At 33.1% G+C, this 288358-nt stretch overlaps 3 protein-coding genes across 4 annotated transcripts; 2 read left to right on the top strand and 1 right to left on the bottom strand.

The window, feature by feature from the left end:
• The first annotated feature begins 18020 nt into the window (after nucleotides 1–18020).
• LOC140434316 (retinol dehydrogenase 11-like) lies at nucleotides 18021–39089 on the top strand. 2 transcript variants are annotated; one of them, XM_072522481.1, is made up of 4 exons: nucleotides 18021–18297; nucleotides 26693–27016; nucleotides 32790–33127; nucleotides 38712–39089. In XM_072522481.1, the coding sequence occupies exons 1-4, from the start codon at nucleotides 18120–18122 to the stop codon at nucleotides 38901–38903; spliced, it is 1032 nt and encodes a 343-aa protein (XP_072378582.1). In that variant the 5' UTR covers nucleotides 18021–18119; the 3' UTR covers nucleotides 38904–39089. The 2 variants fall into 2 exon arrangements, with proteins under 2 accessions (XP_072378582.1, XP_072378583.1); XM_072522482.1 differs by having other exon boundaries at nucleotides 18023–18297; nucleotides 32790–33118.
• A 2612-nt stretch (nucleotides 39090–41701) lies between these two features.
• LOC140433233 (uncharacterized) lies at nucleotides 41702–65317 on the top strand. Its single transcript, XM_072521278.1, has 5 exons — nucleotides 41702–41840; nucleotides 59407–59598; nucleotides 59866–60184; nucleotides 64018–64410; nucleotides 65031–65317. Exons 2-5 carry the CDS (start codon nucleotides 59424–59426, stop codon nucleotides 65176–65178), a joined length of 1035 nt encoding a protein of 344 aa, XP_072377379.1. The 5' UTR covers nucleotides 41702–41840; nucleotides 59407–59423; the 3' UTR covers nucleotides 65179–65317.
• An 8803-nt stretch (nucleotides 65318–74120) lies between these two features.
• On the bottom strand, nucleotides 74121–287515 carry LOC140434315 (uncharacterized). The gene is made up of 6 exons (XM_072522480.1): nucleotides 287293–287515; nucleotides 158209–158448; nucleotides 97453–97691; nucleotides 93009–93192; nucleotides 84847–85211; nucleotides 74121–81840 (listed from the first exon to the last, which is right to left on the bottom strand). Exons 1-6 carry the CDS (start codon nucleotides 287356–287358, stop codon nucleotides 81648–81650), a joined length of 1287 nt encoding a protein of 428 aa, XP_072378581.1. The 5' UTR covers nucleotides 287359–287515; the 3' UTR covers nucleotides 74121–81647.
• Nucleotides 287516–288358: the final 843 nt, after the last annotated feature.

Below are 288358 nucleotides of genomic sequence, written 5' to 3'. Positions count from 1 at the left end.
CCGTCCGCGCTTTTAAGTATGTGAGCATTTTTCTGTTTTCTAATTCCGGCAGTATATTTAAGTTTCTTGTGTAGGTTGAAACTGTCATGCTTTTTTTGGAGGTCTTCTATTTCTCTACATAAATTCTCAAGCCAGGATTCTTTGGCTTGCTTAATTTTTCTTTTTATGCGTTTATTGATTTCACGGTATTCGATAATATTTCTATTTTTGTGTTGCCGTCGAACTTCCATCAGGTCTAGAATTTCTTGTGTCATCCACTCATTTTTTGCCAACATGGTAGGTGTTTTCAAAGACTCTTGTACGTTCTCTAAAATCGAGTTTTGAATATCATACCAGCATTCGTTAATGGTTCTGTTTTCGTTTGGTATATTTGATATTCTGTGTATTTTACTATTTATCTGCTGTGATATGTGTTCGCGCGTTTGAGGGTTTTTCAGGGGGTTGAGATATATCTTACAAGGCTTAGTTGGCTTTGTTAATTTCTTTAATTTAATTTGTATTTTGGAGCAGAGTAAATTGTGATTTGAGTTTATGTCAGCGCCGGGGTAAGTTTTTACATCTTTAATATTGTTTCGAAATCGGTGGTTTATTAGGATGTAGTCTATTTGGTTCCGTACGATTCTGCCTTGATGTCCATCTTGAGGGAATTTCTACCTGTAAAGACACCTTTCTGGAAGTTGAAACCAGGTATTTGTAATGGCTAAGTCATTTTCTTTGCAGAATTCTATTAGACGTTCACCTCTTTGATTTCTTTCTCCCAAGCCAAACTTTCCGGTGATGCCCTGCGTCATCTTCTGTCCAACTTTAGCGTTAAAGTCATATTATTGCTTCATATTGCAATATTGCAATATTGCATATATTGCCCATAATTATTATTGCTTCGTGTTTCTTTGTTATTTTTAGCACTTCTTCTATTTGATGGTAGAATTCTTCAATATTCTGTTCATCTGCGTCAGCAGTGGGAGCATAAACTTGGATCATATTTATATTTACAGGTTTAGCATTCAGCTGTATTAAAATTACTCTGTCTGATATAAAAAATGATGAAAAAATATATAATACAGTGTAATTTAAACAATATTTTTGTTAAATATTTATTTATATTTACTTTAAAACGAATCGAAGTAACTGGATTATTATAAAACTGAATAATAAGATGTTACGTATAATAGAAAAGGTCCTCCAATAGTCGAAAAGACAGTTATAGAAAAGACAGTTAAGATTTGATTTCACGTATAGTGCCTCCATAATTCGCTTACATGTATTTAGTCCTAGCAGGACACATCAGAGCGACTGGATAGAAGCCCTAAAGTGAAGTCAATTTTTTTTGTCAAAACAAGTAATAATTTATAAAATAACTTCATATAGACGCACACGGCGCCACCTGAAAATAAAATAAAAAAATCCTAAGATCTCTAGGTGTTCAAAACCAAAATTAAGATTTTTGCCTAAATCTCTTCTTCTACAATTTTTAAAGCAATCAAGCGATGAATGGCCGACATAGGAGGTCTAAAATTGCATTCCACGACATACCGATATATTAGTATCTATAAACAGACAAGATCCTTACGTGAACTGGTTTCTTATACTCAAAATACTTTTGGTTATGAACATCTAGAAATCTTCGGATTTCTACTTTTTGTTTTGTACTCCAATAAGTTTAAATTACTGTTATTCGCTCCGTGCGTGACCATGGTAGGGGTACTTTGAAACGATGCCAGCGTGCGTAGCGGCGAAATATGACACAATTGGACCTACCTTTTTACGCATAAATTTTATCAAAAATGTGTGCAAATACATATTACGTATTTAATTGTGCTAGTAATAGCAAAAATAGTAAGTGTAGTTTTTATAGGTTCCCAAAGATTACATATAAATTAGAGAAAAGAAAAAGATGGATCCGTGTTGTTAATATGAAAAAGTAAATATCACATAACTTCATTTTTATGCAATTGAAATAGGAAAAATTTAAATAATTTACCTTAAATGATATTTTATAAGGCTTCAAGCTAACTGCAGAGTGCCTGATGACTTTAGCTTTTATATCATAACTTTTACTATTACTTTTTTTAAATATATGCTCTTTCACGTGAAAAACTTGATTTGCCAGTACTAGATTTTTCCTTTCTTTTCCGTTTGTGGTTGAAAAGATATATTATGATGAATTTTGAGAAACCCAGTTTTTAATACTACATTTATTTTGTAGATAAACTGAAAAATATAATTAAAAAGTTAATTATTAATAATTGTCAATTTCGCATGTATTTAACAATGTCAAACATATATCATATGTTTAACCTGAAACTTGGTAGGTCCAAAGCTGTCAGATGAAGGCGGTAGGTGTCGCGTCAGTCACGCACGGAGCGAATATGAGAAATTTTGTGTTTAAATGGTGTTTGTAAAAATTGTTTGTAAAATTGAAAATAACTCTAACTTGTGTAATATAAGTTTTTAGTAAAACTTATAAATAAACTTTTATTGTGATGCCAGGAAGAAAATAATCAGCTAATTAATCTATACATACAAGCTATATGTTCCCGAAGAAGCTAAAGCTGTTTTCACTTAAAGATCCTTTTTGTGTGGGGGATCATTCCATACTGGGTGTGGTTTTATAGTTTTTGGTGTGATTTCGCTGTTTCCACTACTTTTCTACACTCCTCTCTCTCTTTGATTGTCCTTTCTATATTTCTAATTTCCATTGGTCTTCATAAGTCTTCTTCCACTTGTTGTCTGCATTTCAGTTTAGGTTTGCCTTTGCTACGTTTATCTGGTGGTATTATTCCGTTATAACTCTTAACGGATTACTCTTCTTCCTTCTCATGTGTCCATACCATCTGATTCTTTGTGTTCTTATTGCTCTAACTATATTCTCGTAGCCCATACATTCTTGTATTTCGTAATTCATTCATTGTCTGGTATCTTCTTCGTTTTTCCTTTTTGGTCCCAGCATTTTTCTGATAATATTAGTCTCAAAAACTTTCAATTGCTCTTTTTCTTTTGCTGTTAATGTAAATGTTTCTGCAACATATACTACTATTGATCTTATGATCGTTTTCTATATTTCCATTTTTATGTTTCGACTTATGGTCTTATCTCTAAACATTTTTTTAATTATATAAAACACCGCGCATTCACCAGTGCCAACGACTCTTTAAAAAGCCGCTGTTATATACTGTTGTTATGCGAAAAAATGATTTGGCTCCTTGCTAAAATCAACCCAAAATTGGTGGCAGTAAACGAGTTACAACAGTTATTCACCGATGGATCTAATACGAAACATTGTGTAGCATCTGCCTCAGTAACAAAGGATGCAATAAAGAACTGCAAACAAGCGTAGACTAACACTATCTTAACAGGAGAACTCTTTGGAATATATAAAACCACATGTCACGTTACAAGATGTCCTGAAATAAACTTATAATAATTACAGACTTACTAAATTCTCTAGAAATTGTCTCTAAAATCTATTCTTTCCGTCCTGTGGCCAAACTCATTAAACAAGAATTGCACTATCTAAATCACAGAAACATTGCTTTCCTATAGTTGCTTTCTTATATACAAATCACGGGAAACGATCTGGCAGATAAATATGCACGAGAAGCCTTGGAGGACGCAACTAGTAAGATTAAGATATGAAATCATATTTGCACAGTAAAATAGTTGACATATGGAATAGCAGATGGCACAATAATATTACACTCGAGATAAATCCAACATTTCAACCATAGTTAGTTCAACCAAAGATAGTTCAACCAATCTTTATTCTCAGGTGATCATCACGCGACTACGGTTTGGTTATAGTGGCCTTACGCATGGACATTTAATGCCACGAAATCCTCAACTGGAGTGTTATGCTTGCGTTACCTTGCTAACAATAAAACACCTTCTATTATTGGAGTGTCCGTTACACAGTGCGGAAAGAGATGAATTCGGAATCCCGGAAAATTTAAAAGAACTATTCTTAAAGTGCTGTGCTAAAGTGATTATTCACTATTTAAAAGTAGTAAAGTATTTATACAAAATTCGATTGTTGTACTATTCTATGGATGTTAATATTTTTTATTTTTTTTTGCTAATTGAAAAAATTTAATGAACCTTACTTCTCAAGGTGTGTAGTGTCTACAATACTAGAGAACCCACAAAAAATAGTAATTAGAGCAGGCTTTGGAATATGCCATCGGACATCGAGAAGGCATTCACCGAGTACAACACCATACATTTTTCGATTGCCTACAATCCCACTACAATATAAGATGGCTAAAATACTTATATTACAATCAAGTAACCTCTATCCGAATTTTACAAAGTCGTACTGAAAAACTATCCATCAAACCTGGACTATGACAGGGTCATGTTTTGTCACTCAGTCGTTTTAATCGTCGAAGAAAGTCGAAGAATTATTTATTGAAGCTTTGGATGACAGACAAGAGGAAGTAAGACTAGGCGAAGAAGTAAACAACACTATCAGATACGCTGACGATAGAGAATTTCTTGCAGAAAATCTCCAAACATTATTAAATCTTGTCAGTGAAACAAGCTGTCGGATAGGCCTTAATACTAACTAGGATTAAAATATTAAGTAAGGCTTTTATGATTCTTAAGTCCACAATGCTAAACAAATTAAAATCATTCGAATTTGAATTTGCTATAGCCGGATCCTAATCATATTGTGGGTTTCCCCCACTTCCAATTAAGGTGTACTTTAGAGTAATGAATTCAGAACGAATGCATAAACATCATAAAGAAAAATCATCATCAAAAAGAAAAATTGAATACCTCGTCCACATAATCAGAAGATCTAAATACCATTAACTGCCTTATGATACAAGGAAATATGGAGGGAAAGAGACGAATTGATCGAAAAAAACTTTCATGGCTGCGTAATATTAGGTAATGGTGTGGTTCCACAGTAGAAGAATTATTTCGCGCAGCAGCCGATAGAGAAAGGTTTCAGGAAATTGTAAACATGATGACGGCCTACGTCTCAATACAATCACGGCACTCAAAGAAAAAGTTTGTGGTTATTCTTGGAGGCATCGCAATATGTACCAGCTACACACTGCTTGAACAGTTATCGAGTACCTGAATAAGGTTTAAATCACGATATTTATTTGTCCTGCTCTTAGTCTAGATTTAATACAGTATTGAATATACTTAGGATCAAATGAAGATCATTTACGAAGACATGTGTCAATCCCAAGACATTCTAGATAGCTTCGCGACCTATTGGTGCAGGAATACAAGAATCTCCTGCAAAATATGATTAAAAATCTGATCTAAATCATGCCACGTTCTTTGCAAGCTGTTATCACTACCTAAGGAGGAAATAATCGTTACTGAATTCCTTAATTCAAATTTCTTTTATTTTAATGAAAAGCATATTAAAGTAAAATTGCTCATTTTCAAGTTACCAGATTTCAAAATGTTAAAATCGAACATTTTGAAATCTACAATCCACACTGAGGGTTTTACCGGTAACAAATAATTATGGTATAACAAAATAAATAAGTAAAAGATAAGTATTTCTTGAAAATTTGTATAGGAAATCAATTATATTAATATAAAAAAATGATAGTTTAAAATATTTTATAAAAAGAAGCTTCTTGATATTTAAGTTAAAGCATATCGATGACTACCGTGGAGATGTAAACATATTTTAATTGTTTTTAAAGAGTGGTTTAAACAAATGTTAAATCTACTATTTGCAGGTTCCTTGATGGTATTGGAAATATATGTTGCCGCTCCAGATTAGTAGAAAGACAAACTATAAGCATCTTTAAAATTACAGAGAAAATGGAGAACAAGTGTAGTGTTTTCTAAGTGTAGAAATTCAAGTTTGTGTATCATATAATTGCATTACTATATCATTTTCGTAATATGATATCCCCTTCGACGTCGTATTTTATTTTCGAACATCTTTGATGTGTTTCTTAAGCCTGGTGTAACGCTTTTTGCCTGTTATTGTCCTGACTACAATGAACTTTTAAGTTATCTTAATATTAACTCAATCTTAATATTAATAATTTAAAGTTTTAAAAAATAAAATGAGGTATGTTTCTACCATTTTTTTAGAAATTTGCAAATTTTTAAAATACTATAATATTCAAGGTAATCATTTAAAAATTTAAGCACCAAAATCACCAAATAATCGGATATTCAGATATTATACGTCTTCTATGCCAAAAAATTCCTTTAACATTTAGGCCAGTTTATAATCTAGGTGAGTCCATCGTTTAGTTTCCATCGTGTGGTATAATACTTTACTAACCGTTAGATCCTCTCCAGATCTAACCAACTAGTCTCTTTCCGTTACTTTCTGCAGCTCGAAATAAGAGTCTTCTCCAAACATCCTGGACATTAAAGCAATATATTTGTTCCGTTTACTTATATTTTAATTAATTTTATTAGTTTCGTTGATTGCAAATTTCGTTCATTGCAAATAATTTTAACCTCTTGATAATTGATCTTGCGTTTAAAAGACATAGCATATTGTGGTATTGCACAAGTGTATTTCGATGTTATTATCACTACGGTAAGAGATTAATCTATCCCTAAGTAAACGCCCAGTCGGCCCTATGTAACAAGAATTACATTCAGCACAGGAAATGTGGTAAACAGTATTAATTTGTTACGAGAGGTGACAAAAGTGTCTTTGTTTAGGAAAATAACTTTCTTTCAGTTTTAGCGGTTTTTATTGCCAATTTAACTGGTATATTTCTAACCAATTTAATAAGTTTGTCTGTAACTTGAGGGAAGAATGATAAGGAAGAATAAAGGAAATATTGACAAAGTCAAAGGAGTCCCATGGGTTGTAGTTTGAAGAACTGTATTATCAAAAGTATTATTAGAAGTTGACCTTAATTGGTCGCCATTGGGTAAATAATTTATTACCGAACCATAACTTATAGAGAAAAGATATTTGTTGATTAAGGAAAGAGTGTGGGAGTTTTCAACAAGAATACTTCTAAGTAAAAGAAGGAATTCCCTTCGATTAACCACACGATAAGAATAGTAGTTGAGAAACCTTTTGGAAGCCATAGGTTTCCTGTGCCAACTTATAACTAAGGTATTATCTACCCACCTGAAGACATGCATATTCAAGTCCTCTAATTCACAAGTGAATTGTAGGTGAGTATCAAAACCGTTGAACACTGATACGTCCTGTCCAGTGGTAATGCTAGATTTAGGTCATCCACATAGCGTTTAATAAATAGGATTTTTTTACTGTTTTCACAAAATAATGTGTCATCAAGTAGGCTTTGACCGTCTATAAAAGCCAGGAAACTGTAATTAAGCATTTTGTCACAATAAATAGATTGGTTGGGGACTATTTCTTATATAAACATAAACAGCCCGTGCTCATAAATATTTTTATTATAAAGTTAACTATGGAAAACCTATGCAACTAAATTTCAGATCTCAAACCGTTTAGATTGACAGATACGTCTAATAGGCCATACCGTAAGAAACCTGATATTAATATCTATTAATATATTTAAAGTAATTTAATTAAAATAATTTATGAATATAATAAATTACCACATGGATACCACAAAGGATGCCGGTAATCAGTTTACTATTTGTTGGAGGGTCTAATAATTTAATGGTGAGCTATGAAGTGATGAGTTCGTATACGTCCTTAACAAATACAGAAATAAAACCCAAAAAATGAAATTTTATTATAAAATTATTACACTGTTATATATATATATATATATATATATATATATATATATATATATATATATATATATATATATATAAGGTTCTTGAACTCCTAAATAGAGCTTCAGTGAAAACGCGCCATCGGGTTCTATTTTGCGCTAAGGCCTTCACCTCATTCCAAGACTTTCCTTGGCCTCTTATCTCGTCCATGATGGATCTTCTCCAAGTTTGTACTGGGCGACCTCTTTTTCTTTTCCCTTGGGGATTCCACTCTAGGGCAGTCTTTGCGATACTGCAACTATTTTTTCGGAGTGTGTGACCGATCCAACCCCACTTTCTGGACTTAATTTCATTTTGTACCCTCTTTTGTTCGGTCAGGTGTAGCAGATCGTCGTTTCTGATGGTGTTAGGCCAGAATATACGAACAATTCTTCGTAGACATTTGTTAACAAAGACCTGCAGTTTGTCTGTGAGGGTGTTTGTCACTTTCCAGGTTTCACATCCGTAGAGTAGAACAGACATGACATTTGATCGGAATATTCGGATCTTTGTCCTTGTAGTATACTCGCCAGATCTCCAAACAGGGTTGAGCGTGCTGAAAGCTTGTTGAGCTTTTCGTATCCTCATACGAATATCGTCTTCTGTACCTCCGTTTTCTGTTATGACACTTCCAAGATACGTAAAGTTTTCCACATTTTCAATCTGCATATTGTCGATAGTAAATAGCGTGTTGTTCCTTGCATTTATTCTTATGGTTTTGGTTTTACTAATATTGATTTTCAAACCTATTTTATTGGCTTCAGTGGAAAGTGTTTCCAATTGGTAAGCCAGATCTTGGAACCTTTGACCTAATAGACACTGTTATGGCGTATTAATTTGGCCCACTAAAAAAATGGATAGATGGAAACATCTACCAAAACAACAAAATGGAAGTCAGAATAGATTGCCAACTTACAGAACCTATAGAAATAGGCAGCGGAATAAGACAAGGGGATTCATTGAGCCCTATGCTCTTCAATTTGATCATGGATGAAATCGTCAAAAGCATTAACAAAGGAAGAGGATACATAATGGGAAACAAAGAAATTAAAATACTCTGTCACTACGACGCAATATTGATAGCCCAAGATGAAGATAGTCTGCAAAGACTGGTCCACAGATTTAACATAAGAGCAAAAGAATTTATTATGACAATCTCATCTCAGAAAACTAAAACAATAGTAGTCAGCAAAGAACCAACCATATGTAAAATAGAAATTGATGGCATCAGTATTGAATAAGTAATGGAAATAAAATATCTGGGAATTACACTGTCTATAAGCTATGGAGTATAAGCTGTCTTTATAGCTATGGAGACCTGAACAAAGCAGTGAGAGATAAAGTACAAAAAGCAAATAAACTGGCAGGATGCCTTAATAACACTATATGGCGAAATAGACACATTAACACTAAGATGAAATCAAGAATTTATAAAGCCAGGTAAAACCAATAATGACATATGCCTCAGAAACAAGACCCCACACAGCCACAACGATCGAAAGAGAAGTGAAGACATTAGAAGAAAATGTAACGTAGAGTGTATAAATGAATGGACACAAAATAGAAAAAAAGAATGGAATAACCACATAAGCAGAATGGAGGAGACCCGTGTCCTCAAAATGGCAAAATATCAGTCACCAATCGGCAGAAGAAGTATCGGACGTCCGCGCAAAAGATGGAGTGACAACTTTCCATAGAGGTATTAATCCGCCAATGAACAAGCAGAATTGCTTATTAGAAGGAAGAAGACGAAGAAGAAGAAAAAAATGAATGTTTCTTTTCTAGCTCCTATTGTTGACATTTGTTTTTTCAAAGACGTGATTTTCCTATAATTATATATTTCTTGATTCCTAATCCTCTTTTTATAATAATTTTTTATAATAATATATAATAATTTTCACTGACAACTTCAAAAGTAATGTACATTTGTTTTGTCCAATATAAAATTATATATCTAGTTCTATTTTTAGCTACTCTCCTTATTTGGTCAATAATTTAGAAAGTGCAAGCTTCGCCCTTTTCCCTTTTAACCTATATACACGAGAATCATTAACCATATTAAGTAAATCATAGGAGTGTTCACCGTGTATGAAATTGCCCATTACACTAAACACTACTACGAAGAATGGATTTATCGCACGAAATAGAACATTGCGATTGTTCTAAATTCATCTAGTTTATGATGAATTTTTATGGTAATGACGTAAACGAATTGCAAACTACTACGATTTTTAAGGTAAGGTCATTTTTATCGGATAACAGTAACTAGAACAAATTATTTTAACCGAAAATATACATGATTATTATTAATATATTATTAAACACAAAATTTTCTCTACAATTATTTAATATAGGAAGATTTATTACTTGTAAAGATTGAACTTTTGTTAAAAGCAATTACCCATTACGGAGATGAAATGGACCACCAACCTTTTGCATCAAAAGCATAAAGAACAAAGCATCAGGAACTGATAAAATTCCGGCAGAACTCTACAAGTATGGGGGTGAGCACCTGGACAAGCAAGATTATAGCGAGAGTATGGGAAGAAGAGCAAATGCCCGACCAATGGAACATCGGTTCGCTGAGTCTAGGCGGGATCTGTTTTGGATTGGACATTTTCCATAGGAAGCTATTTTTTTGCTGGAATCCCTTCAGGATGTGCCCAATATCGATAATCACGATATGCGCCAGTCGCAAACCGTGTGCTAAATTTTTTATTTAACAAAATCTGAAAACAATTGAAAATTTCTCATTTTATTGCTCCTATTTTCGTTTATAATTCGGAAAATATTGATCCCAGAGAAAAAATTATAAAAAGTTAAAAGTTTCGTTATTCAATTTTACACAATATTTTGTTAGCTAGAAATTGAAAATTTAATGTTTATTGTTGAAAAAATAGCAATAATTGGAAAAAAAAGTACAAAAAAATGAAGTAATCCTTTAAATGTTTTCGACTTTCTAAACTTGACTTACAAGCTCCATATTCCGCCTAGAAAAACCTTTTAATATTTTTAAAACGTGTGCTAAATTTTGTTAAGATCGGTCGGATAGGTTTTGCATAATAATTTTGCAACCCAGCCTACTGGAAAAAAATGCAAATTTTCAAATTTATAGTAGGCCCTAAATAAGGTCCTCAGATAGTTGCAAATTTTTTTATACATAAAGAAAGGCTCAAACTTTCAAACGCTTTTTGTAAAATTCAAATCACTTCACTAGGAGAGCCTAGAAAATTTTTTAAATTTTTAAACATTTTTTATTAATATTAGGCTTATAAACAAATTGAATAACTTTACGAGCTTTAAACATATCAATTTCAAAATTTATACACTTAAAGAACATTAAAAGACGCTTCTTTAAAAAAAGTAGCATTCAGGTTATTTCCAAGCCACTGCTGTACTTGGAAATATACACGAAGCGAGTGTTGCTCAGCTGCAGATTGTGTTGGTGGAGCATGGACAATTGAAAATTTTTATTTTTGCAACCATTTTTAAAGCACAAGTAGCGAATTTTATTCAATGTAAAATCACACTTTGAGTGGCCCATATACAATGCCGATATAATTTTACATCCGCTGCTTTTAATTTCTTCCTTAGTGGCACTTTTTTCATTAAAAATGGTTGCTTCTTGCGATATATCATTATTTGTTGAAAACAATTTAACAATTTTGCTTTTTCCTTGATAAAAAAATGCTGAGGTTGTATCAAAACCTTATAAATTTTGAAATTGATATGTTTAAAGCTCGTAAAGTTATTCAATTTGTTTATAAGCCTAAAAAATGTTTAAAACTTTAAAAAAATTTCTAGGCTCTCCTAGTGAACCGATTTGAATTTTACAAAAAGTGTTTGAAAGTTTGAGCCTTCCTTTATATGCAAAAAAAAATTTCAACTATCTGAGAGGCTTATTTAGGGCCTACTATAAATTTGAAAATTTGCGATTTTTTCCCAGTGGGCTGGATTGCAAAATTATTATGCAAAACCTATAAGACCGATCTTAACAAAATTTAGCACACGTTTTAAACATATTAAAAAGTTTTTCTAGGCGGAATATGGAGCTTGTAAGTCAAGTTTGGAAAGTCGAAAACATTTAAAGGATTAACTTCATTTTTTTGTACTTTTTTTTTCAATTATTGGTATTTTTTCGACAACAAACATTAAATTTTTAATTTCTAGCTAACGAAATATTGTGTAAAATTGAATAACGAAACTTTTAACTTCTTATAATTTTTTCTCTAGGATCAATATTTTCCGAATTATAAACGAAAATAGGAGCAATAAAATGAGAAATTTTCAATTGTTTTCAGATTTTGTTAAATAAAAAATTTAGCACAGGGTTTGCGACTGGCGCATATCGTGATTATCGATATTGGGCACATCCTGAAGGGATTCCAGCAAAAAAATAGCTTCCTATGGAAAATGTCCATTATGGTCTGAATTTCTACAGATCCCGCCTAGTCTATGTGCCCACTACACAAGAAAGGTAACCAGCTTGAATGTGACAATTATAGAGGGTTAACAAGCTGAACACGGCAAAGCTATGTTCTGGAGGATATGTCATGTTTGTTGAGAAATATCCTATAAGATTTATATTTTCTTGCTTATAAATTTATTTTTTATTTTTAGATAAATGTCCGATATTTTAATATCAGTTAAACCATAATTGAATTATCACCCAGCTGTCAAACAAATCTAATTAGTCCGATATAAACGAATATAAAGATAAAATAAACGGCCATGAACATCGATTGTTAGAGAATACGCTAAAATGTCTATAAATTTGATTAAAAGGTTGTAATTAATTGGATACATATTTATATATACCTAACTTATTCTTTAATAAAAGTCTTCATTCAATATTCGTGAATTTATATTATTATTAGAAGATACAGGTATGTGAAAGATTTGCAGCTTGAAAATGTAGAACAACTTTTTTTGCATCGCTGATTTCATCAGTGGCGCAGTTTAAAGTTTTTGTAACACATTTCAATTTTAAGGAAGTACAAAAATCATCAAAAGCCAACAAAGATTTGAACTACCGGGCATTTGACAAGAACTGAGATAACATAAAGGGGATAAGACAAATAACTGGATGAGTAACTTTCCTAAAACTAGAAGCCAAACCAAATAATCTAGAAATAACAAATGCTAATGCTCCCACACATAGATAAAATATATAATACAAAATAGATCGTTACAATACCAGCCTGTTCCCCCCCAGTACGACAGAGAAAATTGACGCAAGGCAGTCCCTCCATCTCTTTTTAATTTGCTAGGTTTATCGACTACGTGACCTAAATGACTAATGAGAAGGTCACATGGTCGATAAACCCAGTCTATTAGAAAGAGATGTGCCGTACGGCCGTAGCGTCCTCCTGGTTTTCAGGGGTTTCTGGACGATCTACAACCGCCGCTCTCGAAGAGGATCTCAAGTTTCGAGAGTCCATCTTCGTATTTAAGGAGTTTATTGAGATACCGGCCGTTACGGGCAAGAAGTTCCGCCGAGCCTTTGTGGTAGGTGAGGGGACACCGGCAATCAGCATTCTCTAACAGTTCGAGCTTTCTTACAGACAAAATATTCTTACACTGACTTATATGTATTAGAATTCTGATGCGTGGTGTATATCTCAAGTTCCACAAAGATGTCGGCCTTCTCGCTTCGTGTAGCCGCGTTCCCTCTCCTCGAGAGAGGTACAAGAATGCCGGCAATGTCGACCCTTCCTGCTGCCAGTCGCTTCGTATAGCTACCTTTTTGTTAACAGTAATTCCTATAGTTACTATTTACATAAGGTTTCGGAGACGAAGTGTTATTGCAGCTCAACCTGATCGGAAAAGCAATTACAAGTCCCCGTCGGGGCTTTTATTCGCTCTTTACCGTGACAGGCCCAAATAACGCTGTGGTCAGTTCGACATGATTTGAAATAGTTATAAGACCAATGTCTTTTCTATCTCAGAAAGTCGTGTTCTACTGTCAGGAAGCGTTTTGTAGTCGACACGCCGGTTCTCGTACACTTGATGATTTAACTTCTAAATTGGATAACCATTATTAGGTATTATTCTTCAATTTTTGGACGTCTTCGACGATAGCAGGATATTGGTTAATTAATAAAACTCAAAGGTAGCTTGGTAGCGCACCGAACCAACAAGGTCTTACGGGGCTAGTAGTGTATGACGACTGGATCCCGTTCGGAAGATGTGCTGCTCTTTTATACACGTCGTGTTTGAGAATTTTCAGCACACTTCCGCCGAGAGGCCAACGACAGCGCAGTTAATAACGAGCGCTGTGGTTGGCCGGCCAAAGTAACAATCTTTGTCGTGATTGGTTACCTTGGCGACAGATGCAGGGGCTGCTTTGCGTCAGTTTTATCTGTCGCACTGACAGTCAGTCTATCTTGTATTATATGTCTAAGCTTGTACAGGTGCAGCAGCGATAAAAGTAAAGGAAAACTTTTACGAACAATTAGAAAATTAAATCATGACAATATGAAAACAAAACATGGTGATATTAGTAATTTATGTAGTAATATATATGTGAGTTTAATGCCCAAATAGGCAAATACGATTAAATCCTTAATGTAACTGTAAAAACACATTCCACGAAAAAACAAATCACAACGGACATCGATTAACCCTAATAACAGAGGTAACGAACATGACTAGAAGCAGCAGGAAGTTTAAGCACCCTTAAAAACCAGATAATAACATGAAGATCTCAAGAAGGGAAAACAGAATGGTAGATCGACCAAATACTGTTTAACAAAATAAGAGAATTATCGGTAACAGATGTAAAAACATATCGAGGAGCGCTGACTCGAACTACTAGACGGCGGTTGAAAATATTGGAGACAAGATCAAAATAAAGAAGAAAACTCGATAGAATCAAATTAAATGGAATATGGATAAATTAAATATTGATAATGTGAAGAAACTGTACAGAAAAAAGATTGAAAAAATATAAAAGAATAGGCCTGACCGAAATGGAAGAAACCTGGAATAAAAAAAGACAATTAGCGGCGGAAGAAATATTGGGCAAAAAGGCAAAAGGAAAAGAATGGTATATTGATAATTGTAAAATTATAAATGAAAATAAAAATAGAGTAAGGTTAGTATAGATCAGAAAAAATCGAGGGGAAGATAAAAAAATATAAAGAACTCGGAAAGCAAAGAAATAAATAATAAGACCAAGTAAGAGAAATTGGATGAGAGAAAAATTAATTTAAAATGAAAACTAGAGTAGCAGCACCGGCAGTACTCTGACGTCACTGCCTGTAAGCGTTGAATCTGCATTACCGGCCGAGCATCAACCTTAGCCAAGACCGGAAGCATTTGTCAACTGTCAATTCGTCTTTATTTCCTTATCTAATGTCAACTGTCAATTCTTCTTCGTCTATCATGTTAATTCTTCTTCTTTTCCGTAGATAATGTCAGAACGAAGCCAATGGGAACAAAGCCCCGTCTACCTTCGTCCCCACTCCTCGCTTAAGTCTCTCCTTATATGGTCATGTCACAGCCTCATGATGACGTCATAGTTTGACTATTATCCGCTAGTCGACGCTAGTCATTTTTAATTAAATTTTAGTTTTAAATCAATTTACAAATAACATTAAACAAAAAGGTCGATCAAACAATGAAAGAACAAAGTTCTAGATGTAAATCAAGGAAAATTGGTAATGAAAATCAAGAAAAGAAAGTTATTGAAGATAAAGGAGCAGGAATACTTTCAACAACAAGTAAATGAAAAGCAGTTAGAATAGAATAGAAATCTATTTATCACAATAATCGGTTGACAAACAAATACATGATTTAAATGACTCAAATTTAAGTGAACAGTGTCAAGATACAAAAGTAATAAAATACACAAACAATACAATTACAATTATAATACAATACAATACAATACAATACAATACAATACAATACAATACAATACAATACAATACAATACAATACAATACAATATAATACAATACAATACAATACAATACAATACAATACAATACAATACAATACAATACAATACAATACAACACAACACAATATAATACAATATAATACAATACAATACAATACAATACAATACAATACAATACAATACAATACAATACAATACAATACAATACAATACAATACAATACAATACAATACAATACAATACAATACAATACAATACAATACAATACAATACAATACAATACAATACAATACGATACGATACAATACAATACAATACAATACAATACAATACAATACAATACAATACAATACAATAGTTATTTAAATAGACATTTTGATGTTACAAAACAATTAACTTTAAATAATTTAAGTCAAAATATAAAATAAAACATTGCATTAAAATAACATTATTACGTTATTACGACATTAAGGTAATTTTAAATGCTAAATATACAGACAAGGCGAAAAGCTCGGGTTCGTTCGGAAAAAATATTCACTTGAGATTTTTTGTATAATCACTTTCATGAGATACCCCAAAAAAAGATTCAAGAGGTTGCCTAGGCAAAAAGTTGTTCAAAGTTGTGCTCTTATGACAGGACGGGCGCTCGGACTGCGGCGTGTATAAGAGAGAGAAACAAGATCTAGGGCACACATTTTTGCTGGTTTAAATTCTCATTGTACTAATGGCCGTCCGCCCTGCCATATGCGCTTTGTTATCAATTAAAAAACAATTGTTTAATAGTTATTTATACACCAAGGGTATTATTAAGATGATTACGCTCGGAGAGCAACATTATCCAGCCGAGAGAGCCTCTGGCCCGAGGGATATATGTTGCTTAATGGGCATAATGATCGGGTAATACCACCGGTACATAAAAAATATGCATATATATTTTGTAGGTGCAGTAAAATAAAAAGTAAAAACGTCTCAACTTTAGTTTTTATACTATGTGAAGTGAAAAATAAAATCTTGTATGTTTGAAGACAAATACCAGACACTCATAAATATAATGTTCCTCGTACAGTCATTATACCAAATTCTTTATATTTTTCTGTGCAGGAATCTCCAAATTTCAAACCCAGCAGTATTTAAATTATTTTTTCTGAGTAATAAAACTTGTTCAGCTTTGGTACTTCCTCTCCAGAAAATTATCCAAATTTCATAAGTAAACGGAAGTTTGCAAAATAAACAGCTGGTTTTGAGGTGGCATCTAAATATCATGATGCTACTCTAAAAGAGTAGCACGCTGAGGTTAGCTTAGCGCATAATTTATCAACCTTTATTTCTAAGTCTAAATTCTGGTTGATATGTATACCCAGAAATTTGGAAATACTTAATCCTCCTGTATCTGAACATTCTTGGTATGGTACGGTTTTTCATATTAGTTTTGAAAATCACATAATTTATTTTCTCCCGATTTAATTTCAGTCTATTCCTAAGAAACCACATCTGAGCCATTTCGAAAGTATCGTTTGCAATGTCCAGAAGGTTGTTCAACCAAGCGATCCTAAGATCAATATATTCGTGTTATCGGCAAAATTTATTAGATGAATTTTGTCCCTATTTTTTATAATGTTCATAGCTAGATCATTAATATAAAAAACAAATAACCAAGGACCTATAATACTGCCCTGTGGGATGCTTACAGCAAAAACGCACTCCTCAGAGAAGTACTTGACTTCTTGATGTTCTATAACTACTTTTTGCTTACGTCCTATTAAGTAAGATTCTATCCAATTATAAGACGGTCCCCTTGTACCACATCCTTTCAATTTCTCCAGTAAAATTGAGTCGTCCAAACTATTAAAAGCCTTTGACAAATCTAAAAAAATCACAAAGAAAGATGTTAATTTTCATAACCGGGAACAATATTTTCCATAACATTGTAAATAGCAGTCTCTAGTACTATTTGAACTGAAAATTTTCTGTTTATAGAAGTTTCCTGATGTTCCAAATCTTACTAGACATTTAGGAATATTTGGATGACATCTAGAACATTATAGATTTTTAATACTTCTTCTTTTTCGCAAAGGGAGTGAGCAACGGACTTTCAACCGATTGAAATTCTCTAAAACAAAAACCTGGAGAAATAAGGTAACTATTAGCGAGTAGCAGTAAAAATTTAAATTCTTCTTTTATCTCTGCTTTGTGCTAACATACCATATAAGCAACAAGTTTATAAAATTTTATTGGTTATCGACAATTTTTTAAGTATAGTAACAATTTAATTCATCTAACATCCATAAAATGAACTGTGAATATAAAAATTCCCATAACGGATCTCCTTAAACATTAATGACAACCTCGGCGCTCGTGCCTCAACAATCTCTTATAACGGGTACCATTTCTCCAATAGTGTGTAGGTTCGCGATTCTAGAGACTTTCTTTACTTCTTCATAAACTTTCACCACAGCTCTTTCTCGTTAGTTGCCGACTTGATACTGACCAGTGAAGAACATCTCTGAAGATGATCGTCTACAATTACACGATATATATCAAGTATATAGCTTTCGCTGTGATCGCCATATCACTACCGTTCATAGCGTTAATCGTTTTGAAATTTTTCCAAAAGTTCAGTGCCGGAAAAGTGCGAAGTTTGGTTTGCTTAAGTGGTAAAACGGCCATTGTGACTGGAGCTGGTTCAGGTAACTACTTTTTTAGTTAATATAAAAATACTAATATTATATTCTATGATTTAAGTGATATTTTAAAAAGAAAATTGTTTAATTCATGGACAGTAGAGCTATATTAGTACCAGTACGCGAAGGAAAAACCTTTAACAAAGAAGTTATAACAGTAATAATAAGATCTAACTTTATTACATCCGCCAATTTTGAATTTTTAAATGCGTCAATGTGTTGTAAGGAAATGATATTTAATAACTAGCTGATTTAGAATTTTTTAAAAATTTTCTTTCGATTTGTGTCAGTCTCTTCATTTTTACCTTTTTGGTGGTTGAAATGTCCAAATTTTCAATCTGTATATATTATTCATTACCGAGCCTGCATCATTAATATTTTTTTGATTTTATCTAGTGTTGTTGTGTATTGAACTTAACCTTACACACACACACACACACAGGATAAAAAGAAAATATATAAAATAAGACAAGGAAGAGCAACTATGATTTTAAAAAAAAAACGGCGCGTGTCACTTGAAGAGTGCCAACAGAAGTGAATACATTTTATAACGTGTTTTTACTATATGTGGATCAATGACATTTTATGTCTGCTTAGTACTGAATAATTGTTAATATTTTTTATAATAACATCACAAATTTAAGTTCTTTAAAATTTTAAAAATCCTAATTTTTTCTTTAAAAATATTGTTTTATGACTTTAGTAATTTTCAAAATTTGTTAAATATAATACAGAATTTTGTTCATCATTTAAATTTTCATTATTATATATCATGTATTTATGTTTAATTATTATATATATATGTATTTGTGATGTTTAGACGAAATTCACACCCTCATGCAAACTTATACATATCTCTATGGACAACCAATTGAAAAATTAATTTTTTTAAAATATGTGGAAAGTTATGTTAAGAGCAATTGGATAAAAAATCAGACATCGAACCGAGTTGGCTTGTTAACACTTTTTTAAAATGAAATGCCTCTTCTTCAATAATAACATCAATCTAAAGCTACGATAGAGGATCTGGAGGAGAAATCGGGACTCTGTAAGTGGTCACTCTACATCGACTATAGGCCCTAATGATGTGGATTCACAAAGTATACTACGGATTCCATGGATAGAAAAACGATTAAACGACGAAGTCGCACAAAAACTAATACTATTGAGTAACTATTAACAACCATGAAATGTCAAAAAAATTCCTACAAGTCATGGACTTGTAATGGACAAATAATTAAACGCAAGATAGAAGGATGAGGGGCATTGGTAGAAAACCGCCATTATGACTGAAGAGCATTCGTGATTTTACAGGTATCCGGAGTGTAGACCAACTCTTTAAACTTGCACAGGATCGAACGGCATTCGCTATAACGATTTATCAACGTCAGTGAGACCGGACAAGGCACATAAAAAAGAAGAATATTTAATTTCAATGAGTGTTTAATTTATATTATCAGTTTTTTCTAAATAGTTTTTAAAATCGAAGAAAATATAGTTAAGTTCTACATAAGAGTTTTAATATTGTTCTGAAGCTATTTTCTTGTGGCATTTTAAATTAATTACTATTTAAATGGGAATAAGCCACAATTAAAGGTTAAAACACATAAGCCACAAACATTAGTATTTGAACCTTTAATTGTGGCTTATTCCCATTTAAATAGTAATTAATAAAAGTTTTAATCACAAGTAAGAGATGAGGATTGAACAGTGCCAATTTTAACAAGATGTGAAGGAAAACACTTGTTTCAATAATTTTGAAGTGGCATAACTAAAAATATATTGAAATGGAAACGGTAATGTAGGGTGTATCTCGAAATAAGTATTTTTTTAGTTTTCCACAATATTTTATTATATTTTTTATTCTGTGTTGTTTTTAAAGACGGCTTGTACTGATGAGGAAAAACAATATAGGAGGAATATAAAAAATATAGTCTACTCTCACTATTGAAAAAGAATACATTGGGCAAAAGAAAGAAGGAAGATTTTAATTAAATTGGGAAGGAGATTGCTTAAGCCTGCAAAAAATAAAGATAAAGTAGTTAAATTAAATGATATCAATGAAGAAGTATGGACTTAGATAAGTTAAAGAAGACGTTCAAATTAGAGGGCCATAAACCTACTTAATCACATCATGAAAATATAAAAGTGAAAAAATCAACTAAAGATGAAATTTTGCGTTTATCATACAACCAAATAAGACCTAGTAGATGCTCTGGGCAGTAAATTCAGACACAAAGCATGCAGACACCATTTATCTTAGATGACATGAGAAATTTTAAAAAACAGTTTTTTCTCTTATAAAAGTACCTACCACTAATATCTTCTTCTTTTTATATAGAGATGACTGTGTATGTTTTTCAATGTGCCTCCAATAAGTTGTCATTCCATCGTTTTCGTGGTCTTCCCATTGATCGTCTTCCTATTGGGGAACCGTCTTTTGCCCTTTTTACTACTCTATTGGTTGTTATTCGGCTTATACGATCGTTCCATTCTACTCTTCTATTTCTTACGTCGTATATCTGTACTTCTAGCTCTATCCCATAGTGTCTTACCATCAATTTTTTTAAGTGTTTTCATCTCTGCTGTTTCTAACATTATTTTTGTCCTCTCTGTGTCAGGTCGTGTTTCTGCCGCGTATGTCATTATTGCTCTGATGACTGTTTTGTAAATTCTGCCTTACGTTTCTTTTCTGATATTTTTATTTCTCCATATTGTTTCATTTAGGCAGGCTGCGGCTTTATCTTCTCTATTCACTTGATCTTCCACTCCAGTTTCGAGCTTTCCGTAGCTAGATAATGTGATTCCTAGATATTTAAACTCCGTCACTTGTTCTATTATCTGACCTTCCTGCTCCAATTTACAAGTAAATTTGCTGTTGTAACCTTGCATTTTGTCTTTTTTGGGGAAATTAACATGTTAAATTTTCTGGCGGTTATATTAAATTGGTGCAGCATACGTTGTAAATCATCTTCACTTTAAGAGAGTAGTATTGTATCGGCTGCATAGCAGATTATTTTAAGTTTTTCTCTCATTTGGTATCCTTTTTTAGTTCTTATTTTTTTTATTATTTCATCTATAATCAGGTTGAACAATAGAGGACTTAAGGAATCTCCCTGTCTTATCCCATTGCCAGCTTCAATAGGGTCGGTTGGTTTATCTTCTACTTTTACTTTTATTATGTTGTTTTGGTAGATATTTTCGATCGTTTTAATTATTCCTAGAGGTATCTCTCTTGCGTACAGTAAGTGGATAATGTCTTTTAACTTGACTCGATCAAATGCCTTCTTAAGGTCCACGAAACATAGATATGCCTGTTTGTTGTATTCTAATGATTTCTCTTGCACTTGCCTTATTCTAAATATAGCATCGGTGCATGATCTTCCTGACCTAAAACCTTATTGTTTTTCTGCCAATATTATAATTTTATTCAGTTCATTTGTTATCACTAATATATGTACATAAAATCATCTAGAAACTCTTTCTGAAATGAATTTCATGTAGAACAATGTTATCAGCAGAAAATGGCAAGGTAATTAGCTCGTTTTCGGCCCAAAATTGTGTGCTTTAGACACACATCTAGCAGTTTCAGGATACTGACTTGCATTAGATTCAAATTATAGATTTTAAGGAAATTATTTGGCGTTAGTGATGTTTCTACACCGCGATCTGAAAGATATTTTAAGTATATTTTACTCCAAAAGAATCTATGCTCCTAAAACAACCTAGTATTTGTTTCAGAGATACGATTTTTATTTGATTAGCTTCCAGTAAGATTATTTACAGCTAATAATGACATTACGAATAAGTATTCTGTTGTACAAACAAGATTTTCGGTCGCTTTCTCTGTATACTCGCAGAATCTGCATGTTGTTTACTTTGCTCATTTTATAGGGATCATATCTCAGTGAACATTTTCCAATGAGAACGAGAGCACTTTTGGTTATTGTTAGGTCAGTTTCTGAAGCTTGAAGAGTATATTTCTGTCCCGAGCAGAAGATTGTAACAAACTTTTTTTTTGACTTGGATATGGTCTGAAATATTTTCCTAGTACAGAGAAAATTTCCCTAGACTGCACTAAGTATTAGATTCATATATGTAAACGTACAAAGACAATAGGCTAAAGGTTCCATTCCAAAGCCAAAATACAAAAAAAAACAAAGATTATAATCCAAAGACATCCACTGTTTAGTGTCTTTTCAGGCAGTCAGAATTAATCTAATTTTAGCATCACTGCAAGGCTTATCATAACTACAGATGTTTGCCCATTGCCGCGTTACGCAACTATTATATGTTTGCGGTCCCAGACTTCCTTTACCCTCTATTTTGCTGAAAAGTCTATAGAGCTTCTCGTAATATTTGCCCTGATCCCGATCTTCTCACTAAGAAATATAGAAAAAGTTGTTCTCAGCTTGTGGCAACTTTAAGGTTACACAATTTTAAATTTATGACGAGATTTCAACTTTGCTTTTAATTTTTCTTTCAACTTTAACACCAATACAACGTTCTTAACATATTTTAAGCGATTAAGAGATTGTCTATTTATGATTTCTATATACTTTCTAACCTAGATTTTAAATATTAATTTTAGTACTTAGTAAAACAGTTTGTTAACATCTCTTGAACTGATCGTTTTTTTATTACAATAGTAGCAATTTGTTCCCTAATTCTAGTATTTAGTAAAATAGTTTTGTGATATCTCTTTAATTGATCTTTTGTTTGTTATAATAGTGTCCATTTTTTATTTTACTTTCTTTTTTTGCCTTAATACAAGTAACTACTATAAAAGTGCATGTTATGTATTGGTTGTACAGAGGAAATAAAGTGAAAGGCAGCTTTTTCGGAAAAACAACTTATAAGGAAATGATTGATTGCAAAAAGTAGTAAATTATATAGGCGAGAACGGTTGCGGATATGCGAGTAGCAGTAATTACAAAAAAAATATGTTTTAAAGACTGAAACACTTATATCCAATTTATTGATGACTGATTCAGATAATAGTTTATTCGATAAACTTTCATTTCTTTAAGAGACAGTTTTTTTTTATAAACTTTCGAACACTTTTTCTACTTTCTATTAATGTGAGATCTTCTTTGCGTGTAGTATTAGTAATTTGTATATTTTAACCTAGATTACTATTTAATAATAATCAAAATAAATTTATGTCTACTTTTTTGATTGTGTCATAAATACATGGAGTATTATAATAGTATGTTTTCTACACCTTATCTTTTTGTTGCACTTAAAACGGCTGTTTATAGTTAAAATAAAAAAATTAAATTAGGATTAAAAAAGTGCCCCAACATTAACTTTACTCTTAGCAAAGTAATACTGTAATCAAGTTAGCTTTGACTTTGACAGCACACGAATTGTAATAATTATTCCAAGATTGCCACTGTATTAACAGGTTTGAGCTCTGGTGGGACACATTATTTCAAAATATAATGCAAGAAAAAATAGAAGGAAAACGGAATCCAGGCCGTAGAAGAATATGATGTTTGCGTAATTTGAGAGAGTGGTTTGGCTATACCACTAATGAACTCTTTAGGTTAGCTGTAAACAAGGTCAGGATAGCCTTGAGGATTTCTAATCTCCGATAGGAGTGGCACAAGAAGAAGAAGAAGGTACTCTTTCCGTGTTATCGATCTGTAGGTGACATGGTATGCTGAAGTATTACCCAAAAATTTGCGACCAAGAGTACTTAGTACAGCTTTCTGCATGGTCTTATAAGTATGTTTACTCAGATCCAGCTGTTTTATGTTTTATAGAAGGTTTTTCGGTATAACATCAGTAGTAGATAGAAAAATAGGTACTGTCTGGAACCTTTTCATTTTTCTTTGTCTCCTTATTTGTATTTCCAGATCTCTGTACTTGGCGATCTTTTCGTTGTTTTTAACACTCAGATTATTGTTGTTAGGTATCGCGACCTTATCGATGGTAAGACACTATGGAACAGAGCTCAAAGTACAGATATACGACGAAGATGCAAGGTGGAGAACATCAGGGACTGGGTAAAAAATAGAAGAGTAGAATGGAACGATGATATACGCCGAATGACAATAATTAGAGCAGTAAAGACCACGAAAACAATGGAACGACAACTTAGTAGAGGTACATTAAAAAACAGACAGAGTCATGTCTACACAAAAAGAAGACGAAGAAGTGATCGCTACACGTAACATTATTGTTTTTTCAGTTCGTTTATTATTTGGTAGTAGTATATGAGTACTGTACGATCCAAATATATCTTGTAGTTGTCGTTTTCAAGCATTCTGTCAGTATGTATTGATAATAAGGAATATGATCGGTCTGCAGATGTTGGCTAATTCTTGGGTAATAATATTTCCTACCGAATCATAGCGTTCTTTATAATAAGTTTCGACAAACGCCTGGCAGTCCCCGGTAATATATTGGATGATTTCTTGGGCTTGACATCCATATCGGCATTTTTTATTTTGGACCTGACCGTCTGTGACAATTTGTTTTTGGTACTTTTTAGTTCGAATAACCTGTACCAGGAAACATCTCTCTGATGTCTTCCAATAGTTCGACGCTGTAGTATTGACATAGTCTTGTTTACTCATCCAGGTGTGCATTTTTTCTTAGACAAGTGGTTTATGCGCATTTCTTGTTCCCTTAGTTGAAGCAGCGTTGTGTCATCTACTGTGCAAATTGCGCGATTTGAAGTGGATATCTGCAGTTTGCTTCTGAAAATAGGGTTTTAAATTAGCAAACTGTTTTTCCAGTTGTTAACGTGTGTCCATACGTCCTCTTCCCCCTACATACCGCGGTAATGTTTTTCTTACTACTGCACTACGTGGTTCACTTTTTTGTGCCTTTGTCTAACTTTCTGCTGAAGATATTCTATCCGTTTTTGACCACTTGACAATACGAAATAACTAAAAGTTATTTCTGTTTTCATTTATTTATGGTCAATTTTTCGTGCTTGCTTTACTTCAGCATATGTGTATTTTCACCCGTTTGAAAATTTACAAAACAAGTTGTTCATCATCAGTTATCAACACTTTTTTTAAAAATTCCATCGCTAATTGTGGAATATTTTAGTTTACCGCATGTGAAATGTTTTAGTTTACCGCATCCAGAAGAATCTATAGGTCACTCATTTCGATGTACTTTGACATCACTTCAAGTTGATTCACGTATCTTCGGGAAATGTTCTTCCCGGTATAGAAATCAACCGCTGTTGCAGAAGAATATGTCGTGAAGAATTGAACTTTTTATAAAATCATTTTTGCAAGATTTTAAAAACGAATGAGATTAGGTGACTTGGTGAAATTTGGTAATGTTAGGTTATGTTAAGTTCGGTTAGGTTGTTAAATTAAGTTACATTGGGTTTAGATTACTTTGATTAGTAGAAGAAATCTGAAGAGGAACACACAGACAAATTAAAACAAATGTAAAAATTTAAAGATGTTGCAAATATCTTCACATTAACACTCGCAAAAAAGGTGATGAATAAGATTCGCGTAACTTAGAGGGCTATGGAGCGCCAAATGTTGGGTGTCTCTCTGAGAGACCGAATCCTAAGCGAAGAAATACGTCGTAGATCAAAAACAACAGACGCCATCAAAAAACTCGCCTCGCTGAAATGGAATTGGGCAGGACACGTCGCCAGAAAAGTGCTTCTTGTCTTGCACTACGGAGCGCAGCACAAGACAGAGACAGATGGAAAGAGCTGAGGGAGACCTATGTCCAGCAGTGTATGCATACAGGTTGATAACGATGATGATTATTTGCTTTAACATCGTCACCATTAAATACCAAAGGTAAAAGCAACAAGAAAATCTTATTGCAAAATCCTATCAAAATCGCTTGAGTTAATTTCCTTAATAAATGAAAACCTTCCTCTTTTTCACATAACAAATAAACTTAAGACCTAAACGTCTTCTATATTTCTATATCTTGAGCTATTTACATCTATGTCGGTTCAGCAGGTTGTTATATGTCATCTGACCATCTAAATTATATGTCCTTTTGTCGTTCGTAACACCATGGTATCCAATGTATATATATTTTTTTCATCCTATACACTGTACAGTAGTGTATAGAGTTATACTGTATACAGCTCTATACAGTATGATTCTATACAGTGATAACAGGTAATATGTATACATGGAATGATCAAATTAATTGGACATAAATTTAGTTAAAAAAAAAGATAAGATGGTAAATGTATATGCTTTAATTTCAGTATATCTGCTACTAAAGTTTGATCATAACATTTATTGAGTCATTGATTAAAATTACTGGTACTTTTTATTAAAAGTTTTTCTGACCCATGGTTTATGTTCTATATTGAGCTGTTTCATATAAACTTTAATTTTTAATCTGTATTTATTTACATAATTTTGTTTTTATTAAAGCTATATTTATTTTGCAGGAATAGGATACGAAACCGCCCTCCAACTCGCCTCAAGAGGCTGCCGAGTAATTCTCGCAGACAGAAAAGAAGCTGCTAAAGCCAAGGCAAAGATAATAGCCATTACGAACAATTCAAACATCGAAACGAAAATCCTCGATTTAACTTCATTGCAGTCCGTAAGGAAGTTTGCCAAGGAAATAAACTCGACAGAGGAGAGATTGGACATTTTGATAAATAACGCGAGGGTGCTGAGCAATGGCAACAAACACACCGATGACGGTCTGCATTCTACCATGCAAGTTAATCACTTCGGGCCCTTTTTATTGACGCACCTTTTGACAGGTTGGTGGTGAACATTCTTTCTACCCTCATAATTAGTCGATTTTATGTTTCTATATCGTATATATTTAATAAAAATTATGTAGTTTTTTCGCAATCGCCATGGAATGATAAAATTGAAGAAGCAGGCGGTTTCAGGTGTGGGTGCATACATTATTTTTTACAGTAAATTGGAATTTTCCAGTTATGTAGCAAGCCACGCATCATGAGAACCAGACCTGTGTTGGCAAATTTGTTTGTACTTCCGAAAGCACCTAAATCTTGAAACCCTTCAATAATACTATCAATTTGTTGTACTCCAATTGGTTTTTCAGAGAAATTTCATCAAACATTAACATATAATTTTTTTCGCACTCGTCCACTGTCTGCATTTTTTTTAACTTGTACATCAATGAAGTGTTTAAACCAGTTCCTCATTTTATGATACGCAACTAAGTTTGAATTATTTTTACATTTAATGATTTTAATGGTAATTTTAATTTAAGAGATCTTATTAAATATTTGTAACACTCTTCTTCTTCTAAATAATTGATAGATTCGACCGTTAATTGATGGATATTCATTTTATGTAACAATAAAACATTGCAAAACTTCCAAAAAATTTAATATAAAATCTTATCACTACAGCTGTTTCGGCAGAGTGCCTTTCTCAAGTGATCTATTTTTGGTATGCGTTTACACTTTATAGTCTTTAACGAAATAGGTTGAGAAGCAGAGAACTGTTTCAAGTTGGTCATTCAGAATTATGTCTGTGTTTTTTAATTTCTTAATTTCCATAGATTCTAACAAAGATAGCTTAATGCCTTTATTTTGAAAGCGAAGAATTTTAAATTCGTCATTAAAAGAATGATTATGATCTAGAAGGTGAAGTGCGTATGTAGAATCTGTTTTTCTATTATTGAAAGCCCTTTTATATTCTGCTTTTCGTTTATTAAAATTTCTACCAGTTTGACCGATGTAAGTTTTTGAACAATCGCCACCTTTAAGTTTGTATACACCACTGTGCAAGTGCTTTTTATTTTGGCTGTTGTTGTTTTTAATATATTTGCCTAAGTTGTTGTTTGTTCTGAAAGCTGGTGTTATTCCTTTCTTTTTCATGTATTTGGCTATTTTTGTTGATATTTTGCCTGTATATGTAATAGAGCAGAAGGTACTGGGTTTTTTCTCTGGTTGTGGAAATACTAATTTCAGGGCTTTCTTGTGTAGTTTTTGATTTAGATTTCTTCTTATTGTGCCGTAAAATAAAACGTAAAAAAATACTCACCATTTCTTGAGATTGATTTATTTCGATATAGTTTTCCGTTTAAGCATTATTTTTAAATTTATTGATAAATAATAATAGTTCCATTTCACTTCAAAATATCACACAACACGCATACAAATAATTATACCTGATTCATAAAGTTCCCTTATGAAAAGTCACCTGCACTTTATGTACAGGCAGGTGCGTCATTCTGGAGGGTCAAAAACGATTAATGTTTACAAAGTTAGGGGTTCGTTGTACAGTTTGTCTACAAACATTTTCCACACACGAAAATTACAAATTTCACAACTTGATATCAAACCACACTATCATTCAAAACTGTTAAATATTATTTTGTATGGTATTAAACCACACATGATTGTAATGATAATTACTTTTTACATATTTTTTGACGTTTCAATTTCTAATCCGGAGATTTTTTCAAAAAAAATTTAAATTAAAAATTATTAGACTTAACCAGTAAATGGTTATACATTGGCACTCAGTGTTAACACTAATTTGACAGTTCATTTATTTGGCCTCGATCTTGTAGACATTATATCAAATTCTGATCTTGCTGTGCGTATGTAGTTAATTATTAGTTTATTAATTATATTAATAATTAAGTGTCTCTGAGCTGCTACTAACTCGTTAATGTTAGTATATATCTGTTTTTATCATTTATCCTGGTGGCCTTAAAGTTTCTTCCAGTTAAAATTTGTTACATTCACATCTGTTGCACATCTCTTGCAAGCACAGAAAGATTAGAATTTGATATCAGTCCGAGATTACAAAAGCACCTTAGAATTTACCTCAAAATAGGGTTGATGGCTACACGATCTAGCACACAAAGCCCAAATGTTGTTATAACTGTAGCATAAAGAAAGCAAGTAATGCTGAAATCTCTACAGAAGATAGAAGAGGTAAACATATCCCAAAACATAAACTGCCCACTGAAAAACTTACAGAAATAAAACAGCACATTCCATCTTTTCCACATTATGAGTCGCATTATAGTAAAAGCCAAACTCAGAAAAAATATCTTCCTTCACACTTAATTTTCAAGCGTCAGCTGTGGACATACAATCTAACGGTCCAGGACAATGCAACCGGTCAAACAATATGCTACATGTGGTATGAATCAATAGTCGGTAGGATGGCTAACCACATTACTTCCTGCTTATATCGCCATCTCAAGACTATTGTACTCTCCCAAGTAGAGCATGTTATTTACTATTCTGACACATGCGGTGGACGGAATCGAAACTCCCATGTGACATCCATGTTTATATTGAGTATGAAAGATTCAAGTAATTTGAAATTTATAGACCACAAGTTCATGATACCAGGACACAACTATCTAGAGGTAGATACGAATAATGGTATTATTGAGACAAATAAAAGAAAAAGACTGAACTAGAGATTTTTCATCGACATGACTGGATGCGGTTGGTCCGCTCTAGCAGCAAAAACTTAACAGTTTACAAAATTAAAAAAGAAGATTTTTTCAGTTTCTCTTCTTTATTAAAAGGACCTTTGATTTTAAGAACTAAGGATACTGAAGGGAACCTTTTAAACGGTTAGAAACTAGGCTACGTTACACAGATGAATTTGATATTATACAGTTTCTTCTTCTTTATGTGCCATCTTCTACCAAAGTTTGGCAACCATCAAACGATAGGTTTCTCTGTTTTGTGCCGCATGTATTATGTTCGTAGCTTCTGGTATTTGAAACCATGAAACTCAAGTTTCTCAGCCAGGATTTCTTCTTTCTGCCCAAACTTCTACCTTTAATCTTGCCTTCCACGATAAGCTGTAGCAGACTGTACTTATCATTACGGAACACATGGCCCAGGTATGACGCTTTCCTCCTTTTAACAGTTGTTAACAATTCCACCTCTTTACCCATTCGTCTTAATACCTCTGTGTTGGTCACTCTGTCTGTCCAAGGTATTCTCAGTATGTGTCGATACAGCCACATTTCTAGAGCCGCTAACTTCTTTATAGTTGCTGCTGCTACCGTCCACCCTTCAACTCCGCAAAGTAGCGTAGAGAGTACGTAGCATTTCGTGGCGCGCCATCGGAGGTTAACGCTTAGGTGGCGGTTGCTTAAGAGCTTTCTCATTTTGATGAATTTGGATCTTGCTATTTCAATTCGGATCTTAATCTCTACGTCTGGGTCCCACTTATCATTTACTGTATATCGCAGATATTTAAATCGGTGTACTCTTTCAATACGTTCGGCTTCAATATTCAGGTCGATATGTTGAATGTTCTTTTGACTGATCACCATTATACAGTTTAGGAAAACATTATCCAATGAAGAACCATTCCACATAAAAGAGTTAATTAGACGAGGTGTGACAATAATATGACAATCAAACATAACATATTTCAAGAGAAAAAAAAACAGATGATCTAATTTCACTCCTTCCACTCATCTCAACTATTTTTCATAATTTTTATACAATTTTAAAGTCATCTGCTACAGTCAATAGAGATACCGACCCAGACATTTTTTAAGTGATAAAGAAAATGAAATTTAATTAATTAAATAACTTTTCTTTGTGCATTTTATTTTTTTAAAATGATAAAATTCGTAATGTAATATTAACTTTTTAAATTTTATACTACGTATTTTTATGTTTTGATCCAACTAACTTTACTTTTTATATATACTTTTAGTTCATTGATAATAAGTTATTTCTTTTAATAAAAATAAAAACGATTATGGAATCTAAAAATAAAATTTTCATTCCTAACCTTTTCTTTGATCATAAGCATATAACTTAGACAAATATGTCGTGCCTAACCATATAAGTCATGCTAAACCAATAAATACTCCAATAATGCAATAAAAACTATTTAAACAATGTTTTTGGTATAATTTTAAACAAATAGAGCCAAATAGTTTGCAAAAATACCATTTTATTTACTCTTCAAATCATTTTTTATCTCACATGTAAAAAGCACATTTTTGACTTATTTGCTTTTGTCCACCGACTAATGAATTCCTCTTTTATTGTTACTCTGTATTTATACCTAAGTGTAATTATACTTGAAATGTTTGTATTGTATGCTAATTACGAATGTATTGATTTAATTATGTATAATTAATGTATAATTAATATATTATTTTCTTTAATTGGTATATCTTTCAACGTACAATACATATTATAATTTGTTTAAATGCCTATAACAAGCAGTATGTAAACATGGTGGCTGGACGAAAACGAAACACAGGCATTATTAGGATCTACGACATTTTTGAAAAACCCAGAGATAAGTCAATTTTTGACACGCAAGGGGGACACATTTTTCCGGTATTGTTAGTTATTTTACGTTGATCGCTAAGAAAAGAATCAACACAACATTTTTTAATGGTAATAGAGGTCAAATAAGCTTTCGCAACTCCCTACATATTGTCTTCATTCCCTAGTTTTTAAATTTTTAAATTCGGTCCAGTACTTTATTTGATATACATATATATATATATATATATATATATATATATATATATATATATATATATATATATATATATATATATATATATATATACAAGTTTTAGCTGTTACTTATTTCCTAGTTGATCTAATCGAAACGTTCTTCAGTGATGCTGCCCTCTCCTCCTAATCCAATATGGAAATTGTAGCATTTTCTGATTTAATTTTTTAATTAAACAGAAGTTTTTTACTTTGATGATCGAGTCTTTTAACTAATATGGCCAACTCCCGGGAATTATCCCATTTTAAGTTTATTTATGATTTCTACTTTCCTACGCCTCTCCTTCTCCTCTTCTTGTTCTTGCCTACGCTTCTCCTTTTTCTCTTCCTTTTCTTGTCTACACCTCTCTTCTTTCTCTTCTTTTTCTTGTGTACCCTTCTCCATTAACTCCTTTCCTTCTTGCAGAGACTTCTTTTCCTCTTCTTTATCTTCTTGCCAAGCTTCTCCTTTACCTGATTAATTTTTAAAATCTATATATCTAATAAAATAAAATTGTTGCAAATGACAGAACTATTTGAAAACTCAATTACTACTAACAAGACAAATCATAAGATTTCCTACTTGGCGAAACTGAATTCAAATATTTACCACTGTGCCTTCTACAAGTTGCAAAGCAGACAGATTGATAAATTAGTCGGCAAGGGAATCTAAAATATGCATTCCACATGCCGTTCATCATGGTCAAAATTCGTAGTAAATTCAGTTTCTGGTACTCCAAACAGATTAAAGAAATAAAACCCATTTTCTTCAATAACTACTTACGAAATATACAAAGTTACTAACGTTTCTCGTATCCCCTTCAAGTACTTGCACACAGCGATCTTTTTTTAGGATTTTTCGATGGTATCTTGAACATTCTAGAATTTTAATACTTCTACTGTCATAACAGTATTAACTCAAATCAATTGTTGTGTATAATAAATTTGCAAAAGGTATAACTAATAAAAGCAAATTAAAGCAAGAAAAAATTAATAAAAAATTTAATATTTTATTAAAATATTTTATTAACATATATTTTTATTTTAGATTTACTAAAAAAATCAGCGCCAAGCCGCATCGTCTTCGTTAGTTCAGCATTAGCTTTCTGCAGCAACCTTAATCTGGAAACTCTCAACTACCCTGCTGGCCATCCTTTGTCCTTATTCCGCCAAGGTATCATATACGCAAACTCCAAACTCGCCAACGTCATTACCGCCAATGTATTTGCTGAAAAACTGAAGGAATTCGGTGTTACCAGTAATTCTCTACATCCTGGTTTGGTCAATATATATCTCTTCAGAAAATCTGCCAAATTTGATGGACTGAAGACTATTTATAGACTGATCAGATATTTCTTCCTCTACATTTATGGCAAGGTAAGTAAGGTAATGTATGCGGAGAGGTAGTATTAATATTATTACAATATTATATCATCATCATCATCATCATCAACCTTAATGCATCCATTGCTGGACATAGGTCTCCCTCAGCTCTTTTCACCTGTCTCTGTCTTGTGCGGCTTGCATTCAGTTATTGCTAACACGCTTTAGGTCGTCAGTTCATCTAGTTGCTGAGCGTCCTCTGCTTCGTAGTGATTCTTGTCTTGGTCTTTACTCGGCAATACGTTTTGTCCATCGATTGTCTGAATCACGCAAATCCTAGTCATTACTTTTTTGTGAGTGTTAATGTTTCCGCTCCATAAGTGGGTACAGGTAACACACGTTGGTCAAAGATTTTCCTTTTAAGGCATATGAGTAGGTCCGATTTAAATACATAGTTTAATTTACCAAAACGATTGCACAGGCTAATCCTATGCCACGTGGGAGCTCACATGTCTGGTTATCTCTGTGCAACCGAATTTCATGTCCTAAGTACTTATACGATACAGTTTGCACAATATCCCTTCCATCAACAGCAGTATTTCGATTTCGCACCAGGTTAGTTATTATTTGCGTCTTGTTCATATTAATCTTTAGTCTGACCTCCAAGGAAGCGTGATATAATATTTCAAACATTATTATTGCATCATCCATACGATCGGCTATAAGGACGATATCATCTGCAAATCTCAAATGATTGAGCTTCTCTCCATTTATGTTGATACCATGTTCGTTCAGATGTGCCTTCTTACAAGTATGTTCTAAAATCGTCGTGAATAGCTTTGGAGGGGCGGTATCTCCTTGCCGTACTCCTCGCTGTATACAGAATTTATTTGTTTCTTGTTCAGATAGTCTTACACTAGCTGTGGCATTTGGTAGATATATTTGATTATGTTAGTGTAGCTATGGTCTATTCGGCATTCTGTCAATGCTTTTAACATTTTCTGATGGCTTATGATATCGAATACTTTTTCGTAGGCCACAAATATTAGTGTCAGTGGTTTGTTGTATTCTGCAAACTTCTCTATCAGGTTCTTTATCACTAGTAAGTGGTCGTTAGTGCTATATCCCGATCTAAATCAAGCTTGTTCTCTAGGCTGATAGAAGTCTAATTTAGCGTCCAGTCTATTATGTCTCTTTGCTCGTGTGATAAAATAATGACTGCCTTGTTCCATTGAGGAGGAGTTTATCCTTGGTAGATGCATTCGGTGAACAGCTTGGCCAAAGCGTGGATAATTTTATTTCCACCTAGTTTGATCGCTTCGATCACTACTCCGTCATCGCCAGGGGATTTGTTATTTTTTATTTCTAAAAGTGTCGTTTTGATTTCGCGTGGAGTTATTTCTGGCATTAATTCTAATACCTGGTTTGTGATTTTGGGCAGGGGATGATCTTGCCATTTCAGGCGCCATTTGAGGGGTGCTCTCATATATTTCGCGATAATAGGATTCGACAACCTTAAGAATTTTGGTTCTATCCGTAGTTTCCAAATGTTTCCATTTTTGTTTTGTATCTTGTACATATTTTTCTTGTCTATGTCGTTCGTATTTCGCCTCAAAACTTTTAAACTTTTGTTTTCTTGAATTTAAATATTATATACAGTGTCACAATTTTAAGACTTTTCAGAGGTAATATTTTCATCACTCAGTATAAATAACTAAGCGCGTGAGACAGGGCTGCATATTATACCCTCTACCATTGAACATTTATATAGAAAAGATATTTTTAACTTGTACATCAGAATGAAAAGGGTATTAAAATAAACGGAATTCCCATTAGTATTTGAAGAAACAATAGCTAGAAATACAGTATTGCCCAAAATAAACAGTACTGAAACTGAAACATAGATGTCTCTTTGTGCGCGCTGTCATATTCAAAGCCAAGTAATCGTTAAACAATTAATTATTAGGGCCTAATTGTTAAAAATGGTGTTAAGTACAGAGGAGAAAGTGTTTCTTGTGGAGCATTATTTTCGCTTATACGGAATCGGCCGACGTAATAGTGCAAGTCTGCAATACGTGTGTGATCAATTCACACAGCGGTTTAATAAACGTTCTCCAAGTAATGCTGCAATTTTGAAGGTTGTTGAAAAGTTTAGAAATACGGGTAATGTATTGTGCCAACGAAAAGGAAACTCAGGGCGTCCCAGAACAGTTAACAACAACGATAACCATGAACGTGTTTTGAGCGAATCTTGAAAAATCCGAAAGCCAGCCAGACAAGAACAGCGTTACATCTTAGCTTAAAACGAACTTCCTTGCAAATAATCCTGAAGGAGCTGGGTGCAATTTTGTATGTGATTCAGGTACATCAACAATTATATCCTAGGGATTATCATAGTAGAATGGAATATTGTACTAGAATTCTTGAATTACAACATGAAAATCCTGAATTTGTGAAAAATGTATGCTTTTCAGACGAAGCACATTTTCATTTGTCAGGCCATGTAAATCGTCGCACAAATCGATTTCTGGGCTTTGCCAGACCAGATAAAGTTCAAGAAGTTCCTTTACATAGTGCAAAAGTGAGTGTCTGGTGTGCAGTTTCGGGACCCGGAATGATTGGTCCATGCTTTATCGAAGAAAATAGTAGCCAAGTCACACTTAATCAACAGAGGTACATACAAATTTTAACACGCTTTATCCCTAATCTACGTCAATTTTGTCGTGCACGTAATTTGGCATTTCGAGACCAATTTTTCTAGCAGAGTGGGGAAACTTGCCATACTTTAAAATGTATAATGTATGTCTGAATTGTCAATATAGATGAGTCAGATAAAATTAAATTAATAGAAGAATTTTTCACTAAGTAACAAAAACAAAATTTGTTTAATTTACTAATGTTTGTATTTTGAGAACGATTTCCGAAGTGGAAATTGAAACGTCAATAAACGTATTTTAACCTTTAATTGTGGCTTATTCCCAGTTAAATAGTAATTAATTTAAAATGCCACAAGAAAATAGCTTCAGAACAATATTGCCATACTGCTGTCGCAGTTCGTCAATTTCTTCAGGGACATTTTCCAAACAAATTTATTTCACGATTTACTGACTCCCCTATCCTGCACATTCTTCAGACTTAATATCTCCAGACGTATACATTTGGAGCATGGCTAAAACTGCCGTTTTCAAACGGGCGCCACAAACCATCTATGAGTTAAAGCATGCCGTTAGAGCCTTCTTCGCAGATTTGAGACAACCTTTATTTCATCACAGTGGAATATCGGTATGAAGTCTGTCTTGAGAGAGGAGCTCATTTAGAACATGTTATAAAGTGTCAATAATATGTATTTTTTAAAACAATAAAATAATTATACGTTCAGTACTGTTTATTTTGGGCTATACTGTACTTTTACCAAATTCAATAACCAAAACACCTTTGGGTCTCCGTATTTGCGTGCTCAAATAATAATATGTATAATGTATACCGCTAGACCTTATTGTTAGACCTATCCTATACTATAGTATAGACCATATTATAAATGAAGAGGTCTTAAGAAGAGCTGATATCCAGAGAGAGCTTCCAAACATTGTCAAACAGCAAACGATCTCATTATCTTATATCTAGGCCTTATTTTAAGAGGCGACATAGAAGGTCATTCGTAAAAAAAGGTTCCCTATGCCGCTGAGAAAGAATGCGACGTACTGAGAGAAATTTGGTAACACTGCCTTACGCATTAACTGTTCTTCCGTCTCATGCCATCACTAACGCCACGCTGCAATGCTTAGTGCCGACCTAGCAGCCTTCGAAGATAGAGTTTTCGATCGCAATTACCGCCATACACAAAATTCGTGCTGGTATAGGTATTCTACAAGCAAAACGGATTTCACCAATTGACATTCATTGTCAGTTAATCGATGTTTATGAGGAAAAGTGCATACCTGTTCAACATGTTTGTAAATGGTGTAGAGAATTCAGTTCAGGCAGAACGGATATTCGCGATAAAGATTAGAGCGGAAGGTTTTCAGTTTTAGACGAAATTGTTGAAAAAGTTGAACAAATATTGCTTAAAAATCAGAGGTTTACCAATAACAACCTTGCTTTATATATTTTTGAGACTTCCCACACCACAATTCATGTCCAGTGGTGTGAATCTTGTCCGGGAGAACGCTCCACCTTATGTCTCACGTCAAACTGAACAACTGCTAAGAGATTTTGGCTCGACTGTTGTGCCTCACCCACCCCCTACAGTCCGGACCTAGCACATTGATTATCACTTATTCTCTAAATTAAACATTTGGGTGTATTATGCTTCAGTACCGATGATGAAGTCAAGGAAGAGGTTACTCGATTCCTTAATGGATTGGCGGTAGAAACCTATAAAATGGGGATACAAAAATTGGAGCATCTTCTGCAAAATTGTTTGGATAGAAACAGCGGTTATATAGAATAATAGCATACGTTTTAAGTTTTAAAATGATGTATAACACTAAAAACAAAAGTAAAGCTGTTTATTTTTAAAATTCATGGGAACCTTATTTTTCGAATGGCCCTCGTATGCAATCTTTTAAAAACCATTTTAATGGGCAAAATTAAAGTTCATGTAGGACCAGTTCGCAAACAATACAGATGGTTTAGAGACATAAGAAACTGGTAGGACATATTTGATATCAGTACAATAATAAGAAGAGAAGAAGGATCCCACATAATCTTAAAAGAAGAATTTTTGGTATAAATAAACTATTTGAGAATGAGAAGTAAAAAACCTTGTTTTGAGAAACATCTTTCCTGATGCCAACCAATAGTTCGACGCTGTATTGTGGGCATATTCTTTTTGTTGATATTTTATTGAAAATATGTGTACAAGTGGCTTAAGTTCTTAAAAAGTTTAAAATTCTAAAATATTAGAAGCTGTTTTTAAAACATCTCTTTTTTTCAAGATTACGTTATAATTTTTCAGTGCAACAAAATAAGAAAGTTTGTATAACTAAAAGTTATATTTGGGCAATTACTTCCGATATGCCGAAGCCATTTGTAAAGTTTTTATTTACTACTTCATTTAGTTTATTTCCATGTGATTGACAAGTGACAATTTTGTCATTTTGTCAAGTGACAACTTTGCATCTTTCTTGTAATTAATATAGCTAGTTACAAAATATTTTTCTTAATGTATGCCTGATTAAAGATGACTTAGTTGATTATAAGTTATTCTTTGCATCCCCATGGACCACATTCTTTTGTTTGAACAGGCATTGTTATTATTATTGATATTAGTGGCTGTAAGTGTCTTTCTATTCTTCTGTTCTGGTGAAAGATAAACATAATTAGTAAAATAATAGTTCGTGTTTTGCACCTCTCTTTTTGTTAACTCCATATAACAACACTAATTAAAATTGAAGTTAAATGTTCTACTTTTATTGGTATATGAAAACAAACTGTGCATTTTAGCCAGTCAATTGCCTATATATGTTCACAAGCTGACTAGATAATTCAAGAAATATATGATTCGTTCTTGTATTTATCGGCTGCCTAATGTGTATATTTTAAAAGGGTGGCGATTTTCCCGACTTGACAAATAAAAACACTAGCAGTATTCTTATACTATTGTTATAATGATTGTTAGTTTTTACCTGTTTATTCGTTTTTTTAGACCCCAGAGGAAGGAGCCCAAACCAGTCTTCACTTGGCATTGGCTAACAGCGTTAAAGATATCACTGGTAAACACTTCTGGGATTGCAGGGTCTTCCCTACACCTCCCGGAGCCTGGAATAAGAAATTCTGCGAAGATATTTGGGAGGCTAGCGAGAAACTGGTCAATCTCAAGCCAGAGGAGAAATTGTAGAGACTTAATTTATTTATTTTCTATTTAATTATCTTACTTAAGCTATTTTTTAGTCGTATGTTTTATAGGTATTGGAGATTAGACTTTTGAGTTTAGTTTCATATAATTTAATATTTTAAGATAGAAGATACTAAACTCTTGTTTAATATAAATGTTGATATAAAAAAAAACTTGATTTTTTTTTCATTTTTAAAGATTGTTTCGCAGCACTGTTTTGCATTCTTCTCAAAACCTTCTGCCATTCTGTTAGAGAAGTAATAGAATCAAAAAAAGTAGAAGAACAAATCGGAAATTAAGTAAGACACTCGGCAATAACTCAATATGAAACAAAACAGAAATATTTAGTTAAAGAAAGAATATGATGAGTTTGCTATTTGGTAATTTTGCTAATAATTAAAGCATATTTTAATATTGAAAAAACTTTACTAAATGTAACAAAAGAAGAATTATGGAAAATTAGAGAGAAAGAAGAAATTATTTGTTATAGTAAAGTAGCACAAAATTTAAAAATATTTTATCCAAATTACGTCACTTGTCAATAAATTCATTTCAAACATCAAAAATATATAAAGAAAAATTACCAGGTTTAAGTTTGTCTCCAGAGCCCGTAATTACAAGATGGGAAAAGCAGAATAAAGCAGCAATTTTCTACGCAAATCATTTTGATGCCATAAGAGACGTTGTGTTAGATATTGTAATGTTAACATAGCAAGGAAATAAAGAAGAAAAAAATAAGGGGTAGTTAGCCTAGAAAAGAGTAATAATTATTTAAATAATTATTATATACTCCAAATTGAATAAAGAAGAAATAATTCATAGTTAGTTAGTAACATAGTTAATGTATACATTTCACATTAAACAAAGATTGAAAACTTGACCTAGTTTAAGTGTATTACACGAGTCTCAAATATCAGGTCGCCACGATTGTTTAAAAGAAAAAAATCACGTTTAAAAACATAGACCTTCGCTGGAAAATAACACGGGGACTCAGTCAGCAAAAAATAAAAAAAACTCGACCTTGGTACTACGATCGGAAATTGAGAATACGGGCTCATAAAAAACGAACGAAGCGGGCCAGACAGGGTAGTAAGGACGAGGCACCTGAGAGTGCTCCACAAAGAGAAGCAAGGGAGATCGAGACAATACGCAGCCAGTGAGCGCGCTATTGTAACTCGACGGGGTAGTGTACCGTATAAGTGCCGGTATCTGGAGTTTCGAAAGTTCGTGATAGCGCGCGGTACTTCAACAGACTGATCCTGAATTTCAGTAGGACTGGAGGCGTATTCATTAGCTAGGGTCTAAATACGCGAAGGTAACTAAGATCTATATACTAACCCAAGGAATATATAATAATACGGATTATCCACCCTTTAATTTCTTGCTTTGTCTCTTCTCGTCTCCCTTCACGCCTGATCGAATCATTATTGGTCATAACTGATATATTGTTATCTTAGTTGTAGTATACAGTCTATTTAATACATTGTAAATTCGAAATTTGGTTTTATTGTTTTTCCCGGCCGTTGAGACAGGCGTCTTTTACAATGATGACAGCAGCATTTATTAGAATGGTGACAGTAGGGTTCCCGCGAATATTATAATCGGTTCTCCAATTATTTACAGTGGATCCCCCCCCAATTGTAACAGTGGTGACAGCGATTTATTAGAATATTTAAAATGCCTCACAGTGTGTACTTGTGAAAAACTTTTAAGTAACGTACAAATTGATAAAGAACTTATGTTCATAAAAGTTAACTTTAGTTTTTTAATAAAAAAGAATTAAGTGATTCGGTTAATCTTGTTAACATTGTTTCTGCTCATTGACAAAAACTTCCCGAAAAGACAGGGATTAAAATTAGAAATAAATTAGAAAATGTTGTACGTATTTTTGAAGGAAACTTTTCTGAAGATCTCACGACTTGGCAAATTAGGTTACTGCCTAAATTAAAATATTACCCTATAACATCAGAAGATGTAAAACGAACATTTTCAGTGTCCAAACACATTTTTAGTGATATAACTCAAAAGTTTTTAGTTAAAAATTTTGAAAAATATTTAATTAAAAATTCATAGGTAGGTACTATAATGTTTTAGATTCTTAATTATTATAATTATTATGTGAAAAATAAATATGTATTTAACATAAATGTTTACATTTAATATTTTTGTTTTATTTTTGAGTATTTTAATATTCATTTGCATATTTAGGCAAAAGTAATGCATATGCGCAGATTTTGGTAATGATGTGTTGCATATATTCCGCTCTCTAATTGTCACTCCTATCGAAGAGGATTAAGAATTTGTTGGTCAAGGCACTTAAAGTTTGTTAAAACTTGTTTTAAACAAACAAGTTAATTGATGAATATGGACGGACAATACTGATTTGGTTACTGTTAAAAAATAAAATAACCGTTACCTACCCGTTAATTTCAATCTTCATTCTATCAGAAATAGAACAAAATATTTGCAAATACGAATAATGAAAAAAAAAACCCAAAATATACAGTCATATACACTACAAATATACAATACTACTCATACAAAAGATCCCAAACAAGAATTTTGAGCATCCTTTTCACTCTTTATAAATATTTAATATAGACTATATTAATTAATATAGAATTTAGTATTTGTGTTGTCAATGCTTAACAAAAATCAATATTTGACGGAAATAATATGCGCAACCATGTATACGTTGAGTTGTTGAACGTGTTGCCTACTGTCTAGTACGATGAATTCAATATCCTGCCGGTATGTCTGGTTTCCTGCGACCGAAATGTACAAATGTCTTCATCGGACGACCTTCTTGTGCGCGACCTAGACATCACCATCGAAGACCATCATGTGTCTGTCGATATTATTTAGTCCTGAAAAGTGCGCGCTTCGGAAGTGAACTTAAATTTTTGAATGTTCGCAGGAGTGACATTCTAGCACGTTAAGGTGAGTGGATGCCTTTTTTGGAAACTTAATTGCTAGATACCGTTTTGGAAATTTTAAAAATGATTCGGTTTAGTTTTGTAAATAGTTTACTGTTTGGAGTAGAAAAAAAAGTGAGAATATTAAATTTTGATTTTAGAACCATTTTGGGTTTTAAAAGAGATTAAAAAAATATATTTATATAACAATTAGTTTGTTAAAACATTTACATTATTTTCATTTAAATTTTTCGAAGCATAGCTTTCTTATATTACTCTTAAACAAGTGGCATAGTGTGTAATTATTTATTATTGTAAAAATTTATTTTAAAGTTTTAAAATTTTCTGATGTAGTTGATCTATTTTGTGGGAATACATCTTAGCCGTCATTACGCAATTTATATCTAAGAGTATTTGTTGACAAACTCCATGTTAGCGTGATTTATACCGATTTCCAGAAAGCTTTCAACCAGATAGATCATTGTATTCTTTCACATCGACTCAGAATTTAAATTAGCTTAATAAATATAGGTAAGTGTCATCAAATAGGTTTTACAAAGAATGACCAGCAAAGTTTGACCACTAAATAAATTCAAAGCGTTTACAAAAAAACCAAAATTTTAAAGATCACAGAGTAACATTTTATAAAAGTTGTCTTCTGTCGATCATATTAAGGATACTGTCTCTGCTGCTACTAGTTCATTAGGATTGATCTAAGAAATATAAAACAGTTTTAAAATATTAACAGACTCATAATTTCTTATGAGTTCTTATTAGTACAATCTTTTGTTCTAAACTAGAATACAGTGACCTCTTAGTACAACCGTTGATTGAATATCCAAATTGGGATATTCAATGAGCTGTACAACGTACAACTAAAATTCTTTAAATATTTGCATTTAAAAAATACTGGCAGTTTTATTAATAGAAGATTTGATCATTCTATTCTTTTAAATGAATATTACTTTTATCTTTGTCAACAAGAATGGTAAATGTTAAAAAATAAAAAAAGTCTTTTCTGGGCAAAATAACAGAAAAAATGAGATGGAATATGAAAGGAAGTCCTAATACAATTTTAAGAAATACGGCTTACATTATTAAAAATACTGCTATTGAAATACTTGGAAAGAACACTCAGAACATATGTTTGAAAATAAAGAGACCTGGTGCTGATATATTAAACAGAGTTGTTAAATGATTGTAGAAAAATGTTTTTGCTGATCTGAAGCGTTGTTAATTGTAGGATACGCTCCATTATCACCACTTTTCACGTTTACGCCTTTCTTCGCTTTTACTACTTTGCTAACTACTGTTAATGTATGGATATACCTTCCGATATCTTCTACACCTTGACCTTTCTCTTTAGTTTCTTCTGGGAAGGAAAGCTGTAAGAAAATAATTTTTTATGGGTGATGGGGCCCTACATCCCAACTCCTAGCTTAGAGGACCAGAATTTATAAAAATAACAGTAGCAATTGCTAAATCAGAAGCGTATAAAAATCATCATCATCATCATCATCATCATCATCATCATCATCATCATCATTATCATCATCATCATCATCAACATCATTATCATCATCCTCATCATCATCATCATCATCATCATCATCATTATCATCATCATCATCATCATCCTACCTTGGATACCGCAGTGTAATTCTAGCGGACCATCTATTATCAGTTCTTCTCCCTAAATGTCCTGCCCACTGCCATTTTAAAGATTTAATTCTTTGGATTTGTGACCTTGGTTTTCTGTCTGATTCATTCTATTCTTTTTCAATCTCTCTTTGTTATACCTAGCATGCATCGCTCCATTGACCTATGAATGACTTTGAGTTTTGCTATTATCTCTTTCTTTAATGTCCAAGTTTCGCAACCGTGTGTCATGATTGATAGTACTCGTATACACTGATAGAATGTTTTTTTCTGCAGGTGGAGTGGAATTTTGGATTTGAATATAACGGCATTTTTACCAAAAGATGCCCAAGTCAGTTTCATTCTTCTGTTGATTTCTGGGAGTACGGCTAGATTTATGTATTAATTGTCTCAGGTATATTAACTGGTATATTACTGCTTTGAGTGCAGTGTTGTTTATTATTATATCTTGAACATCCACTAGCACGTTGTACATGGATTTTGCTTTTGCCAAGTCTATTTTTAGACCAACTTCATTGCTAGCTGCATTTAGGTTTCGCTTGTAAGTTTTTGTAGTTCTGCAGGATTATTAACAATTAGAACGATGTCGTCCGCAAACCTTACATGGCGGAGGTATTCTCCATCAATGGACAGACCTTTGTTCTACCAATTAATTTTGCTGAATATAATTTTTAGAGTTGCAGTGAAGAGCTTTAGCGATAATGCGTCCTGCTACAATTGAAAACGTTTAAGTCATTATAGGAAATATTATATTAAAAGTTTATTTTCATCTAATAATTCAAAATATGTAAATGAATTTTGAAAATAATACTTTTGCGCCTGGGTTGATCTTATAGTGTCTTACTTAAAAAATGAATGAAATAAACATCGGCTTTAACTTTGAAGAAAGAAATTAAAAAAAATGGAAGCTGTTACAGTTAAAATTATGCAACTTTATACTTATCTATCAAGACGAAGTAATAAGGTAGTTCGAAGGTAGATAGTTATAAATTTTAAGCTACGATAAAATTGTTAGCAATAAAAGTACCATGAAAAAAGAAGACAAAGCTCATGACGACGAGTGGTCATTTAATAATGGAAAACAACTACTGTAAGGTGTAAACAATGCTGCCTAAGCGCATTCTTTTTCTTCAGTCAATGCTTATCCATTCCTGGACATTTTTATTTGATTTCATTGATGTCTACTCTGAGCAATTCTCATTTATTGCTTGCCCACGATATATTTAATATCTACCTATTGTCCATTTTTAAGGGTTATCTCGAGTAACATGCCCTACCCATTACCACTCGAGCCACGCTATAAGCATGTATTTATTTGTTATATTTGTATTCGCAATGTGTCACTTACAAAGTTTAGTAAGGCAAAAACCAACCAGGATTTGATTAGGAAATCCTTACTAGAAATTCGTAATTTTAAGAAATTCGATCGGGTTGACGCATCAAAGAGTGAAACGGGGGTTGGTTGTGTGGTTACCACTACGGAAACAGTCGTTAGTTCATGTCAAATACCTGCCACATGCAGCGTTCACACTGGTGAACTGTATGCTATTTATCAAGCCTTCGAACTCTGTACAGCACCCAATCAACATATTGCCATCTGTACAGACTCCCTTGCCTCTATCCAGTCCATCAATAATCTATTTACTAATCAGCCACTTGTAGAAAAAATCCATGACACTTACCAAAATCTTATCATCCACGACATCCATATCACTATCATATGGATTCCCTCCCACATCGGTATTATGGGTAACGACAACGCCGATCGCTTTGCCAAAGAAGCTGCTGTAACCAATTATACACCACATAATATACAAATTGTCAGTGACCTAAAAACTAGTATAAAGAAACTCGTACGAAATTACTGGCAGAATCATTGGATACAATCCACTACATTTTTACACCAAATAGATCAGACGATTGAGCGGTTCGTTATCCCTGGTATAACTAGAAATGAGATGGTTGTTGCTAGAAGATTGCGTATCGGTCACACCAGATTTACACATGGTCACCTAATGAATTCTACACCTAAGCCAATCTGTCACTATTGCCAACCTCCACTAAGCGTTCTACACATCCTTGTGGACTGCCCTCATTACAATAAACGACGCCAAGAACTGGGCATGAAGGACGACATCACAGATATATTATCGAACCAGAGCCAAGTCATCACAGCTATCCAGTGCCTGAAGCTAGAAAACTTACTAAATAATATATGACTATAGTATATTATAATATGTAATATGTGCCTCGTGCTAATGGCCGAAGCTGTCACAAGCACGTTAAATTAAATTAAAAAAAAGATGCAAAATTATAACCTTATTAAAAACTCAAAACTCGAAGTATTTTTAAGCTTAATACATACATATAATTATGTAATTTCTTATATACATAATTTTTCTTTAATCATTAATCGTCCTCTATGGTTAGACTGTGTCTATGAGCAGGGCAACTCTCTTGGCCACGTTTACTCAAGGACAACGTAACCAAAGGTTAAAACTTACAGGGGAGGGAGGTATTTTAATTAATTGTAATTGTAATATTTAAGCTGCTTCTTATTTTATACTTTTTTCTACTAACAGTAATAAGGGAAAAGTGAAATTTTCCAGAATAAACATTTATTTTAAATTGTTTAAACAAATTACTTAGTTAAATGCCACGAGGTACCCCAAATTAAAAAAAATCAATTTTCCTTGATTAGAACCGCAGATATTGTAACTTTTATGAATTCAGTTTTTGAAATAGTAAAATTACTCCGCTTTTGAACTCTTCCTCCTTGAAAGGAATCATGTTTAAATTTTTTAAAGTATTTAAATTTAAACTCTTAATCTTTCAAATTCAAATGGTTCTTTTAAAATTGCTTATTGTTTATAAACAAAGCCCCGAGAGCTTAGTGCTCTCGGGGCTCTGCTTCCTGCATTTATTTTCTATACTCTGAGGCTGAGAATTGTTTCAACTTAACTTGGTGTTTTATTTCGACGAAGAAATTGTCATGTCTTTTTCAAGGCAAGACACTGAAGATAAATATTTTCCAAGTCCATAACCCGAAAATGGACTTAAGTAGAGGAGCTCTCGACAGTATATTCGAAGCCCTCTACAGAGCACCCGGGGATATCAGAAGGTGGTTAGACCCTTAATTGTTCACCCGAGGTGACAAGTATGGGTTTCAAGAAAATTACTGAATGAGAGGTTTTTAACAGGATTGTTGAGATATTAAACTGTTATTTATATGGCAACTTGTTTGATATTTAGAGAAGAATAATATATTTTAATTATCAACATTAATTAATTAATGGTCAAGTTTAATATAATGTCAAGAACTTTTCTAAAAAAAAAACAATAAATTTTTGGCTTTCATAAAAACTAGTATGAGCAACTTTTACCATAAATCTTTATAACATCAACGAACTTATTTTATTTCCTTTTTTATATATCTTTTTAAAGTTTACTAGTAAACAATAAAAAAAGGTAAATGCCAATATAAACATCTTGGAATTCATTCGCCTCATTAACCAATCAAAGCCCAGACGTTTTAATCCAGATCCATCAATCGAAAGTGATAAATAATCATCAAATAATTATTAACATTGACCTTAACCTTTTCGTCCACCAACAGACACACCTTTTCCAACGAGATTCGTATCCTCCTATCAAACTGTTATCTCGATTATCGGTTTCGTTTCCGAATAACAAATCTCATTAAAAGAACAATACCGATCTTGACAAGTCTATTCACCGAATGAGTATTCACTAATTTAAATAATTCCTACGAAACATAAAGTCTCTTGACCTACGAGGTTAAAGATCTTTTAATAATAGGTAGTAAAATACCTGTTAACTATTGGTTTTGTTATTAACAGTGGCTGTTAGTGAAATACTGCATTCTACCTATTATATTTGAGGAGACACAGCAAAACGTATTCAATCCAAAATATATGATTTTGAATTATCGACAAAAAACTAATTAAATTAAACTTAAAGCTTTCATTTCATTGGATTTATCTCAGTTTGCTTAAACATTGTGTGAATTTATACTATTTTGCTCCATATGAATGGATTTATTTCGTTTTGCTTAACCGTTGGTTGCATTTATGTCATTTTGCTACAGAAGTAAATACAGAAATGTCGAAAATAAAACACCAGTATACGAAAATACTATTATTTATTTATATAATAAAGCTTCTCAAATTGGTACGCCTGTGTCATCTTCTAGGCAATCACAGTCCTTTTCCATTTTATCACCTTCACTAGCGGTGTCATCTTCTCGGTTTTCTAGAATGTCCTTATACCATTTAATGTCTTCTTCTTCTTTCCACGAATTTCCAAATCAGTAAATGTTTTAACGATTTTGTTTCTTTTTTCTTAGTGGTCTTCCTAATCTCGAGGTTTCTAGTGTCAATTGTGAGTAGTTTTTATCTTTCTTAAGAAACGTTTTAGGAACTTCAGAGTTCTGATATTCCATCCAACATCTGCTTTCCATCAATTTTTTCTAAATATAATTGCAATTATTTAATATTATACAGAATTCAATCTCATGAGCCCCAAAAGAGCTGTAAATTTCTTCATATTCATCTTTTGTCTGTAAAGAAACACATTTTCTTAAGTCCTTTTCAACGCGCTCAAAAACTCTGTCAGCTGGTAATAAGTTTTCAGGCAACTTTTTCTTCAGCCAATAGTAGAGGGCGTTTTTATTTTGCCCTCCACATTCGTCACAAAATAAAAACAAAATTTTAATTTATTTTCAAAATTTTATGAATCCAGATGACAAAGTAAGCAGATGATTCTTCCATCGATCCTCGTCCAGCCATATCTTCTGTCTATGTGTAGAATACGGAACTTAGAGCGTGCATGTCCACACACAGCATAAAACGTAAATCACTTGTTAAGCATAAAAAGCTTGACTTGTTAACTGCATGATCTTCATCTACTGCTGCCCACAACAGCGATCTTCTACCTCTTCTAGGTTTGCCTTCAATGTGGCCTTCGATTATCAACTCCATTTGAACAGTTTATTGTTATTCTTGCTGTTAGTGTTACTTACAGTTACAATCTTAAAACTCGTACAGAAGAGATCAGTATCCCAAAATAAAAGGTAAGTCAGTAACGTATAAAGGATACACATCATTTATGTTTTCTAAATAACAAACATAATAAATCAGAATTTGGTGTTTATTGAAACTAAACTAAATGTAAGATCAAATACTTACTGGTTTTTCCTTCATAATTTTCTATGGAATCACTAAGGGTGGCCGCACACAGAAAGAGCAAAACTGTTTTAGTCAAAAACGTTTTTGTTTGAAACGAAAACGGTTTTGTTTCCACAAGAAACATTTTGTTTTCAAAAGAAACAAAATGTTTGCACAAACCATACTGCAATCAGTTTTATTAAAGATGTCGACAGATAACGACGAAATGGCATTAGTTTTCTGGCAGTGGTTCCTCCTACAGGACGAAAAAACGCAAAATAAAAGACAATTTTGGGTGCATCCTATAAATGAGAAAAGAATCTGGCCTCAATCAGTACAATGAATTTTTCTGCGTCCACTTCCATGATACACACAATATAAACAAGCAAAATATCGCTATTTCCACATGTGCTTCTTGTTGACTACTCGAGCGGTTTCAAGAAGGGAATTCCAAAAACACGTTGCGCCTGCGGACATTGAAATGTTTCGACACAAAACAACGATCCAGTAATCAACATCAAACAGACTGACTGAAACTTAATGAGCCTAAACATGTTTTAGACACACGACTAATCAGTGTGCGTCAGCTCATTTCATTTATATGGAAACATCAGCATCAGACATCAAAAACGTTTTTGACTAAAACAGTTTTGCTCTTTCTGTGTGCGGCCACCCTAACAGGAGATTTTTACTGTCATCATGGCATGTGTTTGTCTTTTTAAAGACGAATTACATGCTATGATTTTTTCTGGCGGATATTCTCAAGTTAAAGTTGATTTCATCTAATCGAATGAATTATCTTACAAGTAAAGTCGTCCCAGGAACGCAACTCAACAATATTGGCAACTAATGTTTGTATTTTGAGAACGATTTCCGAAGTGGAAATTGAAACGTCAATAAATTTACTTTAACCTTTAAAAAAATAATAAAAGGTGCTTGAGGTGATCTGACTACACAGCTGTAATATTATTATTACAAACAATAATAATAAAAATGAGTTTTTTTATAATGGTCCGATCATATTTTGATATACTATTTATTAAATATTTCTATATTCATGAAAGCAAATTACATTGGCTTATATTAAAAGTATTATTAACCTAAATTAAGAAACAAGCGATCATAAATCATGTTTTATAACTTATGATTATATACGGATAGGGCAATATTCCAGTTTATCATATTATTGACAAAAACCAGTTATGTTTAAGACACGCAGACAAAAACATATTTAATTTCCCAAAATCGAACACTAATCCTAAATTATTATCTTATAAATTAGCAATAATAATTGTTTACATTTTGTTAAAGCAACGAATTCTTAGTATCTAATATTCCGTACATTTTCCGGTAACCAAACAACAAACTTTTCGATATATACATGATGGATGAAAACACATGAAAATATGTGCTGAAAAAGTAGCTGGGACTAGAGATCCTAGACTAGAAAAAAAAAATCGGTTGCCTGTAAAGTCGGTTTTACGGGCGAAGATTTTACGTGACAACGTCTTTTTCTCGGTAGAATATTTATTGATATGAATATTATTAAATTGCACAATAGGAACAAGGAATTGAATGAAAATAAGAATTGCATTACCGATTTATTAGGTATTTTATATATTATTTATATTTTATATATTATATTTTTATATATTATATTTTTATATATTATTTTATATATTATTTATTTTATATTATATTATTGATCTTATTATTTTCTACAAAATTTATTTGAAAATTTTTTCGATATATCAATTAGTTGCGGAGATATCGATCATTGAAGTTATTGTTTGCTACCAGTATTTTATATATTTATTTTTTTCAGTTATAAAAAATTACTATTTCCAATTGTGTCTACCAAGTATGGTCACATGTATTTGCCTACATATTAAATAATAATAAGTACAGATAATGTTATGTGACGTTCACTTCTGATTATATATATTTTAATATTTTTAATTTTAAAGAATCAATTTGAAAATCAAAACACTTATTCAGATCGAAGGTTCCAATTTTTGCTAAATAAATTTGAAATTAATTAAAATTTGTAAATGTAAATGGTAAAGTTGAAAATTAAAACATTTACTAAAATTGGAATTTGAAATTCTTGCTAAACACAGTTAAATTCTAACTCCGCGCGTGGTGATTGGTCGGTTTAGTTCGTTTGTTTGGTCGCCCTGTTTTGACAGGTTAGAAGTTATAATTTGTTATTTTAAATGTTTGACTAGCAATACGCGCTGTTTCTTCTCAATCGACTGAATTACGATTGATTGCAGAGTGACATGTAGAAAATAGGGAGCAGTAAATCATTTCAGAAGACGGATTATATAACCCACCGAGTAATATGTCTATGCCTCAGTTCGTTATGATGTTTGATTACCTGTGATTGACCGTCCAACATTATTTTGTGCTTTGTGTGATGCTTTCAAATGAAAGAGTCCTATAAAATCGATCAGACCACCGTAAAGGATATCTGTCTCTTGATTTTTTGCCTTCGACGATCAGTCTTTCCATACCCTCTTTCCTTTTAGTAATATGACCACAGTATCCCAGAACATTTCTGTTTATTATTGTAATTAGTCTGGTATTAATATTTATTTCTTGAATCACAGTTTATTTTGTACGATGTGCTGTCCATTCAATTTGTGATATCCTCCTGTATAGCCACATCTCAAAGGCGTTGATTTCATACTGTAAGACATACACTTACATAAGAGTAATTGAAAAAATAACAATGTCTTTCAGTAAGATTCTTAAAACTCATAAAATCTGTCCATAATATTAAATACAATACTAGAATACAATAGGATATAATACTATACCACCGGAAGACGATACTAAAAAGGCCTGTCTGCTACTTGACCTTTTCACTGTTTACCAAAGTCAGTTGTCTGGCTCAGTTGATTTTGAATTGACGTCAAGTTTTTCGAGTTTGTTGATTTTTCATTATTCAAGCTTCATATTTAAATTATTATTTCCAAAATGTTGATTTATAGACCATCGTGACCTAAAGAAAAAGAAAAAGAATAAAAAAATGTCCATTCGTGAGTTCACTTGCCATGTTCAATTTTTAAGATATACTCATAAACAGAATAGGAGAACAATTTTTGTTTAAAAATCTAAAACCCTATAAGTCTCTTTTATTTATAAGTGACGAAAAATATCCTTTAATATTTCAAACAACTAACAACTGTATTGCTATATTAATTTTTAGCAAATATTTTGACTTTTTTGTAGAATTACATCACAACATCAAATTATCCAAATATACACAAATTGTTATAGGTTTGAATCGATATATTTAAATTAAAGTTCAATATTATTGATATGCATCTCAACTCCTTATTTAACTTCCCCTAATTTGATTATTTTTTTAAGAAATAGTCCTAATATAGAGAACTTGATAATGAAAATAATAATTCAAGAGACAGGTTAGGTTAGGTTAGGTTAGGTTACGTTCATAAACATATAATACAAATAGACTGTATCTTTCTAATTTGACAGATTTATCGACCACGTGAGCTAAATTAAAAATGAGAAGGTCACGAATGGTTACGTTAGAGTATGTTAGTAAGTACTGCCAGTTCAATACCTTTAGAAATTACTGTTTGAATCTATAAAAGGCCAATATTAGCTTGTTTCTAAAGCTATTTTAAAAATAAGAGTATCTACGAGAAAAGACATTTTGAAATAACAGCATCAAGCTCTTAAATTTTTTTTTTTAAATTCAGTTCTTACATCTTCAGCACCAAAATAGTTCTCGGGCTTTGTATTTTTTTAGCAGACGTTTAGCAGTCGTTATTAGCACAAATGTATACCTAGAGTATATTAAAAAGGGTACATCCAAATGTTATTTAATTTAAAAAATAATGTTCAGCATTTTTTAATAGCATTTTTGGTTTCATTTTTATTCTGTCTGCTACTCGTTTTTAGAATTAAAGTGATATAATTGTTATTTAAATTATATAATTGTTTACATGTTAGTAAAAGTGACATATTCCTTGTAACGAACGAGTGCGGTTGAATATAATTACCTGAAATTTCAAAATTCAACAATTGGCGATACATATTGAATATTAAGCGTTGCTTACCTTCGCAAAAAGGTCAACATATTGATTTAATGTAGCTGAAAATACACACATAAGAATTCAACTTAATTATTGCTAATTTTCTGATCCGAATAAGTATATTGACATGGAGTAAACGTTAATATCACTAATAAGTATTTAAAAACAAAATATTTTTAAAAGGACATGATATAGCACTCGTTACATAGATGCAGAAAAATCTACTGCGGTAAAAAAGCATATATATATATATATATATATATATATATATATATAATTTTATTATCCAAGTAAATATTTGCAATATGTCCTGTTTGGACAATAATCAAATTTGATTATTTAAACAGAGAAATTAACATGAGCGAAGAATAGCTGTGAAAATTAATGTTTAATAAAAATCTTATATTCTAAACAGTTTACTTATAAAAAACTATCTGGTAAGTCCAAGGGTTTGTGTCTCTTAAGTCTTCTCACTTCCCTGCTGTTGTCTAGTAGGTTTACCGCACTAGAATTTGGGTGAATTTCTAACGTTTTAAATGCCTATCACTACACTTATTTATTTCATCGCGCACAATACTCACTGAGAGATCACGATGTATGACTGCATTAGGGACGTAGTATGGTGCATTAACAATCTGCCTAAGGACCTTCGATTGGAACCTCTGTAGGATTTCAATATTGGATTTGCTTGCACACCCCCACACAGGGGCGGACTACGACCTAGGCAACCTAGGCACGTGCCTGGGGCCCGTTATTTTTGGGGTACGAAAATTAGGTTTAAAGTTTTATAATTAATTATGCCTAATCGTTGTTTGATAAAGTCTACAAGTGTGGACGAGTGTTCCCGTGCTTATATATCCACACCCGCAAGTGTCGATGTCGATGTGTGTAAATACGATAGAGTCTCTCGCCTATTGAGTTTAAAAAGTCAAACATAGCTATTTAAATCAGTCCCCTGAACGTATTGTATCTTAAGCGAGTTTTGATTAAATATTGTGCAATTAAGACTTGGGTCCTAGACTTGATTGCAAATAGATTGTTTTAGATTCATATTTATGACTTTGTGAAATTCCTAAATATAGAAAACCAATCGTCAGCCACTTCGGCTACGTCAGAATATGGAACGCTACAATCACCTTCACCATTTAAACATGAAAAGAAGACAAAAAAATCCAAAAAGAGGTGGTTTTTTTCTTTAAGCTATCAAGAAATATCTCGCTGCAAAATACATAGTGTTTACGAAAATAGTTGTACCGTTCATAAAAAAATAATTAAAATCTGCAGTTGCTACTGGATCGTTAATGTAAACAGAGGACCTTCAAGTTAGCGTCTATCTCATCGTGTTCCGTATCTACAAAGCCTGCCACCTTTCTGCTACAAGCGAAAAGGTAAAATCTGTAAAGAAAGTGACTAAGACTAAAGAAGCAGCATCAAAGACAGAGGCCATCCAAGGCGAAGAAAGTTGAAAAGAAGTCATCTTCATCTTCATTTCCGACTTCCGCAAATAAAAACACCAACCAAAGAGAAGAAATCAAATAAAGGCAGTTATACGAAAAAACCAAAGGCACCTAATCCAAAAACCGTAAAGGCTACCGCAAGTTCAACAGAAGGCTAGAAAAGCTGCTGCTGCTAAGAAAAAGTAATTGGACTTATTAATATCTTCGAATTATTTAAATAAATGTAAGTTTTTATAAAAGTATTACATTATTTAATTAAAATAATATATAATATAAAATACCACAAATTGTGATTGGGATATTGAGTAAAATAAACTTATTTGAAGATCATTTTCTTTTTAGTACGTAGTCTTTAAAATAAGTTCATATGAAAATTTAAGTGGGTGTAGAAAAACATATGAAAAGAGCGTTGGAAATTTTTTTAGCTGGAGATGGAGAACAATTACAACAATCGTCATGATTTTCACAAATTTCACCTGTTTTAACCCCAGAAATACCATTTGTGTCCGAAACTAGTGTGCAAAAAGACCAGCAGGAAAAACCAAGCAATTCCGATTGTAAAGATGAAATAAAAGAGGAAAATATAAATTTAAAATCATCTTAAAGTAATGATAAAACTAAGAGTTTGGTAAACGACATTGCATTATTGCCAGATACTTAACAGACGCCATGCGAGAGTATTTTATAAAAAATCCATTAAATCGATAAATGAATCTTTAGAATCATCTTCTATTCGATGTAACGAAGGGTCCAAACAAATTAGTTACATTAGATTGGTTGGATGATACTGAAATCAACAACTTACTGTACTATTAGGTCTGTAAATTATGACAATATATGAATACTGATTGGAAAAATCTACAGAAAGAATTGTCAGAACATGGAAACTTCACTGATCACATTATCGGCTGTGATTAATATTAAATTTAAAACAATTTTAATAAAGAAATAAAAATATTATAAACAAAATTTAAACCTAGCATGAAAAATGAAGTATTACAATGTAAGACTTTTATAAGTAAAGAAAATATTATTTAGCCTGTAATGTTGGGAAGACCTGGTTCGTTTCGGTGACCCGGGTCTTCCAGGTCATTCATTAAAATGATCCGTTCATATGAACGACAAATTAAATTTGTAGTGTAAAGGTCAAGTGTGTAGAGTTTAATATTGATATCTTTATGAATCTTTCTGACAGTATATGAATTAATGATAATGCAGGACCCGTTCATAGAAATTAGTTCATTAGAACGACTTTAATTATATTGTTGTTTACGTGTAGAATTCGATATTGTTACTATAACTTTAAGAATAAAATATAGTTTAAGGCTGACATTAAGATTTGTACTTCTCAAATCATCGTCAGAAATCATTAAACTATGAAAAAATACTTGAAAAAGTTAAGTAAAATTACAAATTCCATATTTTTATGTTCATGAATGAATGATAATGCACCAATTAAAATAGATTTTATTTCCTACAAATTTATAAACAGAACATACTATGGGACTATTAACTCGGCAATTCGAATGTGTATAATTTTACAGTTTTGCAGCGTAAGCGTAAGCGTTTCGCCGTTCTGGGAAACTGAAAACAGCGTTTGAACTTGAACGATCCTTTGCGGTTCGTGGTTCATGCATTAATTTGACCGAACAACGTGTCGCGATCACACAGATCGATGATTCATAGGGTCATTCGAACGATAGGGTCACAGAATGTGATTGTATCAATCACGGGTCTTTGAAAAGATCAGGTCTTTGTGAACGGATCGTTCGTGACCTTCTCATCACTAGCCTGTATCCATGTAACCATTTATTAAGAAACATAATATTATTTCCATATTCCCAAATTTAAACACAATTTTGATAATTTATTTAAGCATTCCAATTTTTTTCTTGGTATCCGATAATTAAATAGAACTACATACGATATGCTTTGAAACCAAACTACCAAACGCAAAATATGTGTCATGGCTGAAAAATAGGCCCGAAATTTAGAATTTAGGAAGAATTGGTAATAAACTAATGGGTCTATATGAAGTTACGGATTTTAAAAGTTAGCCTATTTTATGGTTTAAAATAACTTGAGCCACTTTCCACTGTAAAGAAAAATATCCTAATCTTAATACAGCGTTGTAGATTTGTGTTAATAAGAGGATCGCGTTTTGTGGTAATTGACATATTAGTATTAAGTATTGCGTCGATAATTCCGGGTTTTCTAAAGGGTTTAACAGGCAGAGGCAGATATATATATATATATATATATATATATATATATATATATATATATATATATATATATATATATATATATTTTATTATGATGTGTTTTTTGTTTGAATGATGAGCAATGAGTATTTTTAATAATATAATATATAGGGTTTTTATCGCGGTTCTCAAAGAATTAGCTTGTAAGTACTTTTTTAAATTATCTTTATTATAACTATTATGAAACACACATATATATCTAACCTAGCCAATGTAAATTTAAAATAAACTATCTTTAAATTGATGTTCTTATAAAACTAATTAAATTCTATAGACAATGTTAAATTTAAACAAACTATCTTCAAAATTGAAATTGTTATAACACTAACTAAATTATATTAACAAAATTTTGTACCTTTCTTTCACTGAATGCCTAAATGAACTGTTTTCCACTATATATATTCTAATCACCACTGAATGTCTTCGTACTTCGGTTATCCTTGTTTTTGTGAAATTTCTTTTTCCAATTATCAGCTTCTACCAATTTAAGATATATTTTTCTTCACCAGCATTTATACACCACCAAGCAAACCAGCAAACACCATTTATATTTATTCTTCTTTTCAATATACCAATATCCAATTATTATAAGTTGATTTATACTAATCTCCAATCATAATATAATTTTAATTCCTTCCAATGTCCATCCAATATTCTTCTAATATACTTTTATAATTTTCAATAATTATTTGTGTATAATTATAAATGTGCATTAAATATATGCATAATTTTTAATCTTCATTTAACTCACTATATTAAACAATTGGACTATCTCCAACTAACTTTCATATTTCTTATTAAACTGCTTGACTGACTTACTAAAACTGTGAATAATTGACTTCACTAACTAATCTACTAACTTTCATAATAAACTGCATGACTTCTGACTAAAAACTGCCATCTTGAATCCAAATCACGGGTATTTATATCTTTTTGGATGCTCTAGAATCATCTGGTAAGAGATCATGTTCCAATTTCGTTCTATTTCTTCGATATGGATGTTCTCGAAAAAATATCTGTTCCATCCACCGACATAATCATTATTCCAGAATGTTCGACCGTAAACAATGGTCACACTCTGCACTCTGGAGAATTCGTTAATGTTCCATTGATAATTTTGTTGACATTTAGGCTTTTCAGATCAGAATAAACATTCAAATTAGTAACTAACACTCTAATTTAATAAAATACACAATTCAAACAATATATTATTATAACCCCACTTAATATTCCCAATTATTTCCTAAAATGTCACTTGGAGAGTATAGTTGGTTGCCTAGGCACATGGCTCACTTAAATATATTTACAACATTAAAATACAACTTTTTACAATTATTATATGATAATTTCTTAAAAATACCCTCACATAAATAATTTTTATTAAATTCTCTAGTATATAACTTATTTAAAACAACCAAATATCTAATATTATGTAGTATATAACTTATAAATTATTTTCTATAAACCCTAATCGTATCAATATATATATATATATATATATATATATATATATATATATATATATATATATGTATATATAATCTTAACAACTTAAATCGTCTCTGGGTCAGTTTTAATTCCTTCTACTGAAATGATATGTCCTAGAAAATACGCCTTTCTTGGTTTTGGATATAATCATTATATCATCAAGATATCCCAGACATATTTTCTAGATTAGTCCTGTTAAAACCATCCTCATCAGACTTTTAAACGTAGCTGAACCATTACAAATACCAAATGGTAGAACCTGGAACCGGTAGAGACCACGGCCAGTTGAAAAAGCTATTTTATCTCGATCTTCAGGACGTACTTCTACATGCCAGTAGCCGGATTCTAAATCTATGGTAGAAAATCATTTACAACCTGATAAAGTGTTTAGTGTATCATCTATTCGTGGCGATGGACAACTAACTGCCTTTTTGTGTAACCTGTATTAATCTTATGTACTCTACACAAAAGCGAGTAGAACCGTCTTTCTTAGTTATTAGTTTTAATTTTAAAATCGACGAAATCGAAGGATGAATGTCAACAAAGTATTTTTCACGCCTTTTAATATTATTGTTTACACATTGTATATATTTCAGAAGATATTAAACAGTAAGAGCAAACTTTGCATATGTCAATGTGCACAAGTGGACGCTATATTTGTAATAAAAACAAGATTTGAAGTGGTACAACCTTGACATTTCACAGTACTCCAAATTGACAAGATGTGATCTTTAAGGTGTGACTGATCTTTGTGTAAACGTTAAATGGGAATATATCATATGTAAATAAAATTAACTAAATTTAGTTCACCAGCTTCCTGATCAGCTATAATTATTTAATGAAATGTAATATAATAATTATAAAGATGTTGTTCGAAATTACGACGGACATTTTGAAATATTTCAGGGGTTGCTAGATTATTTTCATGTACTATTCGTCATCTTAGTTCTTCCAATAAAGCAGGAATAATATACATATTGCTTTTTAAATAACTCCACAGAAAAAGTCCAAGGGAGTTAAATCGGCAGATCTTGTTGGCTATTCAAAACCTTTTGAATAGCTGGAGTGTTTTAAAACCTATATACTCGTACGCAATATGCGTTCCATGATTAAATAAATTTGATTTTTTATGTAAGACAGTTGTCTTTCAACATCCAGGAACACTTGTTATATATGCAACTTAATAGCTTTCAATGCGATTTACTCTTACTTGCTTTCTAAGTAAGCATTAAATAACATTCATCCATTCTACATTGCCTATTTTAATTTTTTTGGACATTTCACTACCAATTTTTAATGCTAGTGGCAGATTGTAGTAAATATTTGATATTAATCATATCTTGTTCGTCAAGCTTCATAACAGTTTGCGATCTACAATATTTATTCGCCACTTATTTTAAATTTTTGTTGCTGAAATTAATTCTTTTTCCTTTTTAATACGGGCTGTAACATTATGGTATTTATTTTTAGGACCCAAACCAAACTAAATGGATAAAATGTTTAGTATTTTGTCGCTAATATTGCTCACTTTGAACTTGGTCGAATTAGTGATGAGTCATGGCAGACTTATGGAGCCCCCAGCGAGAAACTCAATGTGGAGGTTTGGCTTTCCCAATCCAGTTAATTATAATGACAATGAACTATTCTGCGGTGGGTTTACAGGTAAACCGAGTATATTTTTTGCATAAAGATTTTTAATTGAAGTTTTTTAATTGGAATTTATGTATTAGTAGAATTTTGTTAATAAAATGGAAAAAGCCACCTTATGTTTTTATCTAAAATTTTTAAAGGTTTTTGCAACTGAGGACTTCATCCGTTAGTGGAAGTAAAAATAAAGTTAAATTAAAAAATTAGTCGTTAAAAAAATCAAAATTAATTTTTGAACTTTTTGTCTTTGAGCAAACTTTCTGTTATAATTTTATTTTTAAGTTCAATGGGAACAAAATGAGGGCAAATGCGGCCTTTGCGGAGATGCTTACCACGCCGAGGAACCAAGGCCCCATGAAGCAAAAGGTACTTACGCCAAAGGCATCATCAGTAGGCATTACAGTGTTGGACAATATATAGATATAGAAGTGGAACTGACGGCTAACCATTATGGACGTTTCGAGGTCTTGTTGTGTCCAAATAATAATCCTGGCCAGGAAGCAACGCAGGAGTGCTTTGATAGATTTCCTCTATATTTAACGGATACTCGGGAGACAAAATATGAGATTCCCGAAGATGGAAAGAAAAAAGCCGTATTTAGGTAACTTTTTTCTAATTGTGTGTGTAAACTTGCTTTTTATTTAAATTTGTAACTTATAAATATGATTTAAATATAATACAATAACCAGTCAACCTAGTCAACCAATAATCCGTGCCCAGATAATAAAAAACTTTCAGAAAAGGGTAATGTAGGAAAGAATAGTTTTCCTCTAAAATATCTTAATGCCTTTTTAGTACAACGAATTGCTTTTAGCAAACGCGCAACCGTATGGGCAACCAGAAAAGGAGCAAGAGTAAAACTAATTAGACCATGGCGGATATGTTTTGAGATAAATGTGAGAGGTGGCATTCTGGTTTTTAAAGAAAAAGTGATAACTTCAATAATTATAATTGCCTTCTGTCTCTCAAATAAGTCGGGAATATTAATAAAAAAAATTAAGATATTTGAAAATGTTTAAAAGCATCATTTTTTTTTTATAATTTTTTCTCGCTTGTAACTTTAAATCGCTTTATTTTGAAGCAAAGTCGTAAAAAAATACAAAAGCGATAATTGGGTTTTGAGATAATTGAGATATCTGGCTAAAAAGGATTTATTGAACTTGATGCAAAATAGCTATAAATACAAAAAAGAGGGGCATACAAGCCGTTTCTTATTGAATGTTTTTTAACCCCTTAGATTCCAGTTAGGACCTTAATAATTCGTCTAGAAAATAATTATAATAGGATAAAAGAGTTCACTAAATTTCATTAAAATCGATTCAATAGATTTCGCATAATAATATTGCATGCAATTTATATTTTTTTATAAAAATAGAAATTCTGGGACTTGGAAAAACAGGTTTATAGTTAATACAAACTACCGATATGCTCTTGCTTGATGGTCTATTGAAAAAATTAGTTGTAGGTGTTTGAAAGGATGTTCAAAGTCATGTGGTTGCATTAAGTACGGTCTAAAGTGTACTGATGACTGCTCCAGCTGCCACGGGCAAAGTTGCAAAAAATTTTATAGCAATATAATTAATCTCGAAGAAAAAAATATTGATAGTTTTTTGCTGAATCGTTAGCTTTAACCGGTTTTAAAATGGCGACGTCTTTGCTCTTTTTAGTTGATGATGAATGATGTTGAACATTTCCCATCTTAAGAATGTCGGAGAAGAACTTTGCAGTCCATTTCCTAGCAAATCTGCCACTCCGCTTTAGAAACTCAGCATGAATGCTATCAAAGTCAGTGGATTTTCCTGTTTTCATTTGATTAAGAGCTTCCGTCATTTTTTCACAGGTGAAACGGTTGGAATACTCTGTTTTAAGGGAACAAGTAGATTTAAAATTCTTGAGGTTTTTTTTAACTTTAATTTTGTGTAAGCCGTTTTGGGGTGCGTTTGAGATAGATATTATGTTGAACGCCACTTGGTTTGGTGTTACGAGATTGGTTGTGTGGTTGGATGGGTTACTGCCTCCTAGTTTTCAAAGCAGTGACCAGGCTTGTCTACCCAAGTTTTTAAAATCTAGATTTTTTAACTGTCTTAGTCAATTTCTTCCTCCTAGTGGTATCAACGCTGTGGAGTAATTCATCTGCAATCCTCTGCTTTCCGTCTTCACATAATTTTTCATACAGTTTTTCGTTCTTCTCAGGCCACGCAGGAATATATTCTTTGCCATAAAAAATTTCTCGTTGTTTATGTATTTTGGTGGGATATAACCTAAGCATTTATTAAGGAAACTAGGGAAAGCACAACAATTACCTTTCCTGAAGTTCTATCTGGTGTGGAAATGATCTTGGAATGCTAATGCCGATTTTGATCAGAATGGGGCGGTGCTGGCTATGCGGGAAATCGGACATGACCTTTCTTGATGCTGGCAGAGGTTGGCCATTGTCGTCAGTGGTAAAAAAACAAAGATCGGACTTATACACCCTTTTCCAAGCTACATGTCTGAAGGTGCTTCTATCCTTGGCGTCGAAAAGGAGATAGATACCATGTCCTTTTGAACACTCCAAAAGAGACGAGCCATTTTTGTCATTGTCAGAGTACTTCCACATCTTATGGTGACTGTTATAATCCCCTACGTATATAGGGGGGTGTTCGTAGAGATTAACAACATGTATAGTCCAAGTGAGAGCAGGAGGCTTATAAATATTAACTATGGTGATATCGTTAATTTTTACAGTTGCCTTATGGATGTGTTTCTTAAACTGTGATCTATGCAGAAATTGGCATTTTGTTCCTCTTATGCCTTCTATATTAAGTTGTCAAATTCGTACACTAGGTTATTTTAACAATTTATTATTCTTTACAAGGTCCATTTGTTGGAAGTATCATCTTTAATAACTTTGACCTAAATAATTTTTCTTTTCAAATCTCACAAAAGTATTAATTTTTGTGACGTGATTAACAATATAAAAATGTTACTTTTACGACTTGACATAAAATGAAGCTTTTCGGAATCATACTCGTACTTTTGGGCGACATTAAGCATAAACATTCACAAAACTTAACGAGTAGCGCAAAATTCGGTGTCTTTTCTTATTTGTCACAGTGACAATCAATAGAAATAACCATAGTAACATAAACATTGTTTGCGACGTTTGAAAAAAATATATCATGTTCTATTCGGAGTAAAGGTGACTTTTTGTGCTTCTGCTTAACGTACAGCATTGCCACAAAAAGTATCATTTTTACTCATAATAAAACAATATACTATTAAGCGGTTTTTGACACCGATTTACACACTTTGACACATTTGACTCAACTAATAGATACCTTGATATTCCATTTGTTTATAAGCCAAAAATTGTTAAAAATAAAAAAAAAATTCGCCATGCTGTCCAAATAATCCGATTTGAATTCTATAAAGTACGTTAGATAGGTGAGTTGCTCTTTTATAAGCAAAAAATTGGTAAACTATATGGTTTAATTTTTATTAGGCAAGATTTTAAAGAATTTCAATTAAAAAAAATTAATGAAATCGATTTTAATGAAATTTGGTGAACTATTTAAATATATTATGAAGATTTTTTAGTCGAATTATGAAGGCCTTAAGTGCAATCTAAGTTGTTGAAAAACATTGAATAAAAAAGGCTTGTTTCCCACCTTTTTGTATTTATTGCTATTTTGCGTCAAGGGTAGGTAAGGGCGTCAATTTTAGCTAGTTGTATCATATAGAAAACTCGATTATCGCTATTTTATTTTAGTACGTCTTTGCTCCAAAATAAAACGTTTTAAAGTTATGAGCAAGGAAAGTAGAAAAGAAAAAAAAGATAATTGTAATAGAATCTACATATAATATACTTTAATTATGAGAATATTCACCTACCGGTAAAACTCGATAAATTGCTAAATTATTGCAAAACTTCCTAGTTTGGAAAATACTTTTACAAAGTACAAAGGTACAAGGCAATGGGCTTTGTGATGAATTACCGCTTATGAATTGGGATTGAACGCTTTTTAGCACGTAGTCTAATTACAATATTCACATCATAAAGAAGTCATTATTTGAAGTTCCGTCAAGAGTATTTGACATTTACTCTCGACTTCAGAAAGGTATACTCCTCGATAAAGGAGTAAAATAAAACGTTTAGTCCTCGACTTCAGAAATTATTTCATATCGTCGAGCGAAAAGGATATAAGGGCATTCGATTAATATTTATGCATCGATTTTATCCAGCAGCTGTAAAAAAATGTCACTCTAAAATATAACATCTATGTCTAAAAAGGTTGGACTTTCTAGAACTAATGTTTTTTTTAATTGCAGTACTCTGGCGAATTATGCTACTTATCAGACCACCAGATAATGTTTGCTTTTATTCTTGTTTTTATTTCTATTAAATCTACAAAAGTATGTAGATCTTAAATTTTAATGATAATTTCTTTATAGATACCAAGTTCGACTTCCACCATACATAACCTGCACACAATGCGTGCTTCAATGGACCTACTACACGGGAAACCAATGGGGCGAATGCACGAACGGCACCCAAGCTCAAGGGTGTGGAAAATCGGAAACCTTCCGCAACTGCGCAGACGTAGCTATCCATTCCAGTGCCGGTGGAGCCATTCCTCCCGTATTTGTTGAAAACTTGAACCCGTATCAACTCTATTACAAGGATTATTCTAAACCAGCTCCGTATAATGTGATACCGTTGGTGGTTAGAGAGCAGGTTTGTGTCCCGAACAGTTTGTATAGGATGATTTCCGGTATGTGGGAATGGTGTCAAGAGAATTGCTTGAGGTATCCTCCAAACTGTCCACAAGAAATTTGCTCATGTCCGTAAGTATGTTTAAAATTAGGTAAAAAAGATAATTATCCGAGTGGATAAAATTCATTCATCGTGTATATTTTCTTCTTGTAGATATTTCAATATCTACAGGCCAGATAGATCAGGTGGTAGAGTATCTGACTTCCAGGTAGAAGGTCATGGATCGAATACCAGCGAATCTAGATATTTTTAAATATCTACAGGCTCCAGCTCGACTCAGTCTGAATAAAACTAATCAGACTACCCTGATATAATCCCAAAGCCGCGCTAGAGATATAAAGGGAGACTATTATTATCAGACTCTCTTCTGCACGTCATCATGCAAGGAAGAGTAGAGGGAAGAAAAATCTTGGGAAGAAAGTAAAAATCTTAGCTGAGGAATATTAGAGATTGGACTAACCTCAGTGTTGAACAGATATTTCACGTTGCAAAAGATAGGAAAGCCTTTAAAGAAGTGATCTCCAACCTTCGTTAGAAGACGGCATAATAATAAGAAGAAGAATTATTATTAAATATTTCAATAGTTTATCTTGGGATATATGGGTATAAGCTTTCCAAACACGATTTTTACTGTGACCTGTTAATAATTGTTAAAAAAATCGTAAGCATATTAATAATTGTTTAATTTCAGTAACACCTGTGAGGCAGTGGGCGCTTATAGAGGCAACTTGGGTGCAGACGTATATTGCATGGACAAATGCATTGTATATCCCGCTAGGAATTGTCCACACAACGAATGTGCATGTTATGAGGAAGGGATCGACTCAAATCAGATTTAAAATTTTAAACAATAAAATAAAATTGTTTGTAGTTTGTTAGAATAACTTATTGTGTCATATGTAATATCAAATGCAAGTTTTATACATACATCATTTTAAGATAAATATGTAAAATAGGATTAAGTGAAGATATTTTAATATTTGTAATATAAAATATTTATTTTATGTTTGTGTAATTAATTATAAATTGTTGTGAAAGGCTTGTGGATTTTCTAATAACGTTAATAACGCTATAACGTTGAATATATATAATATGGCAATTGTTAAAAGAAGATATAGGTACGGGAATGACTTACGAGGTAATAGTTAGTGAGACTGTGAGCCAACAAGAAAGTTGTTTGTGCTGAACGTCGAAGTAAAAAGAGAAACAAATCCAAATTATTAAAGAGGACCACACAAAATCAAATGGTGGATGTTAAAAAATGAGAAAGAAGTTCTGTTCAGTGTAAAATTGGTAGAAAAAATGTGCTTGAATATGAAAGGAATTCCTAATACGATTAGAACGAATATGTCCAGTATTATTAAATGTACTGCTATTGAAATACTTGGGGAAAAACTCAGGGAAGAATTTTGAGAGCAAAGAGAGCTGTTGGTGATTTTAAAAGGTTTAGAACTTGGTAAGACAAAAACAGAGAATTTGTAATGTTCATTTTACCACTATAAATAAAATGATAACCTAAGGGTGCGTTCGTTACGGAGATCATCGCATGGTATCCTCGCCTAGAGCATAGCACTGACAATGAACGCTCGCATTTAAAATATTGCATTTATTTTACGTGGCGATGATAATATAATACCATCCTATGGTTCTATCGAGGGTCGGCGCCTCGTTATGAAGGCACACTTAGATGGATAAGTCGAATTACAAAAAAGAATAAAATTAAGAATAAGTATATTCAAGGAAGTCTAGGGGTGGCCCTAATCAATGCCAAAATAAGTGACATTATTTAAAAAGATTTGGGTATTATCAACAACTGGACATTATCAACTCTCCTGAAAGAAGTATGACGAGAAGTCCAGATGAAGACATTTTAGACAGAACATGTCGGTAAAGGGAAATAATTATAAACCAATATCATCAGCATACGTTTAACACCAAGGGAAGCTGCCTTAAAATTTTTCTCTTTCTTGTTTCAGCTCTACTTAATGATAAATAAAAATAAATGAAAGACAGCCCTGCGACATCATACAGATCATTTACTATTTTTAAATATTATTCAGAATTCTCATTGTTTACCATATAGTCTCTCGAGATACTTATATACTTTCTTAACCCTCAACTGGCATTGTTAGGTCAGCGGACCCCCAGTACCGCCGTTTTAAATCCATGTAAAACTTAAAAATTTACCATTTATGCCTGGGAGGGCCATCTACCTTTAAGATGGTGCACACGTAAGCCACTCCGTCATCTATGATTCAGCATTGCTCTGAATAGCCAGCGGTAAAGTTCATTTGGGGTCTGTGTGCTACCACGACGCTTATAGTGTTTTATTTTTGAAATGGCAGGTTCTTCCAAAGGAGTGTTTTTTGGAGAGCCTAATTTTGATGAAAGTGTAACGCGGTAGTAAAAAAGATTCTAACAGCGCAATCCGTGGTAATGAGAAGACGGGGTAGACCAAAGCTGAGGTGGATGGGCGGGGTAACACAAGATGCCGAGAAGATCGGAGTGGGCAACTGGAAAATGCAAACAAGGAACAGAACAGAATGGCGTAGAAAGCTTGAGAAGGTCGAGGCCCTCTAAGGGCTGTAGCACCAAGATGATGATGATGATGTAAGGCGGTGGTATGATGAATTAGAAAGCGAATTTAATGATGATGAGTACTACAAAGACAAAGATTTTTCTCCAGAGAGTGACCATAACTCTGATTTTAAAATGGAAGATCAGAAGGACAATGCTGAAACACAAGAAAGTCAGGCTATAGGTGAAGCAGAAGAGGGGCCAGAAACAACAAATGGAAAGTTTTATTTTGTTAAAAATCGATACAAGTGGTTTGCTGTTCCGGCCAGAATATTAGAACAAAAAAACACAATCTGGTAATTCAAATGATGAAGACTTGCAAGACCTATTTGCAACAGATGGAACGGGATGAGTTTTATTCAGACCCATTATGTCTTTGAAAAAAGTATATGTATTGCTAGCATGTCTAAGGTTTGTTGACTGAATGGCTGGTGTAAATATTTTATTGCTTTTGTTTTAGGTTTGATAATGCAGATGATCGAGAAGAACGTAAAACTAATGATCGAACTGCAGCAGTGTATGGACTGAAAATTATAGTCCTAACAGACGCATGTACCCACAATTTCTATAATGGCTATATTTACTGTGGTAAGGATAGTGATGGTTTTTATCTAACAAATGAGGAGATATGTTTCATGAAACCAACACAAGCGGTGTTGAGACTGTGTCAATTGCTAATTCACACCGAAATGTCACAGCAGACAATTGGTTTTCATCCATAGAAGTTACATGAATGTTATAAAAACAACCAAGCCATAAAGAGAAAAGCCTTTTACAAAATTCTTGCAAGACAACTTGCAGAACCATATCTCCATATAAGACTGTACAATTTTCGATTACCTAGGGAGCTTCGCATGGGTATCAGTAGAATACTACAGAAAGCTTTACCTGATGCAGAGAAGGGAGAATTAAATAATTAGAACCAGAAATGAAAGAGATGTGGTATCTGTGATCGAAAGAATGACAAAAAAAACAAAAATGTCGTGCACCAAATGTTCCTGACCCATGTGCGGCGACTGCAGGGTATATTTTTACAAGAATTGCATTTAGAAAAATGTTACTTGTAAATAGTTCGCAGTTTTGTTGATAATAATATATTTTAATTAGAGAGTTTGTATACTTTAGTTCCTTTTTCTTTATATGAAACGAAAAAATCAAGAAAGAAATAGTGATTTTAATTAATTTCATAAAAAACTCAAAAAAATGGTGTTCGGTATACGCCAGGACGCAGTTAACGGCAGAATAAACCACGGCGCCAGTTGAGGGTTAAAATAAATGAAAATACCACAAAAATAATTCTTCAAAAAATTTGCTGGAAGAAGCTGAAAGACAACACTACAACAGCACCACATGTACATCACAAGATTCAAAGAGTGGTTTATGTCCAAAAATAGATCGATAAAAAGATAAGAAAAATATTTTTAACTTCATATTTGTAATAATAATTTTTAAATTAAGCAGTATTTTTAATTTACTAGTTTCTATTCTATATTCAAACAACAAACCTTTTTTACTCTCATTTTGTGTATAATACGAAAAACTAGGAATGTAATTACACATCCTACAAACTAATCATTTTACAATTATTGGTGCTGAATCACAGTTTTCGGCAGTACCTACCGATAATATTAACGAATCATCGATTTATAGGTAGTATTAGTAAAGAACCGCCTTTTTACACTCAACCAATTAGCACATAAGGCTGGTCGCATACTTATATGAGATGTTTCCAACTTTTTTGTTAACGACATGTTTTAACGCTCATCGCATATGAATGTTGTAAACAAAAATAATGCCTCGCACATCAAATGAGGAGTGATCCATCAAAACGCAATAAATCCTGTGTTTTCAGAATTTGAGTTATATTAATACTCAATAGCTTTGTCATGAAATATATCCGGTGGCCAATTCCTTCCAATGGTTTATAGTGTTAATATTATTTTTGTAGTTTCATTTTGTATGTAAAATGAGCATGAGCGATTCTGAGAAGTTAAATTTGACTGTTAAAGAAAAAGGTGTTAGGATAAGGAGTGACAATGTTTCTAAACATGCGAGTAAGAAACGCCCAAGGTAAAATGTTTTTTTAGTACATGAGATGTCCAGTTTAGAGTTATTTCTTTGCATTTTTAGATATGGTGATTCAGATGTAGCTTTGACAAATTTCAAAAGACCATGATAACGGCTGATGTTAAAAGAAATAAGAAAAAAATTTACAGCGTAACTAATAGAAATGAGCAATATGTGAAATTGTAATAAGATGAGTGACTCTGAAGTTAACAGACGATCCATGCCTTTAAAATCTCGTCAATATATTCTATCAATATATTCCTATCCTATCAATATATTCTAAACAAATTGAAAAAGTTAGTAACGTCTTGTAAAAGTACGTCTTGTAAATTCAGTGAAGTCTTTCTATCTCAAAAGATAATAGTCCGTTGTATTGCTGGTATTTCTCGAATAACTAGCTGTAAGATTTATTTTACTAGATATAAACTTTTAACTGTGCCGTGCTTATAATATTTTTGAAGTTTGTGTTTTTATTCATTCAAATCTTGAGAAATTTAAAACTAATAGTCAAATTCACAATATAAATACAGGCAGAATAAAAAATTACATGTGCGTTTTTCTAAAGGAAATATGCATTTTTACTCACCTGCAATAATAGATCAAAGAATATATAATAAGTTACCCGAGCCAATAAAAAAATGTAAGAATATGAAAATATTTAAATTAACTTTAAAAGATTTTTTATTGCAGAATACGTTTTATTCTGTTGATGAATATTTTAGTAGTTGACATTATTTTAAGTATATGCTAGTAACTTTACATTTTACTAATTTTGTTTTCTAAACTGTGACTGATCCTATACAAATTGTATTTGTCAAAAAGGAAATAAAGTATTATTACAAAATTTCGTCAGTTAGCATTAACATACTAGACATAACTAGAGTTGCAAAAAGAGTCCCTAGAGTAAAAAAAAAAAACAATAACAATAACTTTAAGAATTACGTTAGAGAGTTTATCGGCAATTTGAAAGGACGAGAAAGCCATTACAATAAATCAAAGTCTCACAAATTTTATTTAGACAGCGATTTAAGTACTGCAAAGTTACATAAGTTATATAATACAAAGTTCGAGACAAAACAAGTTTCACTGTCAATGTTTTCAAGAATCTTCAGAAAATATTTTAATTTAGGCTTTTCCCAACCTGCTTCAGATGAATGTGCCACATGCATGAGAATTTTCACAAAGTTTTTGTTTTGACTTGCAGCAGGTCTAGCCATTGCCTATATATGATGCATTTTATTCACTCAAATTAAGTTTTTATGTTTTATGCTGTGTTGATATGAGATCAAAACATCTCCATTTTTATACGTGGAATGGGGAGGAAGCTAGACGGAGCTCTGTACAAGTAGGATCTACTCTTCTGCATCATTTGGACACGCCCAATCTAGATGGAATAAAGATGCTGCTACACCAATGTGAAATTATTTTTTACTTTTGTAACTTTTCAAAATACCATATATTGTCTCATATTGCTAAGTTTATTTATTAGTATTTAATGCTCTCTAGGACCTGCAGCCCATATATGTTTTTAAATTCATTCGTATTGGTATAAATTCACTCTTTTTTTACATATCATGAAACATATTATGCGTTCAATAATCTTATTTACATATAATAATGTACTACCCTTGTTCTTTAAAAGATCATCTGATTTAAATGTGTTAACTCAACTGCGAGTGAGAGGTAACATTTCTGCATTTAACTTCGAATCAGTTTTAGTGGATTTATTGCGTTTTGATTGATCGCGCGTCAGTAAGACATCATGTCATCTGATGAAAATATACCTATTATTATTGTCAGTGTTATTACGAAGGAGAAATATTTCTGTTCAATATGTTTCTTGTTTCTGTATTACTTATTAGGTATCCTGCAATGTTTCTTTTTTAGTGATAAAATACGATTCAAACGGCAGACAAGATAATAGTAAAAATACCATAAAAAATCCAAAAGGTATCGGAGCGATATTTAAACATTATGAAAAATTGTTCTCTAACAACAGCTCAGACAATAATACAGAGAAAGAAAGTTATAAAAAAACACAGATCATCATCATCATTGGTGCTACAGCTATTAACCGTCGCCAGTTTGCTGCACCTATTTTCTAGCATCTTCATTTTACACTTTCATTCTTTCATCTAAGTTTTGGCCTACCTCTCCGTCCACTGCTGTGACATGAGGATTCGTCTACGAGAGTTGTTCTGTTGTGATCTTGTCAGCTGCCTTTCCATCTTAGTCTTCCCATTTTTAAGAGAGATAACACGTTTTTACCATCATATATCTGTTTGAATTTGTGGTATCTCATAGTTGTATTTCCTTCTTTAAATACCGTTTTCACAGAGAACACTGAATATTCCTTCTAGGATTATTCATTCAAAATGAGCAAGAGATTTTTATCGTTCTTGTAGATGGCCCATGTTTCTGATTCATAAGTCAGCACAGGCTGGATGTGTATAGTTATATTTGTTTTCTGGCTTAAGTTTCTAATTCTCATGTGTTTACGCAGACCAAAATAGCACTTGTTTGCCAGAATTTTTCTTTGCTTGATTTCTTCCATTAAGGATTGATTCTTGGGTTTTTCTTTATTTCTGTGTAGGTCCATACTTTTTAGGCATTTGAGAAAGTGGTCTTCTAGAAACTTCTTCTAGCTTACCTGTTGTAGGAGCAATTAGGTCTCTAAACGCCTTTTTTAAGAATATGTTGAAAAGGAGACACGCTAGCGCATCTTCTTGTCGCAGTTAGATATGCGTTCCAACCGCTTGTGATTGTTCATCCTGTATTTCTACTTTGCAAACAACTTTACTCATTGTATCCCTTATCAGTCTTATTAGTTTATTGGGAATTTAGAATTCGTCCATGGCTTTATTTAAAATGTATTAAGAGGTGATAAGTATCGATAGTAAATTCGGTGGTTTTCTTCAGTATCTGCCTCAACATAAAAATCTATTCTATCATTGATCGACTATATCTAAAACCACTTTGATATTCGCCAAGAAGCTCCTCTGAATACGAAAATATTTTGTATACTGTTTTAGGATAAGTTATATCCTTACGTTGTATAGTATACATCTATATATACCTTATAGTTCTAACGTTGGTTCATTCCAACTCTTAGTATTATTTTATGTATCTGATTAGTAAAACTATCGCCCTCACATTTAACAAATTCTGTAGGTAATCCGTTACTTCCTGGAGTTTTGATATTTTTAAGATCTTCTGTTCTGTACTTCTTAAATTAAAAGAGGATCTAATCATGTATTCTTCCTTGTTCTTGTAGGTGGTGGATTTCCATCTTCAACTTCGGTGGAAAGTAGCCCTTCATAATATTCCACTCACCTGTCTAATGCGTCCTGTTTTATATTGAGTATATGTCCCTCCTTATTTTTACATATTCTCAGCCTTGGTTTAAACTTTTTTCTTGCATTATTCAGATATCTATAGAATCTTCTTATTTGTTATGCCATCGAGTGAGGTCCTAGTTATCATATGTATTTTTTTGTGTGGAAAATATGTACTTTGCACGACCATGTTCTTGGCAGCTGCAAAACTGACTACTCGGATCTCATTCTAATTGGTATTATTGTGGAGACTATACTTACCAATGTGGGGTTGATATATTTCCTCTCTTCCGATTTCTGCATTCAGATCCCCGACCATCTTAACGTCATTTATGAGGCAACTGTCATACGTGCTTTTTAAATGATTATAGAGTTGGTCTTTATTGTTGTCTTCCTTGTCTTCTGTTGAGGCGTGTACGTTAATAAAGCTAGTATTAAAGAACTTAATACTTCAACTAAGATCAGTATTCTTACCACGATTTCCCAAGAGTAATGTGGATTCGTTCCAGGTAGGGACACAAGAGAATACATTCTTAATATCGTCAAATTATAAAAAAATCTCGATATTTTATTCTATCAACATATTTGTGCCTTGTTGACTACTCCAAGGACGTAGCTAATGTAAAATGGGATAAAATATAACATGGGATAAACTTCATATTGAAATCTGGAGAAAAAGTATCCAGACCAGAAAGTCTGGAGAAACAGCAAGGAAAATAAAAATCAAAACCTTCAAAATGCTGATGACACGGTTATAGTTGCATATTCAGGAGAAGAACTGGAACACATTATGAAAATGTTTCAAAATAAATAGGTATACAAAAACCAATGATTATCGATATAAAGAGCCAAAGAAACATGGCAGAGTACGAAGTGGTCCATTTAATTACTTATATTTCGTTATCACTAACAGTTGTGGTGAGAAGACAAGATCTGTCGACAAGTCACAGTGACCAGAACGAGAACAACCAAACTCACTTAAAGAATGGACCATCAAAAACTCCAGTTTAAAGCATATACCGGCATTTAAAATGTAGGTTGACGACATATAACTAGAAGAAGAGAAAACATGGAACGAATGATAGGTAAAGGCAATGTAGCGTGCAAAAATTGCAGATTAAGATCTCCAGCATGATGATCGGGACAATTAAACGACTTGACTGTTTACTCATACCCGGAAGCAAAAAAACGGATAGCATTGACGCCCTTACAGCCTTACGAAGAAACAAAGATAGATTAGGAATAAAATTCTGCAGCGTTTTAATATATCTTAGTTATTTTCTTTGGTGCTATTTTTATGCAGATATTTAGAAGTTTGTCTATAATGGATGTTTTTACTTCATTTAAAATTAAATGTGTTACTCTTAAGTCCTTAACTAGTTTTAATTTATTATGACATTGTTTTTTTATTTCTTAGTTTTTATGTGCCTAGTTTTTCATAGACTGAAAATATTGTGTTTTTTATTTTTTGGGCCTAATGTTTCTTTTGTCTTAGGTAACTCTGTAGTCACTACTAACATAATTAGTTTATTACTACAGTATTTAATTTCTTTTATCGACAGTGAAACGAAGTCTCTCGCCTCAGTAATGTTACTGAAGGATACTTCAAGCGCTACATGCCCAGGAAGAAAGCAGTTCCGATCATTGTCACATCTCCTTTGATAATATACTGTATTTAGAAAAACTTCAGTTTCCCTTAAATATATATTTCTTTCTTTGCATTTATTTTTTGCCTTTTCTTTTCTTACTGTGTGATTGACATTAAATTCTAAAAAGGAAAAGGAAGAAATGAAACAACTGGATACCTATTATTAATTATAAATTTATCATGGTATAATATTTACAAAGGTAATTTCAGTTCTCTTTACAATTTTTCACATTTTGTCTTATTCTATATTAAAATTTACAATTCTTAATATATCTAATAGAAAATACACTACTGTAAAAAAACCTGAAAATCGTATTTGAATAGTTATCCAAGTTCTCTTAGTATCATGAAAGAATGTGTTATTACCATGAAATTAAATCAATTCAGAGTCATATATTTGTATACACTAAACACAGATTTTGTTGCACGTCATATTTCATTTGTCACATTTCAATTTTGACAACATAAGCTAAAATTAATCAGTTTATTTCAATGACCTATAATATATAGATGTATATAATGCTACAAATATGATTCCGTTTGTTGTTGTTTCTTGTTGTGATACGAAGTTGCACGAAAGTTTTACGATTTTTTACGAAGATGACATTTAATCAAAAGATCGTTTTGTTTATATATATCTCGTTTGTCACCCTTGTCATCATTTGTTATACCTAGCATATTTTATGTGATTAGCAAATTTTATTTATAATTTTTGAGAATCATTTACTTAATATATGTAAAAAGTAAAATCACATTTAGATGTCTTGTTTGTGGACGCGGAAGTTCGAAGAGCGAAACATTATCACTTTTCAGGTAAGTCGTTTTTAAAATGTGTATTGTTGACTTCCTTTTGACAAAGAAAAATAAACTCATAAAATAAACGGGCACGCCAATTTTGTAGTAATCATATCTTCATGAACCTCCAAGCGATAAGTCTCTATAACACCCGATTATATAGCACCGACTGCTGGATTTATATATTATACGTCATTAGTTTTTTAGAAGGCACTACTTCAGATGACAATTGACAGATGACAATTGACAGGTCATTCAATTTTAGTACTAATGATACTTAAAGTCAAAATTTTAGTCAGCTACCACGAAAAGTGTTAATTTTTCTCTATTATAATTTGCCATTTCCTAAACCTTTTTTGTATAGTAGTTCTATTGAGTAAATATCATAGTTACTAGATACATTATTTGATGTCATTACCTTTATTAAGAATTGCTTAATTATATGCCAACTATTGTAACGCTTAGAGCGAGTGCGGAACGATTTTTGTTTAGAATGTTTTTAATTAAAAAGATCCCGTGCTCGGTTGAGTTCAAATCCGCGACCAAAGTTCGCGTTCTGACCACTGCGCTATCGGAGGAATATTATAGTATCGCAGCGTTTATTTGATAAAATCCTACGATTGTAGGTAACAAAAAAGAAACAGACGAAGAACGGATGCTTTTGAGATTACGGGTCAATAGGAAATGACAAAAAAGGATATTTTGTGAACTATTTTTGAAAATTATAATATTTCAAAAGGAAATTGAAATTGTTTACATATTACATTGTGGAAAAAAGATAACATTTTTAAGTAATGCTATAAATAAATTTCAATAAAGTCCGGGAGAATTATATTACTCTGAAAACAGATTATTTGATATTTATATCTAAACATACCTCCAAACTTTATCCTTTAAAAGTCAAGAGCATGAAATTTCCAACTACTTATTAATTTTATCACGAAATCGGATTCTTCAAACAGTCTAACAGGCATTACAGTTTAAAAGTATTTCTCAATATAAAATATGCGAATTACAGAAGAGAAATGAGTAATTCGTTATAAGACGAGAAATTAACAAAAATAAGTTATTTGCAAATATTATTGCAATTATTTATAAAAAGGGAGCAAAATACTTTTTATATCAAGAGATGTTTTAGTTTCATATTTGTCGAATATATTGAATAAGAATAGTAATATACGAAAATAGGCACGCATCATTATTTTATGACGTCACTGAACTTATGACGTGCAACGATTATTGTTTTGCTATTATTATAGATATATTTTTATCAATTGTAGCTATTAGACTAGACTCACACCTAAAGTAGCCTTTAGTGAAATAAAAATATTGGAATGCCACTTCTCTACAAGGTTAACTTAGTATGTATTGCAAAATAGTTCATAACAGTTTATAAAACACGTGATACCTTCCATTTTATTTACGTGAGTTATATCTGAAGGACTCATAGCACCAAAAAAGAAAGCAAAGATGATATTTTTATGTCTGCAACAAGAATATGCAACTTTTAAGATTCATTAACTGATTTTAGACAATATATTTGTCTTTGATCCAAACCAAGTTTTGTTTTTTATTTCTAATAGGAAGATTGTTGCAGACATTGATCAGACCTTGGAATCAGCTTTCCTTCTGGGAAGATTAATCACTTCCACCAGCATATTCAAAACAATTTACATAACATAACTTTTGTATACAATTTTCTGCTTTCAATTTCAATTTCAATGGCATTCTATAAAAAAAACATTAGAAGGAAAAGAAAATTTAATGTATAAAAAATGGCTATGTATAAAAACTCTCAAAATCTGATAATATAACCAAAAGAACAAAATGTAAAATTTACAAGACACTGATCAAACCAATCCTAACATATGGATCAGAAACAGGACACTGCCAAAAAGCTATTAGAAGCTACTAGCAATGTTCAAATGAAAAATTTTAAAACATATCTACAAAGGAATGCGAGAAAACAAACAACATATGGCAAAGACGATACAACTTTGAATTATACAATGCATATAAAGAACCAAAAAATTGTAAAACTGCGCTAGATAAGTCACGTAGAAGGAATGCAGGAAGATCTAGGCCCTAAGAATATCATATGGCAGGGACCAACGGGAAGAAGACCAAAAGAAAGACCCAGGTTTAGATATATGGATCAAGTTGAAACCGAACAGCAGCGGAATAAGACATTGGGAGTCATTGAGCCCTATACTCTTCAATTTAATTATGGATGAAATCATCAAAAACGTTAACAAAGTAAGAGGATACAGAATGTGCAACAAAGAAGTAAAAATACTCTGTTACGCAGACGACGCATCCATATTTATTTTTATTTACATTTGATGACGTTTAGTCTGCAAAGACTGCTTCACAGATGTAACATAAGAGTAAAAGAATTTAATATGAGCCAACAGCAAAGAACCAACCAGATGTAAAATAGAAATTGATGGCAACAGGATTCAACAAGTAATAGAATATATTTAAAATACCTTTGAATTACACTGTCCAGCTATGGAGACCTGAACAAAGACGTCAAGAATGTATAAAGCCAGTGTAAGACCAATAATAACATATGCCTTAGAAACAAAACCCGACACAGCCACAACACAAAGGAAACAGCAGAGATAAGAGTACTGGGAAGAATTACAGGAAATACGCAGAGATATCGAAAGAAAGTGTAGACATTAGAAGAAAATAAAACGTACAGTGTATAAACGAATGAACGGAAAGGATGGAGTGACAACCTTCCATAGAGGTATTAATCCGCCAATGACCAAGCAGAATTGCTTATAAAGAGGAAGAAGAAAAAGTTGAAACTTACCCAAAAACCTTAAGAACCAGCAACTGGAAGCGTGAAGCCCAAGATAGATCAGAAAGGCCCACAAAGTGATATAATGCTACCGATGATGATCATGATAAAACTTTAGTAAAAAGCAGTCTATTGTACGGATCTAAGATTTAGAGACTACCAGAGATATATAAAAAAGATTAGAAGCTCTTGATATGGATGAAATCAGAAGATCACTCAGGATTTCAAGAAGAGATAGAGTCAGAAATAACATGACATCAATAAAGTAAAGATGCCTATATTCAGCAGTAGACGTTGGAAGCTATATAATGGATAAGATTAGTAAAATAGAAGTAAATAAACTACAAAATATTTTTGTTATTTGTAAGCTTTTTATGCTACCTTCTTGTCGTACAATGATCAATGTGGGAAAAATCGCTCATCTGCAGATATCGGTGGTGCGTTTCATTAAGTATCACAGTAAATTACTGCTCGTTGGTTTGCCATTGCCTTTGTAGAGGCGATTTTGGCATCATCAATTGACGCTATAGGCAAAAAAATTCATTCATAATTTATTAAAGAGGAGACTTTCTTTTGTGGTATAAAACGTGTTTAGCTTTTACCTCATAACCAATAAAGAAATGACATTCAGTGTTTAATGTGCTGTGTTTATCACAATAATAACAAGTGTGTATTCGAAGAATAGGGACGAAAAAGTAATTAATATTCACTTTATATTATTTTACAAAATAGCTTACGGGTACATAGAATAGTATGAAGTGAGAGAAGCTTTAAGATGATGAATTAAAAGTGTTAATTAAAAATATATCAATGAGTAACTGTCAAAATAAATTACAATATTTTCGCTAGGTTTTGAAAGAACTATTCGCAATATTTTTAAGTTTGTCTACTCAGTTGCACTAAATATAACTAGTTTGGAGGAGTAAAAGATAAGAACTAAGTTTATTGGAGTACGTATAAATTCTAGATTTTTAATCAAGAGCTACTTATGCGAGTGATTTTATTTTTGTTACATATTTACTGTGAAAATTATCACAAAATAACCAATGCTCACTTTAGACCGTAATTCTTTAGACCTTTCGTTTATTCCCTTAGTCATTCAGTTAACAACTTTGTATAACAGATGGCCACCAGAATACACAGTTAGCTCACAGAAAAAAGTGATTGGAAGCAATGGATAGTCAAAATTTTATTATAAAGTGGTTTAGATTAAAAAATATGGCGTATGAAAGATCTAGAAAACATTAATGCCTATCTTTTCTATGTAAAAGTTTCTACTTTGATACATCCGGATAAATTTCACGGTAATTACTCCTCATCAGGTAGTGATAGATCAAATACTTATTTCTTAATTTCCAACTACGAGTAGGGCAGCGCCATCTATCTTCAATGAGATAATTAATCTGTGTATTAGGTTATTTAACAAAGGCAATCGCGACAAATAAATGTTAAATAAAGAAATCCACTACTTATTCTATTATATTGCACTTAATTTCAATCATTTTTACCTTATTATTATTTTACCCATTACATTTAGTTTTGTTTTTATTTTTTTTTTCTATATATATCAATTTTTTTCCAAATGCTGTTTTTGCTTTAGTTGGTTTGTTTCTATTCTTGTGTTTTTTCTTCCTCTTTCTCCTTTTTGTCTTCGTTATTGCTAATAACTCATAGGGTACATACTATTCTGTGGATTTTTTAGATGTTATTGAACAATATATCATTTGATTTATATAACAACGAATATTAGTAGAGGTCATTTTGATTAACCATTCCAAAGTTATTTAACTGCTAGTTTAGTTTTCATCGCTTTTATTGGTAAATAATTAAATTAAAAACTATTTTGCAGATATTCCTATATGACCTTACAATTTCTAGTGTTGCTCTAATGGTATCATACTGATACCATCAGTTAAAAAGATTTATACATCGTCCTTAATACTACATTAACCTTCTTTTCCAATTATCACCAAGTCTTAATAATATTAGATTGAGCCTCTTTTAGAACTACTGGCGGCAAAATTTAAATTATGTTACCCAGCAGAGTGAACGCATTGGTGATGCAGGATGTAAGTAATAAAGTGTTTTAAGAAAACTATTTGAAAAATTGTAAAAATTCAACCTCTTCTGTCCACTGCTGGACATAGGACCTTCCCATTTTTCGCCACTCTTCACGGTTCTGTGAGTCTTGTTGCCATTTCTTGGATATTCGTTTAATGTCGTCCATCCAGCGTGTTGGTGGTTATCCTCTGCTGCGTTTGTCTTCTCTTGGGCGCCAGTCAATTAGTTTTCTGGTCTATCCTGAGTCTTTTAGTCTCGCTATGTGACCTGCCCAATTCCATTTCAGCTTGGCTATACGTTCGACGACATCAGTAATACCTGTTCTTTTTCTTAGGTCTTTTTTTTGTCACGCCGAGAATCGATCTTTCCATGCTCCTTTGTGCCACTTGCATTGTTAGTGCTGTTGCTTCCTTATTTTGTCTTTTTTTGTCACGCCGAGAATAGATCTTTTCATGCTCCTTTGTGCCACTTGCATTTTTAGTGCTGTTGCTTTTGTAAGAGTACGAGTTTCTGCTCCGTATGTCATAATAGGAAGAACGCATTGGTCAAATGTCTTCCGTTTCATAGCTATCGGGATGTTGCTCTTGAAAATCTCTCTTAGTGAACCATACGCCGCCCAAGCAAGTTTTATTCGTCGTTGAAATTCACAGGTTTAATTATTCTTGCTTATTCTGATTTCATGACCGAGATATATGTACTTTTCTGTCAATTCTTCCACTTGATTTTGGATGGTTAGGTGTTAGTTGGGAATCAAATTTGTCATAAATTTGGTCTTACTGATGTTCATTTTTAGACCTATTATTGAAGATACGTTTTCTAATTCTTGTAGCATTTGTTGTGCTTCACGCAGATCTTCGGTAATAAGTACTATATCGTCGGCAAAACGCAGATGATTGAGCATTTCCCCGTCTATTTTTATTCCTCTATTTTCCCACTTTAGCATTTTAAATGTCAAAGTCCACGAAGATAAGTACTAGTGATCTGTTATATTCTATCGATTTTTCTAAAAAGGTTTTTACTGTTTGTAGGTGATCGTTTGTTCCGAATTTTGAGCGAAAGCCAGGCTGTTCTCGGGACTGGTAGGAATCCAACTTTTTTTTCTAGTCTTGTCGTAATTATTCGGGTAAACATTTTATAGATGTGGTTCAATAAGCTGATTGGTCTATAGTTTTCTAGGTGCCCCTTTTCTCTTTTCGAGTGTAGTAAAATTGTTACTGCATTGTTCAATGTTTTCGGTATGCAACAATCTGTTAGACAAAGTTTAAACTAAATTTTTATTTGGTTGAGAAGGGCACGTCAGCCCATCTTTATAGCTTCTATTACAACTCCATCTTCTCTTGGTGCTTTGTTGTTTTTCATCTTTTTCATTGCGTCTTTTATTTCGCTATGTCGTTTTGTCGTATACCAAACCGAAAAACAGTCACAAAGTTAAGGTATAAAAGCATCTTTGATGGGGCGATAGACGTGAATAAAGAAATTTTGCTCAGAGGTAAACAAGAAACTAAAAGAGATAGAGTGAAAGTTTTTAAAGGCGATTTTCATAGGGCAAAGAGTAAACTGGTGGTCAACTAGATAAAAAAAATTAAGATAAGTAGTAAAAAAATTTCTTGAAATAAGTTTCCCATAGATCTTTAATCATAGTGTAAACTTTGTGAGAATATATATTTCTTGGACATTAAAAAACCTAAGGTAATGTTGAAATATATTGATATTTTAAATATCTAAAATGATAATAGTTTTTATGTATGACTTGCATAGTTTTTAGGCGCTGAGATACTTTTAGAAAACATAAAAGGTTGTACATCTAGACACAGTTTTTATAAGTTTTCTTAAACACAGAAACTTCAAGTAACAGTTAAGTGGACAAACTTAAAAAACCAAATGTACTTACATCTAAGTTATCCATACAAATAAGTACAAAAATAAATTGCGCGTAGCTCTTATCTTTTAGTCACTCCTAAAAGTTCGTTTCGAGATTGGTGAACACATCTTCAGGGGTAATATCTTCAGCTTTCATTATTTGCCACTGTAGTGGCTTCCGATGTGGGACGGAGGACCGCGTGGTTTGGAGTTGTAACTTCTACTTCCCGGTCTAGAATGTACTATGGCGTAGTGGTCGCTATGGGAAGACACAGATCTTGTAGAGTTCATAGTTGAGCCCCCTGATGTGTAGCCCTTCGGATTGTGAGGTGCCCCGTTTAAAGAATATCTGGAAATATTAACAAAGTCAAAAAATAATTGCTGTTTTAATGGGAATAAACCACAATTGAAGGTTAAAGTAAGTTTATTGACATTTCAATTTCCAATTCGGAAATCGTTCGCAAATACAGATTAATAATAAACGAAGTGGAAATTAAAACGTCAATAAACTTAAAACACTTAGAACAATATTAAAGTCATGAAAGTAACAGTGAAATATGTGTTTTATATGGGTAATTCTCCATTAAATGGAAAATATATGTCCCAAGCTAATTTTATTTAATAAATGTTAATATTTTTTTGTATCAATAACGATATATTATTAAGTATTCTTGGTACGTCATAGCATAGTAATTAAATAATGGAATATTTAAATAAATTAACCTCAAACACATTAAAACATAGTAACGAGGTATGTCCCTTTTCCAGAATTACAAATCTTGCTATAAGTATTTATTTTTTTGTCGTTATGACGTAATAACTGAATAAAAAATATCCAAATACATAAAAAAACTGGAAAACATCTTTAGACATCACCATTATATTTTTACAATACAATTTTGATCAAAAAATGAGTTACATTTTGTTTTGGTACCGGACATTTATATCGTGAAATGGAACGCAATCGGTGTGACGATTGTTCTATTGTGGAACTATGCAGACAACCACTATTTTGATTAGTGTTACTACTGTGTCTGCTGGTGAACACGCACGTCAGCTGTTAGTGAAAATAGTTCCCTGATAAGTTTTTTTATTATTTTAAGAGTTTTAATAACGACAATTTGTTCAAAATAGTTGATTATCTAGTATGTAGCCATAACTCTTTAACCTCCTTTTTCTTTAACCTTCTGAGACCCACAGTATTTTTTTAATGTTTTCAAACTATTTGGTTCTTTTACTCTTTTATTTGATTGCTACTTAAAGCAAAAAATGATAAAAAAATATGCAATGGAAAATCTGTCTTTTCTCAAGTAATCTTTTATTATTCATTATTTTTATACACAGAACAATGTATTAGAACTTAGCCTTTGGTATGAAACTGTAAAAAACAATTTCGTTTCCGTGTGCTACATAAAAATATCTTTATATCTTTATACAAAATGCAGTTGTAGTATTTTTACAATAATTGACCTTTCTGCATCTATTTTGTTTATCAGCATAGTCCACTAAATATTCAACCTTATGAAGACGTTTAACTTCGGCAGGTATATGTTGAATTTTGACTCTTCGTTTTTTATGTTTTGGCTCCAGGTCCTCGTAGGCGCTACAGGTCTCAGAATCGGAAGACTGAGTGTTGTACAAAATAATTTGTTCTCCCATTTCTAATTTGAATAATCTTAGTTGATGAATGTTTTTCGCTGATGCATGTTTTTCCTTTTGTACTGCTCTGTATTGAGTTAAGAGTTGCAAACTCCTAAATCTAGTATGTGGTTGATGAAACGAATTTCTGTTCTGCAGACTACCAACATTCTGTCAACAAGGTCAGCTCCACCCATGAACTAATTGTAGTTCTTTATCACCTCAGGTCTATTAACCATTTCGTATTCCTTTTTACGTTTTGACCATCTTGTGCATTGATCTGGGTTTTTAGCAGCATGGTATGTTGACAGAATCGTAACAGGTTTGTTGTCTAACCAGCGAGTTATGGCAAAACTGCCATCACCTCTAACCTTCGTTTCAGATGTACCTCTTGGATTTTTCATGAACTGTTTTTCTGGAGAAAAGATACAATCCCGAGGGACTCTTTTGTTTACAATCGTGCCTGTTGCGTGGAAATCTCTTTGTAGTAATACATCAGCAAGTTTTATTGTCGTAAAATAGCGATCGAAGTAAATGTGATGACCAGGAACAAGACTTTCACACAAACTAAGAATTGCCGATTCACCCAAGCCATATTTCTGTGCTGTAAGCTCTGAGAATGTTGAATCACCCTAATATATTATCATATCGCTTACTAACCCATTGGGATTGGAAAGTACAAAAATCTTAATACCAACAGGATTTGGTTTTCCTGGGCAGTATTGGCGAATTCCGCAATGACCGATGAAAGGTATTAAAATTTCATCTATGTTTATATCATCAGATCTTATTTGAGCATGACAACCATTTAATATACTATTAAACAGAGGTAAGACTTTCCAAATTTTGTTTACTCTTTGTTAATCATCGATTTCATCATCAAAAACAACCTTTAGATGGTGTATACTAAATAATCAATTATTTTAAACCAATTTTCGTTATTTAAAACTCTGACAATAGTCAAAAAAAGTTTACCACGGAACTAGTTTCAGGTAAGTTTTCACCAACGGCTGAAAGTTTTCAGCAACGGTTTTCAAGCGGTTGCTCACTAGCTCCACAACAGATTTCTGATGTGAGTTTTGACCAAATATTACAAAAGTTACCAGATCCAGATTTATGTCTAAAGGGAAGAAGATTATTTTATTATTTTTCTATATCTGTACCCGTTCTTGAGAAATAAGTTAATTTAAAAATGTTTCCTGAAGTACAATGTTAACACTAATTTTTTGTACGGCATCGTATAATTAATATTAATTAATTTAGTTACAACAAAACTACCAATTTTTCAAAGAATTATGTCGATCTAAAATATCGGTTGTGATAATTAATTAGTAAAAGTAATCTTTTTTGTTTTTTTATTTTTTATTATGACTGACTTTAAGGTCATAAAATTAGGTTTATAAAAATACTGCCAAATTAAACTTAACAAAAATAACTGTTTTTGTCCATAAAAACGGTTCCCTGGATGGCTATAACAGTCCCGTGTCACAGGTTTGCATAAAATTGTCCATAACTCAAAAACCAAGAGGAAAATGTGTGAGCTTTTTAAAGATATATATTTAATTTACTATTGCCCTTCATTTTATTAACAAACATTCTCCACATTTAATAAAATTGCTTAGGGACAGTTTTCTTAGGAAAAATTTCCAATTAGCAGAGAAACAGCCGTATAAACTTTAAATATAACCTAAAAATAAAATTCCAATTATGTTTTTACCTTGATCCATACTGACTTCCATGCCAGCTCCTGTACGGATCATAATCCTCGATAATACTAGGTTCCTTCTCAATAATTTCAGTCCTAGCACATGCACAAGTCATAGCTGAACATAAGAAGATATTAATTATCAACATCAGCAAGAAGAGTATTCCAAAAGCAACGCATAACCACAGAAGCCACTTCGGGCTTACGGCTTCTTCGTTGCACAGTTCCTGAATCCGTGGAGCATCCACTGGTTCCACTACGAAGACGCTTGTAGCTGCCATTAGTACTCCTTCCTCTGGATTGAGCGCTCTGGATTTTATAGAGTCGCTGGAACAGGAGGGTATGGAGCAGCTGCCTTTGCACAGTGCTACGTCACACTAAAAATAAAAATATTTGTAAATTTTAATTGTGGCAAAACTAAATTTACATAATTATTTGAAGAATAAATCGGAAAAAGCAACTTTATTTTAAATATTTTTGTGAGTATGTTAGTCAGTGATAATATACTGTACATTAAATATATCGAATGTATCGATCATATTTAGTGATTCTCTTCAAGTGAATTGTTTTCTGTGTTTGGACCGCTTCATCTTTCGAGAACTCGTATGTGATTTATCTCAACGTTTCTGTACCATTGTAGGTAACTTATTTAGGAGCAGATTAAGATTGTTAGTTAGAGTTATCTAATTGCTTAACGAATCCTTTTATTAAAAACCAACAGCAAGGTGAAAGATTCACACAACCTATTCAGAGATTGCTGAGAAGAGAATAAAGACACTGCTTGTTCCTGGAATAAGAAATTGTCCCGAAAGGCGAATGAGCCGATAAACGACCAAGAAAGGATATTGGGCAGACTCAATATCTCTGTATTAGGAGTCTGCGAACAAGGTGGCCAAACAACGACCAGCACAATTCTCAGAACTATCAGATATATTACTCTCGGACAAACGAAGAGTCACATCAAAACGGCGTAGCGGTCATACTAAAGAAATCGCTTGCAAAGTCTGTAAGAAAATTTGTCTCATTATTAGATCGAGAAATGCTAATTAAATTAGCTACATTCCCAGTGGATATAAATATAATACAGGTATACGCACAAACGACAAAAATGACAAAGAAAATACCGTGTTTGAAACATTTTACCAACTTGTATCTGAAGCCTTAGCTATGACAAAAAACACGAACTTACTCTTCATCATAGGGGACTTGATGCAAAAGTGGGATTAGAAAGTACTTTTAATATTACTGGAAAGTTCGGTCTAGGACAACGAAATGCAAGAGGAGAACAGTTGGTGAAGTTCTGTCACTAAGGAGATAATCTGTACACGAAGAGCTAGAATTGATTATCATCATCAAAATGAGAAAGGTTCAATGCTTCGGTCATATAATGAGAGGACCTAAATATAGTTTACTCCGGTTGATCATTCAGGGCAAAGAGAAACATTTTATCAGCTTGTAAAACGGTGATAGCCAACGCTTAAAAACAAGCACGGCACACAATATGAATCCGTTGACACCACTCTACAATAGCGTTTACATAGCTGATCATTCAAGTCGTTGAACATTGTCATGTTACTTACGATGGTGGAGGTTGCTATTATCGCACATAGCGTCTGTTAACGCATTGGAAAGAAAATCGGGTCGAGTTTCAAATAAGGGGTATGAAGAATTTCATTTCATTCGTATTTCTACTGCCTCTGGGTAACAATAATAGTGATTGTTGGACAGAATATATTTTGACCGAATTCTTTTAAACAATATTGAATATTTGGTTTCTTTGCAGTATTCTTTTATTACAGAATAATAGTAAAAGTTAGATTTGACGCTTCTTTAGAGCTTGCTGAAACGGGTTTTGAAGTTTCGTCATGTAATCAACAATATAATCATGGCCACAAGAACACAGGATGGAATAGATACTATTCAAACTTCAAATTTACCTGCTCTATAAATCAACTGCCCAGTCGGTTGGCCATTACAATCTCAACTTTCAAGCTGATATGACGTTAACACAATAAAGAAATTAACCCTATAAAGTCCACTAGTTTTATTTAAGGAATCATTACTTCAAGGTAAAGTGGATGGAAAAATAGACCCAGGAAGAAGAATATCCTGGTTGCATAACCTACGAAAATGGTTTAACTTGACCACTATAAGATTTTTAAGGCAGTAGTCAATAAAGTAAAAATAGCTATGTTAGTATCCAACATCCGTAAGGTATAAGAAGGGGAACATTCTTCAATTCTTATATTACAACATTTACCACTTGATAATGGTTCGCAAAGATAGGTATAATCTCGGTAGTTCTTTTAATATAATTTCACATTTCAAATTTTAATAATTTCAGGTCCTTTGTGATTGACACGGTTCAAAGGAAGGTGGAAGATGATGTATAGCACGTACTTACCCCATCAAATGGTCCGATGCCAGTAGGGACAGCTACGGTCAGTGTCGTGGAAATTTTACTATGGAATGGTCTAAGTTGTGTTGCTTAAAGCCGGCATCTCACATAACGTGGAAAGGCTCTATTCGTTGGTTCACGTTGTCAAAGAGAAACACAATATACATGCAGTGAGAAGAAAGGAGAGAGAGAAGAGAAAAGAGAAAAGTGAGGGTTGGCACCCTATGTTAGTGTGAAATTGATAAATATTTACTTTTTAATAACCACCCCAAGGAAGCGTGTCTCCTCGAGATCAGGGTTTCGGTTAGTTTTGTCTGCCAGTGTTGCTGGTAAAAATTTAAGTAAAGTTGGATATGTTATACAATGATAAAAATTCCAACACACCTTTGTTAAATCACTCCATAGTAAAATTACCACCATACTGGCTGTACCTGTCTAATATACTACTATACATCAGCTTTTTATTTCCTTTAAACCGTGTTCATTTACCAACAAACCACGGAACTGGACGCGCTGACCACAAATAGACAGTTTTGGCCTATCCCAGGGATCTTAAACCACAAATCTTAAAGATAAAACGGTATTCCACGTTGTGTTCGTTAACGTTTTTAAATTTTGTCTTTTCTATTATGTATTTTCTATCTCTATTAGCCAATGAAGAACGCCACTTCACGTTCTGTTAGATCGCACCTTAAAGCTATCAATTTTAAGTCAATAGTTTGGTTGTATTAATTTTTTACTTTACATCTTGGTGAGAAAAATACTTTAGCTCGTAGTAGAAAATTATATGAACCACCACTAAAAGCTTCTATTAGTACTCTGACATTATTTATCTATAAAATTGATTATCTACCGATGAAATAATGTATTATTGATATTTGTGTAAAATCATACTCATAAAAATTTTGACAACATATAGAATATAAAAAAAATGTTAAAAAAATTGAAATTCAACTTCACCTTCTTCCCCCATTAATTTTACTACCAGCAATTCAAAGTTTTTGTTTGAACAAACATTCGAATATGAAAGAAATTACTTTGGAGTGCAAGATTACTTTGCCCATTTACCTCCATTTACATTCTCTTCAGATCGCAGTTTACAACTTAAAAGCGTTTTCTGGGTAAACTTTTTCTTTTCGATAAACTTTTTCCTTCAATTTGCCTCAAGAATCCGAGAAAATACGTATCGCGAATTCTTATGTCATATCAGAAAACTCCAGTGAGAAGTAAAATCAATACAAAATAGGACTGCTTTTTGATATATGATTTTATATATTTTTATATTGAGAATATTGTTATATTTATGTCGCGTTATGACAAAAGTTGATACATCTATTCAATCTATTTTTTTGTATTTAAACGTTAGTCACTTTCACCCTAAGGTTTTTAGCGACATTATAATTAACAAATAAATTTTGTATAGCATACTAATACATTTTATAATGATACATCATGTTTGGAATGTTGAAAGAACGTCTTTGAAACACAATTAACCCTTTATTAATTAACGAACCATTTATTTTTACAAAAACGGTCTCAAAAAAACCTATTTTTTTATTAATGCTTCTTCACTTCTTGCAGAATTCAAAAATGTTATACGATGTTTTTGCTTTGTTTTTTACTTTTTTTAACGTTTAAAGATATTTATAATAACTATCCCGAGATATCTCGTTGACCGGTTTTTGGTTGGATAAATAAAATCTGCGAGCAAAAGGTTTTGTTGTCTACCTTACCTAGAGCATTATATGTTTGTTTTTTTATCTAAAAGCCATTCCCAGCAAACTAGACAACAAAAGTTTTTGTGCACGCTGTGGATAATAATCAAAAAGTATTTCAGAAGAGTTACATTTGCATTGTAGCGTAAAAAACACGACCTGCATATATGTATTTATATTTTTATAATAATGAACACAAACAACATTTGCGCCTCAACTTCTTTCAGGATACATCCTTCGCCTTACTGCACAAAACACACATTCTAGATGAATGAGCTTTTTTCCCTGTGACAGGTACAATTTCGGGAAAATGTCAACCGGTGAGTTTAAGTGGGTTTGGAAGCGTTGAAAGTCTTCGATTTGACACATCTCTATCTTTGTAGCAAACCTCAATAAGTTCCGTTATCAAACCCATTCGAAATTCTAGATGCGTTCCTAGTCCTCCGCTTTTCTTGTACAGCACAAAAGCATTTCACTCAGCATGTTCGAGAAGGTGGAAGAATATTTTTTTGTAATATCTCTTTCCACGCTTTCGGTTTACAGGGTAATTAGCAAGATGTTGGTTGACTCTCTCGACACCACCCATAGTATTGTTGTAGTTTTGAACAATCCTAAGTTTTATCTTCTTTACTTACCTTTCTTCAGTAACCATTTCGGCATTATGCAATGTTGACAGCACACAAACCTCCCATTTATCCTTTCACTTCATTACTGTTGCCTCTCCTTTTTGAAACGCGATAACTTAATTTTGTTCTTCATTTCTGGTAGTAGACCCTTTCTTTGTATTCTAATAGTACCGTGCGTATCTGTGTGAACTGCTAATAAAAGGTCTGTTAGTTCAGAGCATATATAAAAGTTGTCTGTAGTCAAACTGTAGTCTGAAGGTTTCGTTAGCGTCATAACAATACGTGTTGATACTGGAAGATCTTTATATTGTTTGCCACACTTTGTATCCTTACCCGTATAAATTATGTTATACCAAATATATCCGGAGCAGGATTCACCCAGCATCTATTTTTTTACACCAAATCGTGTCCTTTTGTTTGGAATGTATCGAGTCCACCCGAGTCTACCTTTGTAGATAAAACGAATTAACTCGGGATAGTTTCTTAAGGGGTTAAGGAAGTCTATTTGGAAATGTGGTATTCTCTCTACTATAATACAGGTTGCGCATTTTGGAAGTTCACTATTTAAGGACAGATGAGATTCAGAGTATCTACAATCTCCAAATTGTAGTTGCAGCGTGAAAATGTCTTGTGTTTTTTTACCTATAACAATAAGTACCAACGAAAGAATGTCGCTTTTAATGAGTCCAAGCCTACAACTGAAGCTATTCCAATCTAGATTGAATGCCGTTAACAAAATCTTTTTGAAAAAGTCTTCTAAATATTTTACGACATTTTACACCTCGAGTTTTATTGTATGGTAGAGACATTTATCAAATCGCCAATTCCTCGCCCAAAATAATAAAATCGATAGTAAGGTCTAATGATTTTATTTCTTACAATGCCAGCCCATACGTTTACCTTTTGCGAGTATTGTGTATGATGTTCCCGCATCTAGTTGGAGTTTTCTTTTGCCCAGTATCTACAATTCTGACGGTTGACCTCGTCATTTAATTTGAATGTAACCTCATCAGAAAAAATAATATTTTGAACGAAGAAAGGGTTTCGGTGGCTGTTATCCATCATTATTTCGCAAACTTGTATTCTTTTATCTGGATCATTCTTGTTTAATTCCTGTACAACTGGCCATTTTACTTACTTTATTTACTTTTACGTACTTTGTGTATCGTTGTTTTGCAAACATCGAGATCACTACTAAGCTTACGAACAGAAGTGTGCGCATCTTCTTCAAAAGCAAGTAGAACATCTAATGTTGTAACAGAATTTACAGAGGGACGACCTGATTTGCGTGCATTTTCAACCGTACCAGTTTCTCGAAATTTCTTTTTAATCTTACTTACTGTTGACTGCGTGATGGGTATTTCTAGATATTTATCATTAAATAAATTACACACGTCCATCTGAGTTCGCGATTTGTCTCCATACCCACTCATCATAAGTATTTCAATTCTTTGCTATACACTCAAATCCATTTATACTTAAAATTAATTCTAAGCAATAATACAGAGCATTCAAAAATTAATACAATTATTGTACTACTTAATTGTTATTGAACGTTACTAAAAATAATTACAGTTTACCAAAAACTAGAACTAGGCTACTTTTTTGCAATTGATAATAAATAATTTATTTTCTAAGCGCATATCTTTCAAATTATATCCATTAGACCCGAGTATTATACTTTTTTGAAATCAGCTCATTTTTATCGATCTAAATATGTCCTAAAATACAGGGTGTTACATTTAAAAAAAGAGCCGAAGACGTCATCACTGTAATGTGTATCACCTTGTATAATGAAATTTTATTGTAAAATATAGAACATTAAATTTAAAAATCGACGTGTTTTAGGTTTTTTTAAAAAGGCTTTTCATTTAGGAAATATCGAATTTATTACATACTTTACGGACACACTGTATAAATTAACAATTTAAAACTAACTTAAACAGTTAAATATTGTAAAATATTCGGAGCTCACATTGAAGTTCATGTTTAATTTCAATGCATACATAACCTTTATTTTTGAGAACATTAAATCTTAAAAACATGTAAAATACTTAAAAGTACAAAATATAAAATAAGATGAATCATAATAATAAATAACGCCGATCGCTTTGCCAAAGAAGCTGCTGTATCCAATTGTACACCACGTAATATACAAATCGTCAGTGACCTAAAAACTAGTATAAAGAAACTCGTACGAAATTACTGGCAGAATCTTTGGAACCAATCCACTACATTTTTACACCAAATAGATCAGACGATTGAGCGGTTCGTTAACCCTGGTATAACTAGAAATGAGATGGTTGTTGCTAGAAGATTGCGTATCAGTATCAGTCACACCAGATTTACACATGGTCACCTAATGAATTCTACACCTAAACCAATCTGTCACTATTGCCAATCTCCACTAAGCGTTCTACACATCCTTGTGGACTGCCCTCATTACAATAAACGACGCCAAAAACTGGGCATGAAGGGCGACATCACAGATATATTATCGAACCAGAGCCAAGTCATCACAGCTATCCAGTTCCGGAAGCTAGAAAACTAAATAATATATAACTATCGTATGTAAAAAACCAATACTAAACGCTCAACTTACAATCAACCAACAGAATATCGAAAGAGTCGAGCAATATACATATCTAGGCACCAATTTAAATAACCAATGGGACCACTCAACAGAAATTAAACAGCGAATAATAAAAGCAAAAGCAGCATTCGTTAGAATGAGAACTATTTTCAACAGTCGAGACATATCATTAAAAACAAAATGCCGTCTATTGAACTGCTACATATTCACAGTTCTGCTCTACGGAATGGAAGCATGGACACTGACTGTTGCATCTATGAATCGGCTCGAAGCTTTCAAAATGTGGTGTTATAGGCGCATCTTACGTATATCCTGGGTTGACAGAGTTACTAATGTGGAGGTCCTGCGTAGAATGGGGAAAGAATGTGAAATTCTCATGACCGTCAAAACTAAAAAGTTGGAATATCTAGGTCATGTAATGAGAAATCAAGAACGTTACGGCCTTCTCCAGCTGATTCTCCAAGGGAAAGTAAATGGTAAGAGAGGACCGGGAAGAAGACGCATTTCCTGGCTTCAAAATTTGCGAAAGTGGTATAACACGACTACCACTGAACTGTTCCGCGCTGCAATAAGCAAAGTGAAGATAGCCGTGATGATCGCCAACGTCCGGAACGGATAGGCACTTTAAGAAGAAGAAGAAGAAGTATGTATATTATAACATGTAATTGTACCTTATATATAATTGTATCCACGGTGCCTCGTGCTAATGGCCGAAGCTGTCACAAGCAAATTAAATTAAAAAAAAATATCAAGACAAATTATATTGTATACATGAGAGCGTGTAGGTTTTACACACTTTTTCTTTCAAATGCAAAATAATTTCTAAAAATAATATGACTTACTTGAAAATGAACTTCAGAACTATCAGGAAACCTAAACATCGATGCGAGTTGAGCATTCGCCGTTCCGCTCTTTAAATCATATGAAAATGGTCCCAGGAAAGTTTTTTCATTAATTGGACAACCTCTATCGTCTGAAAGGGATACACTCTCGTTGGGTTTGTTGAAAGCTTGACAATTTTTTACCCTACAAAAATTAGAAAATTATTTTATTACAATTATTTTTTAATTATAGCATCTTAAATGTGCATGCCCCTACAGAGGAAAAGGAAGACGATGCCAAAGGAAAATTCTATGAAGAACTAGAAGCTGCATACCATTCAAGCCCAAAGAATGACATCAAAATTATTTATGGTGATCTCAACGCAAAAATAGGAAAAGAGCAACAATACCTACCAACTATAGGTAAGCACAGCATTCATGAGCTATCCAATGATAATGGATATAGAATAGCAACTTTCCTTAACATGGTCATTGCCAGCTCATGCTTCCAGCAAAAAAATATTTATAAGGGAATGGTAAACATGATCGATCATATTATTATTGACTCTAGACATCACTCAGACGTAAAAAACGTATGCAACAGATGGGGCAAATGCAGACTTGGATCACTACCTAGTGGAAAGTAGAATAAGAGCCAGAATCTCAAACATTAAAAAAGAAAAGCGATCTAAAATTAAAAAATATCAAATAAAAAAACTTAGCAGACAATAGCAAAAAGGCAAAGAATATATAAAAGGAAGACTAGAAAACAGACAAAAGCACGAGAATGTAAACAAAGAATGGGAAGCGTGTAAAAACATCATACAAGACGCAGCCAAAGAGACCCTGGGTCTACAAAAAAAACTTAAATCAACTGAAGGACAGTGGTTCGATGAAGAATGTCGTAACATAACAGAGAGGAAAAATACTGCATATCAACGACTACAACAACGACAATAGAACACGAAAGACAGATGAGGAATATAGAATACTAAGGAGGAAAGAGACTCGGGGGAAGGGAACTAAGAGGAAAAATACTGGCACTATTGAAAAATATATGGAAAGAAGAGAAAATGCCAGCGGACTGGGAGGTAGGGCAGATCATAACAGTACATAAAAAGGGAGACCAACAAATCTGTGAAAATTATAGAGGAATAACGTTACTAAATACAACATATAAAATATTGACATCAATAATAAAAAAGAGGTTATCAAAGATCACAAAGAAGACAGTAGGACAGTACCAATGTGGATTCACAGAAGGAAGATCTACAATAGATGCAATACACACAATAAAACAAATAATGGAAAAAGCAAACGAGTATAAATTAGAATTGGAAATGTTATTCATAGACTTCAAACAGGCATTTGATTCAATTAAAAGGAACGGATTAATGATAGCACTTAAAAAATTAAAAATTCCACATAAACTCAAAAAATTAATAGAAATGACAATGAGAACTACAAAAATAAGCATAAAGACACAAAGAGGAGAGACAGAGGAATTCATTATAAATAAAGGGATGAAACAAGGAGATGCCTTATCAACAACGCTATTTAATCTAGCATTAGAATATGTACTACGAAATATAAATAAAGGAAATCTCAGAACAAGAGGTGGTCAAATAATTGCATATGCAGACGATATTGCTATTATTACAAAGAACAGAAAAATAATGAAAGAAATGCTAGAAGAAATAAGAGAGAAAGGGGAGGTAATGGGGCTTAGATTAAATCAAGAAAAGACAAAAATATTAAGATTAGGGAAAAAACCAATGAAAGAAAAAATCAAAATAGGAAGTTCTGAGTTTGAAGAAGTAGAATACTTCAAATACCTAGGAGTTACAGTAAGTAAATCCGGAGAAAGGAAATCCGAAATAAAAGAAAAAATATTAGCAGCGAATAAAGCTTATTTTGCAAACAAAACATTACTTAAAAGCAAAACACTGACTAAAAAAAGTAAGATGAGCATCTATAACACCATAATTAGGCCAATATTATTATATGCAGGAGAAACAATGACGATGGTTAAAAAAGATGAAGAAGACCTAAGAATAGCAGAGAGAAAGATTATGAGAACCATACTAGGACCAATCAGAACAGAGCAAAATGAATATAGAAGCAGAACAAATGCAGAAATTAAGGAAGAACTTAAGGAAGACATCGTAACAAAAATAAAGCAATGCAGAGTTAGATGGTTAGGTCACATTTGGCGAGCAGGCGATGAGGCAGTGACATACGCAATGATGGAATGGAATCCAGGAGGAAAAAAGAGAAGGGGAAGACCTAGATCAAAGTGGCTGCAAGAAGTTGAAGAAGACCTCCAAAGGGCAGGAGTCAGAGAATGGAGAGGAAGAACTAGAGACAGGAAAAAATGGAGAGATATTGTCAAGAAGATAAGATAAACAAAAAAGACTGATCCACTTAAGAAATCGGATCTAGAAAGCATTTGCGGTTTAACCCCACACTGGGGTGTATAGCCATTATATATATATATATATATATATATATATATATATATATATATATATATATATATATATATATATATATATATATATAAGGAGGAAAGAGAAGAAAATACATCGCAGAAAGAAAAGAGAACACAAAGAAAAAGAACTGCAAGAAATGGAAGAATTAAATAAACCATCAGAAAAAGAAAATTCTACCAAAAATTTAAAAAAAGTAGACAAGAATTAAAACAAAGAAAGAGATATAGTAACTCAAGAGAGTGAAATACTACAAATATGGGCAGAATTCTTTAAAGAAAAGTTTGAAAAAAAACGAAGATCCACTTATGATGGAATTATACTGGATCAAACTGATACCAGAGAAACAACCCCCTCTTTAGTAGCTGAAATGCAAGAAGCAGTTACCAGACTGAAAAACACAACAAGTCACCTGGATTAGACAACATTAGCGCAGAATTAATAAAGGAAGGCAGAGACTCCCTATTAAACGCGATATACGAACTAATAGTGAACATATGGAATAATAAACAACTGCCACAAGACTGGAATACCGGAGTAATTATCCCACTACATAAAAAGGGAGATTAGCTTCAATGTAAAAACTACCGGGCAATAACGCTACTAACTGTGGCATATAAAATACTGTCAAATATTGTGTATGACCGATTGAGACCATATGCGGAACAAATAGTTAGGGGATATCAATGTGGTTTCTGCAGACAGAAGTCTACAATAGATCAGATCTTTGTCTTGAGGCAAATCTTGGAAAAGACAAGTGAATTTAAGATAGACACACAGCATCTTTTCATTGATTTTGAGTGCCTATGATAGCATCCATCGAGAATTTCTGATCCATGCACTGAAAGAGTTTAATATTCCAACTTAACTTATAAATATAGTAATAGAAACACTTAAAGTACAAAGCAAAATTCGAATTCAAAACGCACTAACAGATACAATCCATGTGAGAACGGGCCTACGACAGGGAGATGGCCTATCCTGTATTCTATTCAACATCACATTAGAGAAAATAATTAGAGAGTCAAAAGTCAACACCAGAGGAACAATAATAACAAAAAGTGTACAAATATTGGTATTTGCAGATGATGTTGATATCATAGCTAGAAGCGAAAGAGAGATGATAGAAGCATTTAATGCGATAGAAAGAGCGGCACAAAACAGGGGTCTAAACATTAACGAAATAAAAACCAAATACATAAAGGCCAGCAAATCGACAGGCCAAAGAAATCTACAGAATCTGACAATAGGAGACTATAACATCGAAAGCGTGAAAAATTTTACATATCTAGGTTCACTAGTTACCGCAGATAACAATGTCAGTAAGGAAGTTAACATATAATGGACTAATTAAACATCTAAGATCTAACAACATCACAAGAAAAACCAAATGCAAAATACACAAGATCCTGATAAAACCAGTCCTTGTATATGGATCAGAGACATGGCCACTGTCGAAAAGCGATGAGAATCTATTAGGTACGTTTGAACGAAAAATTCTTAGACACATATATAAGGGGATGAAAAAAATGACATATGACGCAGAAGATATAATTTTGAACTATACACAGCACACAATGAATCCGAGGTCATAACATCCATAAAGATCGGACGTCTGCGCTGGAAGGGCCATGTTGAACGGATGTTGGAGACTGAAACGCCAAAACATATATTAAGGCAAACACCAGTAGGGAGAAGGTCAAAAGAAAGACCCAAACTTAAATACATGGAACAAGTGGAACAAGATCTGATAACACTTAAGATTACCAACTGGAAAAACAAAGCAAGGAACAGAGCAGAATGGCGGAAAATCCAAGAACAAGCCAGGACCCAGCCAAATAGTGCTACTTTCCAAAAAGCAATTACAGCAAAAATCAAACATACAAATGATATTATTATCCATAATCACTCGTCACCCATTAAACTCCTACACTGAATATATTTCTAAAAGTTTATTGTACTAAATAGAGTATTACCGAAATCCATAGGTGCCATCTGGTCTAGAGATTTCTATTGTTAGGTTGTAAGGTCGGTGATATACTGCTTCGGTTACTTTCTGGTTGTTATCGACTAACTTCAACGACACTAAGGATGTTTCATTTTTTGCATTCCGGAAGCCTGCTTTTCCACAAGTTATGACATAAAATTTGTCGTCAGCTAGCTCTAGCGTGCGATGGATGCGGACGGCTATGGGGACTGAACGTTCTTCGGTCCTCTGCAAAAAAAAATTAGATTGATAGAAAATTTTATTAGATACTTCACTACTAACATTAATTATTCATAAATTAATTTCAATACACCTTCTTGCATGTACATATGAAGCCATCTAAAAAAAAAGTAATTAAGAATAGCCATTTCATATCAAGCATTTTTAGAAGTTATGACTTTTTTATAGTAGAGATTGTATCTAAATATTTTTATACAAAAAATGTATAATGGCAATATTTTTTGAATGTGTCGAAGTTTTATTAAATGGCCAGCAAGATCTTCCGATTTAACTCTCCTGTACTACTTTCCTATGGGGTTATTTAAAAAGTAAGATTTATAATGCTTTTCCTGCTTCATTGGAAGAACTAAGACGACGAATAGTGCATGGATGTAGTCTAGCAATCTTTCTTTCTAATGATATTAACTTTGGTAGATAATATCTTCAACGCAAATAACTATAGCTGATGAGTAAACTGTTTTAAATTATGAATTTATCAAATTGAAATTAAGTTCCTTTTCAAAGTTACCTATTAATGTTGCATTTTAAAGAATGTTTTGACGTGACAGGAAAAATTTGAAATCGAAATTAGCAAAAAAACGAGCAACATTTAGTTTTTAAGAGGTTTTTAAAATTTAGCGTTTTATAATTTGTTTTTTTATAGGTAATAAACATTTTTATGAAGTTATGAAAATTGATGAGAACTTTTACAAGTTATTAATGTCAATAAAAAACGTGAGCATTTATGTCTCAACATACATAAACCTTTTCTTTCGTCATGCCATAAATATTTTCTTCATTTAAAAACTGGCACATTGTGGTTATGAATCTCTATCGATTTTTTATGTTGATAATCTTTAAACATATAAATACTTGTACAAAATAAAAAATTACTACTTAACCTCAACATCAATTTAAATTAATTCACATAAAAATTTATTGGTTAGACTAATCAAACTGTCAAGTTGAAACGGAAGAGATATAATATATCTATCTATATACTATATCTCATAAAGTCTGTTATTTGGAAGGGAGTAATAACTAATGAGGTTAAATTTTATTCGTGTATTTTAAGCTATTTTTAAAGTAGGTACATGTTCAACTTTTTGAATAGGAAAGTTAAAATTTCACGGTCAACGTGTGTTTTTGTATATTATAGCATATTTTGATAATACACACATTAAAATAATCTAAGCGACAAAAGCAAAATGCGAGATTATGGAAGGATTTTAAATAATTTATTTCAAATATTTTTAATAAAAAGTTATAAACAAGTTTCCCGAATATAAAAAAAAAATATTTTTTCTGAGAATTATCGCAATAGCTCTTAAAAAAATTAAAAGGGGACTCCATAAGTCAAAAAATGGTAACAAAAAATAATAAAAAAACAATTTGTTGCCTCTTAACTCTTAACAAAGTAGTCTTTCGGTTAAGTTAGTATAGTGGATGACTTCCACGGTTGTTGATTACTGTCCTGCATCTGTAAGGCAAACTCATGATCAGATGGTCAATATCTTGCTGCGGTATTCTGTTCCACTCTATTGAAAGGCCCTCAAAGAGTTGCTGTCTTGTATTGAACGAAATATTTTGTTGTAAAGTGCTTCGGTCTAATATATCCCATACATGTTCAATTGGGTTTAAATCTGGCGATTGTGCAGGCCATTGTAAAACCTCGATTTCATTATTCGCCACGGCCTTCACTACCTTACTTGCTCGATACGTGGGTCCTCAGTACTAAATCAGAGAAGCTTGAGGTGTGTTGATTTGGAGTCATAGATGGAAAGGTCATAGATTCTGCGCATGTCTGGTCAGCCAAAAATTTTTAGTGTTTATAAATCGTTATATTGTGTTTTTTATTACCATAAGGTGACGCTAGTTTTTTAGACATACTATTATACTTTTTTCCTATTCTTTAGTAATATTTTGAGTTTACCTCTTTTTCTTTACGATATTTCATGATTTCCTTTTTTCTTTTATTGAAAATTAAATATTTATTTTTCAAAATTTTAGGCTACAGGATACTTTAACATTTAATTTGTTTTATTTTATTTTCAGAATGGACTATGAGAAGGAACAAAGAAGTTCAAGCCCTCATGGAAGAAGAAACGCTTGATATAGAATATTATGACGATGATGACGAGAATTAAGTAAATCCGGAAGTTACTGATGAGAGGATTAAAGATTCGGAAAGCGAATAAGAACGTTTAGAGGATTTAGAGGAAATAGGAGAAGTTTTACTGAATAACATACAATAAAAAAGTGTTTTTGGGGGAACACTTTCTGTGTGAAAAAAGTACCCAAGAAGAAACAAAAGACTATATATAAGCTAGGACATATATAATATATAATATAATAAAACATGTACCTGGATATAATAGAATTACAAAAGCCTTGAAAACAAAAACGAAAAATGGAGTAATTTTATTGATGAGGACATGATTTACATAATTGTGAAAAGAACTAATAAATATATTGAAAGTATAGCAAACAACTTCTCAAGGGAGAGAGATGCAAAGTATACAAATCCATCTAAAATTCGCGCTCTTATATGCCTTTTATATTTGGCAGGAACATACAATGCCCATCATCTGAATACAGACGATATATGGCAAACTTATGACGAAGGTATCGAAATATTTGGACTATAAATAGTTATGTCCATATCACGATTTTGGTTTTTTCTAGATGCATTAGATTTGATGATAAGGTTGATCGTAAAGAACGTAGGAGCCTAGATAAGTTAGCTGCCATTCGGAATTTGTAACATGCGATAAAATGCTTCCTGGTTTTTATAGAATTGCCCTTGGATACAATATATTCTAAGCAAATTTTTGAAGTATGGACTCAAAATTTTTAGTTTATGTGATTTCAAAATGTATTATACCATAAATATGAAGGTTTATATGGGTCGTCAACCAGTTCCCATTTACTATAGATAATTACCTACCCAAACGAAATTATACAAAGAATATGTACGCCAATAAAGAATTCTCGGCGCAACATTCCTCGAGATCATTGGTTCGATAGCATTCCTCTAGTTGATAAAAAAAAAGAATTTGGATTGACTGCTGTGGGGACCTTTAAAAAGAGAAAAAGGGAACTGCCCCCTGAATTACTTCGAGGCTCTTATCCACTAAAATCAAGTATGTTCCCTTTTAGCGATACATGGACCTAAGTGTCGTACATCCCCAAAAAGAAGAAAGTTGCATTGTTTGTTTCAAGTCTGCATGATGAAGACGCTATATATAAAAACAAAGTTAAACATTAAAAACCAGAAATTTTGACGTTTTATTACAATACAAAAGGTTTGACATCGTTAATCAGCTGTGCTCCTCCTACGATGTTTCGCGAAAAACAAGACGTTCGCGCATGGTAATTTTTAACATTATACTAAATATCGCATTAATTAATTTGGTTCTGATTCATACAAGCAACAACCCTGCTGAAAACAAAATGCTTTGAACACAATTTTTGAAGCTTTTAGCATATTTTCGTGTTCGAGCGACAGTAGATTTAAACAGATATCTGAAATTACGTATTAAGGCTATATGTAATATTCCTAATACAAAAGACAATCCAACGAATGGAAGAGTACCAGGTAGATGCTACTTTTGCGACCGTATAAAGGCTGTTTCCTGATGCAGATGTAAAAAGTTTTTGTGCAGAGAGCATACACGTGCAGAATGCGAAGAGTTCTAAACTGAACTTATATCAGATTAACTAAAAATTTTTTTTATTGGTGTAGAGAATTGTTTTTTTAGTGTTTTGTCTAGTGTTCATAACATTAGTTTACTTTTTATATTGTTTTGTAACATGTTACTGTACTTATTAGATCTTAATAAAATAGTATTTAACTTAAACTGGTTGCAAAGACTTTTATTAACACAAGATAAAAAGTAAAAGACTAAGTGGCCATTTTGACCGCGCGCGAATACTAGTTTTAAAAAAGTCCTAGCGACTACGAAGGGATTAAAGAAAGCTTTTGATTGATAAGTCAGGGTCTATCAATAAATCTTCTGGTTCTACAGCTTTGAATTTCTCCAGCAGTTACTGCTTGTATAGTAATAAACCAATACAATTTAGTAACGAGCTCTTGACCAATCATTTAAAATCCTTTTTCTGTGTACTAATAGCAATATATGTCTCAAGTTTGAACACCCTAGGATTTTTCTTTTAAAAGTTACAGAACACACTATATTAAAAAGGTCAGTCAAGGCTTCTATTCTTATTTCACACTATTAAAGTAGTTTAATTACTTTTGTCGGTAAAACGTTATATAAATAAAAGCGCATAATCAAACGTACAGCAAAGAAATAAAAAGTATTTTATAGCTTCATACTAATTTTTCACTATGCAGTAAAATGTCTAGCCTATGTTAAATTGAACAAACCGTTAGATATGCAGAAACGATATTATAATTATTGTAGGTTACTTGTGTACTTTGTTTTGTTCCAGTACACGGTATATTTAGGTTAAATATTAAAACAGCTTGAAAAAAATCATTTATATTATATATAAAAACATAGCATATAAAAATAACACTTAGCCTTGTAAAGCAATAAAAAGACAAGACAGAAATTTTAAAAATTATATTTTTGTGACAATACCATTAAGCCGATTCTCTTTTAGTAATAAAATTAAAGAAAATTTCCAGTCATAAAAATGTTGCTGTAATGGTTTATTGTCATTTTGAATACCAATAACCTGTCGTCACACTGAGATGTACCGCGATAATGTCGGAGTTTATTTAATATCGAATTAAATACGTATGGGGTAAGTTATGTTTTAAAATTATTTATTATAATTACTATAGTTTCAAAGGTTAGGTTTGCTAACTCAAAGGTAAAGGTTGGAAATAATCTGTCAAGTGGATTCCAAATGAATAAAGGCCTTAAGCAGGGCTGGTGTCTCTCCCTGACAATATTTAAAATTTATCTAGAACAAGCTCTAACACTGTGGAAGCGTAAATGTAGAAATATAGGATTGCCGATTAACAACAATAGCATATACACTTTGTCATTTGCAGATGATCAACTAGTGATAGCACAAGATTATGAAGATATTGAGTATATGACTCGAACATTAATCGAGGAGTATAAAAAATGGGATATGTTGGATATTGAAATCAATATCCAACAAACCGAGTATATGTGTATCGGCGGGAAACAACAGGACCTCATATTGGAAGATGGAGAAGTTATCAAACATTGCAACACATAAATATTTAGGTATGACCATCACAAAAAAAGGCAACGTAGATGACACAATTGAGGAGAAAATCAAACAAGCCAGAAAAGCAATTTCCCTTCTCCATAGTATCCTTTGGGATCAATCAATCTCTAATAATAACAAGCACAAGATATATAACACAATCATTAAAAGTATAATTATCTACAGTAGTAAAGTATGGCAAATAAAGGAAAGATACAAGAGAAAACTTGAGGCAACGGAAATGGATTTCTGGAGACGTTCAGCTGGAAAATTTAGACTAAAAAGAGTAATGAGCAAAAGAATAAGAGAAATTATGAAAGTAAAACATACAGTAGTAGACAATATTGGTACCCAACAACTCAGATCGTATGGTCATGTATAGAAAATGTTTGAAGAACGTCTCCCAAAACAAGTCTTAATGTGGACCTCTCACGGTAGAAAAACAAAATAGGAAGACCCCGTCTTAGTTGGAGATTAGGCATCAATAGAGAAAGGAGTGGCAACTGGGTATCGGAAGACGTAGGAGAACGTTTTAAACCGATATATATATATATATATATATATATATATATATATATATATATATATATATATATATATATATATATATATATATATATATATATACTCAGGTGCAAAAAAATCGATCCATTCCTTATTTCTCATTTATTTGAAGTTGTATAATTTTAGAGACATTAAATTACGTATGTAAATTTACGTGTACCCTCGTATACGAGAAATAATATAATATTTTTAATATTGCTTTTTATATTTGTTAAAACAAATTGGTTTTTCAATTTTTTGTCAAAAAGGGTCTGAAGCAAGTAGATATTATTGAATGTTGTTTTTAATTCAACAACCATACTAGTGTAGTGATTTTATTTTCAAAACGTGTTATATTTTTATTTAATTATCCTTCCTAAAGGTCTCTATCTCCGACAGATGCTGCAAGGGCGGTGACTTTAGTTCAAGATGGTCGTAGCCAATATTATGCAGCTGAAATGTTGGGTGTTAGTCGATCTTCGGTTCAAAGAGCAGTTCGGCATTTTAGCGACACCGGTAACTTCACAAGAAGACCAGGATCAGGTCGTAGAAGGGTAACATCCGAAAGAGATGATCGATTTCTGATCTCATCATGTTTGAGAAATCGGCATCTAACTTCAGTTGAATTGGCAAATCGTCTGAGCAAAGTGAGAAATGTGGATGTAAGCAGATGGACAGTTTGTCGACGACTTGTAGAAGGTAATTGATTATCCAGAAGGCCAGCCCTATCTCCAATACTATCCATAGAACATCGCAGAGCTCGCCTTGCTTTTGCAAGAGAACATGAAAACTAGAGTGATGCAGATTGGAGCAATGTATTGTTTTCATATGAGTCCAGATTTTGTCTAAGGTCACCAGACGGCCGAGAAAGGGTTTGGAGAAGATACGGAGAGCGATATTTTCAATGTAATATTGCGGAAAGAATAAGTTATCGGTGGGGCTCCGTTATGGTTTGGGCTGGTATCAGTTCAGAAGCCCCTACTGATTTAGTTATTGTAGATAGAGGTTCTATGACTGCTGCAAGATACATAACAAGTATTTTAGATCAGCATGTGGTACCTTTTGCTCCTTTCATTGGACCTAATTTTATTTTTATGGACGACAACGCGCGTCCTCACCGTGATAGAATCGTCAACCAATATATAGAGGAGGTGAGAATTGTCCGTATTAACTGGCCAGCTTGCAGTCCCGATCTCAATCCCATAGAACATCTATGGGATATGATGGGAAGACGTTTTCGAGGACGAGTACCCCGTCCAAACAACTTGGCTGAATATACAGCGGCTCTTCAAGAAATATGGGACCAATTGGATCAATTTGATATCCAGAGGTTAATTACCTCAATGCCTAGACGTATACAGGCTGTTATAAGGGCCCGAGGGGAAAACACTAGATATTGATTTATTATCCATGTTTTTCTTAATATCAGAAAGTTTTGAATATTCTTGTATTTTTGAGTTTTGGCGTATGTCTCTATAAATAAATGATTTTTTTGGATAATCTGTAAAAATTATTGTAATCTAACATATACTTTTACATATATACCTGATTTAAAACTAATATCTTCAAACGTTTTCTTTTTTCAGCAAATAATACTCATGGATCGATTTTTTTGCACCTGAGTGTATATATATATATATATATATATATATATATATATATATATATATATGTATTATTGTGATATTTAAAGTCTTGGTGCGCCAAGCAATAATTAGCTAATTAATTTTTTTGATTAATTAAAATTATCTAGATGATATGATTATGACTCTATCACAATTTTTAATTCTTTTATCTCAGGGTTAAATTCGTGCTTCAATATCTATGCTATTACATGTGAAAGGTAAGGTCCAGAGAATACCGGAATAATAAAAAACACATATGATCTAACACTATATATTGAAATAAAAATAATGAAATAATTCACACTCAAAAGTTTTCAATAAACAAATCTCATATAATGATTCTCAAAAATTTTGTTCTACGTACGTGAACAATCAAAATTAATGGTACAAACAATATTAATTGAAATCTCAAAATTCCGAACTATTCTAACTCTCCTAATCAAAATATTTATATCCTTTCTAAATTAAGTGTAAAAATTGTGTTATCAATAAAAGAAAAAACTGCAGAAAACAAAATATCTCTCTCTGATGATGAGTGGTCCAAATCCTTGTTCCTTGTAGACTATATTATCTCCTCTCAACCGCTCCCTATGTAATCAGCAATCTTACAACAGATTGTTGCAAGTATATCGTCCTTAATGATCTCCTTCAAAAGCAACAATCATTCAAATTATGATAGCCTTTCTCCTCTCGATAAACTGAATCTCTCGTTGGCCCGAGTGAAAAATGACTCTTGGAATATCTTCTCTTTACGATAAACTGAATCTCTCGTTGGCCTGAACAGTGACTCTTGGAATATAAGTAGGAAAATATGACTTACAATATTTTGCTGCTCCAGCTTCTGTCAGATACACTAACTCCACAAAAACTCACTAACATTCAACACTACTGCTTGCTACTTCTCAGGAACTGCCAGAGAACAATCACCGTTCGTCTTACAGATTTGGAAAACCTACTGATTCTCTTTTTTCTCTCCTAAATCTAGCCAAACTCTCACTCCTACATACCTATCCCACCTTTTTCAATCTCCGCCAATCAAAACTCGTCACAATTCCCCCATTTTTTCATTTCGATAACAAACAAATTTTTACCTATAATTATAAATTTCCTAAAACTTATTTACAAATAATATTTTTCTATAATTCTTAAAAACTAACAAAAACCTCTTTCTATAATCCCTTCTATTGTCTTTAATCACTGCATTAATGTATTTTGAAAAACCCTGTTCAATTGTCTTTGGCTTTCACTTAAACTTATGCGGGTCACTCAAGTATAACAAAGAAATAATTTATGTATAGCTTACATTTTGTTTAGTACAGGTAATCCAGGAATTTACTAACTTTCCTTCTTCGAAATGTTTGTTGTTTATTATCCTACTTATCTGAATTATTTTAATGTTTTTGAACTTTGAAATATTTTAATCAAACCAATATTTTTCTCGATTTTACATATCATAACAGTATATATATATATATATATATATATATATATATATATATATATATATATATATATATATATATATATATATATATATATATATTCAAAGGTAGGGTTGTCTCATACACAAAAACTAATAAACTCTTTCTTTATGCATCCTATGGCTTTACAGTCCAATACAGCGCGTGGTTCCTCGGTCAAAATAGGCATAAAATCTCAAACCTTCATTGACGTATTATTGAATAAGGAAATTTGGCCACCTGGTGTAAACATTAAATGGTCTACAGAATCTTCATATTACGAACCAACGCCTTCATCTGAGCAAATAGGAGTCCGAAGAACATCAGAAGCCCCGTTAGCTTGAAAAATCCAATTACGGTTTTAAGAAGTCACAAAAATCGTCACAGACAAGCAGGCCATCGAAATTTGTAAATCTAAGAATGCTTTCCATTCTCATATTACCTTCATTAAGAAGGATACTTTGGAATCATCGTTAAATTTGGATCCTTTGATCCCACCAAGAGTTAGATTAACCAATAACTCGAAAATTTGATATCTTCTAGCAAGATTAAGGGAGCCAGATATCTTGAAAGCCATTAAACTTCATTTTGCTTTTCTACACGACCAACCTGCTTCAGTATGTTACGAAGGATTCAGCAACACAAGCGTTAAACTCTTTTTGGCTTCCGAAGGACTTCCCACTAAGTCTGAACATCTACGACAAATCCTCCTAGAATTTAACGATGCCTATGGAATTGGTCCAACTGAGGTGGAAGCTTATCTTGCTGCTTTTAGGTCCTTTCTCACTTCGGAAAGAATTATTCACCTACAAAAATCAAGCGAAAATTACCGAAACTACTATACCGACTACTACTAACCTCAAATTATTTTAGTGATGACAACTTTAGCATGGTTCTGTTAAATATTCGTTCTATAAGATATAAAACAGATGAATTATTTTTGTTTCTAGAAGAATTAGGATTTCCCCCGATAGTTTCAGTTACCGAGCACTAGCTTGAAGTCAATTGCCACAATTGCTAGGTATAATCGTCCAAGTTCAGCTCATGGTGGCACCCTAATTATTTTTACAAATAATGATTTCTTTCCTATAATAAAATATGACTTTCTGTTAAATAAATCCTTTTTTGAGTTTTCATTGGTTTATAACAAGAATCTTAATCTATACATTATTTGCATTTATAGATCACCTGATTCTTCCACGGAACTATTTTTTCAGAACCTGTTAAATTTGTTGCGTCCTGCCCAATAAAAGTAGAAAGATTCTTTGCGGTGACTTGAATATTAATTACGCTGTTGCTTGTGAAATAATATCCTTGGTCAATATATTCAAATCGTATGGTTTCAAAATGCACGTTAATTCTCCTACAAGAATTACTAAAACAACATCTACCATAATTGATTATATTGTCTCAGATTTCTCACCCCTTGATGTACGCTCTACAATTATTAATGCATAACTATCTGATCATGAAGCAGCATATACCAAGTTTAACACTCCGAAAACCCAACGTTTAGGTAGGATTTTTTCCGCTCAGAACTTTCGTAAATTCCAAAAGTTGTGCTTGACTTTTGGGTGGCACTTTCCCTCTGTGAACGTGGACTATAATTTTAGTGATTTTTTAGATAGGCTTGTCTGTATTTTCAATAAGGCATTTCCTTTAATTACAATTAAGTCAAAACATCATAAACTCCGGACTACCAAGGGTATCCGCATATCAGTCAAGAATATCAGAACATCATAGTACACAATAAGTACAGAGGAACCTATCTTAAACTTATCAAAACAGCTAAAAAAATGTACTATAAGAATCGTCTGGGAAGCTCTAAAAATGTTGCAAGAGAAACTTGGTCCATAATAAACGATCTTCGAAATAAAACTAATACAGGTCAAATATTTTCTCTTCCAAACCCTGAAAATCTAAATAAATACTTCGCTAATGTGAGTAATGTGAGTAAAAATATAACATCAAATATTTTTCCACAACAAGATCTTATTTTCTACTTGCCCAATTCAAAAAAGGTTTCGAATTCATTCTTTATAAGACCAGTTGATAAATCTGAACTGATCCAAACAATCAGTAGTATCAAAAGCAAATCTTTCTGCAGTACTGATGGACTATCCATAAAAATTTTCTTAAATCTTTCAAAAAATGTGTTGAAAGTCCTGATCTCACTAATTAACGATTTTTTTCATATGCCTGTTTACAGTCGACGAAAATATTATAGACTATGTCATGTTTATAGGCTTTGCTTAAGACCTGCTTAGTTTTAAATAGTTAGTTGAGGGATGATCTTCCTTGCCTAAATCCTACCTGATATTTTCCGATGTCTTCTCTGCTGGAAGTTGTAGTCTATGGTTAAGTATCTTCTTCTTCTTTAGCCTTAATTTATCCAACTTTGGACATAGGTCTTCCCCAAATCCAGTGTTTTTTATTTTGCGCCACTTGCTTCCAGTTGTGTCCTCCGATCTTCTTACTATCATCAACCCATCTCATTTATGGTCTTCCTCTGCTTTTCTTTCCTAACCATGGTCTCCATTGTTGTATTTCGTGGTTCCATCTTTTATCCTTCAGTCGGGCATTGGGTCCTGCGAAGCTCCATTTTAATTTGGCAGCATGTTTACTTCATTTTTTACTTTGGTTTTACTTCTTATGGTTAAGTATACTGGGAAATATTTTATATCCACAACACAGCAAGAAGATTCCCCTATAGTTTTGTAGTTTTGACAGAGGAGTTTATCGCTATTTTTATGGATCGGGCACATAATACTCTAATTTCACTCTTGTGGTATTTTGTCCTGCCTACATATTCTTTGTATGGTCTCATATATTCTTTTTTCGTTATTTCCCTTCTTTACAGCTTAAACAATTCTGCGGGTATTCCATCACATCCAGGGGCTGTTATTTTTATGCAGTTTGATTACTCTTTCATTCTCTTCTATCGTTGGCGAATTTGTTACCTGAGTCTCTTCATTTTCTGCCTCTTCCGATAGCTTTTGTTCTGTGTGTTCTACATCATCATTTTGTGAGTTCAATCAGTAGCCTTTCAAAATATGTATTCCAAGTTTCTTTAATGTCTTTAGTTTTACTAGTTATTTCGCTATCTCTATTCCTAAACAGATTAGTTTTTGGTTTATATTCGTGTTTTATTTGTTTGATACATTTACATATATGCAATTCACGTTTTGTCTTCTCTAAAGTTTATTTCCATGTCCATTAATTGTTTGTTTAGGTGTTTTTTTTTGTCTATACAGTTTATTCGTCTTTTATTTTAAAATACCACTTTTATTTCTCCAATTCATTTAGTCAAATATATTCTATGTGCTTCATTTCGTTATTCAGTTGCCATCTTACATTCATCATCAAACCATTGATTATCTTTCCTTTCTTTAGTTCCTAGCATCCATTTTGCTGCAGTTAATGTGACTCTACTAAATGGATTACACTGGTCTTCTAGTGATGTCTCTTAATTTTTTTTAAATTCAGTCATTTCTTTTTTAAATTTCATTTAATATTCGGATCTTTGTAGCTTTCCCAGATCCAAAATTTCCTTTCTTGGTTGATTTTCTTTTGAATTTCGGCGAATCCTACACCTTGTCTACTTTTTACGTCCAGAATGTTTGTCTGATTGGCTGATCGCTTTTCTATCAATACGTGATCTATTTGATTCACAATATCATCTTCTGCAGGGCATATCCAGGTGCCTTTATGTATGTTTTTTATGGAGAAATGTCGTAGAACTTATGATCATGTTGTTACTTGCACAATAGTCGCAAAAATATCAAATATCAAATAAACTTTTTCTGGAGAGCAAAAAAACTCCGCTTACTATCATCATGGTTTTTTTCATCTCAATCAATAATAAATCCGCATTTTGAGTACCCCATATAACGTACTTGCCTCATAGTGGCGGGATACGGGCAATAATACATTGGCTTATAGGGCTGTCCATGTGTCCACACAGTAGGGATCCGGCTCTATACAGAAAGTTGTAGGCGGTTGCAGGGCAACGCTGCATTTTGGTTGCATTTCATTAAAGGAACTCATACGATAAATGTGGGTCTAGGTGAGAATAAAAGAAAAGCTTGGCATAGTCTTCCATAAAGAAATTGGCAATTACTGTTAAGCGTGGAAGCTCATTGGTACATCATTGATATATTTGTAGAATTAATTCATTAGGGTACAATTGAAAATGTTAACATCAAGAATAATACTCAGGAGTCTATGGGATCAATTAAAGTTAAAACAACACTATCTACAAGGTATAATAATATACTGGTATAAAAGGTATAAAGGTAGTATTAGTGCTATAGAGGAAGTCTCTGCACTTGGAACTATGTCAGTAATTTGAAATAAGAATGCTTAAATGGATGAGTGGAGTGACAAAAAATGATAAAAATAAGAATGAGTATATTAGGGAAAGTTGAGGGGTAGCACCAATCGATGCCAATATAAGACAACATAGATGGTTCTAGCATATTCAAGCTTGAAACGTTAATCACCCAATACGGAGAATTTCTGATTTATACCTTTCTGGGAGGGGTACGAGAGGAAGGCCGGAGAAGACTTTGAAGGAAACGCTAGGCAGAACTTGTCAGTAAGAGGGATTGATATTAATATGACTGAAAATAGAAACTTTTGGAGAAAGGTAATAAAGGAAGCCGGATAGGGATTCAGCAAAGAGAATGACGATAGAAAAAGAAATAGCTTAATTCGCAGTAAAATTAAATAAAACATGCCTCAACTCAATTAGCACAACTAACATGGAAATATGCTGTTGATACAATGAGACAAATGAAACAAATGAGGTATACAATGGAGACTATGCGGAAGAAATATAAACCAGAAAGAGGAAAATAACAGTTTGATACTGAAGTGGCATATAACTTAGTGAAGCGACATGAATGTAAATAAACGAGGATGGAGGACAGTGAAGAAAAGAAAGAAAGGTCTGGATGTTTTGGGTGTTTAGATAGATAGACACATAGTAGTTTTCCGATATATACTACTGGATGACTTCTAGTAGTAAAGAAGTAATAAACATTTACGTGATATAGCCTGTTTTCTCAAAAAGAAATAATTATTTTATAGGCCAATATTAAAAAGTTGACGCAGAACAAACCGAATTACCCTATATACAAGTTTATATCGACTGCCGTACCGAAAATAATGAATCATGGTCGCAAATTTATATTAGCCAGCGCAAGGAAGCATTCTTTATCCTTTACTACACCATATCTTTTATCCACATTAAGCACACTTGACATAAATAGTTAAGTTGCTCCTTTGGCGACTCACCTTGCGCCGCTCCATGTTCGTGAACATTTTTACAAAGACTTTGAATCGCGTTAGCCACGCACTGCATACCAAAGAACAAAAGAATATCGCGATGCCTACTTGCGACTCTTTCATATTAACTAGCTGACACTTTTGAGTGAGCATGGCATTCATTATCTCAGATACCGTACTTTGACTTAGTTTAATATTTATTGCATATATTGTTCAAATAAGAAACTATATATTTATAAATAAACAAATACTAATATGTAGGTATCGTCATAACTCGCAACGAAAGAAAAAAAAATATAATAAAATATGTGTATAAGATGGAAGGCAACCGTATATACGTTTTTCTGACTATAATAGTTAATGATGTAAGTAAATCATCTATTTGGACAGTTTTACATAAAGAAAAATTCCAGCCTTACAGAGTTCAGTTGGTTCAGGAGTTAAATAAAGATTATTCTGATAGAAGGCAAGAATTCTGTGAAATGATGATAGACAGAATGAACGCAGATTTGCAGTTCATAAACAAAATAATCTCATTTAAACGGAACGGTTAACAAACAGAACTGTAGATATTGGAGCAGAGAAAATCCTCACTGGGTGCGTGAGACTCACACGCAATATCCTAAAAAAGTTTGAGTTGGTATCATTATTTTTTGAGGGCACAGTTGATGGTGACGTTTATCTAGATTTTTTGATCACCTTTTTAGTGCCTACATTACGAATATTTTTTCCTGATGTGAATCATCTAAATGAGATAGATCGATCTATTTACTACCAAAAATTATGGAGCTCCACCGCATTTTGCACGTATAGTTAGAAATTATTTAAACGAGTTTTTTTCCCAATAAGTGAATTGGAAGACGTGGAACGATCGAATGGCCGGCTAGATCACCCGATTTGACTTTTCTCGATTACTTCTTATGGGATTATTTAAAATCTAAAGTATATTTAAATCGACCAAACAGTATTGCTGATTTAAAAGCTAGGATAACGGAAGAAATTAACAAAATAACCCCCGAGGTCATACAAAATGTTGTACAAAAATTCCAAAAATTCATTTTGAACATTTAATTGAATTGTAAAGTACATTGAAAAATACATTCTAAATATTATGTGACAATATTATATTCATTTAACCTTCATTTAGTTTTGTGATAGAGACGTTATTAAAATTTTACATGTTAAAAATCAATTTTCTCAGTTATGATTGCACCAAACTAAAAAAACTGTATATTGCTGAACAGAGGACTAAAATCCCTTCCTAACAAGGTGCCATACGACCCCCTTTGTTATTTAAAATTTTCGAGTGGGTGCTTATAATTTAAAGGGGATGCTGGAGGGGTATATTATTTTCATCCTGTAAATTGTCAATTTAAAAATAAAAATTGATCTGTTTCAGGTTTTTTCACATAGTACATAATAACGCTAAAAATGAATGTATTCCATACATATGGACCGTATTGTATAATTTTTGTTATGAAACCAAAATATTCCGATACACCTATTTGTAAGCTTTGATCTAATTACTGTATCATAATTCCCTCCATCGCTCTATGAGTTTTGAGTTTCCTAAACAGTGTTTAAAAACCTGCTATTTACCTTCCACTTTTACGATGTGCTTACGGATAACTTCCTATCGAGACCTATCGAGAAGCAAGATATAACAAACTTCTTGCTTCTTGGTCTTTATTCTTTAATATTCTGATCGCCCTCATCGGTTTTTGCATTTTATAAAGGAATCTGTTTAGTTTTTTTTTATTCTCATATTGTTGCATTGTTATTCATTAACAAATTAGTTTTAAGTGGGCGATTTTACAATTGCATTGTAAGATGTCTAAAAATATATTTATTGCTATACATTAATACTATGATCCATCAGCTTTAATTCATCAATGTATAAATCCCATTATTTTTTATTGCCTTACAGAATAGTCTTCTCATACAGACAATTAACAAAACTCATAACGATTTATGGGTATGCTTCGACATAAAGTTTTTTATCTCTGGACTTCATTGGCCGACTACCACTTTGATAGTTACTCCTTCGATTTCTACAATAACGCGAAAACCGAGACGTGAAAGACTTTAAAACTCCATAATAGCGTAAAATGAAGACCGTAAAACTGATATTATCTGTCAAAGGTCAGCCCAGAAGTGTGAGCAAAACGGAAAGTACTTGAAATGTGAAAATGACCTACACGATATTGTGTTTCTAGGACATGATCGGTATAATAGAGTGGTATTTTCTTTTTCATGCGTTTTAAATTGAGAAGTTTCATTCTAAATATATGTAAAACACTTAACAGGAATAAAAATAATTTTATGACATATCATTTTATGACACTTCAAAAGGATTTTGGTAATTAAAAAAGTAAATAGCGTTTATTTTAATTTATGCGCAGGTATATATTTCCATTTTAATCTTACAGATAAATGTTTTATTAAACATTTCAACTTTATTTTCAAACTAACCAATAAATAATTAAAGAAAAAGAAGCAATAAGAGAGAAACTATAATACACAAGTTAAACAGCACTCTCTGAAAATCCTAAACGGATTCTACCAACATAAAAACATACATAAGTACACCTGGGTTCAACCAACGAGAAACACAAAGTCAGTTATAGATTATGTCATCACAAAACAAGAAACACACATACAAGTTGAAGACATAAGAGGATTAAGAGGACCGGAGTGCAGAACTGACCACTATATGGTAAGATCAAAATGTTACCTACAGTATCGACCTCGGCTACTACATCAAAATGACAACCAACTAGCTCAATCAAAACCCCTGGAATCGAATCTACCTAAATACAATATTGATGCACTGCAAAACGACTCAACATCATTGTTATATAAGCTGCGACTCAGCCAAAAATTGGCAAATCTAATCTACTCCTCAGCCCAGAATACCTATAAAGAGATAATCAATAAAATCAATGAAACAGCTTACGAAGCGCTCGGCACAATCCAAAAGAACAAAAAGAATACTCCATTGTGGTGTACAAATGACATCGCCAATTTAGTACACAACAAAAAACAAGCATATCAAAAGTGGCTACAAACAAATAATCCAGATGATAGACGAACATATGCAAGATCAAACAAAGAAGTAAAAAATTTAGTAACGAAAGCAAAAAATATTTCCTGGGAAAGTAAATGCGAAGAACTCAACAAATATTTATGGTCAACAAGATCAAGAGAAGCATGGAAAACGGTAAAAAATCTGAGAACAAACAGAAAAGAAACGAGTAGAATAGCTTTAATAGAAGAAAGATCTTGGATCGAACACTACTCACAACTTTTGACTGAAACAAGACCTCAATTCACGAACATCAGTACAACAACATATGAACTTGAATTCAGTGAAGACGATGAAATAACAGTACAGGAAGTCGAGAATGCAATACAAACTCTAAAAAATCGGAAATCATGCGGACCACAAGGTATACCAAATGAATTATTAAAACATAGCCCACAAACATTACGGGAATTACTGGCGTATGTCTTCACCTTATTCTATAATGGACACGACTTACCACCGGAGTGGACAAAAGCACATATTAACAACATCTACAAAAAAGGAGATAGAAAGAATTGTTCAAACTACAGGGGGCTAAGTGACATAAATTCACTTTCACTCATAGAGTTCAAGATTGAACTCATAGACAATGAACCATCTGGAAGCAAAGCAATTTGCCAAGAGAAGAAAGACTGGATAACGAGTACGTAATTTTTAAAAGGGCTCGAGCACTTCGCATATTATACCAGACCGTCTCTTGATAATCCAATTCTGTTGCTGTTAGATGGCCATTGGAGTCACAAAAGTTCGGGATTGTGTTATTGTGCTTTCCCGCTCATTGTACACACCGTGTACAGTCATTAGACGTAAAGTTCTTTGGGCCCCTACAAACATATTATGACCAAAAAATCCAGTTATGGCTAAAGCAAAATCAAGGCAAAATCGTGAATGATTTTCAAATAGGTGGTCTTTTTAAGAATACGTTTTTAAAGAGTGCTGTACCGTCTAGTGCTATTAGCTTGTTTGCCAAAACAGGAATAGTACCCTACAATCCAAAGGTCTTCAAGGACTGGATGACTGCTCCATCGTTAATCACAGAGAGAATTTTGGCTCAACAGGGACTTGATGAGAGGGTAAAGGAAAGTAGAAAGAAGAGCGTTTCGAAGCATCCATTATTCACTCCGAAAATACTAATGATTAAATCTCTTCGAAATCTGAAATTAAAATGCCAGAAGCTAATGTGCCTGGACCAGTATTGTAGAATTATCACGTAGGCTTCCAGTAGGCTCCCGCAAACCACAAAATGAAAAAAAAAAGTCAAAACGTGGGAAGACCGGTGTGCTCAATTCTACTCCAGACCTGATTGAGAAGGAAGAAAAAAAACAATTAAAAAAAAAGAAAAAAAATGGAAAGAATGGTTAAGAAGAAAGTTTTAGTGAAAAAAATAGCAGTGACGAAGAAGAAGAGGAAGCGGAATTCTGGAATGATCTTAAAAATGACAACTTTGATGTTGGTTGTTTGTATTGTAATGAACTGTACTCCCAATCTAAATCAAAAGAAATATGGATTCGATGTCATACATGCCATTCATGGTATCATGCAGAATGTGCGGATGTGGGAAAAAAGTAAAACAGTTTATATGCGAAATAAGTAAATATTACGCATTTATTTTAAAATTTTTGTTGTTATTTATCTTAATGAAACATAAAAAATTAAGTTCTTTTATTTTAAAATAAATGGTGTGCCATCATAAGAAACGTCTGTCACCTATGATGGCATACTTGCTAACTAAAAAAAAATTAAAAGTTTTCAAGAAACGTTTAAAACCAGTATATTATACAAAACTTACATTTGCATTACAAAAATGCCTCTAAAATTTTAAATAAACATAAAAAATTGAGTTTAAAATTTTATTTCTTTAGTAAGTTTATGAGAGCCCCAATACCAAAATATTGTGATTTACCATTTCTTTTTCAATTATTTGTGGCTTTTCAGAGTTTTGAATCAATTCCTGAACGTTCTATGTTCCAATTCTTTGGCACTTTCTTAAATTTAGTTTAGGTTTGGATTTAATCGCATAGTTTCTGCAAGATGTCTGATATCTTATACCTTTACAGCAGGTAATTTACACCATCCGATCCGAAACCCAGATGACGCCGAGAGTGAGTCTACTACACATCCTATCTTGACTTTCTGATACCGTTAAATTGAAAGAAATTTGCTTGAATACCTTTGCTTTCTGTATCGCAGTACTTAGCTAGTCATGCTTCTAGGATCCAGCGCGGAGAAAATGATCCAGGATCATTTCCTCTGCGCCTTGAGCTAATACTGATGATTGCTGCTGACCTTCATTAGGGGGAGTTAGAAAATAGGTAAGTAGATTTTGGAAGCATAAAAGGATAAGACGGAGAGAATTGAGATCGTAGATAAGTGTCCATCCGCTGCACACGTGCAGTAATAGAAACAAAGAAACAAATAAAAGAAAAAAGGCAGCCAAGGAAAAAATTGACAGATAGAAAAAAACAAAATTCGACAAAAATAGGAATGATAATTAAAGAAATTAGAGCAATGAGTGCAGACCGAAGGAGAAGAAGTAGAAGATACATGTTTCACATTAAACTTGGTAGGCATATGTATTTTGCTTAACTCATTTACGCTTTATGCACTATTTTATCTATTCTATTAGCTATACCCATAACAATTTTTCGGCTATACTAATTGCTTTCAGCATTGTCAAAATATAATATTATCTGATATATTATTTAAATATCACTAAATAAAGGCATCTTCCATAAAAAAATAATATTAGTAACACCGACAAATACTTTGTTTTTCATGTATTGTAATATACAAAATTTGTAAAATTCTAACCCAAATATTCCTGTGACTAAATTAATAAATGTTACACTTATAAATCCAAACACTAATTATTCAATGTGATATTATGTAGATGAATAATGAAGAAAACAATATAATAATAGTTTTTTTTTTGTAAAGCTCAATGTCATGATCATACATGGAACGATCATTCGATGAATATGGCATTCACCAAGGTAAATGGCGTTATAAATAGTTTGTCAATGACTATGAGATTTAATTTAGAACCTCCTATAATAGTTTTAATTTGGAAATATTTTTTATTGCTATAGAAAAGCTTCTCGAAGAACTAGGCATGCGAAATTAAATTGAGCACAACACACAGAATGTAGCGATTTGGAAAATTTAAATAAAAATTCATGAAACACGACAATCCATTAGATATTTACTTCTTGGATTTGACAGAATTCGGTTTGAAACAAAATATAAGAATCTGTTAAGTTAAGTGTGTACTCATAAGCACCATGAAGAAGCATCTAATAAAAGTAGCAAAGTAGAAAAAGCACTGGACGATCGAACAGAAAGTTTAGAATTACTAGACGAACGGCGAACATCCAGAAATAAAACTATATGGGAGAATATAAACGTTTAAATAGAAAAATGCGGACAGAAATAAAAAATACAAAAGAGGAATGTAAAGAGATTAAAGATCTAAAAGACAAAAATAATTACTTTAACATGTACAAGAAAATAAAGGAATTTACGCACATTAACAAAGAGCACTCTCAAACCTTATAAGGGATATTTTACAGTGGCGGCTGATGATAATTTTGGCGAGGGAGGCGCTGATTCGAGAATAAAAATAAATCAAGAAGTATTTATTGTCTCCGAGGTATTCGGAGATTCTTAATGCAACTCGATCATTGCTCTGGAGGAGGAGCGAAGGTTTTTCGCCTCCATTTGTACAGCATTTTTCCAGCCGCCTCTGGATTTCTAATAGAAAACTTCCAAGATTCTTGAGAGCTTTTGTATTATAGTGAAATCTAATTTTTAGTAGAAAATTTATGAAAATTGAAATACATCATTTTAATAAAAACCAATATGTATACTTTTTCCATTGTCAATTTGCCAAGCGTCGGCTTTTGAGGTTCTTTGATGTCGATGCCGACCATTGGCGTGGAAATTAAGAAAAGGGATCAGTTATCAAACGCATATTTCAAGAAAAATCATATAATTTTTATTAATTTTTACATAATTATATTCAGGAAAATTTCTCAATTTTTGGGCAGAAATTGTTTAAACAATTTTTTAAACAAATTCAAAATATCACCTTTTGTGCTCCAAAAAATATTTTTTAGGTTTTTGGGTGACTCTAAATAAGATCTATGTCATTTTTCTCAAAAGTTAATAGTTTTGGAGATATAAGCGATTTAAAATCCGAAAAATGCGATACCTAATATGCATTTTCGAGGCTTGAAAAATATGTAAATGAGTATTTTTGAGATTCAAGAGTATCTAAACTAAAGTATCAACATTGATTTTGGTGAGAAATCGGAGCAATATTTTCCGTAGCAGAAAAAGGTGATCTTTTGAATTTGAATTGTTTCCGGCAAAAATGTCCGGCACCCTTCAACCTTCGATTTGTTTAAACGGGGCATTTTTGAATAGGACTCTTCAAAGGACAGAATCAGTTTTTTTTTCAAATGGGAGCGGGCTCACAACACCGAATAAATAACAAATTAATTCTTTCAAATTAAAGCTTGTTAATTTTAGTGATTTATAAGAATATTGGACTTATTATTTAGTTTTTACATAAACCATAATATTTTTTTACAATTATCTGTAAATAATGGCTCATTCTGTCAGAAAATTTTAAAACATTGTCTATCCAGCAATTAAGATAGTCAACTGAAATTTAATTTTTAAACACGGCCTACTGTTAATGCACAAACAGGGTGAATCTTCAATATTTTGCTTCGAGTTAGAGATATCTGAAAAAGTTATTTGGAAAAGATGTTCCAAATATTATTTTAACCCCACATAACAAAGTTTTATGTCAAAATTCGCACTTTTACTTTTTTCATTAATTGAAGAGCTTATTTCCAGTGTCTTAAATCCAAAATTTCGATTTTTTAAATTTTCTTTTTTTAAACTTTATAGATTTCTTCAAGTCTAGAATAAAGTTATATGTACCAAAACAACTTCTTATTTACCATTTAAAAGTGCATATGAAAATTGTAAAATTGTATAATTTGTATGTTAAATTTGTATGAAAATCTGTAATTTCATGGATTTCATTATATGGATGTAAGACACTTTGGAAATAAGCTCTTCAATTGTAGTCAGGATTCTAAAACGGACAGTTGGCTGTCCCGAGATGCATCTTTAGACAGCCAATTGTAGATTTAGGATCGAGATTACAAATAATACTGAAAAACTAAAATTGCGAATTTTGTCATGAAATTTGGTATGTGCGTTTACAATAAGTGGAACAACTTTTCCAAATAAGTTTTTCCGATTTCTCTAACGCGAAGCAAAATATCGAAAATTTACCATGTTTGTGGATTCGCAGTAAGCCGCGTTTAAAATTTAAATTTCAGATGACTATCTTAAAAAAATGTGCACTAACAACATGTATGACTGTGCAAAATGTCAAATCTGTATGTATTTTAGTAGCTGATATATAGAGTTGTCTTCATCTTAAATGCGACACACTGTATAATAATGAATACTAGTGTTCAAGATGCATCGCGATAGCTGCAAAGAAATTAATTAGAAGGACTGAAAAGAATCGTCAGTGTGCCTGTAAAATTGTAAACTGTTCGCTGAATAACGTCTTTTGCAGCAGTGTCAATCCTACCCAATTTTTTATTTGGTCGCTTTCGTTTTAAGGAATGATCTGTAACTGTGCCTAATTTAATAATTGTATATATCGTCTTATACCCGATTTTTTTAATACATGAATTCTCGAAACAATTGCATTATCAGCCATCCCAATATTTTCTTTTTTCAAACACTCATACATATTTAAAACTATTCTTTGGGATTGTACGTGCAAATCTTTATTTTTTAATTCAGAGCTGTCATTAACATAATTGTCATTATTTATTGATAACACAGAAGTTGATGCATCTTAAAAAATGCCATCCTAGAAAAATATAATATTACTTATAACTTATATTACCTATACCTTATAAGCCTCCGCCTCTGCAATAGGAAATATTTTAGGGTATCGCATAGCCAGACAACAGGTGTTCATTAGAATTTATGGCTTTGCGCTTCGCGCTGTTGCCATAATGCATGAGTTTAAAATTAGTGAATATAACCTTAATACCATTATTAATATATCTGCAATTTTTCATGTTTCCAGGTAAGGTATAAAATCAATGAAATTTGGAAAAAAATAATACAATTCTTGAAACCGTTTTTGAGAACTTGGATTCTTAAAAGTTGTCTGATTTCTTAAAAGTCGATCATTATATCTATAAAAGTATTACCGCTAAATTCACCAACAGGGCAACGTCGAACGTTCAAATTCTCTCCAGACTACAATGTTGCCAATATTCGAAAATTACTTAGAATATAAGTAATATATACAAAGTTCACGGTTGCTTTAATTCATTAGTGAAGAGTCCATGTAAATATTAGTACCTAGTTAATTAATTTATATATATATTTTTGAGAATAAGTTCATATTATTTTTTAAGAGTGTCGTTCGTTGACTAGCAATTGAATAATAACGAATAGAGAATAGAGAATATTTTTTAAATATAACCTTAGGAATTTTAGGAAATATGTCTGACAACCTTGATTTGAAAGGCGGTCTCTTTGATACCAGAATAAGACATGTTTATGTTGGAAAATTATTAGTGGATGTACTATAAAACCTTTTTTAGATAAGATTTTTTTAAAAGCAAAAAAATTGTAGAATCGTACAAATTTGTAGCTACCTATTTACTAGAAAATTACCAAACAGTCCTCCTATTGCCTAATTTACACACGATATTTTTTCTTTAGCAATACCTCAATTATCAATAATAGCTATTTTCGCATTCACTTAATCATAAAAATGTAATTGCAAAGAACAAAAATACCTCCATATTGCCTATAATTTCACATTTTGCTAAACGTGTGCTCATCGACAACCTACATATTTTTATTTTAATACTAATGGCTTGCACCACAGCCGATGTCACAATTAATCAGAAATATACTGGCAGATAATGCCACGCATTTGGTAACGGTGAAAATCCAACATTTGTTGCAAGGAAGTGATGTGTTAATTTGAATTGTTTCTAATATAATTTATACATTTATGTTGCTACTTTCGTAATATATTATATTCAGTGTGTTACAAAAATTGAAAGAGATAAATGGGTAATTTTAAAATATGGAAATTTATCTTAAAAAAATTGATATTTATCGAATAATAAATCATATTAAAAGTGGTATTACAGCACACTTTATTTATTGGTCTAAAACTGCCTTATTTTGATATCTTAACCTTTATAATCTTTCTTCTTCTTCTTTTAGTCTGCCTTTTTAGGCGTAGTATAACGTTTTGCCAGAAATGCTTACAAAAAGTCGCAGATAAAAAAATCACTTTATTAACAATAACTTCTTCAACTTATACAACAGTTAACAAAGTATGATTTATATACTAAGTGACACAAAAATTAGACAAGAGTCTTCTCTTTTCTAAGTCTCTTTGAAATTCTAAGAAAATTAGAATTTCAGCCTTATCAGTTTAGATTTTAGTATTTCATTTATTTATTTTTCTAAATTTGTCAACTACTAAAAATTTTAAATTTTATCTTTAGTTCCTATCAAAGTTTAGCAGTGTAGGGTTGTTCTTGGTTTTTGTTTGTTGTTTATGTTACGATAAATATACTGGCCTAACTTTTATGACTAATTATTCTGTTTTATTGTAGAAATTTCGGTGGAAGTCTAGATTCAAATTATGGTGAATTCTCCAACTTGATGTTCTCGACTATTCCAGTATATCAGGATTTCGTATATAAATACAACATTTTTATATGGAGAGTTAGTTAATTCTGAAGAGCCGCGCTCGCGAATTTGTTACGTACGAATATAATAAATTATTGTCAGATAAGTTAATATAAATAAAGAAATAAATTAAATCCGTAAGTGTTATAAATATTGAACCTTTTAATAAATTCACAACAAATGGTGTCAGAAGTGGGATCGAACATAAATTAGACTTATAATAATAATACAAGTGAATACGTAAAATAAATTGTGAAAATGGCTACGATTTATGAGCTCACAGTGACGAATTTAAGAAGACATCTCGAAGACAGAGAATTAGCTTCTACCGGAAAAAAAGCTGAGTTAGTCCAACGACTAAAGAACGCTTTGCTAGAAGAAGGACTAGATCCAGAAACTTATATATTTGAAGACAAGCATGATGCTGTCCTCTCGTCGATTTCGAAAGTTTCTTCTGATGTAGCCAAAGTTTCTGGTGATGTAGCCAAAGTTTCCGGCGACATCGCATCATTGGAGAACAAAGTATCCGGCGACATCGCTTCTTTAGAAAGCAAAGTTTCTAACGAGATTTCTTCTCTGGAAAGCAAAGTTTCTGCTAACATCTCTAAAGTCACTTCAGAGATATCTGCTCTTGACGATAGAGTGTCTTCGTTAAAAAACCAAGTTGCTGCCGATATGTTGGCCTTCGAAGAAAAGATATGGAAAGAGATGGAAAGGAAGATGGAGGAAACAGGGACAGCAGAGAGAAGTAACAATCCGATTACAGTGGAGATAAAAGAAGACGAGACGAAATGTAAGTTGGAGACACGGCCGAAATTTGAAGGAAGTGGAGGTTCTATTCATGTTAAAGTCCCAACTTTCGACGGAAAATCATCATGGAACAACTACATGAAACAGTTCGAATCAGCCGCAAGAGCAAATGGATGGTCTGAAAAAGAAAAGGCGGTAAACCTGACTATCGCTCTTCGAGGAGATGCCTTAGATGTGCTTCAGACCATAGCCGTAGAGGAGACCGATGATTTCGAACAACTGAAGAAGAGGTTAAATATGCGATATGGCCACGAACATTTGGAACATGTATATCAGTCGCAGCTTAAAAATCGTAGACAGAAGAAAGATGAGGCTCTTCAAGAATATGAGGTAGATATTGCCAGATTAGTACGATATGCTTATCCAACAGCTCCCGAAGACATGATGGAAAAATTGGCCGTTCAAACGTTTATTGATGGTCTTCGTGATCATGAAATGCAGAGAACACTACGATTAGCTCGTCACAAGACGCTGGTTGATGTTTTATCCGCCGCCCTCGAATACGAGTCAGCTACGCAGGCCTCTGGCGGTTACAGTAAAGTTAGGACTGTAAAAGAGGAAGGAGATGAAGATAAACTTGACCAGCTCTTTAATTTGATGAAAAGCATGACATGCAAGAAAAAGAAGACCATAAAATCAAGAAACTCACCATCAGGAAAACCAGAACGAGTCAACCTTAGGGGGGCAGCTTCGACCCGGAACTCTTCCAAAGACCCTCTTATACTAATAGCTTCTTTGAAATGTCGTGAAGATAGTGTATATGTAGATGGAGACATAAATGGTAAAAAGCATACGTTGTTGGTGGATACCGGAGCGACCAGAACCATTATACGCCCGACAGTTATAAACAGCCGAAAGAAACTGTTACCAACGAGGTTGCGACTTCGGACCGCTACAGGTGAAAATGCCAACATTCATGGAGAAATCCAGGTACAATTGGGGATTGGAGCAGAAAAGTTTGTCCATACTGTTATAGTTGCTGACATCGAAGAGGATGTTATATTAGGAATGGACGTAATGAATATGCATGGATTCCAATTGGATTTTAAGAATAAGGTAATCAAAGTTGGCAACGAGGAAGTATTTCTCCATCCACATAATGACAACACTGTGCAAGCAGCCATTACAGAAGATACAGTCGTGCCTGCGAGAAGCGAAACGATCATAGTAGCGCGACTACAGGGAATTGTAGACGAAGGGAGACCTGTTATGATGGAGCCTTGGAACCACGACGATGAGGTTGGCCGTGGAATCATAATTGGAAAGGAATTGGTGACTTCGGCTAAAGAAATTCCTGTGAGACTTATCAATGTCAACGACTACCCAGTGACCATAAAGAAAGAGACAAAAGTAGGAACTTGTGTACCTGTGACATCCATAATTCGTCAGGCGACAACATCTGATAATTCCAACGACAAATTCGACCAAATGGTTGCAGTTGCAGGACAGTCTCTAAACCAGATGGAGAAAAGGAAATTAAGGGAATTTCTTCGGCAGTATCGTGATATTTTCGTACCGAAAGGAGGAAAAACGGGAAGAACTACCGTTGTTAAGCATAAAATTGATACTGGTAATGCTAAGCCAATTCGTCAAACAGCTCGACGATTACCACAGGCAAAAAGAGAGGAAGCTGAAACGATTGTTCAGGAAATGAAGAAAGACGGGGTGATAGAACCTTCTACGAGCCCATGGGTCTCTCCGGTGGTCCTGGTTAAGAAGAAAGACGGAACGACGAGGTTCTGTGTGGATTACCGTTTGCTGAACAACGTTACCAAGAAAGATAGTTATCCTCTGCCTCGGATCGATGACACATTGGACACATTGGCTGGAAGTAAATTGTTTTCTACTTTAGATTTGAAGTCTGGATACTGGCAGGTAGAAATGGACCCAGTCGATAAAGAAAAGACAGCCTTCACCACAGGATCTGGATTGTGGCAATTCAACGTTATGCCATTTGGACTTTGTAATGCTCCTGCGACATTTGAGAGGCTTATGGAAAATGTGTTGAGAGGGTTATCTTGGAAAACATGCCTGGTTTATTTAGATGACATAATCGTCTTGGGGGAGACATTCGAAGATCATTTGAGGAATTTAGAAAACGTTTTTAATCGACTTAAAGCTGCCCAATTGATGCTAAACCCCAAGAAGTGCCAGCTATTTCAAAGTAAAGTCAATTATCTGGGTCATATAGTCAGTAAAGAAGGAGTGGCCGTGGATAAGGGAAAAATCGATTCCATTAAGGAATGGCCAAAACCAACTGACAAACATCAAGTGAGAAGTTTTCTTGGACTATGTACTTACTACCGGAGGTTTATTAAGAAGTTTGCAGATATCGCTAAGCCATTAACGCGACTTACAGAGGAAGCAAGAGAATACCGCTGGGATATAGACTGCCAAAATGCCTTTGAGACCTTGAAAAAGCATTTAATAACAGCACCAATTTTAGGGTATCCACTGCCAGAAGGAGAGTTCATCTTAGATACAGATGCAAGTAATGTGGGAATTGGAGGAGTGCTGTCTCAGATTCAAGGAGGACAGGAACGAGTCCTCGGATATTTTAGTAAAGTTCTTTCAAAACCTGAGCGGAATTATTGCGTCACGAGAAGAGAACTTCTGGCAGTAGTGAAATCAGTAGAGCACTTCTATCAATACCTCTATGGAAGAAAGTTTCTAATCCGAACCGACCATGCCGCCCTTAAGTGGTTGATGCAGTTTAAGAATCCAGAGGGTCAGATAGCCAGGTGGATCGAACGACTCCAAGAATACGATTTTAAGATTGAGCACCGGGCCGGAGTTAGCCACAGAAACGCTGATTCTCTTTCCAGAAGGCCATGCTCAGCAGAGTGTTCCCACTGCAACAAAACGGAATCCAAGGAAGCAGCAGTGCTAAGAACGACGATTGTCAACGACGACTGGACGCCTACTAAGATCAGGGAAGAACAAGAGAGAGATCCAGTTATACAGAAAATCCGAAAATGGAAAGAGGAAAACCGTCGACCACCTTGGCAGGAAATATCAAACCTATGCTCAGTAGTTAAGACGTATTGGGCCCAGTGGGACTCATTTATCATCGAAGATGGCTTGCTCAAACGAGTCCTGGAAAATGATGACGGTTCAGAGAAAAGAAGACAGTTGGTGATTCCAAAGAGCAGAATAGCCGAAGTACTTCGTCAGTTACACGACAGTCCATCGGGAGGGCATTTTGGTGTAAGGAAAACCCTTCAGCGAATTCGGGAACGGTTTTATTGGATGAACAGTTCCGACGACGTAAAAGACTGGTGTAAGAAATGTACTATTTGTGCTACGAGTAACGGGCCTCACCGGAAAAGGAGAGCTCCTATGAGACAATATAATGTTGGAAGCCCGTTTGAAAGAATAGCTTTGGACATTGCAGGGCCATTTCCAGAAAGTGAAAATGGGGGCAAGTACATGTTGGTAGTAATGGATTACTTCACTAAGTGGGTCGAGATTTACGCACTTCCAGACCAGAAGGCCGCCACCGTTGCAGATAAGTTGATCCAAGAATATATCAGCCGATTTGGAGTGCCTTTGGAGATCCATAGTGACCAAGGCAGGAACTTCGAAAGTGATCTATTCCAAGGAATATGTGATAGACTAGGCATGAAGAAAACAAGAACTACCGCGTATCATCCGCAATCGGATGGTATGGTAGAACGAATGAATAGGACAGTTGGCAAGTATTTGACAAAGATGGTGTCCCATCATCAGCGAGACTGGGACCAATACCTTCCGTTCTTCACAATGGCCTACAGATCTGCTGTTAACGAATCAACGGGCCAGACACCAGCCAGAGTCCTATTCGGACGCGAAATGCGACTACCTTGTGATCTAGAATTTGGGTGTCGACCTGGAGAAGATGTAGCAGGTGAAGATTATGTGATCGAATTACGAAGAAGAATGGACGATGTACATGAGTTGGTCCGTTCCCACCTTCAGATCGCTAGCGACCGAATGAAGAAACGGTACGATACACAAGCCGAAAAGGGTTGCTTTAAGAAGAACGACAAAGTATGGCTGTATAATCCCAAGAAGCGAAAAGGTTGTTCTCCCAAATTGCAGCAGTTTTGGGAAGGTCCATACCTCATCATGGAGAAGATCAACGATGTCATCTACCGAATAAGCAAGATTCCGAGGGGAAAGCCGATGATAGTACACCATAACCGGTTGGCATCTTTCGAAGGTGACCACGACGTAGATGAAGAAGTGGAAGTAAACCAAGTCCAAGATGTGTCTGATCTCACGTTTGAGGAATTCATGGGTGCCTATGGAGGTACCGGTAAAGCGAGACATGGTGTTACCACTGAAGAAAAGCAAGATCTACTCGCGCTCCCCGATGACTACTCGCTGGCCCTTACCATCCCGGCCAGTATCAAAGACGCACCAGGGTTGGCATCCGTCTTTCGAAGGAAGTTTGGTCGAGTTGCAGAACTTCAACGCCAAGTGCCAGCTCCCGGTAAAACCTTGAAACTCCAAGATGCATCACGTTACCTTTTCTACCTGGTAACAAAAGACACTGCCCGTGACCAACCTACCTACCGAGATGTATGGGAAGCCTTACTTCAATTGAGAGGGCACGTACTAGAGTCCGACGTGCAAAAGTTAGCCATGCCAAAGTTAGAGTGCCGCCAATTAGATTGGAGGGTTATCCGAAATATGGTGGAGGAGATCTTTAAAGACACCGAAGTCCAGGTGTTAGTCTGTTGCAATCCGCATAGTTACTGGTGCGGAGAGAAAACCGTCCCTTGTCATTTTTATACAACTGGAAGTTGTAAAAGAGGGTCCAGTTGCCGATACCAGCATACAGTTCCGGTTCCAGTCCCGACAAGGTTCCAGGAGGAACCATCTTTTAAGAGGGGGGCAATGTTACGATAAATATACTGGCCTAACTTTTATGACTAATTATTCTGTTTTATTGTAGAAATTTCGGTGGAAGTCTAGATTCAAATTATGGTGAATTCTCCAACTTGATGTTCTCGACTATTCCAGTATATCAGGATTTCGTATATAAATACAACATTTTTATATGGAGAGTTAGTTAATTCTGAAGAGCCGCGCTCGCGAATTTGTTACGTACGAATATAATAAATTATTGTCAGATAAGTTAATATAAATAAAGAAATAAATTAAATCCGTAAGTGTTATAAATATTGAACCTTTTAATAAATTCACAACATTTACAATGCCTAAATACGAAGACGCTCAAATTTCCATCAACTTAACGAGTTTGCTAGGAGACGCATAGTTGGCCTAAGAGAAACCGGACTTTCTTTTCGGGAAATTGCAAATAGGTTTTCCAAAAGTTGAGATACTGTGTTCAGATGTTATCGGACATGGTGCCAAAAAGACCGACCACGAAGATCGGGGGGTATAAGTCCGCGTCGAAGAAAAACAGAGTATTAAGATCGTCACCTAAGGTTGATGGCTCTAAGAAACTAAGAAACCGCTTTTTTACTACTAGATCTCTTATAAATAAATGGTTTGCGGAACATGGAAGACTAATTGAAATTCTATTTAGGGATGTATGATAGCCGAGCCAAAGTCAAAAACCGACGTAGTAAAAGAAGAAATTCACAATTTTGGAGTTATGGTGTGGGGTGCCATCGCTTATAATTCTCGGTCACCTCTAATATTTGTCAAAGGAAACAGGAGAGTTTGGCGATACGTAAAAGAAATTTTTAAACCTCATCTTATGTCCTTCCTTCAGACGTTCCAATATCCAATTTTTCAGCAAGATAACGCAAAGCCATCCATTATGATAATTATCATAGACTTTTTTGAATAGGTTAAAGTCAATATTTTACCTAGGCCCCTGAGATCCCCAGATTTATCTCTAATTGAACACGTGTGGGACATGATACGTCTAAAACTTCTTAGTTTAGAGCAGCCTTCTTAAACTTTCGGAACACAGAGGCGAAAACATCCGAGCCCAAAATATACTAAAAACTGCCTGCTCATCTTACGGCTATGTATTCGCCAGACATCCTCAAAAGAAACTACCATTCCTACCCACAAAACTGTTGACCTCTACCAGCAACGGACTTTCTGACCAATATATCGACACCCTGCAAGCAACATCTCTTTTTTTCCGAACTCCTAGATAAATAGCCTACTTCGATTTTTGCACACAGAGAGCAAGGAATCGGTTTTTTGTGGTTTTCCGGTACTACTGCATAATTATATCGCAATAATAGAATACTAGAATCACAAATTCATCCATTCACTTAACACTCAATTCAGTCACAAACAATACAAGGTGTCCAGGAACTCTCCTGACAAACGAAGAAAGGAGATTCCTCGGATAATTTTAAGACAATTTAACCCAATTCACCTATAATAGTCCGAAAAAGCTTTCTAAGGGAGCTAGAGCTCTTAGAAGATGGAGCCTTGTAATTTTTGTAAATACGCTCCAGAACGCTACTATTTAGAAAAATCAAAACTAGTACGATTATTTATCCTTTAGAATTGAATCGATTTCATTAATTTTGAATTTCTATTACCGGTCATAGGCGTCCGTTTTGGGTAGGCCAACGGTTATTTTAACTTTTTTGTCGTTAACTTTTAAGCATTTGTAATACTAGATTATTAAATTTTCAGTTATTCTAGTGCTAAAATGTACTCTTACTCTAAGTCGATAGAATACACTGTTTTCTAGAAAAATCGATTAAAAATTTTTTTGTTTTTTCACCATGAAAGTGAAAATAATATTTTTTGCACTAGTTGGCCGTGACCTGTCAACAGAAGTATAACCTACGCTTTACATTGTCCAATTATGGTCAGTTAGTGAAGTTTATCTTTTAGTTTTTTACTTTGTGGTATTCAGAAAACGCTCGAGAAGCACAACGTAGATACCCTAAAAAATTTCCCAATCGTGATCTCACTCACTCAACATTTATAGCCCTTCATCAACGATTAAGAGAAACAGGTTCAGTGGTCCCAAAGAAATAATAAGGACGTGATGATGTAACAGTAGCACATGAAGATGTTATTTTAATGGAAGTTAAGAAAAAGTCAGAAATTAGCGTTCGAGGACTATCTGCCATATATCCGACAATTTCAAAATCTTCCATAGGAAATATCTTACACAACAAAAATTTATATTCTTCTCATTTAACAAAGGTACAAGCACTGCTATAAAGAGATTTTCTTGCTCGTGAAGAATTTGCTAGATGGTCACAAAATAAAAAATATCAAAATGAAGATTTTTTAAGATACATTTTGTTTTGCGACATAGTTACACAAAGCTATTCATAAACAATGGAATTGTTAATGCACAATATTATTCGTATGTTGTGCCTTTAAATATTCGGCAAAACTTATGGTTTTACATGACGGCTGTTCGTCCTACTTTAGCAGGAATGTACGAGACTTTCTTGATAATAACTACGAAGACAACTGGATTGGAAGAGGCGTTCCAGTTGCTTGGCCAGCAAGGTCGCCGAGGTTTAATTCTGGATATATAAAAGCATTTGTTTATTCCATTCCAATACAAAATCGTGCACAACTTTAGCTAAGGATACAAGATGCTTACAACGAATTTAGAAATAACTTTGTAATTTTTGCAAGAATTTTTGCAAATTTATGTATAGAGACTAATGGTCATCAACATTGAGCATCTTCTCACTATCTACTTTTGATACTTATTCTTTTGTGTTAGTATCGCTCCATCGTAAGAAATAGTTTGTTTTTAAAACCCTTTAAATAAATTTTTTTTCAATTTGACTTTTTTCTTCTTTTTACACCCCCACCCCTTCCCCCGAAAACGTCATTTTTTCATTTTTTTTTCGGTGGATTACAATCAATTAAAAAATTTCGAAACTTTGGGTTAGTCGAGGCTTTTAAAAAACTAGTCTATTTTTTATAGTGTCGTACGTTAAGTGTACATAACCTAGAAATGCATTTTATTTCAATAAAAGCGTATAACTTTTTTCCTAAACTAAATCAAATTCAGGTTTTTTTATAGGCCCAAAGATGCAAACACAACCACTATTTATGCGAAAAATTAGGTTTTCAAGAGTTATTTGGGGGTTTTACTAAATTTACCCAACTTTTTGACTGTTCTACATATAACATGGACGGGATTTTACAATCCAGTAAAATCCCCAAAAACATTTTAACACTGAGTTTTTGTTTCAAAAAATTTCTAGCTTGAAAAAGAATGTAGAAAGGTTTTTCGCATAAACGATGATTATATTTTGGCGGCTTAAAATTGCAGTATTTTTATAAAAGTGTATTTTTTAATCATATAGAACGTAAAAAAATGAAAAAAATTGAATTATGGAAGAGCCATTATGCCTATCTTGAAGGGGGTACTACCATTTACTCAAAAAATATTATTATTTGTTTCAGGTTATATTATATATTAATTATTGGAATTAAATTAAATAATTAAACTGCTCTAGGAAAGATTTCTGTGGATGAGCAGTCAAACCATCTCCTTAGGTCCTTCAGCCATGAGTACTGATGTCTTCCTACTGATCTTTTGACCTGATTATTATTATTTTTAAATTATGACAGATACATAAAATATACAATACAGCGCACAGAAAAAATAAATTCACAGATATTAGTAGACAAATCGCCAAATATATAAATTTGCCAGATATTCAAATCCATACTGGCAATTCTTATCGGTTAGCCTACGAAAAACTAAACAGATAAATAGAATAAAACATGTTCTTTTTTTTCCTTATATAACGCATCAACCACGCAGGGTTATTAGCGTGTATGGATTGTGATACAGAGTTAGAACTTAATAATAGAATATTAACTATAGCAATACATAAATAGAAATAAACCTAGATCTATACACAGTAAAATATTAGATTTTTGATATCAGCTTGCAGTCTTTGAGAAAGGCGAAAATATTTTTAGTATTACTGTCTTTTCCAAGAGCACTGTTTAATGTTGATGGTATGTTATACATTTTGCGTTGCACATCGTACTTGGGGCACTGCAATAAACAATGTTTTACCGTTAAGACACTTTTACACATATCACACACAGGTTTATCAGTACGTTTTAGTAGGTAGTCGTGTGTTAACCGAGTATGGCCAATGCGGAGGCGAGTGAAGGTTACTTGTTGTCTTCTATTGTTAAATTTTGGGAATTTTTTATGATTCTTATCAACTTCGTACAGCTTGGTTGGGGAGTTCTTCCATGTATCCTGCCATATTGAATTAATCCTTTCTTTAAAGAATGCTTTCAGATCGGTGTGAAAAACTTTCGTATTCTCTTCTGCGTTTGGGTTAGTAGGTGCATTTTTTGCTATTTTATCTACAACCTCGTTTCCTTCGATTCCAGTATGTGACGGTACCCATAAAAAATTAACTTTAATGTTTATATTTTCTGCATGTTTTAGTTCCTTTTTAATGAGAAGGAGTAATGGATGATTACAGTAGAGTTGGTTTAATGCCATTATTGAGCTGAGAGAATCTGTAATAATGATATTTCTCTTTTTATTTTTGTTAACTATCAGAACTAGTGCTTTTAGTATCGCATACAGTTCAGCTGAGAACGTTGTTGTATATGAAGGTAATTTGTAAGCTTCTGTATAATCTGATGAGTAGATTGCTGCCCCAGTTTCATCTTCGTTTTTGGAGGCATCGGTGTAAACTTTGAAACAGCTACCATATTTGCTTAATATTTTTAGAAATTCTCGATTAATTTGACTTGCTGGCATTTCTGATTTGCTTAGGCGCAATAAGCTGGTGTCAGTAGAGGGAAGTCAAATTGTCCAAGGAGAAGGAGTTTGAATTGAGGAGATATCGTAGGTGTCTGGAAAATGGATACCCATTGTTAACAAGTAGGTATGTAGGCGGTAATAGAAAGGGTGATCAGTTCGATTTGAAGTTTGGAAACAACTTTTGAAGCGGTCAGCGAATACGTTGTGTATAACAGGATTATCTTGATTAGACGATACTGCTGCGGCATAAGAAAAACATGTTCTTATTTTACAGCAATAGAAATTATAAATATTTGTATTAAAAACCATTCCAAAGTTAATATTTATTCACGATAAATTCAATAAATAAATTTTAATACTACTAATTTTAATCTTATTGAAAAATAAAGACGTTCATTAAAAATCTCAAATTAATAAATTAGTCCTAGATAAAATAGAGTATATTGTACGCAATAATGGCTATTATTCTCTCGTTATAATTCTCTTTGCTAACGCGGCTCGTTTTGTAAATATTCCTCGTAAATAATAGCTTTTCAAATCACTTTTATTCAAAACAGCAAACAGTAATATTGCAACTCTTGTTAACAATTGTAACTGAATGAAAGAACTATTCAAAATCTTCCTGTTTACATGCACTTTTTGAAGTCAAAACCTTACGAGACATTTAGGAACATTTCGATGACGTGTCTACAATTCTAAATTTTTAATTCTTTTTTTTTTTCGTTAAGGGACTTTTTCTGTATGGAATAAATCTTGTCGAAATTGTCGCAACAGTATAATATAATATTATTTTCCATTTATGACGTAATTAAGTTTTTAACGTGAAAAATGTATACTAAGATTACGACGAAGGTACAATAAAGACATATTTATAAATATAGAGAAAAAATACAACTTTAATGTGCCAGTCGTTACGTCAACTGCTACATTAACTTTCATATTTACGCTTTCCTCCATCTTGTCTGTAAATATCAGCATAAATGCAAACATACTCCGGCTAACAATGAATTATACAATCTGCTAGTTAATAGGACTCCTGCCTCGTTTATTTTTCTAGGAAATGGTTGGAATTTACTATAAACTATAAATCATGTTTTATTAGAATTTATAAGACATCTTTTATTAAACATGTGACTTTCTGAACTATAAAACAGGGAGGGAATGAAAATAGGTAACAATTTGATAAAAAGTATACCTGATGTAGATTCACATAATATTTCGATGTATCTAATGCAGTTTTTTGTACCATTTTTTTATTTGGAACCGGTATTTCGAATTAATTTTTTGCCAAAGAATATTTTTAGAATGTTTGTAAATTGGTGGTAGTTACCACGGTGGTCTTTTAAACCTTATCGAATTGATGAAACGTATTGAATCTTACCTAGGCACTTGTGATAAGAGCTTATAGTTTTTAAATCTCTAACTTAATCTTAATTTATAGTATTAAAGCTTTAAAATCTATTAAAGGCCTTAAAATCATTCCAAATTGTTCAACAATAGATTGATCAGTAAATATACTATTTTGTTATTTATACTCTCTATCCAACTGTAACGATAATATTTTGCCTACCACACGGGGCATTAATACAAGGGGTAGAAAATTGGGGAAAGAAACTACTGGGGGTGGCGAAGGGCAAGCAAAATAATCGAAACATATGCGAACGGAACTCAGGTTTTGGTAGGAGAGCTGGGGTCGTGGATAAGTAAAAAAATATCAAGGGGTTTGGATTGGGGCAACTACAAAAATATGAAACAAACGGTCATGAATCTCTTGGGGCAAACAAAACAGAAAAAAACAGGAAACACCTCTAGTAATTTATAAAGAGCGCCACTTCAAGGTGCCTAATTATAACTATTACAACAACTAGTTGTAACTTGAGATATAATTATTAAACATAAAAAACTATCTTTTCCAAATGTAAAATCAAAAAAAGGGTTAGTTAAAAAAAGAATAAACAAAATGTTAAGAAACAAAATTTAACATTTATTTTTGTGTCACCACAAACAGTTACAAAATAGACAGTGAAAAAATAATACAACAATAGTCGTAAAATACAAAAATACAAAAATACAAAAAAGACTTACATGTTTCATCTGTTTACAAATTCCAGGAGTTGGAGATACTATTATAAACTTACAAAATTTACCGCATAGAGATTAACCTTTTTTTTTAAATACTAAACAATACTACACTTAAACACTAATACAAACTAAAATCAAAAATAATAAAACGAGCTGTCGTGAGTTAACATTAAATTAAAAAAAAAAACTGAACAAATAAATTAACAGCTAAAGTCAAACCCTAAAATTTTACAATTTATTAATTATTACAAATCCTTTTTGTTATGAAAGCAAATTATTATTATTAAAAAAATTTCTGTCTTTACTTTAAAATTTGAAAGTTACCTGGATTTCACAAAAATTACACTTGCGCTGTAAACTGGACTTCTTAAAAACTCAACAATGGCTGGGAATCTCTGGCACACGAACAAAAAGGAAAATGGGTCACTGGAACACAAACCTTGGAAACTAAACTGGACTTGGCTTCTTAAAATCAGGAAAATGTACAACTGGATACAATGGCAACATTTCAAAACTCACTTAAAACTGTAACTGAACCATTAAACTGCTATTATATTTTACATATTTTTCATAAAAAAAGACGAACAACGAGGAACATTTCAAATTTGACGTAAAATTTGGACATAACGCTAAAGACCACCGCTCTTCACCGCGGCTCCAACGAAAGTAACGAAATTATCTTAAAAAATTGATCGCATATGTTGGAATAAAAAGACACTTTGGGTTTAAGACACATAAACAAGACACAACGGAAATTAAGACGTAAATTCTTAATTTGAAAACGCAATATCGGGCGGTTTGAACAAAGAAATATCGAAGAAATTTGCGCCTGTGACATAAACAAACAATAAAATGATTTATTATCGACGACGGCGACCTAAAAAGAACGAAAGATTATTTGGGTTTTAAATTGAAGGATGCGAACTAAGAAACATTGAAAAAATTCTTCGTTATTATAATGCATATATAAGGGGATTTCAATAAACATATATACGAGGGGATTCCAATAAATTTCAAATGCTACACAACTTAACACGAATTACAAATAAGTAGTTGGACTAGGACACTTTCCAAGTTTAGATACCTTATATAGCTACTTTACTAAAATACAAAACTTGCAGAAAATCATCCATTCCCTGTTAATTTTTTCTCCTAGTTATTTTTAAAATTTCCCAAACGATTTGGTTTATTTTACAATTTCGTCCAAAAAAATATATCATAGAAGTTTGCTTATAAAGCGGTATTTATTTTTTATCCAGAGTTTGTATCAAACGCATAATTGTGTAAGCAAATCCATTTTTATAAAAAATTTTCCGTTTATTTACGATTACAATCTGGTCATAAATGACTACAAAGCAATTTTAATCTATCCTAAATTACTAGAGTTGCTTCATATAAAGAGTTTACCGTATGCATAAACACCATGCTCTGCTTTTTTACTAGCACTTAAACTAATTCGAAGGGCTTTGTTTTCTTCAGTCTTCTAGTTAGCCGTGTGTTGCCAAGGAGCTGGACTGCTTTAACATTCACATGGCTATGGAGTCGTTTTTCATGATTTTTAGCCACCTTCTTGATAATTGTAGCCACAGTTTCCATATCCAGGTCCTTATGGGGGTCGCTCGTTCTTATGTACTAAACCATGTTATCATAAGTCCAAGTAGGTCGCAGTATTTGTTTATAAAGTAAAAGCTTGTTGTCTGTAGATAGAGAGGATTTTCTACCAAGCATCTAATACATTTTTTTATATCTTATGCCAAATTCTTGCTTTTTTTTAACATGAACTTTTCAGCGTAGTTGTGTATCTAATATTATATCTAGGTATTTACATATGGTACTTGGTAATTATTAATTGTAACTGGTATATTTTGCATCTTTTTATTGGTAAAGCTAACGTGGACAGAATTACTTTCTAGTACATATATAGGAAATAAGTCAATACTCACAATCTTAAGTAGTTTTTATTATTTAATGATGGTAAATTTTGAGCTACCAGTTTCAAGGCTTACAATTGTCGTCCAGTGCTTTAGTGTGTGGACTAGTGCGCACTCTGATGCGCATCGCCCAGCCTCTTGTCCTTCCTATTGGCCAATTGACCAATTGACCTGGAAATCCCTAAAATCGCTACAATACGCGTGTATAAAAGTAGGCGATTTTGTAGCACTGTACAGTGCAAACCTTGTTTGCCCTGTACAGTGTTAACCAACAACATTCAAAGCAAACCTGAAGAGGATCATAGAATCCTAAATGGAGACTTCATTTTTAATCCTAATCTTAACAAAGTATCCTTACCCTTATCCAAAAATAAACAGTGAAGCTAAGGTCAGGAAAGTCAGTCCCTCACGAGCTCTTCTAGAGTCACCTGCACTCTAGGGGCTCTGCTTCTTCAAGAACTTTCAGACTCTGAGACTGATTTATTCTACAACTACAATTGGTGTTTTTTATTGTATTAGTATAAACACATCGACTCTCCATAGTCATAATAAAATGGATTTAGCAGAGGATTCTTCACCTGCGACGGTGGAAGCCCCCTGCAGAGCGTACGAAGACACAAAGGCGTTTCGACCCATTTCTCCAACGAGACGACATGGCGCCCAACAATCCACACAATCCCACGTTCATCTACACTTCAAAGGGAAGGATTATGGATTATGCCAGGATTATTTGAAGTTGTAAGCCCCAGAGGCTACGGAAACCCCGGAGTAGGCCCAGCCACTGCCCCCTACAAAGATGTAGTCCGAGTCATCATGTAGGGCCAGGTAAACTCGACTAGGAAACACCGAGGGATATAGCAGATAGGAACCGAATAACTGAGAAGAAGACGAACCCTCCGAAGGAGTTGGTACATCGACCGATGATGGCATCTACAGAAGAGGAAGATGATGACACAACCACCGCCAATTGAAAGCTGTTGTAAGTATTGTGCTGTGTTAATTGATCTGGAAATCCCTAAATCCCTACAATACGTGTGTATAAAAGTAGTCGATTTTCAGGTCATGAAAGTCAGTCGACAAAAAAGCGGTTCAACCCATTTCTCCGACGATACGACACAATAAATGCCCTATCATCAGGCCCCAGTACGTTAATCTTATTTATGTTACTAAGATATCTAATACAGAAAAGCTCCATAAACTAAGGTAACCCTGAAAAAACCTTTCCCCTCAAGAAATCCATTAACTTAAACCCCGAAATGTATAACTTTTATATTTCATATATTATTATGTTTATATATAGCGAGATATTTTTTCCCAATATATTTATTAATTATTATAGCTGTTTTGTACAAATTATCAAATTAAAATTTATGGACGGCACATACATGAAAACACAAACACAATTTATTTAAATTTAAACATTGATAACACAACCCGGGAGTACTGATAACTTAACCTTCTTAAAATGATAACATAACACCTAGGGCAAATGCTGTTTAAATGCCTCTAGTATAATGAGTGGATAATTTGTCATTTGAGGTTTTTTGTACCTTTTCATAAAGAATAATTAGTTCTATTATCATCCGTTAAATTTTTTAAGTATGAATTAATTGTTTCATTCTTTAGTTGTTGGATTTCTGTTTTGAGCTTTAGACTCGCATTGTTTAATATTGTTTTATCTCGAAGAGACCTAGTTTGTTGCCATATTCTTCTTAGTTCCCTTGTATCGGTTTTTAATTTTCTTATTTCCTTTGGATAATTTATAATAAATTTCCCTTTACCGTAGGTTTCAGCACAGGAGAGATTTTTATAAATGATTACGATTATTATATTTTTAATGCAGATAACGAAGAATTTGAATCGGAGATAGCTACCACTTGGTGATCAGATTTGTTAACAGTCTATTCTAGATTTTAATATATTTCAAACAGTTCTGCAGGATATGTGATTTAACTTAAACATTAGGAATCCATGGTGGTCTTGGATATATACAGCAACAGACTCCCAAACTTGAATTTGAATCATTGTGCAGGTTCCTTTAATTTGTCTGTTGACGATATAGATTATAAATAATTATGTTGTTATTTTTGATTGGTAATGAAACAGCATCCAATAACCTGAAGCCGGTTCTGTTCAAACTTCCTCGCATCCTCCACAGGCATTGTTGTCAATACAAACGCTTAATTATGGCAGTTAGAAAATTCTTTGTCAATTATTGTACTTCACGTGGTGTGCTTTAATAAATTATGCATGCTAGGTATATTTTCTCGCTAGCAGCGAATACGTCGATATGTCGTAGCGTGGGGATTTATGGCAAATCGAAAGGATATAATCAACAAATATATAGGTAAGGCTAAGACAATATTAGATGAATTAGGGCAATTAATTTGCGTTATATACTGGGAAACCGATTAATTTGCTCAAACTCTACAATTAAGACTGTCCCTTGTCTATAATTGCCAGGATCTCGTCTAAAGTTAGTTGCATACGAGCGACGGCAAAGTGAACATTTTTTCGTTATATAGATTTAAGTACTAGGCTTATAATAGTACAAAAAGGGAACTATGCTGTCTAAACAAAATAGCATTTTATTTGTTTAACCATAATATTTTCCTTTATTCATTTTTCGTCCAAAGCAGTAATTGTATATATACTCGGTTCGCGATCTCCAGTCCGAACTGCCTAGTGAATTCGGTAATTATTTTTTTGCGAAGTTAGTTACTTTTTGACAGACTCGAAGTGGCTGGAAATTACTATACAACCAAGCACACCTACTTATAGCCAATATTAATAGTAAACAAACTAAATAGTATATAAAATAGAACTTTATAAATTACCAACAATCAATATTTATTTATTTGCATCATATATAATAAATAGTTATGTTAAATTATAACAACTAAAATATATCTTTTAAATATATATACTACCCAAAATGTCATGGTTTAGTATACACTTCCACTATTTAGAATAATTCTTCTTTTTTCAAAGAAAGAAGTCTGCAATAGTAGTATACTTGAGCTATTAATACTGAGAAATAGGAATTGTTGTGTTGTAGGTTTCCGACAATGAATCTGTCAAAATATCCCCGAGCTAAGCGAATGGAGTATATCTGCTGTTCACTTAAAGCGATGACAAGATACAGTCTGTCCCAAACCCTTCTTTCAGTGCGTCACTAATTTTGACGTCATATAGGATTTTAAGAATGTCGAGAACTATTGCATGACATTTTAGTTAAATTTGACAGTTGCAGGATCGTAATCTCTCTTTTTCTAATTGAAAATAATTTAAAAATTTTAATATTAGTCTTTGTTCTTTCTCGATATATCTCGGCATATTTAAAATATTTTTATGACAAGAAATACAAAATTAAATTTTTACTGTATAATGTCTGATAATACTAACCTGGAATGACAATTAGCATTTTGTCAGTTGACATTGTAAAAGTACTGTCACGATCGAGTCATCATCTACATCATTTTGGCTTTACAACCCTGTGTGGGTCCTAGTCTCCCCAAGAATTTTTCTCCAGTCGTCCCTATCCATCGCCTTCCTCCGCCAAGCACGTATTTCCATATTTCTCATGTCTTCATCGATGTTATCTAGGAATCTTGTTCTGGGTCTTCCTCTTCTTCTTTGACCAATAGGTCTATCAAGGAGCGTTTTTCTAGCTGGGTCTGTTTGCTCCATCCGCATTACATGGCCTACCCACCTCAGACGTCCTATCTTTATGTGTTTTACGATATCTGGTTCCTGATATATCCTATAGAGTTCGAAGTTGTATCGTCTTCTCCAGACACCATTTTCATTTACCGCTCCATAGATGCGCCTTAGTATTTTTCTTTCGAAACATCCTAACATGTTTTCATTGCTTTTTGTTAAAGTCCAGGTTTCTGAACCATATGTTAGGACTGGGCGTATTATTGTTTTGTAGAGTTTTACTTTTGTATTTCTTGATATAACTGTAGATTTAAAAAGGAGATTAAGCCCAAAATAGCATCTATCAGCCGTGCAAATTCTGCGGTTTATCTCTGCGGTAGTGTCATTTTCAGTATTGACGAGCGTTTCCAGGTATACAAATTCGTTAACTGCTTCGATGACGTCATTTTCTATAGTCACGATCGAGTCAATCTGCGTCAAATTATATTTATGCGCATCATTGATTGGATATCTATTTAGCGTATTCTAAACTCCAACCAATTATACATCCGTAAAACGAATTAGCTTTAATATGTTAATACCCGTGAACGATAAATAATTTTTTAAGTTCTATGTATAATAATCACAGACTTACGTTTTTTCTGTCACTTCTAGCTTAATGTGTTAGAAAGAATTCGATCAACTATGACGCACTGAAAGAAGGGTTTGGGACGAACTATATACCATTTTTCAAAGTAAAACACTTGCACTTCTCGATTTATACAAAGTGACGTCACTTGTATTTAAAATTTCCAAAACATCAACCTTAGAGTTCAAATTTTCCTAACACAATTAATAATACGAAACCCATACGGAACTGCCCGATCTTTCATAGGCGTCAACATGGTGTAACAATCATAAAAATGTAATCATCATTATATTGGAAATTTTAGAATTATATTGATTAAATAACCAAAAACATTTGTTATTATTAATAATATAAATTTTATAAAATAACTTTTTAAGTCTAATATTCAACAAAATCAAAATTTTAATTAAATATATTAGACAATTCTACGCAACTGATATGGAAATACTTCAAATTTTATTGACAGTTCAGCGTGTGGCAAAAGTGTATAAAGTGTTGCCGCTTTTTTAGAGTAAGAATTTTGTTTAGGTTTTGATTTATTACACAATTTGATCAAAATATAATATATATTAATAAATTGTATTTATAAATACATATTAAATTTAGATTAATAGCTTTAAAAACTAATTATTGTTATGTATTGTGATTGTGCTATGCAAAAATAAATAAATAGTATGTAGAAAGCTGATAAGCTTTCATATAAGATAGATTAGTTTGAACAAGAAATAATGGCGGGACGTTTTTACTATTAAAGCCCTAAAAGAGGTAAGTTTAAAATGAAGAATATATAATTTAATATTAAAATGTTTTTTTATGTATTTTAGTGTATTGCAGTAGTCTTAAAAGTAAGTGTATTTACTGTTAATATAATACTTTGACAAAAGGTTGACATTTTAAAAATTCCTCACTTCCTAACTATTCTGATGTTTTGGCAACGCTGTGAGGTTCTGACGTCGTAAATCTTGAATGACGTGCAAGCATTTTTATATGAAAAATGCTATATATGATTCTGTTTGGGACTTTTTCACTTTATAGGGGGCTCTTTTGTTTATCAGGCATGTTACACCGCCTACGTGATAGTTTTCCAATGAGAATTTTAAGATGGTATATGCTTCTCCTGATAGTCGAGTTTCACAGAGACCAAGTATATCCCATTTGATATTTGAGAGCTCTTGTTCTAATTTGCCAAGGTGTTCTTGGATCCTTATAGTTCTTTTTATTAATTTTTTAATAATTTTTCTTATTAGATTCAATCAAATAATCCCTAGAATCTATGATGCTGACTGACTACTCAGTGTGAGATTCTGAGTCTCTAAATCTACTTACCTAAAGTAATTTCGTGACATCTTGACACCTTAACATCTTGACATTAAAAGGTTTCAACATACACAAAACCCCTCGCTTGCCGAATGGTTTCGCGAGTGGTCAAGGATGTAGGTAGTTATAATTTGGGCAAAGACAGGAGAGGGTATAAGGACCCGACTCCCTCATAATAGGAATGAGGGACGTCAGCCCTAGCATATGGCAGGGTCACCAAGCCCTGTTGCAGCTTATAGAAAGTGCTTATCGGGGTGCTAGCTGCTACCTGTGAATAAATGTGTAAATAAGAATATTAACTATTATGAATTACTCGAAATTGACGTACGTTAATTACTTTCGCTGAGGTAGGTAATACACAATTTGAATTACCCATTTTTTATCATTTGTGAGATTATTACTGAAAATGCTTAATTTGCGGTATGTCTTATTTGTACGGATTGTTTAAAATCTATAAAAACAATAATCCGTTACTAATTTCTGTGCTTAGACAACCATGATATTAATTATTATTTCACAATTATATTATTTTGGTATAGTCCATTTCCATCATATTGATAGCACATTATGTATGCAAATCCCTAAGCGGTTGATACGGGTGACTCAATGAAAAATAGATATTTGTCAACAAGTTTACAGGAGTATATAGGAAAACAATTTTAAATTGAGTATGACCACCAGGTATAAAGGTTGAAGCAGAATAGAATACAATAGTTTTGAGGGTTACTAATCCCTAAATAAAGTCGCCAGTGTCGGAGTGATGGAGATTAACATGTACTAATGAATTTGCAAGAAATGTAAGATATTTATTTTATTGGCTATATATAAAATAATTTGTGGCTGTAACAGGGGCCGATTTGTAAAAAAATGAATATCATTTTAATCAAATTCCATTTCAGATTCACTGCTTTCTTCAGAATCTAAGGAATCTTCAACTCCAATGTTAATTATTACCGGTCCAGCATTGCATCAGTCATATTATCCAAATTTCACATTTTATTTTCTTCCTTGTGAGCATGACTAACAGCATTTTTCCAATTTTCTGGAGTTACTTTTGATAAGGAATGTTCTATTAATTGTTGTAAGTCTTCTAATTTAAAAGTTTTGTTGTTGCGTCCGACATCACCCTTTACTTGAGACCATATATTTTCTATCGGATTCAGATCACAGTGGTATGGGGGTAAACGTAAAATAATTACATCACGGTTTAATGTCATTTCATCAATTATATATTTTTTATAAGCTGCTTTATGTTGCCTTACAATAAGTAATAATTCCTTTTTTGTCGAATTCTCCTTGTACTCAATTGCGTGTTTATCCAACAATTCGATTATCTCTCCTTTTTCCCATGCCGTTGTTGGCAATTTTTCTGCTAGTCTTGAATGGTAACTAGCATTATCCATGACTATGACAGAATTTTTTGGAATTAAATCCAACATTTGCTCAAAATATTCTTCAAAAACGTCAGCAGTCATTTCCTTCTGGTAATCTTTGGTTGATTTTGAGGCAAAACTTAATAATCCATCACTGACAAAACCGCATTCGTTTCCAATATGGGTTATTATGAGTCTGCGTCCTTTTCCAACGGGAATATTGTTTATTCCAGTAGATACACCTTCGATAAATGCCTGACGGGAACTTTTCACATTTGTATCAACCCATAGATATGGTACAGTATGATCTTCATTTAGCCAAGTCTCGTCCAAATAAAAAATTGTTTTCCCTTCTTCTCGGTACTTTTTAATAGTTCTTAGATAATCTCGTCTCCAACATACAATGTAATCTTTTTCAATTAAAACGGATTTTCTTCTATTCTTTTGCCAACGAAATCCCATCTCTCTCAATAGTCCCCATAATTTCTTGTTGCTTATGATTGGTAACTCTTCGTTTTCTCTAATTAATGTTTGGATTTTGTCCAATGTTGGAAATTCTTTGTTAAAAAAAAATGAGTGGACGCTGCGTCTTATCATGTTTTTATGTATTTCTTTAATTTCCAAGGGTTTACTCCCTCCACTCTTCTTGGGAGATGAAACAATTCCTCCTTTTCTTTCTTTTAGGAATCTATAAATTGTTGCTTCTCCAACCCCTGTCATATTTGAACACATGTTAACGATTTCACGAACATTACTTAAAGGGCGTTGATGTACAAGTGCATCGTGTACATTTAATATTATATTTTTCTCTCTTAGACTGAAGGCACCTTTAAAACTACACTTATCCGGGATAAAACCTGTTGTCGACGTCATTTTTAAATGCAAATAACAAAATATCGACACCGAAAACGTAGGTAGGTAAGACATGAACAATGTACATCTACAAACTAAATGGAAGATGCAAACAATTTCTAATTTATATTATTGGCATAAGCTGTAATGTGGCATAAAAACTACTTAAACTATCATTAGTGAAGCCTTATCAGTAATTCCAGGTAATCGCTCAAAGAAGGTATTCTTTTTGTGTCAGGCGATAACTTATAGAGAAAACAATAATCACCTTTAAATTACTGTTTACATTAATTTATTTCGTGAAACATTGAATCCTCTCGTTAATCACCCGTGTATAATTAACAATAATCGTGTGGCATATATACCGCCGTTTTTTACGCACAAAAAAGGTATAATGAGATTAGTGGACACTTATTTTACAGAAGATTTTTTAAAAGATAATGAATTGTTGACGGCATCTTAAAATATTAATTTTTTTTATTTATTTCAAAACAAGTATAGGGTGACGCCTATGGTTTTTTGACCTGTTGAGGATTTGCATACATAATGTGCTATCAATATGATGGAAAAGGACTATAGGTACTCGTTTATACCGGTATTCTCTGCGCTCCTGGCTAATGCTCGATTGAATAAGATTTTTTAGGCAAAACTCTGAATCGTACGGTTGTGGTGGTTATTTTAAAACGCCTTTTAATATTTAGAGGTGTCGAAATCATATTAACTTTTACTACAAAAGAAAAGAAAGAAAATGATAGAGATAAACTTTTATACATACCCACCGAAATACGTGTGGACTATACATACATCGCTTTCGTAAGCACTCTGTAAGACTTTGTGTGCCAATAAAATTATAGGTCGTCTCTATAATGGAACCTAAAGCTCGGGCTTTAAATGTCCCCAAAGATAAAAAACCAATTCACGTCAACGGTATCCACATAAAATATGTCCTTGTAAAGGAAAAATACGTATACGTCGATATATTACACTTTATATTATCTCCTATAAAATCCGCAGATGAATTGTAGAACGAGCACTATACGAGATGCGATACTCAATCTTGTTCTTTTTTAATTTGGCGTTATATACACTGCTCACTATTTTTTTTTAAAGTATGTACGTAAACAAACTTTTATTAAAAGTGTTTATTTTTGTGAGATGCAAAATTGTAATAAACGAAGAAATAATAGAACAAGTATCGAAATTCAACTATCTGAGAACGCAAATATCGTATTATGGAAACATCTCCAAAGGAATCCGCATATTATAGAGCCTCAACAGAAAGCATGCGCTAAGGGTTCCATGGGATGTAAAGAACAACTTATTATCGACTCAGTTATTTTTAACCACACATACACCAAAAAAAGGAACCTTTTACTGCTTTCATTGACTAAAAGAAGGCTTTTGATTCAATGCCACATTAATATATTATAGATATATTAAAAATATATTAAGTAGATAATATGGTGACCTTTTTAAAACATATAATGGAGGAGTGAACGACTAAACTTTACCTTCAAATACCTGGTGAAAATAATATCGAAACTGAAGACATCCCAATTAACTGGGGCCTTTTCTAGAGGGACTCGTTGAGTCCACTTTAGTTCTGTCTAGCGATGAACCCACTATCGCAGCTACTGAACTCCACTGACTCAAGTTTTATTAGCATCAAAAATAACAATACTGTTGAGGACTGGCTTAATCATCTGCTGTATATGGATGATTTGAAATGAATGGCTTCCACTTTTCCAGATGCTAAAATCTGTAGAAACTTTCTCAAATGCTATTAGTATGCACTTTGGACTAGACAAGCGGCATATACTAAATATTATCAGAGAAAAGGTTTAGACCGTAGGTTTCGATATGCAAAATGGCCAAAACATCGAGGCCATGGGTGAAAATCATATGTACAAATATCTCAGAGTAAAGCAAGTGCGAAAAATTGACCATAAACTAATGAAAACCGAACTAAATTCTGAGTTTGTGCGAAGAGTAAGACAGCTAAATCGGGCATATCTTAATAGCAACAATTTGTTTAAGGCATTAAATATGCACGCCTTTTCCGCACTTAGCTACTCGTTTGGTATTATAAGGTGGCTAAATCGGATATAGAGAGTCTCCAGCGGAAAGTAAGAACACTTCTCACAAAGACGCAAAAACATCATGCACGCAGTGCAGTAGAGAGAACAACATTATCGAGATATCTAGGGGAAGGAGGACTTAAGGACATAGGTGAGCAACTAGATAAACAGGTTGCTAATTTAAGAACTTATTTTCAGGTGCAGACTGAGACATCTACTTTACATCGAGCAATTAAACGCCTACTTTAAAAGGCCGCTTAAACTGGAGGAACAAGAAATGCGCATAAACCTCCTAACTAAGCAAGAAAAAACTCGCACCTTTATGAGTAAACCTCTGCATGGGCGACATCTCAATGGGATCAGCCAAAAATATGTCAACAATACAGCGTCAAACTTTTGGTTGACACCAGAAAAGATGTTTCTCGAGACTGAGGGTTTTCTACTGTCTACTGTCATTCAGAATCAGGTAATTTTAACTAAAAATTACCTGAAATATATTGATTCTCATTGATATACGTCCAAAATGATAAATTTTGATATGGATGCCAAGCCCAAAAAACCATCAAACATCTTACCAGGGGCTGCCAGGCATTTATCGGTACTAATTATAAAGAACGTCATGACTCAGTAGCAAAAATTATCCACTAATAACTAAATTACAAACTGGGACTTCTCCAAACCGACCGTCTTCCTTACTATCAATACGTCCCTGACAGAATACTTGAAAATGACAACTACAAGCCATACTGGGACCGCACTATGCTCACAGATCAACCAGTGGCAGATAATAGACCAAATCTCATACTAGTTAATAAACTTACTAGGCAAACAACACTTATTGATATGGCGATACCTAACACCATTAATTTGGGTGTTAAATACAACGAAAAGATCGCCAAGTACAGAGATCTAGAAATACAAATCTGGAGACAAAGGAGAATGGAAAGTACCCAGACAGTACCTATTATTCTATCTACTACTGGTTTTATTCCCAAAAACCTTCTTGAGATCATAAAACAGCTAAACATCAAAAATAATATAATCCTCGCGACGTCCAGATGTGTACGGATCCGTGTAAATTTTGGATACCGTGTAATTTTTGGAAGATCATTATATTAAGTCACCTAGGTCTCGATAACACGAAAAGAGTCATACCAGAGCTCATTCCTTTTGGTACATATGGAAATAGTACAACACGGAAATGAATATATTATAATATTAGATGGATGACTTAATGTCAGACCCAACCACATCGGCCTGGACCATATTACGTTAGATTCCTCCCGTTGATGGACTGTTAAAGAACCCTCGAGAATGGAGTTAGCATTTTTTAAGACGCCCCGTCTTAAAACGTCTTCGTATTTTTTTCTGTTGACTGAGTGATCTGAAAATACCATATAGAAATATATAAATATGCGACATTTTCAACTCTTGGCCAGTCTGGTTTCGGCACCCATATAGTGTCTCATCTACCCTGGGAGTCCGTTGTTGGGGCTATGTTCCTGTTTTGCAAACTGAGACTCTGTGGCTGAATTGTGTCCACCCTTTAAAAAGTGTTTTCATTTCATTTCCCATGTGAGAAATATCGATAATCCACCAAAGATAGAATCTACGCAGAGGGTACTTCGAATTGACTGGTCGAAGTCCCTCTGCAAGGCACCGTAGGTGTGGATAAGTAGCCGTACTTCTCCAGGCCCTTTCTTCCCATCTGGTGATAGTGATACTAACAGATAATATCTGTACCAACACGAAATTCAGCAGAAGAGGAAGCTTAATCATTTTAATAGTCACAATAACTTTTAACGCAAAAGCGGAACAAACGAAAAGAGACACATAGTATATCGGTAGCATTGGGCTGGACAACTATTAAAACAACAAAAAATTATTTTGCCTCAATACTTTACTTACAAAATCGAAACGACGTAAATGGACATGGATCAGCCCAGACAAGAAAACTAAAAACGATCAAAGTTCCCACCAAGGTACTTTTTTATCCTAATTCTCTGTTTTCGTCTCATTTTTGACATATTATCAAAGTTAACGACACAGCTATTCTTGCTGAAATTTAAATTTAAAAATTATATTCGGAGTCCGGCCCCGATATCTAGCAGATCATACAGCTTTATATCGGTTCTGACAAATTTGTTAATTACTGGTAGTTAAAATTAAAAATATAATTTAATTTTTATACTGTTTGCAACTTAAAGTTAAATGTGACAGTGTACTGAAAATCGTAGAATTCTGTGAGTACAAAACTGCATTATTAATAACCTTAAAATCAGAAGTTTAAAAGGCAAAATATTTTATCGATTTCAATTCAACTTATCGATTATCGACAACAACTTTTTGCTGGTTCTTGCTTCTAACAAGTAATTAGGCTGTTCAATTTTATTAAGTGGCCAGGTCCGGCTTCAGATCCTCTGTGCCAATGTACGTAAATTCTCAGCGGGAAGAACCGGAATCAGCTACTACCTCAAGAAATATACCCACTACGTCACATATATCTTACTCCAATGCATTAAACAGTTTCAAATATCCTTCAAAAGACCAAGGTATTATACTTTCAACCATACAAGGAATAAAAGTTTTCGAATATATAAAAGCTGTTTGATCAATAGTACAGCCCAAAAATGTTGTTTGGGCATCCAAAATAGCAAACAACCGCATCTGCATCTACCTCTCTTCTAAATATGTAGTTGATCAATGTCTTAGCTCCCACAAATATATAAATATTAATGGTAACCAGATTGAAGTAAGAAGACTTATAACCCCTGCCCAGAGACTCATCATATCTAATGTATGTCCTACTATACCTAACAGCATAATTGAAGAGCACTTAAAAACTATGGGTATAAAATCCGCCTCTAACATGACGTTTCTACGAGTAGGCATGCAAGACTCAGAATACACCCACGTACTCAGCTTTAGGAGGCAAATGTTCATAAGTCCTTTAGAAAATGCATCAATTCCTGACTCATTTCTAATCTCATTCGACAATACATCATATCGACTATACATTTAAATAGATGGTTTAAACTGCTCCAGATGTAAGATTGTTGGACATCACGATTCTGACTGTCCTTCTTTATCATCATCAAGCAACTCAATTAATCAAATGGAAGCTGACCACCACGTGAATATACAATGAATTACAAATCTTGAATCAACCAAAAATATTCCAAGATAATTCCTTAGTAATTGAAAGCGATAGAAAAACCACTAAAATTACTCCTGCAACTAAAAGACAAATATCCTCTCCTGAAATTCTTGAAAATGACCTACCTCCTCCCAATACTCAAAAACCTAAGAAAAAGCCTAAAACCCAAGAAGATGTTCCAATTATTCTAAATCAAATTAAAGAAAAAATTGAAAATAGAAACCCATCCTTTACACTTACTTTTCATGAAACATGTGATTTTCTGTCAAATTTCCTTCACTCAAAACATCCTGAACGCATTGTTAAAAATTATTCAAATGAAAGCCAAGAAATAAAAGAAATTTTAAACTTTATATATTCTCAAATACAAAATAAAACTTTAAAAAACAATATCACCAGATTGAAGAAGAAACTGCTTCTCAACAGTCCTTCTTCTACTGACGAAACTGACTAAGAATCAAGTTCTCAACAATAAATAGTTAACACATAAAGAGTTAATGGCCAGCACATTCATATTACAGTGGAACCCCAACGGTTATTTTACACATATAGGATCCTGGACTGATCACAAAGTAAATATCAAAGCCCACGTATACAGAGCGTGGCAAACGACTTGGGATCACACTGCTAACAATCGCAACGAATCTCTAAGTCAAGTAGGAACCAAACTCATCTTACCAAATAATAGAAAAGACCAAGTCATTATCAACCGACACCGAATAGGACATACTTTCCTTACATACAAGCATATCTTCAACCAGGAGGCTGCTCCGATGTGTACCAAGTGCAACACTCAGTTGTCAGTGAAACATATACTTGTTGAGTGTCCAGTGTACCAGAACGAAAGAATTGCGTGTGCCCTTAGTGATAATTTAAAAAGTATACTAACTTCAAATTTACAGTCTTTATTAAGTTATCTTAAAATGACTAAACTATATACCAGATTGTAAAAAATATTTTTTTTTATGTAACAATATGTATCTTACTGTTTGTGTTTGTCCCCCCGCTAATAACCCTTAGTGGTTGATGCGGGTATATTTGTTTAAATAAAAAAAAAATTATATTTTAGAACCACTGGCGAAACGTCGATCATTATTTGAAAACAATTTGATCCCTAAATAAACAAATTTGACATCACATCTGTGCTTTTTGTATGTTTTATCCACTTGATAATTACGTGTTACTGCTAATTACCTACTACAATTTTTTGCACTTTTTTTCCAGCTGACTACATAGTTAGTGTTTTTAAGCCATAAAATGTAACCATAAAACAAAACCCAAGTTCTTTTAAAACTACCGATATAATTCTCGTTTATATCGCGACACTTAAGAATGCAAATCTTATAATGAGATTATGTCATTATGTATTCATGTTAAATCATCCAAATACAGTTACAGCGATCCGAACCCAGTGAGAAATTTTTTAAGCAATTACATAATGCAAATAGTTTTGTAGGTGTGAAACACAAATAGTAAACATGAGAAAGACAAAGGACTTGAAAATTTAGTAGGTGAGAACACGTGGTAACATTGTACTCTATGAACGAAAATTATTCATTTGATTGTTTGTCCTCTTATTTTAGAGTGAATTTAGTTGCTTAAAAGTTGCATAGTTGTGAAAAATCGTGGTGAATGCTAGACAGAAAATAAAAAATAATAAATCAACTAGTCTATTGATCTTTTGAACCGTAAAAGTATAAAGGTAAGCCATAAAAAATCCAGTAAAAACACATATATGCAAGTAATCATTTCTATATTGCGTTAAAAAATTAATTTCTTATTTTGGGATACGGAGATTCCATATTTAATATTTGCAATGGTGCCAGATTTGCCGTTTCTCTTATGTTATTAGTAACTTTGGTTTTTTAAATTCATCACCCTTTATATTCAGTCATTATTGGAATCCCCTATTCAATCAAATTGAAGTATTTATACATTCTATTACCTTTTCATATAAAATGACAAAGCTTCAATACTAATTAGTTTTCAGTGTCGTCATAAAGCGTTTAAAAGAGGGTTCACAAAAATAAATATAGGTAAAATAATATAAATAATTTTTTTATATTTGCATTTATTTTCCAGGATTGTTAAAAATTATGGAAGCAAAGCGAAGTTTTTCAACATGGTTTTGGAAAAAGCCTTTAATGCCAGCGGAACTGTTAGAAGAATTGGAGATAATTACTGATGAGCAAGCCGAGAACTCCGATGTTAATGGATATTCCGATGCTGATGATGACTAATAATAGATCATCTTTATGTACACCTACATCCTCAGGTACTTCTACACCACAGCTACCTCGAAAACGAAAGATTAACTTAAATTTATCAGAGGATAATATAGAAGGTGACTTGGATTCCGATGATTCAGTGGACGATCCTAATTTCATGCCTCCTTCACAGCTTATACTGATTTCCCATGAAAGTGAAGAAGAGGATGAAAAGGTAGAAAATAATATTGAACCATTTTCTTCTTGGACCTTCTGGACTTCCTGCCGTCCCCCTTAAGAGGTTCAATGAATTTAATTTTAGTGCCGATGATTGAGGTTGAGTCCGAGGAGCCAATTACATTTTTTGAAAAACTTTGAAAAAACATCTAAGTTTATGAACTTTTTTGTTCAACAATCAAATCTATATGCCGAACAAAATGGGAAACAATTAGATTTATCAGTGGAGAAGCTTAAGGCATTTATTGGTGTTTTAATTATAATGGGAATTATTACATTACCAACCCTGCGCAAATATTGGTCACGTAATCCTAATTTTCACAACAGAATAGCAGAAATATTTCCTCTCAAAAGATTTTTAAAAATACTCAGGCTTTTGTACCTAAATGACAATCACACCATGCCTCGTGGATCCACAGCTTATGATAAACTGTACAAAGTGAGTCCACTCATTGAACATTGCTCTAGTACATTTTGCCGATCGTTTAAACCAAGCCGAAATGTTTCAGTAGACGAAAGCATGGTAACTTTTAAATGGTTTACCAGTCTAAAACAATATATGCATATGAAGCCGATAAAGAGAGGAATAAAGATTTGGGCTTTGGCTTGTTCAGAAACTGGCTATTTATTTGCATTTATAAAATACCAAGGTAAAGAAAAAACGACGAAAAATGATACTTATGGAAAAATTAAAAGAGATCTCCTTTTATTTGTGGAACAATTAGACAATCTAGAAAATATGTACCAAAACAGAAATTGAAAGAAGATAAAAAGCTGGCGATGCAGCAAATAGACTTTGCAGTGTCTGCTGAGATATCTATCAAGAAATGGAAAGATAGAGGGGTAAAAGCAGTTACTGTGTGTAGTAATATGCACAATGCTGCTGAAACTGGCCACGTTATTCACACAAATAAAAAAAGAGAGAGAGAAGTTGTTGAGTGCACATCTTCTATAGTTGATTACAACAAATATATGGGCGCTGTTAACCGCTTTGATCAAAGAATGGCAGCATATTCCATTTGTTGGAAAAGTAAAAGATGGTGGGCGAAGCTTCTATATTACTTTATAGATGCATGTATTGTAAATGCCTATATACTTTATAGAGAATCTAAAAAAACGAATCGTCGAAAAAAGCCTTGTAGCCACCTGGACTTAAGGAGCAAATTAGAGGATCTGCTCATAGGAAATTATAAGGCCAGAAAACGGCCAGGACCTACAACTATAAACAGAACTAATTTTGGGAACATTATGCACGTTCCAGTGCAAACAAAACAACCAAAAGGAGGTGACAAGAATGTTCCAAACGGGGAATCCAGAAGCGTAGTAATTATCAATGCCATGTCTGTGATGTAGCTTTATGTGTGGAGTGTTTTGGGCCATACTATAACACTTAGGAAATTTAAAATATATTTTGTTTTATTTAGATCATGTTTTGATTGATGTATACCAGAGAACTTTTATGATTTTTTTTCTTTAATGCTCTCTGGTACCATGGTTTACCACATTTTTACAGAAAAATCAACCATCTAAAAAATACAAAAAAAAATTTTTTACTACTTAGTGTACATATTTTTATGTAAAAACGCACTTTCCAACTCAGTTTAGCAAAAGAATAATTTTGCACCTTAAAGGGTTAAGTTACATACATTACATTTTATTGAAAACTGAAAATTTACTGGAGACCAAAATAACAAAAACAGCGTTTTTGTCCTGCCTACTTAGGTGGTATACATACCTATACCTTTTGTAAAGCTAATAATGGTGTCATGCGTTAACAATTTTATTTGCATACAGTAAATAATTAACAACATTCAGGACATGTCCGATGACTAAACTTGTTCCAACTAACTATTAAAATATCACACACCTCGTATTTATTATTATTCAATGTTTCTTGGTAATCACAATTAATTTAGAGTACCGATATGTTAGTCATCTAGACAGTTTTCTTAAAAAACATATGAAACAGACAAGAATAAAATTTTTATACTTTATTGTTTGTTATTGGCAATTTTCAAAAACTGGTTCATAAATATTAATAAAAAAATAGCAAAGGAAAAAAACCTTGTTCTTCGTTGATAGTTGACAATACCACATCAAAATTACAGCCTATCGATCAAGGTATCGTTAACAACTAAAAAAAATCTACTATAGATGTAGTGTAAGACTTACGAATGGCTGATAAACCTTGGCGAAATGTAACTACGATTACTATTAAAAACTGTTATGCACAATGTGGTTTGCCATCGTCGTCAACAGAAGAAGCTGAAATCTAAGATATTTTTATTTTATCTCCTGAAGAATGGAATACGCTGTCTGTATCTGAAATACCCTTTGAGGACTGTTACATACTATGGATGCTGAGGCATTATCTTATACACCAATTGTTCAATTCGTGGCTTCAAAGTAGTGAGGTGGAGATCTAACGTTCAACGTAGCTAGTAAACTAACCTATTAAATAAGCAATGTCTGGCTTTCATCTTATTGAGTTTTCTTTTAAATACGGATCTTTCTTCTTCTTCTAAAGGTGCCTAGTTTCTTATGACGTTTCTTGTCACGAGAATGAAATGCTTTCGACACATTAAAATGAAGGCTTTACGAGAGAGAAGATGTCCGAGGTACTTGATGGATTTGATCTCCGACTATCTGCCAGAGAAAAAAATTGTGGTAGAAAAATAAGTCGTGGATGACGTAATGGCTAGAGTGCTGCACGGGTGGGTCCTTGTCACTTGGCATATGACGGGGTTGTGAGCCAACAATATGGAGATAGTGTAACCCCTTTCGCATTTGCGGACGACCTCGCTATGCTGGTAGTGGCGCGGGACAGGGGTGACCTTATCTTTGGTGCACAGCATACATGCGACTAAGTCGAGCAATGGATGAAAATGTGAGCTAGAACTGGCTGCGGCTAAAACCGAGGCTATAGTTCTCAAGGGTCCAAGTGTGCAGGAATGTACAGGAAAGGGAGTGGTTTCAAAGAAATGCGTGAGGTACTTAGGGGTGACTCTGAGTCAAAACGAAAAGTGAGTGGAACAAGTAAAGGGTGACTCAAAAGAGCTGCGGTGAGATCCGCAGCGTTGGGGGATCATGCCCAACATCGGAGGGCCCAAAACTGAAAGGAGTGGGGCCCTCTATTCTGTTGTGCAATCGATCGTCCTCTACGCTGCGCCTGTCTGGACTGCTGAAGTTTCAACAAAGGCGTACAGAAAGCAGCTTACCCAAGCAGATAGGAAGAGTCTGTTGAGGTTGGCATGTGCGTATAGAACAGTTTGCGCTGGACGTTATCACCAGGTATATTCCGATGCACATGCTAGTGAAGAAAGAGGAAGATTATACGAGAGAAGAAATAAAGACATAGCTACAGGACGTTTAACAAAAAAAAAAAAGAAAAGGGAAGGTCCATAATGGTGTGGCAAGAGGAATGGGACGATATGAGAAGGGTGGTGCAGTGGACGAAGTCGCTGATTCGTAATCTGAGAAGATGGATGGACTGCGGGAACCGGTGTTTGGATTACTTCTTGACGCAGATGTTCACAGGACATGATTGCTTCAGGGCATACCTTCACCGATTTGGAAAGGCAGAAAATGACAAATGCTAGGAAGTAGAGTGCAATTAGTCACGGAACTGGTGGAGAAGATGCTTAAGTCGTCAGATAGGTAAAGAGCAGTACAGAGATATGCGAGGAGAACGTTGGAGATAAAGGAACAGAAAGAAAGGCGACCCGAAGGGAGGTAGGGTGCCCAGGAGCAAGCAAGAAGATAAGGCAGAATGAGAAGGGGCGAGATTGAACATGAACAGGGAGGAACAGAGGGAGAGAAGAATTCAGTCGTAGTGAGAAAGTGCTAGAATGCCTGAGAATTGTGCGTAAATGACAAATCGGGTGACTGCCGTGCCGATGTTGTGTCCCAATCAGGACGATCCGGCCGGTAATTTACCGTTAAGGAGGGTGTTTTTTTCGAACATTTCGAAAATTTTCGAGGTATGTTTCGAACATTTGGACCACCCCTCTCATAAAAGACGAAAAAAAAGTTTCTTGTGATGTTGGCGGCCATATTGAACCATCTTATTATATTTACTGTGGCTCGAAATATATCAGTTGAGGTTGGATCAGTCCATTTGATAATATTGGGTCAGGATATACGTCTGCGTCCAGTGCCTCTATTGCCGTCAATCTTGCCTTGTAAAATCAAATGTAGAAGTCGAAGATTATTATAGTTAGAAATATTATATAAGAAATAGTTATGTTAGTTGTGTGGTATATATAATGCGTAGCACTACATTTCTAATGCCTCTAACCGTTTTATGGTATCTCTTGTGAGACTACAGATTTCTACTTTGTAGGCGAGGACAGTAAAGACGTACAATCTAAAAATTATTTTCTTTCTAAAACAGTCAAAAGGGATCTTTAGAGGTATCCAAAATCTATACAACACTTCCAAAAAAGGAATAAAATAATGTCAAACATTTTTACGAAACTTCTACGAATTTTTTTACTGTATTTATGACCAATTGAACAGATTTATATGTAGGGTGCGTTAATATTGTTATTAAAAATTTGTAATAACTTGCATCTGTACGTAATACACCCCGAAGTAAAATCACACTTAATGAATTCTAATGGTCGTTTCACGTCTCATAAACCCTCAATTTCTTTTCTCCTTGTCGTATACTCCCTTAAAGTCGAAATCAGCCCCTCCTAGTCTATACAGACTACTATGGAATCTATGGTGTAAGATGTGTAATATTGCAAATTGATTTCATATTTAATAAGATAATTTTATGATAATAATATATAGCTTTATAAAAGAAACATAACATTTGATTAAACACAAATAACCTTGAACAGGTACAACATAATTTTCTATATTTGAATTATCTGCTTCGTGAAGAATATTTCGCAAACCCATATTTATCTTTGCAGCCGATTGATGAATGTTGAATTAATCTGATCACGATGTTTCTGATAATGGGAGTGAGTAAATAATGCTGACTGTGGGCAAACAATTAATTGGGCGGGAGATGTAATTTCGTTTATTGTCTGAGGTGAAATAAAAACGGATGAAGATAAATACACTGCTCAATTCTGTAACTTTCTCTAACTGAATAAATCAAACTAGGGGTAGAGGTTAATAAAGCAGTACAAAAGGAAAATATGGATTTAGGCACAATGGCTCATCTGTTATCATCTTTAGCAGATTACTTTAATTTCTTACGTGATCGTTTTGATCACTACGAGGCCTGAAATGAAATTGGACAGGACACGTCGCCAGACTATCAGACAGCCGATGGACAAACCGTATTGTCGAGTGGAGACCAAGACAAAAGCACTACGAAGCAGAAGACGCCCACCAATTAGATGTACTAACGAACTGAAGCGTGTTAGCAATAGCTGGATGCAAGCTGCACAAGACAGAGACACATGGAAAGAGCTTAGGAAGACATATGTCCAGCAGTGGACGCATACAGGTTGATGATGATGATGGCGACTATATCTCAGATATGAATATACTTACATTGTTTAGAAATAGACCACAATAATCTGGAGCTCCAGGTGGTGCCATCAGATTGATATCCAGATTGACTGACTTCGATCCATCTCCGTACCGCATACATGGCGACGTTCGGTAGTCCCTCGCGTGAACCACACCACTGAAGGTGTTGTTAAAATTAACTTTTATATTCATCATGTGGTTTCCTTTGCATGTTGCTGAGACTTGAGGGATGAATTCTGTTTCGATGAGTTGACTCCATGTCTGAAAAGAAGTATACAGAGATTAATAAACGTACATAAAAGTATTTATGATTAAGTTAAATAAGTCTGGTAATAGACACTATTAAAATGAAAGTTTTTAAAATTTTTTTCAGTACATTTTTTTATATTTATTTATATTTATTGATAAAATTTTTTATTTAAAATATCCTTTATAAAAGGTATATATATATATATATATATATATATATATATATATATATATATATATATTCTAAAAGGACCCTTTCGGGCTACATCAATGAATGCTTTCAAACTAATAAGTCATCATCAGTGCAGTTGCCAGGTAAATATGAACCATGAGGCCACTATAGGCCAGTCAAATAAAATTGTAATACATGTAAAAATAAAATTAATTCATTTCAGAACGAATCCTTAAAAAAATTTAAGTTTTGGTATAAAAATATGTCAATAGAATCTTTATCTATCTGTTAATCTGTCAATAGAATATTTATGTCAATAGAATCAGTTTAAAATAACAGATTAGACATTTATTTTATAGCAAAAATAACAGAAAATCACTATTTTAAATTTTTCTCAATACTTCGTTCCTAAGTTAGAAGTTTTCAGTTTTGTTTTCTTGAAAGGTTATGAAAAATGATTGATTTAAAGCCTTCTAAATTAAATATGGTTAATAATTTATTTAAACAATTGCAAAAATCTGCAAAAACTTGTAGAAGCAATAAACATAGAAAATAGGCACAAATAATAAAAGTTACATCAAAATGTCTTTTAACACCCTTAAGGTAAACATAAATTGTTGAAAAATATTTATTTATTTAAAAGTTATTCCAATTATTGATTAGAAAGTTGTTTATTTGATAATGAAAAACGCGTTTGTTTCCGCCACTTTAGAACACCTTATAATATATGATTTTATTTGTTTTTATCTAAATTTTCATGATATGAAGTTAAAATACCATTTCCAAAATTATAACCCCTAAAGTTAAGTTTAAATAACGGCCTAATTTGTTTACAAAGTTTTTCGGTTATAACTTTGCGAAAAATTTTTTTTTAAACTTTTTTTTGAACTATCTCCTACTGTTCTTATATTTCCATTCGATAAATAACGAGTTTTTTTAATTCCTTGTACATTATTTTTAATTTTTTTATCAAAGCTTCAATTTTTTAAAGGATTAAAGTAAAATAAGTTCATTAACGAAACCGAATTTAAAACTAATCTGCACAATATATTTGAAGCATTATGTGGTTAAAACATTTTATTTTTGGTGGTAAAAAAGTATCTTAATTTTTCTGGGCCCTGATTCTAATTGAGATTTCGACTCAAAACATGTCGAAATTAATATGGCGACGTCGAAATGCGACTTTGCGAACCTTGTGGATTTCAGCTGAACTAACCAAACGACGTCACTAAATTTCGATTTATCGAAATTAATTTCAACTTCAAGAAAGTGGTTGAAATTTAATTTCGAGTCGAAATTAATCTGACATGACTGACTGGACTGGGAGAAGTGAACTTAGGTTCAGTTTAGGTAGGCGGTGTTTTGATCCTTGCAAGGAAAACTGAGGCAAAAAGTATTAATATGGCTGTGTTTTACGGACATTTGCTAGTTTTGGAGGAATTAGAGAGGATAGATATCCGACGCTCATAACGGAGGATAAGAAGAATGTTACGGGATACCCAAAATTCTTTTTCACTAAGTGATGCTCAATTTAGGCAGCAATTCCGGCTTAATAAACAAGCTGCAAATTATTTAATAAGGATATTAGAACCATATTTGGAAGAAGATGTTTATGCCTCTAGGATACCCAAAATGTTTAGGGTTAGTATTACTAAGCTGCAGTAAATTTAAAAATATATTAGAATATAACCACTAAGTGAAATCTTAGTGGTTATAACTTAAGGATCTCCCACATCGCCTTTTTTTTTCTTGCCATCTTTTCTTTCAATTCAAAATATAATTGAGAATGGCCACTATTTATGATTTAACAACTCAAACAAGAAAAAAAAGACGTTCACGTAACGTAAACAAAACAAACATTCAACAAGCGTAGTGCAGCTAATAAACAACAGGGCCAACCCAAATTTTCAGCAGTGTCAAAATGATAAAGTAAATATCCCCAGTTTTAACTACAATCGAAATGAATGAGAATCGCTAGCGATTGCGACTGTCATGGCGTAGTCGCTTTTAAATTTCGACATCGAAATGAAATAGAATCAGGGCCCTGGACTAAAGGAGGTATTTGTTTAAATTTTGTGATGTACGATAGATAGAAGGAGGTAACTTTATTAATAAAGACCACCACGTGCGATGATTACTTTTCCAATATTCTTATATTGAAATGTATTTTAATCAACTATAAACATTTAAATAAAGGCATCGGTAGATTCAAAAATTGTATTTTTAAAACTAGTTCTTATGTGGAAGCCGACACTTCAATAATAAAAACTTGAGACACAAAAAACCCTATTAACAATCTTGTTTTTTATGGAAGCTAAAAAATAAATCGTATAAGTTAATATACTAAAAATGTATAGTATTTCAATACAGCATAAAATTGTTTTTATAATATCATTAACATTTACATTTGTAGCAAAACGTGTGGATTCACGTGTTCTACTATTCGCATGGTATACTTGTTGTATATACACCTTGTCTCAATATTAATTAAACGTGGGTGGACGATATATAAATAGATAGATAGATACGTAGATACGTGTAGAAAAATAAATATACTATATTTAGTATATTTCTTTTTCTATTATATAAATATGCTATTTAATAAACATTAACTTTAATGTTTTTTTAATAATAAATCATAAAATAAAAGTATTCACAATTCAATATTGTGAATATCACGAATATCATAACTTCACTGCGGCTGAATGCAATTTGTTATACACTTTCTGTACTATGTGTTGCCTAACTTATAATCTGGCAAATATATTTTTGCAAAATTTTGGAATGTGTTTAATTTGTAGAACAATTTTTAAATTTGTTTTCGGTACAAATTTAAGTCCTCTACACAAAGTATTTCATGAGTTTTGATGTAAAGTAATTGGAGAAGCTGGAATTCAACATTATTCACTACCTGGTATAAATATCCATCCATATCTATCCATCTATCTATCTATATATATATATATATATATATATATATATATATATATATATATATATATACCAGGTGGCGAATAATAATGAATACCTGCTTCTCCAATTACTTTACATCAAAACTCACTGAAATACTTTGTGTAAAGGAGTTAAATTTGCACTGAAAACAAATTTTAAAATTGTTTTACAAATTAAACTCATCCCAAAATTTTGCAAAAATATAATACATTTGCCAGACTATTCTTGTAAAAGTTAGGCAACACATAGTACGGAAAGTGTATAACGGATTGCGTTCGGTAACAGTGAAGTTAGATATTCACAATATTGAATTGTAAGTATTTTTATTTTATGATTTATTGTTTAAAAAGCATTAAAGTTAATGAAATGTACGCAGTTGAGGAAAAATCAGCAATAATGTTTTATTCAGGCAATAGTGCGAGCACTGTCAAATCTTTATTTAATGTAAGATATCCTAATAGCCCAACAACAATTCAAAAGATTATAAAATAGGTAGTTTAAAAATACTGGGAAACTGATAAACTACCTACAACAAATGTTCAAACAATCCGCCATTTTGTGCTAACCCATATCCAAATCGATTGTAAAATTCTCGTCTAATATTAGTCTTAACGTGTATTTTTGCACACTCTTCATTAAGTCGCATTTTTAATGCTTCAATACCTGTACATTTTTGGACACATTAAATTTTGGATTTTAGATACTCCCAGACAAAGTAATCGTTTGGAGTTAGATCTCCCGTTCGCGGAGGACACTTAATGTTTCAGTTAATATAAGTCCAATCAAACAATCAATTAAACTGTTTCCTTTACCTCCCGGCTATTGTGCGAAGGGCATTCATCCATTTGAAACCAAATTTCTTCTTTATCTCGAATTACTTCTGCAAGTTTCAGTAAAATCTCTTCTTGTAGCAAAATTCAAAATCTTTTCTAAATATAAATTTTCCTCTTATTATGTTGAATAATATTCTCAGGTTTACTTGTCTACCAAATCTCATAATTTTGAATATTTAGTTCATTATTTAATGAAAATATACATTCATCGCTAAACAAAACATTTTTGAAAAATTGGCTTAGCCCTCTCTAAAATTTCATAACAAAATTCCGCTCTCAGCGTCTTCTTCTCTTAGTTCTTGATAACAATTTATGCAAATTGAATTTACTTCTTTTCCAAATTTATTACAGCTATGGAATTATAAATGTCAATCTGACCAAATTCTTCTTCTCCTTCTTGTAGTGCCTATCCATTTCGGATGTTGGCAACCATCATGGCAATCTGTATTTTACAAACTGCTGCTCTGAAAAGATTTGTGGTTGTTTTGTTGAACCACGTACGTAGATTTTTCAGCCAGGAAATCCTTCGTCTTCATGGTTCGCATTTTCTTTCTACTTTTGCTTGTAAAATTAATTGCAGCAACCTATATCGTTCGCTGTACCACATGATGTGAATAAGATATTCAATTTTGACTGTTTTTATTGTGGTTAACAACTTTTAAAGAACTCTTTAACAAATTCTATTATTTGGTAATTATAATAGATATTTCATGTTGTTTAACATATTTTAATATACTTTCAATATGACCATGAAATTCTTCACCCTGAACTGTAGGTCTTTGATGACATCTGTTCGGAAATGTATAAAAAAGGTGGTGATCAACTTTTTGCAGCAATCCATAAACTAATAGTACTTATATGGCAGAATGAATGGGTACCAGAAGAGTGGCTGAAGGGAATAATATGTCCATTGCATAAAAAGGGGGATCAACTGGAGTGTAAGAACTATAGAGGCATTACTCTGTTAGCATCTGCGTATAAGATCTTCGGCAATGTATTATCTGAAAGACTTAAACATTTTACAAAGGATATTGTTGGTCAATATCAATGCGGATTTACTGCTGGAAAGTCAACTACACATCAAATTCAAGCACATAGGCAGATTCTAGAAAAGTCATTAGAATATAACATAGAAACACACCATCTCTTCATTGACTTCAAAGCAGCCTATGACAGTGTGAAAAGAACTGCATTATATAATGCAATGATAGACTTTGGGATCCCACCTAAGTTAGTTAAGTTGTCCCAACTAACAATGCAAAACGTAAGCTCATGCGTTAGAATTGAAGGAGAAAACTCTACGTTCTTTGACATTAATAATGGTCTAAGACAGGGGGACGCGTTGGCGTGTCTCCTCTTTAATATTGCCTTGGAAAAGGCAATCAGACAATTAAATATTAGGATGAATGGAACTATTTTTAATAGATCGACGCAAATTCTCGCATTCGCTGACGATATAGTTATAGTGGGCAGAAGTATGAGAGACATGGTGCAGTGTTTTACAAGGCTTGCGGACGCAGCAAGTGAATTAGGACTTGTGGTAAACGAGGAAAAAACCAAATATATGTTGGTTTCTAAAAACCCTCGAAATATCCAACAAAGAATTCAAATTAACAACCATACCTTTAAGCAAGTCAAAGAATTTACATATCTTGGATCGCTAGTAAACGCAACAAACACGACAAGCGACGAAATAAAAAGACGCATAGCAATAGCAAACAGAACTGTTCACGGCCTCCAGAGACATTTAAAAAATAAAAATATAAAACGTGCACTAAAGCTTAATATATACAGGACCTTAATAAGACCAGTTTTGATATATGGGGCTGAAACGTGGATCTTATCTCAAAATGATAAAAGACTTCTTGGTATTTTTGAGAGAAAAATTCTTAGAAAGATTTTTGGGGCCGTAAATGAAAATGGGCTATGGCGTCGAAGATACAACTTTGAACTGTATCAGTTATACACCGATCCAGATATTGTGAAATTCGTTAAAGTGCAGAGACTTAGATGGGCTGGACACATTGCTAGGATGTCAGATCACGAATATACGAAGAGATTAGCATTTTCAAAGCCAGAGGGCACAAGAAGCAGAGGACGACCACGAATGAGATGGATTGATGATGTGGAAGAAGACCTACAGATTCTAGGGGTTAGAGGGTGGAGGGAAGTTGCCAGGAATCGACAGGAGTGGCGACTTCTTTGTGAGCAGGCCAAGATCCACAACGGATTGTCGAGCCACTTATGATGATGATGAACTGTAGGTGCATAGACTTGTACTACATTCTTCTGAACTTTTGCTGAATGAAGTTGTAACATCATTACTCTTTCTGATAGAGAAATAAAGCCAGTAATTGATTTAATGGTAATTTTATCCATAAAAATTCCGACTCCGTTTGAATGGGTTTGCTGATTGTTGCTTTCAGAATAGTATAACATCCCATTGCTTGTTTGGCATTTACCATTACCTGGCCATCTGACCTCATTAATTCCGGGAATATCGATTTTTAGTCTAACCATTTCTTTTTCTAAATTTTTATTTTATCAGTTTGAATAAGACTCTTTGGGTTCCACGTTCCAATTTTTAAATTCTTTCGGGGTATTCTCAGCACTCTCTGACTAATCAAAAGTCTCCCGAGGACTGAGGATATTTCCATTGTCACGATAATTACATTAGGAAAGAGTAATGAAGTAGTTTGCCTTTCCTTTCTCCATCGCAGTCTAAAAGCCATTAAAACTTCTGGTATCCAACAATAAATCGATCCACGATCATTTCCCTTACGCTCTATCTGAGTACTGATGTTGCTGCTGCCCGATATAAGGGTAGGATATGACAAGAAAAACTTTGGTAGTTAGGTGGAAGAATCGTTCTAAGACATAATTTTTCTGAGGTACCAGGAGATTGGTAGGAAATTAATAGAAAAAAATACTGATAATACCACTTTACATTAAAATTTATATTATTGTGTCCACATTGTCGACAGAAGTAAGAAGGTACGATTTGATCAAGAGATCAAACACAACAAGTGTTACTTCTAACGTAGTGTATTATCATCACAAGAAAAGTGTATTATTAAAACGAACAATAAAATTTATCATAATAATAGTATTTTATTTCTTTGTAATAACAGATAAACAAGAATGTCATACATTTAATTGCCATTAAATAGAAGAGTGCTCTAAATTTTACTTCGACTGCACTTTAAAATGTCTGTTCAATCACTGTATACTATGATGGGATTATTATCGGGACATTCTGTAAAATTCACTTTTACTTTTGTCTATACAACAAACGTTTTTGCCGTTCTCAATGTTAGGGAAAGTATATAAACGTGAATTAATATGATTACGATCTATTGTAATAAAGTTAAAGTTTAAAACAAGGATTTGTGGCATTAAGTTAATAAATAACAACAATTTGCATTCCTAAGTACCTTGTTGTTGGTTAAATTAACGTGGAACTGGAAGGAAAACATAGTTATAGAGGTGCGTTACTTGTTTGGTTGTTATCTTAGGGTATAAAGAATATCTACATCACATTTTCCTTGTACTGTATTTTATTTACTGGATAGCTGAATAAAAGGTTCTTTTACTTTAAATGAAAAACATATTTTTTTGTATTAGAAAAAAAGTCGCATCCACCAAATAGTTACAGTTAAAAATTTTATGAACTATCTAGAGATTGATGCAGCCCTATTGACGGAAAATCCTGAAGTAAATTTAAAATAATTTTTAATGTTGCACCTTGTCAAATGCTTTTTGAAAGTCTATAAAGCATACGTAGACTTCGCAATTTACGTCTCGAGCTCTTTGTACCAATACTTGTATGGAAAATAGGGCCTCTTGCGTTCCCAGTCCGCTTCTTAACCCAAACTGAACACTGCTAATGTTTTCTTTAAGTTTTTTATATATGCAAGAGTGAATAACAGAAAGAAGGATTTTGAGTCCATGGCTCATTAAGGTTATAATTCTGTAATCAGAGCATCTGGTGGCATTTGCCTTTTTGAGGAGAGGGATGAAGGTGGAAACTAGCCAATCTGTAGGAAATTCTGCAGTTTCATAGATTTTGTTCACTAGACTCGTTAGGAGTTTAAGTTGGTTATTTTCAAATAGTTTTATCAGATCAAACAGTTTCATCAAATCTTAATAATTTACAGTAATGAAATAACTTTAAGTCCAATTATCTCAAAACAAGGTAATGCACTTATGCCATTTTTATTCCAAACCCTTACTTCGTTTTGAGTTGCCTCTTTTTGAGTTTGTTGCCTTTCTATACAATAAACTGTCATATACAGTAAACTGTTTTTACCGTTTATAATATTATTTACCACTTTCCCCCATTTTTTTGTATTGTTTTGCATGACATTGGACAATTATATGATCGAAAGTATTAGGTAATACATCGTGTATCTACATTATTATAATTGCAACAAAATTGAAGTAAATAACAGTGAACAGCGGATATCCGCAAAATATTTCGTTTGCATTTTTCTATTTACGGAAATGAAAAAGTTACTACCTATCGTACTTTGTTTTGAATAGTAATTTAACAAAAATACTAGTTTCCTCATCTATTTTTTTAATAAAAATCAAGATTTAGCAGTGTAATTTTAAAAATCTAAGATTGTATGGCTATACAATAGAATCATCGTTCTCTTTGCCTTTATCCGCACGCGGAGTCGGCTTCCCTAATTTTATTCTCCACAAGTTTAGACCTTCGCGACTAAGCGACTCTCTCAGCTCGTCTTTGGTATTCCTCTCCTTTCAGAAACTTGCAAATTAGCAATTCTTTTCTAACATATCTCTAACCATCTCCACTCATTCATGTAATCATTCTCATTAACTTTTTAGTAAATGCATTCGTTGTTCCTCTTTTGTTTTAGCTACCCAACATTCAGTTCCATAAGTCATATCTGATCTCAATTAAAAAAAAAAATAACAAGAAAAAAGAAGTCAGCGAAAATGAGAAAAGAATGAGATTCATATTTTATTGTTTTGTCTAATAATAGATAAAATCCTAGGAATGACTATTACAAAAACTACGAAACGTTGGGCTCGACGGTTGGTGCGTCTGTAGGCTTGTTAGAAGACAAAATAAGTGTCCAGACTCGACAGGTTGGGTAATGCGGAACTCGGCTGTTGGGATGTCGCGGTTGTACAACCAAATCGTTTAATCAACAGCTGTCGCGTCGGGTACAATTGTCGGTCACGACAGTTGGGTGGTTTTGTCAGGACGTGTGTAGGTCGTTTAAACTACAAAAAAAAAACTTTAAATGCTAGTAAAAATAATAAAATTTGTTAACGATCCTATTTAATTACATAATTTAAATCCTTTTACAGACAATCGTTTTGTAAATTCTTCGATCTTTTAAATCTATAATAACATACATATAACCATGTATTTAAATGCTTGTGGTATTATATTAAACAACAATAGACTAGCAAATATCCTTGAAGTATTCGAAATGGGCGCAGCAACTTTATACATGAATTGTTTATCAATAATGAATGTCACGTGCTCAGGTGCGAGCAATTATAAATTATTGTCATGGTATAAGACTATATAAGTATATTTTTTTAATTTAAATCATTCGATGATATATTTGACTTTACTCTAAACGATTAATTTGTTCTTGTCTACATATTCAACCAGATGCTAGTGAGTATTAATAACAATCGTCGAAAAATGTACATATAAACCAAGAAATATCAATCTATTTACACGCTCATTCACACCACCTGCACAATTACATTCAGTTATTAAAACCCCAGACAGATAGGGACCATAAGCACCTAGTTAAAAAAGCGGTAAGGAAAAATGGCTTCTCCACGTCTACAATTGAAAATGCACAAAAATTCCGAAACAAAACCAAAGACCTAGTAGATGAAGAAAAACAAATAGGTACAATTACCCTGAAATCAGCAGAGTTCTAATGAAAAACAAAATAGAGACTATATTCAACAGCAACAAAAAAATTTCAACCATATTACCATCCGAAAAAAAACATACCCCTCCCCAACGACCTTTTAGTTTTATGAAAATGTAGAAGAAATTAGTAGGCATGGTGTTTTATACAATATTTAAGGGTCCAAGAACTGATGAAAAGAAAATCGCACTTGCTAGTATTCACAAGAAATGATAATTTTTTAGATTTTAACGAATAAAAGTTCTTTTTTGATATAAATAACGACATTAACTAGACTATGCATAATATAAATATAGTATCAAAATTAAATTTATGTGGTAATGTTTCTAATATTTCAAAAGTTTATTATGTATACTTTCTTTAGTTTGTTCTGACCATAATCCTAAACCTGCACCAGATAAAAAATCGAGACAATTTTCGACAGTAGCAACATGAATGTAGAGTTTCTGAAACTTCTGGCCTCAAGAAGGTCTGACAAACTTATTTAATAGCTGTATGCAACTAACTTACTGAGCTTTCTAATTTTGTAGAAAATGACAAATGTACAAACTTGTCCATCTGTTTAAAAGTGGAAATAAATGATCATCTCTTTAAGCTACCAGCATCTTTATATATGTCTAGATCATTCAGGTAATCACGTTTTTTAAGTAGCTTAAGCGTATCCTTAAAAAATTTTACCTTAGTAGTTTTTTGATACAAGACTGCATTTTTTTGGCCATAATAAAGCTTGCTCTTTACCAAGAATCCATTCCCTAAAAGGTGGTTAACAAAACCTTGTAATACGTGTGATTCGTAGATCACATATTTCTCTAGAATGAAAATATCCTCACTTTCATTGAAAATCGATTGATTAATTGTACTGCCATAATATTTACGTGCGTTTTTCTTATTTCCATAGGAAATATATTTATCGTAATCTTTTGAATCGAAGCTTCTATGCTGGTATTGTATTACTTTTTCTCTACAGTAAAATACTAAGGCGAGAGTCACGAAACGAAAGAGCTGTTGGCAGTTAGCAGTCACAGTAGACAGTTGGAAGAGTCTATTTGCGCAACGAAGAGATATTAAATCAACGAGTAGAGTCCGGTGTACATGTAAACTTTTTCAATTTTATTAAAATCAATGAAAAATCTATAAAAAACTGCTTTATCCAATTTAAAAAATATTTAAATTTAGAGATAGAGACAGAGATAGAGATAACCTGAAAAAACTATAAAACGACCATAAGACCAATAGTAGTATTATATGCTGCAGAAACATTTACAGTACCAGTAAGAGAAGAAGAGCAATTAAAAGTTTTTGAGAAGAAGATTATCAGAAAAATACTGGGACCAAAGAGGGAAATTGAAGAGGATGCAAGACACTGGATGAATCACGAAATACAAGAATGGATGGGTCAAAATAATATAGTTAGAACAATAAAACTACCAAGAATTAGATGGTATGGACACTTAATGAGAAGAAAGAAGAGCAATCCTTTAAGAGTTATAACGGAACGGATACCACCAAGTAAAAGAACGAGAGGCAGACCTAAACTGAGACGGAGACAACAAGTGGAAGAAGACTTAAGTATGGAAATTAGAAATATAGAAAGGACAATCAAAGAGAGAGAAGAATGGAGAAAAGTAGTGGAACAAGCGAAGTCACACCAGAAATTGTAAAACCAAAACCCAGAAGGATCTCCAAGTGAAAACAGCTTGAGCTTCTTCGGGAGCGTATATGTATATAGCTTGTATATGTATATACCACCTTCACTATACAGTGTTAGTATTTTCTCTTTGGTTCTACTTCATTAAGATTGGAATATGAACAAAATACGTAATTCATTTTTAATAAATAACTTTCAGTGAGAATGGTCAATCAAATTTTAAAACATCTTTGGCTCCCGTCCGCCATAATTTTAATGACATAATGTCCAATTAAACTGCGCTCAGATACAATGGCTTCTACTAATTCCTCTGAATTTGCCTAAACAAGACGTCTTTTCTCTTTATTCACCTTTTCCAATATTAAAATTAAATATAACGCTTGTATAAAGCCTTTGTAGCCTGCTTAAAAATGTTCCATTCCGTTCCATTCTGCCCTGTCGGATGCTTTCCTTCGCCACTGCCTGATGTTCATGGTTTTAAGATCTCTCTCTACGTCGTCTACCCATCTTTTACGGGGCCTTCCTCTTGTTCTGTTTCCTTGGGGCTTCCATCTCTGGACTACTTTTACAGCTCGATTATCTGGCATGCTTTCTAGGTGACCAAGCCAGTTTAGTCTTTGTGACTTTACAAATCTAACAATATCTGCACTCTGCATTAGTTCATCCAGCTCGTGGTTCATTTTAATTCTCCACGAACCATCGCTGCATTGGGTTGGTCCAAATATCTTCCTTAGTATTTTGCGCTCAAATATTCTCAGTTGATTTTCATCAGTGGTTGAGAGGGTCCACGTTTCACATCCATATGTGACCACTGGTCTAATTACTGTTTTGTAGATTCTAAGCTTAGACTCACGATTCAGTAACTTACTTTTCATTAAGTGTTTGTATACATAAAAGCACTTATTACCGCTAAGAATCCGTGCTTGTATTTCTTAAATGATGTTGTTGTTGTCATTTATTATTGAGCCTATTTATCCTTCCAACAGTGCAATTGTAAATTTTTTCATCTGATTCAAAGATGAAGTTGTATGTAAACGAAACATATAACGAAAAACTTAAAATATTATGTTATTTCTCATAAATTGTGAACACATTAGTGTCATTGGTAATACGATAAATTTTATAAACGATACATGCATTTCTTAGAACAGTACCAGAAATGAATGTAGATAGGTATGACTAGTTTCCCCCATCTCATGCAATTTGCAAAGTTTTACTTGAAAGGTGTATAATTATTTCGTGTAGAATTGTAATTAACGATGCCAGTGTAGGCTTGCTTTTGGAACGTTGACATTTCCTATGCAGCCGACAACTCTCACTATTCATTGCACGATAAAAAGTCAAGTTCAGTCAAACGTTAATGTCAAGTATAGCATCTTTTGTGGGAACTTTAGATAATAATGAATAGAATAGTGTATTCTTTTGAATATTGTCAAGCAGATGCTGTTGTTTGTATATTATATAATCGGTGTACTGATTAATATTTTTATATTATTGTTCTCTTTTGTAGTCAAAGAATCGATACCTATACAGAACAATGCGTATACAAAAATATTGGGAACATGTGAGTTTAATTGTGTTTAATTTCTTTAAATCATAAATAAATTAATTAAACCAAAAATATTTTCTTTTTCCTCTTTATAAGTAATTCTGCTTGTTAATAATTGGCGGATTAATTCCTCTATGGAAGGTTGTCACTCCATCTTTTGCGCGGTCGTCCGATACTTCTTCTGCCGATTGGTGACTTATCTCTTGCCATTTTGACTACACGGGTCTCCTCCATTCTGCTTATGTGGTTATTCAATTCTTTTTTTCTATATTGTCTCCATTCCAAGGATCAAAGTTCTTGGACTTAGCCATGTTAGAAAACAATAGTTATTCCGTTAATAAATATCCTTGACAAAATATTGTTTCTTTTTTTGCATTATTTCAGTAGACACAGTACGTTTAATTTCTTATCAGTGCAGATCGTACTTACAGCTATTAAGTGATGAGTTTTTAAGCTATTTAAGTCAGATTTGATCAAATCACCATTTCATAAGAGTTATAACAGATTGAGATGTAATCACGCTCTGACTCCCCTTTTTATGTATAGTATGGGTCTCACGGAGTCACCTAATTGTAACTGTGGAAAAGAAGGAGACTTACTACATATTCTCCTCGAATGCTCTCACCAATCAGTAAACATAAACAAATTTTATGAAACTCTTAATATTATTATATTAAAAACAATTTACGAACATATCCAAACTGTAAGAGGGCTTATCTTTTACTTAGGTTTTAATTTTTTTATCTATTTGTCTTTCAGATAGTATGATTTACTTTTTTCTTTCTTTTTGACTTGGTGATAACACATTCAAGACCGTTACCGCCTCTTCGGCGTTTACCCGACTTCCGCAAAAACTGCGCGACCGACCGAGAGGCGTTTGTGTATGCACCTAATTTGTGCTACTAGTTTTGGATCGGTTAGTGATTTGAGGAGGACATTTGATAGTAGTCCGTTTGCCATGTATTGGGTTTGGTTTTTGATTTTTTTTAGTTTGTACTAATTTAAGCTGCTTTTTGTTCGATTGGTAAGTCTGGGTGTATTTATGATTATTTATTAATTAATTATTATACTAATTAATTATTCGATACACTTATATCTGTATAAATAAATAAAATATATATGATATTATTAATAACAATAATTTCATATTGTACAAATCAAATAGAAAAAATCACGTTGACCGCTCGACAGGCGTTTATCAGCATACATAGTGCGAGTAATATTTTTTTGCTTAAAGAAATTATGGAAAATAAACCAGGACCTTCAAAAATAGTAAAATAAGATTCTAAAAAACATCGTAAACTAACAGAAGCTAAATTATTAGCTGCTTTGGAAGAATCAGTCGAGATAAACCTCTTCGAAAATAGTAGCGATGACAGATTATTTTAGCGAAAGCGATAATGAGTCCGAAGAAGACTTAATTTTACAACCTTCACTTTCCGGTTGTTCATCTACCTCTACAGTTTCCTATGATTGTTCATCTACCCCTACAGTTTCCTCAGACATGTAGAATATTGCACAAAATGATTGGAGTTTAACTGAAATTCCAAACGGCAAAAGTTTGCCGTTTACTAAGACAGCAGGTTTTTTGATTGACGTAAATTCCACAAACTCTTTTGATTACTTCCAACTTCTATTGACAGATGATTTTTTTAACATGTTGTATGAGAAGGCTAACAAACATGCCATCGATTTAATTGCTCAAAGTTTAGAAAGTAAACCAAGAATAACGTCATGGTATGATGTCAATGTAACGGAAATGAAAAGATTTCTAGGTATGCTTTTTCATATGGGGACTATTAAATTAAACCGAATAAACGACTATTGGAAAAAAAATTATCTGGGTCTTATTAATTTTGAGAAGTTTGCAGTTTAAGCACACAACACTAGTACCACGAACACAATTGGAAAAAAATATGCTATTAATAAATTATTATAATAATATAATGATACAAATATATTATCCCAACAGGAAACTCATCTACGGTTTTGTGGAGAGGCCGTTTAAAATTTTGGCAATATATTAAAGGAAAGAGGCACAAATTCGGCATTAAACTTTATATGTTATGTGAAACGAGTGGTACCGTTCACAAAATAGTGGTTTATGCTGGCTCATCAGATCCTGTATTATCCGGGGAAAAACATACAGAAAAAGTTGTTTTAAATCTTTTGGCAGAGAAATTGGACAATGGCCATTCTCTGTTTATGGATACTTTTTCCAATAGTCTAAAGCTTGCTGAGGAGTTGTTACTGAGAAAAACTTATGTGACAGCAACCTTACGTTCAAACAGGAAAGAAAATCCCGAAGCAGTCATAAAGACAAAACTTTAAAAAGGTGGTTTAATACAATTCACAAGGAATTTGCGTAATTACCTGGAGAGATCGCCGTGAAATACTGGATATTTCGAGTGAATTTAATGCACGTATGAGAATCGCCGTGGTAAAGAAAATAAAAAGCCTGTATTGATAGATAAATATAATGAGTTTATGGCAGGAGTGTACCATTGCGACCAGATAATGTCATATTATTCTTGTGAGCACAAGACGCTCATTTGATATAAAAAGCTGGCTGTCCATGTATTTCAAATAATGATGGTCATATCACATTATCTTTACAAAAAATGGAATCCTGACAATAAAATGACCTTTTATGATTATTGATTGTGTAATATTGAGAAGGTAATTGGACTTAAACCGCCAGAACCAGAACTATTAAGAAAAATTAAGTTAACATATCTTCCTGGACTTTGTCCCAAAACATAGATTACTTTTCTTTAGTTTTAATTTCTTTTGTAAATTTATTTTAATAAAATAATTTTTGTTTAAATTATTTGTTTTTAATTTTTAGATCAAAAACGCTATATTTTTGACTGAACGCCGCACAGGCGGTTTACGGCACTCAATTAGCAATTAGCTTGTGCCTACACTGCCCCTAAGACGGTCTTGTGTTTTTTGAAAAAAAATAACAAAATTTGAACTTATTCTAGTATCCACCAGCTAAAATAAACATTACAACAGTATTAAAAAAAAAACATCCGGCCATCTGGACTTTGTCACTAATGAGTTGCGGAGTTGAATATGTTAAATAAACTGTTTCAATATCTCCAGTCTATATATAAAGGGCATAGGGGAAAAACCCCGTAACTAATTTCGAGAAAACAACCATTTTATTTAATTTTTTTTAACTCTGGAGGCTAAAAAATAAACAATAAACTTATAGAAAACGTTTTAATTAATTTATTGACAATGTTGTTAATACTTTTGCGGTAAAAAATCAGAGTAAAACCTAACAAACTATTAAAAAAACGATCTGAAATAAATTCTCTCAATCATCAATTAGGGAGTTGTTCTCAAAAATCCCACGAAATGATTCATACGAAATTTTATGTTCTGGATAGTTAGTTAAGTACATGCTTAAGTAACGCTTTTAAGCAGACCTGAACATCACATACAATACTGTCTTCTAACAAACGAACTCTATATGAAAATTAAGCTGCATTATATCTAGGATCTGCATTTCGAGTTCGTTTTTGAACCATAGGCAACACTGTAATGAGGCCAAATAAGTTCTGCTTTTCTCTATCTCCCAGCAGATTATACCCTCGAATGATTCGTTTTCGTCCCCCTTCTGGTATATTCTGAAATCATTTAAATCTTTTGCACAAACAATCCGGCCCAAGCTCGTGAGATGTTGCTCGCAAATCTCTCAACATCCCTAACTCGACCTGTTGTTTTTCGTTTTTTACTCACTGGTTTTCTGAACGAGTCATCAACGAGTTTCACTGCAACCGTCTGAGTAGTCACTTTCCATTATTCTTAAACACATGTACACAAAAAAACTGACAAATAACATGCTCTCGAAAATACAAAGAAACAGCTTTGTTGCTGAACAACAACTAACAGACTGACAAGTGTACAACACAAATCCCGGTTACGGATTACTACAATATTATTTGACTCACGGGGTTCTTCCATACACGCGCATTGACTGACGGGGTTTTTCCCCAGTGGCGCATATTTTCTAACGTGGATTTTAGTAGATCGACGGTGTTTTGTACAAGAGCTAATAAATGTTTAAAAACTATTCGTTTGAAGACACTGGATAGCGTCATAAGACCATTTCTTGAAAAAATTGACTAACGGGGTTTTTCCCCTGTGCCCTTCATACGTTTACCCACTTACCAACGTTCGCCAATGGGTCCTTCAAAACACTTGAGAACCGGTAGCATTGTGGACGTCTTTAAACCGTAATTACTTCGTTTAACTTATATTCAAACACAGAACATCCCCTTGGGTTAATTTTTATGTTACCCAAAATATTAGCGAACTTCTAGACCACCTTTGTATCCATTTAGGTTTATTGTACGTGATACAACGATCCCGTAAAATTATTCCGATAATTTCATGAAAAAATCGTTTCTTTTTCCCAAACTTTAATTTTGAAAAGGTCCATTTGAATTTGAAACTTAATACAATACATTTTTTTTTATTTTGACTGGGCTATAATTGTTATTTATTTCCACTATTTTATATCCTGACTTAACTTTTAAAGATGACTTCTATTCCCAAACAGTAAATAATTTGAGATTTCTCGTAATTGTTTTATGAATGGACACTAGTTTTTATACAACAAGTAAGAAATGATAAACCAGTATGCAACGTACGACATTTATTTACCACGAATTAATGTTGAGAAAACAATTTTTAAAATTGCGACGAGGAACATACTACTATTTTTAAATTTTATAGAAGTAGGTATAATAAACATAACAAATTAGGAAGCTGGTTCTTTAGATACTGTCAAAACTGGTTTATAAATATATAATAGGTCTAAATTCAAGTCTTTCGCTTGAATATTAAAAACCGATTGCAATTCTCGTAATCAATGTTACAACCCACGACTCAATTATGTCGAAATTCATACCCATGCCCAACCTGTTGCTGTATAAAAACTTTATGGTTTTTATATGCAAACGTTTTTATTATTCACGTCCAACAAAGGAGTTAACGATCCGTTTCTGCTAAAACTTAGGAAGTGACATGACCTCTGGTTCTGCCTACCTGTTCATATTGTTACTTTACTATTGTAAGTGGCTGGTATTACAATAAGATTAAATGGTAATCCATGTTAACTCATGGCCAACGGTTACATCAATATAATAAATTAATAAATGTACCGAGTTACAAATTACAAGAGATTGAATTCGCGAAGTTTTTTACTCTTTAGAAATAGACAACGTCGAGAAAGGAAGAGAATTTTTTTGAAAATGCAAGTATCTGTATTATATTTTGATAAACAAAGAATCTGTATAGACCTATTTCTTCTCATAAAGCCAAATGCCTTTTCTAGATTTCCATAAAGCCTTTGACACGGTAGAATTTTACAAAATCCTGGAAGCACTACAAGCATGCCGCATTGACTACCGATATACAAGGTTAATTTACAATACATACCAGAACGCAACTTATCATCATCAATTAGCCTATATTTGTCCACTGCTGAACGTAGACCTCCCGTAAAATTTTCTACCTATTTCTATATTGAGCTTATTGCATCCAGTTTGTGGCGATGCGCTTGATATCATTCGCCCATCTAGTCGGTGGTCGTCCTCTGCTTCGATATGCCTCTTGCCTTGGTCGCCATTCCAGAATCTTTCTGGTCCATCTATCATCCGTTAATCTAGCAGCATGTCCGGCCCAAGCCTATTTAGCCATAGCTATTTTTTAACTGCATCTGTGACTCCTGTTCTTCTTATTTCTAGGGTTGGTACTTTATCTCTGATGGTAATACCTTATATTGAACTTTCCATAGCGCGTTGTGTAACTCTTATTTTATCTATTGTTCTTTTTGTCAGAGTCAGTGTTTCTGCACCATGTGTAAAAACCGGTAAAATGCACTGGTTAAAAACCTTTCTTTTTAAACAAACTGGAATAATAGACTTGAAAATGTTATTTAATCTACCAAAGGCAGCCCACCCTATCCTTCTTTGTATTTCAGTTGTCTGATTATCTCGGCCTGTGCGAATCTCATGCCCTAGATATTTGTAAGCTATTACTTGGTCGATGCTATGGCTCTCAATCAGAATTTTACCGCTGACTACAAGGTTGGTCATAAATTTTGTCTTTGAGGTGTTAATTTTAAGACCAATTGTTTTTGACACTTTATAGAGCGTGTGCAGTATTTTTGTAGCTTTATCAACTCTATCAGATATTAAAACGATGTCATCGGCAAATCTTAGGTGGTTCAGATCTTCAACATTTATAGACCCTTCCTCAGGACGCAACTATGTCGGTGAAACTACATAACACGGATCATATCCCAATCGACAGAGGAGTCCAACAGGGTGATACCTTATCACCTAAACTGTTTACCGCAGTACTAGAATATGCTTGTATAAAACTGGGAAGAGAAAGGTCTGAACATTGACGGTAGAATATTAACAAATTTGAAATTTGCAGACGACATAGTTTTGTTCTCGGACAACCTCAAGGAGATATGTACAATGCTCCATGAACTTCAGTTATTGTGTGCCAGTGTGGGTCTTAAAATAGACATCTCCAAAACAAAATTCATGACAAAACTAGTACCTAGCGGAAATATCAATATTGGAGACAACGAAGTAGAGCTGGTGGAAAAATACATACTTGGACACGAAATAAAGATCACAAAAAACAAACAAACAGGCGAACTACGAAGAAGAATAAACCTAGCTTTGGCGGCTTATGGAAAACTCAAAGACATCTTTAAAAGCGGTATACCATATTTGACCAATGATGACTATTGTGCCGAAACTTTGCTATTGCGATCAGTTTTCGTTTAGATGGAACTTCAGACTTGACAATAAAAGTGTTAAAACCTTACCGAAATTTCAAAACAAAAAAAACCAAAGTTATATATATCTTGGCAATAAAGGGTAATCATCATTTTGATTTTCTCAGAATGAATTGATATGTACTAACACCTCACCATGATTTATTGTTGAAGAATCGGACAAAGGCAAACAAAACGGGAAATACAACAAAATAAGAATAGAGAATAGATATTTAAAATAAATAAAGGATCTTTTGCTTCATGTGCTATATCAGAGTTATCCGACGTTGGCGGTCACCATTGCGAAAGCTTCTCGATCTTCTACCACATGTAATAATTGTCCTGCATTTGATATCTGAGTCGATTCACGACAATCTTCCTACACCTCTACGGCCTTCTATTTTGCCTTTAAGGATCAGTTGTAATATTCTATATCGATTTCCCCTTACTATAAGTCCCAGATGGGACATTTTCCGATGTTTAACAGTCTTTAGCAATCCTTTTAGTCTTTAGAAATACTTTTAGTGGGGTTTTTATATAATTTAACACACGTGAAACTGCTAAACACGACCTAACTTTGTAACCTCGGAAACCTTTTTTGGATGGTGCTGGAAAGGTCACCAATGGAGACACTGCGGACAGCAGCCAGATGGTTGGTGGAGAGCGAGTCGTGGGTTCGAAACTAGCTTTTGGAACCGGGAATGGGTCCAACGGACGAAATAAGTAAAGATAGGATAAGAGATATTGGAAAAGATACAGAAATAAACAAAAAGATAGATGGGTAAAATTACTAAAGATACGATAAGATAGAAACAGGGCGCCACTTAATTTTTTTTTTGGGGGTTTAAGGAGGAAATTAAGAAACCTTAGAAAAGAAAAGAGATACAGAAAGATATTTTGGTTCTGAGACCAAATCCAAGGAAAGATCTCAACAGTTAACTATTCAAAGAAATTTGGTCAACACTCTACATGAACAAATAATAAATATATTAGGTGGACTCCGTCCATCTACTTACCTACGAAACTTAATCGGCCTGATCTTTCTACTGGTCAAAGGTATAGTAATATTTAAAGGTAAAGAGCAAATATTTAGAGTTATGGTTATATCAGGAAACTTGTTAGGAGTCGACAAATAAAATACATACATAAAACAAAAACAATATATTCAACAACACAATGATGTCGGTAGCTGAATGTACATACAAGTAATAAAAATACACCATCAATTATGAAATGGTGGTGTACACATAAAAATAAGCAGTAATATGAATAATAAGTACCTTTACAAATACAACAATATAATAATGCACAGGTTCAATTATCAGCGAAGAGAGCCTGATAGTGAGTAAGAAAAAAATTCAACCAAGGTTGATCAAAGAAGGTCTCTCTTTGCTGTTTAATGGCATATCTCGAGACACTGGGTTAAAAATGCATAACAATTATAGCAAATAACAAAAATTAATCAAATCTAAATTTACAAGAATACATAAAGGTTACCGAAATAAAAATTTAACCAAACCGCATTTGGTTAAGTTGATTATCTATCTCGCACTACTATTTAATGATTGAGAACTAAATGTTCGTAATTATGTTTATTGAAATTTCTTAGTAGCTGATGGAAAGTTCGTAAGAAAATATTAAATGTAAAAATCAGTAGTTACTCTCAATTACAGGTGAAGACATGGATGAACTTAAATTCGCCCAGATGATTGAAAAAAAATATGATAGAATACCATATTATTCGCCCAGATAAGTGGAGATACTAAGATTATGGTAATTTACAGTAATTCCTGATGACTGCTGCACTATTTCACTGAAGTTAACTTAATTTACTATAATACTTTACTTGTATCAAGCAAACTTAATTAAAATTAAAGGTACTCTATACCAATATTTAATCTAATATGATATTAGATCAAAAAACTCAAATATACAAGTGTATACACACTTAGAAAGAAAATGCACAGAGACGATAATGAGCAAAGCGCCTTAAGAGAAGTAGGTCTTTTCTCAACGAATGCCCTCCGGGAAGTAAGTTGGTTCCTCTAAAATTTTACCAAACTACCCAAGAAAAAGGTGGAGAAAATGACAATCAGCCTATATCTATTTCTAAGAAGACAAAAAGATTCTAACGAACATCGAAACTAACGGTACCCTTCTAGCTGGGAACGTGATGAAATATAAAATCCCCGAAATTACGTTCTCTTCAGAAAAAATACGACAACGTGCCTTCGGCGATATTTAACAAATTAATCATAAAGGTACCCGGCCTTAGAGCCGGAAGGAATTAACCAAAGATTACCTAAACCGTCGTTTTTAAATAAGTAGGTAGATTGTTCCGTAATATTTCGGTAATTTTCAATAAAATTTCCTAATGGTCAACTGACCAACCGCGTATATATTATTTGCAAATACGGCCATCGGCATCTCAGCAACGGGGTAAAAGGATTAGAAATAATTTATTATATTAACTATAAAAAAATGTTACAACTTATCAGGATCTGACTGGAAATGCCAAAACGTCGGAACCAAATATCTATTTATATGTGCTCAAGAAAGAATGAGGGATTTACCGGGGCATTGGTACATATTTGCGACGGCATCGTAGCTTATTAAAAGAGTCGGCTTTAGAAACAGTAATGAGTACTATGAGTATTTTAAACTTTATAAGACTGATTTGTAAAGTGTGGTTCTGAATCTTGGACAGTTAAAAGGAAAAACAATAACAAAGGAAACATATTGCAAGAGTGAAAATAATTAGATTAGTTTAGCTACGACAAAAAAACTCTCTAGGTATAGTGAAAGTACATGTTTTGTACATTAATTACTTTAATGTACTATTTAATTACTTACTAATTTACTAATATTTCTTTATTTGACGCATTTATCTCCCGTACTAAAGGTCTCATATTGCGGGAAATGGATTTTTACCTTCTCCATCGAAAAACTAAAACAAATACTTTATTCGCTTCTCACTTACATAACGGTTTTAGCGTTATAAAGACCCACTGCCCAGCGGAGTGTGCTCCGTGAACCCAGAACGAGGTAAATAATACCTACCTCAATAACAAATGCATCACTGATGCAATTTTAGTTGCCTCGAGGCCGGATTATACAGAATGCGGAGATGAAACTTCACTGAAAATCTAATTAATGCTGGCGTTGTTTGCGAAATTCGGTGTTTTAAGATTGGGGTAATGTAGAATAGATTACGCGGCTTTTGGATTTATTACTCAGCTGTTTCACTACCAAAACATTTAAATACAGGATTGTTGTTTGTTTGTGGCATTCAGACTTTCCAAATATTCTTTGCATGCCAACCATAGATTTTAAAATATGATCTGGGGTAAATATTAATAATGTAAAAATTATTATCGAAACGGGAAAAAAGAAATAACTCTCCTTCTTCCTTGTCCGTAGTTCTGTGTCCATTAGGAAGTAGGCAACTGGATAAGACATTTTTTCTTGTCTCTTCTGGGTCTTTATATTCCTTCGAGATTAGATTTAATCAAGGCAATTCTAACCGTATGTTCAGATGTTTTTATGTTTGTTCAAATGTTCTAACAGTTTGTTTATAAACCAATTTTGCTTCTCATTCAGGACATTTTTCTGCAGTGCAGATTTCTTCGTCCTTCGATCTTTTCTATTATATCTTGTAGAAAAGTGTATTTTGGTGTGTATCTCTTGATTTACATCCAATTATTGCTGTGTGAATACATTTAAAGCAAACCCTGTCCCTCTAGTGTCTAACTCTTTTCTGAGATTCAACTGTATATCGCAAATATATTACATTATTTTTTTTATTTAACCTCCCAATACATTTACAATCTGCAATAAAGTAAACTGTCTGTACAATATTTAATATTATTTAACAAATGTCTTGTAGAAAATTGCCCATTGACAAATTGTTGTGTAATCTTGGGACTGGAACAGTGTCACATATGTCTTAGGCTTTGGTTCTGCTTCTGCTACTAAATTCTATTGGGCTCCTACTATTAGTTTATAGTTAACAGGACAGCTGGGGCTCTTTTGTTTGAGATTTCGTCAGATTGGTTTTGTCATTAAGTCTTAAGATAGGTTATGGGGTGGTATGTTAGTTTCTGTTCATATGGTTGGCAGATTTTGGTGACTTCTTCATTGACATTTGTCATTTTAAGTTCTCGTGCGATCGTCTGGTTAGGAACGTACCATGTAACATTAGTTATCATTCAGAGGACGTTCGATTGGAATCTTTCAAGAATGTCGATACTGGCCCTAGCTGCTGTTCCCCATAGATGAATTTCATAGGTCCAAATAGGTTTTAGAATAAATTTGTCAAAATTTTGTTGATGATTAACAGTTTTGACGTCCGTCTGTTATGACTTGCAGGTAGTACCTTAGTAGTACCTTTACAAACTAAAGCTATTTGATGGAAGAAAAACAATAATACCTTCGTAATACGTTTTACCTGAATGGACAAACTATTTTAATTGTACAAAAGGATAATTCAATGCTATTGATCAATTTAATAGTAAAAAGTGTTAAATAATTGGATAAAATATAATTAAAGCAAAAGTATTTTTAGCTTTAGGCACCTTTTGGCGTCCAAGACCTATTGAGCTTTATAAATAATAAATTATCAGCTTGCTGTTTTGTTTAGTAAAAGAAGATCACTGGAGTTTAAATTGGTAAATTTCTTGATGGTAATACCGGTTTTTTTCTTTAAATTTGCTATTTCCAAGTACATATTTCTTAAGATTTTTCATGGAAAAATTAGCAAAGAGAATCAAAAAGCTACGTTGTGTGAATTTTACTATCCAAATATTCGTTGTACAAGAAACTTCAGTCGTTTTAAGAAGTGATTGATCCTTTAGTATATCGTATTCTCCTTGTAAAACCGTCTTTGCCACAGTTCGTCTAGAAGCTAATGTTTTTTAAAGTTCGCACCCAAATTTGACAAATTTTATGAAACACTCACTTAAAAGTTGGCTTTCTTAAAGTTGGTAGCGATCTAATTGCAAATTTTTCTAGAGGAAGGTTCCAAAATTCCTTAAAAAAACATTGATTACCTTGATATTTGCTTAAATTGCCTTCTGCATGAGTATGATTCATGTGTGATACGTGATACATTTAATTGGTAAATTTTTTGCATATTTTAATTTACTTCATATACTTCTTGCGAATCTTTATCAATTTTTTTAGTTCCTCCACATAGTCTATTTGCAAAACAAAATCCTAAATTTGTGGCCAATATATTCTCAATGTTTTGGTAAAATGTTTATCCTTTAAACATTTTATAAATAAATATGTAAAAAATTCGTGAAATTGTAAACCTATTTATGACCTATTTTATCACACCCTGTATAACATACGCAGTCAACAGATAGGCCGTAATTATTATATTTAATAAACGCAATATCTTCAGTGTATTATAACGATTAAGACTAAAAAGGCAATAACAGTATATGGAACTGTAACTTACTTCACTGGGTAATAAACCGCTAAAAAGACCATTTTAGAAATCGAGAAAAGCGTTATAAAAAGTCTATTATTCTTTTAATATTTTTAGTTTTTTGTGGAATCCAAAACATTTTAAAAAATAATAATTTCTTGACAATAACAAGAAACAACCTACCAATCATGGTTGCCAGAGACCAAGATTCGAGAAGTGAAGAGATAATAAGGACAGGGGACTTCATAAGCAATAATTCAGCGAACTTTCTCAAAAAACTCACAAAAACCTCAAAATTGCGACATGGAATGTAAGAAACATATATGAACCCGCCAGTCAAAAATTGGCCGCAAATAGTTTTAATTCAAATTAATTTTTGAACAAAAGTTTTGTTTATTTATTTTTTAAATAAAATTCGCAGTTCATGACGTATCTGCATGTTTTTTATATCAATTCAATGCTAATTTTTTTCTTAATATGATGATGTAAGACTGTGCGAAAAAATGGTTGCAAATTGGGGTTTCCAGCTGTTAAAAACGCGATGTACCAAAGGTAAAGTAAAAGATATCTTGCCCGAAACACCACTGGTTTGACATGGCTGACAGTTGTGTAAATTTTTATATCATGCGTCAATAAATAGTGTTTATAATATACATATCATCATTTGTCAAACCAGTGTCGTTGCACGCTACTCAATTTTATTTTATCTTTGATATCTCGTGTTTTTAACAGCTGGCCACCCTAATTTGCGATCATTTTTCTTAGGCAATCTTATATCATGATATTAAAAAACATATTAGCTTTAATTTGATATAAAAAACATGTATATTCGTCATGAGCAGCGTATTTTATTTAGAAAACAAATGAACGAAATAAAATTATTGTTCAAAAATAATAACCAATACTTAAATTAAAAAATATTTGCAGCCACTTTTTGACTGGCACCTGTTATCAATGTATTTTCCTTTGCTATTCTGACAAGCGTCTTAATTGCTCTGAATTGGTTTAATTGCTCCCTCTTAAAATCTGAATAAGTAGCTATAAGCAATTTTCGTTCTCAAACTACGTCTTAGAAAATTAATCTGATTGGAAAGAGATCACACGATCTAAATTTAGCATCATTTCGGCGGAAAGAGCAATATAAAGTTTTGTGCTTCTACAGTCCACCAGGTATGTTTTATTTATTTTGACATAAGTTTTCTTTATAACAATTTTTAATAAAAAAAAAAAAACACTAACGTCCCTTTCTCTCCGTTTGATTATAGAACGAAAAAATACTCACCTTTAAATATATAACACCTTTCCCTATTTTCGCTGATATTCCTTCTGGTGAACTTTTGGATTTATGGATTAACGATTGCATTATTGAATGCATATATTTATAGATGTACTATTTATTTTATACTTCATTACAATTCTAGTTACGAAGAATTTTGGATGCAGAGACCGTAAAGACATTTCTGTTCTTTTTTGACCGATGCAACAATGGACCATCCAGATAAGTACTTCGTTTTCTATTTAATTTGTTGACAATTCCAGTATCAATAAGAAGAGGTTTACAAAAACGAATGATTTGTATTTGTAACATTTTTATTATTGACGTGACAACGTCTTAAATTAGGTTGTGGCTCGGAGTCATTCATGAAAAAGTGTAACGCCCGCTCACGTCTGTTACAGTGAGTCACCGAACGAGAGAGAGGCCCGCCGGACCGGCGAATGCCTTGCGTCTCTCTCCCACTCAAACATGATCGGTCCGCTGCGCGCGCAGCACTAGAGAATTAGGCGCGTTGAATCGGTGCGTGCTTGTGTCTCTGTCTTTCTCGAGCGTTCTTGGCGTTCAAGACACATTACAGCAGAAACACTTCCTTTCATTTCATATTTCTCCTATCATCGTCCTATCCTCAACAAAATCACTCAAATAGAAATTAGTTAAGTTTAAGTTTACATGTACAATGTTTTAGTAAACAAAATATATTTCTATAGTTAAAATTTGTGCAATTCTTATTTTCATTCAATTCCTTGTTCCTATTGTGCAATTTAATAATATTCATATCAATAAATATTCTACCGAGAAAAAGACGTTGTCACGTAAAATCTTCGCCCGTAAAACCGACTTTACAGGCAACCGATTTTTTTCGTTAACAATTTTATATTCTTCTATATCTCGACTCGTTTTGTCAAATGTTTTAGAAGTTATAAAAAAAAATCGGTATCACTCATGTTTGGCCATTAGATGATCATTTGTTTCTTTGTTCTGTTCATTTAATATTCCTGGTTTAACTCTAGTGACAATTCTCTTGTGATATTTTCTTTTCTTTCTCCTATCTTAGTCTTCCTATTTTTATAAGGTATACTACGTCTTTACCACCAAATATATGTTTATATCTGTAATATATCTCGTAGTTGTACCTCCTTCTCCAAACACCATTTTCACAGATGCCACCGAATATTCTTCTCAGGATCCTTCGTTCAAATATAAGCAGGAGGTTTTGATCTGCCTTGGAAATGGTCCATGTCTCCGACCCATATGTCAACACTGATTGTATAATGGTTTTGTATATGATTTTTTTTTTTTGTTTTTTGGCTTAAGTTTCTGCTTCTCATATGTCTACTCAGTCCAAAATAGCATTTGTTTGCTAGGATTATTCTTCGCTTGATTTCTTCCGTCATGATGTTCTCCTTGGTGATCAGGGAGCCTCTCTCTCTTGTCGTTTCCTCATTGCTGAGGATCGTGATTTCCTACAATGCGGGCTGTCAATTCTCTCCATCTCTTGGGATTTTGGGCTGCTCTCATGGACTCGGAAAACGTCTCCCCAGTGGCTTTCTGTACTTGATCTGACCATCGGATAGGTGAGCGTCCTCTGCCTCTACGTCCTTCTACGTTTCCGCACACAATTAGTCTTTCTAAGTTGTCATTGTCTCTTCAGGGAGCCTAAGTATGTGAATTTGTCCACCACTTTAAAGGTAGAATTATCAACCGTGAATTGGTGAAATTTCTGGCTCTATTGGTGCCAGCACGTATTTCCATATTTCTTATATCTTGATCTATGTTATCTAGCAATCTTGTTCTGGGTCTTCCTCTTCTTCTTTGACCAATAGGTCTATCAAGGAGCGTTTTTCTAGCTGGGTCGGTTTGCTCCATTCGCATTACATGGCCTACCCACCTCAGACGTCCTATCTTAATGTGTTTTACGATATCTGGTTCCTCGTATATTCTGTAGAGTTCGAAGTTGTATCGTCTTCTCCAGACACCATTTTCATTTACCGATTATTTTAGTTCACACGCTCTTAAATACGAAGCAGAAACAATTAAAAATAAGGAAGAAAGATGAGGAAGTGAAGAAGAGCATAAATAGCGAAAGAACAAGAAGAAATAAAGTGTCTAACCGAGTAAGAAGTGACATAAGAAATAAAAAAAACAACAAAATGGATGTACTATGAATGTATACATGCATGTATAAAATGAAGACATTTCAAGAGTTCTACGACGATGATTTTGATAGAATAACGCAGTTTTGTGAAATCATGTTTGATCAAATCAACGCGACAACAGGAAAAATTTGAAAGCGGATGTTAAAAAGACTAAGAAAAATATTACGAAGCTCATGATGACGCTAGAAACAGAAACTCAAAGAATACATTACATGATAGAGATACTTGGAGAAAAATATAGTCATTTTGCCAAATAAACTGATTATTATTTAGGAACGCCTTTTTCTTTAATTATTTAATAATATATTATTAGAAAACAACATTGATATTCTTAATTATTTAACAATATGGTGATTGCGATTAATTTAAATTAAAATATTAATATTTCATGCATAGGTCGTGCAACTATACTTTCACGTTAGAATGATATAAATCTGCTTTTTAAATTTCATCATCATATTAACAGAATATAAATATTTAGATGATCCAGCCGATAATTCACATACTTTTAGAAGAACTTTCATTTCGTGTATTAACATTTAAATCTCATGGTCGCTAAACATTAGGTCTGTAAGAATAGATTATTAGAAATAAAAAAATGCGAAAATTACAATAAAAAAACAGAGAAAGAAGTCAATAAAAGCTCTTATCACAAATGTGTACTTAAATTTGTTACTTTGTGTACTTAGTAATTAGTTAGTATTTAAGAATAAATACATTGATGAAGTCAAACAGAAAAACCTTAATAAATATAATAGTACTGTTGCTTAATAGGTATTATTCTTTACATAAAAGTCATCACTGATCAGTCAAAAATGATCACTGGAAACGCTTTTCGAAAGATATGGAACATGATTTTTAAGGTCTGCAAAAGGAAAAAGGGCACTTCATAAGCGGTCAAAGAATGTAGGTAAAGGAACTAAGAGAACAAAAACACATAGAAAGGGATACGTGGATTGACTACCTAAAATGGCTCTATGCAAATAAAGAAGAAACGACGCCAGAACCAGAAACACCAGAAATTACCACAAATAAAGAACTTAATATAAATTTACAGGAAGTTCAGAACATACTCGAAAAGCAGCAGGTAAAGACGGGATACCAAACGAATTACTGAAATATTGTGGAGCGGCAATGACAAAATAATCAACAACAATAATTAATAAAATTATAAAACACAATAAAATACCGGAAGAATGGAGAACGAGCGAACTAATTCTACTATTCAAAAAAGGAGATCAAAAACAACAAGAAAATTACAGAGGTATAAACTTGTTGAATACTATCCTAAAACTTACAACCAAAATTTTACAAGTGCTAATCAATTAGAGAATAAGTTTAGCAGATAAACAACAGGGTTTTCGTAGTGGAAGATCGTGTAGATGCAATATTTGTTATAAAGCAAATAACTGAGAAATCGCTAGAGTATAATAGACCAGCATTTCTGTGTCTGATTGGCCTAAAGAAAGCGTTTGACAGAGTAAGACTCAAAGATGTAATCCATCTTCTGTGTAATAGAAAAGTTCCCCTAAATATTATAAAAACTATCAAAAACATCTACCAAAACAACAAAATGAAAGTCAGAATAGATGGACAACTTAGAGAACCTATAGAAATAGGCAGCGGAATAAGACAAGCGGGTTCATTCAGCCCCATGCGCTTATCATCAAAAGCGTTAACAAAGGAAGAGGATACAGAATGTTAAACGAAGAAATAAAAATACTCTGTTATGCAGACGACGGAATATTTATAGCCCAAGTTGAAGATAGTCTGCAAAGACTGGTCCACAGAATTAACATAAGAGCAAAATAATTTAATATGACAATCTCATTTCAGAAAACTAAAACTATAGTAATCAGCAAAGAACCAACTAGATGTAAAATAGAAATTGATGGCATCAATAATGAACAGGTAATGGAAATAAAAAACTTGAGAATTACATTGTCCAGCTATGAAGACCTAGACAAAGAAGTGAAAGATCAAGTACAAAAAGCAAATAAACTAACAGGATGCCTTAATAACACTAAATGGCGAAACAGATACATTAACACTGAGATGAAGTCAAGAATTTATAAAGCCAGTGTAAAACCAATAATGACATATGCCTCAGAAACAGGACCTGACACAGCCACAATGCAAAGGCTATTGGAAACGGCAGAGATGAGAGTACCGAGAAGAATTACAGGAAAGTGAAGACATTAGAAAAAAATGTCAAGTAAAGTGTATAAATTAATGGACACAAGATAGAAAAAAACAATGGAATAACCACATAAGCAGGAGACCTGTGTCGTCAAAATAGCAAGAATCGGACGACCGCACAAAAGATGGAGTAACAACCTTCCATAGAGGTATTATCCGCCAATGAAGAAACAGAATTGCTTATAAAGAATACGAAGAAGAAGAAGATTAAAGTCATAAGGCCACACTAGTTTCTACTATAAATGCACCCACAGAGAACATCTTGCTGCATAAACACTGGAGTGATATACGTAGATGGACATTAGAGTTTCATTGAATTAATTTCTTTCTTACTTATAATAATAAAAAATATTTCCCTTAAAAAGAAAAATTTACAAAACAAAGTTGGGGCACTCTTATGATAGCCAAGATCAGCCCTATTTTAGCTAGGTTGTTATAAGACGATTTTCTAGACACTGTTATTGCTGCCTTACACTTTAGGCTGTTTTATAAAAAAATATGTAGATGACCTAATACTAGCCATCTCTATGACTAGGGATGCCCAGTTTCTAATTGAGGTTGAAGATGAATCACAAGCTGTCCCTTTTTTAGACACTAATTTGATTTATTCAAACCATAATAAAATGTTGGTAGATTGGTACAGAAACTTTATGGCCTTTTAGAGGTATATAAACTACATGTCATACCATACACGTTCCATTCAATTAAACTTGGTTGAACAAAGGAAATGTAAGGTCTTACAAATTTCAGATACATCAATTTCAGATACAACAAAAGAACCTTAGAAGAACCTATACCAATTGCTCCTAGATAATAACTATCCACCATACAACACTATACAGAACTATTCAATCATCTAATCAATACTTCTGCGGCTACTAGAATAAGATAATGAAGGCACTATATTTCTGAACGTTCTTTACCATTACTTTGATGGACATATTTTCATTTCTCTGATGACATTATGTATTTTTCCAGCTTCCTAAATAGTTTTATTATTTTTAATACTTTTATTATTAAAATCTATTGATACTATACATCTTTATTGCTTTTTAAAAAGATATTAGCCTAAAAAGTATCATTTTATCTTTCAAGTGAAGAGTCATAAAATAATTTGAGATCCGCACTTAGAGAAAGTAATTTAAAACAAATGCTGGCAGGAGAATTCCATTACGCAATCTAATGGTGTTTGTTCTGCTTAATAAATGATATTAAATATTTCTGAGCGTGTTGGTAAACAGATACATTGAAGTACATAACACCAAAAAGTTTCATAAGCATTTTCTCAACAAGCACTTCATCAATCATCCTTATCATCAAAGCTACGAGGAATATTCTTATGCAGGTATTGTTATAGGCAGTTTATTAAAAGTTTCGCAACTCAAACGTACTTGTATTGCTCGTTAAAGTGTAATAGAATATTCTAAAGTTTTGTAAGTGCTCCACCTATGTTGTAAAATCAATTTATTATTGGTTCAATAACGTTATTCAATGCGGACAATAAAAATGAACAAGTCGTTTTTTATTTCGGCTGGATGTAATTAATTGTTTGAAGGTTGCTAACAAACAAATTAAAAGGTGTTCTGTAATACAAAGAAAATTATATATATATATATATATATATATATATATATATATATATATATATATAGATATATATATATATATATATATAGATATATATATATATATATATATATATATATATATATATATATATATATATATATATTTATATATATACAGTGTGTAAAAGCCAAATGGAATAAATTCATTATTTAGGTTACTGTACATATTTATAAAAAATCCCGAAACACGTCAAATTTAAATTATAACTTGACATTCTTTAACGTGTAAATGCAACCCCTACCTTTAACCCCCTTAGAATGACAGGTACAACCCCCAATTTTTAAAATAGGAAATATAGGCTTGTGATATATCGTTTGAAAGGTCTTTTCATTCTCCATTCAAACATGTTGTCGCTTTCAAGTTTATTAAGATTAGTTAAGATAAAATAAATTAAAATCATGTGGTTACCGAAATTCGCTAAAATATACTCAAAACTTATTTCTCGTTTAGGTCTTGATAATGAAAAAGTGAACAAAAACCATAGCAATGTGGTTTTTAGATGGTAACCATTAAAAAACTTTAAAGAATTTCCGTGGCAACGTTATTTTAACAGCATTAGTAAATTGTTTTATTTAAGTTGTCAGTATTTTAATTTAAGTAAAAAGTTAGTTCAATTTAATTCTGAAAAATGGTTAGATTAACGGAAATGCATAAAATAACAGTTTTATAAATGATTGGTTACGGAGATAACACCCGAACACAACAGGAAGTAACTCGCCTATTTCATGAGAAATTTCCTAATTTACCGCCTATATACCAAGGAACAATAAGTAAAATAGAGAAGCAGTTTCGCGAGTTTGGTCATGTAAGGTAGATAAAAAAAGCAGCTGCCAATGCACCGAGTGATGAACTCAAATTAGATGTGTTGCTTGAGTTTCAGGAAAATCCACATACATCGAGTAGACAAGCATCCACTACATTCAATGCTAGCCATACATCGATAGTAAACATATTAAAAGAAAATAAAATGCATCCCTATAAGATGTATTCATTTGACTCTCGACCTGTAAACATCGATACGAATTAGGCGAAAGTTTATAGTGGTGATTAAAAACGGGCTCCGGCCGCGTTTTTACCGTCATTATCGTTCAAGTGGATATACTATTTATAAACTATTTAAAAATTAAAATATACAGTTTTAACAATTAAAATGAGTGCTCCACCAGATTTATCGGTGAGTGTTCCTTTTTATACTGCTACTGTTAATGGTCAAATAATAAATACTCAATATCAGCAACAGCAAATTCAACCAGAATGCCCAAATGTCCTTTTTCCACAAAATTTACAACCAAATTCAGCACAAATTTTAAATAACCCACCAACAACAATATATTATGTTCCTAACCAAGTACTATCACAATCTTCCTCAAACTGTCAATACAATCCTAAAATAAATCCCACATTATCTTCACCTCAAAATGGAGCTTACGATTCGATTGAGATGACACATACATTACAAAGTGAAGAATCTTCAGGGGAAATCAGCGACATTGAGTCATCGGACATCCACGAATGGCAAACTATACAACATAGTAACAAAAAACGCAAAATTAATCCTCCGACACCAACAGAAAACGAAGACACAGTAGTAACTAGCAATAAATTTCAGATTCTACAAAATGAAAACGAAAACGACAACAATAACAGTACAGAAAATACCAACGAAACTCCAGCAACCTCTAAACCCCCACCAATTTTTATATATGGTGTTACAGAATACAATAAAATGGTTAATAGCCTATCGGAAGTAACACAAACAGAGACATTCTATTGTACAGCATTAAAGAACAACACAATAAAAATAAATTCCCGTGACTCAGAAACATACCGAAAACTGGTAAGACATTTAAACAGCAAAAAAATTGTGCATCATACGTACCAAATGAAAGAGGATAGAGCATACAGAGTTGTAATTCGTAATCTACATCATACAGTGCCCATTAATATAATAAAAAGCGAAATAGAAAAACATGGGCATTTAGTACGCAATATTGTAAATATAAAACACAGAGTAAGTAAGGACCCTCTAATGATGTTCTACGTCGATATAGAACCTAATCGAAATAATAAAAAAATATCTTCTTCTTCTTCAAGTGCCATCTTCGTTCCGAAGGTTGGCGATCATCAGGGCTATACGTATTTTCGTAAAAAAATATATGAAATTCAATTTATAAACAATGCGAAAATAGTTATTGAGCCACCGTATAAAAAGAATAACATTGTCCAGTGTACCAGATGCCAATTGTATGGACACTCTAAGACATACTGTAATAGACCTTATCACTGTGTCAAATGTGGAGGCAACCATATGTCAGCTGATTGTAAAAAACCTAGAGACACACCCGCCATATGTGCTCTCTGCAATGGAGCACACACCGCAAATTACAAAGGATGCATGGTATATAAAGAGTTAATTAGCAGTAGAAACAGAGCAAGAGGAGTATCATCGCACACTCCAGCGAACAATCAACTACAATATAACAGAAATACAGTAAAGAATAATCCGCACTTAAACAATCAAAATCACGCGACTTACACACAAGCAACGGGTGGAACAAATGTAAATAATGTCCATAAAAATACGAACTCATACAACCAGAATCATGCAACTTACGCTCAAATAACAAGTGGAACACATGTAAGTAATACAAACAGTGACATTGGAGAGATGATGAAGAGTTTCCTTAACGAATTCAAAGCTATGTTTTCACAACTAATTAATCAAAATAGCGTGATCTTAAACATGCTTTCCACAGTAATAAATAAAATTAGTAATGGAACTTAAGTCACTACGAATTGCACAATGGAATGCCAACGGCCTAGGCAACCATAACACAGAAGTTACTAACTTTCTTAAACATAACAAAATTGATGTTCTACTCATATCGGAAACCCATTTCACTGACAGAACGATGTTCAAGATCCCTCATTATTCTATTTACAACACCAACCATCCTGATGGAACAGCACACGGTGGCGCTGCTATTATTATACGTGACACTATACCACACTATGAGGAAATAATGTATCAGACGGAAAAAATACAAGCTGCAGTAATCTGTATCAGTTCTCAACCATGGTCTTTTGACATTGCGGCAATGTACAGCCCTCCAAGGCATAATATCACCACAGCAGAATATGAAGACTTCTTCAAACATCTATCAAACAAATTCGTAATTGGAGGTGACTGGAATGCCAAGCATACAGACTGGGGATCAAGACTATGTACGACAAAGGGAAAAAATCTCAGACAAGCCATAGCTAACACAAACAGCTCTTACTTATCTACAGGGCAACCCACCTACTGGCCATCAGATCCAAACAAAATCCCAGATCTACTCGACTTCTTTATCCTCCATAACATAGCCTTAAATTATTTTGACATACAAGCATCCTGGGATCTGTCCACCGACCATACTCCCATAATTGTGACACTATCTACTCAAATTATAAAACGTCCGAATATCCCTAAGTTGACAACATCAAAAACCAACTGGAATATATTCGAGTCTTACATAAATGAAAATTTAAATTTAAATATAAGATTAAAGCAACCAGACGATATCGATAATGCTGTGCTTCTTCTCACCCAAACTATACATGCAGCCGCTGAAATAGCTACACCCCCTCAGAATGACAAAGAACCAAGTGACACCAACATACCCATATATATAAAACGTCTTGTTGCACAAAAAAGAAGAGCCAGGCGCATATGGCAAAGAAGTCGCAATCCTATAGATAAAAATGAATACAATAGATTAACACGGCAACTTAAAACTGCTCTACAAGACGCGAGGAATGATACATTTGAACTATTCATCAACAGCCTGTCAAAAGAAGACCACAGCATCTGGAAAGCAACGAAATCATTCAAGAGACCTATACAGCACATACCACCTCTAAGGAAAGCCGATGGAAGCTGGGGAAAAACTGAACAAGAAAAGGCATCAATATTTGCTGAACATCTCTCACAAGTTTTTGGTGCAACTGAACTTAATAACAATAATAACGAAGAACAAGTTAAAAACTTCTTAGACGCTCCATGCCCAATGATGCTACCAATCAAATACTTTACTCCTAATAATGTCAAAGAACAAATTTCTAGATGCAATAACTACAAAGCACCAGGCTTTGACATGATCACTGGGCTAATATTAAAAAAATTACCGAGAAAAGCAATTGTCCTACTAACAATGATATATAATAGTATCATAAGATTAGCCTACTACCCGATTAATTGGAAGTTCGCACAAATAATTATGATTAGTAAACCAAATAAACCACCAAATATTACTACTTCATATAGACCAATCAGCTTACTTCCAATAATGTCAAAAATCTTAGAAAGACTTCTGCTCCAAAGATTCTCAGAAGACATCGAAATTAATTCAGTGATCCCCACACACCAGTTTGGTTTCCGCGAAGCCCATTCAACTCTACAACAGTGTCATAGGATTGTTAAAAACATTAATGTATGCCTCGAAGAGAAAAAAATTTGCACTGCTGCCTTCCTGGATATAGAACAAGCCTTCGACCGTGTTTGGCATGATGGTCTCCTGTATAAACTTAAGTCATCCTTTCCCACTCCTCACTATCTACTCTTAAAATCATACCTCACAGAACGTCACTTTCAAGTCAGATTCCTTACAGAAACCTCTCATTACTATCCCATAAAATCCGGTGTCCCTCAAGGAAGTGTCCTGGGTCCCCTCCTGTACCTCATATACACTGCTGATATTCCAACAACAAATACGACCACAGTAGCCATGTTCGCAGATGACACCGCCATAATATCCATCGATGATGATCCCCAAGTAGCATCAGGAAACCTTCAAATACACATGAACCTACTACAAGACTGGATGAATAGATGGAAAATCAAAGTTAACCATACTAAGTCTAATCAAATTACATTCACCAACAGGAACATCATATGTCCAAGAATTAGACTGAACAACATATTACTACCAGTAAAAACAGAAGTCAAATACCTGGGAATGACACTTGATCGAAAGCTCACTTGGAAAGCACACATCTTGGCAAAAAAAATCCAAATCAACATGAAAATACGTCAAATGAATTGGTTAATAGGCCGAAAATCACAGTTATCCACAGATAATAAACTTCTCTTGTATAAGTGCATAATAAAGCCTATATGGACATATGGGGTGCAACTATGGGGCTGTGCAAAGCCTTCTAATACCAAAATCATTCAGAGGATCCAATCCAAAATACTCAGAATGATTTTCAATGCGCCGTGGTACGTTAGTAATAAAACACTACATGATGACTCTGGAATACCGTTCGTTGAAGACGAAATCAGCAGACTAACAAGAAATTATTTAGAACATCTGCCAGCCCATCCCAACGAGGAAGCAAGACAACTACACCTACAACCAGAAGTCAGACGAAGATTGAAGAGACAGTGGCCAACAGACTTTATTCACTAATTTTAATTTTAATTTTAATTTCCATTTTAATTCTAGTTTCAAATTATAATCCTACACTGATTTTATTTGTTAGTGTTAGTATTGGGAGTGTTATCAGTGGATAATTTCTCCTCTCATGTATTTGCAATACTCACATTTACTAATAGCTTGTAATAGCAGATTGTAAATTTACAAATTTAATAATAAAAAAAAAAAAAAAAAAAATCCCTATAAGATGATACCTACTCAGGAGCTCATAGAAGAAGATTTTGATAGGAGAACTTTTTTTGTGAGCAAATGATGGACATGTTGGATAATAATATTATCCAATTAGAAGACGTTGTGTTTTCTGATGAGTGTACTTTTTCACTTAACGGTCATGCTAATCGGCAAAATTGCCGCTACTGGGCCACGGAAAATCCTCACTGGATGAGAGAAGAACACACTCAATACCCTCAAAAGGTTAATGTTTGGGCAGGGATTGTAGGAAACAATATCATTGGTCCCTTTTTCATTGAGGGCAACTTGAATGGTAACAATTATTTGGCACTACTTCAAAATGATGTCATTCCAACGTTGGCAAATTTATATCCTGATCCAGGAAACCCTCAAGTTCCAGCGAATACGATATGGTTTCAGCAGGATGGAGCACCACCACATTACCAACTTAAAGTCCGGCAGTACCTCGATACAATATTTCCCAATCGGTGGATAGGGAGGCGAGGATCGATTGAATGGCCAGCGCGATCACCTGATCTTACATTATTAGATTTCTTTTTATGGGGATATGTGAAGAGCCATGTGTACAAAATTAAACCTTCTGATTAAAATGACTTAAAAGAACGAATAACGCTTGCGATTAGGTCGATCACGCCTGTTATGTTAAATAATGTTAGAAGACAGGTTTATTTGATATTAGGATGTTGCCAAGACGTTCGCGGTGAACATTTTGAACATCTACTTCATTAACATTCATAGTTCTTTTTCGTGTTCTACATTTTATTACGTTTTGCATTACATTTTAGTTTTTGATTGTATTGTAGCGAATTTCGGTAACCACATGATTTTAATTTATTTTATCTTAATTAATCTTACTAAACTTGAAAGCGACAACATTTTTGAATGTAGAATGAACAGACCTTTCAAATGATATATCACAAGCCTATACTTCCCATTTTAAAAATTGGGGGTTGTACCTGTCTTTCTAAGGGGATTGAAGGTAGGGGTTGCATTTTCACATTAAAGAATGTCAAGTTATAATTTAAATTTGACGTGTTTCGGGATTTTTTATAAATATGTACAGTAACGTAAATAATGAATTTATTCCATTTGGCTTTTACAGACTGTATATATATTTCTAAAGTATTCAACTAGTGAATAGGTTTAATCGGGCATTCACGTTGGCAAATAAAAAAAGAAGTCAACTACTTCATAAGTTTATCGAAGACGTTTCGTTTTATATTTCTAAAGATTCATCAGTTCTCTAAAATATAACAGATGACATAAAGTTTATAAGAAATACAGATGTTAATAGTTCATAACTTACAACTCAATATGTAGTATGTAGTATATTATCGATGTTATTATATATGTACTGTAAACTTTACTCATTATTTAGAACTAACTTAACAAAAAAAAAACAAAAAACACACAAACTCTGCAGAAAATAATGTTCATATTCGCAGTGGCGCACCAAGGGGGGGGGTTGGGGGTTACACCCCCCCCCCATGACCCTATTCCGACACTGCTACTTACCCATATTGAGGACTCAAAATGGAGGTAATAACATAAAAAAATTTTCGGTGACCAACCAAACCCCCCCCCAGAGGCAAATTCTAGGTGCGCTACTGCATATTCGTAGATAAGAAGATTTAAAAATTTTTAAACAGACATTTGACTTCATTTAGAGATGGTTCTCCACTGAAGTCAAACAAAGCACTGATTTATTGTAATCTATGCAAACGACGTGACGCGATACAGAAAATTTTTTAAGGGCCATATGTCACCAAATTCCAAGGTTTGAGACAATTATGAACCTATACAGGGGTCATTGAATGATTAGTTGGACGGGTGGATTTTTATAGCGGAAATATTTGATATATTATTTTTAATTTATGTTTTAATGAAACTTGGAAATATGGGATGGTTGTGTTATTTTGAATGGAAAATAAGCCACATTTTAACTGAAGAATAATTGGTATTATTGTCGATGTCGATTCTTTTGTTTATTGCCGATGAGTTCTTGAGGATCTCATACATTTCAATAAAGGAGCGTTTCTGATGGTTATTTTGTTCACCAGTATTTTGGTATTTGTGAAGTCAATGTGATGTTTGGTGGAAACGGCGTGTTGTGCAAGGGCACAAGAGGGTTTGGAACGTCTAATATCTCTTTTGTGTGAAGTTATACGCCCTAGAAGAGACCGACTGGTCTGGCCAATGTAGCAGGAGTTGCATTCTGAACAGGGTATCTGATAGAGAACATTAGTGTACTCTAACGAGTCCAATGGTTTTAGTATTTTTTAGGGATATTTTGACGGGTAAGTTTTTGAATAGTTTAGTAAGCTTGTTCGTAATTTGTGGGAAATAGGGAAGAGAAGCATATTTTGTGACTGGTTTTGGGGTTACCGGGGAATTGTTCGTCTGTATGCTATTGGACATGGACGCTAGTATTGCACCGTTAGGTGCTTCCGAAATAGAATGACCATAGCTTTTAGCGAAAAGATATCTGTTGGTGATGGATATGTGGTAAAAGTTATCAATGAGAACGGATTTGAGTAAATCCAAAGATTCCCTCTTGTACCGCGTATGGGTCACGACCATAGATTTTTCCTAAAAACTGGCGTCGTTTAATAAAGTTTAAGATATTTCCAATTGAGTATTTAATAATAAAAACATTTGAAAGTAAAATTTATTACAAATCAAGAATTTAACAAAAAAAAAAGAATAAAAAATTTAAAAAATTTGAAAATCTGCAAAGAAAAAAAAAATAATTTTTAAATTTTAAACATGTTTTAAAGAAACGTTATTTGATAGTATGTATTATCTCCACAAGCTCTATTTACGGCTCTCATTCAATCAGTTACACTTTGGAAGGGAGAACGTTGTGCGTTGCATCTTCTGATGATCTGCTGTTAATAGTGGTCCCGTGGCAGATATTCTGGACCTTAATCCACATTTATTTAAGCGTATAACTGTATAAACGGAAACTGTGTTTCTATGGAGATAATTTAACCGTAGAACAAGTACTGATGCTGAGAATGATCGCTTAAAGCTTGCAATACAATAAAGCGAGCTTCAACTTGACTTGTGGTTCTTGGTCTACCTTGACCTGGTCTCCTGATAAGTTTTCATGTTATCCGAAATCTCTGTATTGCATCAAATATTGTACTTTCCATCCTATTAGAAATTCATAAAGGATTTGCAATCCAACGTATGCTCCGCCCATCATCCTGTACAGTTTGTAAAACAGCTTGTGCTACTTCTTTTGGTATCACAATTTTTTTTATTGTAATTTTTGTAATCTGTAAACACTTAAAATACCAAAATAAACTTAAAATAATACTGTTTAATTTATGATACTATTTTACATTAATAACAAAAATTTTGTGTAGAACTGTTGTTGTTCTCAAACATCATCTAAACAGGTTAAAAAAACAAGTTTTTACCTAAAAACGAATCAGTACTGATATCATTAGTTTTTTGAGGGCCTGAAGATGTTGTAAAAGTTTGTAAACTTTACCAACTCTTTAAACTGGTTTACCAACTTTAATAAAAACCTATAACGGATTGTGAGTAGAAGACTTATTTCCCTAACATTCATTAATATGAGTGCTCACACCAGCAACCTTTTCATCATTTGTTTTTATTTGTATTCTTTTGATTTTATGAAATTATGTATTATATTTAATTCTCTGTCTACTACTAAATTCATTAAATTTATGGAAATTTAAATCATTATAAGCTTTGGAACATAATTTATGTAATTGTTTTTCAAAAAAGTTAAAATCAGCAAAAGTGATTTTAATTTCCAAATTAATATTATTTCTTCCAAACCTGTCTGTTACATAATCTCCGAGCATTTTTAATATTTATCCTAGTATATTTACAAAAATAAAATATTTGAGCATTTCACATCAGTATTGAGTAATAATACGAAAAAAAAATATGGATATTAATACCGTTATTTTTATATTTGACATTTGTCATTGCTTACCAAATTTTCTATCTGTTCATATCTTTAAATCCATTCATTGCATGAGGTTCTCCATAATTACTATCAATTTTTAATTAAATAAACACTTTGTTGATATACAAATCTCAATACGATTACCCAATCCGCAACTAATTGAAAAAAAGAACAATTACTTAATGATCTGATGATTACCTCGCTTAAAGCGTTAAGGATAGAATAAATAATTTGAGAATTAGAAAGTATCGTATTGATCAAGCATAGTGAATCAAATAAGAATACTATGCATAACATAGTGTTTAACTATTTATTATTATTTTATTATTAAACAATAAAATTATTGTACTTTCACTTTCAATTAAAAGCATTGTTTTAAAGATGGGAAAAAAATTGACACCTCCTAGGTATTTCCTATATTTCTGTATATATTTTTTTATAGTTTTGTTTAATTTTAGTTAATCAATAAAGCCATTTATTACACTTTTACTTAATTATAAGGTATTTTATCCTAGGTTTATGCGTGAAGACTACTCACCCTACTAATAGGTAAAAAATCTCAGTTTACCTCTCGGTTTACATCAATTTAGTCTGAAAATATCGTTTATTTACTACTTTATTTTGATCTAATTATATATTCTAATTATCTAAATATATTAGTAAAGATTTCAAGTATCATGAATGCTTCAAGAATACTTTCCATTCTCATAAGATTTCTCACCCGTTGATGTAAGCTCTACAATCATTCATGCAGGACTATCTAATCATGAAGCAGTATATACCAAGTTTAACACTCTTAAAAAACAATCCTTGAAAACCCAACGTTTAGGTTTAGGTTTCAATAAGGTTTTAATAAGGCATTTCCTTTAATTACAAATAGTCAAAACATCACAAACCCTGGACTACCGAAGGTATCCGCATATCGGCCAAGAATATGCGTTCACTATTGTACATCAAGAAATTTCAAGTACAGAGGAACCTATCTAAAACTTATCAAAACAGCTAAACAAAATGTACTATCAGAATCGTCTGGGAAGCTCTAAAAATGTTTCAAGAGAAACTTAAAAATCTAAATGAATACATCGTTAATGTGAGTAAAGATATAACATCAACTATTTTGCCACAACAAGATCCTATTTTCTATCTCCCCAATTTAAAAAAAGGTCTCGAATCCATTCTTTATAAGACCAGTTGATAAATCTGAACTGATCCGAAGTAGTATCAAATCAGTAGTATCAAAAGCAAATTTTCCTGTAGTAATGATGGACTATCCATGAAAATTTTCTTAAATCTCCCAAAAAATGTGTTGGAAGTCCTGGTCTAACTTATTAACGATTCATTTGAAAAGGTATATTTCCAGATTGCCTAAAGAAAGCCATTATTATTTCTCTTCATAAAGGTTGTGAAAAGTCGAATGTCTGCAACTATAGACCTATTGCCTTACTACTCGTCTTATCCAAAATTATTGAAAGACTTATAAAAGTCCGGTTCGGTTCGGCTTTTTATCCAATGAATGTACCAGTGATGCTATGTTTTCTGTATTACATGAAGTCTATCAATCACTAAACAATAATCTTTACACTGCCACTGTTTTTTGTGATTATGCCAAAGCTTTTGATTGTGTAAATTACAACATTTTGATAAAAACTAAATTTCTACGAAATTCGAGGTATTTCTTTGAATTGGTTCCAATCTTACTTGAGGAATAAGAAACAACTAGTTAGAACAAATGATACTGACTCTAGTCATAAAAGCATTGTATGTGGAGTAAAATAAGGTTCAGTATTGGGTCCTCTACTTTGCTTTATCTTTATAAATAACATCAATAACTTCAAAATCGATGGAACATTTTTTCTTTTTGCTGATGACCAGTATTACCTGGAGGAACTCTAATGTTGCAACTCTTCAACTAAGAAATTACAGTACGTTAGGTACAAGCAACTAAAGTATTTATATATATATATATATATATATTTGGGTATCACATGTAGTAACTAAAACTTATTCGTAAACTAGTTCGTAAGGTTTTATTATGCAACTTGCAATTTAGTTAAATTTTGAAATTGATTGTATATTTTATTATCTTTTATTTTGTGATATTGATTTTTGTAATTTTAGTAAATTTTAATTGGTATTGTTATTTTTCTTGACTTTTTGGAAGCTTTGTCCATAAAATTGTACAATTTTCAGTGACAATAAAGCATATTAAGTATCAGTTGCATGAATCTCTCATTTTCTGTAATAGGTAATCCTTTTTTGAATTTGCAAAAGAAGTATCGGAGTACGGACGGAAAAAAGAATAAGAAAAAGAATAGTGTAGCAATATCTGATAATAAACCAGTACACTAGGTATTTGAAATATATTAGTGATAACGCAACTGTAAAAGAAAAGCAAAATATATCGAATATGAAAATAGTGGATCGGACCATAAGATGGTTAAAGCAAAAATTTTGTTCTAGTCCCACATGGACCTAAAAAATCAAAAATATAGACCAAGAACTCCAAGAAAAATAATCAGATAGGAGGTAAACAATGTAGACAGTTCAATTCATACATAAGATAAACCTTTGAAAGAGGTCCACAAAAATGTGGTAATAGTATGAAATCTGCTGTTAAAAAAAAGCAATTAATGTGAAGACTAGACCGCTAAAAAAAAAGAAGTCAAGTAACAAAGGTATATCAGAAAACAAATAACACAGCCAGTAAAACAATAGGTGGCTTAAAAAGAATATGGTCATCATCATCATAAGTGGCTCGACAATCCGTTGTGGATCTCCGCCACTCCTGTCGATTCCTGGCAATTTCCCTCCATCTTCTGACCCTTAGAATCTGTAGGTCTTCTTCCACATCATTAGTTATCTGACATCCTAGCAATGTGTCCAGCCTATCTAAGCCTCTGTACTTTAACAAATTTCACAATATCTGGATCGGTGTATAACTGATATAGTTCAAAGTTGTATCTTTGACGCCATAGCCCATTTTTAATTACGTCTCCAAAAATATTTCTAAGAATTTATCTCTCAAAAATACCAAATAGTCTTTCATCATTTTCAGATAAGGTCCACGTTTTAGCACCATATATCAAAACCGGTCTCATTTAGGTCTTGTATATATTGAGCTTTACTGCACGTCTTATATTTTTATTTTTTAAATGTTTCTGGAGACCGTAAACATTTCTGTTTGCTCTTGTTATGCGTGTTTTTACTTCGTCGCTTGTCATGTTTGTTGCGTTTACTAGCGATCCAAAATATGTGAATTCTTTGACTTGCTCAAAGGTATGGTTGCTAATTTGAATTCTCTGTTGGATATTTCGGGGGTTTTTAGAAATCAACGGCGCGTCCCTCTGTCTTGGACCAATATTAATGTCAAAGAACTTAGAGTTTTCTCCTTCAATTCTAACGCATGAGCTTACGTTTTGCATTATTAGTCGGGTCAACTTAATTAACTTAGGTGGGATACCAAAGTCTATCATTGCATTATATAATGCAGTTCTTTTCACACTCTCATAGGCTGCTTTAAAGTCGACAAAGAGATAGTGCGTATCTATGTTATATTCTAGTGACTTTTCTAGAATCTGCCTATGTGCTTGAATTTGATGTGTAGTTGACTTTCCAGCAGTAAATCCGCATTGATATTGACCAACAATATCCTTTGTAAAATGTTTAAGGCTTTTAAACAATACATTGCTAAAGATTTTATATACAGATGCTAACAGAGTAATGCCTCTGTAGTTCTTACACTCCAGTTAATCACCTTTTTTTTGCAACGGACATTTAGCCACTCTTCTGGTACCAATTCATTCTGCCATATAAATACTATTAGTTTATGGATTGCTGCAAAAACTGATCAACACCTTTTTTTATACATTTCCGAACAGATTTAATCGATTCCTGGGGCTTTTTTATCTTTGAGTTTTAGGATGGCATTGGACACTTCTTCTCTTGTTGGGTCTTCACTGTGTAGTTGACGTTGTAGATTTTGTTGTCTATGCGTTAACCTCCTTCAATATCGTTTATATTAAGATGTTCGCTGAGATATTGTTCCCATCTGTTAAGAACTGAGTTTGTGTCATGGAGAATTTCACCATTAGTGTCTTTACAAATTTTTAATCGTGGTTTAAATTCTCGACGGCTATTATTTAAGGATTTTTAGTATTTCCTCGTTTCATTTTTATCAAATAAACTTTGTAAAATAATATGATGAAGCTCTTATATTGGAAAATAATGGAAGAACGCGACAGAGATGGACGATCTTTTGATAATATCCAGAACGTACGGAATTCGTGACTAAGACTGTGAAACAAAGAACATATTATGGGAATGTACGGCTCATTTAAAAGATATATTGAGAACAAATGTTTATAGCAAACTGAGTTTATATATGAAAAAGTATAATTTGTGTAACCTTCTGGTTAAGGTTTAGTGTCAGGTTGCGCAAATCTCCCTAACATGACTTAAAGACCCTCCAGCTTGTTAAGCCAGTAACATAGCTACAGCTTCATGGTCGCCACCGTATATGTTGTACAAATAATGGACAAAAACAGACCGCCCATACAAACAATGCAGTAAGGCTCAACGATACAATGGGATAACTAAAGCAATAGGTGCAATAGTTTTTCTATGCATTTGACAGGTCAAATTAGAATAGGCGTCCTTTAGATTATTTAATATTGTCCTTTATTCCACAATTTACAATGTAATTACTAAAATAAAAAAAATTTGGATAGTGCATAATGTATTCAACGAAACTGAATTTTAGGAACAAGTGAATAATCATTCTAAAATCCACTATTCACATTTGTCACTTTTAAGAATTAGGATTTATTGCTGACTAACTAAAGTATTTATAGCTAAATTCATTAGAATTTTATACGTCCAAGAATTCGTCAATATTACCTTAGCATAACATATCCTTTCGACCATGTTTGTAAAATGACATCACTTTGTTTACCGACGACGATGACATTGAATTAACATACTTAGTATGTTCCTAACAATGTTTGTTTTACTCTTAAGGACAGCGCGTAGCAGCTGGTTTTGCCCGTTCTTGAAGATCATTGGAGACTGTGATTTTACTTGTTGCGACAACAGTAGCAAGAAAAAATGCGTTAATGAACAATCGCTTAATGTATGGATTTTATTTGTATTGATTGGTAAATACCACACCTACTTGGTTATAAAAAATGTCAGAAGAATATATTGTACTATATTAATAAATCAAGAAACATCTGGTATACCTACTTCATAATGTATAACTGTCTAATCATTAACTCTATTTAAAACGCTTATTTGTGAATTTGTTTCAATTAATAATTGTCATTATTTCGAAATCTTTCTGGCTATGGCTAAGCGCTATTTTAAAAAAATTGTACGTTCAAATCAGTCTGTTCGTAAGATACAATATTTTTCTCTCCCTATTCCACATTTGCTTTCTGCCACATTGGTTAGATATCTAGATCAGAAGAATTTTCCTTTTTATTCAATCAATCAGTTAATAACGTTCTACGCCGTCTTCTGATTTTCAGTCTCCATTTATCTCGGTGGTTCCAAAGGTTTTTTTCAACTCTCCTCTCCCCTGAGTCTTTATCGATTCCTTCTCTCCAACTTACTTTTGCTACCTTGCTTTTTTCTTCCATGCGGTGTCCAGCTCAATACTTTCTTTGGTATTCTGTGTTCATCCATTTTTTGGACGTGTCCATACCATCTTAGTTGATTTATTCTGATGTCCTTTGTTATATCGTGCTTAACAAACATAATTTCTCGTATTCTTTCGTTTCTAACTCGGTCTAATCTTGATTTTCCAGCCGCTCTTTTCCAGAAGTCCATTTCTGTTGCTACTAATGCTTTTAAGTTTTTTCCTTTCAGTGGCCATACCTCACTTCCATATGTAACAATTCTTTTTATAATGCTGTTTGTTTTCTTTGGAGATTGTTTTGTCCTACAGTACACTGTTTAATTACATAATGGCGTGTCTTGGTTATTTGTATTTTTAATTTCTTCGTCTAATTTGCCATCGTTGGTTATTTGCATTCCTAAATATTTGTATTTTTGACAGTGATTTATTTCTCGCTGTATTTCTTCCAAGATTAGATTTTGTTGAATTCCCCCAATACACATGTATTCCGTTTTCTTGATATTTACTTCTAGCTCCCATAGTTCGGATTCTTCTATAAGTTTACGGGTCATATATTTAAGGACTTCATAGTTTAGGGCCATCACTATCTGGTCGTCTGCAAAACTTAATGTGTACAATATTGCATCGTTAAGAGGAATTTACATATTTCTGTATTTTCTTTTCCACGTCTTCATCGCTTGCTCCGAGTAGATCTTAAACAAAGTAGGAGACACGCAGCATGCTTGTTTGAGTTCTTTGCTGACAGTGAAACCCTTGGATACCTCCTGATCTTTCTTTATTTTACTTGTGTTGTTCTTGTAGAAGTCTTGAACAGCCTTGATTAAGGTTACACTAATATTTGTTTTTTCGAGAGCTTCCCAGAGTTTTTGTTGTGTTACACTATCATAAGCTTTTTTAAGATCCACGTAAAGATGTATTGGTTGATTTCGTGCTACTTTTTTTCGATTAGCTGGGTAAGAGTAAACAGATGGTCAATAGTTGATCTATCTGCTCTAAAGCTGGCCTGTTCTTCGGCCTCCATATCAGAGAATTTCTCTTCCATTCTCTTTTTGGTGAGTTTCCCGTAAACTCTCGAGATGGTGCTAAGGACTGCGATTCCTCGATAATTGTCACATACTTATTTACTTCCTTTCTTATGTATTGTCGTGATAAAGGATGTCCCCAACTCCTCCGGTATACTCTCTCTATTATTACATTTGTGATAAATGCTGGCCAGCTGCTTATATATTTTCCATTCTTTAATGCTTTGCATACTCGAGAACTTCTTTGTCATCAATCCTAATTGGGGAAGCTAACTTGCACCTCTGATTGTGTTTGAGGTGTTTGCAAATATTCTGCCCTTTCTTCCGCCAGTAGATTTGCGAAGTATTCGTCCCATTTATCTAGGCTGATCATTACTTTTGTTGAACAAACCAAAATTTGTACCTTAATGTAAGAAGTGTCAGGCATATAGACACCCGCAAGGTTACTGTACAAAAGAATGTATTAGCTGCACTAGAAAATACCTAACAGCCAAATGTGGCATATAGTATCAAAAATCTGTAAAAAATTCAAAAACGAGAAAAAAAAAGCGTGGCACTTGGGGAGTGCTGACAGAAGTGAATACTTCTTATAGCGTGTTAATATTATATATAAATTAATGAAATTGATGTCTGCTTATTACTGAATTCTTTCTTCTGATGTCACTCAATATGTAACTTCTTCAAATTTTATAATAATTTTTTAAACTGTTTGTCCTTTTTCTCGTGTTGTGTAAATGTATCAGTTAATGTTTATGACACTCACCATATATTGTTGGATAGCCTAATTTTGACGAAATACCCCTGAAGATGCTCTAGGAGCGAAAGTTCTTGGTCAAGATTTAATAAAAACTGTGCTCGATATCTACCTTTTATTTGATTAAAATATTATTGAATTGTTAATAGTTTTATAATAACATTACACATTTAAATTCTTTAAAATTTTAAAAATCACTTCAAAAAAACAACAACATATTTTTAAAATGTTTAAAATTTTTTGTAATTTTTTACCATTTGTTAGAATTTTTCATAACTTTTTATAGCTTTTTTATCATTTTTTATAATTTTTTATAATTTTTATTAAAATTTAATTTACTCCTATTTATTTTAATTTATTTTATTTCATTTAACTTAATTTGATTTAATTTTATTGAATTTTAGCTAATTTTATTAAATTTTACTTAATTTTATTTAATTTTATTTAATTTTATTTAATTTTGTTTAATTTTATTTAATTTTATTTACTTTAATTAATTTTATATAATTTTTTATAATTTTTTTATAATTTTTTATAATTTTTTATAATTTTTTATAATTCTTTATAATTTTTTATAATTTTTTATAATTTTTTATAATTTTTTATCATTTTTTATACTTTTTTATAATTCTTTATAATTCTTTATAATTTTTTATAATTTTTTATAATTTTTAATAATTTTTTATAATTTTTTATAATTTTTTATAATTTTTTATAATTTTTTATAATTTTTTATAATTTTTTATAATTCTTTATAATTTTTTATAATTTTTTATAATTTTTTATAATTTTTTATAATTTTTTATAATTTTTTATAATTTTTTATAATTTTTTATAATTTTTTATAATTTTTTATAATTTTTTATAATTTTTTATAATTTTTTATAATTCTTTATAATTTTTTATAGTTAAGTTTTATGGTTGAGCTGGTGGTACAAAAGATTGCACAACAGCATAAAAAGATATATCAGAAATATTTTGTTAATAAAATGGCTCGTAACCATGGTGTTTTTGTTCACCGGTTACCACCATTCCATTGTGAGCTTAATTCTATTAAGCTAATCTGGACATAAGCAAAGAAGGCGGTAGCAAGTCAAAATACTAACTTTAAGTTATGTGATCTAAAAGTGCTTTTCCACGAAGCCATAAATACCGTTATCCCAGAGAACTGGCAAAAGTGCATCTTTTACACGTAAAAAGAAATAAAAAGATGTGAACAGGTAAATATCATTTTGGAACCCATTGTCGTTCAACTTGGTGGAGATAGCGATGACTCAGATACTTCTGATGTTGAGCAAAAGTATGTTTTGTAAAATTGATTAATTTATTCAGTATTTTTGTTTTCACCAAGAACTTTGATGATATTGTTGATGAAATTAAGAACGTTCATGCCTAAACAGTATTCAGAAATCTTAGAATCATACATTTCAAATAGATATTTCGGAGTAAAACAAAAAGAAGTGTACACCGACTTAAGGGAGATCAAATCTGGCGTGCCAGAAGGGAGTGTGTTAGGTCCGGTTCTGTACCCATTGTATACGCGTGACATTCCAGAGCTAGAATAAAACACTATCGCCACCTTCGCGGATGATACAGCCATACTAGCGATATAAGACACTAGTGAAGAAGCGATAAGATGAAATTATCAGTAAATAAAATACATATCTGGACCAGAAAATGGACAATAAAATTAAATGAGACTAAATCTGCACATATTAACTTTACAAATAAAAAAATAGAAAATTTCCCAGTTAGAATAAATGATGCCCAAGTTCTTTATTCAACATCAGCAAAATACTTGGGCATCGCCCTAGACGCAAGGCTGTGCTGGAAAGTCCATGTTAAAAAAAAGAGGGGAGTTTGATATTAGATATATGAAATTGTATTGGCTTATTGGAAAAAATTCAACATTATCCATTTATAATAAACTATCCATTTACAAGTAAGTACTGAGGCCAGTATGGGTATATGTGTGCCAACTCTGGGGCTGTACCAAAGCTAGTAATCTACATATTATCCAGAGATTTCAAAACAAAGTACTGATGAACATTGTTGATGCTCCTTGGTATATCTTAACAGCAACCTCCACCAGGACCTGGGTATGGAAACGGTGACCGAAGTAATCAAGAGAACAGCTGCAGCAAGTCACAAGCAAAGGCTGCATAGTCATGTGAATGTCGAGACAATCCAGTTTCTTGACAACACTGAACTAAAGAGAAGACTCATAAGGACAAAGCCATTTGAGTTAATGTAAATGTGTAACAGTTTTGTGTAAAAAACAGAGTATAGTTCTGTGAGTGATGTTATTGCATGTTAGTTGTAGTGTATTAGTTGATAGATAAAATAAGAGTAAGCCATAGGGTAAACCCTTAGATTTAAGTATTTGCTGTTTATTAAGTTAGGTCAGAAAATAACTGATAATTGGTCATTTGTGATCAGATAGCAGTATACTAACACCGTACAGGTGTTATACAAAAAAAAATACAAAAAAAAGATGTTATTGATAACTTTGGAAACACACATGTATCATTTGATGATGCCGTTTAATTTTATGGTGAATTTTATTTCGATTTACTTGAGGTAAGGTGCAAAGCCTAAATTTTTGTTAGTCTACTTTAAAAATATTTTTGAGGTACTTACAAAATCAAATATTAATATTAATAAAATGGCTGTAAGTAAATATTTATCCAAAAACCTCGAGGCATATGATCTTACTCATGTCCTTCCGCTTTTACACCATATTGGTCACTCCGTGCTATAAATGTATGAGTGGAGTTACAAAATGGGATTCATGGTAAGTAGTAAGAAAGACAAAAAGACCTGGATGGAAACACTTAAGCAAAACATGTTAGTAAATAAAGACAATTATAAATCGATATCATCATCATACATTTAACACCAAAGGATGCTGTCTTAATTTTTTTCCGTTATCTGGTCCAAACTAAATGAGAATATATAAAGGACTTTGATACATTTTACATAGCAGTCACAACTTTTACTCACCAGAACTTCTTTTTAATTTATTGTCTACTATAGAATCTCTCGAGGTACGAGGGTGGCTTATGTCCAAAATTATAGAGATACAAAGATAAGAAAAATATTTGAATGTTTACCTTCATTCATATTTACGAGTATACCTAATAATAATTTTTAAAGCAGTATTTTTAATTTACGAAATTCTACATATTCTAACAACGAACCTTCCATACTCGCATTTATGTATAAAACGAGAAAACGGAAATATAAGTATACATTCTACAATTTACTAATTTTACAATTATTGGTGCTGAATCACATTTTTCGGTAGTACTGATAACAGCAACGAATCATAACATTTATAGGTAGTGTTAGTAAAGAACCGCCTTTTTACACTCGACTAATTAGACTCCTTAGTTGTAGTACAGGGGATGGATCCATTGAATGAATTTATGGTAACGCCTAAATGATCGATTTCTTCTTATTGTGAATTAAATTAGGTAATATATTTCCTGAAAACGGTTTTTAATAATTACTATAATAATCGATTGTCTATATAAATAAAGATTTAAGTAATATTTTTTAATGAACAATAAGTTTTAGCTGTAAAAACATTTTCGAATTATCTTGAAGCTTTAAAATTCAGAAGATGAGACAAGAGCATGGATACATACTATGCAGTTTAATACTTTGATCAATTTACTTGCATTGCATTGAACAATCATAGTACTTATTATTGCCGATAGATTGGTATCTTTTTATTGCTTGACTTTAATTAGTGTAGGATTTAACAAGCACTACTCGAGGAAGCAATAAAGCTAATATAATGAAACCTCTAATTGGATTTGTACACTAGGCGTTAAATTTTATGATTCAAATGAATATAAATATTGTTTGGGAAGTGTCATTACACCCCTAAAGGTATTTCCAAATCAGTGAAACATAGTAATCAAAAACAGAAAATAGTTTTTTGTTTGTAAATTTCAAGAATAAAGTATTAAGGTTTTAGTTTTCTTTTTGATTTATATAATAATACAGGGTGATCAACTTGTGCGACAAAGTCAATTATATTTGTTATACCAAAAAAGAGATTTTTTTCTCTTCTCGCTAGTACACAATAATCTCCTAAATGCAGTGATTTTTATTTAAACTTTAATTTTTGTGTGGTGTCTTGTATGTGAGTCGTTTTTCTACATGTTTTCTATGCTTTACTGTTGTACAAAAAAGGGTGTACATAATATGTGAAATTGGTAATATAATTTCAGAGTATGAGAACTGTGTTTAATAAGACTGGTTCAAAAACATTACGAGAGGTAGTAAAGGGTTACACAGATAATAGCCAAATCAAGTTTATAAAAAAGTCTTACCAATATTGTTATTACACACACTCGCGGTTGTTTCTCGTACAAGGGGAGCTGTCTTTAGCGGTTTTTATACACATGTCTCGCGGTACATGATCAAGAGATAGCGCACATTTGCGTTCGTTGTGTGTACGATTCAAAAGTCAAGAGAATTTGCGGTATTTTTCGCTTAACTATCATCAAGAAGAGAGAGAGAGAGAGAGAGAGAGAAAGCGTCTGTTGCTAGGGGCAGTCAACAGTCGAGAGAGAGAGAGAGAGAGAGTGTTTTCTGTTTACACATCTACCTTTTTCAATACAAGTGGACATAGACTTACCAACGTATGCAATAAAGGAAGAAACTTTTACCTGGAACAAACAAAGTAAATGTTAGAATTTTTGCGTGCATCTTTTAATAATATATGTAATACTATACAATAAAAAAGTACAATACACGTCAAAGAACAATTATAAAATGTAATTTTTATTACAATCAATCAATCCTATATAAAAATAACATTTAACTTAATACAAATATAACACGTTCTTTGTTCTACAACTGTTTGCATGTGATTGAAGGCCTGCAATTATCAGACTATATTATAGTACAACATTCCATAGTAAATTTTCAGTTCATTTTAGAAACAAAAAATTAATCGCAAGACAAAAAAACCTACCACGATTTATTCGCTTTAGCTTTGCTTAAGACACAAGAGATCATCAAAAGTTTATATAGGCTATTACTCCTCCAAAGTTGTTACATCGTAACCTGTTAAATCTAGTTTTAAATTTTCTAAGGATAGTAAAAGACGTTATAAACTTACAGTAAATCCGTTGTTTTAAATTCCATAACTTCTTTTAAAGCTTTGTAAGACAAAGAAAAGTGTGCGTCTGATATTCGATGAAAATTCAGTCAAAGCTGCAACATTTTGTACTAACAGGAGTATAAAATAGACAAAAGCTTTATAATTTTTGCAACTTTGAAATGGAAATTTGTCTGAACTGCTCTTTTTGTAATATATATATATATATATATATATATATATATATATATATATATATTTGAAATTTCCGCGGGAGCTATACGTATCTCTGTGGTTTTCCGGGTTTGACTCCGCGTTGAATAATTTAAGTTTCAGAAAAACCATTGTTTTGACGACGTTTTGGCAAGGTCGTACTTGCCATTGTCAAGTCAGTTAGTTCCGCTTCTCGCTGGTGCTTGAAGTAATGTGCAAAAACCATTCTACCACATATGTAAAGGGCACAATAGAGAAAATAGGAAGAGGGCCAAAAAACAAAAGAAAAACGATACATATTACCGACAGAAAAATCTCAACTATTTTAACATACACAAAAACAAAAATATAATAATTAGAAAACCAAGGAGTATAAAGGTCGGTACACATATACGAGCCAAACGGTATGCATACGGTATGCGAACGCTATATTCGGTAATGTGTACGGCAGAAAAAACCGCTTGCGTACTGTTTCATCGTGACTCGTCGCGAACCAAATTGTTGCGGTTTATTTCACGACTTCAAAGGAAGCTCGTCTTTCAGTTTGGACGGCGCTTACTAGACGCAGCGCACATTTTTATTGTGTCATCAAATCGACATTGTGTGAATGACGTGTTCCTTCCTAGAGAGACGTGAGAAAACAGTAAACTGATTATTGTACATATTTTTATTTTTGTTAAACAAGCAAACACAGGAACATAAATCAGTACCCAAATTATAAATAAAATGAATCATTTCGCACATGTGTGTTCGTTGTTGGTTTGTCGCTTTCCATGGATCGAGATAAGTATGCGATCAGTACGATGTAGAATATTTTTCAAGGATCTGTACGCGTACGGTACGTATACCGTTCGGCTCGCATATATGTACCCACCTTTACACTAAATTACGTGCGGGGACTGTGACAAATCGTACATCGGACAGACCAATCAAAAAATCCATGTTAGACGAGAGGAACATCGAAATGCCATCGAAAGGAGGGAAAAAACGTCGTCCCTTGCCCAAAATGTCTCAAATAAGAGACATACAATAAACCTAAATTAAACGACGATACTAGTTCATATTGAGATGAAAAGAAAACAAACAGACAACAAGATCAGAGAATCAATAGAAATGAAAAAAATCCTAACAGTCTCAACCAAAGAGATGATGCTCAAAGGCTTCCAACAACATGGAAAACGGTATTAAAGAAAAAGATGAAAATAAATCAGATCCTTTCTACCTATAGTCGCACAAGGCTACTAACATGAAGCTCTGCCAAGAACCGTTCGAGAGAAGCACGCCAAGATCGACTATATAAGTAACCGCTTCGACCGAGAGAGTCACTTAGTACCTGGTCCAGACCAAATAACGAACAGGGCTCTAAAATTCCTACCAGCGAGAGCCATAAAATATTATAAATGCGATGCTAAGATTTAAGAAATTCCCAAACAGATGGAAAGAGGCCCATGTCATAATGTTACCAAAGCCAGGAAAAGACAGCACATTCCCGCAAAATTACAGGCCAATAAGCTTACTACCTGCAATCAGTAAGATTGTAGAGAGAGTAATACTCAGCAGACTCCAAGCTGAAACAGATATACTAGATATTATACGCGAAGCACAATTCGGTTTCAGTACGTAGCAGCTTAATTTAATGACAAACAATATACAGGAGTTGATATGGAAGCACAAAAGACCGAAACAACAACTAGTAGAATAAAACCAAACATATACTAGAGAGAAAATAATAAAAACACCAGAGAGAAAACAAAACACCAGAGAGAAATCATACAAAAATAACATACCAGCACACAAAGAAGACAGTTCGTACCTCGAAAAACTCCTGGGCGATCGCAACGTACATCAGAGTGCTATAGGGAGGAAAGTAATGGTCTGGAACATTGGAGCGCGGTAGAGTGACTCCTCTTTTTACTCTAGTTAATACACCTCGCTCCAATGAATTGTTACACCCGAACGCAATTCTTATGGATGAACATGTCTCACAGACTGGGTTTAATTAAATTGCTTGCTTGCTTAAGAGAGTCACTTTACTTCAAGCACTAGAAAGAAGCGAAACTACCTGACTGGACAATGGCAAGTGCGACTTGACCGAAACGTCGTCAAAACATTGGTTTTTTCAAAACCATATAATTTTACCAAAATTTGACATTTCAATCTTATTTCTTAAAACGATACGATATTTATTGCTAATTCATTCTACAAATTGATGATTCAAATATCCTTACTCAGAAATTTTACTACTTAATCAGTAATTAATTTTTTCGCAACATTGCTAAAAATATAGATTACTGCAACTGTAAGGTAAGATTTACATACAGTCTGTCCCAAACCCTTCTTTCAGTGCGTCACTAATTTTGACGTCATATAGGATTTTAAGAATTACGAGAATTATTGCATGACATTTTAGTTAAATTTGACAGTTGTAGGATCGTAATCTCTCTTTTTCTAATTGAAAATAATTTAACAATTTTAATATTAGTCTTTGTTCTTTCTCGATATATTTCGGTATATTTAAAATATTTTTATGACATTAAATATAAAATTAAATTTTCACTGTAAAATGTCTGATAATACTAACCTGGAATGACAATTATCATTTTATCAGTTGACATTGTGAAAGTACTGTCACGATCGAGACAATCTGCGTCAAATTATTTTTAGGCGCATCGTTGATTGGATATCTATTTAGCGTATTCTAAACTCCAACCAATTATACATCCGTCAGTAGAATTAGCTTTACGATAAATAATTTTCTAAGTTCTATGTATAATAATCACAGACTCACGTTTTTTTCTGTCACTTCTAGCTTAATGTGTTAGAGAGAATTCGATCAACTATGACGCACTGAAAGAAGGGTTTGGGACGAACTATATACACTTATTACAAAAATAAAATGACGTTTAACAACCGTCAACGTTTTACCCAAATAAAATATAAAATTAAATTGAATTAAATTAAAATTATTTAAAATTAAATAAAATTAAGTAAGATTAAATAAAATTAAATAAAACCAAAACAATTAAATAAAATTTAATAAAAATAAAATTTAAAGAAATTAATTATATTGGTTATCAAAACTAAGTTATTAAGCATAAGTACAAGATAATAATGAAAATTTAAATGATGAATAAATTCTATAGGTATTATATTTAACAAATTTTTTAAATTCTAAAGAACTTAAATTGTGGTGTTATTAATTAAAATATTAAAAATTAAAGTATTAAAAAGACGTACAATTTCATTAACCCACATAATCACTTATTTATTTATTTATCTATTTATTTATTTATTTACTTATTTATCTCAAAGAATCATAGCAAATTTTATATTATTATTAGATTTTTTATGAAATCTGTACTGTAAATACATTCAATTGTACATCAAATGTACAATAGAATTATTTAAAATTAAAATATAAATTTTTTGACAAGTTACTAATGTCAGTTCATTTATTGAGTGAAGTAGGATGTTGGATATTTAAGTATGTAAGATATTTCTAAAAACTATCTTTTAGTATAATTCTTTTCATTACAAAGAATTTTCACCTCTTCAATGTTAACCCTACGTTTGGTTGTGATAGCATGTTGGGCATGAAAGTTGGTGTGAACGGTGTGAAGTTAGTCTAACATTAAGTGAACGTCCAGTCTGCCCTATGTAACACGTGTTACAGTATGTATAAGGCATGTGGTAAACAAAATTAATTTGTTCAAGAGGAGACAAAGGAGTATTAGTTTTAGAAAACAAAGAAGTTTTATTTTTGGAAAATAAGTTCAACAAAATATTAGTGCTATTTTCAGAATGAACTGCAACCTCCACTTGTAAATTCTACCAAGATCTGCAAATATTCGGACAGTGCGAGTCATCTTTATTCATTTAGGGCACGTGGAAATTACCCAGTGGTAGTGGTCTACATGAATTTTCGTTATGATATTGATGGAATAGTGGTGGTATAAAGAAACAATAGTAGGAGCAAAACAACTTTGAGGAAGTCCCGCCATTTATCTTTCTTTATCTATAATTGATGATCCAATGAAATGTCTAATGTCAGCGGTCTTCTTATAAAGAGGGACTTATTCTAGCATTTCCTGTCCGATTTAAAATATGAATTTTAAATTATAAATGCAAAAATTGAAGGAAATATGACGTGAATTGAAAATTGTTTTGATTAGGTTTTTTTTTGTCGTTTTAAACGTAAATAGTTATTCATTTTATATATTTATTACATTAATTTTAGGTATTTAATAATTAATTTAATTAAATAACACATTAACAATTTGTGTTTTATTTATTTATTATATATTATAAAGCTTTTGTTATCGCCAACATGCATTTTTTTACTCAATTTGCTCAGAAACTTTTGGATGATGTCATATATTCACTCATACGCAATTAATCAACAATATCTAGTTCTTTAATCAACTGCAATAATTATAAAATAAACAAAAATGAAAAGTAATACATGGCGCAAATTATTTGGACCATATACGAGGATAGATTGATATTAAACTAGCCTTTGATAGATGGCGCTACTTGATACCGAATTGGTTTCGGTGTTGACGTTTGCCATTCATGACATGACGTCTGTCAAAATTTTAAGTTTTAAAAACAATTAGTTTGGTTTTTACAGCCGTCAAAAGCAAGTGAATTTTGTGTTTTCGGAGAAATGGAAAAAGTCGAGTATCGTTCGGTGATTAAGTTCCTCCACAAAAAGGGTAAAACGAATGTGCAAATCAAAGCCGACCTGGACAAAGTTTATGGTGAGGTTGCACCTTGGTTAGCAACAGTAAAATTTTGGAAAGCTGAATTTGTACGTGGTCGTACGAGTGTTTTTGATGATGAGCGTCTTGGGAGCCCAAATGAAGTCACCAAGCCGGAAATGATCAACAAAGTCCATGACATAATTAGGGCAGATCGTCGCATTAAGCTCCGCAAGTTAATAGAGGTCCTAAACATTTCCTACGAACGCGTACACAACATCATTCACCATCATTTGGACATGAAAAAGCTATCCGCGCGATGTATGGAGCGTTTGCTGACAATCGATCAAATGCAAAAGCGTGTGACCACTTCGGAGACGCTTTTGGTGATGATACGGCGCAATCCGAAGGATTTTTTGCCGATTTATCACCGTTGATGAAACCTGGGTGCATTATTACACACCGGAATCCAAAGTGTGGCACAAACGCGGCGAAGGGCCGCCGAAGAAGGCAAAGAGTGCACATTCGGCCGGCAAAGTGATGACGACTGTTTTCTGGGATGCAGAGGGCGTCATTCACATCGACTACTTGGAAAAAGGAAAAACAATCAATGGTGAGTACTACGCAGCATTATTGGATAGATTCGAAGCCGAATTGCGTCGAAAACGCCCCTGTTTGGAACGCAAAAGTGCTCTTTCACCAAGACAATGCACCGGCTCACCTATCGGCCGTCGCCATGGCAAAATTACATGAATTGGGCTATAAATTGGTTGAACACCCACCGTATTCCCTAGATCTTGCCACCAGCAATTTTTTCCTGTTTCCAAACCTAAAAAATGGCTCGGAGGACGCCGTTTCGAAACAAATGATGAAGTCGTCGCTGAAACTTCGGCCTATTTTGAAGAGCTCGAGCAAAAGTACTATTCGGATGGGATAAAAAAATTGGAACATCGTCTTACTAAGTGTATCGAGCTAAAAGGGGACTATGTTGGGAAATAAATCAATTTAATTCTAAAAAACTTGTTTTTTCTATCAAAGGCTAGTTTTATATCAATCCACCCTCGTATTTAGTCAGCGTTATCACTGCGTGGAGTTACCCTTACGTTTTAAAACGACATTCAGGCAAATCTATTCCTTGCCTTTAGTAATTTTCTTCTCTAGGGCAATATTAACGAGAAAATAAATACATTTTCTTTTTTCCTTTATAGATTTACTTCCAGTAAGATCTATTTATTATCTGTATTCCAGTTTTATTTAATGTCATGTTAATTCTAATTAAACGCCACTCTTTTTTACTACACATTTGGTTACAAATTGGCAGCTATTAACTGGAAATTGGCGCTCAACCAAAGTGTCTAACTAGCTATTTGTTACAATTTGTATGGCCCCCAATCGATTTGATATAATGTCGCAAGAATGAATGGTAATAGATCTATTATGAGAATTATTGATTGTATAATGAAGCATGAATGCAAAATGGGCAATATCGTTTTCATAATATAAGTTTTTAAGAAAATATTTGAGCTATTGAAACGTTTTATAATAAATGAAATCTGATAGTTATAAATAATAATATAAATTTAAACAAGTAAACAAAAAATTAAAGTGTTGAATATTCATAAAAATGGATATTCTGCTCAGATTTTTAAATAGTGTCTACGGTCGATTCTGATACAATTTTTAAATCGTCTTTTCAAAAAAGTTTTATATGAGTTACGATTTCTTATAAACTTTTCTAAATTGGATACCAAAGCTTTAAAAAAAATTTAATATCCGTGCCTCTAACTCGCAAGTTAAATCGTTAAACGAGTCTTTTATTTTCTTTGCACCGATTTCAATAACACTTAGCGGCATGAGTGTGTCTTTGAAACAGTAGGGAAAATTGCCTGGCCGATAATAAATGGGATGGGATTCATATGAAATGATATTAATCTTGTTTTCTCCGAAGGAATGTTAAACGGGCGATAGGTAATGGAACTGCGGTGTGTGATTCAAGGTTGACTTCATTCAGACTGTACCATTCACTTGTTTAGGAAAAATATCCGTAATTTGCACCGTATTCCTTCTTTTGAATTGCTGTTAAAATGGCTGTTTTATTTTCAAATAAAAGATTCCGTCAATTTGTTAGTTAAGCTTATTAAACTTTTACCTAACAAATGCCAAAAAAGTTGAAATATGTTGAAACATTGAAAAAAGAAATGAAAGAAACACGAAATGACAGAAAACAATAAACAGTAAACGATAATCTATATAAAAAAAAACAAAATGTAACAATACGGACGATGAACTATACAATATTCAACAAGACTCGGATGTAGGATGCAAATAAGGAACCACTACATTAAAGATCACTCAGTTATCTCAAGAAAATAATCAGGGCGTTAGAAAATATGCAAATGGTCTTTAAACAGTTAAGGAGTGCAAGGATATCAGCAATAAAGCTAGAAACCTCATAAAAATAAATAATTGCAATACCAAATGCCCCAGGAACCATACATGAAACAACTCTGCGTATACTTTGCCAGATTAATACCTCCATAAAAGATTATCATTATCCATAATTTTCCGCAATCTAATCACCACCGTTTTTAATAGCCTATCTATTCTAGATGTGTTGGATCTTGTTTCTGATGAATACGTCATTATTGGTCTTATATTGGCTCTTGGGCAAGCAATTGTTGGTTGTGTGTTTTGTGCTACTTTTTATGGAATACATGGTACCCTACGATCTGTCATAGGATGTGATTTAGGTGGTTTTCTAGTTATGCAAATTTCATTCGTGTCTTTTTTTCCCCGTCTCTAGAATCTATGCTGCATATCCCTGAACCCTGAACAGTAAACGTCTGCCACATATCAGGCTTTTCTTATAGATCTGTTATGGACTATTTGGATCTTTTTTTTGTTTTATGGCTTGATGATTAAACGTTTACCTAAAAAATGCCAAAATAAGACAATATGTTGAAAAAATTGGAAAACAAATGAGGAAACAAGAAATGCAAGAAAACAATAAGCAGTTAAAGATAATCTATATAAAAAGAAAACAAAAAGTAATAATACAGACGATGAACTATCCAATATTCAACAGGATTCTGATGTATAATGCAAATAAGGAATCACTACATTAAAGATCCCTACAGTTATCTCAAGAAAACAATCATGGCGTTAGAAAAGATACAAATGGTCCTATAAACAGTTAAGGGTGCAAAGAGTATCAGCGGCAAAGCTAGAAACCTTACAAAAATGAATAATTGCAATAAGAAATGCCCCTGTAATCATACATAAAACAAATTTGCATATTTATTGCCAGATTAATACCTCTATGAAAGGTTGCCATTATCCATAATTCTTCGCAATCTCATTACCACCGTTTTTAATAGCCTACCTATTCTAGCTGTGTTGGATCTTGTTTCTGATGAATACGTCATTATTGTTCTTATATTGACTCTTGGGCAAGCAGTTGTTGGTTGTGTCTTCTGTGCTTCTATCTATGGAATACAGGTACCCTACGATCTGTCGCAGAATCCGATTTGGGTGGTGTTCTAGTTATGTGAATTTCATTCATGCCTTTTCTTCCATCGTCTCTAGAATCTTGATATGCTGCTTATCCCTAAATCCTGAACAGTAAATGTTCTGCCATATACCAGGCTCTTCTTAAAGATCTGTTGTATACTGTTTGGATCTATTTTTTTTTTGTATGGCATGATGATATTGGTCATTCACATATTGGTCTTAGGTGCTCATTTTCTTCTTCTTTTCGTGTCATCTTATGTCAACTTGAGCTAACGCTGTTGTATGAGGTCTTTATCGCTTGTATCAGGTCTTTATCCATGACGACTCCTAGGTACTTAGGTTACTGTGTTTTGTTAAAATTGATGTATTTACTGAATACGGTTGAGGAGTATTCCGTTTATTTTCAAAATATTAACTGTATATATGTTGTACAAAAGGGGACAAAACCGTTCTTTGCTAGTTCCTCAACTGGACTCCGAACCTCCGATCCACTAGGTACAAGGAAATTAGTTATGGCCTCACTGTATCCATAGACCTTTATTTTATACATCAGTCTTTTATATCAAACTATGTCGAAGCATTTACTTACATCCATTAAGGCTGTCCCGCTATATTGTTCATCGTGAAAACCAGCTGCTATGTACTACTTTCGTCTGAGTACTTGGTGTTCACTGAAGTAATGTGTATTTATTTTTCTCCGTCTAGTTTTGATTGTATCACTGTTTCGGCTATTTTGCGGAAAATAAGCTTATCGGCCTGTAGTGCTACAGAAAGAAGCTATTTTCCCAGGCTTCTTCTTCTAGGCTTGTTTCCATGGGTTTGGGGAAAGCCTGTATCTTAGCATAGCGTTAAATATGTTGGTTAAATAAACGACTGCTTTCGCTAAGACATATTTCGGAGCCCTATTTGCTATTTTGTTTGTGCCATGAGCTTTTGCTAGCGAGCTTTTTCTAATCAGTTCGCTGACGTCTCTTGGGAAGGGGTATAATTTTTGTTTTTTTCTTGGTTTTCAGGCGTTTTGTCGTAGGTTTCTTCGACTTCTTCAGTAAATCTACGTCTTCCTGTTAATGTTGGTTTTGAATACACTGTCTTTCCGCATGACCTCTTCTTTGTCGTTTGTGGAGTAGACTTTCATTTTCGATGTGAAGTGAGAAAATAAGGTTTTTCTCGCTCCTTAGAATCATTTGGAGCTTCTATATTTTTTTTCATATTTTGGCATCGTTCTTAAATTACTTTAACGTGTTCATCCCACTTGGTGTCTCTTGTCTTGCAGTATTTTTTTTCTTTTCCCAAGGTCTGCCCTTCAGTGGCTGGATGTAGACTTTGGACCCATTACCCTATTAGTTTCTCCCAGTTAGGTTTGGGGAGATTTATCTTTTTGTTTTGTTTTGTATGGCTCATATCCCCCTACATGATATACACGTATGCAAGTGTTAGGTTTAGAAATATAGTTAGGTTTAGAAATATTTATCCCTGTTTGGGGTCGCTACTGTTTGACGAACCCGGCAAGCCCCTTAAGCATGTTTTCGGTCACTACTTTTTTAAAGGTTGTTTGGCGAGAGCGGAACCATTTCCGAATCACGTTAAAAAAAGCTTAACAGTGATTGTTTGACTCTCGAATTATTCGATTTGTGCTGTTTTTATCTTCCTGGTTACTGAATCGTGTGGCTCTCTTTACGACTCTGTTATTCTCCCTAATTAATTCTTCTAGCTCCAGGCTGATTTATCTGAACATTTCCCTGTGTATAGTGTACGCTTCTTCTACGGTGCTGTTTTTTATAGGTTCCTTTATGGTGTTTTTAAACTTAGGACTTTTTTTCGTAGATCTTCCGGGATTATTGGCCTATGCAGTCTTTGTGTCTTTTAGATTGTTGACTGATCAACTTTACATATGCCTATTTTTAGGAGTAGGGACTGTGATTGCCGTATCCTTCAGTCAGTGATTATATCTCTGCCTGTAGTCCTAGATTTCTGACCACTGCTATGTCTATGTGGCAGGATAGATCATCTCCTCCTGTAGAGTGGGTTGGATCGCTGGGCCCAATTACCATGGTCTCTTTATTGTTGTCTATAAATAATTATTGTAGTAATCTTCCGTTTTTGTCCATCTCTGCTATTAGCTCGTTATTGTTTTTATATTCCTATTTCTGACTTATTCTTTCAATATTGATAACCAGAGGCTGCTATATTCTGCTTATGCTTTTGCTACATATTTTTCTTCGTTGAGTAAGATGAGGGCCGTTTTTTTTGATTTTCCTGTTTTTGCTGAACGTCTCTTTCATTAATTTCCATCACACTGTGCTCATTATATCAGGTATGTTTGCATATTTGGAATCTGTCAAAGTATCTGATTTTATTGTATGATTCATGTTCATTTATCTTAAGACTTAGTGGTCTTGAAGTTCCTGTCAGATTAAAATTGGTGCATTTAAAAATAATTTATAAATATAGTTCTCACATCATTCCAGGAGAATTGTCTGAGCAAAACCAAGACGAATAATAGACAAACGACTTGGTAGAACAGAAAACTGGAAACACTAAGAAAAGAAGTAAGGAGGTTAGCAAAACGATTACTGAATGCAATAAAGAAATAATAAGAGCGAAAAGTGAATTTTGGAGGAGGTTCTGCCAGAATATTTCAGATGTATGTAGACTAGGTCTACTTAAAAGACCTGATGGCACTTTTGCCGAATCCAAAAAGAAAACTCTAGAGCTCTTACTACATCTGCTCCCAGGTTCCTAAAACGCCAGAATGATCTAAACGTCCTAAAAAAGAAGACTGGGAATTCTCTACAATAAACATCAAAACAGAAAATGTAAAGTGGGCCATAAACCACTTTGCTTCTTTCAAATTTCCAAGGGAAGATGGTGTATTTCCTGTCCTACTACAAAAAGAGTTGGACATCTTATTGCCCACCCTTACAAACATCTTTAAGGCTAGCATAGCACTTGGACCAAAGACATGGACAACTGTAAGGGTAGTTTACATACAAAAAATCAGGCCAATCAATTATAAATCATTTCTGTTGAATACAACACAAAACATTTTTGATAGATATAATAAGGAGGAGCCACTGGGGATCATCATCTGAATGGCAACCAGCATGCATATTAAGACGGAAAGTCAACCGAAATTTCATCAACCGCCTTTCTAGATGTAAAATGTGAATTTAATAATGCACTACCAAATTTTCTTTATGAGACAGCAGCTTCAAAACGATGTCCGCTATCATATGCAACTGGATCAAGGCAATGCTAGAAAATGGGCTGATTCTAACAGACATGCAAAGAGAAGAAATTTTGGGCAAAACAGCTAGGTGTGCCCACAGGGAGCAGTGATTTCTCCTCTCTTGTAGTCACTCCTGGTGGATGATCTCGCCCCTTAAAGCAAAGGGAGTAGAAGTGCAGGCCTATGCAGATGATTTAATAATTGCGGTTAATAAATATGGTAATGTTCTATCTAGCACACCCCAAAGAACATTAAACATCGTTACTAGAAAGTGCGACAGGGAAAAACTCTGTCAATCCTAAAAAGGCTGGGCAAAAGGGACAACTTTAACCTAGGGATGAGCCACAATAGACCTCTTAGGTCGAGTGGAAGGGTGGTTAAGCACACACTCATATTGAAGTTAACCTAACCTAAATGCAGTTCTTTGATATCTCCTTTGTGTTGTTGGGTTTATAATTATTTAGATTTAAACATTTTTAGTGTCTGTACCGTGATCGAAGCCCGTCCATCCGACTTGGTAAAGTGCTAATCTAAACTAAAATCTAAAATCTCTAATAATCTAAAATTAGTCATAGAAGACAAAGCAGGCCAAAAGCTAGATCAAATTTGTTGAAAACACTCACAGCTAGAAATTATCCACGATTGTACCAAGATTGTCCAAGATAAACACAACAATGTTGTTTTGAGTTACCCAAAATCCACAAATATACGCCACCATTGATACTAACCGGTAGTTAAATACATGTAGACGGTACTTGACAAAGAACAATAAAAAACTTCATTAAACCATATGTCTAATGGCAAATAAGCAAAACGTTTAAGATAGAACAAGGCTTTTTATTCGAACGTGAGAAAATAATTTATAAAGAGCGAATAACCAGCATTTATTTTAAGTATTCCAGTTTTCTACCTTATTTAGAAGTGCATTAATATATCATCAGAACCGTTACGTAATATTTATATCATTTGGAGAAAGCGTATATGATTGAATTAATGGGTTTATAAATAAATAACGCAGGAGAAAAATTCTTTAGAATCTTAAATCACCATCGCCATCACATTGCTGCTTCGCAACACTTTCAAATCCTATTGAGCGCTGCAGGACAAACTGTCTCTGACATTTCTAAAACACATTTGGTTTTCTCCTATTAATGAAACTAAACGTTCGGAGAAAAATCAGTTTGTTATACACTAAAGACATTTTAACTGTAGTGGAAAGTTAAAAATAATTGACCCTAAATGCCTTTAAATGATGTCTTTGAATTGTTAATTACAAAATGTAAATTTATACAAAACGTTTTTTATACCATTCTAAATATTTAAAGATTTCATAGAAATATATTTTATTATAATTTTAATTTTATATGAATTATTAACAAAAATGGGTGCTTAATAATTGATGTTCATTGATTAAAAGCCCTTATGCAGCAACTACATCGCATGTTGCCATGCACAAAGTTCGTAATTTAGGGTTCGAATTACTGAAATATCCTCCTTATTTACCAGATCTGACTCTGTTCCAATATTACGCCTTTTCTCAACTAAAAAAAGTCAAAAAGGTCATAAATAAGAGCTGATATATAAACTTCAGAGCTCTGTCTTGCAGAGCAAGCTAAAAAATTGTACAGTATAGAGACATGGTAGGTTTATTATAATAAATATATTCAATTAAAAGGAGAGTATGTTGAAAAATAAAATATTTTGACTTTAAATTGCTTTTGCTTTTATAGTGCTAATTATAGGACTAATTTTTTTTTACATTCTTATGTATTGCTTGATTCATTCACTATTTTCTTTTCTTTTTATCTGTCTATTACCCTCCGTAGCTAGGAGTATAACGCTGCGGTACGGTATATTTCCACAGAGAGCTTGACTGTATAATCAGTTGAGCGCAAAATTTGTATTGGACACCGACGCCAGCAACAGTGCAATAGGAGCTGTTCTCTTCCAAATGCAAGATGGGCAGGAAAGAGTCATCGCTTACTTTAGGGTTTCGACAAGACTTTTCGCAAAGTCTTGTCGAAACCATAAGGAAACTATTGTGTTACCAGGAGAGAATTGCTAGGCGTAGTGAAGGCTTGCGAGCATTTCCATAAATACTTGTATGGCAGAAAATTTCTTCTTTGTAGGAGTGATCTTCCGAGAAACCGGAGTACGAATTACTGTGTGTGGCATTAATCCGAACAGATCGCGTCCTTCAAAGACAGTAGACTGTTATTTCTTTCTGAAGGGTTTATGCAGAGCTGGAGAGTCCTGTAGATTCCGCCATCCTGGGCCTACATATAGAGTTGCTGATCGAGACGCTCAGATCCAAGAAGGGAGCAGTGTACCGAAAATGCTTATTTCGACGTAGCCCATATAACAGTTGCATCTCGAGACGACGATATGTGTTCGGGAACCTCCCGGGTGTATCGACGGAGATGGAGATTAAAGTGCTAATGCAAGTGAATAGAGGTGGACTATTCCAGAATATTCTAGTTGAAAATAACTTGTATATATAAGTAGCGCTAATATTAGCTAAGTTTAGTTGATAAGATACAATCGTGCTGTAAACTTATAAATATAAAAAATATATTTGTATACATAAGAACCGCTCGTTTTATTGGTAAAACACAACAATAATATGAAGAAAACAAAGGATAGGTATTTGTGGCGATCAGATTCATACTTCCGACCTCAGTTGCGCTAGATAAAGATATCGACAGATTCTATAGATATCGAAAAGGACACATTTAAAATTCTATCCCAAACCAAGTTCTAGTCATCATCCTGGGTGACTTTATTGCCAAAATGGGAGTCTATTTCAAATAACACTGAGATTGTGATTCACCCAAATGTAGCATAGTCCATTATATTTAAATTTAATGAATCACGCTGTATATTTTTATGCTTTTAAAAGCTTCTTAAAAACCTGATCTCAACAAACTATATCATGTAGGGCCATCAACAATACAAGGCGAAATTTTGAAATTATTTATAATTTTCTTCAATGCATTAAAATAAATGCTCAAAATATTCTTCACCTTGCTTTTGGCAATAACGCAATCTTCTATAAAACTCGTCCCGAGCAGAGATAGTCCCACAGAAAAATCCAAGGGCGTAAAGTCTGGCGATTTACCTGGACACTCAAAAGTACTTCTTTGTCAAATTCATTTATTAGGGAATATTTCGTTTAAGTAACTTGGTGTTGCTTTATTCTGTTGGAACCAGACATTTTCATTCGGTAGGTTCGAATCTATTACTTTGGAATATAAGTTAGCCAACGCAGGAATAACTTCGTCTCTAATCATACTTAAATATTTTTAGGCCGTCAAATTTCGATCTTAAAATATAGGACCAATCATAATACACCAAACGGAAAATAAACGAGGCCACGTTGCTCGTAGTCGGGAGAGATTTGGAAGTAGATACTTAGACATTGTCACTAGTACACAAAACTAAATAGAATTGGGGAGAAAGAAAAGAAAACAAGATGATAGCTTCTAGAGCTAAACCAGAGATATTGAATGAATAGAAAAAAGAAACAAATGATCAAATTGCCAAAAGGCGCCACTGTATTATTTCTTTATAGCTTCTAAGAATAGGAGGAAGAAGACGAGATATAAAAAAGATAAAATATTTTAACGAGATTATGAGAAAATGAAGAGAAAATAAAGTTGTTAAAATATAGATATTGATATTTTTATTGCAGTATTAATTTCGGACCTACTTTTATCAAGGTACCTATCATGTATAAATGAAGTTTTATTAATTTTTCTTTGGTTGCCAGCAATAAAGCATAATTTTTACATACTTTTATAAAGAAACTTTTCTTTATTAAAATCTATAAAGAAGAGATTAAGATTTTATAATTATTTAACATTTTAAATTGTAATTCAAATTTATTATTTATTATTTTGAAGCAGTAAAAATGATGCAAAGTTAAAATTAATTAAAAAACTATCATTCGACTTTAAAATATTTTTCTTATTGTTGCTGTGATGGTAAAAAGTTTATATCGGAAACAAAGGTTACTTATTATATTATAATTCCATATAAGGAGATGATTCATTGGTGGATCGACAGTAAAAAAGAACTCAGAAATGCCTTTAATTTTACTTCCTTCTTGTATTTAGGGTTTAAAGCCTGTTTCTTGTTCAACATTAGCCATCTAAATTGTTTAAATTATCGCACCATCTCTTTCTTGGTCTGCCAACACTTCTTCGTCCATTTGCTGACTTATCTCGTGCTATTCGTACTATCCTATCCTCTGCCATTAAACTAATGTATTCGTTCCACTCCTGTTTCGGTTTTGTCACCCATCCATTTATGTCTTCTATATGGCATGCTCTTCTTAGGTTATCACTTCTCTTCCTATCCAACAGACTTTTCCCTGATATTGTTTTTGTATCTTGTCTTAGGTGTTTGTTCTTCCCGATTGTGTCATTAGATTGTGTCAAGAGATTCCGCCGCTTTACTTGCTTTTAAGCGTTGCTGTCGTACTTCTTCTTCAACATCTCCGTAACTAGTTAAAACTATTCCCAGATATCTAACCCTTGCTTTCTGCTTTATTATTTTCCCATCAATTTCAATTTTACATCGTTGTGGGTATTTAGATGTCATACATTTGGTTTTTTTGTTGATATTATCATACTGTATTTCTTGACTATCGAATTAAGTTGTGTGTTAATCTTTGTAGGTTGTCTTATATCTCGGCGATTATTGCGGCGTCGCCTGCATAACATATTATTTGGATTTATTTGTTCATCATTCTGTAACCATGACCTTCACGTACTGCTTGTATTATTTCGTCCATTATTATATTAAAGAGAAGTGGGCTTAATGAATCACCCTGTCTGACTCCACTGTGTTAGTTTTCCATTTATATTTGCCTGTATTCGATTACGGAAGTAGATGTTTTTGATGGTTTCTATAATATATGCTGTTTTATTGTACTCGATGGCCTTTTCTGCGATTTGTCTTAATACAAATACGGCGTCTACGCAGGATCTTCCGGATCTGAATCCTTGTTGTTTATCTGATAAAGTTGTTAGTTTATTGATTTTATTGGTCAGGACTATTGTGGTAAGCTTAAGTGCGGTGTTCAGTACCTTTATAATTGTTAGGGTCTTCTTTATCTTCTTTCTAAAACATTGGTATCGTTATGCTGTTTCTCCATGCGTCTGGTATCTTGCAGTCCAATATTAGTTTTTGTGTGTTTGTTTTGTCATATCTAGGGTTATACTTTCTCCTCCATGTTTTAGAAGCTCGTTGGTTATTCTATGTGGTTCTGGTGACTTTCTATTTTTGAGTGAATTTGTGGCTATCTCTACTTCCTAAAAACTGATTTCTATTTCGTGCCTTAATTCAGGTACGTTATTGTGGTGATTATGCCTTTAATTCATCTGCATCAAATATATTACGTAAACTGAACGCAAATTGACGTCTACCTGATGTGACGTAACGTGACGTCCACCAGAAAGAATTTTAGCGAAGAATAGTCTGGCAGTTATATAATGTAAATATGTAATTTTTTTTCTTCTGTAACGAAGCAAAGAGAAAGGGCGGTTAGTGTTTGTTTTACACTAAAAATTGATGGATAAAACTTACAGAAAAATGAATAAAACATGCCTGATGGAACTTTTCACAAATAGCACATGTTGATTCTCACTCTACGTATCGGAGTGGAATGACTACGTTTGTTGAAAATATTGCCCGCTCCCCTATCTAAATTACGCCAGTTTTAATCGTGTGATGACTTTGACCAATCAAAAAAACAACCATAGGTATTTTTGCCACTTATGGAATTCCAAGAGGAAGCACTCTATTCAAGGTAACTTAAAGATATAGATTCAGAGATTTATAATGTGTAGTTTGCAAACCTTATAAAAGTTACCGCTTTCTCAACTAAATTAAATTAATATGATCACAATATGATACCCGCCCAAATGTTCACTTTTTTAGAATACTAAGTATTTGTTTCATATATCTAATGAGAATTCTCAGCTGACGAATATCTAGTTTTATCGGTTTACCTCCCCCTTCAATGTAAATAAAAAGAATTTTTCTCATTTCTGTTCAGTTTATTCATCATTCTTTCACAGAAATTCATTCTACGAACTCGTCGTCTTCTGTTAGCCCTGCAAAAAGATCAATTTATATGCATTTACATAGTTTTTCTTCATAGAGACACCTTAGGACAGTTGAATAATTCGCATTATTTTCACGAGCAATTTAACGCGAACTTGACGTTGGATTCTCTACAACACTTCATCTCCAACAAAGTGCGGTTTTCTTTTTAATAGTTTGAAATGTCCAAGTTCTCCGAATTGTGTAATAATTTTAGATTAAATAAGTCTGTCACTTCAACTTGACTTCTCCAATTATTATTATCCTCGTAACCTAGCATCATTAAAATCTCAATTCGGGTAAGTCTCAGTTAAATATTTCATTATTATTTCTGCAAGAAATTAGTTTTTAATTAATAATTTACTATTTTGATGTAAAATTTCAAGACATCAACAACTAACAGATACAAAACTGCATTATTTATCGATTTAGTTCAATTATTGGCAAATCTAAACAGTTTTTAGCTGTTAACGAGACAGATGTTAACAAAACAAAATGTATTTATACTTAGTTTATAACGTTCAAAAGTTTATATATGAAAATTGTAAGTAATTTTAAAATTTCACTTTGTATTATCCATATTAGATACCACATGATATGGTTCGTTGAGATCAGGTTGTTAAGTAGCTATTAAAAACATAAAAATTAAAATAAAAATTAAGATTTTGAACTATGCTAGACTGGCATGAATAACCGTGTACATTTAATTTTTTTATAATTTTCCCGCGTTTTTCAAAATGTGCTTAAATAAGGTCATAAATTTTTTTTTCCGTGGTATTTTATTATGTGGTTTCCACATTATATAAATATAAATAGAGGAATTATACACACTTGAACAAAATCTGCATGAAAATAGAAGGGCATAAAACCAAAACTGAGACCAGAGACATGTTTAAAAAATAAAGCAGATAACACGTTCCTTTACACCAAACTACCTTGCTATCAAAGATGATAACGGAACTCCACTCACTTCTAAAACAGATATTTTACACAGATGGAAAGAATACTGTGGACGATTGATGATGGAGGAAAGCACAGACGCCCCATCACAACAAGAAGATGCCAGTTTTGTGACGGAACCTGACGTACTCAAAAGTGAGGTTGAAGCAGCAATTATGAGGCAAAAAAAGTCAGAAAGCTGCCGGTCCAGATAACATACCTATTGAAATGATTTGGGCCCTAGATGACGTTGGAGTGGATATAATACATCAAATTTGTCAAAGAGTGTGGGAGACAGGTAAATGGCCTGAGGACTGGACACAATCACTATAAATTCCCATACATAAAAAGGGAGCGACAGATTTATGTAGCAACTATCGCACAATTGCTCTAATTGCGCATTGCAGTAAGATACTCTTACACATGGTTCTCGAGAGGATAAAGCCCTTTTTACTACCTAACATTGCGGAGGAACAAGAAGGTTTCGTCCCCGGACGTGGTACTAGAGAACAAATTTTAAACGTACGGCAGATTGTAGAAAAATCCAGAGAATTCAACATCACCACATATTTGTGCTTCATAGATTTAGTGGAGCTTTCGATTTGGTCAACTGAAGTAAAATGTGGCAGGTTTTGTCTGAAATGGAGTCCTCACAAGGCGTGAGAAATGGGAGTCCTGCATACTAAGCCCAATTCTATTTAACATCTATGGTGAACGGATAATGCGGAAAGCTACTGAGGACTGGAACGGTGCATCACCATTGGCGGGAAGAGATTTGCAACTTGAGATATGCAGATGATACTACTATCCTCGCTAGTTCTGAAGCTGAATTGATTCACCTGCTACAACGGATAGAAGACGTAAGCTTAACGATGGGCCTTAAAATAAACAGAGATAAAACGAGAATCATGATAATTGACAGAGCTAACAACAATCAAAATCATCTGGTCATGATAAACAATATCGCTGTTGTAGATAAATTTGTGTATCTGGGCTCATTAATAACAAACAAAGGAGGCTGTACTAAAGAAATAAAGCGGCGGTCAGCAATCGCAAAAAGCGCTATGGAAAAATCAACAAAAATTTGGAAAAGCCATGAAATAACTACCGATACAAAAATGAGACTAGTAAGAAGTCTAGTTTTTCCAGTTTTTACTTATGCATCGGAATGCTGGACCCTTACTGAGAAAGACAAAAAGAACATAGATGTATTTGAGATGTACTGCTGGAGACGAATGCTGAGAATACCATGGGTGGCCCGAAGAACAAATGAATCCATACTGGACCAGCTAAACATAAAGAAAAGACTAAGAACACAAATATCAGAACAAATAATAAGCTATTTTGGACATGTGCTTCGAAGAAATGGTCTTGAAAATTTACCATCCAGGGAAAAGTAGAAGGCAAAAGAAATAGAGGTAGATCTCGACACGATACACGGACCATATTGTTGCTACCATTGGCGCTCCATTGTCAGAATGTGCTAGAATGGCAGAAGATGGAAAAAACGTGGAGGAACATTGGGAAATTTAGCTAATAGCTTCATGATATCACGATCCTGCATCAGGTTAACGACTAAGAAGAAGAAGAGAGGGATTATACAATGCTAGTCAAAAGTCCATTCGTCCGTTGTCCTCCTCGTATCTTTTGAAGGTTATGCTTATAATAATTAAATTTTGAGGAGGTAATAAACAGATGTAGGCTTCTTAACTAGTTATAACAAGTGACGTAATAGTGACAGATGACGTTATAGCGCCACTGTGACAGATTCGCTATTAGAATACAGGGATATTGCAAATTATGGAAAGATTCTGTAAAAAAATGAAAAGAAAAAACGAATAATACAAATTATCCAACTAAACAAGGTTTGTTTGGAAAGTGACAGATGTCAATACAAATAAATACTTCTACGTCATCACTCCGGCAGTCTATTGTGTTTACGTCAAGTCAATTTTTTTGACAATTAACCAGAGGCGAACGTTAAAATATTTATTAATTAAATGCGAAACTACGATTATTTTAATATACCTATTTAATCATACTAATTTTGTTTGGATTTAAGATGATTTCGACGAATAAATTAAATTAATACTAATATTATAGTTTGGCATTTAATTAATAAAAATTTTAACGTCCGCCTTTGGGTATTTGCCAAAACAGTTGACGTTTGTCAATTCTCTAGTTGTTTTTAGTTTGCAAAAGCGTTTAAAGCTCAATATTTAGTTTCTGTTTCTGCTTAGTTTAGTCAACAATATAGTTATTTTTAGTTTGCAAACTCAAGTTCAGTCAGGTTGTTTTTAGTTAGCTGTTCTTAGTTAATACTTAGTTTATTGTTTACCGAGACTTTTAAATTTTTACAAAGGCAGAATGGTACGTACTGTAGCCGACAAAGTAGCAGCTGTATTAATAATTGGTGAATGTGGAAATAATTTCCATGCAGCGCAACGTCTTTTTAATGAGAGGTACAGACACAAATCCTTACGTCTTTCGCGAAACACATACTCAATTTCCAAAAAAAAAAAAATGGTTGGGCAGGTATTTTGGGAAACAACATAGTTGGGCCTGTTTTTCTCAATACTAACTTAACCGGTGAAGTATATCTGGAGATGTTACAAAATGCAATTGAACCGTTAATACTTGAAATTCTGAAAGATAATTCAGATGAATTCGGCAACTTAGAAACACCGTTTCAAAAATATGATGGTTCTGCACACCATTATGGTGCAGTAAGATGTTACCTAGATGAAGAATATCGGATTGGACGACGAGGTACGATAGAATGGCCAGTTTGGTCACCGGACCTCACACCATTAGATTTTTTTCTCTGAGGATACTTGAAATCTAAAATTTACGCTATAGCATCCGACAATATTGACATTTTGAAACAACGAATTGTTGAAGAATGTAGGGCAATTTCCCTCGACACATTTGAACGAGTACGGCAAGAGTTTAGAAATAGGATACATTACTGTCAGGAAGTAGATAGAGCACATGTTGAACAGTTACCATAAGAACTGGTTGTTAAATATTTATTAATTAAATGAGAAGCTACAATTTTAGTATTTATTTAATTTATTAATGACTCCAGATATGCTCTCCTTCAAGCCATCCTACAAGGAAAAATATTTGGAAAACGAGGTCCAGGAAGAAGAAGACCATCTTGGTTAAAGAACCTCAGAATCTGGTTCAATACAATATCTGTGCAGCTTTTCCGCGTTGTGTAAAGATTGCCATGATGGTCGCCAACATTCGTAACGGATAAGCACATCAAGAAGAAGAATTTAATTTATTCATCAAAGTGAGCTTAACCTCAAACAAAATTATTATGACTATTATTTTATGACTAGTATTTTTAATACCTTTCAAACGAGGTATCACTTGCCATAAGGTCCCATTTAAAATTATCTGTCACAGTGGCGTTTTAATGTCATCTGTCACTATCACGTCACCTTTTAGTTCTGACTAGTTGAGAAGCCTACGTCTGTTTATTAGCTTCCTTCAAATTTCACTCTTATAACAATAACCGTTCAAAAGGGGGGGAGGGGAACGGACTTTTGACTATCACTGGATATATTTTTACAAAATATGCTCGATAATTTTCTCCATCTCTTCATTTAGTCAAAATTAAAGTTAAAATATATATATTAGTTGCAATTCTCTACATTTTAAAAACTTTTTTATTTATCTTAATGATAATATTCTTCGGTAAGGGAGTCATAAATACTGTTGTTTTAAATACGTATTTAAAGATAATTTATTTAAAGCAAACCAATTATATATCATATTAAGATAATAATGCATTTTAGTTTCTAATTTTTTCTAAGTTTTACCGGTAGATGTAACACCATGATCATCTGCAAAGATATAATTATTATATATTAAATAGATATAAAAGGCTTCTGGCATATCCGTTAGAAGGTCATTAATGTATATAATAAATAGTAAAGGACCCGGTAGGGATACTTGCGGAACTTCGGTTTTAACTTTATTAAATTTATCATAAATACCATTATTAACTTTTATCTCTTGGCGTGTATTTTAAGGTAGATATGTGCATATAGTCTAGGCAGGATCTGTTTTGGATTGGACATTTTCCATAGGAAGCTATTTTTTTGCTGGAATCCCTTCAGGATGTGCCCAATATCGATAATCACGATATGCGCCAGTCGCAAACCCTGTGCTAAATTTTTTATTTAACAAAATCTGAAAACAATTGAAAATTTCTCATTTTATTGCTCCTATTTTCGTTTATAATTCGGAAAATATTGATCCTAGAGAAAAAATTATAAGAAGTTATTCAATTAAGAAGTTCCGTTATTCAATTTTACACAATATTTTGTTAGCTAGAAATTGAAAATTTAATGTTTATTGTTGAAAAAATAGCAATAATTGAAAAAAAAAAGTACAAAAAAATGAAGTAATCCTTTAAATGTTTTCGACTTTCTAAACTTGACTTACAAGCTCCATATTCCGCCTAGACCTTTTAATATTTTTAAAACGTGTGCTAAATTTTGTTAAGTTCGGTCGGATAGGTTTTGCATAATAATTTTGCAACCCAGCCTACTGGAAAAAAATCGCAAATTTTCAAATTTATAGTAGGCCCTAAATAAGGTTCTCAGATAGTTGCAAATTTTTTTATACATAAAGAAAGGCTCAAACTTTCAAACGCTTTTTGTAAAATTCAAATCACTTCACTAGGAGAGCCTAGAAAATTTTTCAAACTTTTAAACATTTTTTATTAATATTAGGTTTATAAACAAATTGAATAACTTTACGAGCTTTAAACATATCAATTTCAAAATTTATACACTTAAAGAACATTAAAAGACGCTTCTTTAAAAAAAAGTAGCATTCAGGTTATTTCCAAGCCACTGCTGTACTTGGAAATATACACGAAGCGAGTGTTGCTCAGCAGCAGATTGTGTTGGTGGAGCATGGACAATTTAAAATTTTTATTTTTGCAACCTTTTTTAAAGCACAAGTAGCGAATTTTATTCAATGTAAAATCGCACTTTGAGTGGCCCATATACAATGCCGATATAATTTTACATCCGCTGCGTTTAATTTCTTCCTTAGTGGCACTTTTTCATTAAAAATGGTTGCTTCTTGCGATATATCATTATTTGTTGAAAACAATTTAACAATTTTGCTTTTTCCTTGATAAAAAAATGCTGAGGTTGTATCACAATCTTATAAATTTTGAAATTGATATGTTTAAAGCTCGTAAAGTTATTCAATTTGTTTATAAGCCTAAAAAATGTTTAAAAATTTTAAAAAAATTCTAGGCTCTCCTAGTGAACCGATTTGAATTTTACAAAAAGTGTTTGAAAGTTTGAGCCTTCCTTTACATGTAAAAAAATTTTCAACTATCTGAGAGGCTCATTTAGGGCCTACTATAAATTTGAAAATTTGAGATTTTTTTCCAGTAGGCTGAATTGCAAAATTATTATGCAAAATCTATAGAACCGATCTTATCAAAATTTAGCACACGTTTTAAACATATTAAAAAGTTTTTCTAGGCGGAATATGGAGCTTGTAAGTCAAGTTTAGAAAGTCGAAAACATTTAAAGGATTACTTCATTTTTTTGTACTTTTTTTTTCAATTATTGCTATTTTTTCAACAATAAACATTAAATTTTCAATTTCTAGCTAACAAAATATTGTGTAAAATTGAATAACGAAACTTCTTAATTGAATAACTTCTTATAATTTTTTCTCTAGGATCAATATTTTCCGAATTATAAACGAAAATAGGAGCAATAAAATGAGAAATTTTCAATTGTTTTCAGATTTTGTTAAATAAAAAATTTAGCACAGGGTTTGCGACTGGCGCATATCGTGATTATCGATATTGGGCACATCCTGAAGGGATTCCAGCAAAAAAATAGCTTCCTATGGAAAATGTCCATTATGGCCTGAATTTCTACAGATCCCGCCTAGTCTAATAATAAATGGTGCATATTTGTGAAGTTTATATAAGAATGTTGAATTCATTCACAGTATCAAAATCTTTGACGGGGTCTAAAAATATGACAATAGATTAGCTGTTAATAATAGCACTGGCCAACACATATTTTGTGACATGGAGATTTTTTGGTATTTCCAATATATTTCGGCATTCTAAAATCAAAATAAAAATAAAATGTTTATTACCACCAATCTTCAGTGACCAGAAATTATATCTTGAAAATAGACAACTGGGACATCAATATTGACTCGAGCCACCACTATTTAGTATTGTCTTCGCAGGACAAATACCTCAGTTTAACACAAGTTCAATCTGTTTATTTTTATTATATGCAAAATGTACACAGTTCATACGATTTTATACATTAGTAGGAATTTATCGGCATATGAAGTTAATACATTTTCCTACTGTCGTGGCGTGAAACGCAGTAAAGTGTTTGTGTTTCACATTTGTTTTGTTTATTTATATCAGTATACTGTGATTTATTGTGAATTACCCAAAAAGTAAAATGCCTAGGCAATGTGTAAATTAGGATAACCGTTTTTGTTATATATCTGAGGAACTAACTTTTAAATCGCAAAATTTTACTCTCACGCCACATTGTGTGTAGAGTTTACAAACTTTATTTTGGAGGTAAAGTAGGACATCAAGATAAGTCATGGTCCCTTATATATTTTGTAGGACATCTTTAACATTATTAACAGCTTGGTTAAAAGCTACAAAACGTCAAATATGCTTTGCACTACCAATGATATAAAAAGAACCAAAAGCCCATGTTATAGATTGTTACTGCAGTCTCTTGAAGCTTCAGGGCATAGAACCGAAGTTTAAGAATAGTGTGCAGTATCCCTATTTACCATCAGCTATTCCGTCATTGCAATGCAAAGCTCATTTAACTATGAAAAACAAATTTCACAAATCCATGGCAATAAAAATAACTTCTCCTCCTAATTCTTTACACACTCAATCTTTCACCACCTTTTTGTCAGCTCTTTAAGATGTCACGTTTATCGACGCCCCTCTTTAAATTTTGTATGATTTTTCTTTGTATTGTTTATTCCAAATTTCTGGTTTAGCTCTAGTAGCTATCAACCCCCTATTTTTTTTTCTTTTTCTTTTGTTTCTGTGCTAGTAGTAATAATCCAAAGAACTACGGTCACATCTCTCCGATTCTGAGCAACGCGGCCTCGTTCGTTTTGTGTGCCTCAAACGTCACCAATGTTTTTATGTTACTGTATTAACAATAAAAATTTTAATTTTTTGAGAAAGACATTAGAACAGAAGGTCAAAATTAATCAACTAGAACCGGAGATACAGAAACTTTTGAATAGTTTAAAATTGTTTTTCATTTTTTTTTGCTTAAATTTTTAGCTTTCCTCATCATACGGTCAGTCTAATCTTTATTTTAGTCCCATTTTTTATGACTGACAGACAAAGCTGTTTAAGTTTAAGCTTTTTTATAATGTGTATAATAAAACTTTTTTTTCTTTAAAATAAGACTAATTACGTTTTTTAATTATTAAAAACAAATTAGCTACGAATTTTAAAAAAAGCCTACGCTTTTACCTCATCGTCGTCGAATAAGTTCTTTTTTAATTTTCGAAAGTTGTTTTTGAAAAAACACCTTTTGGTTATAACAACACCTCACTACTTTTTGAAATAATCTTGTTTGATAATGATTTCCGGAGTGAAAATCGAAACTTGAAACAGCAGTGATAAAATGTAATTTTCATTACAATAATTTGTAGCTTAATATCATATAAACATAATAATTTAACTTAAGACATGTGACAAACAAAAATTTTCAGAATCTTTTTATATACCTAGCTAAGTATGATGAGGTAAAAGTACATAATATATTTTATGTCATACTAGTTTATTATTGTGTTTTTATTGCTTAGTTATCAACTACGTAATAGAGTACTTTATGCCCGCGCTTGGTACATAAATAATTATTAGGATTTATAAACATTATATGACATAAATATAATGTATATTAATATATAATAGTTTTTATTAAGTTAAAACATATGTTTCATCACGCCAAACTATTAAAATGTTTTTAAACAAAAACTCCTGTTAGCACTAATAAACTTTAATTGGTTGCATGCATCAGAATCTGATCAAAAACCGTTGAAACTATGAAGTGTAATGTTATAAAATTAAGTATGGATTATTTAACCGGCGGTATGCTCGTATATTTTCATTACACTCAAAATCGAACAGGCGAGTTCCTGACCGTGGATAAAAACGCAGAATTTCTACACTATATCGGCATTTATTAAAAAGCTTTACAATTCAGTAAATATATTAACTGCTTACAAATAACTGTAGTTTGTGTAACAGCATCGAAGATATTTGCATGTCGTGATATTTAAAGAGATCCAGGTGAGCATTGTTACAGTGTCGGTACGTGTAGACTTAGAGGTATATATATAAATATTCAAGACTCTGTATAGGTTAAGAATTTGTAAGTACGTATAATGATTTATAATTAAGTAATTAAGAAGTGTTTTAGAACAGTGGACTTCAATAGTGAATAGTTTCTAAGAATAATTGGTATAGGAAAACATTTCGGGGTCATTTCTTCTTCTTATGGTGCTCTATCCAATTAGTGGATGTTGGCGACAATTCTGGCATACTCCTCTAGGTCTTACGTGGCTCTTAAGAGTGCATGGGCATCGAGGTTTGTCCAATCCCTTATGTTTTTAAGCCATGAGTATTTCTTTCTTTCGATACCTCGTTTTTCTTCTATCTTCCCTTCCATAATAAGCTTTAAGAACTGTTACTTAAAATTTCGAAATATATGACCCAGATAAGCAGTTTTTTTTCTTTTTATTATTGGCAGCAATTCTTGTTCTCTGCCCATTCGATTTAATACTTCGACATTTATTGTGTGATCTGTTCAGGGAATTTTAAGTAGTCTTCTAAACACCCACATTTCAAAGGCCTCCAATCGGTTCATCACATTGGCCTTTATGGTCCAGGTTTCTACATTATATAGGAGTATGGAGTAAATTTACAATTGGAGTAACATTTTACAAAGCGATATCGAAGCGTTAATTTAAGGCTGCTATTGGTTAGCAAGGTTCTCATATTAGTAAATGCTATTCTGGCTTGCTCAATCAATGGAGTTATTTAGAAAGTATTAAATATTGTTTAAAATCTTACAAATAATTATACATGGTTTTGTATCAGATAAGAATTTCAAATTAATGTTTGATAGACAATAATTTGTATATTATTTTTCTTTGAAGGTAATGCTATGAATAAGACTTTATCTTTTACAAATAAGGATTTGTCTGTAGACACAAAAGAAAGGTATGATCTTCTGTCAATTTAGGGAAAAATCTAAGTGGGTAAAACACGCTTAATTTCTTAAAATTAAAAAATAGGAAATTGTGAAGATAGGTAGAAAGAATTAATTTGTATGATTGGCTAGGAAGAACGAGGGTAGGAGAATAGGACAGTCGATTTGAACAAGAGATTTGAATAATTGTATTTTTACCAACCAAAACGAAAAGTTTAGTTTGAAAACAGTGTGTGACAAATGAGTATAAGTTGTTGTTTGTGAGTTAAGTTGGTGATAGCAGAATAGTTGTAAGGCGAATCGAGACCTGGTCGATAATCCCAAACTCCTTGTGTCCGAAGAAACTCCTAACTCTGTAAGTAAAGAAAGAAAATTTATATAAAGTTTGTGCGAGATAACCAGTCGAGGCGGGAAAACCATTTGGCTGAAAGGGTGTCATTATTATTATTATTTTGAAAAGATTCGGAGGTTTAATTTTGAAGAGAATCTGAACAAGTGCTGTTTTGTGTAACAGTTTTGGAAGGAGGAAGCAGAGGCACATATGTTTGGAGAAGTTTGAGAGAACACAATCCGGAAACTAAATCTGTGTCCGTCGGTAAACATCGCAGAGAGTAAATCAAAAAGGTCAATCAAATTATTTGTAAAATAGGTGTTGTACTTGGACTATCTATGTTTTTTAAACCCATATAATAAAGTAATTCATTAAAAAGAATTAAATTCACAAATCAGATAATTGGTACATAATAAAATTTTGTTTGTTTTTTAAGAAATTTAATCCGAACAATTTTTACAGTAAATTAAATAATCATGAATGTGTTGCTTGTGTGAGTCCATTTCAAAAGGTAAAAGAAATAATAAATTAGACTTACTCACAATCAATTTAATTTAACTATCAGACGACCGGTTTCGCTTTCTACAATATGCAAAGCATCTTCAGGTCACGATACAAAGTTAAATAAATGCTGAAAATAATAAACCCATATTAGGGTGTTGTCTAATAAAGGTAAAACAAAGATAGGTGATATAAATTATATAAATTACAGTAATTATACCAATATTACATGTCTGTGGTTTTTCAAAATGAATAAAATGTTTAAGCAGACAATGTAAGACCCACAAATTGGTAAAATAGTCTATTAAACTGTAATGAATTAATAAATAAACAAATAAATAAAACATAACTTACATGCCGGTACTCTATTAATTGATGGTTGGAAGAACATGGTTCAAACTATCTTGTATTGTTGATTGGAGAACTCAAGTCAACTATTGTAATTGTTTAAGAGTAAACGGGGAAGTTCTTGAGGAGGCAGATTTTATCCAATGAAGTAGAGATAGGTAAATGTAACTGTTTGTTTGATGAAAGTAATGTTCTATACCATTAAGTTCTTTAAAGTTATTTATATTTATTCTGGAGATATATTTATGAAATGTGTGTTATTTATTGAGATTTTTATTTTTGTTTTGGAAGGTGACAGTTGTGAGACAATGAATATGAATAGATGTACAAATTGTGTGGGTGTGCAATTATATCAGCTTGTAATTATCAAATTTCTTTGATAAAGTTAATTGCAATATGTGGCAAATTGTTGTAAAGTCCAATATATAAAGTTAAAAATTAAAATTGAGACACTTTAAGACACACAGAAAACACTTAAAAACGGGGGGACGAAACAGACATTAAATTTAAAAAGAGGAGGATTTTAAAAGAAGGATTTTAAAAGAACTACATCTCTTACTTGGAGACAATGAGTTTTTTATGTTATATATCAGATTTTAGAGGTAAATTAGTAATGTTTTATTTATTTGTTTATTTATTAATTCATTACAGTTTAATAGACTATTTTACCAATTTGTGGGTCTTACCTTGTCTGCTTAAACATTTTATTCATTTTGAAAAACCACAGACATGTAATATTGGCATAATTACTGTAATTTATATAATTTATATCACCTATCTTTGTTTTACCTTTATTAGACAACCCCCTAATATGGGTTTATTATTTTCAGCATTTATTTAACTTTGTATCGTGACCTGAAGATGCTTTGCATATTGTAGAAAGCGAAACCGGTCGTCTGATAGTTAAATTAAATTGATTGTGAGTAAGTCTAATTTATTATTTCTTTTACCTTTTTAAATTAAATAACTTGGTTTAAAAGGGAGATAACAAAATTAAGTTTTCTTTTGTTTTGAGGAATAGATAATAAATTGTACACGATCTTTATTTTTATAATTTTATATGGTATTAAAATAAATGGCGTTTTTTTTAACAAAGGTCATAAATTGTGTATATAATATTTATTTTTCTTGTCTATCCTAAAGAAAGCCAGCATCCAGAAAATACTAGAAGCCACGAATTGAAGGTAAAATATTTTTGTTTTTAGTAAAGAACCCTGAGAAATTCAATCTAATTTAATTTAATTTAATTCAATTCAATTTAACTTAACTTAAATTTAAGCAGATCTTAATAACATGTTATTCATTTAGTTATATAAAATAAACAGTATGTGAATTCGTTTCAAATAACTTTTGATACCCTTGGAAAATATACTGAATACGCTCATGAATTAAAGCATGCACTTGGATCTTGATAGATTAGTTGTTTTGCGAAGTGGAAACCCTTAGCCCGTGAAAAATTATCCATAAAATAGCGAGGTATTGTAACATGAACTGTTATAGCTAACAGCTAGTATTTGCCTCCATTTCGAGTTTTATTTCCTCATGGTTTTGATGGTCATATGTGGGTAAAGTTTCAGTTAGTATCAGTTTAATTGACAGCTGTCGACGCACAGGAGTAGAGATGAAATACGAACTGACATGTACTGTCTTTGGAGGCTGATGAATAATATGTATATTATAGAAAAACGAAAAATACCGTTTATTTTGATAATATTATACGCTGGGTATATTATCAATAAGTAGGTGAGTGTAGATACAGGGTGATTGAATAATGTGAGGAAGTACCGTTGTAGTAAAATATACAAAAAAAAAAATTTACAAAAATTGTAGATAGCCAAATCAAATTTATTTTTTTTTAAACGGATCACCTTATATTCTGTTTTAAATTTGATCTGTTACATTTCTTCATTATACAAATATAAAGTTGCAACCTGTTATACTGGGTACTTAAAAAGTTATAACCAATATTACATGAAAATCATATTAAAGAGAATGAAACAATAATCTACTGGAAACCATAGTTTTTTAATAAGTATCAAAGATTATAAAAAGGATTAATTTTGATGACCGTCATTAAATCAAATACGTTAGTCAAAACGTAAGTACATTATTTTCTTGGTAATTTTAAATAGACCACCCTATATTTTATATCACTGTCGAAAAGTACTGTCACCATACTTTAATTCTTATAAATCAATCCCTATGCCTAAAACTATTAGTTTCTTGAATATTTTCATTTTTATATGCATGAACTATCAATTAAACTTTTACCAAATTTTAAGTTGGCGATTTAGTCCAGTCGTCAGAGATTTTAAGCCTAAAAATCATGCTATACACGGTTCACAATTTGTTGATAGCTCACTACAAGTTTAACCCTAATTAGAAAACTGAAATATAGAGAGGATAGGTAATACGATATAATAGTAAAAACCAACCTAGAACTGACGGTTTACGACGTTTTCGACTAACCCACCTTATATCTGAAGGAATACAATACCTTATAATCCTATTACGGGGGTATTTTGAATGGTTAGAAATGAACGACCAGTGTCGTAGAGTATATGATTGAAACATTTATTTGAACTAAATAAATATATTTTTTAAATTGTACTTATGTAAATTGTATTTTTTAATAAAACTTATTTATTTTATTCAAAAATAAAAAGTTTCTTGCCATTTGTAAAAGATACATTTATTTAATTAAGGAAAAAGGCGCCAAATGTCGCCTGGCAAAATTTCCAATGTGTTTTAAATGTATCCATTATTTTCGAATCCGGAGAAAACTAATAAATATTTTTGAAAAATTTAAACGCAGAATGAAAGATTACGTTATTACTCAAGGCAGAAAGTCCCTGAAAACTTCTACAATGTTTATTTTAATATGTTATGTAACAGGGGTGAAAATAAAAGAGAAAATATAGTATATTTTTAATTAAAAATATTGCATGCAAAAGAAACTTTTTATTTATTCTAAAAAATATTTCATTCTGCCTTTAAATTTTTCAAAAATGCTTTTTAGTTTTCTCAGGATTTGAAAAAAAAATGGATACATTTAAAACACATTGAAGATTTTGACAGGCGACATTTTGCGCCTTTCCCCTTTAATACCTTACGATTACAACTACTATTACTTACCTAATTATATAATTACGATTAGAAAACTATTCAAATTCAAAATAAATAGGATCAACTTCGGAATCCGAGTCGTCTTGAGGGTTAATAATTAGGTTAATAATCTCTACGGTCGCATCAATTATGTTATCAAGATCCCACATTTTTTGTTCTTCTTCTATTACATGTCTTACTGCATCTTTCCAGTTTTGTTTTGTAATATGTTATAAAGACTCGTATAACAATTCACGTACAGCTTGTATTTTATATGACGTATTTTTTCTAGCCACATAACTATTCATTTGTGCCCAAATGAGTTCAATTGGATTTATTTCGCAGTGGTAGGGTGGAAGTCTAAAGACTGTGATGTTTCGCCTTTCCGCCATTTTGTCAACTACGTATTTCTTGAACTTAGATTTGTGTTGCTGGGCAATTTTTAAAAGTTCTGCTTTTACCATTCCATCTTCGTAAGGCAGATACTTATTCCGCAGCCAGTCAAGAATATCCTGTTTCTTCCACGCATTCGTTAGAAGTCTTTTTACTAGTCGTGAATGATAAAATGCATTATCTAATACTATAATTGAATTTGGTGGTATGTGTTCAATCATTTGCTCAAAATACTCTTCGAAAACATCAGCTGTCATCTCTTCGTGATAGTCTTTTGTGCTTTTGGAATGAAATTCCAACAAACCATGCTTAACAAATCCTTTTTCACTGCCAATGTGAGAAATTAATAATCTACTGCCTTTACCAGAAGGTAGGGAGATACCAGTAGACCAACCTTCCATAAAGGCTTGCCTGGAGCTTAATATATTTTTATCTGACCAATTTTTTTTTAGAGTATGACCTGAGTTTACCCACGTTTCATCCTGGTAGAAGATGGGCCTTTCTTCAGCCCGGAATTTTCGTATGAATCTTAGATAATTTCTTCTCCAACATCATCTTCTCCTCCCGGTCAATCAAAAGTGATTTTCGGTCTGATTTCTCTCACCGGAAATTTAATTCTTTTAAAACTTGCCACAATTTAGTTCGTCCGATATGAGGCAAATCCGGGTCGTCTCTAACTTCTTGTAAAATTTTGTTTAGGTTTGGTATTTCTTTTTTGAAAAAAAAAATCTGAAAAAAGGCTTTTTCCCTCTCTTTAAGTTTTCGTTTGTGTTTGGGTTAGCTATACCGTGTTTTTTTCTTTCTGATAGGAACCTATATAAAGTTGACTCTCCTACGCCAGTTATGTTGGCACAACTTTCGACTATGTTGCGAACAGTGTTTGTGGGATTCTGAGAAACCAGAGCATCGTGAACATTCAGGACAATAGTCTTCTCTCTTGGTGAATAGACAGACTTACTGACTGTACGCAACAGTACCGGTGTAAAACTTGATGATGAAGCCATCACAAACAATCCAACAAAACGAGCACGAGCAAAAGGTACGTATATGTTCGTAGGTATATGGAATAAAAAATCACTCACGCACTGCATATAATTCGCAAAAAAAATATTCGAGACGCTAATTACTGCCGTAGACGCGGAAACACCGACGAGCCATAAATTACATGCGATCAAAAACGTACTAAACAAAAAAATTGTTTTCGTTCGTAATAACTTCACCCTTTCAAGTTAAGTTTCGAATATAATTATATTATTAAAAATCTGGGGAATTCCATCTTAATTATCTTGCAAGGAATAGTACATTCGGATATGAATTCCAGGTTTTCTAGTAAAGTGATTAAACGCGAAGATTAGTATTGAAATATCCAAAGAGATAAGGTATTCTTATTTACAAAATTGTTAAAGGTTAAATTCTTATTTTTATTAATATAATATAATAACCAACATTAGTCGTGGAAGTTTTAATTGTTTTTTTTTGCTAAATATATTAGTATTAAAATATTATCAATTATATATAACAGTATTAAAACATTATATTATTATTTAATGAATAAACACCTTAGGAACGCCTATGATTTACGACCGTTTTATGAAATTGAGGCATATTTCGTGCTCTCAACAATTTGTGAACAGAGAATAACTAGCTGAATTTTACCGAAAATATCAATTTTGAGACCCAAAAAAGATGTACAAAAGTTTACCACTTTTACCCCCGGGTTTCCCCCTAAAACCCCCATAGAGAGGTAAAAACGCAAAAAAGATCGATTTACAAGGAATCTGTAAGCCGTAAGTCACACCGTTTGTTCAGTAAACTAACGACGCCATCTAGGAAAGAAATCTGAACTACCACCATTTGACGTTTCAATCATATTTTGTTCTTGAAACGATACGTTTAATTAATAATACTGTATTAATTACATATTAATATAATTATTAATGTATATTTTATATCCTAACTTGACCTTGTGCACAATGTAGCATTTTGGCAACAAACCTGTTATTGTCAAAACCGAATGTGCAAAAATTAAACTTAATTTTTTTTTATTATTTTTTCATCATTTCTAAGCTTTCGCTAAAGGCCTTTTTTGATATTTGACATCAATAAAAAAATCATGTGTTCAAGGATTAAAACTATTTTTATTTATCATTTGTTTCTTTTAGATATTTCCTTATCGCGGAGACTCAAAAATCAATCTACTGAGAAAAGTTTACAGAAGACGTCAGCTTCTTTACGCATTGAACCCACCCTGCATATGAAAAAAATATAAATTATCTTTAAAACATTCAAAGCGTAATTTTCTGTTTGATATCTAATTATAGATAAAATGCTTAAACAAAATGGAAAAACGAGAAATAGGCGAACAGGCGTGTAGAATGGATTACAGTGGTGTTGCACAAATTCCTATTGTTGTTTCATTGCTGGTTAGGTTCGTAATGGATTCTATTTTTAAATATTCTTCAATGGACTTTTTTTTGAACATTCCGAGATAATGATTAATTGATTTGTTTTTATTTTTTAAAGCTTTTGCAACAAGTATTCCGATATTTATTATAATTTTTACTTAAATTAAAAAATTTCCGTTCGTCTACGTAATTATCATAGTTCTCCTTGCCACTATCCCTATGTTTGAAAAATTTCCTCATTTGGTATTTTGGTGACCACTGCCGTTACAAAACTGGTTTTCTGTCAAGTTCATCAAAATATAGATCCTTAGTAAATACAACAAAATACTTATTAAACTAGAAGTTGTGATGCTCTGGTGCCAGATTGCAGTCCAGTTGAAAGGTCCAGAAATGGAACCAGATACCTTTCAATAAAATTCTATAACTGTATCCCAATATCTGTCAAAAGTCTTGATTAATACTTCAGATCTAATTTTAATTTTATCTTCTAATTTAATTAAATGTTTTTTAGCTTTATCAATGTAAATAAATATAAGGCTCCGGGCCCAGATGGAATACTTGTAGAAATGTTGAAGGAGGGGAGTAAAATTATTCTCGAAGAATTGAAATTTTTTTTCAACGAATGTCTTCACAGAGGAGAAGTTCCAGATAATTGGAATGAAAGTTTGACAATACTTCTTCTTCTTCTTCGGCTTTTCCCATTATGAGTTCGCCGTTTTCGTCCTCCACAGCACTCTATTCTCCCAGTCACCTTCTCTGAGGTCTCTATCTATCATAGCATTTCCGACGTATGTTTTCCATCTTGTAGCAGGTCTTCCTCTCCGTGTTCTTCCCGGCGGGTCCCAGTTTAATTCGGCCACCAATACTCTGGCATTCTTTGTACATGCCCATACCACTGCAGGGCTCTGTTTTCCAACTTTTTTGACAATACTTCTCTTCAAAAAGGGAGACAGGGGAGATTTGAAGAACTATAGGCCAATCTCTCTGCTGTCCCAAATGTATAAACTGTTTATGAGAGTAATAACTAACAGGTTAACGTCGAAGCTCGATAGCTATCAACCGGTAGAGCAGACAGGATTCCGAAAGGGTTACAGTACAACGGATCATCTTCTTACAGTCAGAACGCTAATAGAGAAAGCCAATGAATATCACTTGAACTTGATGAACACATGAACAATGAACACATTGGCTTCGTTGATTATGAAAAGGCATTCGACTCCATATAACTTTATGCAATAGAGAGAGCTACGAACAACTGCAGGATAGACTCCCGATACAGAATGCTCATACATCATATTTACAAGAAAGCTACAACGAAAATACAAATAGATGCGAAAACCAAAACTATACCAAAGCTATTCACACCTGGACTGGAAGACGTGGAAGACCACAAATAAGATGGGATGATGACACTAAGAAGATCGGAGGACACAAGTGGAAGCAATTGGCGCAAAATAGAAAACACTGTTTTGATTTGGGGGAGGCCTATGTCCAAAGTTGGATTACTTAAGGCTAAAGAAGAAGAAGAGAATATATATATATATATATATATATATATATATATATATATATACACAACCAGTTTATTAGGGCTGCAGTCAGAAGGTTGGCCGAGATGTTAGAGAAACACTCTTTTGACTTTTTGTCTAGCTTTCGGAATTGATTTATTCCTTTTTCAAGACATTGAGTCATTTCAGTCATGGAGATTATTTACAATAAACTTTGACACTCAACATTAATAACACAAATATAAAATATAAAATAATGGACAAATACATTCTAAAATTTAGGTAATGATAGTAAAACTTAGTTTATTTCATGACATCTTTTGATGGTGTGTTTCAACTCTGATACATAGAGAACAGAAAGAAAAAACAATATGTGTTTTTACCACATTAGGCTTAAAACTCACCATTTTAACCCTAATCTTTAAAAAATTTCCCCCAAAGGTTCATCCCTCTTCCCTTCCGAAAATCAGTCCTGAATCCGCCTAGAAATTTAACTAAAGTACCTATTATAAAGTTTACTTTTAACACCTTTTGGCTAATTATTGAGATCGATTCTACAATGACTCGTTTTAACAAAAAATTACAAACGTACCGCCGACGCCGCTGGATAGTTCTGTAAGTAGGACAAGGAGATGCGTGGTTTGCACTTGCTTTAGAACTTAAAGGGAATGTGATTTTTTTAATTAATAATTAAGAGCTGCATAAAGCCTTTCAGCGGGGAATAGAAAAAACACAATGAACACGCCCATTTTGTTCGGTGCACGTTGTGATTTGCTGTAATCGGTTTTTGAACCGCAGGTTTACATCACCATGAACTTTGAATATTATTTATTAGAATATTGAGTAATTCAAGTAATGTTGCAATGTTGCAGTCGTGATTTTTCAGATAGGAAGGTTTTGCATAAGTTTCTATAAATTGGAGGTCAGTGTTGACTGTAAATTTTACCAGTTGTTTATTTACAAAAATATTCTATTCTTTTAGAAAAATATGTGGTTTAGGTGTATACGAGTATGATAGATTTGATACTTGGGAGTACTGTTGTTTAAAAAAATATATACACAGTGGACCAAAAGTCTCAAAACGCCTAAATGGATAGTCCGAATTGTCCAAAAAACGGGATACGCCTATTCTGCAATATATAAATTTCAAATTTGATGCTTACAATGTTGCCAGATTTACCATTATTCTGATATTATTAGTCACTTTGGTTTTTAGGTAAAACACCCTACTTATAGTTCAACCATATGTCACACTTGGAATTTTATCTAGTCACGAAGGTCTTAAAGAAATAAAACTTCTCAGTGCCAAATAACTTTGAAGTAAATAAATATAAAATGCTGTGATTTTTCCATTATTTCATAAAACTAACAATAGCTTGCCGTGTATTAAAACGTTTTGTAAAATAAATTATATTAATAACTAAAGCTGACGATTGTTTTAGGTGTTTTTAAAAGCTCTGCAATAAAGATGGGGTTTATTTTATTTGATCAACATTAGTGATTATTGTTTGTATTTTGAGAACGATTTCCGAAGCGGAAATTGAAACGTCAATAAACGTACTTTAACCTTTAATTGTGGTTTATTCCCATTTAAATAGTAATTAATGTAATTCGAAATTGGCAACATGGCAGCAGTTGAAGAAGTCAAGAAAGAATTGAATAAATTAAATAAAAGTGATTTAATTAGGATAGTAATTGAGAAGGAAGTGCCTTTGGACACAAAATCAAGTGATAAAGTGGAAAGTATATGGAAAGTGATGAAAGTAGGTTCCAAGTTCCTTGACGCAACACTGAAATACCTGATAATTTTGTAACTGACCATGCCGAAGCGGTAAGTCATTTAACATTAAAATATGATCTCATAATCGCAAGCATTCAATTGGACATATTCTCAGAGAACTTGAACGAACGATTGGTAATCGGGATTATATTATAAATTTGCTACAAAACCCAGCAAATTTGAAGGTTAAACATATGCCAAATACAAACAAACAAAGCAGTGTTGCTGGTCATCCTCCAAATTCCGTCGCTAAAAATTATGGAAAGAAAATCAAGGGTATACAAGAGATACGTAAAAATATAACAATTACAAACCAGCAATTCTCATTAAGCAGGCACAACAAAGTTTGAAGATGATTGAGATCCATAGTCTTGGTCAAAACGTCAACCAACCTCGGTCGGATGTAAAAGTTGTGGGAAATAAGAGCGATAATGAGGAGCTAGTATTAAAAGACAAAGTGTGGATTTATGCCGCAAAGTATAAACAATCTTATAGTACAGAAAAATTGGAAACATATCTACAAACAAAGTTCACCGGACATGAGTTCTTGTGCACTTTGTACGAGAACAAGGTAAATGGATCCAATTCCTTCAGAATTACAGCAGATGCAGAATTGAAGGATATTCTTTTTCAACCACAGACGTGGCCAAAGGGAATAGAGGTGAGTGAATATTTTTTTCGCAGAAAACATTCCGTCGACAAATCTTTTAGACAAACCAGATACATTAACCGAAAAAGACAGAAGTAAAAGCATTATTTCGAATAACTCTGTACCATTATATATTAAACAAACATCTTTAGCAAACTGACCAGATTAGTCTATATTTTTAATAGTTAATATTTTTCATGTAAACACACAAAGTATATTAAACAAAATAGATCAGCTTAATATAATGAGAGAAAACGACTTAACAACATTAAAGGTATTTTTTGTCAACTTTTTAGTAATTAGCTTTATTTCCGTGTAAAATGTGCAGTGCACATGAGTTTTATCAAAAGGGTTTACTGTAAATAACTTCTTAACTAAAATTAAACAAAGAATTTTTTTAATTCAATTTAGAAATTACTTATTTTATATTTGTAATTTTAATAATTATCATTACTAGAGCAATTTACTTTCGTATTTCTTATGATATACAGTAGAGTGGGTCAATGGCTGTTAAGTGTCTAGAGATAATCCAAAACAATCGCAAATTCGTGAAATATACTTTAGATATCGGATTTTGTGATTAAAATAATTGGATATTACTCTAATAATAAAAAATATACGATCTCTATTGTCTTTTATTTTCTACATAGTTTTTTATGCATATGCAAATTTTTGAGTAAACCAATGCATATTTATGCATATATTTACAACATTTTAATGGCATGTTCGCCTAGGCCTGCTTATTACTTTTTTATAAGTACCTCTTCGATTCATCCACTGAACACAGATTTTATGGCCTTATATATTGTTTCTGGTTATTATTGTAACTCTCCAGCCAATGACGCAACAATACTAGAAACATATTGTTAAATTACTTAAAACCTCAAATAACTTTCTGTAAATCGATTGAACACGTTTGTTAAAGTAATATTAAATAAGTTCATTATCGGGTTTAGTAAATTAGAAGCGGTCTGGTTACTTTCTCTTTCATTTGCCTATTAGAGTGTTGTTAAATAAACGAAAAATAATCAAAGGGTGTGACAAACCAGTCAGAAACGCGACCAGATGAGATAAAACATTTAAATGTCAGATTTGAAACACTATTATGTAATAATATGCTTAATAAACGTTATAAATCTAATTTAAATATTAGAAAATTATTGTTCCAGTTTAACGGTATGTTAAAAAACGTTTATCGAGCATTTAAAACGAAAAACTGTGTAAAAAAGCAAAAAGAGCAACATACAATCTTTTGTAGCCTGAAATATGACAAAAGAGAAGATCTATATCGCTAATCATCATCATCATCAACTAGCCTCTAACGTCAACTGCTGAACATAGGCCTCTCACATGCTTTTCCACTCAGTCCGATTTTGCTCCATCTGCATCCAATTTGTAGTCACTCTTTTTATGCCATCTGTCCATCTCCTTGGGGATAGACCTCTATTTCTGTTAGCTTGTATTCGGGGTCTCCATTCCAAACTTCTTTTTGTCCACCGGTCATCAACTGATCTTGCTATATGACCTGCTCAGTTCCACTTTAGTGTTGTTATACTTTCAATAACGTCTGCTACTCCTGATCTTTTGTGTATAGTAGCATTGGTTATTATATCACGTAGAGAAATCCCTAACATTATTCTTGTGAGTGTTAGGGTTTCTGCACCGTAGGTCATCACTGACAAAATACACTCATTAAATACTTTTCTTTTCAGACACATTGGAATCTTAGACCTAAAAATATCCTTCATCTTTCCAAATGCAGCCCAAGCGAGGTTTATTCTTCTTTTATCGCTGATGCTCCGAAGAAAATAATTTTTCGGCGATAATAATAGCTTGTTTTTATAAGTGTCTGCGAAAGAAATTGTATTCATCTGTGTGCATGCGAAGAAAATAATTCGTAAAACATTTTCAGCGGAAAATAAATATTTATACTACTATAAGTCTGCTGCAAAAAGAATTTTTTCCGATATTGACAAAAAAAAACTATTCCTTCAACAAATTTGCGGTGGAAATACCTAATTACTAATTACCGATATAGAAAAAAACATTTTTTTTATATGCTTTGCGGCGAAAATAATACCTCCTAATTGAATCGTTTATTGTCGAAAGGAGACAAGTTACATTTTATAAGTTTTGAGAAAAACGCAAAAAACTGTTCTAAGCTATATAAAATTATTTCTGATTATTTGTTTTTAAGTAAATCTAATCAAACATTGATAAGTAGTTACATTGAGTAAAACAAGGTAATTTTTCTATTTGTTTAAAAAATTATTGGTATTTTTGTATATGACACTTCGCCCTTTCAACAACTTATAGAAAAATCAAACTTTTTTTTAAGAAATAATGTGTATTTAGCAAAAACTCACGACAAATAGAAGGGTATACCTTAATTCCGTTTACTTTTTAGGTCGCCAGATAACATCCTCGTTATACAACGTTTGATGATTTTCTGGAATATATTTTAACACCCGCTTAATATGATTTAGTTTGATTTCTTTACTCGAAATCTTGCTCTTATGTGACGGCCATCTTACGATGCCAACATTAAGCATTTTAAGGTGAAAAGTATTAACATTAAAAGGGCTGTTAATAAATGGGGAAGTGCTAAGATATCTAGGTTTAGATGCATCATGCTTAAAGTATTGAAACTGTGAAACCGAATAATTTTATTGTTCATTTCGTGGTATGTCTCTTTTGCTTGTATCTAGAGAAACCACGTTTCTTCTATAAAAGTTAATCCACCAATTCTTAAAATCCAAAATGTTATCATAATTTTTTACTTCCATTAGAAAAAGCCATCGAAGCGCTTCAAAAGTTTATTTAGAATACCAAAATCCTTATCGTCAGGCAAAACAAGTGCGCTTTAATGGAATAAATCTGTTCTACTTTTTTCCGTATTGTTTTTATTTTGCCAGAGTAATTGTCACAAAATAAAAGCAGTTCATCCAGACTATCTGAAACATAGTTTTTATATGATACAGCAAAAAATAATACACCTCGTTTGGACCTTTACTGCCTCGTCCTTCGTAGTACATGTAATCAAAACTTAAACCGGTTTTAAAGTTGTGAATATTTAACATGTTTACAGTCATTGCAAACGAAACCAACGTCGAACAAGTGGACAAATATGCATACCTGGGAACAATGATTAACTCCACAAATAATTACAATCAGGAGATAAAAATAAGAATAGAAAAGGCTAGAGCAAATTTCAACAAAATGAGAAGAGTTCTATGTACTAGAAATTTAAAATCGGAACTAAGAGTTAGGTTGGCGAGGTGCTATGTTTTTTCGACTTTATTTTATGGAATGGAATCTTGGACCTTGAATGCGACATCAATGAAAAAACTGGAATCATTTGAGCTGTGGGTGTACAGAAGAATTCTGAAAATATCATGGACAGAACACGTCACAAACAAAGAGGTTCTGGGAAGGATGAACAAAGAAATGGAAATTTTAAATTCAATAAAAACAAGAAAATTAGAATATCTCGGACATATTACACGTGGAGAGAAATACACCTTGCTCCAACTGATTATGCAGGGAAAGATCCAAGGAAAGAGAAGCATAGGGAGGCGTAGAATGTCATGGCTGCGCAACCTGAGAGAGTGGTACGGATGTACATCAAATGAACTTTTCAGAGCAGCCGGCGCAAAAGTCCGAATAGCTATGATGATTGCCGACCTCCGCCGCGGAGATGGCACTTGAAGAAGAAGACAGTCATTGTGTCAAGTAAAACAGATCTTGTATGGGAATTTCGGGAAGATGAGGGTTCTCCATATAGTCAAATGATAAGTCTAATACACTTTTATTAGTTTTGCTACGAGTTTCAGCTTCCTTCTTCTTTTTCTCCTTCTTATGGTGCCCTATCCACTTAGTGGATGTTGGCCACAATTCTGGCATACTCTTTTCGGTCTTTTGTGGCTCTAAAGAGTACATGGGCATCGAGGTTTGTCCAATCCCTTATGTTTTTAAGCCATGAAACAACATCCTAATCTTAAATAGAAATTTCTTCTAACTTTACTCAACACCTCAGGCGTGCCGATCTAATTGCAAGCGTTATTCGTCTTCATAAGTCAGTTAAGTCGAGTAATTTAATTTTGTATATACTATTTTTAACATATCGCCATAAGAAAAAGTCTAATGGCGCCAGATCAAGAGATGATGCTGGCCATTCCATTGATTTTCGCCTCCCTATCCATTTATTTGGAAATATTCGGTTGAGGTACAGCTTAACATTGATTTGATAATTTGGTGGTGTTTCATATTGCTGAATGCGTAACTAAAAATTCCAATCGAAGTGTTTTTTTGAACACCACCCCATTTATCTATTATTAACTTTATTCTATTTAGATATTTCACTCTGTAGATTTGTATCGTCCTTTCGATCATTGATTCCATCTTTCTTTTTCTGATAAATATGTATACTAATAACTGGTAATCTTCTCATCCCATAGTTCTGACTTTTGGATTGATCCGTTGGTGGTTTTATTCAATCAGGGCAAGGTCGATATGGTTTATTGTTTTTCCATTGGCAGACGTCCATTATCCTTTGTATATCTGCATCTCTGTTAGGTACTCTGTTAGGTACTTTGTTTGTGCTATTTTTTGTGTGTTTATACACACTGTTTCCTCCCGTTACTGTTTTGAACATTTTTTATCTGTTATTGAATTACGGTTACCAATGACTATGTCTTATTGGGTAATTTTACTAAAAACCCTTTCAAATACTGAAGAAAATGGTCCGGCAGATTTATATTGATCCAGAAAAACTAAATATATATAACTAATAAGTTAATTAAGCTAATCAACTGTATTAATAACCACATAGATTTACGGTACTTTTTTCATCATCTCATTTTATCACAGTCAGGTTGATGACATTTTCGACGGCTTTTTCAGTCCCGATACCGAAACCGCTGGAGTGCTATACGTAAGAGCCACCCATAAAAATATTGACAAAGATATGCACGTAAGGATCACAGTCTCGATGCCTTAAAAGGAGCGGTCGAAGTGAGAGTGATCTGACCTCTAGAAACCGACGGTAGGTAGACTCAAATCTGAAGTATCAACTTCCCACATGTCTTTCCATTAATGTATAGCTAATAAACAGTGCAGTGCAATTTAAATACACCATGGCATTTGAACAATTCAAAGCAGTGAAATTATATTATGGAAATGATACCCCAAATATGCGAACCAAAAAATTTTTATTTTCCCCATACATACGATTTTATCCATATTATTAATATAATGAAAATTATCTTTATAATATACATGGTGTTTTAATTAGATGTCGCCTTAGATTAATTTTCAGAACGATTTCCGAAGTGGAAATCGAAACATCAAAATAAACATATTTTAAACGTCCCCGTAAAAATAGTAAATTGTTAAAATGTTAGTGGCATTTTGATTATTGTGCTTGCCTAATGTTAAAAAATTACACTAGACTATATTTGTGATATCTTTTTTATTTGGGAAGCTGTAGCATACATTAAAACAAGGATTACACAAACGCTTCGAATTATAACGATTCTACTAGGGCGGCCCGATAAGTACTTAGCCTACAAAAGAAAAACGAAAATTTTGGAAAAGTTGCGATTTATTTCTTAACATAGTCTATTCTTAGTTCGATACCCTTGACCCAGCGATGCTCCAACTTCTTTAAACCGTACGAAAAATACGTTTTCTCAAAGTCTACAAAGTAGGCTTCTGTGGCGGCGATGACCTCCTATTCCGACTTAAATTTCTGCCCGGTGAGTGCCTTATTCAAATTTGGAAACAAAAAGAAAGAAACACGGGGCCAAATCTAGAGGATATGGTAGATGAGCAATAGTTCGTTCCCCAATTCGACCAATTTTGCCATGGCGACGGTGAAGGTATAGCGAGTTCGTTGTCATGGTGGACGAACATTTATTTCTTCGCTAAATGGGGTCGTTTTTTTTGCAATTAGGTTTCGAATCGGCACAATAATTCGACGTAGTAAAGCCCTGTAACCGTTTTGTCATTCTTCAGTTAGTCGACATAGATATCCCCTTGTGAATCCCAGAAAATAGTGTTTTAATTAAATGCCATTAGATGCCATACCTTTCCGGTCGATAGAACAGTCATCGCCTCCTTTAGAGCACGTCAACCGGTTGCCGCCACTGTTTCGACTCTTTTTTGGTCACTGGAGTGTAGCAATGGATTCATGTTTCGTCAATGGTTACAAAACGACGTAGAAACTCCTTGAGATTCCTTGAGAATACTCGGTCTTTTGAGATGGCTATTGTCTCAGCTATCTCGCTTATCTTCAGTCGGCGGTCTGCCAATATGAAATCGTGGATTTTTGTCACGTTATCCTTCGTGGTAGCTGATTTGGAGGCACCTGGGCGCGGCTCATCAAAAACCGACGTGCGACCACATTGAAACTCATTAAACCAATTTTTGGGGGTTGCTATCGAAGGTGAGGAGTCACACAGCATCCAAGAGCTCTTTGATTTTGCTGCGTGAATTTCCTTGCAAAAATAAGAATCTAGTCACCGACCGATATTGTTCTTTTTCCATTTTTCTAAAATCCGCGAACACGCCCGCTTTCATACTCGGTCAAAACAAAAATACAGGTCCGATCCAGCTAAAATTTTGACATTAACCGTCTACGAGAATGTATTATACGATAGCAGATTTCTCTTGAGATGGTGGCGCCATCTGACGGTGAGGATATCGAACTGCCTACATATATTATAAGCAGCGGAAACATATACGCATTAATGAAGAATGAACACACTTCGGAAGAATTAGAAATTAAAACAAGGGTACGACAGAGATGTGTGTTGTCTCCACTACTGTTTAACGTATATTCCTAAGAAATTAGGAAAATAGCACTCGAGGGAGAACCAGCTAAAATTAAAAGCAATGGAACACCAACTAACAAAGTTAGGTATACGGACGAACAAGGGGCCAATTATAGCATCGCCTAATATTCCTGCCTAAACATTCAGTTTTTCAGGATATTGAGTGTGACCTTCTCTAAATCGATGCGGGTTCGCATCACTCCAGTACCGACAGTTTTGTTTATTTATATTGCATTAAAAGTACATTCATCAGTGAAATAAATATTAACATACTCGGTTCAACGCGAGTTCTTTCAGTCATGAGTTCACAAAACTCAATTGGTTGGTCTGGATCATCTCTCCTAGTTCTTGAAGAATTTGTGTTTTGTACGGGTGAAACTTATGCAATTTCAACACCTTTTTAATCGACTCGTGTGAAAGTCATGTCATTGCAGATATTTGACGTGTTGATGCAGTAGGCTCTATTGCAAAATTTCCAAGGACCTCAATTTGGGATGCTTCATTCAGTAATCTTGTGCCATCCCTTTTTTTTATTTTGCACTGATCCCGTTTCTCTAAACTTTTCAATTAAATCGTGGACGTCCACGTGACTTACATTTTATTTAAGCCAAAGTTTCACAATTATTGCTTCACCCTGTATACTTAATTATTATTTATACCATTGGATGGCATTTTTTATAATCTTTTCAATGATGTATCACAAGCAGGAGTTTGCAATTTAAACTTTTTTGGTTGTGGTGGCTTTGGCCTAGGAGGTTGATTGGGGTGAGTTCTCTTTCATGTCATTTAGTTTTCCCTTATTATCATAGAAACTGTTTCAAGCATTTTTCGATATCAGCTTTTGTTCGTGAGATATAGCCCATTGTAAGTTTTAAAACTGACACACTGTATATATGTACCATATGTACATTAGAGTTTTCTATAGGAAAATAATTAAACAGATTAAGTATTACAACCAGCAGAATAAAAATGTAAACATTTATAACAACATGCACTTTAAAAACAACTAATTACTCTTTACTTTCCGATGAAGCATCTAACGGGAACCGTTACATCGATTGGTTAATATTAATCGCGACACTTAAGCCTTCAATTTCAGTAATTCACCCAATAACCTGATTCTGTTTCGTCGTAACTGTTATTGACGTGGTTTTTCGTATAAAACATTAGATGTAAACACAACACAGTTTTTGTACAGTATTTATTGCTCTAATTGTTAGTAGTTCTTTACTTTTGGCATTTAAAAGAGTTAAAAGAGGTTTTTTAATCACAAAGAACTAGGAAGAACGATTATCATACATGATTCATTATGCTCAAAGTAGCCGAATCTACAAAATTTTCAAAATTTTGGGCATAAACAATCTAAATGTGACCCAGCTTGTATCACGCTTCCCGTCGACAAATGTTACTTTTGGTAAAAAAACTTCCAAACAAATAATGAGGTGTGCCATACTATTAATATACATAAATAGCTGCTTCAGAAAAGGGGAAAAGCCATTTTATCAGATGTGAAACACCCGAAACACCTTCTTAGAGCGTCATCTCCCTACGGAGGTTGGCAACCATAATGGCTAATTTTATTTTCGAACTTGCTGCTCTAAACAAATCAATTAATCTGCATTGATACCAATCACGTAGATTATTCAACTAAGAATTCTGCCTTTGGCCAACAGATCTTCCTTGAATGCTTCCCTGTATTATGGGGCCACTTTTACTATTATTATAGGGCCTGTATTTTATTGCCTATTAGGAAGAGATCCTGAAAAAAGCTCTTGAGACTATCAAATATTCTTCTTATTCTTCCGTAAGTGCCATCTCTGCGATGAAGGTTGGCAATCATCATGGATATTCTGACCCTCGAGGCAGCTGCTCTAAACAATTGCCTTGAGCTGCAATCAAACCACTCGCTCAGGTTCTTCAACCAGGAAACGCGTCTTCTTCCTATGCTTCTCCTACAATCTACTTTTCCTTGAATTATGAGTCTCAAGATGTTGTATCTTTCGCCTCTCATCACATGTCCGAGATATTGCAATTTCCTTTCTTTTATTGTATTTTCCATTTCCCTCTCTCTGCCTATTCTCCTTAACACTTCTGTATTCGTGACTCTATCAACCCATGGAATCCTTAACAATTTTCTAAATGTCCACATTTCAAACGCGTTAAGATAGCACATTTTGCCAATTTCCAATGTTTCATTTTTGGTGTTGAAGACACCAATTTAGGCCATCAATCTTGTGCTGCTTGGTTAACTGGGAAACCTTTTACTGTCTACTACTGTATAGTCTTTAAGCACAAAGTGTTCTTCTTATTGTTTCAACTGACACATTCAACAATGTAGCTTCCAAAAGCTGCTTTTGGAGCTGCTTTTGAAAAATTGTTGGGTCTCTTCTTGCTATTTGGACAATAAAACGATCGTGGCAAGCCGTTGTTACTTTTTAAAGACTTTATCTTGGTCTATTTTTAAGCGTTCCTAACTCCTAATACCTAGCATAGGTTTTTGACACAACGCCCTGTATTACCCTTATCACTGCAGCTATCTCCCTCTGAGACATTCCATACTCTGCAAGACCAATAATTTTTTCCCTTTGCACATCCGTTAACCCCATGTAAGGCATATTATCTTTTTTGAAAGCGAAAGTTAATTTATTTATTTTCGTTTAATTTACAACTAAAACAAATAATCTATATCGGGTCGGGCTGTATTATCTTATTGTTTTATTGGTTTGTTTATTTTCAATAAAAACCTTTATTCTTCGCAACAATACCAAGTTTTTTGAAAAGAAATAAATATTGGTTTGAAATACATGGTGATTTTATATACGTTTGGTTGTGTGTACATTAGAACAATGTTCTTATTACTTTTTCTGCTATTAGTTAGGTCAAGAACTCATCAAGAAAAATCATTAAAAAGTTTTTCTTGTTAACTTTTAATATATTAAAAGAACTTTGATCAAATGAAAAGGCAGATATCGAGCATAGTTTATTAATTAAATCCTTCCCAAGTACTTTCGCTTCCTAAAGCATCTTCAGGGGCATTTTGTCAATTTTGGTCTATCCAACAAACTGTTGAGAATTATTGGGCAGGATTTAATATTAATAAACTGTGCTCGATATCTGCCTTTTTATTTGATCAAAGTTCATTTATTCGAGCATTCAACCTTATATCAATATTAAAAGAAGTTTTACGTAAAAACTATTAATATTATCCGACAATAGGCGCCGGTTTTGTTCCAATTAGGATACAAATGCATTGTTTTAGAGATATTTAATTACAAGAAATGATAAAGGCAAGTAAAAGTTGTTGCTGATCACAGTTTCTCTGACATTTTCGTTTCGATTTCTTCTTTTATTTAATTATTCGATAACAATGCTGCTTCTGGCAGAAGTTATAATTATTGTCACTAAAGAAGCTGTGATGGATATTTTAGTGGGAAGCTTGAGAAACTTACAAACAAAAAAATGGTAAAGGATAATTGTAGGTAGTGATATGAAAATTATGTATTTATAATTATTTTACGAGGTGCTAAATCTATTTCTGAATTTTCGAATACAAGATGTTCAAAATTATATGAAATAAATTAACGTAATATTCATTTGGGAAGTGGAAAAACTGAATGTATTCAACAAAATTACAGTTGATTTTATCAAGAACAACTCAGCTATCACAATGTAGAATAATGTCAATGGATTTCTGTAGGAGGAGTCTCTGTAGTAACAGAATATAGGGCGAAAAGGCTTATATGCTAAATAATTTGGGCAACTTTTTTGGGATTCTTGTAAAGAAAATGCTGAAGAGGAAGGTAATGGAGAAAGGTGGCGTATCAGACCGCGAGTATGGGTTTGAGAAAGGAAAATTTGCGGTAGAAGCCATAAGCAGGATTTATAGAGAGCTGGCCATATGAAGGAGCAGTTGGATGGTGGCTTTTTTTCCTCCAAATTAGAAATGCTTTTAATATTGCTAGCTGATAAATTAACGTCAGACTACTGGGCGACTTATGGGATATCTCTCTATCTGCAGAACTTAATAATTAGGGATTACTTCACAGATATTAATACTGCGAGAGTTAACTCTATGAAGACCACGGCGTCCATGATCGTCCATCATCCTGAGACCATGGCTTTGGAATGTTTTGTACATTTATATTTTGAAGATCAATTTAGGCATTGGTGCACAGGCAATAGCATATGTTCATGACCTGCGTCAGAACGGAGAGATGGTGTCTTCTTCTCTTTCACCCTTCTCAAAGGGAATAATTACATTGGTCTGTTTTATTGTATCTGGTAAGCATTTTCTGAAGTGATTTGTATAGATACATTGTTTGATCTTCTTCTATAAGTATAAACGACAATAATTGTGATCATTTCTATCAAATTTTAATCTTGTTATCTGTTCATTTATATATGAGTTGCTTTCTATTTTAGGTATTCACTTCTTATTATACGCAGGCTTAGTATACTGAATGAGGTGTCAAGCAAGGCAACATATTATCACCAAAATTGTTTGGTCACCTTGAAATATGTTTTTAGATATAAGATTTAACAGCATAAAGTAGGAATAAACTTCGATTGAGAATGTGTGAACCATGTGTTTAGCTTAAAATATGTTTAAAAAAACTAATTCATTTTCTTTTATTCCACAAACAGATCCCTGCATGTCTTTAACAACATTTACATGTACACCCATTAAACAGTACGTTAAAATTTGGATTAGGTATTATAAAGCGCTAAAATTGGCAACATTGCCTCGTACACGGTAATTGTAATTCTCTGATATCCTCCGACACCTTAGATTCTTAGACTCCTAGACAGAAAACAAGAAAACGAAAACTATTTAGTAACACCTAACAACACAACGCAACCTAACAACGCAAGGGATATGCATCTCCATCTGTCGGTTTTTGTTTTGCTTGCGTATACCTGATTCATTTTTTATAACATAAACTCGATAAAAAGTACACTGACCATTATAAAGCGGTGCATTTGTACCGGTTTTCAATAATGTGAACAATTTTTTGTGGTTAAATTAAAAATAAAAGCGCATTTCTCTAAAAAGATAAAACAAAAAATATGCCCTTATTGAAAATAAAAAAGCATTTTTATTAAAATAAGAAATAATTCTTTATGCCCCACAAAAATTATTTAAATATTTGACCTACATATAATCAGTACTTATCCCAATCTGTCATAAAAACTTTTGCAGACAGATTTAGGAGTTTCTGCTGTAACAGAATAATTGGAGACTTCTCTTATTAATTCATTAAAATTTTGGGCTCTAGCCTCAGGATGATCGTAGCTGATGCTTTTTAAATGTCCCCAAAAAAAGAAGTCCATGGGTGTAAGATCTGGAGATCGCGCAGGCCACTTAATATTACCTGTTCCCCTGATAACTCGATTCGGGAAAATATTGTTTAAGTACTCCCTAATTATTCGAGCTTTGTGAACTGAACAGCCATCTTGATGGAACCAAACATTCTCCAGATTTACATCAGGAAGATTGAGAATAGCGAAAAGAACATGATTCTGTAACAAATCGAGGTATACTCTACTATTCAAGTTGCCCTCAATAAAAAATGGACTTATTATGTAGTCTCCTAAAATGTGTAAGTCCAGACGTTAACTTTTTAAGGACGTTGAGATTGGTAAATAACACTTCTGTGTTGGTTTTCCCCCGCCCAATACGTCGTAATGGAAGGATTGTGTCTCCCTACTAACGAAACAGAAGATTCATCAGTAAATAAAATGTTTTTAATTAAATTGGGTTCATCATTAGCCTTCGTTATTAGAGTTTCATAAAACTCGATTCTTTGAAAGTAGTCGTCTGGAGAAAGCTACTGCGTTTTAGAATATTTAAAATTCTTGTAACCATGCTTTTTCCATACTTTCGTTACAGTAACATTCTAACATCTAACATCTAACTCTCTAGCAACGCTTCTACTTGAGCGTAACAGTTCCAGCAATTTTTGAAGCAATAACAACTCTTAAAATATTTAACAATATTATGAACTGACTGTACGCAAGGAATTGGTCTCTTCCCAAAATAATAAATCTACACAGAAAATAAATCTACACACTGTCGTCCAGAATTACCACCATAAAACCATTTTATTATTTGAACTTTTTCTGTGAGCGTATAAAAAGACATGTTGAAATCGTAGGCTTCCACGGCCAGAGTCAGAATTATAGTTTATTCGTCTTCCGGGTTTGGACCGTGTCATTTGTGAGTGACCCAAAAGTGGGTTCATCTCGACGTTTCGCTACAATTGTATGTAGCTTCTTCAGGAGAACAAAAAAGAAAAAGAAAAACAAGAGACAGGAAGATGGGTAGTTAGCAACGGTAACTCAGTTACTCAACGCAACCAGAGGCGAATACTAACTACCAAGATGGGCATTTGGTCACAGTAACTCATCTTCCTGTGGTGTCTATTCTATTCCTTGTTCCTGTGGACAAGTGTATATTGGCGAAACTGGTCGTTCCGTCAAAACTCGTATTCAAGAGCATCAAAGATGCATTCGATCAGGTCTTTTCTCCCATTCTGCAGTTGCAGAACACTGCCAAGAAACCGGTCATTCCATATTATTCGAAAAAACCCATATTATTTCTAAGAGCCCCTTCTTTTATTCCAGGAAAATCCGCGAATCTCTAGAGATCCGAAAAAATCCACATAATATCAATCGAGAGGAAGGATACTACTTGTCTCCCATCTGGAATCTCAGTCTAGAGCCGCCGTCCGGTCCCGCTACCACGATGCAGCCACATGATTGGCCAGCGCGCGCTTCTTGACGTTCGCGCCACGGAGTGTGCCGATACGTCCCGACACGACAGGTCACCGCGACTATAAATAGAGCGGTAGCGGAGTAATCGTCGGATTCACTCCCTGCCTCTCGACGCGTTAGTGTTCTGAGCTGTTGGACGTGAATCCCTGTCCTGGCATTTGGTTTTCACCTCTGGCTGCGTTGAGTAGTTGAGTTACTGTGACCAAATGCCCATCTTGGTAGTTAGTATTCGCCTCTGGTTGCGTTGAGTAACTGAGTTACCGTTGCTAACTACCCATCTTCCTGTCTCTTGTTTTTCTTTTTCTTTTTTGTTCTCCTGAAGAAGCTACATACAATTGTAGCGAAACGTCGAGATGAACCCACTTTTGGGTCACTCACAAATGACACGGTCCAAACCCGGAAGACGAATAAACTATAAAAGACATGTTGTTTACAAAAATAAATTAAAAATCTACGCTGTTATTGCTTAAAACAACCACAGTGTAATGACAAATTATTTGAGACGGGGCAACGGAGGTTCGTGAAAAGTTGACGGCGCGCAGTGTTGCCATTTATAGTGTGTATGTCTAATTTAAAACTTAACGTACCTACTGTATATCAAAAACTAAACTGTGTATTAACAATGACGTTTTTATATTTACTGTAAATATGGCACTGAAAGATTTTTAAAAAAATAACATATTAAGCTTAAAAAATTATAAAATATATAAGCTGCAGTAAAAATATTATCTATGTTTTATAAGTCAAAATTTATCGTTTGCCAGAAGAAGTGAGTATGTTGTAAGTAACATGCAAGTATCGCGTAATGCACCGTCGACTGTTAACACCAAAACAAAAATCATCAATCTGCTACTCAGTGAATCTGATTGCGATAATTACTTTTGCTACAATATGAGCTACATTGTTGTTATTATTATGAATTCATAAAAGGCTCTTGCACCTAGTACCTATACGGAATCTAAAGATAACGAGAAAATTATAATTATCGTATAGTTAATTGTTTATATTGTAGATTTTACAAGGATTAAATGCAATTTATACCAAATGTGTATTTTTAATGATTTCATAACTGTTCTGGTGTTGTTAGTTTTGCAGTTTTGCGATAAAAATGTACTGTTTGAATAATAGAGGTTTTCTTTATAAACCGTGGTTTTTGGGTAATGATGCGTGCACTGTTTGCTGCGTTAATCTAGAAAGATTTTGCAGATAAAATTAATGTTTAGCTCCCAGTTTGAATTAAAAGTATTTGTATATTATAAAATTGCAGATAGTTCATAACCAAGATATTTGATAAAATTAGAGTAGACTTTAGAAGAAAGGTAGTAATGTTAGCCATTCTATAGAGTCTGTTTCTTGTATTAGCTGAGGTTGAAACAAATAGATGCATACGAAAGGAGACCTGAACGCCAGATCCCCACATTGAAACAATAGAGTTACGAACAAAAACTGAAGAATATTAAATTACTAACTATAAAACATAGTGACACACGGTGATTGGGTCTATTAAGGCTACACACTCTCCAGAAGGAAACACCGCACCTATACATGTGAATATAGTCATAACCAAAAACCAAGGATTACAAACAGAACTATAATCACTAACCGAAAGACACAAACATCATAACCCCATTCTCCTAGAAATAGGTACATCAGAAGAAGATCACCTAAATGAGAAACAAAAGGAAACCAACCAAGAAAACCAACTGGCCAAACTTCACAAGCCCTAGGGATAATAGTCCTAGTTTTCGAAAACGTCATCCAAGACGCAAGATGAGCCAAAACAACTGAAGAAAATCACTTATTCAACGAGGTTCATCATCAGCATCATCATCAATCAGCCAATCGCGTCCACTGCTGGACATAGGCCTCCCTCAGTTTTTTCTAGTGTTCTCTACACTGGGCCACTTGTAGCATATTTCCCGCTACACGTTTTATATCATCGGTCCATCTAGTCGGTGGTCATCCTCGGCTTCTTTTATAGTATACCACGCCGAATATATAAAAATAAACGGCGAAGGAGCACAATTCGTCAAACTGTCCGTGTATGAATTGGTATCAATAGACTTGATATAACGTTATTTCTGTATGCCCTACGTCTTCAGACAGTCGGGTAGATACAAACTCGTATATGGAAAGACAGCGAATGTGTCTTGCTATTTCCACTACTTCACTGTAAGCTGCAAAGAGCGCCACCTATTTTGGTTACCTTAAACGAAAACGACTTTTGTTTTCTGTCTATGTGAAATATGTAAAATATTTACAAATTTCGGCAAGAGCTTTGCTAGAGCTTTGATGAATTGGGAAAAAATCATCGATTACGTCATCATACCAAAATGGATAACCTCAGTAGTATGATATATATACACAAAAAAACCAAATTTAAAAATAAACTTAAACTTGTTTCGGTATTTGTCTCCGAAGTTGCCTATCCTCAAAAATGAATTTATTTCATAGTTTTGTCTCGCACTGTATACAATTTTTAATTTCCGGGGGTATAACTAATTAATAAGCTAGTTGTGGGTTTACAAATATGGTATTAAAAATCAGATGACTACATTCTTTATATGCAATTGACTGTTGAAAGAAAACATATCATTTTCCCAAAAAAGGACTACATTTTAAAAGAACTTCCGTTGTACGTTTTAAAAATTCCTATAACGGACTTACATTTCACTGAAGCAACAACCTTCTCACGATATTTCAGACGACAGAGTAATGATAAAATGTTGATGTACTACTTCAAAATCTAAAAGACAATTTAAAGTGCCTGCCTAAAGTAAAACGTAGTTATTGTACGTGCTTTTGAATAAGGAACGATGGATAAAACAATAAGCGCTTATCTCGTAAACCTGACTGAGTTTGAATTTGAGAGAATTCCCAGTTTCGAGAAATATTGTGCGGGAGATGAAACTTATGATATGAGATCAACAATGTAAACTTGAGGAATGAGATGTCAACGTTTTGTAATTTATAAAAATGTCTCCTTATTTCACTGGCATTCCTTACATTCATTTAAATTTAAATACGTGATACTTCGTGTTTCCTAGTAGTAGTGAAACTAGATTATTTTCATTTAAATTAATGGAACTACTTCAAAAGAAATCCTTATTTTATAATGAGCAAGACAAAAAAGAATGAATTAAACTGGAAGAGTGGAAGGTCTTATATAACTTAAGAGACAGAGAAATCAAGAAGTAAATATTTACTTCATCAATGAAAAAATAAAAGAGTACAGAAGAAAATGTCAACAACATATAAACAAAATGTATAAAGACCGACGACCTAAACAGATGCTAAACTACAAACAGAAAGCAAAAAGTGTCAGAAGAAGCATCTTAAAAAGGTATAAGTATACAAACAAGTATCTAAACACTGGAAGGCAAACGAAGAAGTGAGACACGGTTATATACTTGCGCCGTTGTTGTGTAGTGTATACGTAGAAATATCTTAACTGGAATTATAAAGGATTTAGACATAGGTGTGATTGTTACTGGAATTATAACGAATACTTGTATATATGTAAGCAATGTGATGTGCTTTTCCCCCAATTGGAAGGATTCATAGACATTATTAGGTAGGGTAACAGTCCAAAGCGGCACGTTTGGTGGAGACACTGGGCTCTAAAACATCAAATAACACAAAAATGCATGGATTATAACTGTTATCATTTTCATCAGAGTATGACAATGAGGTTATGTTCTTACACATGAATAAAAGAAGTTAAGTTTACGTAGGTATTGTTAGTTGCATTGTATGTTGTCGCAACTTAATATAGATATTGATTATATATTAAATAGAAAAGATCATTTAACTGCAGGTAGTACATATTAAATTAGCAGAGCTTATCACTTGTTTTATAGGTTAAACGACATCAGTGCTAACCCTAGCGCCGCACCCGTATTTTCCAAAAGCAGCTGCTTCGGAAGAAAAGCTACCGGCTTCCTAACACACTGTTGTTCCTGATCTGCTCTGACCCAGTGTTGTGTCCTACCTGCGGGTTAGCCTAGCTACCGCCACAGCCACGTGTAACGTACAAACTATATACATGCAAATCGTGCGAATCGTTGATAATCGTGAACCTGGATTAAAGTATGATGCTTATTGGCCTTTTTGTTTTCTGGCCACGATTTGAACCGTCGATCCACTAGATAATTCACGTTGAAGTGAATGCGATTCGTCTGCCTGGCCCGCTTAGCGATCTGACTGACATGATGCTTAAATATCTATGCCAAACAAGCCGGTCCGAAGCAGAAGACCATAGCATTTTAAGATAGGTCATGGCACCGAAGGGTTAGAGCACTATCTAATGATGATATTTTACGTTTTCGTTTTTATTAAGCACTACTTTTGCTTTTATACATATTTTTTCATCTGTGTTGATACACATGTAACTGACTAAAAGGTAATTTAAAAATTATGAAAAATACGATATACATTTGGCACATATTGAATGCCCAAAGAGTGTTAATGTTATATATGAATTATATTCAACGATATGTTCTCTTGTCTGGTTACCCCCTGAAAGGGGGTAACCAGACAAGAGAAAAAGGGGGTAACCAGACAAGCGAACGTTTAGAAAACACACAACTTAGGCCTTATCGTAAAAATTCGTCTGACAAAAACTATACCCAAACGATTATTTTTGAAAAGGATACAATTTGCAGAAGGGTAAATAGGAAAATGTTAAAAAATGGTAAAATGTAATATTTAGCTATAAAGCTCGCATATCCGGTGCAGGAATAATTATCTAACTGGCACAATGAACTACATTAGAAAGACTCAAATCCTCACTTAGTTCAGGGAATCATCAAAAGGTTAGGTAGATTTGGTGTTAACGTATTAACGATTTGATTGGACAATCATTCATCATCATCATAAGTGGCTCGACAATCCGTTGTGCATATTGGCCTGCTCACAAAGAAGTCGCCACTCCTGTCGATTCCTGGCAACTTCCCTCTATCTTCTGATCCTAAGAATCCGTAAGTCTTCCTCCACATCATTAATCCATCTCCTTCTTGTTCGTCCTCTAATTATTGTGCCCTCTGGTTTTAAAAATGTTAATCTCTTCGTGCATTCGTGATTTGACATCCCAGCAACGTTTCCAGCCCATCTAAGTCTCTGCACTTTAACGAATTTCACAATATCTGGATCTCTAGTTGATCACCCTTTTTATGCAATGGATATATTACTCCTTTTAGCCACTCTTTTGGTACCATTTTATTCTATCATATAAGTACTATTAGTTTATAAATTGCTGCAAAAAGTTGATCACCACCGTTTTTATACATTTCCGAACAGATTTCATCGATTCCTGGGGCTTTATTTTCTTTTAGTTTTAGGATGGCATTTGACACTTTTCCTCTTGTTGGGTCTTCACTATGTTTTACCCTTCTTCAGTATTGTTACTTTAATGAAAAAAGGAGTCATGACATCTTCACAATTTTTTTTATCGCCCCCAGTTGTTTTTTGTTTACTCTGCAATCCAATTTAAGACACCCTGTACAGCTTCTCAATTTATATGTGATATACTTCAAGGCAATACAAATTTTATACGAAATAAATGTTAAATTTTATTTACAGATAAGTTTGAAATTACGCATACTTTTTTTTTAATTAAATTTAACGTTCACGGCCGAATAGTAATCTATTAAACTGGTCAATGTTGCATGATTTTGACACAAGCAAAAAGTTCTCTGTCGTTCAAATAGATTTTGCGTGGCCTTTAATGTAAATGTGCGCGGCAAAAAAACGCAACATATTATTTTTAAAATACTGATTGAAGTATCATTTATTTTATTGATTACACTTGTTTTTCGTAGTTTTATTTCGATGCTGATTGAAAATTTTATTTCATCTTCGCTACGTCGCGTCAGTAAGCCTATCCGACTTTTAGTTTAAAGGTTAAATTAGGAGGTCATCCTGCTGATCGTAAATATAAAACTGTGAAAATATAACTTGGGGTGCAATTTTAGCCTACTCCACAAAAATTAAAAAATTATTGTGTTATTGCGTAAGAAAGTGCTTTCTACTTTGCTCTACACCCAGCTCGGTTCAACCTTTTATATTCTGCAATTTTAAGAGCTCCCTTTACGACTAATCAATCTCTTGCCTTTTATTATTGCCTGGATAATCGTGTGAGTAATATATTATTTATTGCCTTTCATTGTAATGTCTCCAAACTAACTTTTGTCGTTTCGACTATATTTACAAGCTACTTTTATTTGGTAGTTTGACCATTTGCTACACGAAAAAGTTGCTCTAGACCCAGCGAGTCTTATACGAACAAATCCATATCCTGCCCTTTACTATTTGCTGGAGAATCAGGTGAGGAATGGGATATTTACTGCTTCTTATTTTGCCCAGTTTGAGGACTTCTTCATTGCTGGTATGTGTAGTCCAGGAATTTTTTAATTATTCTTTGGTAATACCACATCTTAAATGGCTTTATTTTATTTATTGTGTCACCCTTTAGGGTCCATGTTCTATAACCATAAAAGAAAATAGACAACACGTAGCATTTTAGTGTTTTTAATCTCGTTTAAGTAGGTAGGTTTCTATTGGTAAGTGTGAGTTTCCATTTACTAAATGCTCTGCGTTTATTATTGCCATTATTATTTTAATCTTATATTGTTAAGCCAACTTCCCAAATGACGAAACCCAAATTAGAACAGATATTCCACACAAAACAAAACTTGCAATCAATCTGACCTATAAATTCCAGCACTTGATTCAAAAAAGTTTGTTTTGATAAAGGGGGCAAGAAGATAATCTCTAACCCGATGTCTTTGGTAAATCATCTGTGAAAACCTTTGTATAACATAGACAAAAATATACTCCATATATATCATCGTCGAAGAGAGAGTCGACAGATTCACTTACCTCAAAACTACCCTCAACTCACAATGGGACTGCGCTCAAGAGATTAGATCCAGAATTGAAATGGCACAGTCTACATTTATCAAGTTGAGATCCTTGCTGTGCTGCAGTGATCTCAGTTTGGGAACCAAGATGCGGATAGTGAGGTGCTACATTCTTCCAGTGTTGTTATATGGAGTTGAAGCCTGGACACTGACGCAAACTACTGAAAAGCGGATTGACCCTTCGAGATGTGGATCTACAGGAGGATACTAAAAATATCGTATGTAGACCATGTCACCAACGGTAAGGTCCTCAACGCATGACAAAAGAAAAAGAAGTGCTTAATTTAGTGAAACAACGTAAGCTTGAGTACCTCGGCCACGTGATGCGGCACGAAAAAAAATATCGAATTCTTCAACTCGTTATGCAGGGTAAAGAATTTGGCAGGAGAGGACCGGGACGCCGTCGTACTCGTGGTTGAAAAACCTACGATAATGGTTTGGGATGACCTCTGGGGAGGTGTTTCGCAGAGCAGTCAACAAAACCATGATAGCCTTGATGATCGCCAACATCCGGACCAGATAAAGCACTGAAGAAGAAGAAGTATCATCATCATCATCATTCTCTTTACCGTTCTCAATGTATGACGTAGGCTTTTTTCATTATATTTTTTTATTAAGTTTCTGCATTGGATTAAATTAATGTATCATCTTTATCTATGCTTTTTCAGTTTGGCATCAATGCCACTCAAAGACTTCCCCTGACATATTCATCCTTAATATTATACTTTTTTGTTACTTTACTCACCCATTTAAACATTCTCATTTTCAATACATGCAATTTTCATCTGTTTTCTTTTTTACTCGCAGTTTTTTACTGGCAGTTTTAAAAAAATTTCCTTTCAGTTTCAACGAGTTCTTTCTGTTACATAAACCACCGCTGGCCTTCCATTTCCTCTATCCCTGCATAATTCTACTACATCCATATTAATCTATCTGCCCATTACTTGAAAACAGCCAACAGCAGAACGGACCAACAACCAGGAGATTAGAGCCCGCATCGAAAAGCTAGATCTACCTTCAATTGGATGGGGGCCTTCTTCAAGAGTCACAACCTCTCTCTTGATACAAAAGTAAGAATGCTGCGATGCTACGTCTTCTCTGTCCTTTTTTTATAGGTTGAATCATGGCCCTTGAACAAAGATATGTGCAGAAAAATGGAAGCATTTGGGATGTGGCTATATCGGAGAATACATAAGATCCAGTGGACTGACCTAATCACAAATGACCACCACCTAGTCACCACCATCAAATCTCGAAAGTTACAATTCTTCGGACATATTATGCGAAAGGGATCCAGATATGCTCTCCTTCAAGCCACCCAGCAAGGAAAAATATTTGGAAACCTAGATCCAGGAAGAAGAAGAACATCTTCTTCTTCTTATAAGATAAAGATTGCCATGATAATCGCCAACATTCGTAACGGATAGGCACATCAAGAAAAAGAAGCCCATTACTTTGTTACACCGGTCCTAAATAATTTAATTTTGTCATCCAAAACTATAATCTTTTTTGCAATAGTAACTTAATCTTTATTTAAATAATCTATTTGTGTTCTACTTAATCCGTCCCTCTATCTCAAGTTGTTATACTAGTTATTCCCTGATACGTGCTTTAAACAAAAGAAATAAGGAAGGGATAATAACGAAGCTACAAAGAAACATTAAGTATTTTGATCATATTCGATCTACAATGAAGTTGAAGCGGACCAGGAAAATGATGAAATTTCTAGTAGAGGAATCTATAAAAGTGGACCAGCAAGACATCAATAGAGTTGTTTAGATCAGTGGTGGACCAGATAAAAATGTACCAATGCAGTTATAGAATATACACGAAAGAAATTTAATGTAAAAATATCTTTATTGCCACTAAATAATACAGAGGCTTATATATACAATTTCCCATGACAAAATGAAAGGATTCCTTAATTTGGAGATTGACCGAATACGACAAAAAAATTTAGTACAATGGAAACATGGTATGGTAAAGATCACGTAGAATTTATAGACGAAACAGAGTTAGAAATGGACGAATAAAAGAATTCATCAAGAAGAAAAAACGATATATTAGTATCTTAGATAGACAACAATTTAAATGATACGGGTCGGGTACATTATTGAAAGAATATAATTCAAAGTAAATGTATAGATAAACAATAGAATATTTAAATTGCTTACAAAAGCCACGGTGGGCGTTACAAAAATCGATGTAATCAAAGGCGTAATGGATTTACTTCTTTAGATTTAATGAAAATTTGCACAATAGTCAATTATAAAGGTGAGGCAAGACTAACAAGCGTTGCCTGGTTTCGATTTCATGAGTATCGCACAAAAAACACAATCCTGCAAATCTAAACAAATTAGAGGAAACAGTTGAATGAGAATCGCTCATCTTATTATTCGCTTGATGAGTATTTCGTCAAAACAGAACATTATTTGAAACTAGGTGACTTATAATTAAAGTAAAAATCGTTATCTTGGTGATTGGGTAAGAGACTAAACCACTGATTGGCTGAAACCAAAAAAAAACAGCTCACCTAATGAGATTTTAATTATTTTTTTTACAGATGGCGAAGTCGTTTTATTTTTAACATTTTTGTAAGTTTGTATATATTAATAAAAATTAGTATTTTAAGCTTACAGATGTAATTTTTTTGTATATTTTCATTTATATTTTAAATTACAAACAAAAATAATGTTTTACTAGTTCTTTTGGTAATTTGTAAAATTTTTATTTAGATTTATAGAAAACATAACTACTATGATACGTACAAATACTTCTATAAAAACTTTTGGTTGTATAAAGCTAGATAATATCCGTGACTTAGTTGCCGTATACACAATATATATCCCATCAATCATAATCTTCATATTTTATTATACCAGAACTTGCTTGACTCGGTCGTTGCAAGCAAAACTATCTTTATAAATACACACAGAGTATATCTGGGGACTAAAAGATAATCTAGAGTCTGCATAGCCACACTTGACTCTATTACACCTGTCGTTTGACACCCCCACCTTTAAACTATTAAGATTCCTTCAACTGGTATAGTGTTACTCATGTTTATCGAAGTAAATGTCATCTATTGACAGTGAACTGCATCTATCCTAAGATGTTTCATTTAGGGGTGTAGTTCTTTAAATGAAACTGCATTTAATTAAAGCAAGTCATGGTAGTAATGTTATTACCCATTGAATTCTTCAGCGATATTGTTTCAAATAGCCAGTAACAACTCAAATGGTATCACTGAAAGCTATGTTTCAAATACCCAGTAATAACTCACATGGTATCACTGAGGTCTATACTGAGTTTCTAAAACATTCGATAAAGTAGAAGAGAAGATTAAACAGTTAGAGAGATCAAACAGATATGAGATTCAAATTGCCACTATTTGATGGAAAGTCTTCTTGGTCCATATACCTTTAACAATTTGATGTTATTGCGACAGCCAATCATTGAACAGAACAAGAAAAAGCTGTTTCCTTGACTGCTGCTTTACGAGGTGATGCTGCGGATATCCTAAGATCGATTTCTAAGGGCCAAGAAAAATGTTACCAGACCTTGTTCACTCGACTAGACAAACCTTACGGAGATGCCCATCTACAACAAGTCTACAAAATACAAATAAAAAGTAGAATTCAACGAGCAAGTGAGAATTTGCAAGAATTTGAAGCATATGTTGTTCGTATAGCGCGGTTTTGCTTATCCGGAGGTACCAGACAATAGTTTGGAAGAAACTGCTGTAGATACCTTCGTCAATGGGTTGAGAGACAATGAATTACAGAAAGCTTTACAACTAGCAAGACTGAAAGTTTTAGATGAAGCGCTCGCCATTGCCTTGGAACACGAAACAGCTAGTCGAGCTTCACGGAGCTATCAAGTATGAACCTCTGAAGAGAGCGACGAACAAAACAATAAACGTCTGGAGGAAATCATACGGAAAGTAGTTTGTAACACGATGCCGAAGAGGCGCGAAACCAGATGTTGGAATGGTGGCGACGTAGGTCACATTCGCCGTAAATTGCAAGCAAATAATACAACAGTCAGAAAGCTTGAACAGATCGAACACTGGAATGGAAAAAGTTATTCAAATGCTGATGCTCAGTCAAGACGGCCATACAGTGCAAATCGTAATCATTGTTTTAAATTAGAAGAACGACTTTGGCCCGTGAGACGAACCACCGTCATTAATGATCAATGGCAGCCTCAACAGCTACAAGACGCTCAAGCAGATGATCCATGTATAAAAAGAGTATTGGATTGGATGCGTCGAAGTGAAAGACCTTCTTGGCAAGACATTAGTGCATGTAGTCCAGAAGTCAAGTGTTACTGAAACCAATGGAATTGCCTAGTGCTAATAGATGATCTTCTGTATAGAACCTTTGAGAACGATGATGGTACAGAAACTAAGCTTCAGTTGATTGTACCTAAAAGTAAAGTGCCAGAAGTATGGCGTCAGTTGCATAACGGTGCATCAGGTGAACACTTTGGTATTACGAAGACTCTGCAAAAGGTTCGAGAACGGTTCTATTGGATGAACTGTAAAGATGATGTAAGAAGATGGTGCAGGAAATGTGAACTGTGTGCAACCAGTAATGGTCCAGTTGGTAAAAAGACGGCACCCATGAAACAGTACAATGGTAGTCCTATGGAAAGAGTAGCAATCGACTTTGTAGGTCCACTTCCAGAGACGAATGATGGAAATAAATTTATTCTGGTAGCCATGGATTATTTTACGAAATGGACTGAGGCCTATGCGATACCAAATCAAGAAGCTGCTACCGTTGCAGAGGTACTTGTTAAAGAATTCTTTAGCCGATTTGGTGTTCCCTTGGAGATCCACTCTGACCATGGGCGAAACTTCCGAGTCTACCCTTTTCCAAAACGTTTGTAAATTGATTGGTGTCAATAAGACCAGAACGACACCCCTGCATCCTCAATCAGATGGAATGGTCAAGAGGATGAACCGAACGATGGGTAAACACCTGTCCAAAGTTGTATCAGAACATTTAAGAGATTGGGACCAGCACATTTATTTATTCCTAATGGCCTACCGCTCGGCCGTGAATGAAACTACAGGCCAGACCCCAACCTGCCTGATGTTAGGTCGTGAAGTTCGTTTGCCCTGCGTTTGCCCTGAGTTTGGCTGCAGACCTTCCGAAGAACATGTTGCAAGTGAAGATTATGTTGACCGCCTGAAGTTAAGAATGAACAATATTCATGAACTTGCCCGACAACACAGCCAGTTAGCCAGTGCCAGAATGAAAGATCAATATGATTCTCGATGCAATAATGAAAGTTATGAAGAAGATGATCTTGTTTGGCTTTATAATCCACAATGTCTTCGTGGCTTGTCTCCTAACCTGCAAAGACAATGGGAGGGTCCGTATGAAATTAAAAAGAGAATAAATGACGTAATATACCGAATTAAGAAGTTGCCGAAAGTTAAACCAAAATTAGTTCACATACATCGTCTTACACCTTATGCTGGCTTAAATGAAAGAGAAAAAGCCCGAACCCTTCAACATGAGATCAAAGATGACCGGCGACCAAGCTTTATTGAATTTATGTCAAATTACGCAGAGAGAAAGAGTGCTAGATTCGGCATGACCACAGAAGTTCAGCAAGATCTTTTTACTGTTCTGCATAACGTCTCTCTAGCCCACTGTGTTGCCAAAGATCTTGAGACGACTAAAGGAATCTCATCCGTATTTTATAAGAAGTTCGGTCGTTTGGACGAGTTAAAAAATCAGCAGCCTAAAGTTGGAAAAGTACTGAGGTTAGAAGATGGTCCTCGATCTTTCCTGTATATGGTTACCAGGAAGTCGTATATAGACAGGACAACCTACGAGGATATATGGCGTGCTCTAACTAATTTAAAGAAAACCGTGTACAATTATATCATCAAGAATTTGGCCTTACCCAAGATAGGCCATGCACTAGAAAATCTGGATTGGAAGATTGTCAGAAGCATGCTTGAAATGATCTTCCGAGAAACCAGCGTACGAATTACTGTATGTTGCATTAACCCGAAGAGATCGTGTCCTCCAAAGTCTATAGACTGTTATTTCTTCTTGAGGAGTTCATGCAGAGCTGGAGAGTTCTGTAGATTCCGTCGTCCTGGCCTATATCTGGAGTGGCTGATCGGGACGCTCAGATCTAAGAGGGAAGCAGTGTCACGAAATAGCCTATGCGTGTTATGTGTCACAATTCTTAGCAGGATAAATCTAGAATACTCGAGAGTTGGTATTTCAATAACACCAGTCTTCGATGCGCTTTCGATGAGACGAATTAGAGGTGGACTACTCCAGAATATTCTAGTACATAATAACTTGTATATACAGTGTGGCGCACCGAAAACGAAACAGAGGCATTTACTGGCAGATGATTCCTTTTTTGAAAAAACGCTCGGACCCGTCGATTTTGTTTTCGAGGGGGACACAAAATTGGCATAAAATCACTTTAACATTTGCAGCCCCTTAAGCGGGGGTGGCATCATCCCTAAAATCTTAAATGAAAAGGGGGGTCGAATGATCCATTATTTGAAAGGTCTTTCAACTCCCTTTATAATGATGTAAAATTCATGTATTCAATTCAGTAGTTTTGGAGATTTATTGATTTAAAGTTTAAAGTAGACTTTAATAGGTACATCAAATTAGTATGTACTTCTTTCAGAAGAAATTTGAGTAAAAGCATTTTCTTGATAAGTAAATGCTTTTATTTACTACGCGCATGGTTTATTAATAATAAAAATAGCAATTGAAGTGTCCTTTGTGACAAAAAAAGTTGTTTCTTGAAGAAAGATAAGTAGAGAATGCCACGTACTTATTTTAAATAGGAAATAGTACATTAGTTTGCGATTGATTTGACCAATCTTTGTTGTTAAAATATCATTTATTGCTTTATACATAAATTAACCATGGTATATTCCACGGCAGAAAGGGTTGAAATTATTGAAATATTTTTCGGAAATAATCAGTGCGCTAATAGAACAGCACAAATTTTTAATGAGCGACATGAGAACAATAATGTGCACCGAAAATATGTTCTAGAACTTGTAGCTAAATTTCGGGAAACTGGATCAGTCGCCAATAAAAAACGTAATATTGAAAATCCTATAAGGAACTAAGCAACAGAAGTGGGGGTTTTAGGGCAAGTTATTGTAGATCCTACATTAAGTACCCGCAAATTGCAAACTTCGTGTGGTGTTAGTCGACGAACTATCCAACGGATTTAAAAGGCCCATAATTTTCATCCGTATAAAATTCACCTTGTACAAGAACTTAATGAAGACGATTTTGATAAGCGATTAGAATTTTGTGAAGTTATGAGTGAACGAATTACAAACGATGAACAATTTTTATTTAACATTTGCTTTTCCGACGAATGTTCCTTTTTTTTAAATGGCGAAGTAAATCGTCATAATTGTCGATATTGGTCGGACTCTAATCCCAGAATTTACCATGAGGTACACACACAGCAGCCACAAAAATTAAATGTTTGGGCTGGCATTTTTGGCGATCATTTGGTTGGTCCTTTTTTCTTACCTGGAAATTTGACTGGTGAAATGTATTTGGAATTACTGCAAAATGCCATAGATCCTGCGCTAACAGATATAATTGAAAATCAGAATGATGGTCGATACGTTGAGAATATGTTGATGTTCCAACAGGATGGTGCCCCACCACATTACGCATTAAGAGTTCGGCATTATTTAGATCAGACCTTTCCAGGTCAATGGATTGGTAGAAGAGGTGCCGTTGAATGGCCCCCAAGATCGCCAGATTTATCACCTTTGGATTTCTTTTTGTGGGGTTACTTAAAAAGCAAAATCTATGCTACTCAGCCAACATCCTTAGAAGATTTACGACAAAGAATTGTAAATGAGTGCCATCAAATTACTCCTCAAATATTGCAAAATGTCCGGCAACGTTTTCAGCAAAATCTTTATTATTGCATGGAAAGTAATGGTGGTCATTTTCAACATTTACTCGGCTGACAGGTCAGTTCATTCTTTATTTTTTAACAACTTTGCTGCTATGTATTGATCTCCTCTTACGATGATGTATTTAAACTTTAAATCAATAAATCTCCAAAACTACTGAATTGAAGTACATGAATTTTACATCATTGTAAAGGGAGTTGAAAGACCTTTTAAATGATGGATCATTCGACCCCCCTTTCCATTTAAGATTTTATGGATGGTGCCACCCCCGCTTAGGGGGCTGCAAATGTTAATGTGATTTTATGCCAATTTTGTTTCCCCCTCGATAACAAAATCGACGGGTCCAAGCGTTTTTTTTAAAAAGGAATCATCTGCCAGTAAATGCATCTGTTTCGTTTTCGGTGCGCCACCCTGTATATATATATATAAGTAACGATGATTGAGGTAGTTAGTATAAGATATTATCAAACTGTAAACTTATAAATAAATATATTTATATAAATTAGGAACCGCTCGTTTTATTTAAAACGGTACAGTATTTTTCAGATTTCCTTTAAGATCTGAGAGATTGAGCTAGACGAGGCTCCCAAAGAAAGTTGTGAGTTTTATTTAAGTTTATAAGTATATAACTTGCGGATGTAGTTATATTGTTACAAGCTGGGAATTAACATCAAGAAGATAGTGGGCAGAGAAAAAAAACAATTTTTATTTTGTAAATTCAAAGTGCTGTAACTTTTTTTGTGTACACTTTTGTACTAAGGTAAGTTGGATTCAATCAATTTATTTTTGTCCCAGGAATGCGTGATTTAATTTATGACATACCTTTTTAAAACACCCTGTATATTGAAATAAAATCTTCAAAAAAGTTATATCGCCTCTAAAATATTATTATTAAAATAAAATTTAAATTTAAATATAATAATAAACAAATACATGTCAATCTCAACAATTATTCAACAGGTATTTATCAAATTACAGCTCTTGAAATTTAAGAAAATTAATTAAAACCAAGTTAATTTAATAATCTCTTAAAATGTCTCAAACATTTATAAATAAAAATTAATAATTATGAGCTATAATCTCGTAAAAACGTAAAATATTTACGTTTTATTAGAAGAGAAAATTAGCAAATAAAGAACATAACCAAATGTTAAATTTAAAGATTAAAGATTTTAAAAGGCCCAATGTCGGTTTTGTATACAAGAAAAATCAATTATTATAAAATTGCCTCTGATATTAACATTTGTGACATTGTTATATGTTAATATAACACATTATAGAAAACGTTTTGTTTCATGGTAATAAATGATTTTGCATATTATACAATAATAATAATCTGCCCACGTTAAACAGCACGATTAAAAATAAATACCGCCAAGCTGCATCCTTCGTGGACTCCACCACTGGCACAATGCAAATAATTAACAACCTCCGATGGCATCACAAAAATAAAAAAAGTATTACCACCAAGGATTGCACAACCGATTCAGACAATTGCACATAATCTTAAAAGGGAAAACTTGCTTAATTTCATCGGCCGTCCGACGATAAAGAAATACCATTAATAATAACTTGCCATGCTAATTACGTGTCACTTTCTACGGTCCGCGTCCTAAAGTATATAGATTGTAGTATTGGGAGAGACAACAGTATCCCTGCTATGATCATTATTGTCAAAGGATCGGTAAATGATGGGAAAAAAAACAAGAAAATTGTAGTTAACAACAAAAAGTCGTAAAATCTTGTGTAATATGGTTTTGAAGCCATTATCTTGCGGCATTTTAGTTTTAAATTAATATATTCTGGGAACTAACAACAATTGCAATATTGTGAATAGGTTATTTAACTTTTGGAATTCGATTTCCTTCGAGTATTTTAAATCCAACAAATATTTAAATAAAAAATGTTTATATCCATTATCGCATTACATCAATATCAGATAGAATTTACTCGTACATCATGAGACTAAAAGCATAATGCATAATGTGACATTTTTGTCAAGGTATATGTGTTACGAGCAATGTCCGAAATTGGACAATCCTAGCATTGTACAAAAAATCTTGTCCACTTCTAGCATTGTACCCCTTTACTGTACAATCTCCGAAATATATATAATCGGCGGACTTTGTATAAAAGAATTGCTGTACAATGTTCGAATTTCAATAAGTAGCCATGCGTCAAAGTTTAAGATAATATATTAGATATCGATTCATATCGATTTTTACGATTATTTCCCATTTGTTATTAACGACAAATAAACATTAATTGAGGTCATAAATCCATAATTAACCAGCGTTTTTGACTTTTGGATTCGTAGAATTAAATTATTTTAAATTATCATACATCTCTCTTGAAAATCTAAGATGTTTTACAAACATCTTCCCTATATTATAGTGATGTATCTATCTCTTGAAGCTTTGAAATGTTTCACTAACAATATCTCTATTGTAGAAAATTTCTTCTTCGATTCGATTTTTCAATTTTTGATTTGGTGTGTCGCTTGTCAATAATAATCGATTCGAACCGATGAGCGTTTCGACAATTATTTTGATTATTTCGGACATTGAACATTTTGGGGGTACAATGCTAGAAGTGGACAATAATTTATGTACAATGTTAGGATTGTCCAATTTCGGGCTTTGCTCATAACATATGCATCAACAGTGAAAACGGAGGAGAAATAAATATTCTATTTCTAAGGTCTACAGAACGTGATAGAAAAATTCGATAGATATAACACTGTACAATTTTTAATAATAATATTTTATTCATTCCTAGCTCTGTTTAGGAGTATTTTAATAGTTCACTTCTTTGGTTTATTTCGACGTATTGTATTTAGTTTTTGTCTGAGATTGATAATGACTGGATTGTGATCTAATTCTACGTCTATAACTAGGTAGGTTTTGTACTCTGGATACCTACTTGATTTAAATCTATGATTAATCAAAGCAAAATCAATTTGATTCCTTACAATCTTTTGATTATTGTCTTGAGGTGATTTTCATGTATAGATTCGTCTGGGAGGTAGTTAAAACCAGGTGTTTGATACCACATATTCTTCTTCTTGTCAGATATATGTCATAAATTGTATCAGACAATGGCCCTGTCATTGCGTGTACCCAATCCGTATCCTCCAGTGATATCAGTTACCAGAGTTGTAGGAAACTCGTTGTTTCTTTTTCTTTTTAACTGCCCCACATTGAGTTCCGTCCATCATAACTGGTCTTTTGGTAGTGTTGCAGAATTTCTTTTCTTTCTCAATGGTAGTTTTGTAGAATTTTCCCTTTATTTTTATTAAAATCTTTATCTCACACAACATACCTTCGCGTCCATCCACTTCATTAATTTCTCCCTAATTCTACTACATGCACCTCCATCTATTCTTTCATTACTCTGTAATACGGATACTAAGTAAAACAATCATTTCACCATCCAAATTTATTATTTTATTTGTAGTAAATCTATCTTTAACTAACAATTCCAAATGCTTTGTTTTTGTCATACTTTTAAACCCTTTAAAAATTTTAAAGCTTTTTTCTCAAGAGCTTGTCTCCACTGTTCCAAGTTTTGTACTAAATCCTTTAGTATTATCAGCTTAGATCTTCTGACTTATAATGACAATTGCGTCTTTTGTAGACCTGACTTTCGGTTTCTTTCATTGTGCTACTAGTGGTTTTATGGCCCTGTAGTTTGTTCATTGGTGTATATATCCCTTATTTTTGCAAACAGCTACTAATATACTTAATACTAATAAACCATTCTATTATAATATTTAACCTGGTGTTATGACAAAATGGGTCAACAAATGATTTGCCAAATATTTTAAAAGAAAATAAAATTTCACCAACATACTCCAACACAGTTAGATTCCTGAATAAAGTATATTGTAAATTTGTCATGATTTAATACTGATTGTGATTTTAAAAAGTGTATTTGTGCATGAGTATTTTACTGCTAAAAACCTAGTGGGGTTATTTTTTACCAGTCTTATCCATAGTTAAAAATATATGTATGTGATGCACTCGGTAGTAGCTAAAAGAAAATAAAGCCTGTTTCGAAAAATACAAAAAACAGAAATAGCGAACAAAAATCCTCACAATAAAAATTGGTGCACAAATTTTGGTGTGTCTTAAATATACCAGGGTCTCCTCTTGGTTGCCCACACAATTTTTGTCTTTTACGGTTCAACGCCTCGCAGTAGCATAGTACATGTTTTACAGTTTCTAGTTCCTTATCACAGAGTCTGCAGTTAAGGTCGTCATTGTAAATAAATATTTTATTCAGGAATTCTTTTACTGGTGCATGCCCGGTTAACATTATTTTTACTGTTCTAGTTTGTTTCTGCCTATATGCAAAGGTTCCTTTGTTGTCTTCTATATGGTCCACTAATGAAGATTTTTGCATGTGTTTGTTTTGGAATTTTCTTTTAATATCGCTCATAACTCTCTTTAATCTAGTCCTCTGCCTTGATCTAGTCTTTTAATCTGGCCCTACGAACTGCAACCTTTTGTATTCCTAGAGTTACAGCCGATTCATTTGATTCGATGCCTTTTTTGTTGCCTTCGATGTTCTGGTACCCAGACAAGCTCAATCTTGTTGCGGTCTCCCAGTTCATTCAGTTCTTTAATGCAGTCCAACACCAGCCAAGACGTCACTTCCTGACAACCCAGTGCCTTCAGTGCCGCTTGGCTGTCAGAATATATATGGATCTGCTTTTTTTGATATCCTTCGAAACAGCTTAGTAAATTGTATAGCAGGCTGAGGTTAGTTTTTTACTTAACAAATCGATATGAAGGGACCGTGTAAGGTTGCTGTCTATGAAAATGCCATGAAATTTTACAGAATCAACGATACTGATCTGGATGTTATTAAGAAGCAAGGGTTGAACAGCTCCTTTATAGAATAATGCTATTGTCTTATCAACGTTGAAAGAGAATAAATTAGAGTCGGTCCAGGCTTTTATTTAAAGTAGATCAAAAGTTATGCTTGCATGAAGAGTTGCAATATTAGAGTTCCTTCAGGTAATACTGGTATCATCAGCAAAAAAAATTTTTTCATCGATTTTTAAGTTAGTGATGTCATTTATAAAGATAAGGAGAAGTAAAGGACCTAATACTAAACCTTGTGTACAGTAAACCATGTAGTACAGAAAACATAGCATCACTGGTACATTTATTAGATAAAAAGCCGAAATGACTTTGTGATAAAATGTTGTTTTCAACAAGAACGGACATAAGTCGGGCTTTTATAAGTCTCTCAATAATTTTGGATAGGGGCCGGGAGAAATCTATAGTTGAAGGCATTTGATTTTTTACCACGCTTATGAAAAAGAATAATAATGACTGTCTTTAGGCACTCTGGACCTCCAACACATTATTTGGAAGATTTAAGAAAATTTTTATAGATAGTCCATCAGTACTACAGGAAGATTTGCTTTTGATACTACTGATTGTTTGGATCAGTTCAGATTTATCAACTGGTCTTATAAGGAATGAATTCGAGACCTTTTTTGAATTGGGGAGATAGGAAATAGGATCTTGTTGTGGCGAAATAGTTGATGTTATATTTTTACACACATTAACGAAGTATTTATTTAGATTTTCAGGGTTTAGAAGAGAAAATGTTTGGGCTGTGTTAGTTTTATTTCGAAGATCGTTTATTATGGACCAAGTTCTGGCTAATTGGTCTTTACCAAAGCCATCTAATTAAATAAAAAAAAATGCACCAAGTTTCTCTTGCAACATTTTTAGAGCTTCCCAGACGATTCTGATAGTACATTTTTTTAGCTGTTTTAATGCACAGTCACAACAAAAATCTTAATAGTTTCTAGTACATCAAAAAATTCACTGCTCAATGACAACAGAAATACTAAAAGCAAGATACAAAGCTGTCATAGCTTAATGCGTAAATAAATGTGCCTTTTGCAGGTTTCTATTATAGAAACAAAGGGCAATATTGTTGTCTTAAATAATTACTCCCTTTGCATCTTTGAATGCTAAATCTGTATGTTTTGCAATTTAGGCGGGATAAATGGACTGGGCGGACAGATAGACAAATCGCACAAAGATTTAATCGATTGTTTTTTTTTATTTTAAATATTTTTGTTTTGATCCAAAAAGAAAACCATAAGAAGCTGAACTCTTTGTTTACTAAAGATAGCAAATTCTGCGCACATATTAAAAGAAGAAATTTCAGAAGAGAAAATGAAAAAATTAACAGATTACCAAAATGGTATCCCTATCAACACTTGTTTAAAAAACACTTTGGTGTTAAATTCATGTTTTAAAATAATATACCTATCCCCAAATAAGCCTTCTATCTATACATCTTCCGCATTGAAATACATTTTTTCGGAAATTTATATTGTGTCTGACATTTAGAAAACGTTTTTTATAGGATGGAGAAATTAATCGTGTGAATTTTATTGAAACTACTGTATTTAAAGTTTAAATTCTCATTAATATACAAATATCTAGTATCTTTCTAAACTTTCCAATCATTTGGTGATGTTATAATAGACACATGTATGATGTATTAGGAATTACATAAATGAATATTGATAAACGACACTTTCTACGATCCATCCCGTCGATCACAACTGATGCTAATTTGCCTCCTATTCACCTGTACAATACCTATAACATCTAATACTAGTCACTTACCTGTCTAAAACAAACGACTACAATAACTGCCAAACAATTCCAACACTTGTCACTAATTCCACGCATTTTGGTTCAAAAGTATATCCAAGTAGGAAATAAACTCACTCAAAAACCAATAAAACTATTTCACATGTTCTGTCAACGCAAATGGTTGTATTTTTGTTGTTTCTAAACACGCACAACCACCGACTGTAAATGGGAAAAGCAACTGCAAGAATGAAAGTTAAAATAAGTTTGTTGCCTACACAATCGTTGAAATCTCTATGTTGAATCGGTGCTATGTTGCCAGATGGCGCGACCAATAATTCAACTCAACTCTTAGCTTTGAATATGGAGTTAAGATAGTTTTTTAATGTATAGCAAACGTTTCTGCTTTCCATTTACTATTTTTCTTCCATCTTTAATCTTTCAGTTTTGTTATTCGCGGCAGAGACATGACCTGACACAAAGAGGACAAAAATAATGTTAGAAACAGCAGAGATGAAAGCATTTAGAAAAATTGACGATAAAACACTATGGGACAGAGCTAGAAGTACAGACATACGACGTAGATGCAAGGTGAAGAACATCAAGGACTTAGTAAGGAATTGAAGAGTAGAATGGAATAATCATATAAGCCGAATGACAATAAATAGAGAAGTAAAGACGGCTAAAAACGGTTCCCCAATAGGAAGACGATCAGATGAGTAGGAAGACCACGAAAACGATGGAACGACAACTTACTGGAGGCACAGGAAAAACAGACAGTGTCATGTCTACATGAAAAAAGAAGAAGTAAACACTAAAATAACACGAGTCCAGGACTGGATAATATTAAATATCCAATGACACAATATCTCCCGAAAATTGCCAAACTTTTACTCTTGAAAATTTGTAATCATGTAGCAAAACTCGAATTTTGCTCATTCATATAGAGCGCTTTCCCTTATATCCTGAATATTGAAAACAGTAAAACGAATTTTAACACAAAATGGAATAGTGGATAGCATTTCTTCCAGATTTTCAGTTTGGTTATAAAAAAGGATGTGGTACTTTAGATGCACTTACTGCAACGGTAACATATATT

This window comes from Diabrotica undecimpunctata, chromosome 2 (assembly GCF_040954645.1).
Source record: "Diabrotica undecimpunctata isolate CICGRU chromosome 2, icDiaUnde3, whole genome shotgun sequence".
NCBI lineage: Eukaryota > Metazoa > Arthropoda > Insecta > Coleoptera > Chrysomelidae > Diabrotica > Diabrotica undecimpunctata.
This window is presented reverse-complemented; position numbering and strand designations above follow the sequence as displayed.

Excerpts from the sequence above, each read along its gene's own strand:
- LOC140434316 (XM_072522481.1), top strand. The coding sequence starts at position 18,120 with ATGATCGTCTACAATTACACGATATATATCAAGTATATAGCTTTCGCT. Across the intron at positions 18,298-26,692 it reads TGTGACTGGAGCTGGTTCAG|GAATAGGATACGAAACCGCC; the intron begins GTAACTACTTTT and ends TTTATTTTGCAG. Across the intron at positions 33,128-38,711 it reads TTTATGGCAAGGTAAGTAAG|ACCCCAGAGGAAGGAGCCCA; the intron begins GTAATGTATGCG and ends TCGTTTTTTTAG.
- LOC140433233 (XM_072521278.1), top strand. The coding sequence starts at position 59,424 with ATGGATAAAATGTTTAGTATTTTGTCGCTAATATTGCTCACTTTGAAC. Across the intron at positions 59,599-59,865 it reads ATTCTGCGGTGGGTTTACAG|TTCAATGGGAACAAAATGAG; the intron begins GTAAACCGAGTA and ends TTTATTTTTAAG. Across the intron at positions 64,411-65,030 it reads CAAGAAATTTGCTCATGTCC|TAACACCTGTGAGGCAGTGG; the intron begins GTAAGTATGTTT and ends GTTTAATTTCAG.
- LOC140434315 (XM_072522480.1), bottom strand. The coding sequence starts at position 287,358 with ATGCGTGGAATTAGTGACAAGTGTTGGAATTGTTTGGCAGTTATTGTA. Across the intron at positions 93,193-97,452 it reads GATGGCACCTATGGATTTCG|GGTAAAAAATTGTCAAGCTT; the intron begins GTAATACTCTAT and ends TAATTTTTGTAG. Across the intron at positions 85,212-93,008 it reads GTTCTGAAGTTCATTTTCAA|TGTGACGTAGCACTGTGCAA; the intron begins GTAAGTCATATT and ends TTTTATTTTTAG.